Below are 284169 nucleotides of genomic sequence, written 5' to 3' on the forward strand. Positions count from 1 at the left end.
ACCCGCACCATTGCCCTGTCCTGCTGAATGTCACTTCCTCAGCTAGGCTCCCAAGCGCCCTGTAAGGTTTCCAGAGCACAGTCACCTGAGTTTGTCCGCATGTCTCACAGATACTATGTCAGTGCTTACTTCCCTTCCCGTAAGTTCCTTGGGGACAGGACCTGGCCCCTTTTTGCTCAGCGTCCTATTCCACTTGAGATATTCTTTTGGGACCGGAGTCCCAGGCTGAGTAGGAGAGTCCACGAATATTACGGACCAGGCACTATGTTAAGTGCTGTGGATACGAAAAGACTAGATCTGGCCCATCCGCATTTCTACATGTCATTCTTTTATCGATGCAGCCCAAGACAATAGCTTTTTTTTTTTTTTTTTTTAACAACAACAAGTATTTTTTGCTCACGTAACCTGTCCGTCCAGCCACCTACAGGTTCTCCTCCATGTCATTCTTTATCCAGGACATTCTGGTTGATGGACACTCCTTAACCGAACACTGCCAGTGGAGGCAGAGGGGGAAAGAGAGCACAGGGAAACATGTACTGGTTCTCAGAGAGTCTGTCCAGAAATCGTACATACAATGTTTTCTTAATGGAAATCTGTTCCGTCCACTCTGTGGTTAATTCCCCAGTTCCCAAGTGTATAGTGTGCATCCTTGGCCATTAGCAGGATCCCTGTATTGACTTTTTATCTGCTACACGAGGGCTACTGTGGTTGGAAGGATTATGTGGAGATTCCTGGAACTTCACCTCCCCAGCAGGACCATAAACCAGGAAGCAATATGTAGTCGTGGGGGGATTTCCAAGGGTAACGTCCCATCAAAGAATTAAAAGACGCAGCAGTGATAATACCTATCACATTCCCACTTAACTCCCTGCATGGCCTGTGTCGAAGATGTGAGAGAACGATGGCAGACTATTATAAACCTAATCCGGTCCTGTCCAACTGCAGCTGCTGTCACAGAGGTAGTGACAGCTTTCCTGGAGCAAACCAACAGGGCGCCCGGCACTAACTATGCATCCACTGACCTGGTTAATGCATGTTTCTCCCATACCCATTTGTTTTTGTTTTTGTTTTTGTTTTTTTTAAATTTTTTTTTTCAACGTTTATTTATTTTTGGGACAGAGAGAGACAGAGCATGAACGGGGGAGGGGCAGAGAGAGAGGGAGGCACAGAATCGGAAACAGGCTCCAGGCTCTGAGCCATCAGCCCAGAGCCTGACGCGGGGCTCAAACTCACGGACCACGAGATCGTGACCTGGCTGAAGTCGGACGCTTAACCGACTGCGCCACCCAGGCGCCCCATCTCCCATACCCATTTGTAAGGACCACCAAGGCAGTCTGCTTTTACTTGTCAGGGCCAACAGCATACCTTCATGGTATACACTTGGGGCCACATTAATTCAGCTTTCTGCTCCAAGAGTCTACATACACATTGACCACCTTGTTGTTCCAGAATTCATTGCTCTGGTCCACCATATTGATGACATTTTGCTGACCGCATCTGATAAGCAGGAGGCAGTAAATTCTATAGAGCTTTAGTAAGGCAAGGGAACTAAAGCATGAGAAATACGCTCCCCAAAACTCAGGGGTCCCCAACTCAATGAAGTTTCTGGGGGTTCAGCAGTCTGAAGCCTATCAAGATAGCCTCCTCAAGGTGAAGGACAAATTGCCTCCACTCGCACCACCTACTGTGCAAAAACAATGGCTGACAGGTGTTGGGTGTTGGAGGCAGCTTACACCGCATCTGAGTGTGTTAACTCAATCCGCCTACAGAGGCTCCATGTGGCTCCCAGTGTCAAGTAGGACCTAAGTTCGGGCTGTCACACATGTTGTACCACCACTCCAATCTTATGATCCAGAAGATCCAAGGATACTTAAAGTGTCCCTGGCAAATAAGGATGCTTTATGGACACTCCAGCAAGGACCAATAGGAGAGAAACAGCATAGAGCTCCAGGATTTCAGGGCAACTCCGATCTATGTCCTCCTCTGCAGATATACGCGCTTTCTAGAAACAGCTTCTGCTTGTTTCTTAGACGCAGCAGCCCGGGCAAGTAATCACAGGACGCCAGTTGACCATGCAGCCTGGACCTCCCATAACGAAAGGAGTGTTGTCTGACCCGTTCGGCCTTAAGGCTGGGCGTGCGCAGCAGCCATCCACCGCCTGGCAGAAATGGCACGTCAAAGGGTGAGCGTGGGCACGTCCGGAAGGTAAACTGCAGGAGTAGGTGTCTCAGACTTTCAGCGGACACCTGCTGCATGGCATCGTTTTTTGTGGCCAGATGACTGACGACGCTTAAGGACAGTGACGAAGGAAAGTCCTCCGAGGGGAACTCTGAGCCGTACGTCTGGTTACCCGCCTTGTCTGGAATGAGATGGGGCCAAAAGTACTGATCTACATGGACTTGTGGTGAATTGCTAACAGCTTGGCTGGATGGTCAAGCATCTGGAGCAGGATTCAAAGATTAGTGACAAGGTCTGGTTGGGGACAGGCCTCTCAAAATGGGCACAGGCTGTGAGGATGTGTGTATCCATGTGTGCCTGCCAGAAAATCCCTATAGGGGAGGCTATTAATGATCAGGGGGACAAAATGGCCTGCCTTGTAAATGCAGTCAGGGTCCTTCCCCAGTCACCATGCTTGCTGGATGGACCCATGAACTAAGTGGCCATCAAGACGGGTGGGGACTAGAATAGGCTCAACATCTTAAACTGGCGCTGCCCAAGGCTCACCAAGCTAACGACTGCTACGTGACTTTTATGCATTTAACCAGAGGCTATTATCCACTGCAGACAACCCCCCCACCCCCTCCCCTCACTGCAGCTAGAATACAGGGGTCTGAGGATAAGGTGCAGGAGTGGGGTTGACACTTTCCAGTCTTATACTTAAGAACCCAATTACAGAACCTTTTTATTCTAGGCCAGGAAAGTTTGGGCGTTGCTGGTTTGATGGTCTTAGACCTTAAGGGGGATAAACTTCCCCTGAGGGTCACAACACTGGTTCCAGTTCATTTGAAGAGAGTGCCTAGGACCCAGAGTGATTCTCTGGCATCTCTTGGTATTTGCACGTAAGGGAAGTAAAGGAACTTGCAGCAAAGGTCTCTAAAAAAGAACAATTCTGCCATGAAGGTCTGGGTCAACCAGGTAATAACCAGCTGGGGGAGGTTCTGAGGACAAGGGAAGTGGGGAGGTTGGAGGGGAAGAAGGATGTCACGAATGTCAACTACAGTCCTGTACCAATTACAGAATCCAGGGCAGTGCAAACTGGACACATTTTCTCCTTATTTCTACACGCTATTTTCTCATTTGGGGAGCTCACTGCAAAACCACACGTATCGTTATACCACGTCCCGGATCCTGTCGTCGAACCCTGGTAAGGATTCCTGCATTTAAAGAAGCTCCTGAAAGCCCACGGTTGTCCTGAGTCCATGGATATGTCCCCACAAGAGGAGGGGGCCAAACAGCAGTGAGCCCATCATAGGACATGAGGAAACGTGGGGTGTGTGGACTCCCCCACACTCAGAGCAGTCGCTAGACTGGTCCAAACCAAGCACGAGGTCTGGCCGCGGACGTTGGCGGGGTTCCCGTCACGACAAAGTGTGCCCAGGCATCCACACAGTGTGGCCACTCATCCACCGTGCCCTTTTCAGCTGCCGTCATTAGGAACAGAAGAGCTGGCCAGATTTCGGAAGAAAATGTAGCTTTATTATGACATAGGAAAGACTACAAGCCATTAAGGTAGAAGGGTCGACAGTTCCTTAAAATGACAGGTAAGAGGGGGGTGTAAACATCTTGGTAATAAAATCCACAGCACGATCATTGGAATCTTTTTCTCACGATTTTCGTTTTCAAGGTTATAGTAAATGAAACAGTCACTTGAATCGTCAAAAGAATGGCCATTTTACCCGGTGAGAGCAGACACACCAAGCCAAACTACAACAGCACGGGGCGACGTGTCGTGGGGGCGGGGGCGCTGCCGCAGAAAGGAGACCTCAGACTGTCCTTCGCCCTGCAGCAGAGGCCCGGCCGCTCGGGCCGCCCGCCCCGCTGCCCCGGCCCGGACACTGCTCAGAACGCACAGCAGACTCTGAAGATGGAAAGCTGGTCTCACCGTGGAGCATGGAAATGATTGCCAACATCTCAGAAAGGCAGGGTGTTTTAAAAACACTGGTGGGGGCGTGGGGGTGGGGGGGGGGAGGTCACCCAGTGATCCCTTAGTGTCAGACGCACTTGGTAATGACCTGAACACCTATACAGGGGTGGTTACTAGGAAATGAGAAAGCCATTTTCTGGAATTTCACAGCTGGATCGGGAGCAAAAGGAAAAATTCCCAGGTCCGTCACGGAGGATTTTGTTCCTAACGTGGCAAATTCACACGAAAACGCCGATGGCAGGATGCCCTGCTGGCAGCATGGGGAGAGGGCAACCCCTGCGGTAACAGCTTGGCCAGTTCTTCCTGCCACAGGGGGGCTTCCCGGCACAGGCAGAGAGCGCCAGGGCCAAAGGGAAGGCAGAGGATTCATTTGGGTATGAGCATTTGATGTCTACAAAAGATTAACGTGGCCTGTCTGTCCCCAGTCCTCCTGTTCTTGGAGCAGCCGAGCTCCTGAACACGAGCAGTGACAGACGGGGGAAGCAGGGCTGGCCAGACCACAGGGAACCTGCCAGAAAACCCAGAACAATCCAGTAAAGCCAGGCCACAAGGCAGCAAAGCACATGGCTCGGAACTCTGCAGGCCAAGTCAGCTCTTCTCCCAGGGTGCTCCTTATTAACGGGCAACGGCTCTCCCCAAAAGACATCTTCACAACACAGCCGGCCTCTCTCTCTCTCTCACACACACATACACACACACACACAGACTCAGCACACGTGGCCATTTCTGGAAATCTGCACCCATCCGTATTTCTGATGACGCCTGCTATCTTCAAACACTTATTCCTAAAATGAGAATGAACTGAGCAAGTGCTTTAAAAACTGCATCACTAGGGAGTTTGTCACGTGTGATGCTGCTGCAGCAGATGACTGCTGTTTCATGTATTCTAGTGTCTTCTATGCTGAGCAGTAACTACTCCACTCCTGCTGCTGCTACCACTTCCTAAATTGACTAGGCTAATGAGCCGGATGTGGTCCACTATTTCCGCACGTCCTGCCGGCTAAGAACAGTTTGTACATTTTTATGTAGCAGGAAAAAAAATCTCACGACACGTGAAAACTGTCCAATTTCAGCGTCCACGGGAAGGTCTCCTGGAACGTAGCCACACTCACGTCTTTATGTATTACCTATGGCAGAGACCACTTGGCCCACAAAGCCTGAAATATTTACCACCTGACTCTTCACGAAACGGCGTGCTGAGCCTGAAATAGGATTCTCCTCCTCTCCAGGAAAGAACATTCCACAGTTCAGATGCAGACCAGGCTTCCGGGACAAGCACTGCTTGTTGCACGAATCATATGCTAAAGCAGCATTTCCTCCCCCACATCTCTGGGTTGGTAAGTTCTCAGAAGCGGACAATGTAAGCTTGGGTTTGGACAGACAGATGCATGCAAGGGATCTTACAAGGAACAATGCAAAGTGTTTCCATCTCCTCAAGCGGCTCCTCCCTCTCCCCACCAGCTCGATCACAAAGCCATTTTCTCCCTGCTACCATTCAAACTACACCAAGTACAGAGCAGAGGCACACGGCAATGAGAGCGACCCCACCGGGGGCCACTCCCGCTTCAGTCCCCCACGGGAGCCGCCAAGCGGCGACAGGACAAAGTATGAGGAAGGGAAACGAAGAAGCCACTGAAAACACTTCATTTACTCAAAAGATTAATATGACAGAGACACTTAGCTGCAGCCTGATTCTCCTCTGCTGCGTCTGCCTGGTTAAAACCAGGACACGGACACTTCCGGAGGGAAGGGCGGAGGGGAAGCAACAAAATCGGCCCCGATTCAGAAGCAAGATTCACTCTCGAGAGAATAAAGGAAAACGACCTCAACTTCAGTATAAATTCAGTAATTCATTCACGTTACTACCATTACGTTTATGAAAGTCACCATCGTGGAAAAAGAGAGAAAAGGGGAGGGAGGATTAGAAAGTGCCTATTTCTAAAAAAAAAAAAAAAAAAACAAAAAAACAAACCAAGAGAGAACACCTGGGCTGACGCTTCCACATGCAGTTTGATGCTAAGTTATCTGCGGAACAGATGTGCCTGGAGACCCCAGGGAGTGTCTTCGGTTCCACAGGCTCTGGGGGGGGTTCTCTGTATCTGCTGACAAGACGGCGGCTAAGAGTTCCACACTATATATATATTTAATACTAAACTCACAGAGAGAAAGGTACTTGCAAAGTCCTTTGTCCTCACGCAGTGTCTTTGGCTCCTCTACTTTCCTGCTTTAATGGACCCACGATTTAAAAATGGACCCCCCCCCACCCCGGCCCCCGCACATTTTCTTGAGGAGCACAGGAGACACCAGGGACGCGTCCACTCTGCCCCCACCCACGCAGAGCACACCCGCCTTTAAATGCTTCCGTGGCCCGGTCCCCGGGGCCTCCTTCCGAGCGCAGCGAACGCCACGACCCCCCAGGCACCGACCCGGGCCGCCGCTGGGCCCAGGCCACGGAGGAAGCCGGCGCTCTTGGGGGCACTTCCGTGGGGGGGAGGTGGCGTCATGCAGTCGGGGAGGACGGGGACCGTTCTGTGAGGCTCTGCCAACTCATCGCCCTCATCTCTCCCGTCCGGCCGCAGATAAGGCTACTCGTATTCCAGGAACTGTTTGTGGTAGAACAGCAGGTACCTGAGGAGGCGGAGACGAAAGCAAGCTTATGTTGTAACTCACGAGAAGGGAAAACAAAACCACCCCCCGCCACCTGCCACTGGCCTTGCACGGTGGCCTTGACACACGCTGCCAGTCTGACTGCTTGCTTGGTTGGGTTTTGAGTCTTAGTTCCCAAGGGGGAGGGTCCTTGCCCCTGCCTAATGCTGGAGCCCCAAGCCCATCCTCCCACCGGCCCACCGGCAGGTCGTGAGCCCCATCAGTCCTGCCTCCCGCTTCTCTGGGTGAGACCCCGCAACGGCGTCTAGTCCAAACCCGCCCCTTTGGGTGGCCTCCTCAGGCCCACAAACCGTGCTCTCAACACAAATTCCACACCGATTCTAGCAAGAGGCCTCCCTGCTGCAAGTAAACACAAAGGGCAGATGCCTCACAGAGTTCACGGTGGCTCATCCCAGCCCACCCCTGGGGCTGGGATCCCACTGACAGTCTTAGGAGGAATAGGGATTTAACAAAGCGGGGGGCCAAGGAGGAATACGATGGGTAGAGAAGAACGAGCTCCCCGAGAACTGATGTGTCAGCTCACGTCGTGGGTAAAATAAATGACTGCGTGGTCTGAATGAAGGTACGATCCAGAGTGACCAAGAGGTATATCCTCTCCTGGCCAGCGACCGACCCAGGCTGGCGTCCTGTCCAGAACAAGCCTCATTACTTCAGCGACTGACGGTGAAAATCCCTGAATGGCTACACCCTCGGGGAGTCAGCTGCTACCCAGACATACCCCTCGCTGTCCAGCACGTCCTCGATGCTGGCCTTGGTGATGATGGCATCGTCACATTTGAACCACTGATCCTTGTGCTGCCGGATGAAGCTGGTGTAGTGGCCGCTCTCCAAGGTCCCTTGGTGGTTAACTACCGCAAACAGGGAGTACCTAGCGTGGGAGCAAGTGAGGGGACAGAGGGTGTGGGGAGAGGGCGTGGTTAGCTCAGCGGTATCACGGTCGGAAACCACATAGTCTGAAGCGGCCAGAAGCCTGCAGTCAGTAGCCCCCTGACACTAAACGGGAACACCCCAGGAATGAGAGCTGGAGCACGGAGGGAAAGAAAGCCTGCCTAGCCCCACTTGGCTCTCGGGCTGCTTTGCGGGAACCACATTTAGTGGAAGTGGGGACAGCAATCCGTCCTGGGGGTACTGGAACCACGCTCTGCCCTGTGCTTTCTACCACACCACCAGTAAAGAGGGTGGTGGAGGAAACAACAGAGGCTTTGGGGCGCCTGGGTGGCTCAGCTGGTCAAACGTCTGCTTTCAGCTCATGATCTCATGGTTCATGGGTTCGAGCCCCACGTCGGGGTCTACGCTGACAGCTCAGAGCCTGGAGACTGCTTTGGATTCTGTGTCTCCCTCTCTCTTCCTCCCTGCCCCCACTCGTGCACGCTCTTGTGCTCTCTCTAAAATAAATTCAACATAAAAAAAAAAAAAAAAAGAACAGAGACCTTATTGCAATGCCAGTGAAGTAGAGGCCAAGAGGCCTACAATTCAGACTCCGAGCCTTCGCTCTAGAAATGCAGGGCCCTCGTGCATGCACAGAAGCCAGGAGAGACAGGTCAGGCTCCTACATCAGGGAGGTTTATGGTGCAGCTGTGAAAAGTCCTTTCCTAACAGGGCTTAAGCGTTTTCAACAGGGATCGGGGGGCAGCAAGACAGGCAGCGGGCCAGGGGCCGAAAGAAACAGGAGGGCTGCCACCACAGGGCCTTCCCTGCCAGGCCTACCGGAGGTCCCGCACCTCCCCCCCCCCCCCCACCTTGGAGATGCCCAGGGCAACCCCACAAGGTGCCACTTACTTATTGTCATTATTGAGACTATCCGTTGGCTGCTGGTACTGTCCGTTCATCCTGCTCTCTTTGCTGTAAGAAACAGGAGCAAGACTCCGCATCGTTGGAAATAATAACCAAGCAGACGCCTGGCTCAAATGATGTACCACTACGACCGGGGCCTCCTACACCAGACGCGGCACCAGGTACGCTCCAGACATGCTTTCTAGGTCTTCCAGCAGCTCTCCCTTCTAGGGGCAGACTATCCCCAGGTGAAGGTGAGGCGATGGGAGGCTTAGGCTGGCGAACTGACCTGCCCAGAGCGTCTGCCACGAGGCGCAGAGCCAGCCCAGATCGAACTGACCCCATGTCCCGGCAAGGAACAGTCTTCCCCAGGCGCTTCCAAGGATGAGCGGCTGTGGCGACACCTTGCTGCCTCAGGCCAAGTTTGTGGTAATTTGTTACAGTGGCCTAGGAAACTAACACATGTCTAACATATTAGGGAAGGTTGCCCTTACTTGGAGGATAGATTTGAGGTGGTCTAGGATATCAAGACTTGAAAACAAGAGAAATGGAATCTATAACTGCAAAATCAACTGTGTTTATCTGTAGCCAACATCAGTCCCATCGGCGATCATGCTGTTTTCTCACGGTGATCCCACCTCGACAACCTGCCAAGTCTGAAACCTGATCGAGGATCACTAGGGAGAACCCAAAGCTGAAGCAGCACATCTGAGGAAACTAAAATGTGTCTTGGGTCAAGATCAGGATAACAATTCAGTTTTAGCACATATGGATACATCAATGTCTAAACCGGCTCATCGGGACCCCAGTGCCAATCACTGACCCCACAGAACCACACCCTCCTGATCACAGACACGGCTTAACAAACCCTTTCATACCTGGACGCCATGAAGGGGGTCATGTCCAGTTCCAGGGGAAAGGACACATATGTGGTGATCTTCCTCCTCAGTTTGGCCGAGTGTTCAAATCGCTACAGAAATTTGGGGTGGGGGTGGGGGGAGAGAAGGAAGAGGATGAAGCTTTACAGGTTTCCCCTGATGGTGCCTCTCTGTGCACTCCCAAAAGTGGGCTTTCCCTTTCTGAATTGCCCTTCGGCCACGTCTAGAGCTAACAGATTCAGCAACGTGATATTAATCCATACAAATCTAATTTATACAGTTCAAAAACGAAGTCTTGAAACGATGGGATTGTTCAAAGTGATCGACACCAAGCGTACAAAAAAGTAATCCTACGACAAACCCGGCAAAGTGCAAGGTAGTAGACAACAGAATATCCATAACGTCTGGGAGCAAAAAGGAACATACTGTTCTTTTCACCAGACAAAGACATTCCTCTGCCTAGACTCGGGCCACCAAATCCAGCTAGAAAGCCAGGAATGGTTCGGTTTTGTTTTTTGTTTTTGAAAGGGCCATAAAATAAAACAAAGATTAGAAAACAAAGATTCTGTGTGGCTGTGAAACCTAAAATATTTACTGTCTGACCCTTTACAGAAAAAGCTGACCCACCCCTGGATTGGATCATAATGCTAAGGGTCTTGTTTGCGTTTAAAAAGTAAAAGGACAACAGAAAACTGATGTCGAGGGGGGAAGAATCCGGGTGGGAGGAGAAGTAAAATTTTAACCCCCCTCCCCACCCCGGTAGAGCAACTCACATCCTATTTTCATCATGAAGTCATTACTTTCGTTTACCACAAGCCTCTCTGGGCAACAGAAGACGGGGAGAGAGTTCCAACTTACCACCCTCTGGTTTCTCCAGTGTTCTTTCCCGAGTCACCGCAGTTACAAGACATACTTCCTGCACCAGACCAAGAGGCTCTCAGTTGTACTGGGGATTAAATATGGCGTCTGCCACTGGAAAACTTACTTTGAGATGAAAGCAGGCTACGATGGGCAGCTTCTTCATGGTGAGCTGCTTAGTGGACTCCTGGTAGCTATGGCAGCCGCTACACTTGATCTTGGCGCTGCTTCCTAAGTGCTCTGGTCTCGTGAATCTATGAGACATTTGTATTTTTAGGAGAAAAAGGTGGGAGGGGTGAGAAAAGGAAAAGACAGAAAAGAATCATTTGACCGCTTTTGATCGGCTAATTTCCCTACTTAAAAACATGCGTATAGTTAGGGGTGTTTGGATTTCAGAAAAAGGAGATGACGCTCACACAAAAACTGTACACAGATGTTCTGAGCAGCCTTATCTGCTTTAATAGCAAAACAAAAAACAAAGAAAAACCACGAAAGAAGCAACCCAGATGTTCCTTAGTGTACGAAAGGTTACGTGACACCATGGAATACTGCTAGTCGGGAACAGAGAGGGACAAACTATGGATCCACACAACCGGAAGAATCTCCAGAGAATTACGGCTGGGGAGGCAAATGGGGCCCTAAAATTACATGTCCTAGGGTTCCATTTACAGAACATTCTTGGAATCCTGAATTTACAGAAATGGAGAACAGATTCCCGCTGCCAGGGGTTAAGAGACAGCAGCGGTGGGAGGGCAGGAGGAGTGGCTGTGAGTCGCGATGCAGGGCTGGGTACCAATGTCAGTACCGTGGTTGTGATCCTGAACTCTGATTTTACAAGATGTCACCACTGGGGGAAATGGTAAAGAGTAAAGGGTATCCAGTTATTTCAGATAAATGCATGTGAATCTGTCTCTCAAAAGTTAAATCTAAACAATGGGGAAACGAACATTTTCTAGTGGTGAAGACAGATCACAACATAGAATAGAAAGGTTGCACTAAGTCAGTCGGCAAGCATTCCTGTCACAGGTGGTGGTTACTAGAGGAAAAACGCATGAAACAGGATGTTTCAATAGGACTTATGCCAAATTTTTTAAGTCTAAAGCTGAAAAACAAATAAAATTCATGTTTTCACATGGGGCCTGGAAATCTTTCTTTATGCTTTGGAAATTCTGTGATCTCACCAGGGGCACGACGACGCCCCCTTATGACCAACGCTGGCCCTGCCTGCCCCACGTACTGCCCAGGACATGGAAATCTGAGGAGAGCAGTTAGATCTCATTGGGGAGAAGGACGGAACAAGGCATCTGTGTTTACTGTAACCTGCGAGAACTAGCCCACAAAGGCAATCAACAAAATCCAGAGTGTGCATAATTCTGTGGAAAAGGAGCTTCTCGGCACAGAAACAGCAAGAAAACAAAAGGGGGAGCGGAAGCCTACGGATTGGGAAGGGACCTGTGAAAGCAAGCAACCAAATGTAATGTGTGGTCCTAGTCTGGGATCCTGATTTGAACAAAGCGCACAAAATAGTTTTTTATAAAAACAATCAGGGTAGTTTGAATACTGGATACCTGACTGGAGGAGAGAAGAATGCACCTGTGTTTAGAGTGAAGACTTTGGATATACCTGAATCGCCACAACCCTACCCCACGATCCAATTTTCCAACTCAAAACAGTTTGGCCCCATCCCAACCAGACTGCTCAGAGCCACCCCAGGGACCGCACCCGCCTCCCTAGCGTCTCCACAAGCTGGTCCAGCCAGCACTGGCAATGGCAGGCCCAGGCTCGAGTACTCAGACCATGCGTCACTACTGAGCAGAGAGCACTGTGCGCTGAGGAAGAACACTGACTTCTAGATCTGGAAGCCCGATGCCAACCCACAGCTAAAATTAGGCCTAGACTCTGCTGGTCTGCAAACATTCAGAAAGGCGATCGACGGCGGAAAGCAAGCGCCCAGGGCAACAAACCTACCAGGCCTGGCTGCAAAGAACACTTCCTTTTTTTTTTTAATTTTTTTTTTTCAACATTTTTATTTATTTTTGGGACAGAGAGAGACAGAGCATGAACGGGGGAGGGGCAGAGAGAGAGGGAGACACAGAATCGGAAACAGGCTCCAGGCTCCGAGCCATCAGCCCAGAGCCCGACGCGGGGCTCGAACTCACGGACCGCGAGATCGTGACCTGGCTGAAGTCGGACGCTTAACCGACTGCGCCACCCAGGCGCCCCAAGAACACTTCCTTAATGGAGCCCCCGACCCGCACCATCCTCGCCAGAGAAGGAACGAAAGCCAGACACTCTGCTCGGTAACAGAGGCTCCAACTCCCCGAAACGCCACGTTCTGTGGTTTGTCAGTCAGACCGCGGGTGAAACATTCCATCTCTCCTCAAATCTGATTCACACACTTTATGCCAATTATATTCACTTGACTACCTATTCTTGATTAAGCTACTGACCAATAAGCACACTGCTTCTCACGATGAGACGCTTATACAATGTGCACCAACTGGGGTGCCTGGGCAGCTAAGTCGGTTAAGTGTCCGATTTCGGCTCAGGTCATGATCTCACAGCTCGTGAGTTCGAGCCCTGTGTTGGGCTCTGTGCTGACAGCTCAGAGACTGGAGCCTGCTTCAGATTCTGTGTCTCTCTCTCTCTCTGCCCCTCTCCCACTTGTACATGCTCTCTCTTCTCTCTCAAAAAATAAAAATAAAAATAAAATAAAATAAAATGTGCGTATAAGTCAAGAATCATCTTTTGAGGTTTTCCCATTTTTAATTCTTCTGGAAGTTCCTAATCATCTGTCATTTTTCTTTCCATGTGCAGTGCCCCTAAGCTGAAACACGCCCACCCCCACCGAAATCCCTGTCATCTCTGCCAAACTATGTGAACTTTCTGACACGAAATATGTCAACCAAACCTGCTTCAGCGCCAAGAAAATGTACTGAACAAGTCCCACGGTGCCAGACACGAAGAGGATTTGGCTTCAAATTCACATAGCCGTAAGTAAAGAATGGAAGGACGACAGAGCCCAGGGCACAGATCTTGTCAATTATGTATCCGGCTCACCCTCCACTCGTGTTCGGGGAAATTCCAAACCTAGGTGGGAGACAGGGCTGTCTCCCTTTATGGAGGTTTACCACAAAAGCCAGGTCATTGCTTTTCCCACCCACCTGCATGGTGGGCACACGACCTAGGCTTGACCAGCCGGATGCCCATCATTAGGCCTGGAAAAATCTGGAAAAATCATACTAAAGAAGCAAGTGCAGGAAGAACTTGTACTGTCAGGGAGCAGCATCTCAACTGCACCTGAGGGCAGCCGGCCCAGCAGCGGGCTGCACCTTCCGGATGCTGGTCGCCGAGCCTCTTCTGGAGACCACCCGCTTGCTGAGCAGGCTTTTCTTTAGCCTTCCTGTGGATTCTGCGAACTCCCTAGTACCTTTCCCCGCTTAAGCTCACCAGAGTCCATTTCTGCTGTCTGCCGCCTGGAAAGCCCTCCGGCCTGGCATACGCGGGCACGCACTCACTCGCGTGTCTACGACACGCCCATCGCCACGGGAGGGGCCGCGGGGGCGCACAGAGGTGGTATGAGGCCGTCTCCTCCGCACTGAGAAGACACAGCACGTAAACGCAGCAGAACTGAGAGCAACACAAAGAGTCGGAGCCCAGAGAAAGGGGGAACATGGAAACCTAGAAAAGCGACAGGCCCGTCTCAGGAAGGCCTTCGTGGTCCCGCTGAGAGTCCACCTCCTCCGCAAAGGGTTCAGAGCACACAGTGAGCGCTCCCTCAGGCCAGCTACAGAGGGGTGACCGCCTCCTAGCCACGCCCGCACTTGCTGAAGACTCAGGAGGGAGGGTGTCTGCAGCCACGGAATTACAAACACCTCCGCCGGCTTCGTCATCTACTCCCACAGCGGAACTGGAAAAGGCACTCTTTGCAAGTGACACAAACTGGAGACAGATGTGCTCCGCCTCTTCTTGGCCACTCGGGCAGGGACCTGGATCCGCGGCACTCCTGCTCCTGACCTGGCACTCCCTGTGCATCTCAGCTTGCCGAGTGCTCCCTCCCTGCCTCTGCACTGTGGGCAACCTTCCAGTTTTACTGAAATTCATAACTAAGTTCAATGGAGTTGTAAAGACTCCCTTGGAAAATGGTGGGTTTTTTTGCTTTGAGCATTCGCTTGTTGTCCAAATTACAAGTCTGATGCCCCATTTACATCTGGACCTATCAGTGTGACAAAGCCGATGCACTGAAAATTCTACACATGCGCCTTTGAGCCTGCTGACGTACAGGGCAAGATAAATGCCATGAAGCTTATCCCTCTTTTTAAGGAACACCTCCGCCCAAGAACGTATCTACAGCAACCTTTAATTCAACAAAGGTTGTCGAACACTAAACTCAATTAAAATAAAGCGTGGGAAGGGCTTCCGTTCCACAACATTGCAGGTGACACCAGCTACCTTAACACGTTTCACAGCAACCCTGCCCTAAACCTCAGCACTTGTCGAAATCGGTGGTGTGGTAAAGGGACACACACAACACCACAATAGGCTAATCGCCTCCAGGAAGGGCCATGTGCCACAGCGGGCGGCCAGACTCCGGTGCAGAGCATTAGTCCCAGAAGGTGAGGGAACTTCAACTTCTGCTCTGTGGCTCCCTGTTAACGGACACGGGGCGGGGTGGGGAGCGGGGGTAAGCAGCCGTGCCACACACAGGCTACAAGCAAAGCCGGCTAAATGGAAATCTCTAGTCATCGTGCAAACATGTGACAGACCACGGGAGCCACCTGCAGACTGTCACATCTTTCCTTGTTGTCTACACAGGACATGTGAATAAAAATACTACTGGGGCCCTGGGGTAGCCCTGAATTTATCAGGACTTTACTCTGACCAACCACTACCCCAAAGAGCCTCAAGGCAAGGAGAGACAAGTGCCTGCAAGGAGAGACCATTCTTCTTCTACAAAAGCGCAGGCGGCTTTCTTACCTTCGCAAGCAGTCCGTGAGCGTAGTGGTTCCCGCTACGTGGCTTTCCCCATTCACCACGCTGCCCTCGCTGCCTGGGCTCAGGGGCCAGAACGGGGTGGAGGAGCCAGGCAGGTCTAAACTGATGTCCCAGAAGGGGTCAATGGTGGTGGAGACTCCACTAGAAGCAAGAGGAGATAAACGCAGAGGTGAGAAGGGACAGCCATGCACCTTCAGGGGCACCCCCTGGCGGACGGCACCTTGACGTCCTCTCACAGCTCTGCCCTTTCATCCAAAGGGCATCGAAGATCAGGAAACACACTGAGTGCCCCCACACACCACGTCCTGGGCCCCCAAGGTGGCCCTACAGAGGAACAGCACGTAAACCTCTTAAGGCAAAGGTTGCTCCTAAAGCAAACCCAGGAGATCATCACAATCATTTTGGGGTTTTTGTGAAAAATAGAAACTTCTGGGCCCCACGTCCAGAGACTCTGAATTGATGGATGTGCGGCCGCAGCATCTGAGAACCGTAGAATGTTTGCCTGGGAGCTGGAAACCGCGGGCCTAGGTGGAATGGAGACATCAAGCACACCTAACGTGGAGAGAACACCGACCAGGCACAGCCCCACAGCCGGACAGCGGCATTTAATGCTCTATTTAACAAACCGGTTCCCTCTAGCGGAGAGGTTTATTTTAAAGGACACAGAAAGGAAACTCACAGACTGGAATGTTACTACAAATATTTAAGCAGGGTATTGGGACCCCTGGGTGGCTCAGTCGGTTAAGTGTTGGACTCCGGCTCAGGTCACAATCTCATAGTTTGTGAGTTCGAGCCCCGCATCGGGCTCTCTACTGTCAGCGCAGAGCCTGCTTGGGATCCTCTGTCTCCCTCTCTCACTGCCCCTCCCCAGCTCGCACTCTTTCTCTCTTGCTCTCAAAAATAAACATTAAAAAAATAAAATAAAATAAACAGGATATTAATCCCAGACAACCTCCTGCTGAAGGAGTTCAGCAACACAGAGCCAACGAGGAGGTTCTTCAAAACTGTAAGTCTAGGGGCACCTGGGTGGCTCAGTTGGTTGAGCGTCCCACTTTGGCTCAAGTCACGATCTCACGGGCCCCACTTCTGCTGTCAGTGCAGAGCCCACTTCAGATCCTCTGTCTCCTCTCTCTGCCCCTCTCCTGCTTGCGCTCTCTTAAAAATAAATAAAACTTTTAAAAAAGAAGGAAAAACTGTGAGTCTAAACACTGCTTAGAGCAATGGCCCACGATGACACAAGCTGTGTCACAGAAAACGGGGTTCGTAACAGGCAAACTGTTCCCCTTCTGGTATCTAGTCCATCCTATACAAAGTGCAAGTGGTAATCCCATAGGTTCTGAAATAATTTTAATGGATCATGACTAGGGTTTTTTAAAAAACTGAAAAAAAAAAAAAAAAAAAAACCAGGAGCATGAGCTGAGGTCGAAAGGGAGGGTTCCTGCAACCTCGCCAGTCAGTGCCTTCTTGAAGCTCCTGGAAATAAAAGCTCTGCATGCCAAGCAGAGGCTCCAGCTGTAAAGAATCAGGGACGCTACTCTGGAGAATATGGAAAAGGAAACCGTAAAATAAAAAGCAACCCACTCTGGAGCACGTGTGCCAAGAATCTGCCGTGTGCGCCCCAGCCCCCCCGGAAGGCAGGGCTCTTATTCAGCTCCTGGTGTCAGGGACACCGGCGAGCAGAGATGGGGGGGGGGGGTTGGACACAAGAACAAAGGTGGCCTCAGCACGAAGGGCCGCTGGTCCCTGGGGACCCTGCTCTGGACGACCTGCTAATGCGCATCTTCTCTACTGGAGCCATTTTATCTCAACACATCTGGTGACTTGGCTGCTTACACTGAACCTCTCCTTCTACAATGGCATATGACCCAGCCATCAGAAAGAATGAAATCTTGGCATCTGTAATGACATGGATGCAGCTAGAGAGTATGACGCTAAGCGAAATAAGCCAGCCAGAGAAAGACAGATACCATATGATTTCACCCCTATGTAGAATCTGAGAAACAAAACAGATGAACGCAGGGGAAGGGGGAAAACAAAAGGGAAAGGGAAGGAAACCACAAGAGACTTAACTGTAGAGAACTGAGCACTGGAGGGAGGTGGGTGGGGCTGGGGGGTGGGCTAGATGGGGGATGGGTATTAACTAAGGAGGCAACTGTTGGGGTGAGCATGGGGCGCTATATGTAAGTGATGAATCACTGAATTGTGTATCTGAGGCCTATTTTACCATACGTGTTAACTAACTAGAATTTAAATAAAAACTTAAAAAAAAATTATAAATTTCGAGAATTGTATGTTCCACAAAAGAAAAAAGTATCAAATCAAAATTATCAATCTAAAAAAATAACAGAATCTGCTTCACATCTGCTTGCTGCTGCAGATGCTCCTCTATAAGGACCAAACGTTCTTTTTTTCTCTTTTAATGTTTATTTTTGAAGGAGTGTGAGCAGGGAAGGGGAAGGGAGGGGACGGAGGATCCGAAGCGGGCTCTGCGCTGACAGCAGAGAGCCCGACACGGGACCTGAACTCACGAACTGTGAGATCAGGACATGAGCCGAAGTCAGATGCTTAACCGACTGAGCCACCCACACGCCCCACCAAACATTGTATTTATCCGCACATCACCAAAAAGGCGCTGTGGTGGCACCAACTTTTAGCTCTAAACATAAAACTTTTTAAGTTTGAGAGAGAGAGTACACATGCGTGCACGCACACACAGAAGGGGCGGGGTGGGTGTGGGGGGAGAAAGAATCCCAAGCAAGCCCCACGCTGTCCACGCGGAGGCCGACATGGGGCTCCAACTCATGAACCACGAGATCCTGACCTGAAACCAAGAGTCACGCTTAACCAACTGAACCACTCAGGCGCCCCTCTAAGTGTGAAACTTTTAAAAACTGTGCAGAACGCAGCAGCTTCGGCGGCTAAACGTGTGCCACGATGTTCAACAAGCAGCACCCAGAGTAAAGTCGGCCTCACCGACAGGTCCTGGGGTCCCACATCACGGTCTGGCCGGCACGGCCCCGACAGCTTTCCGTGTCCCAGAAGAACCCCCGGTGCAGTGCGGGACGCCTCGCACTTACTGGCAGACCTGGCAGGTGACGTCCGACTGCAGTCCGCCCGTGAAGATCTGGTCTATGATGCAGTTGCAGTGGTTGGGGTTGTTGGCCTTCTTCCCGTTGTCATCACCTGGGGAAAGACCGCAGCTGTGTGATCTGCAGCTGTGCCCCCAGAGTCCGCACGTCTCCAGGAGCCACAACCCAAGGGGCAAGGCCATTCGCCTACAGAGGCGTGAGGAAGCCAGAAGTGCCGACGCTTTCGAAAGGGCACAGGAAGATACTTCAAAGAGGGAGACTTGGCAGGAAAAGAGGAACAACCCGGCTGGCTTATTCTCAATTCTCTTCCTTGTCTCCACTCCCTAAGATCTGCTTGGCTTCTACCTTGGCACCAAAATGTATCTCATGCCCAATAGCTGGGGAGAGTTACGGATTCCCTTTTCCAGGTATGGAATGACCGAAGAGTTTCGCGGTGGCGTGGCCCGGTGGACTGTGCCTGTGGCGAGCCCAGGGAAGCCCCCCCTTCCCCGCGCTAGTCCTGCCCGGGGCCCTGACTTCAGGAAGTCCCTGTGCAGCACTCCTGCCAGTCTCTGCTCTTCTCGTCAGCTCCTGCTCTCCGGAACCTCAAGAACAGCTCTGCTTTCCTTCCGATCGGTTGGACCGAGATAAGTACTATTCCCATCCTCTCTACTTCGATGTGTGTGCACACACAGGGGTACCAAGCTTACGTGATGGAGCACGGTACACATTAAGCAATACTGTAAATACATACCATGGAACTTTCATTCGACTAGACCATGGGGCTAGACTATTTGTGCCTATCTGTGTATATATTATATATCAAAAAGGTTAAATTATCGCACAGGAATAAAGGATGCGCATTAGGTCTTTTGACAGCAAGAAGACACAGAGGAAAACAAGCCAAAAGACACCGGATGGTCATAACCACACAAAAGAACACAGTCAAGGGCATGGCAGGCCTGGCTAACGGGCCTTCCTGTGTGCTGTGACCTAGCAAGGCTGAAGGAGAATTCTGATGACCGTGCTTCTAACGAGAAGAGCCGGACGTTTCTTTTGACATGTGAAATGGAATCATGTGTGAGAACGGGATCACCATCACCGTATTGTGTGTTCATCACACGAACGTTGTTTTAACACCAGTGCATGGTCAAGCAGTGGATTTTCAGGATAGACTAATGCTGGTTACAGAAGTTTCCTGATTATCCTCAAATGCTCGGGATAATAATTTAATAATCTTACACAGTGGCTCTTTTCTGTGTGTACGTTGTACTTCGTGCTGGGAAACCAAACCCTACCCGAGCCACGAAGCACTGTTTATTAGGCTTCCCAGGCAAGCACTGAAAGGATCGTGTGTGTGTCTTTCAGGAGAAAACAAATTAAGTACACAAAAAAGCCAGAACCCAAAGCCACCGACAGCTGATCGGAACAAGCCACCTTATTTCAGGTTTGGCTTGCCTCTAAGTTGTAATGCGAGACAACACAGGGCATTTGTGAGAGCAGCTCAGTGACCGGAGAGAGGCTGGGAAGGAGCCGTAGGAGGCCGTTCAACAAGACCTGGAAAAAGTGGACTCTGCTCTTTAACAGAATCCATGGAAGAGAAAAAGAGCCAGTCAGGAATCCCTTACCACCAGCTGTACCAGCCGGGAGGCCACAGGTTACCCCGGCACCCTCCAGCTACACTGGGGCGTGCTACCTGAACGGGCCGCATCAGCACCGCGTGGGAACGCGTCAGGAACAGAAACTCCTGACCTCACTCCGCACCCAGCAAAGAGGAACACCAGCAAGCCCTCCAGGGGCTTGCTGTTATTCGGCGGCGTGTTATTCGGTCCTAATCTCCTGTCCGCTGTCCCCTTCCCCAAACTCTCAAACCCCACACGCATCTGAGACCCCTGGGGAGGCCGTGACCCTCTGGGGCTGGGCTGTGAGACAGAAGCCAAGATCCAGGGAGCTCCTAAGAGAGATCTGAAAAAGCCCTTGGCTGGACCCAAAAATGAACGTGACTCAGGGTCAGGGAAACTGCCAAGTGTGAAGGTCTGGTTTGTGTTCTCAGCTGTCTGGCTGTGTCAGAGCAATGACCAGTCCTTCTGGAGACCCGTGACGGGAGGGAGCCGGTTTTGATGGCGTCTGAAGCATTTTTACAGGCCCGCTGCCACGCTCTTCCACCCCAGCAAGGTCAGAAGACAGCACCCAGAACGTTTCCTCCGCCCTTAGAAACAAACTGTGAAGAACCTCTTTGAGGTATGAACGGCTGTTTCTTACGGGAGATGAAAACCCCACCAGGTCACCGGGAGCTGTAGCAGGCCCCCACCTTTGCAGTGCCGGTGCAGGACGTCCAGCGCCGCGATGAGGAATTCGTGGGCGTCCTGCTGCTCGTACCCGGCCAGGTGCCGGGCGTGAGTCCACACCAGGTGCAGCAGCTTGTACGGGATGTGGGGGGACCGGTGCCCGGAGTAAAACTGCTCAGACGCACACACACACAGAGAAGGAAATGGGGGAAAAAAAAAAAACCTGTCAGGAATAAATATCATCCTCTGAACACAGAGCACACACAATAAAAAAAATTATTAACAACTGCCTAGAACTTCTTACGGCTACTCTGACAAAAAATGGTTCCAGTTTACTCCCCCACTCTGTTTATTTTGCAAACTGCATTTTTCTCTGGACTCACTGAACTTTTTGAATCCGTCCTCTCCCTTCCATTTTCTACAGATAAGCCAAAATGATGAATTAGGAGCGCCCGGTATGCAAACCAGGGGGGCAGCTGCTGAGTGGGAGTGAAATGCTGCAGCAAAGGTACCGACAGAAACAGACGAGGCTCCTCTGCCGGACCCCGAAGTACATCCGGGTCCTGTCGACAACCAATGGGGCGGCCGAGCAACTTCAGCCCAGGCACGCTTTTTGGCCACTAGGCGCACAGGATCCAGCTCAAGGATACCTGAGCCCAGGCCTGAGCCCTGTCACGCTCTAAGCGATGGTCAGGGAGACAAGGACAGGCACGACCTGGGAGCAGCCTAGGATCCAAACAGGACAGAACCCGACGACAGAGACGTTCTGGTGAAGCACACTCAGGTCTGGCAAGGGAACAGAAGGTCCACTCTCCTCGAGAACAAAGGAGGGAAGCGGTGTGCGCGCCTACGTGCGCTGCTGTGAATCGGGACGGCAGACCCGTCCCCCAGAGGAGGGAAGCGCGAGATGCCACAGTATTTACAGGCAGATGTCTTCCACCGGCTATGCCCCTTTCCAAGGGCTCTCTCGCATCCTCCCAGCCAGCAGTGTGCCTCGAAGTGATGCCTCCGGTCCCCACCTAACAGTTCCCTTTGGAAAAGGGCGACGTTCCACAGCAAGTGCATATGTTAAATACTCGCTGTGTGAGGTTTCAGAAATCTGCTTCCCTTTATTCCGTCAGCCTTATTTTTTTTTTAAAGGGAGAACACAAGTGGTGACAGAAATGTTACGCTGCCAGAGTCCACGGCGCTCACCTCCTGAAAAAGTGAGGACATCTCACACACCAGACACGAGCTGGGGCTCTGCATTTCACACCGGTGCCTGTCGGAGAGGAAGAAGTCCCGCAGGAGCGGCGTGTGGGTGAGAGCCTGGACGATGCAGTTCATGAAGCACGTGTTTCCAAGGTTGATCAGCCCCCGCAGACCTGGGCAGGAGGCAGACGGGACAGCAGGGCTGACGGGCACTGAACTACACGTCCCACTGAACCCCGATGGCACTGCTGTGCCTCCCTTTACATGTACATGCTCGTTGCCTTTCATGCATTCATTCAAGAGGCAAAAAGAAATGCAGTATTTTCCAATTTTATGCCACCTTTATGGGAACTGTCCTGAGGAATGCTCACTATCACCCTACCCCTCACTTCAGCCGTTATATTTTGATAGAACTGCTCACAAATATTCCAGAACGATGGGAAAGGTCAGAAAGGAGCCTAACAAACAAAACCTATTAAAAAGTTTCTAAAATGTATTCCTGAAGTCTTAGAAAGCCCAGAGAACCATCTCACACACATCCTTTTCTCTCTCACTGAAGATTATGTACAGCCTCCACTTGGTCAGAATAAACTTGAATCTTTTCCCAGGAGAGACCATCAGGGCCACAGGGCAGGGACCATTTCCGCCCATCACCATTAGGCACGTTAGGCCTACTGCAGCCCCCCACAGAGGACAGATGCTCCAGAAGTAGTTGGGGGTGGAGGGCAATTGATGGAATGAGTTATACACAGGTTTACAGAGAGCTGTACTATGGGGCCCACCTGTTTACATCTATTGTTAAACCCAGAGAAGCAAGCCTCACTGGCAGCGAGGACAGACGACCGGCCGCTCCAAACACTGTCGCCCACCTACCTATGGTGCAGTTAGAGGTGATCTTTCGCCTTTTCGGGTTGTGTTTCAGCAGTTCAAGCTCCCGTTTGGTTGGTTCCCAAGTTGAAAACTTCTCCCCAACGCCTAAGCGGATGGAAGACAGTTCCAGGCGCCATGAGCTCAAGTTTCATCAAGTGTGTTTATAAATAAAAGTGATGGTGATAGAATACTTAATCGGGTTGTATTTCAAAGCAGGGCATCCCATAACACGAGGTCTTTCTAGAACCATATTATATTGCAATGGGCTAAAAAGAACACTTAAAAGGAGTTTCTTTTAGAAAATGTGTGAATAAGCAGTTTCCCGTGAGAAAGAAAGCAATACCTCCAGTTAATGCCACAGTCACGCTAATGCCAAGATGGATGTTTTTTCAAAGCCCTTAATCCTTGAATAGAGAGCCTGTAGCATCAGCCCTGGGGCGGGGGGTGGGGGGAGGCAGTGCTGCACTTGGCACTTAGACGAAGGCTCTCCCGTGAACGAGTGAGTCGACAGGGAGAAAATGCACTCGCCGTTTGAAAATACATGTCAAACAGCCAAAGACAATGGCGTAGATGCCACTAAGTGTCACACTTCATGCAAATACCGATTCACTCAAAGGTACTTGTTCCTTGCAACCTAAAATTTCTGCAAAATTTAGTAAACTTTAAAAGATATAATATCTCATTGACGGATGGAATTGTAGAATGACTTTATGTAGAAGAGGTCGATTTTATTCTGGGACATGCATTTCTTAGCTCCTGTGCGTTAAATGTCCTTGCCAAAGAAATGATATATTCGGACTTAGTGGCAATGTTACTAAATTTCTGAGAGGGAAAAGAGTAGGAAGTTGGTAAAGAGACTGTTCTTCAGAAACAATCCTGATCACTGAGAGCACCTGTTTCTATTGTTCCGCTCTCAAAAAATGGGGTTGTTTTAAAAGCAGAGCAATTGGGGACGTCTGGTTGTCTCCGTCAGTCAAGCGTCTGACTCTTGACTTCAGATCAGGTCATGATCTCCGGGTTTGTGAGACCGAGCCCCACATCGGGCTCTGCGCTGACAGTAGGGAGCCTGCTTAGGATGCTGTCTCTCTCTCTCTCTCTCTCTCTCTCTCTGCCCCTACCCCACTCACACTCATGCTCGCTCTCTGTCAAAAAAAAAAAAAAAAAAAAGGCGGAGCAATTAAGGCCAAAAACTGTAAAACAGATATGTTCTCCTTGTGAGCAGTGATGGGAACTGTCACTAGTTGAGAAATGCTCACCAGCCACACGGGGTAAACTACACCTACTACCATTGAAACCTGTGAGCATCTGCCTAAAGAAAGAAAAACAAATCAAGGAACCAAAAAATACATCAATGAACAATAAAGAAAACCGCTGCATAATGTCTGTGTCCATCCCCGACAGCACCCCTTGAAGAGAGCCCGTGTGAGGCCAGGGAAGCGACAGCAACGGAGAACCCCACGCTGGTACTATAGCCACTGTGAGAGCAGAAAACATATACTGGTCTCTGCCCCGGGTTGCTGGCACAGAGCTCCCCAAACTCTTGTAACCTCCTAAGTGATAAGAGCGTGAGCATTAGGAGCAGCTTCTGTTCTAATGAGGTGACTCTCGGTGGGTTCCTGGAGGCGGGCTGGTTGCCAGAAAGACCGAGCCTCGATGAGAAGCTTGGAAGGTTCAGCTCCCTCCCCACGCACCTGTCTGGCCAGTCACCTGACCTGCCTCTCGCCTACAGGAGGGAGTGAGCAAATCAGAACCCAACCTGCAAAAACCTAGCTGCGATCCTAGCTCTCTAACACTCACTTTCTCCCTAGATGTTGGTCTTTCTCTTGGGACGTTCTGCCCTTCAGACACACGAGGGGATGCAGGACTAAGAGACAAATCAGGCACACAAATCTAGGCCAAACCAAACCTTGCATTTTCCAAGCCTTCCGCTGTTCCTCTTTGGCAATGATCTCCATGTCTTTGTCGTATATGTAGTCCTGACACAAAAAGCAGTAGATCCCTCCATACATGAGATCTATGGCTGCAAAGAGAATGGAGGGAAGAGATCAGATTTAATTACAAATGTACAGGTAACGCTTAAGGTCACAAATGAAACCCCTAAGTGTTTTAGACATTTCACTGTTTATACCATTTCCCTACTCTCGAACCATAGAACCCACCTGTTGCAAAATGATTGGTCCCTCCCATTCAGACCTCTATCCCAAGCAGGTGGGGTGTATACTAAGCAGGTGTATTTTCCCCGGAAGCTCCTATGAAGGGCTGAGGAACCCAAGAGAGGGGTCAACGTCCACATCTCACAAAGAACCTAACTCTCAAGTATCAGGACCTTCTGTCTTTTCTCTGAAAGGGTGGGGTTTTTTTAAACACGGGGGAATTTTATTTATTTATTTATCTTGTAATGTTTATTTATATTTGAGAGAGTGAGAGAGACAGAGTGCCTGTGGGGAGGGGCAGAGAGAGAAGGAGACAGAATGAGAAGCAGGCTCCAGGCTCTGAGCTTTCAGCACAGAGCCCAACATGGGGCCTGAACTCAAAAACTGTGAGATCATGACCTGAGCTGAAGCCAGGCGCTCAACCAACTGAGCCATCCAGGCACCCCGAAAGAGTGGGATTTAAAACAAGGGAAAACTTTCATGGAGTACGATCAGCTCCTAAGGATTCTCGGCCACCTGACACATAAAACCGTTTTACTATATCTAGAATTCCTACAGGATTACAAAAAGGAACACAACAGCTACCGGCCTACTCTCACTTCAAGGACAGCTGTAAAATACGCTCTAACCAGAGAATCTTGACTTCCTGACCCACAGAGCTGACTGCTGCTCTCACGCATTTTCTCAACCACCTCATCCACAGAACCCGGCCCTTAGTTACCACATTAGAAAGTAAGATAAAGTCCTTTAAGCACCTGGAAGAAAGGTACTATCTCCACTCAACAGTTAAAAAGAATTTTTTTGGCTGAGATTCACCAAGATGTTTGAGAGGCAACGCAGCATGGAGGCAAGAGCTTTACAGATTTACAGAAACTAGTATTAATCCCAGCTCTGCCATGTACCTTTATGGACCTCTGATGAATTACTCCACTTCTCTGAGCCTCAGTTTCCCCTTTGGTATAATGGTGATAGTAACAGCACTAACACCTCATAGGTTTGTGTGGTAATTTTATAACGTCACAGTACACCTAGTATACAGTAGTGTCTTCATAAATCACAGCTCTGATCACATTCTATGCCTTAAGTTACTATGACACAGATCGGTAATACTGTGGTGGATCTCTGAAGTCCTCTGTAGCAGGTGTACGAAGGCTCAGTTTAAGAATCACAATCTACCCCTCGCCCCTCCCCGCAAACTGACAAAATTCCTACAAATTCTTTGAAAGTCCCCATCAAAGCTCTGCGGACAGCTCGGTTCCTCCTCGGCACTTCGTATTCCTTGAATGGGAAAAGTTCCTGGTGTGGAGATACCAAAGCCAGAGACAGACTACAATGAGGTGGTACAGAAATTTTCAGGAAAGCAGAGACATTCGATACAAAATATGCCAGGGGTGCCTGGGTGGCTCAGTCAGTTGAGATTCCGCCTCTTGCTTTCAGCTCAGGTCACGATCTCATACTTCGTGAGATCGACCCCATGTCAGGCTGTGCACAGACAGCATAGAGTCTGCTTGGGATTCTCTCCCCCTCTCTCTCCCCCACGTGCTCTCTCAGTCTCAAAATAAATAAACAAACATAAACAAACAAATAAAGTGCCAAGCATGCAACCAACAGCCCAACTACCAGCCTGGGGAAGGCATTTAAACATTTCAACGTGTGTTCAACTCGTCCTAGACAAGCTCTTCTTCAAGGCACCTTTCCACACCCTTTCCACACCCTTCACTCACTGTGTAAAATGAATGAGGTCAGCTGGGGTGCCAAGACCACTCAGTGGGGGAAGAACAACCTTTTCAACAAATGGTGGTAGGATGACCAGAAATCCAAAAACAAAAGAATGAAGCTCAACCCTTACATCATATACAAAAATGAACTCCGAAAGCATCAGCAACCTCAATAAAATGCTACAAGTATAAAACTAGTAGAAGAAAACATAGAGGCTAAGTCTTCATGACCTCAGATTTGGCAATGGACTCTTAGGTTTGACAACAAATACACAAGCAACTAAAGAAAAAAATAGGTTAAGTTGGACTTCATCAAAACTAGACTTTCTACACCAACGGATGTTATTAAGAAAGTGAAAAGACAACCCACAGAATAGGAGAAAATGTCTGCAAATCATGTCTCTGCTAAGGGTTCACTATCCAGAAGATATATACATATATCTCCAAGGTGTGTGTGTGTGTGTGTATTTCCAAAAAATACACACACACTCACACACACACATATCTCAGAAAGTACAACAACGAGACAAACAGCTCAACCCAATTAAAAACATGAACAAGTGACTTGAATAGACAGTTCTCCAAAGAAGATATACGAAGGACCAAGAAGCACATGAAAAAATATTTACCATCACTGGTCATTAGGAAAATGCAAATCAAAGCCACAATTAGACACCACTTCACACCCATCATGGTGGCCAGAGTTATTAAAAAAAGAAAGAAAAGAAGTGTCGGTGAGCATGTGCAGAAACAGCAACACTCAGGCACTGCCGGCAGGAACGTAAAATGGTGCAGCCACTGTGGGCAAGTTTGGTGGCTCCACAAAAAAGTCAACACGGAAATATCATATGACACCGCTAATTCGCTCTAGCGAATCCGCTCTAGGTATACATCTTAAAAAAAGGTAAACGTATGTCCACACAGAAACTTACACATGGATGTTTATAACAGCCTTATCATAAGGGCCCAAAGGTGGAAACAACCCAAATATCCATTAATGGATACAAAGATAAGCAAAATATGGAAGGTCCACACAATGGAGTGTTACTCAAACATACAACGCACGGACTACTGACACATGCTACGGCGTGGATCAGCCCTGGAAGCATGCTGAGAGAGAGAAGCTGGACACAAAGGGTCATGTACCGTATAATTCCTGTTATGAAATATTCAGAATGGGCAAATCCAGAGAGACAAAAAGCAGATTAGCGAGTGCCAGGCGTTGGAGGGAGGAAAGAATTAGTTCCTGGAGGTGGGGTATTCTTCCGAGATGACGACGAGGTTGGAGAGTAGAGGGGTGGTGGTTGCACAACTGGTGAGTGACGAAAAGCTGCTGGATTGTATGCTTTCAAATGCTTCGTTGCACATCATGTGAGTTTCACCTCAACATAAAATTTAAAAGCCCAAAGCAACACCTCCCATCAGGGTAGCTCCCCTGGAAAATTATTTCATAGTCAAGACGAGGGTATACTGGCTTCCTTGGGAATTCCCAAAGCCATCAGCTCACAGAAGCACCGTGCATGCACCACGCAAGGTCCTTTTCTGTTTGGTCGCAGGGTAACCTCGAGAATGGAGGAAAAACACTGGCGATTCATAAGCGAACTGATATCCTACACCCATCAACACACACTCTAACTCTTGAAAGACACACGCACACACGGAACAAAGCTAAAGGCATTACTTTTACACCTCTGTGGCTCATACAGACAAAATCGAAGTACCCTTGGACTCAGCACAAAACCAGACCTGCATGAAACTAGAAGGTACGAACACAAAGCAGCTCCAAGTCTGTCACCTTACTCTGTTGTACCCGCCCCACAGCTGGCTGGAATATTCCGACACCCAGTTTGGGACACCAACCCGTACAGGTGGAAGCATACCAGCAAAGCTGAGTGACTACCCCGAAAGAGGGGAAGTTCTCTTCCCTGAAGTGTGTATTTATCACACTGCATTAAGGCAACTTGACAGGGCAGGACCTCAGACTGCCGTCAGACCCTCCTCGTCCCGTGCCACACTCGCCCGTCCCTCCACAAGACCTTCGACAATGGCCTTCCTCTACCAATACTCTGTTTTTAAGTGCATCGTCCACAATATTCAGACAAGACTCAGTTTAGGTCTCCGTGCTACTCCAACTAAAACCTGGATGCCTGACGGGAACTTCAGGTCTCAACGTCGTACTACCACAGATCCCCTGGGAGGCAGAAGAAGTGGGCCACCAGGAGGTCGAGGCCCCTCACTCCCCATACCACTGCTCAATCACTTTGCCCTGGAACATCCTGCGAAATACTCTGCATGAAAGGACAACCAGAGTATCGCCAGCCTAGAAGTTGCTCTGGAGATAACGGGCGGGAGCAGCAGCTGGACGCACAGGGCGGAAGACGAGCAGGTGACCTCCTAAGTGGGGGAAACGGAGACCAAACCGCCAGGCAGGACCGGGGCTGCCCCTCCCCGTTCTTCTCCTCCAGCACTTTGCCGCTTCGGCCTCGCTCTCCTGTGCCCGCCACCCTCCTGTCCACCTGGACACAGAAACTAATTCTAGCTTTTGGTTAAACACATACACGTGCAATCTCCAGTACGTTCACGGACTCAAACGCATCTTTCTCCGTTTTTGGTTTTGTTTCTGAAAGCAAGCCTTCTAAAACTTACTCATTCCAGCAGAAATAGAGGACGAGTGTATCAATCAGGTTAAAAATGGACGCATTTCTGAAGTGATTTTTGTAGCTGATTCTGCGTAACAATGTAATTCTTCAGATAGCTTTTTCAAGTGCAAATATACTTTCAATTCTCCATAACCCTCTAACCACATGGAATCACAGCCCGGGCATAACAGCAGAGCCCCCTAAATGGGGCTGGTTGGAGAACAGATACGGCAGCATTACTCCTCATTTGTACCGGTAAAAGCAAAGATCTACAGTAAGTGAGTACTACAGAGTTTGATCACATCCACAAGGTCCTGACCCGTGTCTTTTGCCTCTGGTTACTCAATGTAAGAAGAGATCACGAACTACCTTGTTCCTCTGTGGACAGAGCTCATGACAGCACTATTAGGTCCATTAGCTCTCCTTCCAAAAAGGCCAACGAGCTCAATGTCACAACCTGAACCCCTAGCTCCAAGCACCCTTTTCACTCAGGCTCAGTCTAAGTTGTTAGTTACAAGTAAGTCCAGCAGAGAGGACTGAGTCCTTACATTCCATTTCTACTACCTAAAAAGGCCTAAAAATACCTTTAACTGGCAACGCCGAGCCGCCGTGAAGTAATAGCTCTTTGGCCTGGACCTCGTGAAAGTGACTTTCTTAAGGCCAGCCAAAGAGCCTCCCCATCACTCAAGAGAAAACATCACACATACTAAAGGAGAGAGACACTTAACGAACACGGTCAGAAAAGAAAGCCAAGAGCAAAACTCCGCTTTGTGTAATTTCCAGAATGTGCGACAGCTTGAACCTGCAACTACACGAAACAACTGATCTTGATGCCACGGTGCCGTCAGCCTTTTCGTGACTCTGTATTATCGAGAACCATGAAAATCCACCATAGGAAGCAATAAAAATCCCTCAACTCCACACTGGTGTTAATAACTAACATTGCAGGGCTCCTGTTTGGCTCAGTCGGTTAAGAGTCTGACTCCTGATCTCAGCTCAGGTCATCATCTCACGGCTGGCGGGTTCGAGCCCCACATCGGGCTCTGTGCTGATGGCACAGATATCAACATCCACTCGAGAGCCCCAAGGCCAGCTGGGTGCATAAGCCTGTTGAGTTCATCTGTTCATCAACTCGCCCCTGGAGTTGCACGAGGACTTCAGACAGGGCCCCGGATGAGCTGGGAGCCACGACTCAGGGAACAGCAGGCCGGGTAGTGGCCGTCCCCACACCAGGGACACTCATCAGAAGGCGCCTTACCCAGGTTGTGCCGCTTGGACTTCGCATGCTCGTGAATATGTTTCTTTGTGAAACAGCCAAAGAAGACGCAGTGCAGGCAGGAGTGGAGCCTGTTCAGGTGGACACCACAGACGTGACACACACACGACTTTGCCTGAAATCGAGAGAAGAGAATTAGGAGCCAGCGCATGGCACGATGGGCCTTCTTACCAAGAAAGCGGGTGAGCAAAGTGACCCGTGTGGGGAAAGGAGATCACAGCATACCCTGTACGACCTGAGAGACCCTCCGTTAATCCTTTCTCCTTTCAACTGCCCCAAAATGTACATTAGCTCAATTAGCTCAAAACTAGGTCCGTGTAAAAAACCTCAGCCCAGGGGCGCCTGGGTGGCTCATTCAGTTCAGCATCCGACTTCACTTTGGGTCATGATCTCGAGAGGGGCAGGTTCGAGCCCCACGTCAGGCTCTGTGCTGACAGCTCAGAGCCTGGAGCCTGCTTTGGATTCTGTGTCTCCCTCCTCTCTGCCTTTTCCCTGCTTGTACTCTATCTCTATCTCTCAAAAATAAACAAACGTTTAAAAAAAAAAAAAAAGCTCATTTACCACGTAAAGCTTGAGGAGCCATCAAAGTCTTAGTGTTCTCCTCCTGAGTCCCAACAGGGCACCCCAACCCTCTCAGCTCCTGTCCCCACCCCAGCCCGGCGGCTCCAAGCCTAGTCACCCTTACCATGGATGTCACTGCGCGTTTGATATTCCAGGTCACAAGACCACAGCAAAGTTAGAAGCAATCAACCAACCAACACACAGGGACGTTGAGTCAAAGCGATACAGAAGAAGAAGAAGAAAAAGAAACAGTTTGTTGCCAAGAACTAGACCACAGAAACCTAAAACTCTAATCTCAGCAACTGCAAGTCGTTAGGATTCTCATACACCCAACCACCCAAGAACGCCACTGCTTTCTCGCACAATATGACAACCACACCGTAGTCACTATAAACTCCCTGCAGATTATCAATTTCCAACGTCCGACACGGCAGCACGGAATACAATTCTCTTCTGTTCTGACAGGTGGGCGGGAAGCAGGGAGACGGAGGAAAGCGGAAAATGAACAGGGTCCGGGGAAGGGAAGGTTACAACAGAAAGGGCTGCCCGCACAAGCAATCCGTACTACCCGCCATGTGCATTCTAGACCCTGGTGCCGGGGGTTTCAGAGGACTTAACCTCATTCAGTCCTCACAACCCTCCCACCCCCCAACCCACCCCGGGCAGGGGAAAGGCTTTAGGCTCTTCCGACACCCGAAGAAAGCTATTGTATATGTTTGTGACCATGGGGTGGGGGACACAGGGAGAACGTGGACTGGGACGCGCCTACCCCAGCAGCCCCCTCACCCTGGAGGCAGCCTACTCCTAAGCTTCACTCTGCACACACAAGAAGAAGGCAAGTGCCAAGCCCAGGGGTGACAGGCTGTGCCTTCACCTAGAACAGAGGGTGTGGAGGGAGGAGAGGGTCTGGGACTAGGCTCAAACCACATTTACTATAAAACATGAACCACAGTTTTTACTTAGATGGAAGCTGCCTTATGGGCAGGGAGGGTGCACGGATGAACTCCTTGAAGACAACAGAGCCTAGCGCCTGAAGCCCGAGGTCGGAAGACAAATTAGGTGAGCCAGAACCACGCTGTGGCCGAATCGCAGACGTTTCTGCATGTCAGGTTCTCTGAATGCCCACCCAGCCGGGAGCTGGGGAGAGATCCAGATCCTGCCCAGGAACACGGGATGGAGCAAGGCCCCAGGGGCGTCCCGAGAACCACAGACCCACACCACTCTCAGGGTGCCAAGGCTGATCCATCACCTTTCAGCTGCTGGTGGTTTTATCTCTGGGCCCAAATTTAAACCTGATCGTTAAGGGGCGCCTGGATGGCTCAACTGGCTAAGCATCCGACTTTGGCTCAGGTCAAGATCTCGAAGTTCGCGAATTCGAGCCCCGCATCAGGCTCTGTGCTAACAGCTGAGTCTGCAGCCTTCTGATTCTGTGTCTCCCTCTCTCTCTCCCCTTCCGCATTCACACTCAGTATCTCTCAAAAATAAACATTAAAAAATAAATAAATAAACCTGATCATTAAAACCGTATTTCTTCTTGGGGAAACAATTACTCTCAATGGTCAGTACTTATGTTTGTTAACACGAAGAAGCTACCTCTGAGAACCCCGTAAGGTTCGCCCCCAATGCAGGACTTCCCAGTAACACCACCACAGACACGTGGGGCCTGGTAACTCTTTGCGTGTGTGCGGGAGGGTGTGGGGTGTTTCCTGGGCACCACGGGATGGCCAGCAGCATCTCTGGCCTCTGCCCACGAGATCACAGGTGGCACCCTCCTGCCGGTTGAGAGCCACCAGTCCTAAAGCAAGGCCACAGGATGCTGCGGTCTGTGTGGAAGACTTTTCTGAAGTGCCGTAGTAATACAGTTAGTGGTTGTATCATCTATTTATTCGTCCAGTGACAAATCGAAGAGATTAATTCACTGTGACTGCTTTCAGGAATACAGAGGACGTTTTTAAATTACATATACAATTATATTTGATGTAAACAAATGATATAGGTATCAAGGAAAATTCCCCATTAGTTATAAATACTATAAAACAACAGATTCCTGGAGATTCTTAGTTACCACCACAAGCTAGAATCTGTTTGCCATTCACTACAATTACAGATAGAAAGAATAGGAAAGATTAAGAGGTATCCTTTATTTTTACCACTCAGGATATTTTAAAGGCATTATCATGATTTTAAAAAATTCCTCTAAGAACTTGAAACAGTAAATCTAATTCTATAGAACAAGAAAATTCAACAGTAGCATTGCCCTGAAAACATAAGCTTATCTGAATAATTACATAACTATCACACTTAATAATTTTCCCTTAAAACACACAAAAAGGTTGTTTTGGGTTTTTTAACGTTTATTATTGAGACAGAGCATAAGGATGGGAGGGGCAGACAGAGGAGGAGACACAGAATCCTAAGCAGGCTCCAGGCTCCCAGCTGTCAGCACACAGCCCGATGGCAGGGCTCGAACTCACATACCGCGAGATCACGAGCTGATGAGATTCGAGCTGGCAGGGCTCGAACTCACATACCACAAGATCATGAGCTAAGCCAAAGTCAGACACTCAACCGACTGAGCCACCCAGGCGCCCCTACACACAGTTTCTAAAACAGATAAAAATTAAACTCTGAATTTTAAATGTAAAAATATGCCACCTGTTCTTTTGCAGAATTTCATGAAAGAAAAATCTGCCTAAAGAAAAAGATCTTAGCTGCACAAAAAGAAACTAGCAATTACAAAGAAGCAGATCAGCTCCAACTAAAAACACAGAAGGGGCGCCTGGGTGGCTCAGTCGGTTAAGCTTCTGACTTCAGCTCAGGTCACTATCTCGTGGCTTGTGGGTTCAAGTCCCGTTTGGGTTTAGTGCTGACAGCTCAGAACCTGGAGCCTGCTTCAGATTCTCAATCTCTCTCTCTCTCTCTCTCTCTCTCTGTGCCCCTCCCTGCTTGTGGTCTCTCTCTCTCAAAAACAAAACAAAACAAAAAAACCCCACAAGTAAATAAACATTTAAGCACACAGAAATTTATCATGTCCTGATGTTATCAGGTCAGGGAAAGAAAGCCTAAAATATAAATAAATACACACACATATTCAATATTCAGCTAAATCTTTTTCATTTAAATAAAGTTCAAGCTCAATACTTTTTTAAGTTTTATTTATTTTGAGAGAGAAAGTGTGTGCATGAATGGGGGAGGGGCAGAGGGAGGGAGGGAGGGAGGGAGGGAGGGAGGGAGGGAGCGGGAGAGAGAGAGGGACAGAGAGAGAGAGAATCCCAAGCAGGCTCTGTGCTGTCAGCACCAACTAAGCCACCCAGGTTCCCTGCCCCCCCCCCCACCCCCTGCCACTCAATACTCCTTTTAAGGCAGCAAATCAGATTTTATTACATGGTGCGCCCCTGACATGTTCACCACTGATGTACGTCACAAATCTATTATCCATAAACACGAATGACTTTGCCACACACCCTGGCCATGAACAGTTCTTGAACTGGCGTTTGAACATAAATGGACACCTTTTATAAGCCACTGACTCTAACACCAAGGGGGTCAAGTGAGAAAGAATGGGAGCCAGCTTGAGGAATTCCCACTAGGCAATTCTGGTACAATTTGAACATAAAAACGAATACGAATGGATTACAGTGCACCTGGGTAGCTCAGTCAAACAACGGACTCTTGATCTAGGCTCAGTTCATGATCTCAGTTTGTGAGATCGAGCCCTACACAGGGGTCTGTGTGAACAGGGAGGAGCCTGCTTGAGATTCTCTCCCTCCCTCTCTCTCAAAATAAATACTTGAAGAAAAAAAATGGATTATACACTGAATAAGAAAGAATCCCCAAGTCCATTCTGATATTACTACATACACACACACACACACACACACACACACACACACACACACACACACAGTCTTAACAGACTTGTTCACAGAACTCCCAACTAATCAATGTAGTAGGAAGGACAAAGATACAAATGCAGAATCTTCACTTTATAATCATCACAGTAATAATGGGTTCAGGCAAGAATCAGCCATGGATGCTAAAACCACAGGGTAGAAAAATACTGGGTCACTCACAATAGTTAGAAGGAAGAAGAAAGAGCCCAAATGTCCATTAAAGGATGAATACATACACAAAATATTACATATACACAACGAAGTATTATTTGGCCATAAAAAAGAATGAAGTTCTGATACCTGCTACAACATGGATGAACCTTGAAAACATAATGCGAAGTGAGAGAAGCCAGACACAAAAGGACACATATTGTGTGATTCCATTAATATAGAATGCTCAAAAGAGGTAAATCCAAAAAGACAGAACAGACATTAGAGGCGGCCAGGGGCTGGGGAGAGAGAGAGAATGGGGAGCAGATGAAAGTGATTTGAAAGTTGGTAGAGGGGCGCCTGGGTGGCGCAGTCGGTTGGGCGTCCGACTTCAGCCAGGTCACGATCTCGCGGTCCGGGAGTTCGAGCCCCGCGTCAGGCTCTGGGCTGATGGCTCAGAGCCTGGAGCCTGTTTCCAATTCTGTGTCTCCCTCTCTCTCTGCCCCTCCCCCGTTCATGCTCTGTCTCTCTCTGTCCCAAAAATAAATAAATGTTGAAAAAAAAAAATTAAAAAAAAAAAAAAAAGAAAGTTGGTAGAGATAGGATGATGACTGTACAACATTATGAATACACTGAATTGTTCATTTTATTTTTTATTTTCAAATTTTCAATTTTATTTTACTTATTTACTTATTTTTTATTTTAAAGAGAGAGAGAGCGCACGCGCGCGCACAAGCAGGGGAGAGAATCCCAAGCAGGTGCCATGCTCAGCGTGGAGCCCAATCCAGGGCTCAATCCCCTGACCTGAGCTGAAATCAGGAATCAGACACTCAACTGAATGAGTCACCCAGGTGCCCCATGAATAGTTCATTCTAAAGTGGTTATTTTTTAAGTTATGTGAATTTCAACTCAATTTAAAAAAGATACACTGTATACACTGTATGTTAGCCAACTTGACAAATTATATTCTTTATTTTTTTATTAAAAAAAAATTTTTTTAATGTTTATCTTTATTTTTGAGACAGAGAGACACAGAGCACGAGCAGGGGAGAGGCAGAGAGAGAGGGAGACCCTGAATCAGGAGCAGGTTCCAGGCTCTGAGCTGTCAGCACAGAGCCCGATGCCGGGCTCGAACTCATCAACTGTGAGATCATGATCTGAGCCGAAGTTGGACACTCAACCGACTGAGCCACCCAGGCGCCCTGACAAATTATATTTTAAAAAATACACTAAATGACTTACATATCCGTGTGTGCATGCCCGAGTACACATGTGGATGTGTGAACATATGTCTGTATATAAGTGTACTGGGGCACTAGATATTTAATTTCAAAGTATCACCCCAGAGATCACTTCTGTTAATTGAAAAGACAAAAGAGAATTCTGGCCAACAAACACCACCTCATTCAAACCCTAACATTCCCCAAAACAAACAACTGCTGAATCTAGATAGATGTGTATGATACTCATTTTAGTATTCTTGCTATTTCTGTAGGTTTCATATTTTTTAAAATAAATCAAGGGAAAACAACTATTAAATAATACATACCTTAAGACTCAATTAATTCCATTCCTAAGTTTAGGTATAAGAGAAATGGGAACTTACACATGACAGAAATACATATATCAAGGACACCAAAGGCCACATAAAAGAGTATCATAATGGTAATATCCCAAATGTGAAAATAATAAAATATTCATCTGTAGCAAGAAGAATAAGCTGTGGTAGAGCCACTGAGTGGGTACCAGAGCAACGAAAAGGAATTCACGGTACATCCAGCAAGGGATGACCTCACAACAGAGCACGGAGGCGGCTGGCCACAGAAAATTACATACTGCCGGCTACCGTCATACAAAGTCCTAAAGCCCGCAGAGGTAATTTCATGGTCACGTGTAGGTGGATAGCAGATTCTCCTGAGGGAGGAGGGTTGGGACCAGGAAGGGGATCAAAGGGGACACCTGGAGCGTTGGGTGTCACCTCTCCTCTGTGTGGCCAGGACATGAACATGTTCACTTCACAGAAATTCACCAAGGAGTATGCTTCTTCAAGAGGAGAAATAAAAAGGGGCCCTGGGTGGCTCAGTCAGTTGAGCGTCCAACTTCGGCTCAGGTCATCATCTTATGGCTTATGAGTTCGAGCCCCACATCGGGCTCTGTGCTGATGGTTCAGAGCCTGGAGCCTGCTTCGGATTCTGTGTGTGTGTCTCTCTCTCTCAAGAATAAAAAACATTAATATAATAAAATAATTAAAGTTAATAGGAATAAAAACCCATAATACAAAATAATAAACACAGAGATATATGGTTAAGCTGAGAAACACAAACCAAATATTATGAAATTTACAAGGAGAACCACATCAGGTGAGTGAACACTGGGGAAGTCAGAAAGGTCTGTATACAAGAGCAGAAAGCTCAATTCTATGGAATTCTATAGAACAAGTGTTTCTTACAAGGGGTGTGAACTCAATTCATATGGAGTCAAAAGAATTAACTCAAAATGGGAACTAAGAACACTAAGAACAAGAACTAAGAACAAGAAGGAAAAGCATTTCCACACGGACCTAATTGCTTCCTCTGGGTGACCATTGTTCATGTGTGTAAAACCCAGGACACTCAACTGCAGGGCACCTACCAGTGAAGGCCTTTTACTGAGTTGATGGATTCAACAATTAAGAGACCAGTTCTCAGTCTGGGTGGCTCAGTCAGTTGAGCATCCAACTTTGGCTCTCAGGTCATGATCTCACAGTTTATGAGTTCAAGCCCCACGTCTGGCTCTGCTCTGACAGTGCAGAGCTTGGCTGGGATGCTCTCTCTATCAAAATAAATAAATAAAGTAAAAATGTGGACACGTATCTACCTCATACAGCTATTACGAGGGTTAACAGATTCGATGCTTTTCATGGACTGAGAACACTGCCCATAGGATTTGTAAGGCTGACAGTGGCTCCCTAAAAGGTGTGTCCCTGTCTTAATCTCCAGAACCTGTGAATGTTACCTTATTTCAAAAAAGTATTTTGTATATGTAATTAAGGGTCTTGAGATGAGATTATACCTGATTATCTGGGATGGCCCTAAATGCCATCCTGAGTGTCCTTGAAGGAGACACAGAAAGACCCCATACACAGGAAAGAAGGCAAGCGGAAAGAGGAGGTCAGAAACTGGAGGGGATGGGGCCAGGTCGGCCGCAGGCCAGTAGTGGTTCCCCTGTCCCCAGAGCCCCCTAGAGGGGCGTGGTCCTGCCAACACCAGATTCTGGGATCCTGGCCTCCAGAACTTGTTCTAAACCAGTTTGTGGTCACTTGCTAAAGCAGCTGCAGGAAATAATACAGGGTCGACGTTAGCTATTATTATTCTCACTCCCGCAAAGGCTAGACACCCCTGCACCACACACCGGCCATCTGAGTGGGCCAGGGAGAGGCACAGGGACATCTGCTTTCTGGAACAGTTGGCTGCCGCGGACGGCAGGTTTCCCCGATCAGCTGATCTTACAGCTTCCTGCCAGGGAGGCACTGCACACAGTCCTGGATCTGCAGAGGCAGAGGGATTCCGGAGGCTGGTGGGGGATCCAGGAAACTCAACCTGGAATCTACTGCTCTTGGAGTCCTCGAAAAGATTTTTGTATTAAATCCCTTTCTCCTAGGAGTTACTTCAAGTAGATTCAGGAGCCCACAAGTAATCCTGAAACGCAACGGGGATTTTTATGGATAGGAGAAGCAGATAGGATCAATGATTTAAGAGTTCTGTTTGCAGCTATAGGGATGGGGCTAGAGAGGACTGTGCTAGGCAAAATAAGCTGGAGAAAAACAAATATAGGATTTCACTCAAGTGCGGAATTTAAGGAACAAAACAAACGAACAAAGGGAAAAAAAAAGAGAAAACAAACCAAGAAAGACTCCAAACTATAGATAACTAATGGTCCCCAGAGGGAAGGTGGCTGGGGGTGTGTTAAATGGGTGCTGGGGGTGGGGTGGGGCAAGGTGGCTCAGTAGGTCAAGCATCCAATTTCTGGCTCAGGTCATGATCTCACTGTTCGTGAGTTGGGCCCAAGTCAGGCTCTGTGCTGACAGCTGGGAGCCTGGAGCCTGCTTCGGTTTCTATGTCTCCCTCTTTCTCTGCCCCTTCCCTGCTCACACTTTGTCTCTCCCTCTCTCAAAAATAAACATTAAAAATTTTTAATTAAAAAAATAGGTGCCAGGGGTTACGGAGGGCACTTAGGATGAGCACCGGGCGATGTACAGGTGTTGAATCACTGTATTTTACACCTGAAACGAATATTACAGTGTATGTTAATTAACTGGAATTTAAATAAAAACTCAAAGGGGCGCCTGGATGGCTCGGTCGGTTGAACATCAAACTTCAGCTCAGGTCTGATCTCACCATTCATGCTGACAGCTCAGAGCCTGGAGCCTGCTTTGGATTCTGAGTCTCCCTCTCTCTCTCTGACCCTCCCCCGCTCACTCTCTGTCTCTCACTCTCACTCAAAAATAAACATTAAAAAAAAATAAAAACTTAAAAAAAAAAACAGTTCTGAGTTTACATAGTACAAGAAATGCACTGAAAGTCCATTCATTTGGCTCCAATAGTAACAGCATTTCTTTGGATACCTTAATCTCTATTATCTCCTTTCTCACACCCTCCTCACTACCCCAAGAAGGATCGGAGGGGGCAGAAGGCGCATGGCCCTTTAAGTCAAATACAGGTGGACTCACCCATAGGATGACTCAGGTGTGCAGTGAATTTTGAGTCCAGCTTAAAGAAAACTACAAACAGGAGACAGCACCTTAAGAACTAATGCACATTTCACATATTACCCGTGACCGGAACTACTACTAAATCTGACAATTGTAAAGAAGGTATGTTTAATTGTTACGCATTCTCTTCAATGACTTTTTCAAGGGCTCAATATACTGTTTTACCATCACAGACTCTGATCTAAGCAAAGGGACAGGAAGACGCAACATTTCCTACATGAACTGAGGCACTAAAAGGCAAAGACAAAACTGAAATTAAACAATCTCCTCAAATTTCCCAGTCTCAGAAAGCAAGACTTGGGCCTTTGAATCTCAACTAAAATAGATTTAGTCCAACTCCTTCAAGGTACAAATGTGGCAGTGACATCACTGTGATATAAGAAAATACATACTGTATTCCGGTCTTCCTTCAAAGTTCCAAGCACAGAGCTCCTAAACCCCTTGGAATGTTTAAGTGATGAGATTGAAAAGGGTGTCTTTTGTTATTGAAACAAGTCCCTTTCAACCAGTAAGTTATCTTAATGAGGGGATAAAGCTCAGGGAGAGCCTCAGGGTGGGGTCTGGATGTTAGGGAACCAACAGTGTGATCAGAGGGCTGGAACTTTCAGTCCTATCCCAACCTCCACCAACGGGCCAATGATTTGATCAATCATGTCTGTGTAATGATTTGATCAACGCCTGCTTAATCGATCATACCTTAACTGATCATTATGAATGAAGCCTTCATAAAAATGCTAACAGAAAGGGTTCAGAGGGCATGTGTGTTGATTGATGCACCCACGCACTGGGAGGGTGAAGCACCCTCCACTGAGACCCTCCGGGGATCCAGTACCCTCGTGTGCCCAGGACCCTCCCGGACTCATCCTAAGCACCTCTTCATCTGCACCCTTTGGACTATCTTTTAAAATAATCTAGTAAACGTGAGTAAATGTTTCCCTGAGTTTTGTTAACCATTTTAACAAATTACTGAACTCGAAGAAGGGGGTCCTAATCAGTTGCAAACAGGGGACAACGTGGGCTGGATATCAGGTCTGTGTTTTGCTGAGATTAGAGTATACTTGGGAATACTGGAAAACATTCCAGAATAAATTAAGGGGGAATATGAACTCCACACTCAAACTAATCTAATTTGAAGGTTCAGACTCGATGTTCACTATCAAGTGCCCTTGGATATAGATTAGGAGACTTACCTGCCAAGCCTACCTAAAAAAAATGTATCATGAGTAAAAAAAAAAAAAAAAAAAAAAAAAAAAAAGTGTATCACGAGTAACAAAACCAAAATGAATTTATATATGAAAAATGCTTTACAAAATATAAAATACTATGTAAATATAAAGTACTATCATCATAATGAGAAATCAGTGAACTTTTTTTTTTTAATTTTTTTTTTTCAACGTTTATTTATTTTTTGGGACAGAGAGAGACAGAGCATGAATGGGGGAGGGGCAGAGAGAGAGGGAGACACAGAATCAGAAACAGGCTCCAGGCTCTGAGCCATCAGCCCAGAGCCTGACGCGGGGCTCGAACTCACGGACCGTGAGATCGTGACCTGGCTGAAGTCGGACGCTTCACCGACTGCGCCACCCAGGCGCCCCGAAATCAGTGAACTTTTAAGGTACAATTAGGCAGTCAGAGGGTGCCAGGATGGAGTGTAGCTATGACAAAAGAATCTGATTACATTACAAATAAATGTATGCTATAACTCCAATGTAATTGGTGTGGGACAGGTTGCCTAAATAACTTGGAAATGAGTGGAGAGTGTAAAACTAAAGTCCAAAGGAGCCATACCTAACCCTAATGATGCTTCTCAAAGGTGGGGGGGGGGGCAGATTAACAATTCTGAAACCACTATTAAAGGGGAAAAATTTCCCTCTACCCTTTAAGATTCTTCCAGCTGGTCTAAGATTTAAATCGACACGAGACATATTAACAGAAGAAAAAAAAAATTTACTTATGTGCACACGGAGACCCAATACTGAAATTAAGACCCAAAGAAATGAAAAAAGACTGGTAGTTTTTATACTTTTTAGACAAAGAAACAATAAATCTGAGAGGAATTGACAGGACAAAAACTTATGTTCAGGAACTTCAATTAAAAAGGAATTCCACACAGAATCTGGGCTGGGGTAGTAAATTGGTAAAAAGTAACAAAGGTTGTTCAGCCTTTTTGGTTCTAAATTCCCCACCTCTGACCATAAAGATGTCTCTTTAGCTCCTGGTACAAAGAGGGTACCTTTTGACATGGAAGATTTATTTCCTGCTTTCTGGAGACAAAGGAGGATCAGAATGTTCTTGCATAGGTGGTTTTTAAGGAACTTTTAATTAAAAATAAACAATATGCCAAAGTGTCACATTTGGGGGTGGCCTACCCTTGCCCCCTATACATGTACACTGAAATGAAACAGATAAGTACACGGATGGTTGATAACTTTCTATGTTGGACAGAGAAGTTACAGATAAGTGAAAGGAGAAGACTAGAATGACCCATGTGGTACTGGATTAGAGTTGGGAGACATGACTACAAACTCAGGTATAGTTTAATAGGAGTGGAGGTGAATAACCATAGACTTGTGTGTACGTGAATTAGTGTATGCCAGCCAATTCAGAGCTGTTTCTTAGCTATGTCCCCCGAGGGCTGAGAAGCCACAACATTGGTACCAACAAGCACACCACTGCCCAAACCATATATTCTAATTCTATTCTCCAGTAAAAGGAACTAGGACTCCTTGGAGAAATGGCAGATTCTAAGACCGGGGAGGAAAATATACAATATAAGCCTAGAAAGTCTGACGGTACCAGAAAGGACGGATGTCCTCAAAAACCACCACCAACCGACCAAAAATTGGTGAGGGTATGTCAAAGTGACACAGAAGACAACCGGAAGAACTCTCACTGGCTAAAGCTGGAACAGCCTGAGCAACAAAAGAGAGCACTGGATTATAACCCATAGTATAAAACATCCCTGAGTCCATACTGATACACATGGTTAAATAAATACTAAAGGAATGAGAAAGTACAAATATTTCCTATATAAAATTTCCAAATAATTTCTATAGATATTCTGGCCTCAAGGAGGCATCCACTCCTCAAGTGGACATGTGCAGAGTGACTCTGTTCCAAAGAGGACAGTAGGGAAAGGAGGGAAGGAGCCACTTCACAGAAGAGCAGCCTGACAGCCCTGTGGTCAAGTTCACCACCAACAGTATTAAGTCATGTTGACCGCATCACCTTTGACAGAACTTGGTCTTCCCCAAACCTGTAACCACAACTAAGAACCATGAGAAAAACATCAGACAAGCCCCAATCGAGGGGCATCCTAGAAGAAACCTGAGCAATATGCCCCCAAAACTGCAAAGGTCATCAAACACAAGGACCGTCTGAGAAGACGTCACAAGCCAGAGGAGCCTAAGGAGACATGACAACTAAATGTACTGTGGGATCCTGGGTGGGATTCTGAGAAAGAAAAAGGAGATCAGGGAAAAATTAATGAGATCTGAATAAAGTATGATTTCTAGTTAGTAACAATGTATCAAGCTTGGTCATTAGTCGTGACAAATTGTACCATGGCAACTAAGATGTTAACAATCAGGGACATGGGGGGGGGGGAATCTGAATAAAATAGGCGGATTATATCACAGAGGATATGTATCAATGTTGGTATCCTGACTGTTAATATTTTATTATAGTTTGCAAGATATTACCTTTGGGGGCAACTAGGTAAAGGGTACAGGGACCTCTCTGTATTATTTTTCACAACGGCATGGCAATCTACAAGTATCTCAAAAGGAAAATTTTTTTCTGCTTTGGATCTTTTACTTGCAATGACTTGTCCCCTGCTTCGTATGAATTGTATAGTGTTTTGTTGTAAGGACTTGAAAGATCCACGGCATCGATAAATAAAGCAAAAGTGAATTCCTCAAAGCAATAAAATTTGAAAAGAAAAAAGTTTACCTAAAAAAAAAAAAAAGACATATCCAACAAATGAACTGAACTTAAAAAGTTCAAAAACAAAGGGCTTAGTGGCTTTCTCACCATCACGTTTAAGTGCCTGGCTGAGTCAGTGAGGACTAATCTGTTTCACTGGTGGGGCCAGCGCCCGGTTTATGACCTCCCAGTGTGTCCTGTCACCCCATGTAGTCTGTCTAAGCCAGTAACAGCAGAACTGTTATTCCCCAATGATGATTTCTATTAAAAAGTTCAAGTACTAGAGATTCATTCGGATCTCAGACTCCAGGACTAAAGCAGCAATGATAAAGAGAGGACCAGTGTTGAGTCCTACAGCACATCTTTTCCTAAAACACAGGGCAAAAGTACCACTCAAGATAAGTAAGACCATTTCCTACCTCCTGAGCCACACTTCTACAACACTGACTGTAAGAGCTACTCTCATTGTAAGCAAGTGTCCACAGGCTAACAATCTATATTGTTGCTTTGTAAAGATTCAAAATGAAAGGGCACTCCACTTTTACTCTAAAAACTACTATCCTCAACTTTTGCTGCACATTGTTTTTTATGTTTCCTTTTAGCTACCTCCCTCCCCATTTTTTTCCATAAACAAAAGTGCACTTTTAATTTTTAAAAAAAATTTTAATCTTTATTTATTTTTGAGAGACAGAGCGTGAGCAGGGGAGGAGCAGAGAAAGAGGGAGACACAGAATCCAAAGCAGGCTCCAGGCTCCGAGCTGTCAGCACAGAGTGCAACGCAGGGCTCGAACTCACAAACCACTGAGATCATGACCTGAGCCTAAGTCAGCGGCATAACTGCCTGAGCCACCCAGGCACCCCAAAAGTGCACTTTTTTACACGCATCTCAGGTTTGATGTCAAGTAGACAAATCACATTTCAGTATCTCAGCAAACAAAAACATAAAAATGTCTTGCCCAAGATTATTCCTTCTTTAAACTGATTACCAGGTTTAAGTTTTACAAATTCTTAGTAAATTCTCCAAATTGAAAGCTTGAAAAAATGGGGAAAATACACAACGCTATTTCCACTCAATGGAGTATTAACTGCACAGGCTCAACAGATTTATGGGCAACAAGTGAAAAAAGGAACCAACATACACAGCATGTATATTTACATAAATAAAAACGTGTAGCTTTGCTTTATATGTACACATGTGTTTATAATTTTTAAAAAATTTGAAAGACCCAGGCATCAAACATATTGTCTGGAGCCAGAAAAGACTCACCTTACATATTCAATAATCCAGAAGGTGTTTTATTTTTACGCATTAAGAACATGTTCACATGGTCACTTCTGTTTTTTTAAAATATACAGATTCATGAATTTTAACCTTCCTCAGTAAAACTTACCAACAATTAAGCATCTAGAATTATTTACGCATTATTTTATGTATGTTCAGGCTCTAACTACCCTATGTGTAGGAATTATCATTAGGCATCCACAAATACTCTAAAATTTAAAGCAGATATTTATTATCTTACTATGTGATACCTACTATTTAACGGGTTTTGACAATTCTGATTTCAATTCCTCAAGATAGAAACCCAGGGTTCAGAGTTGACTCTGGACTGAAGAGAAAATGAGAGGTCTAACAATTAGGGAATCACTCCCTTTCTTCCAGAGGGTACCTATTCCACATTTAAATGGTGGTGTGAAAGACCACAAATGTAGAAACAGAACAAATGACAGGTGTTTTCATTTGCTAGGTAAGTTTCCTTCTCTCCAGCCCCTGTCTCAAACAAAATATTTCCCTAAGAATTTCTACCCCAAAGAGCTGGTTGCTCTAGGCCCCAAATTTTGTGCCTCGGAAGCCTTCCAAAGCAGTTTCCTGTCCAGATTACTGACCAAATGAAACCAGAATCCATAATAATCCAAAATACTCACAGTATGTTTGACAACTCTTCTTCCCTTGTGGCAAAGTATATTTGATAAGAGAATTTACTACAGCTACAAAGAGGGCTATGTTTTGAGGACAAGCAGCTGGAAAATTTTAGCCACGGAAGTCGTTCAAAAAAGAGAGGGGTCATTATTTAAAAAATATTACCTGTTCTCCCAAGGGTCCATATATTCAAAATAAAACGTAGACTATGTTAAGTCATAATAACCAGCAGCACTGTAAATTCTTGATGTTTTCATTGCCAGTTTCTTTTTCACACACAAAAACCCTAACGGTAAGACATGTGCTATATTTAACACATGCCAGAAATGCAGAGTCCACTGTGGTAGCACTGAGTCCTGAATGGTGGGAACAGTTTTACATTCGGTAGTAGGTAAGTTTTACTGCAAACCAAGCCGAAATTGGATAGAAAGTTATCAAATCTGATCATGTTCTTCTCACTCTGTGCCTATCAAAAGAAGAATCAAAGTTGGATACAAAAACCATTAACGCTTCTACTTAAAGTTCTAACTCTCTTTTCATCCAGGGCTGCGTTCCTATGGTTACGCTGCAGCTGCGACTTCAACCTCAAAAGTCACTTTATTTACAAATATTATAACTTAAATTGAAATATTTTAGTAGGAAACTTCATATTGTTAAAACCAAAAATATACTAAGCCTACAGATCTGCTGAGAATCCCACACAAACGGACAAATGTGTATTGTTCATTGCTAATGGTCTGGGTTAAAGGATTTGTCAAACCAACTCTTCCTTGGCTGGGCCACTAGAGAGTGCTAGAAATGCAGTTATATAGGACCCAAAAGATACAAAATACACCCCCCCCCCCCAAAAAGTCTGGAGCATAAAAGATGAAGGACATTAAGATTCCTCGCTGGTATACTACCAAAAAGTATTGCCAACGCTGACAGATCTGAAGTTTGAGAGTATTTATCACCACCTCTTACCCGTCTGTAGCTCGAGTTCTTACTAGTGAATAACAAAGAATAACAGCTTTGAAACTAAGCAAGTGACATTAAAGGTTAATCCAAAACTCAGCGCGCGCGCGTGCGCGCACACACACACACACACACACACAGAGTGATTCCTTCCTTTAGGAAATGAGACAAAGCTAATGATGTGTTAAACTGGACTGTTAAACAAAAGTTTTTTGTTAAAGAATTACAGGGGTGGGGCGAGAGAGAAGAAAAAAGCAAAAAGCAGGGGATTCCTTACTTAATCCAATACGGAGAAGAATCTTAGAGATCATATAAGCCCCAACCAATGAACTAATATGCAGTGGTAACAATACAATCACCTGAAGACTGATGGTTCCAACCAGGCTATTTTTTTAAAAGCATGTAATTCCATTAGCAAGAATCTCACTCTGATCCTAAGAGAAATCATTCCCGATTTTAGTTCATTCTAAGAGGTAATGCTTCCCAACACCGTTACTGTTAAAAAGAAATAAAACCGGTGCTTAACATTCCCTACAATCTCAGGGGATGTTAGTTCCCCCTCCCCCCCCACACCAAAAAGCTATTCAAGGTGGAACCTAATACACCTCCCAACCTTCCTAATATGCAAAATCGCGTCACACTGTACCAAGGTTTATTCAGATAAGAATGCCGTTATTTTCCGATTTCCAAATCATTAATAAGCCTAATAGGACATACATCTGAAAAATATAACGCTAAAAATGTAATTTCTTCAACATGTCACTGGAGGCGATCAGTTTCTGACTAAAGCCTCTTAACGAGAAGGCACGCCACTCTCCCACCTTCCCAACAGACCGATCTTTTCTTGTAAATCCATTCCTCCGTAGCTACAAGCGGTTCTCCAAACCACAACCGTGCTGATAACGAAATGGCTCTCCCGGATATAGGTCTGAACACTGGCTTGACTTGTTCCATTCCCAACGGTCATCCCCTCCACCCACGTCCAAATCTGAAACGAGGCGGGGCGTTGCCATTTCCCTACAGTCGTTCCTGCGGACCCGGGAGCCGGTGAGGTGTTTTGCCCAGGCACCAAGACAATTGTAGCTTCACCCTAACAACTCCCGATCCCGACACGTGGTTCCGTTTCCCTGACCCAGGTAAGCTTTGATGCACACTCCTTCTAGAGCCCAAAATGGTGGCAAGCAACTGGCCTACAGCAGGCCACCCAACAGTCCCCGGAGTCTTTGTCCCTTTTTAGTTTTCTTTGTCTTACGTTTTCTTCACTGCCCCCATCCCCCCCCCGAACCCTCCCCCGCCCTGGAAGATTCCCGGGTGAGGCCCAGCGCTGGAACGTGGGACACCTGCCTCCTAGGGACCAAGCTTCCACCGCAACCCTGGAAGAGAAAACCTCCCGGTTCCCAGATCTGCACTCACCCACCCCCGGAACTGGACACGCCCCAAACCCCGCCCCTGCTCCGTCCCCACCCGCGCAGCGGAGGGGCGGAGGAAGGTGGGGGAGGGGAAAAGAGGGCGCGGGAGGGAGGGGGCGGAGGGAGGTTGGGGGGGAATTGGAAAGGAGAAGCGCCCTACCCCCACCCCCCCGCCTGCGAACGCCGCCCAAAGGGGTCGGCAAGAAACTAGCAAGCCCTCCCTTCCTTCTCTTCGCCCCCAACAGGGCCCAAAAGCCCCATCACAACCAGCTCGCCGGGCAGCGCTGCAGCACGAGGGGTCTCCTCCGGCCCCCAGCGCAGCCCGCAGTTTTCCCGGGGGAGAGGGGGTCGCACCTTGCGCTTGCGGGCCTCCGCCGTGCCGCTCCACACGAAGCACTGGTAGATGGCCCGCAGGTTCTGCTTCCAGTTGTCCACCTTGAAGCTGCTCAGGTGCGAACAGCCCGGCGGCGTCACCACCAGCTCCGCGTCCATGGCCTCGCTCTCCGGCTCCGGCCGGGAGACCATGGGGGGCAAGGCCCGGCCGCGCGCGGGGGGCGGCGAGGGGGACGAGGACGACGCCAGCGCGACGCGGGGGGCTGCTCGGCGGCGCGCCCCGGCCGGCGGGAGACGGGCGCCGGGAACAAAGCGCGGGCGGCCGCGGGGCCGGCGGACAAAGACCCGGCTGCGCGGACGCCAAGGGGGAGGCGGTGGCCAGCCAGGCGCCGCCCGCGCAGCGCTCGCCCGGTTCGCGGAGCGCGGCGCGGGGCGGGGCGCGGAGGCCGCAGGCGGAGGTTACGTCATCCCCCGCCGGGCGCGGGCGCCGCACTGCGCAGGCTCCGGCCGCTCCCGGGCCCGCCCCGCCACCCCTCCGCCTCCCGAGCCCGCAGGCTCCGGGGCAGTCCGCGCCAGAGTGGACTGCGGGGCACCGAGCCGACGGGGGCCGGCCCCCCGCCTACACCCCGGCTCGCAGGTCTCCCCGCAGCGCCAGCGGTGGTTGTCGTTAGCTGTCAGCCCAGGCCGCCTGGTTCAGAGCTGCCTCTGGCCAAGCTGGCCACTTGCCACTCCCGGTCTCCCAAGGAGAACTGGGGAGGAGGGGGCGAGCGGAGGATTGGGTGCTGCGGTGTGTCCGTCGGGGCACTGAACCGGTTTGCACCGGCCTGAGCTCTGCCGCAAAGAGGCGGAGCCACGGGCTGGGCCTTGCAAATCCACGCAGTCTCCCCTGGCCTCCGGCTCTGTGCCAAGCCCCAGCCTGGGCTTTCCCACCCCAGGCGGTACTCCCTGGTTCGCTGTCAGTTTTGTTCGCAGTAGGAGTCCCTCATCTGGGACTCCTCAGGCCTCTCCCATCTTTGTACCCTGTCTGGCAGTTGCCGGGCATTGAAATGATTCAGATCATATCCTGCTTTGAGAATCCCACAATGGATGCTATGATTTCACTTATGCGGAATTGAAGACACAAAACAAATGAACGAAGGAAAAAAGAAAACCTAGACTCTTCAAAACAGAACAAGCTGGTGGCTGCCTGACGGGGGGCTGGGGTGGGGGCTCGGGCAGGGGGTGGGCATGGGTGAAATAAAGGGGATTAGGAGTACACTTATATTGATGAGCACTGAGAAACTAACACTTTATGTGAATTACACTTCAATAAGAAAAAAATTGCACATTGGTATGTAAATTGATGAAGCCACTGTGGAAAACATTAAAAACACTAAACATTAAACATGGAAATACTGGGGCGCCTGGGTGGCTCAGTCAGTTAAGCGGCCGACTTCGGCTCAGGTCATGATCTGGAGGTCCGTGAGTTCGAGCCCCGCGTCCGGCTCTGTGCTGACTGCTCGGAGCCTGCAGCCTGTTTCAGATTCTGTGTCTCCCTCTCTCTCTGCCCCTCCCTCACTCATGCTCTGTCGCTCTCTCTCAAAAATAAATAAGTAAAATAAAATAAATGACATGTTGAGAGATTTGCCTTCAACAGTATTGCCCACCACCCATGAGACTACCGTGGTCTAAAATGTTACTTTCTGTATCTGGGTTTTTTTTTAATTTTTGTTTTCAAATTTAAAGAAATGTAAAACACCCATGGAAATGTTGTTTCCAAGATGATCTAACCGTCCCTCAGGTGGCAACTATGATCTCTGGAGACAATACAAAAACAGACACCTGAAAGCGTTGGAGAGTGAACCAAAGTGAGAGGTTTGGGACCTGCCCAAAGGAAGTAACCTGTTTTTTATGGTTTATACATTGAGTGCAGGCTACACTCGGAGGAACCCAAACAGGGAGGCTGAAACTCTGATAGAAGACTCCCCTCTTTCTTGACTGAGGAAGCGGAGAACAGAGTACAGACCAACCAAACCACCGAAAAGTGAGGAGAGAGAGAAGGGAAGCCCCAGAGTCTATGTGTAAACTCTGTCTAAGCATCTAGTTGACCACTTAGCCATTCATGGCTGAGGCAAATTCCAAACAGCCCAAGTAGAACAAAAAAAGCAAGCAGAGATTTAAGCTGCCACCCAAGGAATAGTTAAATTCTAAATTCGTGCCAGCTGAAACAAAAATATCTACTCTCTTTGGAGGTATATGACAAAATCCATACTGAAAACAATATGACATTTATAACATTCAGGATACGATTCAAAATGATTTGACATATATGAAGAAAAATATGAAAATACAATTCATTTTCAAGAGAAAAGACAGAGGTGAACAAAATGGCTATGGTAACTGTGCTTTGTGAAGGAAAGGACAATATCCTTGAAATGAATGAAAAGATAGGAAATAGCCTCAGGAAATACAACCTATATATAAAACCAAATGGAAGTCCTGGAACCGAAGGATACGGTATCTCCAATAAAAAGGTCGCCAACAGGGCTTAAGACCAGAATAGGAATGACATAGGAAAGTAAGGAAACTTGAAAATAGATCAAAGGAGGGGTGCCTGGGTGGTTCAGTTGGTTAAGCATCCAACTTCGGTCCAGGTCATGATCTCACGGCTCATGAGTTCAAGCCCCGCATCGGGCTCTGTGCTGACAGCTCAGAGCCTGGAGCCTGCTTCAGATTCTGTGTCTCCCTCTCTCTCTGCCCCTTCCCCACTCACACTGTCTCTCTTTCTCTCTCAAAAATAAATAAACATTGGGGCGCCTGGGTGGCGCAGTCGGTTAAGCGTCCGACTTCAGCCAGGTCACGATCTCGCGGTCCGTGAGTTCGAGCCCCCCGTCGGGCTCTGGGCTGATGGCTCGGAGCCTGGAGCCTGCTTCCGATTCTGTGTCTCCCTCTCTCTCTGCCCCTCCCCCGTTCATGCTCTGTCTCTCTCTGTCCCAAAAATAAATAAATGTTGAAAAAAAAAATTTTTTTTTAAATAAATAAATAAATAAATAAATAAACATTAACAAAATAAAAATAAAGAAAATGGATCAATTGAAATGATCCAATCAGAACAAGGAAAAAATACTGAAAAACTGAACAGAGCCTCACAAACCTGTGAGACAATATCAAAAGGCCTAACATATGTGTCATTCAAGTCCCAGAAGGAGTGGGGAGAGACTATGAGAGTGAAAATATATTTGAGGAAATAATAGCAGAAATTTTCCCCAGTTTGGTGAAGGATATAAATGTACAAATTCTAAACTGCCATTGAATCCCAAGTAGAGTAAGTGTGAAGAAAACATGTCTAGGCACAACATGGTTTACTACTAAAAATAAATAATAAAGAACAAATCCCTTTTTTTTTTATTTTATTTATTTATTTTCTGAGACAGAGTCTGAGCAGGGGAGAGGCAGAGAGAGAGAATCCCAAGCAGGCTCCATGCCAACAGCACAGAGCCCGAGGCAGGGCTCAAACCCACAACTGTGAGATCATGACCTGAGCCTAAATCAAGAGTTGGACGCTTAACTGACTGAGCCTCCCAGGTGCCCCAAGAACAAATCTTGATAGCTGCTAGAGAAAAACAAGACATTATATACTGGGGAACAAAGGAACAATGTTTTGAAAGTATTGAAAGATCCTTAGGGATTGCACATGGCAGGATTTCTTTTTGTAGCTGAATAACATTCCGTTGTGTTTATATAGACACAACACATTTTCTCTACTGTGGTCAATGGAATATTATTCAGCCATAAAAAAGGAAATCCATAACGTGGATGGACCCTGAGGGCATTATGCTACGTGAAAGGAGTCAGAAAAGACAAATACCGAATGATCTCACTTACATGTGGAATAAAAAAAAACAAACAGAAAACAGCAGTGTCTGAGTGGCTCAGTCGGTTAAGCGTCAGACTTGGGCAGAGGTCATGATCCCATGGCGGTTTGTGAGTTTGAGCCCTATGTCAGACTCTCTGTGCTGACAGCACGCAGCCCGCTTTGGATTCTCTGTCTCCCTCTCTCTCTGCTCCTCCCCTGCTTGTGCTCTCTCTTTCCCTCTCAAAAATAATAAACTTTTTTAAAAAACCTATGCTAACATTTAAAATAAAACAGAAAACCAAAAAACCCAAACTCATTGATGCAAAGGTTAGCTTGGTAGTGGCCAAAGATGGGGATGGGTGATAGGCAAATTTGAACGGTGATGGACATTAATGAGACATTATTGTAATCACTCTGCAATATATATATTTATGTCTAATCATTATGTTGTACACCAAAAACTAATATAATGTTATATGTCAGTTCTATCTCAATTTAACAATGACAACAACAAAAATAGCAACGCCAAAGTTTTATTTAACTTATTAACAAGGGAACAACAGGAAGACATAGGTCAAAAAATGACACGGGAAAATGGGATTTCGATAATCAGTGGAAAAAAGGGAATGATGAAATAAGATTTTCTAATAATTGCTTTAAAACTCGGTTACTGTCCTAAACAGTGGTTCTCAAACTGGAGCGTATAACAGAGGAAACTTGGGATGCTGCGCTTCACCCCTAGAGTTTGTGACTCCCCTAGAGTGGAGCCTGAGAAACTTCATTTCTTATACATTCCCAGCCGGTGCCGATGCTGCTGGTCCGGGCACGACACCCTGAGAACCACTGTTCTCTAAGAAAATGCAACTGCAAGCTTTGGGGTAGTCTTTTCTGCTGGTCATAAAAGAAAATCATCATACCTTCCTACTGTCTATCATTAATTTTTAAGTTTCGAGAACTGTAAAAATGTCTGGTTCCTAATTGATTAAATAGTAGGTTAAGCAGAGCTACGTTTCCTTAGAGAACAGATCGTGTCTGGCACATTCAATGTCATGCAGACATCTTTTACTCTGTTTCCAAGCCTTGGATAATATTTCTAAATAGTCGTGCTGATTGCACAAATGTGTTGCCAAATTAGAGATTGCCCTAATCACCCGGGACAGTGTTTTCCGGTAACAGGAACAACAGCGGAGAAGAAAAATATCACCATCCTTACGTGTCATCCTTTATAGGTTTCAAAGGGATAATACACATATTATCTCACTTGACCTTTGTCATAGCCCTATGAGGAAAGTGGTTTGATCTCATTTTTTTAGGAATGAGTAAACTGAGCCTCAAAGGAACTTAAGTCACCCACTCAAGGTCACGGCGAATGTGGAGTGTGTCCTTTGCATGGAATGAAATGTGAATGGAGTCCTGCAGTCCGTAAGCATGTGGCTCTGGCCACAGCCTTGCAGCCTCATTGCCCCTTATCATTCTGTTGTTTTGTTGCTAATTCAGTTTTACAAAATGAAAATCTTGCTGGTTTGCCCAACAAACTGGGGCCTCTTGAAATAGCCTGGCTATTAAAATCCCTTCTGTATAGAAGAAAGGGCAGAAGAAAGATTTTTCTAAAATAGCTAGGAGTACATATACATCTCTGCAAGGGGCAAAATATGACATTCTGTGTCAGAAATTGCAACACCCTGTTTCGGAACCTGATGAATGTTTTATTGGTGAGAAATGCTTTTTTGACCACTGTGTTCTGTCACTTACCAGCCTGCTAAGGAGGCCCCAAAGCAAACTGCAGCCCCTGGCTGGTCTCTAGGCTCTGGTGATGGGACCACCTCGTGCTGAGTCTTGAGCTGCCTCTGACCAGGAAGGCGACCCTTTAGCAATCTGAACACGTAGCGAGCTGGGCTGGATGCTCTGCAGCCTAGCAACCATGTCCGTTGCCAAGGGACGAGAGAGGGACAATGGCTCTTCCTTTACAGAGCCACCGGTGCCTCCCCTCTCTCTCTGTCTCTCCTCGCTGCCTTTCTCCCTGCTATTTTGTACTCCTGTCTCCGTGTCATCTCTGTGGTCCCTGACAAGGCGTTTCTGCCTGTCTCTGGCATGCAGGGAAAACTGATGAGGCATTGCAGTCGGCGAGGGAGGGGACAGCTCAGTGCTGAGCTGGCCACATACTCTTCCCTAAGTGCCTAAGACTCCCCTGCCTCCTCCCAAGGAAGGAGGTATGTGTGCGCGCGTGTGAGTGCCCATCAAGGCACATTTAGGGGTCATTGCGTGCTTGAACCAGACAACCTTTGTCTCATTTACAGCCCCCATCGCCTTGCTGCCTACCCTCTGGGCTTCCATCCCGACCTATCTCTGTCCCCACTTCTCATTCTCTCCTGAGCACAGGCAGCAGAGCATAGAGGATAAGAGCAGAGGTCTGGGGCCAGACCGCCTGGGTTCAACCCTGTCTCCAGTACTTACGGGTGTGTGACTTCCAGCAAGTTAATTGTGCCTCAGTTTCCCTATTTGTGCCATGGGGGTGACAATAGCAGCCACCTCGAGGACCTGTTGTGAGGATTAAATGAATGAGTTACACCGAGCAAAGAATTTGGGACAACGCCCAGCACATGGTAAATTTGAGTCACACATTTGGCCCAATCATCATACTTATTGCACGATTTGGAAGAGACACAGACCAGATGGGCTCATACAAAAGGAAATATCAACACCACTAAAGCATTGATTATATCCCTATTGTGTGTCAGGCATCATACTGGTCATGTGAGAGCCAGCATCCTGCAGGGGGGTGTTATTAACCCCCCCCCCCATTAGAGAAGGGACCAGGACTGGACAAGTTCGACCACCTGCCCAAGGTCACATGCCATCCAATCCCCAAAGCCAAAGTCTTCCCATTGTGCCCTGCTGCTCTGCCTGCGTGGCGGACCAGAAATGAGTCCCCCTCTGATTTTCATACTTCTGTTAATTCCACTATTGTCCCATAAGAAAACAAATGTAGACTGCCTTCAGCAAGCTGACCCCATCAGCTTCTGGAAAGACAGGGAGGAGGAATGAGTGGCTGCCTCCCAACCCATGTGTGGGAGGGCTAGGAGGAAGAGTGTGTCCGTCAAGGCCAAATTCGGCAAACCTCACGCTCTCCGAGGCTCTAGCACGGAAGTTGTCCACGCTAGCGGCAACTGGGCAGGAGATCGGTTCCCTGGAAACTTCCAGTCCCCCATCCCCTGCAGTCCTTCTCAAGGGAGTCCTTGACACTCGGATAGTAGGACACCAAGAAGTCTTCCTCGGCGTGAAGCGGGATCCGGCCATCATGTGACTACTTTGTGTGCTGGGCTCCTAAGTTTTGCCAAGGGACGAGTGACCTAGGATGTGCCGACAGGATGGGAAGACCACTCGTTAGTCACCTCTGCGGGGAGCCATAAGGGAGTCACTCATGTGGGGTGCCTTCCCCTCTGGTATCGGGATGCCTGAGGCCCAAGGATGATGAGAGCTGAGCTGAGCAGACTGCAAAATTGAGTCCTATGAGGGCTGCGATGTGATGGATCCTTCCAGGGTCGTCTCAGTCCAGGTGGCAGCTGGGGAGCGGGTAAGTGTTTGCAGAGCACGGGAGGAGGAGGGCCACCCTGGGGCCGCCCCTTACCACTCAAGTCAGGTGATTCAGCTGGCCCTGGGATGGGGGCTGGTGCCCGAGGCCCTTATTTCTATCCTCTGGATGTGCTTTTCAGTCCCCAGAGTTTTCCTGTTTGGATGATAAAAAGTTCTGTTTTTCATTTCCTCCACTGCTCCTACTGGACGAAGAAGACCTCTCTCTCCTCCACACGCAGGTGGCATTCCGGCGTGTTAGAGACCTGGCAAGACAGCAAGCAGAGCTGGCCACAGAAGGAGGGCTTACAGACAGGGTGAGAGGGCTTGTCTGCAGGGTGCCCACCCCGCCCTCCACCCCCCTTCCCCTTGTGGCCTCCAGACCGCCATGTCCAGAAGGAGGGCCGGCCAGCACCTCCGCTCTGGACCAGTCCCCCACCATCTCGTCCCTGGATGATCGCTCTAAACCCCAACGGGTGTCCCTCCCTGCCCACCCTCCTGCAGCAGTCGGGGGATGCTGTCGGAACAGGCACCCCCGGGTCCTGTCCTCCGCTCAGAGCAATGTCCAACACGTCATCCAGAATCAAAGCTTGGTCCTTGAAACGACCCAGAGCCCATCAACAGAGGAATAGTCCAGTCAAAAAATTGTGGCGCATCTATCCAATGGCCCATTACTCAGCTATAAAGAGGCGTGAAGTTCTGACACACGTAAAACATTGATGAAGCCTGAAACCCTATGCTAAGGGGAAAAGGCCAGACACAAAAGACCGCATATTGTATGATTTCATCTCTGTGAAATGTCCGGAAATCCGTAGAGGTAGGAGGCAGATTAGTGGTTTCCAGGGGCTGCAAGGAGGGAAGAGTGGGGAGCGACTGCTTAATGGGAGTGGGGTTTCTATCTGGAACCACGAAAGTGTTCTGGAACCAGACGGTGAAGGTGGTTGCACAGCAGTGTGAATGCACTTAATGTTGCCGAATTGTACACTTCGAAATGGCTAATTTTATGTTATGTGAATTCCACCTCAAGACAAGATGTTTTAAAGCCTCGCATTAAAATAAGAAAAGTGGCTAAGGTGATAAATATTATCGTTTGTGCATTTTACCACACACGCGAGAAAACGAGTTAAGATTTACCATGTGCCGACCCTCTACAGCTCTCTCCTCCTGCCGTCTTCTTGCTCTCCCATGCCAGTCACACTCAACTCCTTCCAGGCCCTCTCACGCACCAGGAATGCTTCTGCCTCAGGGCCTTTGCACCTACTGTTTGAGGCCTGGACAGCTCTTCCCCAGGTATGGCTTGGTCCGTCACCAAGTCTTGCTCAGCAAGCAGTTCCAGACCCTTCTATTTAAAATTGCAAACATCTCCTCGCTCAGCGCTTCAGATGTCTCTTAGCTTGTTTTGTATGTCTTCTTATCATATTGCTTTTTTATCTTATTCTCTCTCTCTCTCTCTCTCTCTCTCTCTTCCTGTACCAGAATGCAAGCTCTTTGCAGGTAAAATTTCTTAAAATTGATGTGCACCCAGGGTCTGACCCGTGCCCAATACTCAGTAAATGCTCGTACCTGGGTCAGTAGACTCACCCGGTGGCCCATCTGCCTGGCCAGAGGCTCCAGCACCATTCCCCTTGCCAATCCAGTCTCTCCCCTCCCCCTCCCAATCCTGTAGCCCCTCCTCCTCAGGGTCCCTGTCCTGCTCTTCCTTCTGCCTGAAGAGCCCACACTGTGCCTTCATGGGATTCTTCCTTTTTGTCCATCACTACGCCCTTCTCATTCTTCCTTCAAGGAAAACCTGCTTTCTCCCCTTCCACATCCATCGTCAGTCCTGAGTCTCCCACGGCCAGTGACCCAGCCTGGTTTCTCGGTCCCGTTAGCCCGGAGCAATCTTGTACGAGTGCAGATCAGATCATGTCTCTCCATTAGTTCGCGTTGCCCTTGGAATAAAATCCAAACTCCTTGCCGTGCCCTTGGGGGTCCCGAGTGACCCCTCCCCTCCCTACTCCCAGCTCAAGGGAGTGGCACTGGCTCTCCCCCTGGTTTTTACTGTCACTCAGGTGCGCGCTGGGCGGTCAGACGTCAAGCGGCCTTCCTTGCCCTCCCTCAGAAGCCTCCCTGCACCCAGCAGGCACCCGGCCTGGTGTCCTGCTTCATTTCCAGCATGGCCCCAAATCTTCCCTCATGGTGTGAGGCTAGGAGAGCATGAAGTGGATATCTGGTGCAGACCAGCACTCTGCAGCCCCTACTGCTCTCTGAGTTCACCAGGGAACTTTTTTCCTTTTCAATTTTTCATTTAAATTCTAGTTAGTTAACATACAGTGCAATATTGGTTTCAGGAGTAGAGTTTGGTGATCATCCCTTACGTACAACACCCAGGGCTCATCTTGCAAATGACATTTCTGTTAAAGGGTTAAGATCTAAAATCTACAAAGAACCTATCAAACTCAATACCCCAAAACAAATAATCCAGTGAAGAAATGGGCAAAAGACATAATAGACATTTTTCCAAAGAAGACATCCAGAGGGCTAACAGACACATGAAAAGATGCTCGACATCACTCATCATGAGGGAAATGCCAATCAAAACCACAATGAGATACCACCTCACCCCTGTCAGGATGGCTAAAATCAACCACACAGGAAACAACAGATGCTGGTGAGGTTGTGGAAGAAAGGGAAATCCTCTTACGCTGTTGGTAGGAAGGCAAACTGGTGCAGCCACTTTGGAAAACAGTATGGAGGTTCCTCGAAAAGTTAGAAACGGAACTACCCTACGACCCAGCGATTGCACCACCGCATGGTTGGAGCTGGAGAGTATGACGCTAAGTGAAAGGAGTCCGTCAGAGAAAGACAAATACCGTATGATTTCAGTCATATGTGGAATTTAAGAAACAAAAGAGCAAAGGGAACAAAAAAAAAGAGCGAGTCAAACCACGACCTAGACTCTTACCTATAGAGAACAAACTAGTGGTTACCAGAGGGGAGGTTGGTGGGGGGATGGGGAAGTAGGTGGCGGGGATTAAAGAGTGTATGTAGCATGAAGAGTGCTGAGTAATGTATAGAATTATTGAACCACTATATTTTGTACCAGAAACTAACGTAATACTGTATGTTAACTGTCCCAGAATTAAAATTTAAAAGCTTAATAAAAAAAAAAGTGTACTTCAAAAATAAAAAATAAAAAGTTTGAAAAGAATGAAAAAAGTCATGCAGCCATTCAACAAACATCATTCAACGTCCAGGAAATAGCAGGAACAGGTTCTTTTCAACCCCAGCGACACATTAGAGTGATTTGCGGGACTGGAAAATGTGTACATTGATGCCTCTTTCTTGCCCCAGAATGATTGAAAGGAGTGTGAAGGGCACGGGGTATGGACATTAGTCCTTGATTAAAAAGTGAGAAAAAAGTTCTTGGTGTTTTGATAAGGATTGCATTAAATGTGTAGCTTGCTTTGGGTAATATAGACATGGTAACAACATCTGTGCTTCCAATCTGTGAGCACGGAATGTCTTTCCGTTTCTTTGTGTTGTCTTCTTTCATCAGTGTTTTATAGTTTTCAGAGCACAGGTCTTTTACCTCCTTGGTTAGGTTTATTCCTAGGTCTCTTAATTCTTTTTGGTGCAGTTATCAATGCAATTGTTTTCCTTATTCCTCTTTCTGCTGATTCACTCTTGCTGCATAAGAAACGCAGCAGGTTTCCGTTCACTGGTTTCGGGTCCTACAGCTTTACTGAATTTATTTCTCAGTTCTAGTACTTTTTTTGGAGGAGTCGTCAGGGTTTTCTACATATATAGATGGTATGATGTCATCCGCAAACAGTGAAAGTTTTACTTCTTCTTTCCAGCTTGGATGCTTTGTATTTCCTTTTGTTGCCTCACCGGCTAGGACTTCCAGTACTATATTGAAGCAAAGTGGTGAGAGTGAACATCCTTGTCTTGTTCCTGATCATGGTAGAAAAGCTGTCAGTTTTCCACCATGGAGTATGATGTTGTCTGTGAATTTTTCTTACAAGGCCTTTATTATGTTGAGGTATGTTCCCTCTAGACCTACTTTATTGAGGGTTTTTATCACGAATGGATGTTGTACTTTGTCAAATGCTTTCTCTGCATCTGTTGAAATGATCATACGGTTCTTATCCTCTCTTTCATCGATGTGATATATCACGGTGATTGATTTGTGAATATTGAACTGTACTTGCATCCCAGGAATAAATCCCACTTGATCATGGTGAATGATTTTTTTTTTTTTAAATGTATTTCTGGATTCAGTTTGCAAGTATTTTGTTGAGGATTTTTGCAACAGTGTTCATTAGAGATATTGACCTGTAGTTCTCTCTTTCTCTCTCTCTTTCTCTCTCTCTCCCTCTTTTGTGGCGTCTTTATCTGGTTTTGGTATCAAAATAATGCTAGCATTCTAGAATGAATTTGGAAGTTCTCCTTCCTCTTTTATTTTTTTTTTTTTTTTGAATAGTTTGAAAAGAATAGGTATTAACTCTTCTTTAAATATTTGGTAGAATTCACCTGTGAAGCCGTCTGGTCCTGGACTTTTATTTGTTAAGAGAACTTTGATTACTGGATGATAATTCGCCTGATCAAAATTTCTATTTCGTCCTGATTTAGTTTTGGAGGGTTACATGTTTCTAGGAATTTATCCATTTCTTCTAGGTTGCACAATTTGTTGACATATAATTTTTCATATTCTCTTACAATTGTATTTCTGTGGTATTGGTTGTTATTTCTCCCCTTTCATTTGTGATTTTGTTTATTCGAGTTCTGTCTCTGTTTTCTGTTTGCTTGTTTTTATGAGTCTGACTAGAGGTTTATCAATTTTGTTGATTTTTTTCAAAGAATCAGCTCCCGATTTTATTGATTTGTCCCATTGCTTATTTAGTTCCTATATCATTTGTTTCTGCTCTAATCTTTATGATTTCCTTCCTTCTACTAGTTTGGGTTTTTTTTTTTGTTCTTCTTTTTCTAGCTCCTTTAGGGTAAGGTTAGGTTGCTTATTTGATTGTTTTTTCCTTGCTTCTTGAGGTAGGCCTGATTGCTATAAACTTCCCTCTTAGAACCACTTTTGTTGCATTCCAAAGATTTTGCATCGTTGGCTTTATTCTCATTTGTTTCTATGTAATTTTTTATTTCTTCCTTGATTTCTTCTTTGACCTATTCATTATTAGTAGCATGTTGTTTACCGTCCGTGTATTTTGTGCTTTTTCCAGATTTTTTCCTGTGGTTGATGTCTGGTTTCATACCACTGTGGTCAGAAAAGATGTACGGTATGACTTCAATCTTTTTAATTTGCTGAGACTTGTTTTGTGGCCTAATATGTGATCTATTCTGAAGAATGTTCCTTGTGCACTTGAAAAGAACGTGTATTCTGTTGTTTGAGGATGGAATGTTCTGAATATGTCTGTTAAGTCCATCTGGTCCAGTGTGTTATTCAAAGCCACTCCTTCCTTGTTGATTTTCTGCTTAGATGATCTGTCCAGCGTTGTAATTGGGGTGTGAAAGTCCCCTACTATATTGTATGATTATTCATTAGTTCCTTTATGTTTGTTATTAACTGTTTTATAGTAACAGTTAATCATAATATCTTTTACATATTAACTGTTTTATATTGGTGCTTTCATGTTAGGTGCATAATATTTACAATTATTATATCTTCTTGTTGAATTGTTTATTATTACATAGTGTCCTTCTTTGTCTTTTGCTACAGTCTTTGTTTGAAGTCTATTTTCTCTGGTGTAAATATTGCTACCCCACTTTCTTTTGACATCCATTTGCATGATAAATGCTTCTCCATCCCCTCACTTTCAAGGTGCAGGTGTCTTTAGGTCTGAAATGAGTCTCTCGTGGGACTCCTGGGTGGCTCAGTCGGTTAAGCGTCCGACTTTTGATTTCACCTCAGGTCACTGTCTCACATGAGATTGAGTCCCGTGTTGGGCTGCGTGCTGGGCATAGAGCCTGCTTAAAATTCTCTCTCTCCCTCCCCCTATGCCCCTCCTCCACTCACTCTCTCCCTCCCAAAAATGCAAAACATTTTATATAAATAAATAAATAAATAAATAAATAAGTCTCTTGTAGGCAGCATATAGACGGTCTGGTTTTTTAATCCACTCTGTCACCCTGTGTTTACATCTCTCTTTTTCCTTAGACAGAGAATGTGAGCAGAGAGAGGGGCAGAAGGTGAGAGAGAGAGAGAGAGAGAGAAAGAGAGATAATCTTAAGCAGGCTCTACACTTAGTGTGGAGCCTCAGGCAAGGCTCAATCCCATGACCCTGGGATCGTGACTCAAGCCAAAAATCGAGAGTCAGATGTTCATCTGACTGAAATCGCCCAGGCCCCGCCGCTTATCCACTCTGTCACCCTATGTCTTTTGATTGGGCCATTTAGTCCATTGACATTCAAAGTAATTATTGATAGATATGTATTTTTGTCATTTTATTACTTGTTTGGTGGCAGTTTCTGTAGATTTTTCTCTGATCCTTCCTTCTCTTGCTCTCTTTTATGGGTTGTCGTCAAAGATTTAGAGAGTTTTATTGTGTGTTGAACTGTGTTCCCCCCACCCCAAAGTTGTTTCAGAGTCCTAACCTTTAGTGCCTGTGCGTGTGACCTTACTTAGAAATAAGGTCTTTACATGGGGCGCCTGGGTGGCGCAGTCGGTTAAGCGTCCGACTTCAGCCAGGTCATGATCTCGCGGTCCGTGAGTTCGAGCCCCGCGTCGGGCTCTGGGCTGATGGCTCAGAGCCTGGAGCCTGTTTCCGATTCTGTGTCTCCCTCTCTCTCTGCCCCTCCCCCGTTCATGCTCTGTCTCTCTCTGTCCCAAAAATAAATAAAAGTTGAAAAAAAAAATTAAAAAAAAAAAAAAAAGAAATAAGGTCTTTACAGATGTGGTCAAGTGAAGATGAGGTGATGCTAAATTAAGGTCAGCCCTAAATCTAATGACTGACATCCTTACAGGGAGAGAGGGAGACTGCAGACACACGGACACATAGAAAGAACAGAGCCAGAGGTTGGGGTGGTTGCACCACTAAGGGGTGCTAACAATCATCAGGAGTCTGGATGGTTCTGGCAACCACCAGAAGCTGGGAAGAAGCAAGGAAGGATTTCCCCCTGGAGCCTTCAGAGAGAGCACAGCCCTGCCAACCTCATGATTTCAGACTTCTGGCCTTCAGAACTGTGAGAGAATACATTTCTCTTGTGTTATGCCGCCTTGTTTGTGGTAATTTCTTATAGCAGCCATAGGAAACGGATACAGATTTTGGTACGTGGAGGTGGGCTTCTGGTGTAACAAATACCTAAAAAGGTAGAGGGGCTTTGGAATAGGCTGTGGGGTAGAGGCTAGAAGAATTTTGAGGCCCTTGACAGACAAAGGCTAAATCAGCTTGAAGAGACTGCCGATAAAAATGTGCATGTTAAAGGTGGTTCTGCTGAAAGATCCTGAAAGACGTGAGAAGAGTAAGCTTCTGTAGTCTTAGAGAATACACATACAAGCCATCACGAGCAGAATATTGGCGTGGCAGCCTGCCGTATGAATGTTAAAGGCTCCTGGTAAGGCTTGGAAGGAAATCATCGGACACTGGAGAAAGAGGAATGCCTCTTATAATATGGCAGAAACTTGGCTGAACTGGGTTCTGTTGTCAAGTGGAAAGTAGCACTTGCAAGGGACGAACTTGGATATTTATTTAGGTGAGGAGATGTCCAACCAAAGTATGGGAGGTGCAGCCTGGTTTCTCCTTCCTGCTAATAGGAAAACGCAGGAGGAAAGACATAAATGGAGGAAGAAATTGTTAAGCAAGAAGAGGAACTAGAACCCAAAGACTTGGAAAATTCCCAACATATCCAAGAGATGAGAATATGTAAGAGAATACCAAGCGTGTGCCTGGAGAAACCTTTGCTGGAGAGATTAGGGGTGTGAGTTGTGAATCTAATCAAAGATCCCTGCAGAAAGACAAGGATGCTTTAAGATTTAAGTCCCCAGCTGGGACTGAAGAGGAAGAGAAAACAACGATATCAAGACACACAGACAGACATGGGGAGAAGGCTGTGTGAAGATGGAGAAAGAGACTGGAGTGAAGCATCTGCAAGCCAAGGAATGTCAAGGATTTCTAGCAACTTCCAGAGGCAGCAGAGAAGCATGAAACAGTTTCTCCCTCAGACCCTCCAGGAGGCACCAGCCCTGTCAACACCTTGATTGCAGACTTCCAGCTCTGGAAGTGTGAGAGAATAGATTTTGTTTTAAACCTCCTGGTTTGCGTTCATTTGCTATGCTAACCCTAAGAAAATTAAAACACCCACTTTAAGGGGCGCCTGGGTGGCTCAGTCGGTTGGGCGTCCGACTTCAGCTCAGGTCACGATCTCGCGGTCCGTGAGTTCGAGCCCCGCGTCAGGCTCTGGGCTGATGGCTCAGAGCCTGGAGCCTGCTTCCAATTCTGTGTCTCCATCTCTCTCTGCCCCTCCCCCATTCATGCTCTGTCTCTCTCTGTCCCAAAGATAAATAAACGTTAAAAAAAAAAATTAAGGGGCGCCTGGGTGGCGCAGTCGGTTAAGCGTCCGACTTCAGCCAGGTCACGATCTCGCGGTCCATGAGTTCGAGCCCCGCGTCAGGCTCTGGGCTGATGGCTCAGAGCCTGGAGCAGCCTGTTTCCGATTCTGTGTCTCCCTCTCTCTCTGCCCCTCCCCCGTTCATGCTCTGTCTCTCTCTGTCCCAAAAAAAATAAATAAACGTTGAAAAAAAAATTAAAAAAAAAAAATTGAAACACCCACTTTAAAAAGTAATGACCTAGCACAAGCGTTTAGAGGGGCAGGTATCCTGGCAGGGCAAACTGCTATAAGCTTTTAGAGGGCAATATGTATATAAATATAAACACTTGTACCATCTGCTTAAGCAAAACTACTTCCTCTGTGTTTACATCTTTGCACAAAGGAGGGCATTCCAGGAGAATTCATCGCCACATTGTTTGAAACAATCATCAGGAGTCTGGATGGATACATTAGGGAACATCCTTTCAATGCAAAACCTCACAAAAAGAAGACGCCAGTGTCAGGAGCGTTCTATTTCTTCAAAAACAATAAATGAGACCTGAGGAAATATGGTGAATTTTATTTATTTATTTTTTAGAATGAAATTACAACATAGGGATGCAAGAGCAAAATATACAATGTGGAGGCGGGAGGGGGGACCTCCATAGGATAAACTGTCCCATTTCTTAAGCAAGTAAATTACAAGGAAGGAAAAACAGAGACATGAGATCTACAGCTTAGGAGAGATCGAAATTGGGTTCTGTTTCGGGCGTGGCAGGGCGAGCTTCCACTGGAACTGAGGTGTGTGCAGGGAACTAGAAACTCGGAACAATACCAACAAAAGAAACAAAACCAAAGCGAAAACAATGACCACAAGATATCAGAGAGCGAACAAAAGCAGGCAGTTTCTGGAGTGCAGTCAACACCTGGGCGAAGGACTGACTCTCAATGAATTTCGTGTCATTATAGCTTTTAACCTAAGGGTAAGCAACGGTGTCTATGGCATGGGATGGCTCAAACTCCAGTAGAAAACCTATAGTTGTTCTGACCTGAAAACCCAGAGTTCAGGCAAACCCTAGCTGCTAGCACCTGATAGAGGAATTCTGGAAAAAAAGAGGAGCCAGAGAAAAGGAGCCGCAAATTCTGTATGTTAATGGATCCCAGTCTGCCTTATCCCCAAAGCAACCCAGCAAAGAATAAAGAACTGACCTGAGATTTGAGCTGCCATCCAAAAAGACAGAATCTACAGTTAGGACTTTGTTGTTGTTTTTTAAAGCACTCTTCGGAGGACTGGAACACAGTTTAGAATCTCCACAACATAATATCCACAGTGTCTATGTTAAAATGAAAAATTACTCCGCTATGAAAAACCAGGAAGAAGTCACCTATTCTCAAGAAAGGAGACTATCCTTGAAGATTAATCCTAAAATGACCCAGATACTGTATAGCAGACAAAAATTTTGAAGAATTATGCTCAGTGATATAAAGCAGAAGTCACCAAACTTTTTCTGTAAAAGATCAGATAGCAAGTATTTTTGGTTCTGTGGGCCACAGAGGATCTCTGTTGCAAACTGGACTTAACTACTCAACTGCAATTGTACTGTAAAAGCAGTCATATGAGACAGAGACGGACAGGGTGAGCGGGGGAGGCACAGAGAGAGAGGGGGAGAGAGAATCCCAAGCAGGCTCTGCATTGTTAGCATGGAGACTGATGTGGGGCTCGAACTCACAGACCATGAGATCGTGACCTGAGCCGAAACCAAGAGTCACACGCTTAACCGACTGAGCCGCCCAGACGCCCCTGTTTTGCAATACAATTTCATTTATGAAAATAGATAGCCAAATTTGGCCCACAGACTCTCATTTCTTGACCTCTGAGATGGAGAAAAACATTGTCACAATGAATGAGAAGATAAGAAATCCCAGTAGAGAAACAGAAACTGCAGAAAGAACCCATAGGAAGGGCGCCTGGGTGGCTCAGTTGGTTGGGCGTCCGAGTTAGGCTCAGGTCATGATCTCATGGTTCGTGAGCTCGAGCCGCGTCCGACTCTGTGCTGACAGCTTGGACCCTGGAGCCTGCTTCTAATTCTGCGTCTCCCTCTCTCTCCCTGCCCCTCTCCTGCTCATGTCTGTCTCTCTCTCTCAAAAAGAAATAAACATTAAAAAAATAAATAAAATAGGCAAAAGACTGGAACAGGTACTCCACAAAGGAGATATACAAATAGCCAATAAGCACATGAAAAACACTCAACATTGTTAGTCATCAGGAAAATGCAAATTAAAACTATAGTATACATCCATTACATACCATTACACATTTGTCAGAACAGCTAAGATGAAAACAAGTAACAACGTTAAATATTGTGATGATGTGGAACAATTGGAACTCTCACATCATTAGTGGGCATCTGAACTGGGACAACCCACTTTGGGAAAAAGTTGTAAAATTAAACACACCCTACCCAGTGATGCAGGCTTCCACTCTTTGATACGCACCAAGAGAAATGAAAATATATTTTCACGAAAAGACTTGCAAAATAATGTAGCCACTTTATTCATACAGCCCCAAATTGGAAACAGCCCTAGATGCCATCAATAGGAGAATAGGTTAGGGGCGCCTGGGAGGCTCAGTAGGTTAAGCACCGACTTAGGCTCAGGTCATGATCTCGCGGTTTGTGAGTTTGAGCCCCACATCAGGCTCTGCGCTGACAGCTCGGAGCCTGGAGCCTACTTCAGATGCTGGGTCTCCTCTGTCTCTGCCTCTCCCCTGCTCACACTCTGTCTCTGCCTCTCAAAAATGAATAAAACGGTAAAAAAATAGAATGGGTTAAACAAATGATGGTGAATTCATTTGTTGGAATACTACTCATCAATAAAAAGAAATGAATCACAACTACCCACAACAAAGATGGGTAAAATACCCATCTAAAACCTTCTCCTGAGTGAAGGAAGCCTTACACAAAAAGAAGCATAGTATATGACTCTATTTATACGCAGTTCTAGAAGAAGCAAAATAAATCTGTGCTGAAGAAAACCCTCAGAATAGTGGCTGCCTCTGGGCGATAGCAGGTGAGCGTTGAACAGAAAAGGGCATGAGGACGCTTTCTGGTTTACGGTAAATCTTGCTATATTTTGACTTCTTTATACGTGTTTTTGTCAAAACACAAATATGCAGATATTTGTGCATTTCATTGTATATAATATGTTCTTTTTTATTGTGGCAAAATACATGTAACACAAAATTTGCCATTTTAACCATTTTTAAGTGTACAATTTGGCGTCGTTGATCACATTCATAAGGTAACAGCCATCACTGCTGTCTATACCCAAAACTTTTGCATCACCCCAAACAGAGATTCTGTAGCCACTAACCAACCAATGACTCCCCACCTCCTCATCCCCTACCTCCTGGTAACTTCGAATCTACTCTGTACGAATTTGCCGTTTCTACATGTCAGGAGCTCAGCTCCGCTGGGGGAGAGAGAGAGAGAGAGAGAGAGAGAGAGAGAGAGAGAGAGAGCTGAGCTGCCAGGTGTTGGAGCAGATGATTAGAGCAGCAAACCCAGAACGCAAGCGTTAAGCTTTAACCACTTACTGAGACAATCCGGGCAAGAATCTAAAACTGGAGAAGGCCGACTCCCCCCCGTTCCACTCATGAAACAGTGTACCTGTTGAGGAGCAGGGGGATCGGCACAGGTGTGGGGGGGTCATCTTACTGTGGAGGGAGTCCCAACAAAAGGCAGTTTTATTTTTATGAGGCCTGAATTCAGAGGCAAGGCGAGGGAGAGGGCTCAAAGTGGGAAAGTATTGAGTACTGAGCCCGGGTGGAGAAAGTGCCTTGGAGGTTCCCCTAACCTCCCTCCCCCATAAAGAGGCCTCACGAAAGCACCTGGAGATCTCTGCCCAAGGCCTCAGATAAAGAGATCTGACAGCGAAGGCACAGGGCCAGGAATGCACACAGGCAAGGAGCGAGCCAGCCAGGGGGCCTGAGTCCTTGACTGCAACTCTCCTTGGAGACTGAAGGGCGCCTGCCCCTGCCCAAGCCCAGTGTGGGGAGAGAACCTTGACCCACACCACCCCCCTCCCACCACTTCACCCCCACCCACGCCAGTGAGTGAGGCCTGACTGGGTAAGCCTTTGTGATGGCCTGTGGTCAGGCCTCAAGGTCACCCCAAGGTTTCCAACCCTTCAGCAGTGTTTTGTGGCTTTCAGAAGAAGGATTTTCTTCTGCCCGTGATCTTCTGGTTTTCTGCGTGTCTTATGAGTTTCTTGCTCCTCAATTCTATGAGTATATTTTAGGTGATATAGTTTAGTTATTTATTTAAGTTAAGTAGTTAATTTATTGTAGCGTATCATTTGTATGTAGCGTATTTCCCTCTTCTTTCTTTTTCTGTGTTTTTTAGTTATTGTCTTAGTGGTTATCTTTTCGACTACAGTTAACATCTTAAACTTATTAGCAACCTAATTTGAAGAATACCCACTTTGGTTTCCATAGTACACACGCTGCTCCCATACCTCCCCCTTCCTCTCTCTTTATACTGTTGTCTTCACAGGTTACGTTTTTATACATTGCATACCCATTGACAGATTTATAAATATTGTTTCAGGCATTCGCCTTTTAATCATAGGCAGGGGAGGGGCGCCTGGGTGGCGCAGTCGGTTAAGCGTCCGACTTCAGCCAGGTCACGATCTCGCGGTCCGTGAGTTCGAGCCCCGCGTCGGGCTCTGGGCTGATGGCTCAGAGCCTGGAGCCTGTTTCCGATTCTGTTGTCTCCCTCTCTCTCTGCCCCTCCCCCGTTCATGCTCTGTCTCTCTCTGTCCCAAAAATAAAACGTAAAAAAAAATAAAATAAAATAATCATAGGCAGGGGAGAGGGAGGGGGGAGAGGAGTTACAAACCAAAAGTACAATAACGTACGTCTTTATACTTAACTCCGTGGTTATCTTGTTTTTTTCTTACTTCATATGCTTCGGGGTACTGCCCGTTTCCCTTTCATTTTAGCCCAAAGGGCTCTCTTTAGCATTTCTTATAGGGCAGATCTAATGACTCTGAATTTCCACATGATTTTTTAAATATTTTTTTTAAAGTATTTATTTATTTTGAGAGAGAGAGAGAGAGCCCGCATGTGAGTGTGGGAGGGGCAGAGGGGGAGGGAGAGAGAGAATCCCAAGCAGGCTCCATGCTATCAGTCTAGACCCTGACTCAGGGCTCAATCCTATGAACGGTGAGATCATGACCTGAGCTGAAATTGACACTCAACTGACTGAGCCGCTTAGGGGCCCCTCCTAAGCATAGTTTTACCAGATGTAGAATTCTTACTTGATGGTTTCATTCTTCAGCGCTTTAAGTATGCTATCCCACTGCTTTCTGGTTTCCATGGTTTCTGATGAAAAATAGTCTGTTAATCTCATTTAAGATCTCTGGTACACGCTGAGTTGCTTTCGGCTGCTTTCAAGATTCTTTATCTTTGGCTTTGAGAGACTTATTACATTACATGTCAGTGTCAATCTCTTTGTATTTATCTCTTTAGAGTTCACTGTGCTTTTTGGATGTGGAGACTCATGTGTTCCTTCAAATTTGGGAAGTTTTGGGCTGTTCTTTCTTCAATTTTCGGGTATGTCTCTTTCTATCTCTCTTTCTGAGACTCCCTTGGTGCATATATTACCACTTTTGCTGGTGTCCTGCAGGCTTCTCAGGTTCTGCGCTTTTTCGTTCATTCTTTTTTCTTTCTGCTCCTCTGACTGGATAATTTTGACTACCTTATTTTCAAGTTTGCTGATTCTTCTGACTACTCAAATTTACTGTTGAACATTTCTAGGGAATTTTCATTTCAGTTATTGTACCTTCGAACTTTGGAGTCTCTAGCTCCTTTTTATAATTTTTCTCATTTACATTTCCTACTTGTTCATACATTATTCTCTTGATTTCCTTTACCTCATTGAGCACATTAAAGACAGTTGATTTCATGTCCTCAAGTAATATAACCAATGTCTGGGCTTCCTCAGAGATAATTTCTGTCAAATTCTTTTTTTTTTTTCCCCTGGGAATGAGTGATATTTATCTGTATGCTTTGTAATTTTTTAATTTATAATTGGATATTTGAGTATTCAGTGTGGTAACCCTAGAATTAAATGCTTTGTATGATTTGTAATTTTTTATTTCTAATTTGACATTTGAGTATTATAAGGTGGTAATCCTACAATTAAATCTTCTCCCTCCTCAGAGATTGTTTTTGTTTCTTGCGGAGGGCTGCACTTGTCTGTTTGTAAAGTGACTTTTCCAAAATATTTTTTAAACTTTGTATTCCTTATTGTGTGTGGTCACGAAAGTTTTTGTTCAATTATTTCCATGATCAGCCTGTGACCTGATAGAGATTTCCTTCAGTGTCTGGATCAAAGAATAAAATAAGATAAACTAAAAGATGATCTCTCTTTAAATCTTCTGATAAATGCCAGCTGATGGAGCAGCCTCTTCAGTCATCAACTACTCCCTTGGTTGCTGTAAATGTCTGATCACGTTGTGGAGTTCTGACATTATTGATTCTGATGATTTTTCCCGGCGTAATGGCTCTTTCAGTGGACCAAATACCAAGCTCTGAATCTTCCTATACACCATTTTCTAAGATGTTACTCTGTATGTAAATTCTACATGAAAAGAAAAAATGTAAAAAAAAAAAGATTCTAGCTAATGATATGCATGGTAAAGTATTTAGAAGAAAGTATATGATAGCTGAAATTTACTTTTAAATATATAACAAAATATACTGGCTTAATGAATGGATAGAGAGATGATAAACATGTGATAGACTAAGTATATCGTTCAGGGTTCAACTAGAGAAGCATAACACGTAAAACATATATATTAAGAGATTTATTGCAAATAATTGGCTTACATGATAGTGGGGGCTGGCTGGGAAAGGCTGAAATCCAGGAGCAGGCTGTTGGGAATAGCAGACTAGAATTCATGGGTGTGGGTTAAAGCTTCTTTTCTCAGGGAAGCCACAGGCCTGGTTTTAAGGCCTTTCAATAATCAGGCCACCAAGAGTATTCTAAGTTATTATGAGATTATTCTAGATTTAATCATATCAACCAGATGCATTCAGGCAACATCAAGATTAATGTTTGATTGAGTGTTTAGGAACTGAGTCTAACCAGGCAGACTCATGGAAAAGACCATCACAAGAACATTTGGGTGAATTTGGATATATCTGAGAACCTTGAACTCATATTTAACCCAGTCTTCCTTGCTTGAAGGCCGTGTAATGACCTCATTTGAGGTAGCTGCTTTGTAAGGGGTGAGTGATCTTCTTCCAGGGACTCCCTCCCCCCAATCTCTCCTCATTGCCTTCAGACCCTAACTACAGTCCGATCCCAGTGTGCCCCAAGGAGACAAATACAATGTCTGATGCCAGAAGAAATATATTACGCCCTGGAAGAACTACAAGATGAGGAAAGAATTATAAGATTTTACTAACTTATATGCCAAAACCTGGGAAATGCATGGAAATGGATTTTAAGGGCATTGGATCAAGGGGAAAAGAATTTTTTGTTTGATTAGACAGAATTTAGGGATATGGATTCAGTTGCCAGGATTTCTGGATTTGAAACATTAGCTTGAGTATCTGGAGGTGGCTTTAATGGGTTGTTTCATTGGCCGATTGAGACCCGGAATCATCTCAGCCTATGTTCAATGAGGCTTCAGTTATTCCTAGTTTAACACTGAACAGTTGTTCTCACACTCACGTGTGCCTATTAGAACGCAAGCTGGTGGTCTTCATTCCTGAAGATTCTAATGCAGGAGGTTTGTGGCAGGAGCCAACAATTTCCATTCATATATGTATGAAGAATACATATTCTTGATACGTATGAAGAATAAATATAAACATATAAATATATATATCACCTATTTATCATCTCTCTTTCCTCTGTCATCTCTCACCTGCCAGCCAGTTGTTGAGAGAGCCAGACCCCTTTGTATGTTTTACATGGAAAGTAAAAACTTTCATTCGGTGCTCAAAACTAAGATATGAGACCTTGTCTTCAATATCTTTTTCTTTATCGTCACCGTATTACAGAAACTGGGACATAGAAAAGTTTGATAACTTGTCTGAGGTTACCCACAGCTAGGCCAGGGAAGCAGGCAGTCTGTTCCCTAAGCTCTCTTTGACTCTCCCTGCCATGTTCTGGCCCCCACTTGACTTGGAAGTCCCTGCTACGCTGAAGGTGTAGCTGGCCCCAAGTGACTTACTAGCCCCTGTTTGTTTGTTTGTTTCTTTGTTTCTAGCTGTGTCCTAGTTATTAGGAATACAGAGGATGAAAAATGCAGTCACTTCCCACATGAGTTTAAAGTCTTAAATGGCGGCATCGGACAATCAGACATTGATTATAGAGCATGGTGGAGATATGCTAGCAGAGGGCGCTGGTGGTCCAGATGAAGGGCGCCTCACCCAGCCTTAGAGGTCACAGAAGGCTTTCCAGAGGTGAGATACTGGAACGAAGTCCTGAAAACCAAGGATTATCCAAATTATCCAGACAGAGAGAGAGGGAAGGATTGTCCCATTAAAACTGTTCTGTTTATTGGGGCACCTGGGCGGTTCAGTTGGTTAAGCCTCTGACTCTTGATTTCAGCTCAGGTCATGATTTCACAGTTCATGAGATCAAGCCCCACGTTGGGATTCTCTCCCTCCCTCTCTCTCTGCCGTTCCCAGCTTGTGCATGTTCTCTCTCTCTCTCTCTCTCTCTCTCTCTCTCTCTCTCTCCCAAAATAAATAAAGAAACACTTGAAAAAAAAGAAAAACACTATTCCAGTTATCTATTGCTATACAACAAATCATTCTAAACCTTGGTGGCTTAAAACAATAAGAATCATTACATTCTCTCATGGTTACGGGAGTTGATTGGCACGGTTCTGTGTCAGGATCTCACCCAGTTACAGGGAGATGGCTGGAATCCTGGGCTGGATTCCAAGAGCGCACATCCCAAAGAAGCTGGGAGGAACTGATCTCACGTTGACTTGGAAGTGGCGTGGCCTCGTCCCTCCATAGTTACCAGCCCTCCCAGATTCAAGGGGAGAGGTGCTACCTCTCAATAGGAGGAGCATCAAGGTCACCTCTCTTCTCACCACTCAGATGAAATTCAAACACAAACAACCCTAGACCATAAAATAGGTGCAATACAGCTCAATAAAGAACAGACTTTCCCATAATGACTCCTTCCATGCATTTTGGACTTTTTTTTTGGAGGGGGTTTTTGGGGGGGTGTCCCTACTTTGCTGGTGCTCTATGCATGTGCTCAAACTATATGTTCCAGGCAGAAGGAGCAGCGTATGAAAAGAGAAGAAATAGAAGAACAAGGTTAAGTATACTTGAGTGAACAAGTATTGACAGGTGAATGGGGAGATATCATGCTGGAAGGTTGTTAGGGGACAAAGGATGAATGGCCTCGAGAACCCATAGAATAGCATGCATCCTTTTGTTCTTAGTATTCTAGGCACTTTTCATGTATTAATTCATTTAACCATTCAACAATCCTGTAAAGTGGGTAATATGATTATGTTACAAATGAGGAAAACCGGTTAAACATTTCTTCAGGTTCGTGTGACTTAGTGGGAGGCAGGGATAGGATTTAAGCCCAGGAAATCCCGCCCCAGAACCTGCTCCTCTAACCACAATCATTATGTCACTAATCAAAGCAGTTTGTAGTGCAGCCCAGAGATGATAGGGAGTGATTTATTAGAAAGTGAAATTTGAATAAAATGAAAGTGGAGCGTTCCCACTAAAACCTTCCGACCTGATTTCAGATCCTATGGGAATACTGACTCAAGAATGAAGTGTTAACACCCATCAACAGGAACAATACAGGCCCCAAATGACATTGCTCAGGTCAAAGCCCCGAGTCAGTAAACCAAGACTTAATACTTAACCTAAATGCAGTTTCCGCCCCCCAGGAATGTAACCTTTAACCACTCAACATGGGAATTCCTGGTCAGCACTAGGAAGTTTGCTCACAGACCTCCTCCATTCCCTTTGGGAGGGTGACCTTGCCCAAAACCATGAGTTCTCTGCTAACGATTTCCTTCTTTTCTGCTCCCCCTCTACCTTTAAAAACTCTTCCAATTCTGGAGCCCTTTGGCATTCCCCTCTACTTGCTAGATGGGATGCTGCCCGATTCACGAATCCATAATAAAACCAATTAGATCTTTAAATTTGACTCAGTTGCATTTCTCTTATTTAACATGCTTTACTTTTCTGCAGCATAATACACATACAGTTGTTATAATAAAGTGCACTAATCTTAAGTGTACACATGAAAAATGTTCACATACGTACGCATGTATTCCCAAATCAACATGTGGACTAATTCCTGTACCACCAGGCTTTCTCACGCCCTGCTCCCCATCACAATACCAGCCCCCAGGGAACCACTATCTTAGCCTCTGCCGCCTCCATCGCCTGTTCCTGGACTTCATGAAATGGTACTCAAATCTCTCTTCGTGAAAGATCACTCATCGCTATGTCTGTGACATTCATTCCTTTTGCCTGTAGTCAATTCTTTTCCGTTGCTTTGCTAACAATGCATTGAATGATTACACCACAAATTGTTGACGAACGTTTGGGGTCGTTCCTGCGTTTTGGCGATTACTGATAAAGTGGCTGTGCACATTCTGGTACATCTCTCTTGGCAACACACCTACCGGTGGAATCACTGGGTGGCAGGGTGGGCTACACCTTCACTTCCTCAATTCCGCTGCCTTGCCCGCGGCAATCCCTGGCCCAACATCCAGAGGCCACGGGTGACTTTCCGAACACTAGGACCCTTCAGCATCAGCGCTTAGGGAAGACGGGAGGTAGACACAGAGCTCAGCACCCCCTCCTCGGGACGCGGGGGCTTGTCTCGTCTCGGGTACGGACATCTCATTGGCCCTCCAGGCTGCAAGGCATCATGGGAAGTGTAGTTTTTATTGAAGATAGAGTGACCTGCTAAAAACTAGGGGACTTTTACTCCAATACCGATCGAAAGAATCAATATTTATTACTGTCACAATGACAAAAAGGGATTTTATAGGAAGGAAAGAGCAGGGATTCAGGGAACAGAAATTAACGGACAACCTCACGGGACAGGATGCTAGAAAGTATCAGCCAAATTCCCTCCACCCAATTTTTTTTTTTTTTCTTTTTGGACTTAAAGTCACTGCTCGCAAAAGCCCTAGAGACAGAGCCTGATCGGTCCAGACATGACAGAAGCCCAACCTTTGATGAAGACCTCTTGATTGGAAGAACTACCAATCTCTAGACTGATGGACAATTCACAGACGGGTGGACTGACTCCCGCACGCGACCACAGTCGGTAAAGGGAAGGAGAAAACAATTCCTTGCGAGTGGATCCAGGGGGAAAACACTACCCAGACCTAAATCGAAAGCACTCCTGTGTCTCCGGCAACACGCTTCCTAACGCTCTCGGAGAGAATTTTACAGTCATTGACACCCGACCAGCTACAGAGCTGGCTGGGTGGCCGGGGGAGCTGCCTCCCATGAGGGGGTCAGAAGTTGCATCTCTCCTCTTTTAATTTAAGGTGGAAAAGGAGAAAAACCAGTATCTCATCGGAATCCAAATGTGACATGTGATTCCCCAACAATTACCAGGAGGACGGTATCCATTTCACACAGAGCCAGAAACTGCGCAAAGAGAAAGTCAGAATTTACATGAATTCCAGGCAGCAAGCATTTTCTTATCCCTCAGTTAAGAGGCTTGCCACTGTCTGTTGGTGTTCAATAATAAACTAGTTGACATTTGGACCCCAGAGCACTTTACAATCTCAAAATAACTCTAGTATCATCCAGATTCGCTTTATAGATAAGTATCCCTATGGCTGACACATTAGTACCTGAATTACAAGGGGGAAACTAGGCATTCGTAAGCACAACTTAAGGTAAGATGCTTTAAAGTTTCATATCTTTAAACTTTCCTCAACAAAGGATTAATAGAAGTGGGTAGAAGGAGGGATAAATAAACAGAGTATAGAGGACTTTTTTGGGCAGTGAAAATACTTTGTGTGATATTATAGTGATGCATGTATGTCATTACAGTTTTGTCCCAACCCACAGAACGTACAACACCAAGAGTGAATCCTGTTGTAAACTGTTGCCTTGGGTGGTTATGATGTGTCAATGTCAATTCATCTTGGTTAAAAAAAAAAAAAAAGTATCGTTCTGGTGAGTCATATTGATAACAGTGGAGAGAGTGTATGTTGTGGGGACAGGAGGTATGTGGTAAATCTCTGTACCTTCTTCTCAATTTTGCTGTAAACCTAAACTACTCTTTGTAAAATTGTCTTTTTAAAATGCTTATTTTGGGGCGCCTGGGTGGCTCGGTAGGTTAAGCGTCCGACTTCGGCTCAGGTCATGATCTCACAGTCTGTGAGTTCGAGCCCCGCGTCGGGCTTTGTGCTGACAGCTCAGAGCCTGGAGCCTGTTTCAGATTCTGTGTCTCCCTCTCTCTCTGCCCCTCCCCTGTTCATGCTCTGTCTCTCTCTGCCTCAAAAATAAATAAATGTTAAAAAAAATAAATAAATAAAAAAAATAAAATGCTTATTTTATTTTGAGTGGGGGAGGGGCAGAGAGAGAGGGAGAGAGAGAATCCCAAGGAGGCTCCACACTCAGTGGGGATCCCACCACAGGTCTCGATCTCATGACTCTGAGATCATGACCTGAGCCGACATCAAGAGTCGGACACTTAACTGACTGAGCCACCCTGGCACCTCTGAAAAATAGTCTTTTTTATTTTTATTTTTGTATACATTTATTTATTTTTGATAGACAGAGACAGAGCCCAAGTGGGGGAGGGGCAGAGAGAAGGAGACACAGAATCCGAAGCAGGCTCCGGGCTCTGAGCTGTCAGCACAGAGCCCGACGCGGGGCTCAAACTCACAAACTGCGAGATCAGGACCCGAGCCGAAGTCGGACGCTTAACCGACTGAGCCACCCAGACGCCCCTGAAAAATAGCCTTTTTAAAAATGTTATTACCGCTTAATATGTGCCAAAAAGGATGAGATACACAAATTCAATTCCTGTCCTTGAGAATCTGTTGGTTGAGGTGGAGGGAAGACCAAGGGTGGTTTGGATAATTAACACAAATATATGGCTAATTTAAAGTATAACAACTCATTCAGTGACATTGTTCTCTCTCATCCTTGTCCCTGCCTGTCCCGGTGGCTGTGTCTCCCTCCTTTGGATTCCCTCTGAGCTTGGTCTCATGTGCATCTGTGCTTTGATTGGGCTTTTGCTCAGAATGCTCACTCTTCTCCCCCGGCCCCCCATCGTGGTAGAATTTACTTCTCTCCTGCTGACTTTGAACTTGACGTTCCTTTAGTTACTAGAAGTTGGGCAGAAGTGAAAGTGCGCCGTTTCTAAGCTGAGGCTTTAGGAGCTGTGGCAAGTTACCTCCAGGACACTTGCACGCCTGCCATCTGCCGTGACAAGAGCTTGTATTTTTCAGACTGGGCCCAGAAGGAAAGACACGTGGAGTTTACCGGAACCTGACTGACGGGCTGAAGCCGTCTGACCCCCAGATCCGCGAGCAAGAAAATGTTGCCGTTGTTGTAAACCAGTTAGAATTTGGGAGGTGGCATATTTGTTTGGCAGTAAAATTAGGCAGCAAAATTAGGCAGTTTCATTTTGCTTTTTTAACTTTATATAGAAGTCACTAAGATATATAGTGACTTTGCATATTAGAACATAGATTTTCTTCTTGAGTTTCCTGAGATCTGTGCCCCACTGTATCTAAGCAACCTTCCACTGATGAGTGCTTGGGTTGGTCCAGCCGAGCTTGGGAAACGGAAAGGACTCTCTGTCTTGGAAGGGCTTCGTCTCTGCTGTTTTTCTCCTAGGCCCCATTTACTCATGTTCTATATTCTGTCTGGTGATTGAATAAACCCAGGAAGCTATGTTCCCACTCCAAGGAGGAAGCAAGAAAGTTAATCATTCTCTGAGTTTTGTCCTAGGCCTCCAAACACCTGACAACATCTGAGAAGAACCAGATCCCAAACATGTTCCAGTACATTGACTTTGAACAAACCTCGGCCACACTGGCAGCAATGCCCCCTACCTTCAATGATGCGTGAAATAACACCTGTTATTCACCCATCACTCACCTTTGATTGGACGCTACCCTGGATTCCTGAAGGAACACACACCCTGGACCCCTTTCCCATGTAAACCCCTCACTCGTAGTGATGATGAGACTCACTCTTCTCTCGTTTGCGAGTCTCCCACTCAGTCTGCTATAACCTGTCGCTCGATGCTATTCAATAAACTTTGCTTTCACTTCCTCCTGGGTCGCATTTGACTTCTATCCTGTGCGAATCTACCTCCAGGCTGGTCCTGTGGGGCCCCCTCTGAGTCCTCAGACCTGGCCTGCCTACATCGCAACCTTCTGCTGTCACAAATAAAGAGGCACTGAATAGCCTTGTACACATGTCATTTTGCGTATGTGCAAAGCTACCTTTAGAAGCTTGGAATTTCTGGGAAGGAGGGAATATGAAAATTGAAGTGCTGAGAGGTATTGCTCAATCGCCCTACGTAGGAGTTTATCGGAAACAATGACATTGATCCTCAGATGAAAACCGGACAGGATTAAGAACACACTTTAGTTTCTGTATCATATGTGTGCCCCTTCTCATCCTCTTTCTCGGAGAGTCCCCTTCTACATCTTCTTTTCCTCTTTTCCCTTAGTTCACCAGATCCGGGGTATCAGGCAGGACGAGCCGGGTTATGCTGTGTAAGAAACGACCCGTGTCTCAGTGGAAAGTTTGCTTCCTGGTCACGTGCACGCCCATGGTGAGTCTGTGTCTTCTGCAGGTCTCACCCTATCAATGGCCAGTTTTGTGATTCTTATTATGATTGCAAGGTGCCCTCCAGCAAAAGCCATCAGGAAACCTTGAAAAAACAGAGGCTTATTCCTTACAAGACCTGGAAATTATACAGCACATCTGGAGTCACACAGTGAGGTTGAGGGAAGAGACAGAAAGAGGGGGCATGGGCCTTGAGTTCTACTTTTATTGGGGCCGAGGGGGCGGGGTTAGAGTTTCACAGGTTCACTCCTTATTGGCGAGTTGAAGACATAGGAGAGAGAATTTATAGTGTGGGGAGGAGGGGCCCTGAGTGGCTCAGTGGGTTAAGGGTCCGGATTTCAGCTCAGCTCACGGTTTGTGAGTTTGAGCCCTGCAACGGGCTCTCTGCTGTCTGCACAGAGCCTGCTTCAGATCCTCTATCTGCCCCTCTCTCTCCCCCTCCCTTGCTCTCTCTCTCTCTCTCTCTCTCTCTCTCTCAAAAATAAGTAAAAACATTAAAAAAAAAAAAGAAGTATGGGGAAGAGAAAAGACAAGTGGCCCAAATAGTTATGAAATCAATCAAGATTTCTAAATCAAAGGGCCCCCAGTGGGAGGGAAGTGGCCTGGCTTTTTATGTCGTCCTGTGGCTGGCAGTGTGTTTATTGGCCTTTGAAGTGGATGCCTCTTTGTAATAGACGCCTTGGCAATCAAACCTTAAGCCAAGCACTTGCACTGAGAGAGGGAGAGCCACCCTCAAGGCTTATGCTACAGTCTGCTGAGGTCCCCACCCCTCACTCTCCTCACGCCAGGACCCACACTATTGGAGATGCCTCTATGTGGGACACTGCTCATATTAAGGCAGGAAGAAAAGGGGCATGATAAACCGCACACTGATTTCTACAGTTTCTGCTTAGGAGTGATACATGTCCCTCGGCCCACATTTCATGGTTGATGCAAATATTAGGGCCACTGCTGAGTTCTACAGAGCAGAGATGTTTAATCCGTCTTCAGGTGGGGTTCCACATATGAGTGAACAATAATTCAATCTACCATGGCCCTATTCTCTTCTTACGTTGCAACGTAGACCTGGGGCCCAGGCCCGCTCCCTTTCCGGAGGGTGACCCTAGGAACTCCCACGGTCTCTGCTCTGTCTCAGGCCTGACAAACCGACAGATTCAGTGCGTGCCGGGCTGCTCTAGTGGGCTCCCTTGCCAGAACCTCAAACCCAACACCATCTAAAATGGAGCTCATTTTATTCCCCGTGCCCCAGCCAAGCCTGCTTCTCCTCTTGTGCCTACATCCCCCTGGGTCATGCCTAAGTCACGTTTGCCTCTTTTGACTCTCCTGTTCCCTCCCCTTCCATCCAGCACTTTGCCAAGTCACACTGAGTCTTACACGTACCTTGTCTCTGCATTCCAGCCACTCTCTGTTCCATTTCTATCTGCGCTCAGGGCCTTAATTTTGAAATCTGTTCCCTTCATTATTACTAAACCACCTGGAACATGGGAGGTATGCACAAAATATTTATTAAATGATGGATTAACTTTATTTATTTTAAAACATTTTTAAAAAGTGTTTTTATTTATTTTTGAGACAGAGAGAGACAGAGCATGAGCAGGGGAGGGGCAGAGAGAGGGGGAGACACAAAATCCGAAGCAGGCTCCAGGCTCTGAGCTGTCAGCACAGAGCCCGACGCGGGGCTCGCACTCACGGAGTAGGAGATCATGACCTGAGCTGAAGTCGGATGCTCCACCGACTGAGCCACCCAGGCGCCCCCCCCCTTTTTTTTAATGGATTAACTTTCCATAAATCTGTAATGTGTTTTCAGCAAACTTGCAATAAGTTCGGGGCTGGGGATGCACCTGTGAACGGTGTTACTCGTGTGTTCTAACTGGGCTATCCGCCTCCTCTCTCAACCCTCTTCAGTCATGTTTCAGAGAGAGGTTGTGGAGATCTTCCTGATGCGGTATGCAGAACTGCTCAGTTCCCTGCTACAAAGCCAGTCGTGGCTGGACAGAGTCCAATCTGATCCTGTCTGCTCTCCAAATTCTCATTTTCACCTGCCTGCACAGTAGCCAAATCAGACGACTAATCATCCTCTGTGCCCTTGCTAATGTCGTAAGAGCGCAACGGACATATCCGAAGACACGCAAATATCAACTTTTCCACGAAGCCTTCCTGGATGCCCATCGCCATTCATCTCCTTCCAAATTTCCACAGCAGTGTGATTGAAACTCTTCTATACTGCATGCCATTTTCTCCTGTTACAGCTAAGTGTGTTCATGTCTTCTCCCTCCCTCGGATGGTGAGTTTCTTGTGTGCTAGAGCTGTGTCTGCTGTATCCTTGTACCCAGCAGTACCCTACACGGAGTGAGCAGTCCATAAGCATTTGTTGAACGGATGCAAAGGAAAGAGGAAGTAAGAAAACGAGGTGCTTTTCTCCACAAAGGTAGCTTGATCCAGGCGGATGCCTGGTCGGTACTCTTCCGAGCACTTACAATATACTTCAGGACTTCAGGCCTGGGCTCGAAGCAGCTGAACCCACAGGCTGCTGGGCTCTCATTGTGTGATCTACCACCCGCTCCTGGGTAGGTAATGGTGGGGGCTGTACCCTCCCATTTCACCTTACAGATCCTACGGTTCAACCCAGAAATGTCGCAGACCGTGTGGCGCCACGGCTGATGGGGCTGCACGCGGGCGGTAAGGGTGCAGATAGCTTTTCATAGATCCTTAAACAGAAATTTGGAGAATCACACGTGTTTTCAAAAGCCAGAAATACCTTCTCCACGGAGGAAAGGCTCAAAGCTGCAAAATGGCTGATGCTGCAGTTTTGAGCCCCCAAGACGATTCCGTTTCCTTCCTGGGAGGAACCTTGAGATCAAAGCTTATTTGTCCGCCTCAAAGAGGGATGTGACCACCTCAAATATACAAACACACCCAGAAATCCATGGCCTCTGTTTTATCTGCATCTCTGTGCTAGGGCAACAGGGGAAGGGCCAACTGACCAATGCCTCTTTCTAGGGCAGGTGGAATTGCTTTGTGAAACTGTGTCTTTAAGGGAAGACAAAGAACCGAAGATATCCACCCTCCTGACCAGAGTTATTTACACACAATTCTAAAAAAGAGGAGCTTAAAGGGTAGGGTAGCTGGCAAGAAGGTAAGAACTGCACAGACAGGTCACTCCTCTCGAGAACATCAGCAGCACAGCCGCCTCCCGTCTCCCGGGAGAAAATGGAAGCTTGGAAGGGCAGCCCGCGCCAAGATGTCTCCTCCCGCGCCAGCGCGCCGCTCGCGGGCGCCACCTGCTGGAAGAGTTCGGAACACACCCTTCTTCGGGCGCTGCTTTCCTGATGGACGAGGCTGGTAACCCCCGGCCGCAGGGCAAAGCGTTTGTCCCCTGCCTGGTATTCAACAAGGTCCTCAGTTTTAAGACTTCTGGCTCTATGGCTCTGTGAGCCCACAGAGTCACAGAGAGACGCTGACGGGAGAAAGATGTCGCTCCTCATACTATCTACCCTCCTGTCCCCACACCACCTCTAGGGCAGCAGTCAGATTTCCCCATGAATTCTGGAATTGTAAACCACACACGTGCATCACATTTTACTAAAATCATTGACTAGTTAAAGGGAGACTGAAAAAATATTCCATAACTGTTGTGATCCCATTTGGGGAATTTTTTGTTTTTTAATTTTTTGAACACACCGGGAAGTTCAGAAAGTGGAAGCCCTGGGGTTGAGTACAGAGGAGAAAGGCAAGTGAGACTACCTACCTCTCATCCAATCAGGATTGACACGTTGCAACCATTGAATAGATATGTTTTGATTCACACGAAACCCAAACGGTTCTGGTGAACTAAAATGGAATTGGTTTTGAGGCAGGGTGTGTGTGTGTGTGTGTGTGTGTGTGTGTGTGTGTGTGTGTGTGTGTGTGTGTGTTGCAGGGAGGTGCTTTAGCGTCCAGGGCCCAGAATCAGAGAACTCAGTCCCTGGACTAGAAGAGAAGACCGCTGGAGAGCTGTGCTCTCTCACCGGAAAAGCTAAGTGGCATAACTATTTCCAGGGATGTGCCCTGGAGTAAGACTCCCCAGGTTCAAACTCCGGTGTCTGAAGGTTGTTTTTTCCATTTGACGTTAGCACATTGTCTGACACACAGATGTCTTTGACAGGAGTAGAGGTATTTGGTGGAAATAATGGTGTGGAAGGAATGTTTTTCAAAGTTAATGTGCCCTTGCCATGACTCATCTAGTGCTGTTCCATAGAACTCTCTGAGAGGGTAGAAAAGTTCTGTATCTATGAACACTTGAAATGTAGCTGGTGTGACCGAGGAACTGAATTTTTCATTTTATTTTAATTGATTTACATTTAAATAGCCATGTGTAGTTAGTGGTCACTGTATTGGACAGTGCAGTTTTAGCCCCAAATGCCACCAGCTTCCTGTGGAAAAATCAATTGTATGAAAATGTTTTTCCATCTGACACTCAGCCTTTCATGAATGTTCCTCTTGAATGTTATATCTGATTAAAATTTTGAAGAAACACAGTGTCGATATTATTAGTTGGAATAGGCTATAGGATTCTACGGGAATTTTTACTTAAAAAGTTTTATATCCAGGGCACCTGGGTGGCTCAGTCAGTTAAGTGTCTGACTTCGGCTCAGGTCATGATCTCGCGGTCTATGAGTTCGAGCCCCACGTCGGGCTCTGTGCTAACAGCTCAGAGCCTGGAGCCTGCTTCAGACTCTGTGTCTCCCCCTCTCTCTGCTCCTCCCCTGCTCATGCTCTGTCTCTCTCTGTCTCAAAAATAAATAAACATTAAAAAAATAATGTTTCTTATGGATCCTTCCTCCCAGGGAAGAAATATAGGCTTTCTTATTTCCGACGGTCACAATCTCTCTTCAGCAGCCACCAGCCCTTGCTTTTCTCATAAGTTTCAGTGAGTAGCAATAAAACTCCCCTTCCTGCCAGGAAGAGGAACATTTCCCAGGAACCACAAACAATAGAACATGTTGTACGTGTTCCAGCTTTCTGCTTTCTGTTCTTAGACGGGCAACGTTAAAAAGTGCATTGCCTTTCTTCTGCTACCACTTCCCAGTTGTCCTTCTGACCATTTAGTATCTTTGGCATAACATTTACACACACAAGTTCATCTCCAAGGGGGAGAGGTCATATGATAACTGCAAACTACCAATTCAATCCCAAGTGCTTTGGGAAGGTGGTGGTCTTTCCTTGCAGCTCAATTCGGTGGAGGAGTTATGGAAGGGTCCTTTGTATCTCCCCCAGCCTTCAAGTAGCATCATACAAAGCACAAATCAGAAGGAAACATTATATATATACACATATACATGTGTGTGTGTGTGTGTGTGTGTGTGTGTGTGTGTGTGTGTTTTGAGAGAGCAAGTTGGGAAGGGGCAGAGAGAGAGGGGGACAGAGGATCTGAAGGGTGCCCTGAGGTGCCCCAAAGGAACCGATTATATTTAAAAAAATCCATGGGGTGGGGGGGAAGGGGTCATGTTAGAGTTCATGTCACTAATAGAAAATTTCTCCTTAGAGCTATACAAAATCTGTGTGATTACCATTGAAACATTTTTTTTTTCTTTTTCTGCTCTCATCAGAGGAAGATATGGGTATGTATCCTTGTATTCTTGCAACAATTCCACCACTGACAGCAATAAAAACAACAGCCACAATTTACTGAGCACTGACTTATGTGGCACTTTACAGGTGTTATTGCCTTTGGTTTCATACTTTATTGTCTTCATTTTAAGATGAAACTGCTGAGATGTTAAGAAATTCAACATTTGTCGTGTGTGTGTGTGTGTGTGTGTGTGTGTTTAAATTTTAAACTTTATTTTTTTATTTTTTAAATGTTTATTTTTGAGACAAAGAGTGAGAGAAACAGAGCACGAGCGGAGGAGGGGCAGAGAAAGACGGAGACACAGAATCTGAACCAGGCTCCAGGGTCTAAGCGGTCAGTCCAGAGCCTGACATGGGGCTCGAACCCACAAACCATGAGATCATGACCTGAGCCAAATCATGCAGTGTAGAGCATGATTATAGTACAACATCAAAACCAGGAACCTGACAGTGCATGTGTGTTTGTGTGCGTGTGTGCAGTTCTGTGTCATAGGAGTAGATTCATGTAACCACCGGTGCATTCAAGATACAGAATTATTCTATCACCACAGGGATCTCCTACTAGCACTTTGTAGTCAAAATCATTCCCCTTTCTCCCATTCTTTTTTTTTTTTAAAGATTTTTAAAATGTTTTTTTATTATTTTTGAGAGAGAGAGAGAGACAAGAGAATGAGCAGGGGAGGGGCAGAGAGAGAGAGGGAGACACAGAACCCAAAGCAGGCTCCAGGGTCTAAGCTGTCAGCACAGAGCCTGATGCAGGACTCGAACTCATGGACTATGAGAGCATGACCTGAGCTGAAGTCGGGTGCTTAACCAACTGAGCCACCCAGGCGCCTCCCCCTCCTAGCTTTCTCCCATTCTTAACTAACCCTGGCAACCACTAATCTGTCATTCCAAGAATTAATGTTATATAAATGGAATCATGAGTAGGTGACCTCTTGAGGTTGGCTTTTTTCACTCAGCATTATACTCCCGAGAGTCAGTCAAATTATTGCATGAATCAACAGGTCATTCTTTTCCCTTGTTATGTATTATTCCATGGTGTGGATATACCATAGTGTGTTTAACCATGAGGGCATTTTGGTTGGTTCCAGTTTTTGTCTATCACAAATAAAGCATCTATGAACAATTGCATTCAGGTTTTCATCTTTCCGTAAGTTTCTATTTCTCTGGGATCAATGTAATTACTAGGTTTTATGTTCAGTTTTTTGTTTTGTTTTGAGAAACTATCAAACTGTTTTCAGGAGTGGCTGTACCATTTTACATTCCCATCAGCAGTGTATGAGAAATCCACTTTAATTTCTTCTGTATGTCCTTTATTTCCTTGCCTTACCTTATTGCACTGGCTAGAACATCTAGTACTAGATTAAATAGCATCACTGAAGTTGAATGTCCTTGTCTTGCCCAATTTTAGAGGGAAAGCTTTGGTCTTTATTAGGTATAAGGGCAGCTGTGGGTTTTTCATAGATGCTGTTAATCTGATTTAGAGTTTCCTTTTATTCCTAGTTTGTTGAATTTTTTTTTTTATCATTAATGGGTATTTGATTTTGTTAAAATATTTTTCTGCGCCAATTGAAATGATAATATTTTATTTTCTTCATTAACCTCTTATGGATTGCATTGATTTTCAAATATTGAAATAGCCTTGCATCCCTGGGATAAACTTCACTTGATTATGATGCAGGATTTATGTTATATGTTATGTTATGTATATGGATATTATATATGGATATATTTGGATATTTGGATATTATATATGGATATAATATATTTGGATATATTTGGATAATATATATGGATATAATATCCATAAATGGATATTATATAACATAAATGTAATTCTTTTTACATATTGCTGAATTGCTAGTGTTTTGCTGAGAAGTGTTCCCTCTATATTTATGAGGGATGCTGGTCTATAGGTTTCTTTTTTTTTCTGTTTTTTGTTGTTGTTGTTGTTGTTGTTTTTCTCTTTTGGTACTGTTTCTGTCTGGTTTTGGTATCAGGTTAATACAGACTGACTTCACAGAATGAGTTAGGAAGTGTTCCCTCCTCCTCTATTCTCTGGAAGAGATTTGTAGACTGGTATTACTTCTTTTTTTTTTTTTTTTTTTTTAATTTTTTTTTCAACATTTATTTATTTTTGGACAGAGAGAGACAGAGCATGAACGGGGGAGGGGCAGAGAGAGAGGGAGACACAGAATCGGAAACAGGCTCCAGGCTCCGAGCCATCAGCCCAGAGCCCGACGCGGGGCTCGAACTCCCGGACCGCGAGATCGTGACCTGGCTGAAGTCGGACGCTTAACCGACTGCGCCACCCAGGCGCCCCTAAATGGTTGGTATAGCTCTCCAATTAAACTATCAGGGCCTGGACATTTCATCTTTGGCAGGCTTTTAATTATGTCTTTAATAGTTAACAGGCTATTCAACGTTTCTATTTCATATTGGGTGAGTTATGGTAGTTTGTACTTTTCAAGAAATTGGTCCATTTCATCTAAGTTGTCAAATGTATATGTATAAGTTGCTTTACTACTCCCTTATTATCCTTCTGATGTCTGTGGGTCTGTAGTGATACCCCGCTTCATTACTGATATTAGTAATTTGTGTCTTCCCTCCTTTTTCTCAGTCTTGCTAGAAGTTTATCAATTTTATTTATCTTTTGAAAGAACTAGCTTTTTGTTTCATTAATTTTCTCCACTGCTTTAAAATTTCACTGATTCTGGGGCGCCTGGGTGGCTCAGTCGGTTAAGCGTCCGACTTTGGCTCAGGTCATGAACTCGCAGTTTGTGAGTTCGAGCCCTGCATCAGGCTCTGTACTGACAGCTTGGAGCCTGCTTCGGATTCTGTGTCTCCCTCTCTCTCTGCCCCTCCCCTGCTCATGCTCTGTCTCTGTCTCTCAAAAATAAATAAGTGTTAAAAAAATTAAAATTAAAAATAAAATAAAATAAAATAAAATAAAATAAAATAAAATTTCATTGATTCCTGGAGCACCAGGGTGACTCAGTCAGTTAAGCATCTGATTCTTGTTCTCAGCTCAGGTCATGATCTCACAGTTGTGAGACTGAGCCCTACATCGGTCTCCATACTGAGCATGGATCCTGCTTGGGATTCTCTCTCCCTCTCCCTCTGCCCCTCCCCTGCTCACACTTTCCCTCTCTCTCAAAATAAGTAAATAAGCATGGTTTAAAAAGAAAATGAAATATTATTGGTTTCTGCTATCTTTGTTATTTTCTCCTGCTTGCTTTGGGGTTATTTTGCTTTTTTTTTTCTAATTTATTTTTAGCTTGTTTGCTCTGACACTGTTCCCTTTTCTAATGTAAGCACAGTGTTATCCCTCTCAGCACCACCTTGGCTGCGTCCCACAGGTTTTCGTATATTGTATTCTCATTTTCGGTCATTTCAATTTATTTAATTTATTTTCTTTACTCTATATTTCAATTCTTTTAAATTTGTTGAGGTGTTTTCTTTTTATGGCCCAGAATACAGTCTATCTTGGCCTATGTTCTGTGAATGCTTAAAAAGAATGTGTTTTCTGTTGTTATGGGGCGATGGTCTACACATGTTGATTAAATTCTGTTGGTTGATGGAATTGTGGAGCTCCTTCATGACATGTGGCATGGGAGTTGGCCTTGTTGAGGCCACTTGCTGAGCAGTGGTACAGGTCCTGACTCTTCATCTAGTTCCCTCTAAGACCACCCCAGAAAGGAAGGAGGGGGTACCTCCTCACCATCAAGAGGGGGTGGACGTTCAGGTTCCCCACATGGAACCATAACACCACATTGGGTGAGAGCCTTCTGCTCGATGGAAATGAAAGTCCAGCTCTCCACTTGGCCTTCTCTGACATCACATCAGCAGAGGGAGGAAAGCAGTAGTGGTGTCCCTTTATTGCTTACCTTGAGAAGAAGCCTAAGCTTTCCACTTAAGTTTTTTCTGGCAGGAGTGGGTGTGAGGCTAAAGTATTTTTCAGAGGTTTTGGCTGGAGTAGAGCCATTGTTGAAATTTTCTGTCTTCCAAAGCTGCCCCTTTCCTGGTATTTCTAGTTAGAGAGAGCAGCAGTCTTTCCTTGGGGGCTTTGTCTTTGCACGTGGGCATTTCTAGGTTGCCTGCCCCTCTGGTACCAGTCTGGGGTAATGAGGCAAAACCAAAAACAAACCCCAGGGACTCACCACCGTGTTGTTCCTCAGGTCCCAAGGTCCCTAGCCAGTCTGCCTTCTCTCCACTTTTCAGACACTGTTTATGCTTTTTAAATATATATTGTCCAGTGTTTTTAGTGGCTCTTATCAAGAGGAATAGTGTGTCTATTCTGTCTTCCTAGAAAGTCCCTGTCCCATTTTCATTGAAAGCCATGGTGCTGTGCTAGCCTGGGGTCTATTTGTATAACATCCTGGCTGGGAAGTTAGAGTTCTTCACTTGCATTTGACAGAAGATCCAACTCAAATTGGCTATAAAAACATTGGAATTTATTTTCTTGCTTCCAGAATGACTCCAAGCAGGACTGAAGTGTATGAAGGGATGGATGATGGCTTGGAAAATTAACCCTAGAAAACTGGCTCAGTCTTGCAGTAAGGGCTCAGGATCATATTGGGTTTATTACTGGGACATTTGCACTTTCTGAACTAGCAAGTAGGAGTCTAGAGTTTCCAGAAGAGTGGGCAGGGGACAGGCGGGTCTACAAATTCCTGTGAAAATATCTAAGGAAAGCATATTATACATATTATTTGAAAAGATTAGCTAACATTTAGTTAAAAACATAATTTCCTGTTTCTAGATTGTCTGAGTACTTGTGAGGCTCCCCATGAAATTATTAGTTGATGAAAATGAATAAAAGCAATGTACAGAGCAGTATCTACAGTATGCTGTTTGTACAAGGGACAGTGGGGAGAATGCTGAACGTATACGTAATTGCTTGATTATGCATGAGAGCTATGGAAAGACAAACACATCTCGTGGCATTGTTACCTAGTGGGAAGAGAACTGGGTACCTGGAGAACAGGAAGGGAGACTTCTCAACTTATACACTGTTGCCATCTCTTGAGTTTTGAGCTATGAGAATTCTCAGCTTCTCTCTCAACATCCTCTTTTCCACAGTTCCACTTCAAACAAATTCAGATCTTTTAAAAAATCTACTTGCAAGAACTACTTATATCTTGTGAATAAAAATCATTTTCAGATATATGTATTGCAAATATCTTCTCGACTCTATTGCTTGCACTGTACTCTCTTTTGTCTTAAGTTTCCATGTCTTACATTTAAGGACGCAGCTTATCAGCCTTTCCCTTTCGGGTTGGTACTTTTCTGTGTCCTGCTAAAAAGGATCTCCCCGTCCCACGGTCACAGTATCAAGCTGTTGTTTTCTAGAGTTGTACCTTTCACAGTTAGGTGTAGTCTTGAATTATTTTTTTGGTCCGAGGTAGAGGTCAAGGCTCATTACCCGCCCCCCACTCCCCTGCTGTCATTCAAGTGATCTAGCACTATTTACCTAAAGTAACTTTCCTATTGCATTACGGTGGCTCCTTTGTGGGGGAAAAAAACGCGACTACAAATCTGTGGGTTTGTTTCTAGCCTCTCCTTTTCCAGTGATCTTTTCATTTATCTTTGCTGTTTTAGTTATGTCTTTATAGTTTATAATAAGTCTTGATAACTGTAGCAGATATTCTCCACTGTCCCGACCACGCCCTCCACCCCCGACCCCAACACGCTAACCGAGAGAGCGCTCGAAACACAAACCACGACCTTCCGAATTTCCCTCCAGAAGATGGAAGGAAGGCAATTACGTACGCTTCGCCTCTCTGACCTCAGAGTCGGGCGGATCCTGCCTGCACCTTGAGGGAGGCAGCCCGGCGCGCATGCGCAGCCTGAAGGCCGGGATTGGACAGAGCCGCATGGGCTGGGCGAGGGAGGTCTCGCGTCGCTTCCGAGGCGGGAGGATGAACTTGATTGACCATGGTCACTGAGGCGACCAGGTAGGGGCTAGGGAGGAAGCGACCCTGGTGGCGAGGGGCGGAGGGGCGCGCCCGGAGCTGAGGCGCGCGGGCCTATCCTGAGTCGAGTGCTCTCTGGGCCCCGGGCGAGGGGGAGGGAAGCGGGCGTGGAGGCCGCGGACCCCGAGGGGCCTCTGGTTGCCCGCCGCCCCTCATTCTGAAGGAAGGCTCAGCTTATACTGGCACTTATACTGGAGTTCCGCCTCTGGCACTTTCTCTCTGGGCCGCCGGCGCCTTCGCGGAGGTCCCAGCGGCGGTGTGTGCGGCCGGAAAGGGCTGTGGTGAGGCCGCGGACCCGCCCGGGCTCCGCCGAGCGCTAGGCGTGTGCCCACGCGGCTCGGGCCTGTCCCTTTCCCGGATTCCGCACCCACGGACGTGGCGCCGCGCGGTAGGGCTCAAGCCCTGGAGGCTGGTGGCGCTGTAGCCTGGTGTTAGAGACCCAGGGTTAGCCGGGGAGATCCCGTTTTTCGCACGGCAGGGGACTCTCTTACTTCTCTTACTCGTCCAATCCTTGTCCTGACGCATCCTGACTGTGCACCTTAGGGCAGATGTCTTAAACTCTTGGCGCCTGTGTACTCAGCTGTAATTTTGGGAATAATACGCCCATATTCGTGAGGTTGTTGTGAAATGTAAATGAGATTGCCTGTAGAATGCCCCCCCCCCCCCCCCCGCCAGTGTCTGGCACATAGTAGTTACCCAATAAATGGTACCTGTAGAATTCTCTTTTAAGTTCCCTTTGGTATAGTGATTTGACAGTTGAGAAGTTACTTTTGGTGTAACTTCTGAGCTTCATATATACCTGTGTTTAGTGAGCTAATAATTGATTCTTGCAGTGGAATTACCGGGAAGTGCTTTTCACGTCCTCCGACCGGTATGGAGGTGGGGGTGGGGGCAGGGTTGGTGGTGAGGAGAGCCAAGAGGAAGTCAGTTTCTAAAGAAGTGGCAGGTGGAAAAAGGGATCCTCAGCTTGGCGATCCAGAGATAAAATTAGTAAAATGATCGAATTCTTCAGCAGGATAGGGAGGGGAACTAGCTTTTTGAACACCCACGTAAATGTTTTCTGCTGTAGATACCTCTCTCACTCCTCACGGCAAAAGAGGAAAGTGGGTGGTCTCTTCATGTGCTTTCAGTGAAGTTATGCAACAAATAGGTGGAGGAGGCAGGGTTTTACAACTAGGCCTCTGTGTTAAATCTAGTCATTCTGGTCCGGGGGTTGCCTTTGAAGAGGTCCTTGTTAAAGAAGTTATATTCAAAAGGTAGTCTGGAGCCTTGTCATAATATAGTTTTATGAACATACAGAGGTCCCCCAACTTTTTCCCAGGGTAGCTTTTTATTTCTCCTGAGGCTTATGATGGGAAGGAGTGGAGATGGGAGGAAGAAGCAGGGTCATGACTGGGCCTTGGTCGGGGGTGATCAGTAAGACTGAGTGCTCCTTCTTGCGGGGATTTTTCTGGGATGGCATTCTGCCGTCCCCCAAAACGATATGATGAGGCTTCCAGATTAACAGTTGATGAGAGTTTATGTAGTCCCAATAGGGGTTCCTTTAAAAGGAGGCATTATAAAAATGGATATGCATAAATTACATTTTGCTGAATTAATCTTTTTCAGTAGACAGAAGACCACCTGATTTGTTCCATTGTTTTCCTTTGCAACATTTGAAGCTTCATTGGAATCATTCCTTTTATTCCTGGGTGAGGGGGTTTCTTTTATTGTAGCAAACGCAGGACTTTGGAAAAAAACCACATTTATAGCATTGAAAAGGATCTTTGTTGTGATTTTTTTCTGGATTGTAGATTGATTAGGAACCTGGTAGAAACACTAAAACAGTAGTTACCATATGTTTATTTTATGGCACATACTGAGCCTTTTACCTAAGAGGGAAGTACTATTTTAGTTCCATTTTTACAGATGAAGAAATTGAGGCTCAGAGAAGTCAAGTGATATGTTTAAATTTGGAGACTCTAAGAGAGAACAGAAATAATGTTTAAGGGGGGGGGGGTCTCTTAGGGTTACTCGGATGCCAGACAATATAAGAACGAAGGGACATTTTCTCATGAAGGCATGGAGTTTCCTACTGGGAGAGAAGGGCACTTATCTCAAAGGCAAAAGCCTGGTGTTTTATCTGCATGTTCTGGGCCAACGTCAGCACAGCTGGACTGTGGTCCTTTGGACTTTGAAGCCCAGGTCTGGAACCTACTGCCTTGCAGTAATGGGTTGCTGATGTGCTTTGCTTTGAAAGAGGCCGACACTGTACACAGGAGTGTGCAAGGCATATAGATGCGTGATCACTTCACATCCAAAAAGATTCCTGGCTTTATAAACAGATCTATTTACGCTCTTTTTTTTTCTTTTTTAAATATTTTTTAATTTACATCTAAGTTAGTTAGCATATAGTGCAATAATGATTTCAGGAGCAGATTCTTTAATGCCCCTTACCCATTTAGCCCATCCCCCTTTCTTTTCTTTTTTATTTAAAATTGTTTTCTAGATTTTTAAAAGTCTTAATTCCAGTATAGTTAACATACAGTGTTATATTGACTTCAGGTGTATGATACAGTGACTCAACAATTCTGTATATTACTCGGGGCTCATAAGGTAAATGTACTCTTAGTTCCCTTCACCTATTTCACACCTCTCCCGCATACACCTCCCCTCTGGTAACCCATCTGTTTGTTCTCTATAGAGTCTGTGTTTTGTGTTCTCTCTCTCTCTCTCTCTCTCTCTCTCTCTCTCTCTCTCTCAGTTTGTTTATTTATTTTGAGAGAAGGAGAGAGCAACCATGATTGGGGAGTGGCAGAGAGGGAGAATCCCAAGCAGGCTTTGCGCTGTCCACACAGAGCTGGACTTTGGGCTTGAACTCACAAACCGTGAGACCGTGACCTGAGCTAAAACCAAGAGTCAGACGCTTAACTGACTGAGCCACCCAGGCGCTGCATTCGTTTGTTTCTCTTTTTCTCCTTTGTATGTTTGTTTTGTTTGAAACAAACGAAAACATGGTGTCTTTTTCTGACTTATTTTGTTTAGCATTATACTCTAGCTCCATCCATGTTGTTGCAAATGGCACGAGTCCATTCTTTTTTATGCCTGGATAACACCCCATTGTATATATATATACCACATCTTTATCCATTCATCTCTTGATGGACACTTGGGCTGCTTCCATAATTTGGCTATTGTAAATAATGTTGCAATAAACATAGGGGTGCTTATATCCTTTTGAATTCGTGTTTTCATAGTCTTTGAGTAAATGGCCAGTAATGTGATTACTGGATCATAGGGTAGTTCTGTTTTTAATTTTTTGAGGAACCTCCATGCTGTTTTCCACAGTGGCTGCATTGCACCAGTTTGCATTCCCACCAACAGTGCAAGAGGGTTTTCTTTTTCTTCATATCCTCACCAACACTTGTTGTTTCTTGTGTTTTGGTCTTAGCCATTCTGACAGGTGTGAGGTAACATCTCATTGTAGTTCTGATTTGCATTTCCCTGATGATGAGTGATGTTGAATATCTTTTCATGACTCTGTTGGCCTTCTGGATGTCTTCGGAGAAATGTTTGCTCATGTCTTCTGCCCATTCTTTAATTGGGCTATTGGTTTTTTGGGTGTTGTGTTTTATAAATTCTTTGTATATTTGGATACTGACCCTTTATCAGATATGTCATTTGCAAATATCTTCTCCCATTCAGTAGGTTGTCTTTTAGTTGTGTTGATTGTTTCCTTCACTGTGCAGAAGGTTTTTATTTTGATGTAGTTACAATAGTTATTTTTGTCTTTGTTTCCTTTGCCTCAGAAGACCTATCTTGAAGGAAGTTGCCGTGGCTGATGTCAAAGAAGTTATTGCCTGTGCTCTCTTCTTCAGAGTTGTTTTAGATAATACGTTCCTATAGTGTACTTAAAATATTGTATTCAGACTTGCCACTATATGTTTGTATAAAGGAACCGTGTTTGTGTTTTAGTCAAGAGCATGGAATGAATGTACCTTCCCTAACATACGCATTCCTCTCTTTCTCCATGCTTTAAGAATAATAATAGTTAACATTCATTGAGTGTTATGTGCCAGAGTTTATGCTAAGCATTTTATTGAATTATTCAATTCTCGCAATAATCCTATAAAGTAGGGACAGTTATTTTTATTTATAGAGGAAGAAATGGGCTCATAGATGGTAAGAAATTTATACAAAGGCACAGAGCTAGTAAGGGCAGAGCCAACTCAATGTACTCCAAAAACTAGTGCTTATCTATGTATTTCATTCATTCCTTCTTTGAGCAGATATTTATTGAATATAGCTACTCTCTACCAGCAGTGTCCTAGGTGTTGGGGGCATGGTTATGGTCAAAACAGACACAGTCCTGTTGTTGGGTTGCTTATAAGTCTAACAGGGGAGACGGAAAGAGAATTAGAAATTAAATATCAGTTGCAGTTGTAGAATGTGCTCTGGAGGACAGTAGAGGGTGCTAGGAGAATGCGTAATGGGGCCATTTGGCAGTGGGAGGGAATGAGGAGAGACAGGGAAGGTTTTGCTGAGGAAATATTTAGCTGAGACCTTTAAGGACTGAGTTGGATTACATTGGGCAAAGAGAAGGGTGAAGAGCTAGCAGGGAGAGGGAACCTGGATTGGGGAAGGACTGTGGCTCTTGGAGTCAGCGAAAAGGAAGGGCCTCACCATGGTGGTGTGGCCCTCCACCCTGTGTTTCTTACAACCCCAAATCCAGCAGGTCGCAATGCCTCGAGAATGGGAGCAGCTGGTGGCTTGTAGTTACTGAAAGACCTGTGTGGCCAAAGGGTGGAGGATGTTGCCCAAGTCAAACACACAAGGGGGGTAAGGGTCTTACCCTAAGAGCAGTATTGCTCCCCAGTCTTGGACTATTTGTAGTCAGCTCCACAAACCATATCTGCTTTCCAGTTCTGATTGGAGTCCACCCTCCTTCTCCAAACATGCGGTTAGACCTCTGGTTGCCTACAGGATGGATGTTGGGGATGAGAGGAGGGATAAACACCTAAATATGAGATGTGATTGCCATCGGTAATTTGCCCTATAATGCTAAATAAAAACTGAGTGCCAGTGTTTTGTTTCATCATATTGTCTCTGGTTTGCAAAATGATTTCACGAATATTTTATAGCCTCACTATGGTCCACACCCTGTGTTAGCCACCTATGGTACAAACATATAAGGACATTCTTTTCCTTCACCGTGCATAATTTACTTAATGTTTATTTGCCTTCCATTTAGGATGCTGCAGTTGTTTTATCAACATTATTTTTGGACATACATTTACTTTGCATTTATTATGTGCTGGGCACTGTGCTATGGATATAGCATGAACAAATAGTCATAGTCTCAGTTGTCATGGAGTTTAAGCTCCCAGCCGGGGCTGGAGGGCAGAGAGAGAGGGAGTCAGGAAGATGAGGTTGAAGAGGTAGCAGGGGTCAGACCATGCAGGCCTCATAGGTCATACCAAGGATTTAGGCTTATCCTGAGAATGGTGGGAAGCCATTGAAAATTTTCAGTCATGAGAGTAGGTAGCATCAGTGGGTCTGTGTTATCAAAAGATCACTTTGGCTCCTCAGTGGAGGCAAAAGTCGATGGATTTGAGAACTATTTAAGAGGTACGATCAATAGTGCTTGATAATATGTTCACTCTGGGGTGAGAAGGGAGAGGGAGGTGTCAGGGCTAATTCTTCATTTTCCGGCTTGTGCTTCCACAAGCTTGTGCTTTCCGGCTTGATAGGAAACCGTGAAGGAAGAACATGCGTGTTCAGTTTTGGAAAAGGTGTCTTTGAAATAATCCAAGTGGAGGTGTCACAGAGGCAATGATATAGGAGTATCTGGCACTCAGATGACAGTAATGGGCTAAATCCCTAACAAACTCTTGTCAGGGAGGAATTTTTTTTTCTTGTATTGTGGTCATCAAGGTTGGGAGAGTGGCAGTGAGGTAGCCCAGTAGAGAGTAGAACTTCTACACGTTTATGTGGGGAAAATAAAATCTGCCTACCTAAGAAATGATCTTCACAAATATGTAATGAAAGAAACGAGTTTTATTACTGAATGAGCATTAACCCAGACTGGGATACATCACAAGTAGTGTGCTGATGAGATTACAAAAACAAAGAAATTCTACCTTTTACAATCCATTACATATAAAGTCTCAAGAATGGTAATCTTTAAGAAGACTTGACGGTGGCATTTGATGTGCTTGCTCTCATAGTTCATCCTAAATTCAGCTGGTAATTGTGGTCATCTGTACTAATTAATTGCCTTTATCTGAAGGTAAAATAAAACATCTTTGATTTCTTTGTGCAGGTAATAGAGGTGTGTAGGCTAAACTCCTACCCTGATGGGGAGCTGAGGCACGGTCTTCCTAGATATTTACATTTATTTATTTAAAATATAATTTATTGTCAAGTTAGCTAACATACAGTGTATATAGTGTGCTCTTGGTTTCAGGTGTAGATTCCCGTGATTCATCGCTTACATACAACACCCAGTGCTCATCCCAACATGTGCCCTACTCAGTGCCCATCACACATTTTCCCTTCTCCCCTGCTCCCACCATCAACCCTCAGTTTGTTCTCTGTGTTTAAGAGTCTCTGTTTGGGGCACCTGGGTGGCGCAGTCGGGTAAGCGTCCGACTTCAGCCAGGTCACGATCTCGCGGTCCGTGAGTTCGAGCCCCGCGTCGGGCTCTGGGCTGATGGCTCAGAGCCTGGAGCCTGTTTCCGATTCTGTGTCTCCCTCTCTCTCTGCCCCTCGCCCGTTCATGCTCTGTCTCTCTCTGTCCCAAAAATAAATAAACGTTGAAAAAAAAATTAAAAAAAAAAATAAATAAAAATAAAAAAAAAATAAAAAAAAAATAAAAAAAAAAAAAGAGTCTCTGTTTGAAACTGTTTTTTCCCCTTCTCTTCCCCATGATCTTCTGTTGAATTTCTCAAAATCCAGATATGAGCGAAAACATATATCTTTCTTGGACTTATTTCACTTAGCATAATATCCTCCAGTTCCATTCCCGTTGTTGCAAATGACGAGATTTCATTCTTTCTCATTGCCACGTAGTACTCCATTGTGTATATAAACCACAATTTCTTTATCCATTCATCAGTTGATGGACATTTGGGCTCTTTCCATGATTTGGCTATTGTTGAAAGTGCTGCTATAAACGTTGGGGTACAAGTGCCCCTGTGAATCAGCACTCCTGTATCCTTTGGATAAATTCCTAGTGGTGCTACTGCTGGGTCCTAGGGTAGTTCTATTTTTAATTTTTTGAGGAACCTTCACACTTTTCCAGAGCGGCTGCACCAGTTTGCATTCCCACCAACAGTGCAAAAGGGTTCCCATTTCTCCACATCCTTGGCAACATCTGTTGTTTCCTGAGTTGTTAATTTTAGCCACTCTGACCGGTGTGAGGTGGCATCTCAATGTGGTTTTGATTTGTATTTCCTTGATGATGAGTGACGTTGAGCATCTTTTCATGTGTCTGTTGGCCATCTGGATGTCTTCTTTGGAAAAGTGTCTATTCATGTCTTCTGCCCATTTCTTCATTGGATTATTTGTTTTTCAGGTGTTGAATTTGGTAAGTTCTTTAAAAGAGATGGCTTCGGGGCGCATGAGTGGCTCAGTCAGTTAGACATCTGATTCTTGATTTGGCTCAGGTCATGATCTTATGGTGAGATTGAGCCCCAAGTGAGCCCCACGCTGGGCTCTGTGCTAGTCTGTTTAGGATGCTCCCTCCCTCTCCCCTTCCTTGCTCACACTCTCTAAAATAGAATAGAATAGAATAAAATAAATTAAAATAAAATAAATAAAATAAAATAAAATAAAAGGCTTCTAGGACTCTCAGGAAAATTATTCCTGAGTTCTGCAGCTAGCTTATTTAGCCTTTAAAAAGATTTGCATACATATCAAAGGGACAGAAGAAAACTTTATAAATACTAGCTTTTAAAAAAAATGTTCTAAGAAAAAAGAGGGAGAAAAAAAATGATCTCGTTCCCTTTTGGCAACAGGGAAAGGTCAGTTTCAAAAATTTACTTATACTTACAGTGCAGTAAAATGTTGGAGTGGAGCACACACAGAAGGGGGATTATTCTGAAGATGACTTTTAAGTGAGTTCCATGTAGTTGAGTATAGGTAGGATGCCCTCAAATGGCCAAATCTAGCCCACAATTTCTTATACATTGATTTAAAGAAAAATGTGGATCTGGATCCTGCTGGTAGTTTCCAGCCAAAACTATCATTTCTCAGTCCTACCCACTGTTAAAAAACAAAATTCAAGGTAAGTAAAATTTAAAGATCTTATTAGCTTGGGACGCCTGGATGGCTCAGTTGGTTGATCATCTGACTCTTGATTTCAGCTCAGGTCATAACCCCAGGGTTGTGGGATTGAGCCCTGCATCAGGCTCCACGCTGAGCATGGAACCTACTTAAGATTCTCTCTCTCCCTCAGCTCCTCTGCCCCCTGCTTACTTGCACGTGCTCTCTCTCTCTCTCAAAAAAAAAAAAAAAAAAAAAGGTAAAGGTCCTATTAGTTTTATTCAGTGACTCATGAATCAGGCAGCATTGCATCTAGCAGACAGAGAGGAGCTCTGAAGAACTGTACAAAATGAAAAGACTTTTATAAGCAGAAGGGAGTGGGAACAAGGAAGTTATATTAGCAAAAAGTGGTTTGGTTTTGGCAAGGTTACTTTCCTTTAGGGGAGCTAGGGGTCTGTCAGACAAATTACGTCACTAATGTTCACCAGATGATTCCTGATTGGTTTAAGATTCCATTTCTGGCAGAGGCTGAGACTGTAATTAAGACTCGGTTTGGTGATGTGGGGCTTAGCTTACGTGACTCCATTTTGGGTCTGTTTTCTTATTTTTAACCCCAGTCATCCACATATGAGACCTTTCTTTTGTCGGTAATGTTATGATTTTAATGCAGAAATGAACTCTCCATTAATCTATTCTGGAAAACCGTAAACATGAGGATGAAAATTGAGCCTGAATGGCATGTAAATTTAGCTTGGAAGCTTCTTGCCACCCACCAAGGTAGGAAATTGAATAAATGATTTTAGATTCTACTTGAGCTCTCCCTCTCATCTTAAGTTCGTGGTAACCTGAGACTTGTCTGCTCATCTGCTTATGGAGGGAGAGGTCTGCTGATAGCAGCTGAATTAATGGAACATTGCTTACAGTAGTTTGAACTTATTGCTAAGGTCATGTTTGTACTAGGAACACGAAGTTTTGAAGGGAGAGGTAAGTTTTTCCAGATTTATGTGAGTAGTACTTAGTTGTTCAACTGCAAGGTATATTAGGAAACCGCTGTTGCTTCACAATTCTCTGTGAGTATGGTATTATAGTCCAGATTGGCTTAAAACATTTGCTAAGGGGCGCCTGGGTGGCGCAGTCGGTTAAGCATCCGACTTCAGCCAGGTCACGATCTCGCGGTCCGTGAGTTCGAGCCCCGCGTCAGGCTCTGGGCTGATGGCTCAGAGCCTGGAGCCTGTTTCCGATTCTGTGTCTCCCTCTCTCTCTCTGCCCCTCCCCCGTTCATGCTCTGTCTCTCTCTGTGCCAAAAATAAATAAACGTTGAAAAAAAAATTAAAAAAAAAATTTGCTAAACTGAATCAAGGAAATTGTACTGAGTTCCTATTAGGCATTTAGCTTGTTTACATTCCATTCTTGCATAAAAGCTTTTGTATTTTGTTTGGGTGATTTCAGCTGAGTATAGGGATCTATTCATCTCCTAGACAGTGTTAAAATTTTTCCTGTTTTAGGCTCCAACCAAAGGATTATTAATATTATTATTATTTACACCTTATTTGATGTACTTAATAGTTAATGTGAACTTTAGAATCTGAATACCTGGTTCAAATCTCTATTCTGCCACTTGTTAGCAGTGTGATTTCAGGTGCTTTTCTCATTTAGCAAATGGAAATAGCTATCATACCTACCCCATAGGATTGCTACGAGGATGAAATGAGATCATGGGTATGGAGTATGTAACCCAGGACGTTGCAAACCTTAAAAAGTTAGTAATTGTTATTAATATTTTTCTTCATATAATAGCCAATTATGGTAGCAAGCTAAAAGTTAGTTTTTTAAAGTATAATTTGGACATCTGTGTAATATTGTTTCACTCTATTAAAGTCGTGTGTTAGAAGGAATCACGGAATAGGTAAAAGATTATGTTAGATATAGAAATGTACTTCTGGTTTGAGGAGTTGGGATACGTAGTAATTTGTACCACATTTTCAAGGGAATGAAGGATTGTGACATTAGATCTTATAGCATTCTGTAACACATAAAAAGCATCTGAAAGCAGCACTGTTCCTCTTTTCCTGTTCGTTTTCAGATCTTCACAAAGGGTGAGTGTTTTTCTCTCTTCTCAACCTGGAGATTTACAAATTGTGACAAAGAGTAGTTCTCACATACCTGCGCATGCACCTCCCAAGGGCCCAGTCTGGTAGGTTGCACCAAAGTGGTATCGTTTTTGCTCTCCACTGACTCTTTGGGATGGTGATTGCGGCCTGACGTTCTAGCTCCTGAAAACTAGGAGGGAGCCCCAGGTGCTGTTAGGGCTCAGTTGGCTCATTTCACACAGGCTGTCCGTTTGTTCATCATTCGTTCAGAAATATTTACCGAACATCCACTTTGTATCTGACACAGGAAACAGAGAGATGAATTGAGGGGCTTAGGCCACCAGGGAGAGACCACATGTGGACAGATCACGTACAACCAGGTGTTCCAAGAACTCTGGCATGAGGCATCAGACAATTCTGGGCTTTCTTCTTCATCTCATTTCATACTTTCAGGTTGAGAAACACTCACATGAGGTAAACATGCAACAGCAGAGGATGTTTTAGCAGCCAGGGTAAGTAATTCCAATGGACCTCTCTCATCACTTTGTAGTGTACAAGGAACTGTTATATCTCTATTCCTTAGCTCATAACTGTCTCAAGATGTGTGTAGAATGAGGATTATTTCCTTCTTTTATTGGTAGGGGAGCTGGGATCCAAAGGGGATGATAAGTTCCATTGTGGAACAGAAAGTAAATGGTGGCAACATTTTGACTCCAAATCAGTCGCTCCACCATTGTAGTAATTACAGTGATTTGCATTTCGTTTGTAATTCTGGACTGCCTCAGTTTAAGGAATCTAGACTTCTGCAAATCCAGGTGTACTAATTCATTCAGGTTTAAGAGGTGAATATTTGCATTGAAGAAGGACTTGCCAGCAAAGGTAGGTATTCTAACTTGTGTCCAGATGGACTCCAGGGGGTTTGTGGATCTCTTGATATCATTTACACAGTTTACCTGTATAAACTTGTACTTTAGCAGATTCAACAGTAATAAGGCTTTCAAAGGACTCTGTACTGAGAAAAGGTGGAGAATTTTAAAAATTCAGTCTACAAGTTTAAAAACTATGGTACTTAAGTTTTTCTCAGACAATATTTCCTAGACAGTAAATGCTCCAAAAAATTGTTTAAGAAAATAAAATTTAAATGCCACTTTGTAGGAAACTGTTATGTTCCTTACTGTGTGGTAGAATATTGTACTATGTAGAAGTGTCTCAATTAATGAAAAAGGGGATAAAAGAGAAGGAAATTAAAATAGTTAATTTGGCCACCCATGAGTGCCGGACGTAGCAAGGAAGATTAATTTATCCATTTTGTCTGTTGGTTCTTTTCACCCTGACATTACTTAGCAACTTTCTAAGTAGATAACCCAGCAATTGTAGAGATAAGTGCTATCATTTCTAATCCTTCCTGCAACCGTGTGAGAAAGGTATTAGGCATATTTTGCAGATGAGGAAATTGGCTGAACTATTAAGTAACTTGTCTAGAGATACTTACCTAGTTAGTCTGATTATTGGTATTTGAACTTAAGTCTGCCTGGTTCCAAAGACAGTGTGCTGTATCATATACATAATTTTAAATTATTATTCACACCTCTCATTTATATCTCAGTGGGAAAATGGTAGCTGGAAACTTGATCTTAGGTAAAGATCAAGACAGACTTAAATTTAAAGAGAAATTATTTGTTGGGGGAAAAACACTGAATCGTGAGAAACAAAATCTGGTTTTGAATTGTATTAGAAGGAAGGCATGGATGGACAACTGTAGCAACTGAACCAGGCCAGGGATACTGGAGAAAGTGAGGAAATGTGAATTCTTACAACAAGAAGCAGTTTCGCAGTGATCTAGTCTCTTTTGTCTTTCTTCCCATAAACTTGAAATTTATTTTTTTCCCCTCAACATTTTAAATTTAACGTGGCCACACATCACATCTTACAAGCCATCTCTTTTGAAAGTTTCTAAGTGACCTGCAGTATTTGATTATGAAGACATTCAGATAGGATATTTGAGAGAAATAATTTCCGTTCGATTAGGTTTGTGTTATCATCAGTTTTAATTTCTATCAGTAGAAAAAATTCTATTAAGTCCTTGGGATGGGCTGGGAACACTTCTGGTATGGTGAAGAGGTTACAAATTTGCCCTCCCCAAACTAACTTTAAACAGGACAAAATTGTCAAAAAGAAGCATTTCAGAGGTCTGGGAATTGACTAAAGACAGACAATTGAGAAGCATTTATTCATGAAAAAGCACTGAACATTAGGTAAGACCAGTGAGAGTCTGTGGCATTCTTGTCTGCACTGCTCCCACCCCATACCCCCAGCTCAGTTAGTTCAGTAGCTCCACCAGGGTGGGGCAGGTGGTGAAGACCAGCTGTCTCACTGTCAGAGGAAGCTAACTATTTGGAACAGAGAGAAAACGAAAAACCCTGCCCAGCATCTTTGTCGATAAAGCTAGTAATCTTGTTGGGAGGTGAATGGGGAAGGCCAACAGCTTACTTAGTCTTAGGTTGTGGCCCTGGTTGGGCATGCAGTGGACCAGGAGACTAGTTAGAAATTTGACAAGTCCTATAAGTGAGACAGCCGTAGATGGGTTTGATAAACCCCCAAATACCCTGGATGACTGGAAAGCTACATGTATGAGCATAGTTGACTAGGGAGGGCACAAGCTATCTATATACATCCCTGCATGTCAGTGTGCAAATACAGAGGAGTTAAAGAAAGCTTAATGGAAAGTAAAAGCTGAGGAAGACTTAAAATGTGCCTGAACTTTGAAGCTACTTCCCATACCACACACAGATTTATCTGCAAAGGGTAGAAGCTGTATTGCTTTGAGGTGTTTGGGCACAAACCCTGACATGCACTGTTGACCATTACGATACTCAGATACAGAGTCTACCCTCAGTAGGAAGCCAAACATAAAAATAAAAATGAGAAGAAGAAAAAAAAAAAAAAAGAAAAACTGAGCAGAGATATCAGTGGCCACACTGAGTGAGACAAAATCTATAGGTTTAACACAGGCAAGTTATTAAACAAATTTTAAAAGTCAGCTACTCTGGCAGTCTCCAGAAGGGAAAATGAGAATCTGGAGTCGCTAACAATGTGATATCTAAAACAGCCGATTTTCAACAAAAATTTATAAGACATGTTGAAGAAACAGGAAAGGGTGACTCGTACCTAGGGGAAAAAAAGCAAAAAGAGCAAAGGTTGAAGACAGATTAATAGAGCCTCAGAAATCTGTGTGTCAATATCAAGTACTATCATTTGGGAGTCCCAGAAGAAGAGAGAATGGGACAGAAAAAATATTTGAAGAAATGATGTCCCCAAACTCCCAAATTTGATAAAGAACATTGTATTAATTTCCTATTGCTGCTGTAATAAATTACCACAAATGCAATAACTTCAAACTCAATAAATTTATTATCTTATGGTTCTGGAGGTCAGACTAAAATCAGGGTGTCAGCAAGGTTGTATTCCTGCTGAAAGCTCTAAAGGGAATCTTTTTACCTGCTTTCTAGCTTCTACAGGCCATCAGCATTCATTAGCCCAGGGCCCCTTCCTCACATTACTCTAACCTCTACTCCTATTGTCACATCTACCCATATGACTCAACCCTCCTGCCTCCCTCTTATGAGGACTCTTGTGATTGTATTGAGCCTGCCCAGATAATGCAGGATAATCTCCCTATTTTGAGATCCTTAATTTCATCGTATCTGTAAATTTCCTTTTACCATGTAAATAAGGTAATATACTCCTAGGTTCCAGGGATTAAGATGTAGACATCTTTGAGGGATTTTTATTCAGGCTACCATAAACATCAGTATATATATCCAAGAAACTCAGCAAACCCCAAGTAGGGTAAACACAAAGATTCACACTGAGATACATCATAGTAAAACTGTTGAGAGGCAAAGATAAAACTTAAAAGCAATAAGAGAAAAATTACTTTTTCACATACCGGCAACAACCATATGATTAATGGCTTAACTTCATCTTAAAGAATGGTGTTGGAACTTTTGGTTTCTTATTCAGCATGTAAGGAGCTTAGAAGCTGCCCTTCCAATCCCAACAAGCAAAAAGCTGAACAAATGGAAAAATCAGCCAACGCTTAGGATCTGTCAGAATCATGAGATCACGGAGCAAACTGTTGACACCAAAATTGGTGAGACAGGTACAGAGAATCATTTATTGGAGTGGTAAGAAAGTCTGAACTGTAATTGACAAATTGCTGGAGGCTCCGTGTGAACAAGTCTGAGAGTTAAAAACTGTGGAGGGACCCAGTCAGAAGAGGGCCCCACAGTTTGATGAGTTTTAACTTAAGAAGCTCCACAAGGCCCTCATACTGAATATTGGAGAAAAATTCCCTTGTGCTTCTGGTATGGGGAGGGAAAAGTAACTGTTTTGAAATATGTCACAGCATTCTGTTCTTAACAAGACCTGCCCCCAGGAGAAACTATTTTATCTAGAGAACTTACTTAGGGAAAGGGAAATCCTCAACTCCCATCTCCCTCTAGTCATTCTGTCCTATCTAAGAGGGGAAAAAACCCTGAGAACCACTGATGAAGTTAACGGTTTGGGAGATGGGCTCACCAAAAGACTAGATAGAACCACAGAGCCATAGTATGCTTCCACTGCCTCTACATTTCTCAAGGCCTATTTACTGCAGTTCTTTTTAACCAGCACATCATATCTGCCTTTCAACAGAACATTACAAGGCATACTGAAAGACAAGATAGTTTGAAGACACTGAACAGCATTAGAGCTGGAGTCAGATATGGCAGAGAAGTTGGAATTATCAGACTGAGAAAGGAAAAAGTAAGCAACATGCAAGAACAGATGGGTAATGTAAGCAGAGAGATAGAAAATCTAGGCAAGAATAAAAAATGCTACAGATAGAAAACACTCTAAGAGAAATGAAGAATGTCTTTGATGGGCATGGCTGTGGAAAGAATATCTAAGCTTGAGCATGTGACAATGAGAGCTTTCGAAACTGAAAAGCAAAAAGACAGAAAACTATACAAGAACTGTGAAATAACTACAAAAGATGTAACATACACATAATGGGAATACCAGAAGGAAAGAGAAAGAATCAGAAGAAAGATTTGAAGCAATAATGATTGAGAATGTTCCCAAATTAATCTGAGACACCAAACTATAAATCCAGGAATCTCAAAGAACACCAAGTAAAGTAATGTCAAGAAAACCTCACAACACCTAGGCATACTATTGTTAGACCTCAGAGAATCAGAGATAAGAAAAAAAATCTTGGAAGAAGCAGAAAAAAAAAAATGTATATATATATATTACCCATAGAGGAACAAAGAAATATATCTGATTTCTCCTTAGAAACTGTGTAAGCAAAAACAGAATGGAGTGAAATTTTCAAAGTGTTAAGAGAAAAAAGCTGAGAATTAAAAAATATATATTTTTAAAATTTTTGTTTATTAAAATATTTTTAATTATTTTTTATTTATTATTTTTGAGGGACAGAGACGGAGCGTGAGTGGGGGAGGGGCAGAGAGAGAGGGAGACACAGAATCTGAAGCAGGCTGCAGGCTCTGAGCTGTCAGCACAGAGCCTGACATGGGGCTCAAACCCAGGAGCTGTGAGATCATGACCTGAGCCAAAGTTGGATGCTTAACCGACTGAGCCACCCAGGTGCCTCAAATTTTTGTTTATTTAAAAAAAAATTTTTTTTAAACATTTACTCATTTTTTGAGAGAGAGAGAGAGAGAGAGAACGAACAAGGGAAAGACAGAGAGAGAGGGAGATGCAGGCTCCAGGCTCTGAGCTGTCAGCACAGAGCCCAACGTGGGGTTCGAACTCACAAACAATGAGATCATGACCTGAGCTGAAGTTGGACGCTTGACCAACTGAGCCACCCAGGCACCCCAATTTTTGTTTATTTTTAAAGTAATCTCTATATCCAACATGGGGCTCGGACTCACAATCCTGAGATCAGGAGTTGCATGTTCCACTGACTGAGCCAGCCAGGGTCCCTAAAAGGCCTAGAATTCTATACCCTTGGGAGATACCTTTCAAAAGTGAAGGAGAAATAGACTTCAAACAAAAATTGAGGGAATTTGTTGCCACTAGACTTGCCTTGCAAGAAATGTTAAAAGAAGTTCTTCAGAAAAGGAAAATGGTATAGGTCAGAAACTCAGATCTACATCAAAGAAGGAAGAATGGGGGCGCCTGGGTGGCGCAGTCGGTTAAGCATCCGACTTCAGCCAGGTCACGATCTCGCGGTCCGTGAGTTCGAGCCCCGCGTCGGGTTCTGGGCTGGTGGCTCGGAGCCTGGAGCCTGTTTCCGATTCTGTGTCTCCCTCTCTCTCTGCCCCTCCCCCGTTCATGCTCTGTCTCTCTCTGTCCCAAAAATAAATAAAAACGTTGAAAAAAAAATTAAAAAAAAAAAAGAAGGAAGAATGTCGGTGAAAGTATGTGAAAGTAAAATAAAAACTTTTATTTTTATTATCCTTAATTGACCTAACAGGTAACAGTTTGCTCAAAATAATAATAGGTAAGGGGCGCCTGGGTGGCGCAGTCGGTTAAGCGTCCGACTTCAGCCAGGTCACGATCTCGCGGTCCGTGAGTTCGAGCCCCGCGTCGGGCTCTGGGCTGATGGCTCACAGCCTGGAGACTGTTTCCGATTCTGTGTCTCCCTCTCTCTCTGCCCCTCCCCCGTTCATGCTCTGTCTCTCTCTGTCCCAAAAATAAATAAACGTTGAAAAAAAAATTTTTTTTAAATAAAAAAAAATAATAATAATAATAGGTAAGATGTATCAATTTGTGTGTATGTGTGTGTGTGTGCTTATGTATAAGTGAAATGAATGACAGCAATGATAGATGGAAGAAAGGAATTAGGAATATTTTGTCACTTGCATTATCTGTGAAGTGGTATAGTTTTGTTTGAAAGTGGCCTTGGGTTAGTTATAAATATATACTGCATTCTGTAGAGCAACCACTCAAAAAAGCATAACTGATATTCTAAGAAAGAAGAGAAAATGGAATTATATAAATGCTCAGTTAAAACTCCAAAATGTAAGGGTGCATGGGTGGCTCAGTTGGTTAAGTGTCTGACTCTTGATCTCAACTCAGGTCTTGATCTCAGGGTCATGAGTTCAAGCCCCTTATTGGGCTTTGCACTGGGTGTGAAGCGTACTTAAAACAAACAAAAAGTCCAAAATGTAGAAGAAGTGTGGAAGACAAATATAGGAGCAAAGAATGATTACAACAAAGAGAAAACAGTAACAAATATGATAAATATTAATCTAACTATATCAATAATCCCTCTAAACATCAGTGGTCTAAAAATCAAGACCCAACCATATGTTGCCTGCAAGAAACTCATTTTAAATATAAAGACACATATAGATTAAAAATAAAGGGATAGAGAAAGATATATCATGCTGACTAATCAAAAGAAAGCAGGAATAGCTTAGAACAGACTTCAGGGTAAGGAAAGTGATCAGGAATAAAGAGGGGCATTACATAATGATAAAGGGGTCACTACTCCCCAAAGACATAACATTCCTTAGTGTGTATGCACCTAACTGCAGTGTGTCAAGGTACATGAGGAAAAACTGGTAGAACTACAAATAGATGAATCCAGTATTACAATTGGAGACTTCAGTACCTCTCTGATCAGAAATGGACAGATCTAGCAGGCAGAAAATCAGTAAGAACATATTTGAGGTTAACAGCACCATCAATCAACTACATATAATTGACATCTATAGAATATTTCTTTAAAATTTTTTTAATGTATTTTTGACAGAGAGAGAGAGAGAGCATGGGCTGGGGAGGGGCAGAGAGAGGGAGACACAGAATCCGAAGGAGGCTCCAGGCTCTGAGCTGTCTGCACAGAGCTCGATGCGGGGCTCAAACTCACAGACTGCGAGATCATGACCTGAGCTGAAGTCGGATGCTCAACCGACTGGGCCACCCAGGCGCCTCAACATCTATAGAATATTTCATCCCCAAACAGAAGATTACAAATTCTTCACGTGGAACATTCACCAAGATAGATCGCATTTTGGGTCATAAAACACAACAAATTTAAAAGAGTAGAAATCATACAATGTCTGCTTTCAGGCCACATTGGAATTAAAGTAGAAGTCAGTAACAAAGATAGCTGGAAAATGCCCCAAATACTTGGAGATTAAACAACACACTTTTTTTTTTAAGTTTATTCATTTATTTTGGGGGTGCCTGTGTGGCTCAGTCGAGCATCCGACTTCGGCTCAGGTCATGATCTTGCTATCCATGGGTTCAAGCCCCACATTAACCCCACATGTGCTGACAGCTCAGAACCTGGAGCCTGTTTCAGATTCTGTGTCTCCCTCTTTCTCTGCCCCTCCTCCAGTTATGCGCGCTCTCTCTCTCTCTCTCTCCCCGTCAAAAATAAATAAACATTAAAAAAATTAAGTTCATTTGTTTTTGAGAGAGAGCGAGCATGTACGAGCAGGGGAGAAGAGAGGGAGAGAGAGTCTCAAGCAAGCTCTGGTCTGTTAGCACAGAGCCGGATGCAGGGCTTGATCCCATGAACCATGGGATGACCTGCACTGAAACCAAGAATTGGATGCTTAACTGACTGAGCCACCCAGGTGCCAGCACACTTCTAAATAACAAATGGCTCAAAGAAGAAATCTGAAATTTAAAAATATTTTTAACTGAATGGAAATGAAAATCTAATTTACCAAAATATGTGGAATGTAGTGAAAACTGTGCATACAGAGAAATTTATAGCATTGAATACATATATTAGAAAAGAAGAAAAGTCTAAAATTAGTAATTTAAACTTCTACCTTAGGAAAAAGAAGAACAAATCAAATTGAAAATAAGAATGATGATAATTAGAGTAGAAATCAATGGAATTGAAAATAGGAAATCAGTAAAGAAAATCAACAAAACCAAAAACTGATTTTTTGAAGAGATTAATAAAATTGATAAGCCTCTAGCTAGGCTAAGGGGAAAAATAAGACATTGCTAATATCAGAAGAGAAAAGGGATATCACTACAGATTCCATGGACATGAAAAGGATAATAAAAATATTATCAATTCTATGCCCACAAATTTGATAACCTAGATGAAATTGACCAATTCTTTGAAAGACACAATCTGTCAAAGCTCGTACAAGAGGAAATAGACAATTTGAATAGACCTTTATCTGTGAAAGAAATTGGATTAATAATTAATGTTCCAAAGTAGAAAGCACCAGACCTGAATGAGTTCACAGGTGAATTCTGCTAAACATTTAAGGAAGAAATCACGCCAATTCTCTGCAATCTCTTCCAGAAGATAGAAGCAGAGGGAATACTTCCTACTTCACTATATGAGATCAATATTACCCTGATACCGAAACCAGACAAAGACATTACAAGAAAATAAAAGTACAGACCAATATCTCTTATGAACATATATGCAAAAATCCTCAACAAAATATTACCATATCGAATCAAGGATTGTATAAAAATAATTATACACTATGACCAAGTGAAATTTATCTCAGCCTGCAAGGCTAGGTGAACATTCAAAAATCAATTAAGTAATCCATAGCATTAACAGACTAAAGAAGAAAAATTATGGGATCATATCAATGGATGCAGAAAAAGCATTTCACAAAATATAATACCCATTCGTGATAACAACAACAACAAAATCTCAGCAAACTAGGAATAGAAAAGAACTTCAACTTGCCTGAGAACATCAAAGCCTCCCTGCTGAGGTCAGGAACAAAGCAATGATGTTCCTTTTCACAATTGCTTTTTAATGTAGTACTGGAAGTCCTAACCAGTGCAGTAAGATGAGAAAAGGAAATAAAAAATATGCTGTTTGAGAAGGAAGAAGTAAAACTGTCTTTTCTTGCAGATGATATGATTGTCTATGTGGAAAACCCAAAAGAATCAGTAAAAAAACAACTGGAATTAATAAGGAATTATAGTTATGTTAAGAATACCAAGTTAATACATAAAAGTCAATCACTTTCCTGTATACCAGCAATGAATAGTGGAATTTGAAACTAAAGACAATATCATTTATGTTAGCATCCTCCCCTTCCCCAAACAAAGTACTTTAAGTATAAGTCTAACAAAATATATACGAGATGTATCTAAGGAAAACTACCAAACTCTGATATATGAAATAAAAGAACTAAATGAATAGAGATATATTCCATGATCACAGATAGAATGACTCAATATTGTCAAGATGTCAGTTCTTCTCAACTTAATCTATAGATTCAACGTAATCTCAATAAAAATCCCAGCAAGTTATTTTGTGGATGTTGGCAAAGTGACTCTAAAATTTATATGGAGAGGCAAAAGACCCAGAATAGCCAACTTGATAACTGAAGAACAAAGTTGGAAGATGACACTATGCAACATCAAGACTGACTATAAAGCTACAGTAATCAAGACAATATGGTATTGGTGAAAGAAGAGAAAGATCAATGGAACAGAGTAGAGAGCCCAGAAATGGACCCACAAAAGGTATGGTCAGCAGGTCATTGACAAAGGAGCAAAGGCAATACAATGGAACAAAGATAGTTTTTTTTCACAAATGGTGCTGGAACAACTGCACATCCACATGCAAAAAATGAATCTAGACATAGGCCTTATACCCTTCACAAAAATTAACTCAGACTGGACCATAGACCTGGATGTAAAACACAAAGCTATAAACCTCCTGGAATATAGTGTTGGAGAAAACCTTGATGACCTGGGGTATTAATGACGCCATTTTAAATGCAACACCAAAGGCACAATCCATGAAAGAAATACTTGAAAACCTAGGGCTCCTGGGTGGCTCAGTTGGTTGAGTGTCCGACTTGATTTCAGCTCAGATCATGATCCCAAGGTTGTGGAATCGAGCCCTGTGGTCCGTGGCCTGCTTGAGATTCTCTCTCTCTCTCTCTCTCTCTCTCTCTTAAAAAAAAAAAAGATAATATGGACTCTTAAAATTAAAAACTTCTGCTCTGGGAAAAACAGTGTCAGGAATGAGAAGACAATCACAGATTGGGAGAAAATATTTGTAAAAGACATATCTCTGATCAAGGACTGTTATCCAAAATAGAGAACTCTTAAAACTCAATAGTAAGAAAATGAACAGCTCAAAATTTAGGCAAAAGACTGAACAGACAGCAAAGAAGATATACAGATAGCAAGTAAACATGCGAAAACATGTGCGACATCATATGTCACTGGAGAATGGCAAAACAACGGTGAGATATCAGTACACACCTATTAGAATGGCCAACATCCCAAACACTGACACCACCAAATGCTGGCAAGGATATGTAGCAACAGGAACTTGCATGTATTGCTGGCAGGAATGCATAATGTCACAGCCACTTTGGAAGACAGTTTGACAGTTTTTTTTCAATAAAACTAAACATATTCTGGGGCGCCTGGGCAGTTCAGTGGGTTAAACGTCTGATTTCGGCTCAGGTCATGATCTCATGGTTCGTGGGTTTAAGCCCTGTGTCGGACTCTGTGCCAACAGTTCAGAGCCTGGAGCCTGCTTCGGATTCTGTGTGTCTCTCTCTGCCCCTCCACCGTGTTCTCTCTCTCTCTCTCTCTCTCTCTCTCTCTCTCTCCCCCTCCCTCCCTCTCAAAAATAAGCCTTAAGAAATTAAAAAAAAAATTAAACATACTTCTACTCTATGATCCAGTAATTGCACTCCTTGGTATTTACCCAAGCAAATTGAAAACTTATGTCCACACAAAAATCTGCAAACAGATGTTTTTAGCATCTTTATTCATAATTGCCATAACCTGGAAGCAACCAAGATGTCCTGCGGTAGGTGAATAAACTGTGGGACATACGGGAATATTGTATTTTATTTATTTATTTTTTTGTGGTACAAAAGAATGTTATTCAGTGTGAAAGGAGAGTGAGCTACCAAACCATCAGAGGACATGGAGGAACCTTAAATGCATATTGCTAAGTGAAACAAGCCACTCTTAAAAGGTTGTATACTGTATGATTCCAACTATCTGACATTCTGGAAAAGGCAAAACTGTGGAGACAGTAGAAATACAATGGGTACCCAGTGTTGGGGGAGGGGGATGAATTAGCAGAGCACAGAGGATGTTTAAGGCAGTGAAACTATTCTGTATGATACTGCAGTGGTGAACACATGTCATTATACATTTTTCAAAGCCCACAGAATATGCACCGACAGTGAAGGGTAATAGAAACTGTGGACTTTGGTTGATAATGATGTGTCCATGTAGGTTCATCAGTTGTAACAAATTTACCACCATGATGGGAAATGGTGATAGCGGAGGAAGTTGGGCATCTGTGAGGATAAGGGATATAGTTTTATTATGAACCTAAAACTGCTTTAAAAAATAAAGTGTATAAATTAAACAATTGAAAAGAGAATGGTAGTCACAGAACAGTGGAGTTACATGTTCAAAGCAAAAAGTCAACACCAAATTCCATATTAAAATTTATATCTAAAACTATCCTTCAAACATGAAAGTAAAGATATTCTCACATAAACAAAGACTGAGATAATCTATTGATTACAGACTTACCTTTCAAGAAACACTAAGCCAAGTCCCTTAGACCAAAAAGAAATGACTCCAGACTGGCTCAGGTCATGAGTCCGCAGTCCGTGAGTTCGAGCCCCGCATCAGGCTCTGTGCTGACAGCTTGGAGCCCTGGAGCCTGCTTCGGATTCCGCCTCTCTCTCTCTCTCTCTCTCTCTCTCTCTCTCCCTCCCCCCCTCCCTCCCCCCCTCCCCCTCCCCCACCTATGCTCTGTCTCTGTCTCTCTCTGTGAAAAATAAATAAAGTTAAAAAAAAGACTGTATAAATACATTTTCTCTTAACTTTTGTAAAAGTCATAAGATCGTATTAAAGCAGCAATAATTATTAACACTCTTGGGTTTATAACATGTTTAGATGTAACATGTGTGGCAACAAATTCGCAAAGGAGAAAGGCGGTAGCCAGAATGGGGTGTTTGAAATGAAGATTGTAAAGGGCTTCTCTTTGGCTGTGGGAGTGGCTGAAGTGGGTGGAAGACAAGATAATAGAGGACAGGGTCACGGAACTAAGGCATGGGCAGGTGGAAGCCTGTGTATATGTGTATATACAATCTCCAGGAATTAGAATGACAGAAAATGCCCTGAAGAGAGTAATAGTGAGTGGCTAAAATCTTTTAAGTAATGGTGGGGTGGGGGCAGTGACCAAAAGGAAAGCGGGTGATTATAAGGAGGGGCAGTGAGTGACCTAGTGTGACCCAGAAGAGTCACAGCTGGGCAGTTTTAGGGAGAAAGAAGGAGTACTAGGGAGGAGCTAGTTCATGAGGGATGTGGGGGAGACAACAGCCACCACTGCAGAGGTCTGCAGGGGAATCTGTCCTCAGGAAGAGCCAGACGTTGCTAGAAGAGGAAGGTGAAGGAACTATTCAGAGTTGAAGACACAGGTGGTTTTGCTGCTGATTGACTGAGAGGACCACGTGTTTAATATCGGGAAGAGTGGGAGACGGGATCAGAAGGGAGTGCAGAGTGGTTTGGGAGCCCAGGGTTGTCTCAAGGGGTCTGGGCTTCCTGTGGTGACTGGTGTAAACAGGGATAAAAATTATGATGAGATTGGTCTCAGTAGTTTCTGGGCAGATGGGGGTGGTAAGGTTGGGCATTGGGGTTGGGGTGGAGGCCTTGCTGGGAGCTTCTTCTGGACTCCTGTTGATGGAATCTAGAAAAGATTCCTGACCCCGTGAATAGAGGTTGGCAGACAGCCCTTGTCACTCCCAGGGTGGCACATCTCTCTTGGTAGACAACTGTAGAGATCTTTAGGGGCTTCAAACTTTAGTAAATCATCAGAGGAGGATATCAAGAGTCCAGATTCCCAGGTGTCACCCTTTCTGGTATTACTGATTTCAAAGGTCTATACTGGGTGGGGCCTTAGACCTGGATTTTAGCTGGTGCTTCTAATGCAAGTAGTGATTATCAGACTATGATGAGTAATGTGGCTTGGAGCCAGCTCATAGGAAGCCTGGAAAAGTCTGGTGATTTACTCTGTAGTCACCTGGTCTCAAGTCCCAGGAATGGTGTAAATCAAGACCCCACCCACCATGCTGTCCCACATAGATGCCACTGTAACTTAACATTGATCAGTTTGTTCCTTTTGATGTTCTAGTTGATGGTTTTTATTAGCTAATTTTATTTTACAAAGTTGATACTTTCAGTGTAGCTAATTATTCATTTTTCCAACTTCATTCTGGCAAAGTTGAGTGTGAAGTAGAAATTATGGAAATGCTTTTGTGTATCTTTATACACAAAACTAGAATAGTACAGTGAACCTCCATATACCCAGTGCCCAACCTCAATAGCCATCGGCATTTTGCCATGGAATGAAAGAAATAACATGTTCCATTTCTTGACTCATAAATTTGACTTTAAAATTTGTTTTCACCTCATTCTGTGGCTAAGCTTATTAACGCTTATATCATCAGAAAAAAAAGCTTCGTTATGTAACAGCGTATATTTAAATGCAGTTTAAAAGATAGCCCTTATACTGTTACGCGCTGTGACAACAAATACGGTGAACGTGTAAAAGATGTTGTCAATCTGAAGGATTTTTTCCTTTTAATATAGACTCTGGAATTTGTCAAGTATTTTCTTAAGACCAAAAAGGCTCTGAGAGAGAAATAAGGGGAAAAAATCTGTTCGGGGGTCGGGTGGGTGGGGGGAGTGGGAAAGCAAAGAGTGAGTGAAAGAAATAGTTTGTTTGACTCCCTACCGTGGGCCTGTCCTGAGGAGACATAGCTGTGTCTCAGGGAGCTATTTGCTAGGACACTATGAAAATAAGGTGATAGGGCACTTGCTGGGCTATTTTTAAATGAAATCTTAGAAGCTGGCTATGGAAAACCCCTCTCAGGTTATTATGCTTTCCTTCTCCTTTTGCCCTTTCAGTTTGTGAAGTTCCTTTTTTTTTTTTTTTAATGTTTTCTGGCATAAGAGTCCATGCTTTACAAGTTTTAAGTAGAAGCATTGTAAAAACTGCTTCAGAATAAAGGGCGTTTCCTAGTTAAGTTTCACAATAATGTTTTTCAGTTCTAAAAATAACTTGGAATTCAGGGTGAAGTATCATCCTCAGTAAATTACAGTAAGGCAGATTGTCTGAAAGATGGGGGACAGGGACAGAGGATTTATCCAAATCTGTGAGGAAACTAAGGCAGTAATTTGTTAGAATTTAAAATAATCTGATTTCAACCACGAGCCTACTTGAAATTGGACAGCATTTAGTGTTTAATCCTTAGTGAATGACATACCTACTTTTCTTTTTTTGTTGTGATAAAATACACATAGTAAAGTTAACTGTCTTTTTAAGATTGTATTTTTAAGTAATCTCTACACCCAGCATGGGGCTCGAACTCATAACCCTGTGATCAAGAGTTGCCCTCCCCACAGACCGAGCCAACCTGGCACCTCACAGAGTTTACCACCCTGACCATTTTTAAGTGTACAGGTCAGTGGTATTAAATACATTCGTAGTGTTATGCCACCCTCACTACCATCCATCTCCAGAATTCTTTTTATCTTGTAAAATGGAAACTCTCCATTAAAATATAACTCCCATCCCTTCCTGCTCCCACCCCAGTCCCTGGCAAGTGCCATTCAACTTTCTCTAAGGATTTGACTGCTCTGAATGTCTCATATAAGTGCAATCATAAAGTATTTGCCCTTTTGTGACTGGCTTATTTCACTAGCATAATGTCTGCAAGGTTCATCCGTGTTGTAACATATTGCAGAATTTCCTTCCTTTTTATGGCTGAATAGTATTCCATTGTATGTATACTATATTTTGCTTATCTGTTCACTGGTTGATGGACACTTGGGTTGCTTCCGTGTTTTATCTATGGTGAATAATGCTTCTGTAAGCATGGGTGTACACTTACCTCTTTGGGATTCTGTCTGATTTTTCGCGGTATATATCCAGGGGTGGAATGGCTGGATCATATGGTAAATCTTTTTATTTTTTTGAGGAACCTCTGTACTATTTTCTCAGCATGTCTACCATTTTATGTTCCCACCCACAGCGCGCAAGGGTTTCAACTTCTTTACATCTGTCCAAACACTTGTCATTTTCTGGTTTTTGTTTTTGTTTTTTTTTTTTTTGTAGTAGTCGCCCTAGTGGATGTGAGGTACTATGTCACAGTTTTCATTTGCATTTCACTAATAAATAGTGATACTGAGCATCTTTTCATGTACTTACTCGTCATTTTCATACCTCCTGTTGAGAAATGTCTATTCAAGTCCTTTGCCCATTTTTGAATCAGATTGTTTGTTTTGAGTTTTTTTTTTTTTTTAAGTTTATTTACTGATTTTTGAGAGGTGGGGGGAGGGAGACAGAGACAAAGGCAGAGAGAATCTCAAGCAGGCTCCACACTGTCAGTTTGGAGCCCAAACTGGGTTTGAACCCATGAACCATGAGATCATGGCCTGAGTCAAAATCAAGAGTCAGGAGCTTAACTTAACAGGCACACCTGTTTTGTTTTGAGTTTTATGAGTTCTCTATATATTGTGGATATTGATCCCTTATTAGATAAATGGTTTGAAAATATTTCTCCCATTCCGTACATTGCCTTTTATTTTGTGGATAGTGTCTTTTAATGCACAAAATTTTAAAATGTTCATGAAGTTTAGTTTGTGTAGTTTTCTTTTGTTGCCTGTGTCTTTGGAGTTGTATCCTAGAAATCACTGTCAAATCCAATGTTGTGAAGCTATTGCCCTATGTTTTTTTCTTCAAAGAGTTTTATTGACTTAGGTCTTACATTTAGGTCCTTGATCCATTTTGAGTTAACTTTTGTATAAGGTAAGGGTCCAACTTTGTTCTTTTGCATGTGAATATCAGTTTTTCCCAGCACCGTCTGTTGAAAAGACTGTCCTTTCCCCATTGACTGAGGTTGGCACCCTTGTCAGAAGTAATTTGATGATATATGGAAGGGTTTATTGCTGGATTTGCTGTTGTATCCCCCTGGTCTATATGTCTATCTTTATGCCAGAACCACATTTTTTTTAATGTTGATTTATTTTTGAGAGAGAGAGAAACAGAGCATGAGTGGGGGAGGAGAGAGAGAGAAGGAGACACAGAATCCAAAGCAGGGTCCAGGCTCTGAGCTGTCAGCACAGAGCCCCACGCGGGGCTCGAACCCATGAACGATGAGATCATGACCTGAGCCGAAGTCAGACACTTAACTGACTGAGCCATCTAGGCACCCTAGAACCACATTGTTTTGATTACTGTAGCCTTGTTTTGAAATCAGGAAATAGGCGTCTTCCAGCTTTGTTCTTTTTCAAGATTGTTTTGGCTATTTGGAGACATTTGAGTTCCCATATGAATGTTAGGATGGGTTTTTCTATTTTGGAAAAATGTCCCTAGGATTTTGCTGGGTATTGCATTGAATCTATAGATCACATTTTAATAATATTAAGTATCCTACTCCACGAATATGGGATATGTTTCCATTTATTTATATCTTGTTTAATTTCTTTCAGCAGTATTTTGTAGTTGTCATTTTATAAGTCTTTACCTCTGTGGTTAAGTAAATACTTAAGTATTTAATTTTTCAGCTATCTTGTAAGTAGATTTGTTTTTGTAATTTCCTTCTCAGATTAGTCATTGTTTGGATATAGAAATGCCAACTGATTTTTCTGTGTTGACTTAATATCTTGCTACTTTGTAGTATTTATTTATTCTTACACCTTTTCTGTAGTCTTTAGTGTTTCCTATGTATGAGATCATATCATCTGCAAATGGAGATAATTTTACTTCTTCCTTTCCATTTAGATATCTTTTATTTCTTGCCTCATTCCAATACTATGTTGAATAGAAGGAGTGAAGTGGGCATCCTTCCTTTGTTCCTGATCTTAAAGGAAGAGCTTTCAGTCTTTTACCATTGAGTATGATGTTTGTTGTGGGTTTTTCATATATAATTTTTATTAATTTGAGGTAGTTTACTTCTGTTCCTATTTTGTTGAGTGTATTTCTCATGAAAGTGTGTTAAATTTTGTCAAGTGCTTTTTCTGCATCAATTAAGATGGTTATGTGGTTTTATTCCTCCAGTTGATGCGGCATATTTTACATTGATCAATTTTCATATGTTGAACCATTCTTGCATTTCAGGGACATCTCAGTTGGTCATGATGTATATTTTTAAAAATATGCTGCTGAGTTTTGTTTATTAATATTTTGTTGAGGATTTTTGCATCGATTTTCAAAAGGGATATTGGTCTGTAGTTTTCTTTTGGTTTTAGATTTTTTTCTTTATGGTGTTTTTTTTCTTGGTATCAGTGTAATGCTGATCTCATTGAATGAGTTAGGAAGTGTTCTCTACAATATTTTTGGAAAAGTTCAAGGACTTGTATTCTTTAAATGTTTGGTAGAAGTCATGAGTGAAGCCAACTTTTCTTTGTTGACTTTTTTTTTTTAATCACTGACTCAGTCTCCTTAATAGTTACTGGTCTATTCAGATTTTCTGTTTCTTAGTAATTGAGTTTTGGTAGTTTTGTGTTTCTAGGAATATGTCCATTTCATCTAGTTTATACAGTTTATTGGTGTATCAAGTTCATAGTACTCTCCTGTAATCCTTTTTTATTTCTGTAGAATCAGTAGTAATGTCCTCACTTTCTTTTCCGATCTTAGTAATTTGAGTCTTTTCTTCGTCTCTCTTTTTTTTTTAGCCCAGCTAGCTAAAGGTTTGTCAATTTTGTTGACCTTTTCAAAGCACCAACTTTTGGTTTCATTGATTTCTCTATTTTCTATTCTGTTTCATTTATCTCTGTTCCAATCTGTATTATTTCTTTTCTTTTGCTAGCTTTGGCTTTAGTTTGTTCTTTTTTCTAGTTTTTTTTTTTTTTTTTTTTTAAATTGTAGTTAGGTCATTGAGATCTTTCTTGTTTTATAATGTATGTATTTACAGCTATGAGTTTCCCCCTTAGCACCATTTTTGTTGTATATCATAAGTTTGATGTATGTGTGTATGTATGTGTGTGTATAATATTTATTTAACATAATAATAAATATTTAATATATATAATACATATTTAAAAACAAACACACATATATATGTGTATTTTTTAACTTTATTTATTTATACTGAGAGAGAGAGAGAGAGAGAGAGAGAAAGAGCACACATGAGCAGGGGAGGGGCAGAAAGAAAAGGGAGAGAGAGAATCCTAAGCAGGCTCCATGCTATCAGCACAGAGCCTGATGTAGGACTCAATCTCACAAACCATGAGATCATAACCTCAGTGAAATCAAGGGTCAGACACTTAACCACCTGAGCCACCCAGGCACCCATGGTATATTATATTTTTGTTTTTATTTATCTCTATTTTCTCGTATCTCTTGTTGTTGATTTCCAACGTTATCCTGTTGTGGTTCACAGAAGATACTTTGTATGATATCTATCTTTCAAATATTAAGACTACTTAGAGAGGGGTACCTGGGTGGCTCAGTCGGTTAAGTGTCCGAGTTCAGCTCAGGTCACGATCTCACAGTCCGTGAGTTCGAGCCCCACATCGGGCTTTGTGCTGACAGCTCAGAGCCTGGAGCCTGCTTTGGATTCTGTGTCTCCCTCTCTCTCTGCCCCTCCCCTGCTCATGCTGTCTCTGTCTCAAAAATAAATAAAAACATTTAAAAAAAAGACTACTTAGAGAATTTGTGCCTAACATATGTATATCCTGAAAATCGTCCCATGTGTACTTGAGAATAATGTGCATGCTATTGTTGTTAGGTAGTGTTTTATACGTCTTTTAGACCTAGTTATTGTGTTAAGTCCTTTATTTTCTTACTTATCTTTTGTCTGGTTGTACTTTCCATTATTATGAGTGGGATATTAAAGTCTCCAACTACTATTGTAGGACTATCTGTTTTGCCTTCAATTTTGTGTGTTTTTACTTCATATATTTAAAGTCTGTTTTGTCTGATATTAGTGTAGCCACCCCTCCTCTCTCTCTCTCTCTCTCTCTCTCTCTCTTTGCATGGAGTATCTTTTTCCATCTTTTCACTTCCAACCTCTTTGTGTCTTTGGGTCTTAAGTGAGTCTCTCGTAGGCAGCATGTAGCTGAATCATGTGTTTTTATTTATTCTGCCAAATTCTGTCCTTTGGAAAGTTTAATCCATTCACATTTAAGGTAATTACATAAGGAAGGACTTACTTCTGCAGTTGTGCTATTTGTTTTCTGCTCTCCTCCCCTTATTTCCTGTATTACTGTCTTCTTTTACATGTAGTTGATTTTTTTGTAGCGAAACGTTTTGATTCTCTTCTCATTTCCTTTTGTGTATGTTCTATAGTAATTTTCTTTGTGGTTGCCATCGGGGTTATGTTTAACATGCTAATGTTGTAACACTGTAATTCGACTTCATACCAGCTTAACTTTAATAACAGACAAAAATTCTCCTTTATAGCCCTTATCCCTTTTGGTTGTTGGTGTCACAAAATTACGTCTTTATACGTTGTGTGTCCCAAAGACTAAACTAATAATTTAAAATGCATTAATCTCCTAAATTATATAGGAAACAAGATTCAGAGTTACAGAACAAAGTTACAATAAGACTAGCTTTTAAACAAAACTGTTTTTAAAAAATGTATCTTTTATAGCATGTAGAAAATAGAAAGTGGAGTTACAAACCGTTGTAATAATTCCAGTTTTTATAGTTTTGCATGTATATAACTTTACTGAAATCTGTATTTCTCCATATGACTTTGAAGTACTGTTTCGTGTCTTTTCATTTCACCTTGTAGGAGAGGACTTCCATGAACATTTCTGCAGAGCAGATCTACTGATAAACTATCTCAGCTTTTGTTTATCTGGGAATGTCTTCATTGTCCCCTCACTTTTGAAAGACGATTTTGCCAGATACAAGATTTTTGGTTGACGATTTTTTCTTTTAGCACTTTGAGTATAGTGCCCACTTCGTTATATTTGTCAAAGTTTGTGATGAGAGATCTGTTGATCATCTTATTGAGGATCTCTTATATTTGACAAGTCTCTGTCTTTGCCTTTAAGGAAGTTTGATTACGACATGTCTTGGTATGGTTCTCTTTGAGTTCATGTTACCTGGAGCTCCTTGAGTTTTTTGGGTGTTTTATTCGTGTCTTTCAGCAAAGTGGGGAGGTCTTCAGCCACTATTTCTTCAAGTATTCCCTCTGCCCCTTGCTCTTTTCTGTTTTTGAAGCTTCTATAATGTGTATGTTGGTCGGCTTGATGTGTCTCGTGATTCCCTTATAACTCCGTTCACTTCTATTCAGTCTTTTTTTTCTCCTGTTTCTTAGATTCAACAATACTTTCCATTGTCCTGTCTTCAAATTCGGTGATTCTTCTGCCTGCTCGAATTTTCCTTTGAATTGCTCTAGTGAATTTTTCATTTCAGTTATTATTCTTTTCAATTCCAGTGTTTCATTTTGCGTTCTTTTTCTGTCTCGTTATTGATATTTTGATTCTTTTCATACATTATTTTCTTGACTTTCTCTACATCTTTCTTTAGTTTTTTTTTTTTTTTTTTTTTTGAGCATCTTTAGACAGTTGTTTTAATATCTTTCTTTATAAAGTAAACCTATCTTTAGGTCTTTTGCAGGGACAGTTTCTGTTGTCTTTTTCCCTTTGAATAGACCGTGGTTTCCTCTTTCTTTGTATGCCTTTTGACTTTTTTGTTGAAAACAGGACATTTGAATCTAATAACGTGGTAACTCTGGAATCAGATTTTCTCTTTTCCCTAGTGTTTCCTCTTTTTTGTTAATTAATTAATTAGCTTCCCTGTTTTTGTAGGATGTGTCTGTGCCAGGGATCAGCATGATATATAAACTTAAGGTCTTCTCAGGTCTTTTCCAAGCCTGGCTTTCTAAGAGCCTAGTTTTCTAAAAGCCTACTTTCCTTGGACATGCGTGGTCACTTTCTAATTTTACCCACACATTCAGTTGCTTTTGAATGTCCAACTCTTTAATTAATGGCTCCCAAAAGGAGAAAAAGAGGAAAGTGAAGGGAGGATAACATGCTGCCAGCTCTTTAAATAGCCGGTCGTCACCTCATCCAGAGGTGGAGATGCTTGCTCCAATGGAGGGAGGTGCAACCACAATGGTGGCCCACCTCTGTGATCAGAAAGCAGCAATCAGCAGTCAGGCCCAAATCCATAATGTTGGGAGCAGAGGGTCTTTTTTGCCCACCCTCATTCCAGCAGGCTGTGTTGCGCCAGGATCTGGTGCACAGCTGCACGTCCCTGAGGTGGAGCCTGTGTAGCTGCTACTGTGTTTACAGCTGAAATTGACTGAAATTAACTACAACTTACCAGACAAGCCTTCTCAGAGAATTTGCAAGCCTTCAATAGATTCCAGAGTTCTAAAATACACAGTTATACCAAACATTCTGCCAGGGCGATTATTGAGGAGGTTAGCGGACAGATTCCTGATGCTTCTTACTCCACCACTATCCTAGCATCCTTCTTCGTCTTTTTGTTCTTCTTCTTCTTTGTTTAAAATGTTTTATTTTATTTTTAAGAGGGGGGAGGGGCAGAGGCGGCTCTGCGATGAGAGCGGAGAGCCCAGTGCCAGGCTCGAACTCACGAACCGTGAGATCATGACTTGAGCTGAAGTCAGATGCTTAACTGACTGAGCCACCCAGGTGCCCTGTCCTAGAATCCTTCTAGTGTACATTTTATTTGTTTTTTTACTGTTTGTCTCTCCCATTGATACGTCATCTCCATGAGGACAATGATTCACTTTGTGTTTGTTCACTGTACCACCGACCCTGGAAAAATCGACACACAGTAGGTGCTCAGTAAATGTTTGTAGAATGAATCTATACCATAGCACATACGGAGGGCAATTGTGCTCAAGTTTGAATACAAATATTGTGAGTTACTGTGTTGTATGATTATTTCTGAAGCTCATGCCCAGGCCCAGTTCCTGTTAGATACTCTGGTTTGAGCCCTACCAGCTCCTTTTAAACACACTGGATTCCTGACTTTATGTTTACATGGCACCTTGTTTGTCATATTCATATTGTTGTATGTAGTTTTTTAAGGTAATAATCTAAAACTCAGGAGTCACAAACTAGCAGCTGCCCTGGGCCAGGTTGTGTGTTGTGTGGCCAGCACAGTGGTTTGAATTGTTTTGACTTTGAATTAAAGCTTCAGGTGAGGCTTGTCCTTTAGACAGGCCACCACTATGTGGTTTTACAATGATTGTTTCTTTCATTATCACAGTTCTAATCACTTAATTGTTGTATTTCTTTGTTTGTCGTCAGCCTCCTCATCTAGGCTGTGATCTCCACGAGGTCAGAAACCATGTCTACCTCATTCATTGCCTTACACCCCAGTCCTAGCTGAGTCTGATACAGGATGGTGCTTGATAAATGAGGTGTGAATGAACATAAAGTAATCCATCTGGTCTCTTTACCACACATACTTAAACACAAATAACCCTCGAAGCCACCTGCTTGGCTGCCATTGCCTAGTTCCTTCCGCAGATCTTCTCCAGGAATTTCCTTTCTTCGGTGAGTTTAGGGGTCAGCACCATGTGTGTTCAGAACATTAGCATGTACAGGATGCTCCCTATGTGTTTTCTCATTGGAATAACCATCCCCATTTTGAAATTACAGTACACGTTTGCAGATGGTAAATTTGCCCATGTCACACAGCAAGTACACGACGTGGTGGACTCGAACCCAGCTCCCCAAGTGCCAACTTGGTGCCTTTTCTGCTTCACCCTCACAGTGAACTTGCTGTCTGGTTTCTGTCAGGGCCTCTCGTGTGTTTTCTGGGAAAGTGGGTGAGATCACTCCTGCATCTCCCAGTAATACCTGATTCATTTTATAAAGCGTGTTAGACACCGAAATTGTTGTTTGTTTTTGTGTGTGTGTGTGGTGGGGGGGGGGGGGGGGCAAGGTCCTAGGTAGGCATCATGAGTGCTGTTTTTAAAAAGCAGAACTAAGACTCTGTTTTCTAATAAACGTGCCCTGTCCTTGTGTAGGGAGCCTGCCCTGCAGGGTCTGGAGCTGTGCTTGGCTCCTCTCTTCCCGCCCTCCCTGGCTGGGGCTGCTGTGCAGCGTGTGTGCTCAGCGTCTCACTGGGGAGCAGGGCTCGCTTCAGCGTGGTTGCTCTTCCCAGGAGTGGGCGCTCAGGAGCCCGGTCTGAAATAGTCTCAGGCCTCCCTTTTGGTTTTATCTTGACTAATGCCAGCCGGCACTCCTTTAAACTGGGGGCCCTAAGGCTGGCATCCCAAAGTACACCCTCCAGGTCACTTGTCAGTGGCCCGTTCCGGCACTTTAGAGAGGGCTTGCTGACCTGAAGTTGTCCTCTGGCCTATACTCTTAGTCACTCTGTCCCAGGTCAAAAGACCAAAGAAGACGCTGGCACCAGGACCCGCCACTGGCAAAGGAGCTGTCATTTGAGGTAGGATATTGTTTTTTCTTTCCAGTTGAAGACAGCCTTAGCTGCCGCTGCTCATATGCTTAGACCAAAAAAGAGCAGCTTTCTCTGCTTTTACTTTCTGAAAATAGATACGTATTTTCAGATATGGGTCATAAGCATGACCCATAGCTTATGTCACCTTTGGTAGATCAGCTGTTTAGAGCTGGTCGTCACTTATGAAATATAAGAGCGGGTGTAGGTTTGTGGGAACGGGATCCTAACTGCTTTTGGTGATACTAAGCCACTCCTTGCCGCATGATTTCAGCGTCCTGCCTTCCAGTTGGAACTCCTCTCTGCCCTTTAGCCCGATTTTCTTGTGCATAACATGGCAGATTATTCCATGACTAATCCTTCTTTCAGACCTGAAATCATTTTTATTCTTGAACTGTGGAGAGCTTTTGGATACCCTCTTTTGATTTTCAGATGTGGCTGTTAATGGTTTAATTTCTATGTGTGGTTCTGAGTAGATTCCCACAACTTGTTTTTATTGATGGTTCAAATTATTTTTTATGATTGCTCGAGAGAAGAAAGGAATCTTAGGAACAGATTGCATCTGTGAAATGCAACGTAGAATTGTGGCTAAAGGATGAGGAATGGGATAACGTTAAAGTGACATTTCTGCGCAGAGTCGATTTCTTGGAGATCATCTTGTTTCTAGTTTGAGGTTCCAAAAGGAATGTCTCAGTAGAATAAGGGAACAGCTGAATTTCAAAGTCACAGTGAGAACCCATGAACTTTCTGGCTGCCCAGGCCCATGTAACACTCACCCACGAGGAACTTTTCTACCTTTACCCTCTTTTAACTTAGGTCTAGAGCTCCATAGTCTGTGGTGTGTGAAAATACAGGTGGACGAGCTTAGTGCGTGAATGCCTAAACTCTCTAACTTCTACATGCCGGTTGATGTGGCTTATTACTGGAAGGTCATGCTTCAGGTCACTTCCCTGTCAATTAAGAGAGTAGACATGACTGTGAGTGCATACGCTTCTATTAGGCAGTGCACTTGCACATCTAGACCATGTGTGATCTGTGGTTCCTATCCAAGGGAGGCTGTCTTGCCTTTTTCCTTTTCTGACCTCACTCTCTTTTTGTGACTTGCCCTACTTTCTGCTCTGGCTCACAACGATGCTGGGCTATCCCTTCTATCTACGAGCTGATCTCCAAATGCTAGAAATTGTGAGCTAGATTTTTTTTCCCCACTCTCTTTTATGCCGTCAGTCCTGCCTTCCCAGTTCTGTCTGAAACTAGCAGTTGAGCATTTTGGTGTAAAAGGCAAAACTTGTAAACACATTAAAATCCTTCTTAAATGTCATTTTCAAAGTACACAGGCCCCCTTTGACTCCGTTTTACAGAAGAGATTTACTTCCTAATCTGGAAATGTGGCCAGCCAGGACACAATTCCTTTCTTCCACTTTGAAGTTGTCTCTTTGCTTGGAGAATGCCCCCGGACACCACAGCAAAGCGGTAGGGCTGAGTTACCTCCATGCCTTGCTCTCTTGAACATCCTGAGTGCTGAGGGTGAGACAGGGAGGAGCCAGCCCAGCTGATGCTCAGAGACTGGAGAGGCCTGGTGGCCCAGCGGCCCATCAGTATGGCCACGTGCACTGCAGAGTGGAATGCGAGGGGGAAGGTCTTTCCGAACTTGAGAAACTCCCGGAGAGTTGGGATCGTCAATATGACCGCCTTCACCTGGTCAGGAAAGTGACCTGAATACCTACCCTGAAATTGAATGTGATGCTGTCAAATAAATGGCTTGCTCTGGAATGTCTTTTGCCACCATCATCATCCTGAGTGAGCTGGGCGCAACTGGTGCTGATTTCTAATTTACTTTGCATTCTGACTCTAATGACTCGCCAGACTGAATGCAGATGTGCGCTCTCCCCACAGAAAGCCGGCCCGTGGGCCGAGGATGGATCCCATTAACGTGGTGCCATATTTGCCTCAGGCAAAGTGGTCCCCAGGGCCAGGAGACCAAGGCTGGCACGCGATGTTGTGTCAGGTGCTCAAGGAATCCCAGAAGTGTACCAGACGGTGTGTAGTTTTCTCTCTTTTGTTCGTGACCTAGATTGATGGCTTGAGTTGTAAATAGGTGCATGAAAATGCGGTTTGTTGGGAGCGTCGCTGTCCTCTGGGGGGAGCCTCGCTAGATGGGTTTTCATCCCGCTCCTCCCCAGGCGCGAGGAAAGGGTGGCAGGGGCGGTTTGAAATTTGTCTGCTCTCTCCTTGCTGTGTTGGCCTCGATAACTCTTGTGGCGGCCACGTTTTCTAATACAAACCTTGGCATATGGGATCCTGACTTCTGACAGAGTTGGGGTGTCTTTTTTCCTAGTTGTTAATGTAATTAAACCAAAGGGTTTATGAAGATATAAGAATTAAACTCCAGTGAGCTCTATGTTTAATGAATTTCCTTCATTTGGAAGAAACCAGTTTTCATAAACCAGGGACTCTTTCAGACCACCTTGGGAGCCTGACTGCGGTGAGACCAGTTCCTGGGTCAGGAGCTTTTAGTTAGTTGTGGGTCGTGATGATGCTGACGGCAACTACATTTACCGGGCACTTCCCCTTTTCTAGAGACCGTGCATGCTTTTCCACGTAGTAATTCATCTGACCTCAGAACAACAACCTGCAAGGTGGGCACTCACATGCCCTCATTTTGCAGATGAGGATACTGAGGCCCAGAGTGGTGAGGTCCCGTACCCAGGCTGGTAAGTAAGTGGCTGAGCCAGAACGGGAACCCAGACAGGCTGCTCGAGGGTTCATCCTTGTAACTCCTGCACTGCCGTCACTTTGCCATCATTAGTGTTTTCCATGTGGTCTCTGCAGCCTCTGAATTTGGGGGGCAACAGGGCCCCATAGCCTTCAGTGGAGTTGTGGTTCAGCCCCGGCTTGAAAGTCTGAAACGGGCAGGCTTCACAAGACTCTGGTCTCCAGGGCCTGCGGAGGAGTATGCAGACCTGTTTCCACCCAGCTGACCTAATGGAGCTCTGGGCCCCCTCCCACGGGCCGAGGCCTGTTTTCCCTTCATGAGTCCCTTCTTCACCTCCCTGGTCATCCTGGGCAGTGGCCGGGTCCTGGGTAATTCTGGGCCAGGCAGGGTGGTCCACCTGGGGACCTGCCTGATACAAGGATCTGGGATTACAGTGGGATCAAGCTCTTCCTAGACGGTCGTCCTGCTGGGTTGAAAGCTCTCTACCCCAAAATTTATTACATGAAAGTTCTGAGCTATAATTACCTTGGGGTCTACCTGTGTTTTCTAATTGCTATAGTCTTCTGGTAAAGCTACACTAACAGATTGGCAATCATTCCTGCCCCCTGAGAATTCATCCCTCCCATCCTCGGGAAACACTCCTACAGCCTCGGTCTTCAGGGGTGGGCCCCGTGAAGATCCCCAGGCAGCACTCACAAACCCATGAAACTGCAGAGGCACTGGTACCTGCTCTAAGTACCTGCTTCTGAGTACTTCCCAGGTGCCAGACAGAGGGTCCTAGGGTCCTAGCATTTCCCCCTGGGACTCGGCCTGACCTGTAAGCTCCAATACCTGGCCTTGGCTTCCAGCCGTGGGCAGGGGATGGTGCCATTAGTACCCTGGAAAAGAGCTGGGCACTTTAGAAGCCACTTTAATTGCCAGTCCATCCAAGTGTAGGCCTGACACAGTGTAGGGTGAGAGGGAAATGTAACCACTTAGCAGACAGTAGTTGGGGATTTTTCAGAAGTAGAATAAGTGGAGGTTGATGGGTAACAGTCATTTTTACAGGTGTTTGCTAAGAATGGTAATTTTTTATGGTGACCAAGAAATTGGATATATTTGGAAAGGCAGATGAAAAAAATAAACCAAATACTAAACTAGTTGAGTTGACAGTTCAAATCTGAGCAGAACTCTTTTGCAGTCGAGCAGGTTAACTTACATCAGGACAACTCACCCTGATCCTAAGGTTCAGGATCAAAGCCGACTCAGCCTATAAGTGGATCGGTGTTGGGGTTCAGTGGGTTCCTGGCTTCATGGTGTCCACGGAGGTGATGTTGTTTTGGGAATGGAAGCAGAAATGTATTTTTTTTAATATATGGAGTTGAGGACATGGGGCATTCAGCAGGTGAGTGATGGTTTTTATGTAGTTACTCCCAATCTGATGAATAATTAAAAGCTTTAGACTGGTTTGCAGGAGCTCTGCTTTTGGTTTCCAGTCTCTTCCTTCCTGGACAGGATTATTATGCTGATAATATCCTGGTCCTGGAGGTGGACTGTGGGTGGTGGGCCTTTTGTGTAATAGACTCAGCCCGTGTGTCAAATCGCCTTACAGGGCATCTCTTTCAAAGTGACAGACATGGTGTTGCTCCTCACTAGCTCATTCTTGACCTTCCTTTAATCCTGTGTCTCCCTCCTCTCTTAGCTTGCTTTCGGCATAGGGGCATGGATGAGTGACAAGGAATCGAGGAAGGTTGGGGGAGCAAGGAAATTTGGGGCGGTTGTGTAAGGAATGGATGTGTTTCCTAAGAACTGACTGCCACTGATGCACAAATACTCCTGTGGCCCCCTGATTTCATCCGGCTGGCGGTGGCTTACCAGCAAATGCTCAGTGGGAACCTGGCTCGGTGCATGGCCGGACAGCCCACTTCACAGCCTAAGTCTGTGCCTATGCCTGGCAAAGGGCAGCTCCCCTGTGCACTGAATTCCCTTTGGGTGTCTGTGAGGCCTGTGGCCAGGAGGATGTTTGTGGGCCATCGCAGAGACCATCCAGAGGACACCCCATCCAGAAACATCTATCTGGTTAGGGAGGAGTATATGGATTGGTATAGTTTCCTCTTTCCTTTTTTTTTTTTTTTTTTTTTTTTTTTAACATTTGTTTATTTTTGAGAGAGAGAGAGAGACAGAGTGGGAGCAGGGGAGGGGCAGAGAGAGGGAGACACAGAACCTGAAGCAGGCTCCAGGCTCTGAGCTGTCAGCACAGAGCCTGACGTGGGGCCTGAAGCCACGAACCGTGAGATCATGACCTGAGCTGAAGTCGGATGCTTAACCGACTGAGCCACCCAGGCGCCCCTTCTCTTTTCCTTTTTAAAAAATGTTTTCTAGTTTCACAAATAGGGGTTGAAAATGATAATGGGCTTACCTAAGTTCCCCTAAATAGGCTTCTGAAGGGGATTCAGGTGAGCGTTGACGGGCCAGAGCCTCCTGGAATACTCATAAGTAACTGGGTGCTGTGCCGAATGGCTCCCTCAGCTTGTTCTGGGGTTGCTGTGCGCCTGAGAGGCATCGCGAGGTCTGTGGCTTTGCTGTTTGCTCATGTCAGCCAGAGTGAGAGAAAGCAAGTTCCACGATGGTGAGCAGTCAGCATAGAGCATGGGGCCTAGAAAGACATTTGTTGGGTTCAGGGCTAAAGTCCGCGCAAGAGAAACCTGGGCTCTGTATCAGTCTAGGGGGAGGAGGGCTGGCAGGTCCCTTGAGTTTTCCTATTTTGTCACAAATTCATTGGATTTGGGTTCTTTCAGGAAGAGTCTGCTGAAGGTGAGGGTCATGGATTTTATCACCTCTACGGCCATCCTGCCCCTGCTCTTTGGCTGTGTGGGAATCTTCAGCCTCTTCAAGCTGCTGCAGCGGATGCGAATGAAGGCCTACCTCCGGAACGCTGTGGTGGTCATTACAGGCGCTACCTCAGGCCTGGGGCGAGGTGGGTCCCGGGGCCAGTGCTGTCAGGAGGGGCAGGGAACTTGGCCCAGACTCGAGGAGCAGCTCGGCTGCATAGGTGCAAATAAGTGACACAGGCTAGGTGGCTGGGGAACAAGAGTATGTCACTGTCTCTGGTCCACTTGGAAGAAGCAAGAGCTTAAGTGCAATGAGAAATGGTCCCTGACTTTCAGCATCGGTGTTGGGGGGTAGAATCCACGAGGAAGACTGTGGCGAACCGGACACTACGTGTCTCGTCTAAGTGGGCAGCTGCTGGCTGTGGAAATAGGGATTTTTATGTGAAGGCTCCCTATTTTCAAATATGACAACTCATTAAAAAAACATTTTTATCTCTGTGAGGGCCAAACGAAATGTGCCTTTTCCTGGATTTAGCCAGCATCCCTGGTTCATGGCCTTGGTGTCCCCTTCTCCTCACCTTCCTGTCACTGGGGCTGTGCCTCTAGCTGAGCATGGCCTTGGCGGGACTGGAAACAGAATAAATGATACCTCAGCTGTGCCTCACCTGGGTTCTCCAGGTTAGTTCCATCTACTTTGGTGAACGCGGTGAGCCTCTCGGCCCCAGGAACTTTGTGCCGGGACACAGGCCCAGAGTCAGTCACCGCCCCCTGCCTCGTACAGATGAGTCTGTAGAGCTGCCGTCATTTCCCTTGCACACATGTGCATTGACTTTGGCATGGTACCAAGGACAAATGCAGGCACGTCCTATGGAGCTTCCTCCTTCTCAGCATCTGCACACGTAGCACACTACACCAGTATATCACCTGCATGGGGGCTCAGTTCCATGGAAGAAGGCCGAGAGGCACCCAGAGTCGTGGTAACCCCATCCCTGCTGCATCTGTCGGTTGGTACCATAGCACAGCCAGCGCTGATGGAACATCTCTGATTTATAAGGCTCTGGGAAAAGTGCTGGGACAAATAAAAGACAGGGTGCCTGGTCTCAGGTAGTTCACAGTCTGATGGAGAGGGGCAAGGACTTACCTCAGCATATTGACATTTCAGTAACAGATGCTCCCGTTGAGGCCCAGTAGACGAATGTGCTGGGTTGTGCTTTATCTCCCTGGATCCTTGCAGCTAAGATTCAGAGACTTGCCCTAGGACTTCTAGATTCAAACCCCATGTCTGACTCCAGGACTCCGTCTTGTATCACCTGTGGGGGGGATGGCCAGGGAAAGGAAAGCACGGGCCAACAGGGAGGGTGTTGCAGATGGGTCCAGAGCAGGGAGCAGCATGGTTGTGCGGGGGTGGGAAGCACTTGGCGGTTGCAGGAACATAAAGGAGCAGATGGGGTCTCGTCTGCTGGGTAAGTGGCTTGTGGGCAGCCAGGGGGAGCCTGGGAAAGCTGTAGGTAGGTTCATCCGCATGCTGCTATGATGTTTTAGATGAGATCTCTGGGGGTGAACTCTGGGCCTGTCATTAGATATCTAGACCTGCGTGGGGACAGCTGCCTCCAGGCCCTTTGCCACAGTCGGTTCTCTGACCTTACTCAGCTACTATATATAGGGTAGTAGTCAGCAGCCACTTCTCTTGATCTCAGAGAGAAGCATTTTTTTTTAAGTCCTTGAACAGTATTTGAGAGTTGGCTGGGATGGAAAGGTACTTGCAGGTACTCTGATATGGGAATGTTGGAGAAGGACACTGTCCTCTTCATCATTCTGCGGTTCCTCTTCTGGAAACCAAGACTGGGAAGGGAATAGAAAATATAATTGAAAGAAAAACAATACGTGTGTGTGTGTGTGTGTGTGTGTGTGTGTATCTCCTATATAGGTCAGCTTTTTCCCAAATTCCAAATCACCCTGCTTATATTGTGTCCTATGTAACATGTTAGGGACAAGAGTCCATGGATCTCTCCCCACTCCAGCCAGTCAGAACGGGAACAGATTCTCACCCAGCCGTTGCAAGTACAGGCGCCACTGTTGGTGACTCCCAAGGAGGTGCTGCTGCACCTTAGCTTTCAGAGGAGGACGGCCACGGGTTGCCCTTGGTGGCTCTGCTCTGCCTGCCTGCCGTGTCAGCTGCTCTGAAAGTCTGAATTGTGATAGTCTTCAGATAGCTTTCTGTTATTTCTCCCCTATTTTGTATATGTAAGCTCCATGAGCTTATCCTTGTAAAACAGTAAGACCATTGACTAAAGGAACAGAATGTTCTGCATACCCACTTTAGCCAGCCTCAGCCCTGAGGTTGTGAATAACTATCTTGATGTAGGAGGCCCAGAGTGCCTGCAGCACTGGGGGATCATCTGGCAGCCCTAGCTAGATAAATGGTACTTTGGGACTGTTTTCCTTTTTCCCTTGACCCTCCTGCCTCCCTGTGTCAGCTTTTTCAAGAAATGAAAATGGAATCCTTGCAATCTGTCGTTTTCATTTCTGTCACTCCCTACACAGACTTTAATTTCCTCCTTTTTTTGGCTTTGCTGGGAAGCAAAGCTTAAGCAGAATGTACGTGACCATTTTCCAGAAGCTGTTTATATGCTAGTGTGCCTCTCCCCACCTTTGGTTCTGCGTGTCTGCACCCTGTGGTGGCACCTTATGACACGTCCATTGTGTCAGTCAACGTCGGGATGAAATGGGGTGAGGAGGCTGGCCATGCCAGAGATTCCTCATCTTTTGGAATGATTTTGTAAGCCAGATGAGCAGATCTAGCCTCAGGAATGCTGCTGTCTGCCTTTGAGGGCAGCCGCCACCCCCACCCCTATGAGGCGTTTGCTGCTCTGCTGAGAAAGCACAGCAAGGCAGGCTGGGCAGGAGCTTTGATCCTGACCAGACCATGTGGGGACAAGCAGAGTGAGGGCTGCAGCTCTGTCTGGGTTTGTGCCCTTTGTCAGGATGAGCCAGTGAACAGACCAACCAGATCTTCAAAGAAGGTGATATAGCGCACCTGAAAATCCCTTGGTTTAGTCCACTTAGCACTTCCTTCCAGAAAAGTCCACCTGGAGACATACTAGGAGGTGCTGGTCTGAGGATGGTAAGTGAAAGCTCTAAGAGTAGCTAAAGGAGCCGTAGAGTGAAAAGAGAGGGCTTTGCACAACAAGACAATCTAGATGTCAAAAGAACTTTCTCTCTGTTTTCCTGAAGGATGCTGGAGTTTCTTTTCCCTTCCTGTTTTGAGCCCTTCTAGGTTTTGACACTTTTGTGGGTGAAGGACTATCAGACCGGTACACCCTGTCTGGACTCACAACCTCCTCCTATCCCAACCAGGAATTGACAGACTTGATCTCTCAATATCCCCCATGGTCTAATCCTGGTTCTGGAGGTCTCCCCTCCCTACACTTCCCCCTGGGCCTCAGGGGACTTACCTGTGACCCTTGCTGGGCTAGTGTTAGAGATACCACCCCACCGCAGCTGGCCACAGAGCCTGCCTCAGTCAGAGGCCCCTCTCCCAGAGTCAGGGGAGCTGTGTTGATGAGGGGAAGCCAGGCCCAGGAGATGAAATGGAGAAAAGCCCTGCCAGCACCTGGTTCCTGCTGCCGGAGGCCCTGGGCAGCCACCACTCCTGCCCCTCCCCAGCCTTGGCCACTCTGCTCTTTTCTCTTCATTCTTGAGCAATCTCAGCATCCTCCTGGTCAGTCTTTTTGCTTTGCCCCAGTGTGTGTTGGGTCTCTTTTCTTGCCACCAAAAGAACGCTAATAGAGGTACCTTGGTCTCAGTTGATGTCCTCATCACTTGTTGCCTGGAATGTTGTAGTGGGTTCAGCAGAGCCTGATCGCCACAAGTCCTCTTCTCACCCAGCCGGAGGCAGCCTCTTAGACACAGCCTCCCTTACTGATCCTTTGCTGTTGTAGGCACCCGGCACGTTCAGCTCTTCTGACTTGTTTGTCATTTCCCAGCCTAGCAAGGCTGACATTCTGTGTCCCAGATGTGTCTGTCCATGGCCCCTCAGGTGCTTTGCAAACTCTGCTCCTTTAGCCTTAAGCGCTTTCCAGAGAAACAGCCCCTCAGGCCTCAGGACTGGGGTAGGGCCCCCCATCCCTTCTCAACAGAGTCCTGTACCCCCTGTGCTTGTAGGAACTATCTACCCCCCGTAGAGCTGTACCTGTTACATTGAAATGATTTGGGAAACAGCCTAGATTGTGCCAGAATGCAGGCCTCAGCAAACCACGGTCTCGCAGTAGCTGGTGCTGCCTGATCGTTGAGTGTATCACTTGACCTCTTCGAGCTTCCTCAGCTGTGAAAATGAGGATAATGCTCACAGGGTTGTTCAGAGCTAAAGATCATTATGGAGAGTTCTGAGCATGGTACCTAACAAATCTGTCCACCAGCCTCGGCCTTCCTCTTGCCTTGTGGATGTCTCTTGTACCACTGACCCTGAGCTCTGTCAGGACAACAACAGAGCTCATTTATTATTGGGGCCTTAACTCCTGGCTTCATGCCTGGTCCACCGCAGGGGCGAATACACATGTGTAGAGCATGTGAAGAAACAAATTCATATTCTGAAACCATCGGGTAAGTTTGGACTGACCTGCACCGGGGAAGAAAGGCATGGAATCTCCTCAGCTGACAAGGTTCTTTCTTCTTCCCTTAGAATGCGCCAAAGTCTTCTACACTGCAGGTGCCAGGCTGGTGCTCTGTGGCCGGAACCGGGAGGCCCTGGAAGAGCTCACCAAAGAACTTGCTGCCTCTCTGGCCACCAAGGTGAGCCCAGGGGTGTGTTTGCCGTGGGCACGAGGTGCAGCGCATTGTCTGCAGGCATCTGAGGAGATAGCGGCCACTTGGGCTGCTGCATGTGCAGGGCACCCACGTGGTCACTCGGTGCCAGGGTAGGCAATGGGTCCCCACGGCCTGCGGAGGGAGAACTGTCAGACGGTTCAGATCCCCTCTCTGCCACTTACTAGCACTGCTCATTTAGGCGGTTCCCTCCGTGAACGCTTCCCCTCCGCCTTTACCTGGCTAATACCTAGTCATCTCTTTATGGTGGGGGGTCGGGGGAAGGTTGGCCATGACTTCTAAAGTTTTAATTGTGGAAAATGTACATAACATAGTATTTACATGTATAGAAAGATGTACATTTAAATAAAATATTGACGTCATACTAATTATTTTAACCATTTATAGGTATACAACTCAGTGGCATTAAACACATTCAGAGTATGTGTAACTATCACCACTTTCTATACTTAAAACCTTTTTATCATCTCCAACAAAAATTCTATACCTATTAAACAATAATTCACTCTTCCTCCCCTCTCCCCAGTGCCCGGAAACCTCTATTCTACTTCCTTTCAATGAATTTGCCTCTTCTAGATGCCTTGTATAAGTGGAAAATACAGTATTTGTCCTTCTGTGTCTGGCTGTTTCACTAAGCCTTATGTCTTCAGGGTTCACCCATGTTGTAGCATGTATCAAAATTTCATTCCATTTTCATTCCAGTACTCCATGTCAGAGTGATATTCCAGTGTACGTATATACCACATTTTGTACATTTATACCACATTTTATTTCTCCGTTAATTTGTTCATGTGCACTAGGGTTGTGTCACCTTTAGGCTGTCATGAATAATGCTACTGTGAAGGGACCTGTGCACATATCTGTTTGGGTCCCTGCTTTCACTTTTTTTGACTCTGTACCTAAGAGTGGAATGGCCGGGTCATAGGTAGTTTTATATACAAGCTTTTGAAGAATTGTCAACTGTTTTCCACAGCAACTATACCATTTTACATTCCTACCAGCAGTGCACGAGGGTTTTGCTTTTTCTGCATCTTTGCCAACACTTGTTACTTTCCATTTTTTACTATTTTCTTAAGGTATACTCATCCTAGGAGATATAAAGGGGCATCTCATTGTGGTTTTGAATTGCATTTCCGTAATTTCATATGATATTGAGCACCTCTCCATGTGCTTACTGACCATTTGTATGTCTTCTTTGGAGAAGCGTTTTTCAAGTCCTTCTCCCATCATTTTTAATCAGATTGTTTTTGTTGTTGAGTTTAGTTTTCTGTATATTCTGGATATGAGTCCTTTATTAGATCTGTGACTTGCAAAGATTTTTTTCTCATTTGGTAGATTTTCTTTTCATTTTCTTAACAGTATCCTTTGATGAAGAAAAGTTTTTAACTTAATGTAATTATTTTTAAAGTTTGTTTATATATTTTGAGAGGGATTGTTGAGTGCATAAGAGAGAGAGAGAGAAAGGGGGGCAAAGGGCAGAGAGAGGAGAGAGAGAATCACAAGCAGGCTCCACAATGTCAGCCCAGAGCCCAATGCCTGGCACAGTCTCATGGTGGTGAGATCATGACCTGAGCCAAAATCAAGAGTCAGATGCTTATCCGACTGAGCGACCCAGGTGCCCTAGAAAAGCTTTTAATTTTAGACAAAGCTCAATTTATTTTTTTTTTTTGGTCACCTGTGTTTTTGGTGTCATATCCATGAGGTTGTTGCCAAATCTAATGTTACGAAGATTTTCCCTGATATTTTATTCTAAGCGGTTCTATAGTTTGACACCAACATCTAGGTCTTTAATCCACTTGATTTAATTTTTGTGTATGGTGTCAGGTAAGGTTCCAACTTCATTCTTTTGCATTTTCATATCCAGTTTTCCCAGCACCAGTTATTGAAAACATTGTTCTTTCCTGCTTGAAATGTCTTGCCACACCTGTCAAAAATCACATGACCATGAATGCAAGGGTTTATTTTTGGGCTCTCTATTCTATTTATTGGTCTGTATATCCGTCTTTATGCCAGTACCACACTGTTTGATGGCTGTAGCTTTGCAGTAAGTTTTGAAACCAGGAAGTGTGAGTCTTCCAGCTCTGTTCTTTTTTTTTTTTTTTTCAGTGTTGTCTTGGTTACTCAAGGACCTTTGAGATTCCACATGGATTTTAGGATCTTTTTCTATTTCCTCCAAAAAAAATGCTATTATTTTGATAGGGATTGCATTGAATCTGTACATCACTTTGGGTAGCATCGACAACAATGTTAAGTCTTCTGGTCCACGAATGTGAGATGTCTTTCCATGTATTTAGGTCTCCTTTAATTTCTAGCAGCCGTGTTTTGTAATGTTTATTTAGCATACAAATCTTTGACCTATTTAGTTAGATTTATTCCTAAATATTTAATTCTTTTAGGTGCGATTATAAATGGATTTTCTTTCCTGATTTCCTTTTCAGATTATTCATTGCTAGTGTGTAGAAACATAGCTGATTGTGTGTTGACCTGGTACCCTGCAACTATGCTGAACTGACTTATATCAGCTGTAATAGCTTTCTCTGGATTCCTTGGGGTTTTCTAAATATGGAATCACATTCATCTATGAATAGTTGTCTTCTTCCTTTCCAGTTTTGGTGCGTTTTATTTCTTGTGTAATTGCTCTGATTAGAACTCTAGTACTGTGTTGAATAGCTGCAGTGAGAGCAAGCATCCTTGTCTTGTTTTTGATCGTAGGGGGAACACTTTCCATCTTACACCATTGAACATATATTAGCTATAGGTTTTTCTTAAACATCCTCTAACACATTGAGGAATTCCGCCCCCATTCCTGGTTTTCTGAGTTTTTATCATTAAAGGGTGTTAGATTTTGTCAAGTCTTTTTTGCATCAATTGAGACAATCCTATGGGTTTTTTTCCTTTGTTCTATTAATGTGATATATTGATTGATTTTATTACGTTGAACCACCCTTGCATTCCTAGGATAAAACCCACTTGTTTGTGGTGAATAATCTTTTTAAAATGCTGTTAAAATTGGTTTGCTAGTATTTTGTTGAGGATTTTAACATCTATATTCATAAAGGATGTTGGTCTGTAATTCTCTTGTGATGTCTTTATCTGAACTTGGTATCAGTAATGCTGGCCCCACAGAATGAATTAAGAAGTATTCTCTCCTTCCTCTTCAGTTTTTTGGAAGAATATGAGAAGTGTTGGTGTTAGTTCTTTAAAGTTTGGTGAAACTCACCAGTGAAGCCATCTGGTGCATGACATTTCTTTGTGGGGAGGTTTTAAGTTAATTGCTTGAATCTCTCTACCTGTTTGTTATATGTCTGCTAAGATTTTCTATTTCTTCTTGAGTCAGGTAATTTGTGTGTTTAAAGGAATTTTTTCATTTATTCTAGGTTATCTCATTTGTTGGTATACAGTCATTCATAGTATAATCTTTTTTATCTAGGTAAGGACCCACTTTCATTTCTAATTTTTTTAATTTTTTTTTTTTTTTGAAGGAGAGAGAGACAGAGCATGAGTGGGGGAGGGTCAGAGAGACAGGGAGACACAGAATCTGAAGTGGGCTCGAGGCTCTGAGCTGTCAACACAGAGCCTGACGCAGGACTCGAACCATGACCTGAGCCAAAACTGGATGCTTAACCAACTGAGCCACCCAGGCTTTCATTTCTAATTTATTTCCATCCTATCTTTCTTTGTCTAGCTAATGGTTTTCAGTTTTGTCGATCTTTTCAAAGAACCAACTTTTGCATTCATGATTTTCTTTATTTCTACTCTGAATTTTTTTTTTTTATCTCCTCTCTAATCTGTATTATTTCCCTCCTCTGCTAGCTTTGGGTTTAGTTTGCTCTGTTCTAGTTCTCTAAGGTGTAAAGTTATGTTACTGATTTGAAATCTTTTTTTTTTTTTTTTTTTTTTATGTAGCCAACTACAGGTATAAATTTCCCTCTTAGCCTTGCTTTCTCTGCAACCCATAAGATTGGCTATGTGGTGTTTTCATTTTCATTTGTGTCTAAATACTTTCTAATTTTCCTTGTTATTTTTTGTGAGTCAGTGGTTTTAAAGTGTGTTATTTAATTTCTGCTTATTTTCTAGTTTACCTTCTGTTACTGATCTCTAGCTTTGTTAAACTGTGGTTGAATAAGACACTTTAAATGATATCTATCTTTTTAAATCTGTTGACATTTGTTTTGTGGCCTAATATATGGTCTCTCCTGGAGGATGTTCCATGTGTGCTTGAGAAGAATATGTATTAGGCTGTTGTTGGGTGGGATGTTCTGTATACATCTGTTAGGTACGATTGGTCTATAATGTTGTTCAAGTCCTCTATTTTGTAATTGATCTTCTGATTGGTTGTTCTATCCATTATTGAAAGTGGAGTTTTGAAATATCAAAATATTGTAGAACTGTTTGTTTCTCCCTTCAGTTCTGTTGATTTTTGCTTCATATATTTTGAGTGTCAGTTATTAGGTACATAGATATTTATAACTGTTATATCTTTCTGCTGTAATGACTATCTTTTTATTCTTACAGGCTTACCTTATTTTATTGTGCTTCGCCAATATGGTGTATTTTACAAATTGAAGTTTTATGACAACCCTGTGTCAATCTAGTGTATCAGAGCCATTTTTCCAACAGCATTTGGCCACTTCACAGCTCTGTGTCACATTTTGGTAATTCTCACAATATTTCAAACGTTTTCATTATTATTAATTTGTTATGGTGATCAGTGATTACAATGCACTGAAAATTCAGATGATGGTTGGCACTTTTAGCAATATTTTAAAATTAAGATATGTACGTTGTTTTTAGACATCATGCTATTGCACACTGATAGACTACAGTATAGTGTAAACATAACTTTTATATCCACTGGGAAACCAAAAAACTCATTTGACTTGTTTTATTGAGATAGTTGCTGTCAGTGGTCTGAAAGCAAACCTGCAATATCTTTCAGGTATGCCTACATCCAATATCCTTTTTTGTCTCTTGTAACCTTTTATGATTTAAAATCTGTTTTGTCTGATATTAGTACAGCCACTCCAGCTCTCTTTTGGTGATTATTTACATGGAATATCCTTCTTTCATCCTTTCACTTCCAAGATAATTGTATCTTTAGATTTAAAATGAGTCTCTTGGGGCGCCTGGGTGGCGCAGTCGGTTAAGCGTCCGACTTCAGCCAGGTCACGATCTCGCGGTCCGTGAGTTCGAGCCCCGCGTCGGGCTCTGGGCTGATGGCTCAGAGCCTGGAGCCTGTTTCCGATTCTGTGTCTCCCTCTCTCTCTGACCCTCCCCCGTTCATGCTCTGTCTCTCTCTGTCCCAAAAATAAATAAACATTGAAAAAAAAATTAAAAAAATAAAATGAGTCTCTTAAAGACAGCGTACAGTTGGATTTTTTAAAGAAATTCCAGATTTTATCTGTCTTCTGATTAGAGATTTAAAAGTATTTATATTTAAACTAATTAATATTAAGGAGGAACTTCTGCCAGGTTGCTATTTGTTTTCTGTATACTTTACAGCTTTTTTGTTCTTCATTTCCTGCATTTCTGTCTTTTGTGTTTAGTTGATTTTTTTGTAGTGAAGTGTTTTTGATTTCCTTTGTATTTCCTTATGTGTATATTTTACAGCTGTTTTGTTTGTGGTTTCTGTTTTAAAAAATTTTTTTAATGTTTATTTATTTTTGAGAGAGAGAGACAGAGTATGAGCACGGCAGGGGCAGAGAGAGGGAGACACAGAATCTGAAGCAGGCTCCAGGCTCCAAGCTGTCAGCACAGAGCCCGATGTGGGGCTCAAACCCACGAACCGTGAAATCATGACCTGAGCTGAAGTCAGACGCTTAACCGACCAAGCCACCTAGGCACCCCTTGTTTGTGGTTTCTAAGGGGATTAATAGCATACAAAAATTCTACTGTGGTACGGCTCTGTCCTCCCCCATTTTCGTTACTCATGTCATAGATTACATCTTTGCATGTTACTTGCTCATTACCAGATTAATAATAGTTTTTTTTTTATTTATATATGAAATTTATTGTCAAATTGGTTTCCATACAACACCCAGTGCTCATCCCAAAAGGTGCCCTCCTCAATACCCATCACCCACCCTCTCCTCCCTCCCACCCCCCATCAACCCTTAGTTTGTTCTCAGTTCTCAACAGTCTCTTATGCTTTGGCTCTCTCCCACTCTAACCTCTTCTTTTTTTTTTTCCTTCCCCTCCCCCATGGGTTCCTGTTAAGTTTCTCAGGATCCACATAAGAGTGAAACCATATGGTATCTGTCTTTCTCTGTATGGCTTATTTCACTTAGCATCACACTCTCCAGTTCCATCCACGTTGCTTCAAAAGGCCATATTTCATTTTTTCTCATTGCCACGTAGTATTCCATTGTGTATATAAACCACAATTTCTTTATCCATTCATCAGTTGATGGACATTTAGGCTCTTTCCATCATTTGGCTATTGTTGAGAGTGCTGCTATGAACATTGGGGTACAAGTGCCCCTATGCATCAGTACTCCTGTGTCCCTTGGATAAATTCCTAGCAGTGCTATTGCTGGGTCATAGGGTAGGTCTGTTTTTAATTTTGTGAGGAACCTCCACACTGCTTTCCAGAGCAGCTGCACCAATTTGCATTCCCACCAACAATGCAAGAGGGTTCCCGTTTCTCCACATCCTCTCCAGCATCTATAGTCTCCTGATTTGTTCATTTTGGCCACTCTGACTGGCGTGAGGTGATACCTGAGTGTGGTTTTGATTTGTATTTCTCTGATAAGGAGCGACGCTGAACATCTTTTCATGTGCCTGTTGGCCATCCGGATGTCTTCTTTAGAGAAGTGTCTATTCATGTTTTCTGCCCATTTCTTCACTGGGTTATTTGCTTTTCGGGTGTGGAGTTTGGTGAGCTCTTTATAGATTTTGGATACTAGCCCTTTGTCCGATATGTCATTTGCAAATATCTTTTCCCATTCTGTTGGTTGCCTTTTAGTTTTGTTGGTTGTTTCCTTTGCTGTGCAGAAGCTTTTTATCTTCATAAGGTCCCAGTAATTCACTTTTGCTTTTAATTCCCTTGCCTTTGGGGATGTGTCGAGTAAGAGATTGCTACGGCTGAGGTCAGAGAGGTCTTTTCCTGCTTTCTCCTCTAAGGTTTTGATGGTTTCCTGTCTCACATTCAGGTCCTTTATCCATTTTGAGTTTATTTTTGTGAATGGTGTGAGAAAGTGGTCTAGTTTCAACCTTCTGCATGTTGCTGTCCAGTTCTCCCAGCACCATTTGTTAAAGAGACTGTCTTTTTTCCATTGGATGTTCTTTCCTGCTTTGTCAAAGATGAGTTGGCCATACGTTTGTGGGTCTAGTTCTGGGGTTTCTATTCTATTCCATTGGTCTATGTGTCTGTTTTTGTGCCAATACCATGCTGTCTTGATGATGACAGCTTTGTAGTAGAGGCTAAAGTCTGGGATTGTGATGCCTCCTGCTTTGGTCTTCTTCTTCAAAATTACTTTGGCTATTCGGGGCCTTTTGTGGTTCCATATGAATTTTAGGATTGCTTGTTCTAGTTTTGAGAAGAATGCTGGTGCAATTTTGATTGGGATTGCATTGAATGTGTAGATAGCTTTGGGTAGTATTGACATTTTGACAATATTTATTCTTCCAATCCATGAGCAGGGAATGTCTTTCCATTTCTTTAAATCTTCTTCAATTACCTTCATAAGCTTTCTATAGTTTTCAGCATACAGATCCTTTACATCTTTGGTTAGATTTATTCCTAGGTATTTTATGCTTCTTGGTGCAATTGTGAATGGGATCAGTTTCTTTATTTGTCTTTCTGTTGCTTCATTGTTAGTGTATAAGAATGCAACTGATTTCTGTACATTGATTTTGTATCCTGCAACTTTGCTGAATTCATGTATCAGTTCTAGCAGACTTTTGGTGGAGTCTATCGGATTTTCCATGTATAATATCATGTCATCTGCAAAAAGCGAAAGCTTGACTTCATCTTTGCCAATTTTGATGCCTTTGATTTCCTTTTGTTGTCTGATTGCTGATGCTGGAATTTCCAGCACTATGTTAAACAACAGCGGTGAGAGTGGGCATACCTGTCGTGTTCCTGATCTCAGGGAAAAAGCTCTCAGTTTTTCCCCGTTGAGGATGATGTTAGCTGTGGGCTTTTCATAAATGGCTTTTATGATCTTTAAGTATGTTCCTTCTATCCCGACTTTCTCAAGGGTTTTTATTAAGAAAGGGTGCTGGATTTTGTCAAAGGCCTTTTCTGCATCGATTGACAGGATCATATGGTTTTTCTCTTTTTTTTTGTTAATGTGATGTATCACGTTGATTGATTTGCGAATGTTGAACCAGCCCTGCATCCCAGGAATGAATCCCACTTGATCATGGTGAATAATTCTTTTTATATGCTGTTGAATTCGATTTGCTAGTATCTTATTGAGAATTTTTGCATCCATATTCATCAGGGATATTGGCCTGTAGTTCTCTTTTTTTACTGGGTCTCTGTCTGGTTTAGGAATCAAAGTAATACTGGCTTCATAGAATGAGTCTGGAAGTTTTCCTTCCCTTTCTATTTCTTGGAATAGCTTGAGAAGGATAGGTATTATCTCTGCTTTAAACGTCTGGTAGAACTCCCCTGGGAAGCCATCTGGTCCTGGACTCTTATTTGTTGGGAGATTTTTGATAACCGATTCAATTTCTTCGCTGGTTATGGGTCTGTTCAAGCTTTCTATTTCCTCCTGATTGAGTTTTGGAAGAGTGTGGGTGTTCAGGAATTTGTCCATTTCTTCCAGGTTGTCCAATTTGTTGGCATATAATTTTTCATAGTATTCCCTGATAATTGTTTGTATCTCTGAGGGATTGGTTGTAATAATTCCATTTTCATTCATGATTTTATCTATTTGGGTCATCTCCCTTTTCTTTTTGAGAAGCCTGGCTAGAGGTTTGTCAATTTTGTTTATTTTTTCAAAAAACCAACTCTTGGTTTCGTTGATCTGCTCTACAGTTTTTTTAGATTCTATATTGTTTATTTCTGCTCTGATCTTTATTATTTCTCTTCTTCTGCTGGGTTTAGGCTGCCTTTGCTGTTCTGCTTCTATTTCCTTTAGGTGTGCTGTTAGATTTTGTATTTGGGATTTTTCTTGTTTCTTGAGATAGGCCTGGATTGCAATGTATTTTCCTCTCAGGACTGCCTTCGCTGCGTCCCAAAGCGTTTGGATTGTTGTATTTTCATTTTCATTTGTTTCCATATATTTTTTAATTTCTTCTCTAATTGCCTGGTTGACCCACTCATTCGTTAGTAGGGTGTTCTTTAACCTCCATGCTTTTGGAGGTTTTCCAGACTTTTTTCTGTGGTTGATTTCAAGCTTCATAGCATTGTGGTCTGAAAGTATGCATGGTATGATTTCAATTCTTGTAAACTTATGAAGGGCTGTTTTGTGACCCAGTATATGATCTATCTTGGAGAATGTTCCATGTGCACTCGAGAAGAAAGTATATTCTGTTGCTTTGGGATGCAGAGTTCTAAATATATCTGTCAAGTCCATCTGATCCAATGTCTCATTCAGGGCCCTTGTTTCTTTATTGACCGTGTGTCTAGATGATCTATCCATTTCTGTAAGTGGGGTGTTAAACCCCCTGCAATTACCACATTCTTATCAATAAGGTTGCTTATGTTTATGAGTAATTGTTTTATATATTTGGGCGCTCCGGTATTCGGCGCATAGACATTTATAATTGTTAGCTCTTCCTGATGGATAGACCCTGTCACTATTATATAATGTCCTTCTTCATCTCTTGTTACAGCCTTTAATTTAAAGTCTAGTTTGTCTGATATAAGTATGGCTACTCCAGCTTTCTTTTGGCTTCCAGTAGCATGATAAATAGTTCTCCATCCCCTCACTCTCAATCTAAAGGTGTCCTCAGGTCTAAAATGAGTCTCTTGTAGACAGCAAATAGATGGGTCTTGTTTTTTTATCCATTCTTATACCCTATGTCTTTTGGTTGGCGCATTTAATCCATTTACATTCAGTGTTATTATAGAAAGATATGGGTTTAGAGTCATTGTGATGTCTGTATGTTTTATGCTTGTAGTGATGTCTCTGGTACTTTGTCTCACAGGGTCCCCCTTAGGATCTCTTGTAGGGCTGGTTTAGTGGTGACAAATTCCTTCAGTTTTTGTTTGTTTGGGAAGACCTTTATCTCTCCTTCTATTCTAAATGACAGACTTGCTGGATAAAGGATTCTTGGCTGCATATTTTTTCTGTCTAGCACACTGAAAATCTCGTGCCAATTCTTTCTGGCCTGCCAAGTTTCAGAAGAGAGATCAGTCACGAGTCTTATAGGTCTCCCTTTATATGTGAGGGCACGTTTACCCCTTGCTGCTTTCAGAATTTTCTCTTTATCCTTGTATTTTGCCAGTTTCACTATGATATGTCGTGCAGAAGATCGATTCAAGTTACGTCTGAAGGGAGTTCTCAGTGCCTCTTGGATTTCAATGCCTTTTTCCTTCCCCACTTCAGGGAAGTTCTCAGCTATTATTTCTTCAAGTACCCCTTCAGCACCTTTCCCTCTCTCTTCCTCCTCTGGGATACCAATTATGCGTATATTATTTCTTTTTAGTGTATCACTTAGTTCTCTAATTTTCCCCTCATACTCCTGGATTTTTTTATCTCTCTTTTTTCTCAGCTTCCTCTTTTTCCATAACTTTATCTTCTAGTTCACCTATTTTCTCCTCTGCCTCTTCAGTCCGAGCCGTGGTGGTTTCCATTTTGTTATGCATTTCGTTTAAAGCGTTTTTCAGCTCCTCGTGACTGTTCCTTAGTCCCTTGATCTCTGTAGCAAGAGATTCTCTGCTATCCTCTATACTGTTTTCAAGCCCAGCGATTAATTTTATGCCTATTATTCTAAATTCACTTTCTGTTATATTATTTAAATCCTTTTTGATCAGCTCATTAGCTGTTGTTATTTCCTGGAGATTCTTCTGAGGGGAATTCTTCCGCTTGGTCATTTTGGATAGTCCCTGGCGTGGTGAGGACCTGCAGGGCACTTCCCCTGTGCTGTGGTGTATAACTGGAGTTGGTGGGCGGAGCCGCAGTCAGACCTGATGTCTGCCCCCAGCCCACCGCTGGGGCCACAGTCAGACTGGTGTGTGCCTTGTCTTCCCCTCTCCTAGGGGCGGGATTCACTGTGGGGTGGGGTGGCCCGTCTGGGCTACTTGCACACTGCCAGGCTTGTGATGCTGGGGATCTGGCGTCTTAGCTGGGGTGGGTAGGCAAGGTGCACAGGGGCAGGAGGGGCAGGCTTAGCTCGCTTCTCCTTAGGTGATCCACTTCAGGAGGGGCCCTGTGGCAGCAGGAGGGAGTCAGATCCGCTGCCGGAGGTTTGGCTCCGCAGAAGCGCAGAGTTGGGTGTTTGCGCGGAGCGAGCAAGTTCCCTGGCAGGAACTGGTTCTCTTTGGGATTTTGGCTGGGGGATGGGCGGGGGAGATGGGGCTGGCAAGCGCCTTTGTTCCCCACCAAACTGAGCTCTGTCGTCCGGGGGCTCAGCAGCTCTCCTTCCCTTTGTCCTCCAGCCTTCCCGCTTTCTGAGCAGAGCTGTTAACTTATGACCTCCTAGCCGCTAAGTCGCGCTTGCTGTCGGAACACAGTCCGTCAGGCCCCTCCGCTTTTTGCAAGCCAGACTCGGGGGCTCTGCTTGGCCGGCGAGCCGCCCCTCCGCCCCGGCTCCCTCCCGCCAGTCCGTGGAGCGCGCACCGCCTCGCCGCCCTTCCTACCCTCTTCCGTGGGCCTCTCGTCTGCGCTTGGCTCCGGCGACTCCGTTCTGCTAATCCTCTGGTGGTTTTCTGGGTTATTTAGGCAGGTGTAGGTGGAATCTAAGTGATCAGCAGGACACGCGGTGAGCCCAGCGTCCTCCTACGCCGCCATCTTCCCTCTCTCAATAATAGTTTTTAAACACATTTGTGTTTTAAATTATGTAGAAAGTAAAAAGTGGAGTTACAAACCAAAATTACAATAATACTAGCTTTCATAATTGCCCCTGCATTTACTCTCCTGGAGATCTTGATTTCTTCATATAGTTTTGGATTATACTGTTCAGCTTTCTTTTATTTCAAACCTGAAGGACTCCCTTTAGCATTTCTTGCAGAGCAGGTCTAGTGGTAACTAACTCCCTCAGCTTTTGTTCATCTGGGAATCTCAATTTCTCCCTCATTTTTTGAAGGATAGTTGTGCCAGGTACAGAATTCTTGGTTGACAGTTTTTTTCTTTCAGCCCTTTTAATATATCAATCCACTGTCTTCTGGCCTCCAACGTTTCTGATTAGAAATCAGCTGATTATTGTATTGAGAATTGCTTTTATGTGAGAAGTAGTTCTCTCTTGCTGTTTTCAGGATTCTGTTTTTGTCTTTTGCCAGTTTGATTATAATGTTTCAAGTGGGCCTCTGAATTTATCTAACTCAATCTTGAGCTTCTCTGATGTGTAGATTCATGTCTTTCATGAAGTTCAGAAAGTTTTCAGCAATTCTTTTTTTCCCCAGTTTTATACCTTTATTTGACAATCAGCAATTAGTTCTCATCTACATTAACGGTCTGTGGATTATTGGAGGTGGTGACAGATACATAGGTGACCAACATATAGAGCTTGTTTGGTGAATTTTCATCCTCATTATGTTTTCTGAACAACCAACTGCGCATGGTTACTCATGTATGGAACATTTCTTATTCCCTTGGCCCAGATAGCTTTGTTGAGCCTGGTGTCAGTGTGCACATCTGGAGTTCCCATCTCCTTCATGGCAAATTTCTGGATCTCTTTGAGTGTCCAAGGGGCTTTTTGAAACCCACTCTATGCATGTGCTTGTGAATATTGATGATGTGTTCTCTGGTCCCTACCTCATTGATGAGAGAACGGCCCTTCTTGCCACCCTTCTTTGAGGGAGCCATTCTGCCAGGCCCCTCAGCAATTGTTCTTCAAATATTCTCTATCTTCCCCTTTCTCTCTCTTTTCTCCTTCTCAGATTTACACAGTGTGTTTATTGGTCCACTTGATGGCATCCCACAGATCCCTTAGGTCCTGTTTCCTTTTCCTTACTCTTTTTTTCTTATTCTCAGAGTCAGTGATTTCAGATGTCCTCTCTTCAGTTTCACTGATTCTCTCTTCTCTGTGCTCAAATCTGCTTTTGAACTTCTAGGGTATTTTCCATTTTTGTCATTGTACTTTTGAGCTCCAGAATTTTTTTTATAATTTATGTTTCTTTAGTGATATTCTCATTTTTTTTATACATCAATTTTCTGACTTTTTCCATGTCTTCCTTTAGCACTTTGAGGATCTTTTAAGACATTTGCTTTAAAATCTGTGTCTAGGCTCAGTCACCTTTAGCACTTTGAGGATCTTTTAAGACATTTGCTTTAAAATCTGTGTCTAGGCTCAGTCACCTAGTCCATTGTCTAGGCTTCCTCAGGTGTGTTTTCTGGGGATTTATTTATATTTTTGAATATCAGAATAATAAGTGTAACTCCTTTAAATCTATTGGAAACTATTTTAGCTAGTAGTGGTTAAAATAATGCAACTTGCATCCATACTGCGCCTCAGTGATCAGAGCAGCAATCCACCGTCAGAACGCAATCCTGATTTTTGGAGAGAAGGTCCTCATTGCCTACCTTGGCATCCTCAAGCTGCACCAGAGATGTGGGTAGCCTTTCCTACAGCGGCCTGCCACAGGGATGGGGGTGGGGAATGGAAAGCTACCACCAAGCTGATGGCTAGAATTGACCCAGATTATCCATAACTTGCCAGCCAAGCACTGCCCTGGAAGCTGCAAGCATCAGATAGACTACAGAGTTCCAAAATTGTCATATCAGAGAGTTTCTGCTAGTACAGCATCCAGGGGGAAAGACAGACTCCTAGAACTTCCTACTGTGCCATCTTCTCTCATTTCATACCCCCACTCCTTCTGCCTCTTGTTAAACTCACTTCCATTGGGAAGTCCTGTAAGTTAGACGGCTCAGTTTTTCATTTCTCTGGCATCCCGTTCTTTACAATTAGAGAATCTGTCTGTCTTCCTCACTAGACAGTTTGCTTCTAGAAGACAGGAACCATGTTTGTCTTGCTTTTTGCCCTGTCCCCAGTGCCCGGCACATAGAAGATATATTAACAACAACAACAAAAATGTTTCATGAACGAATGAAAGTGACTTAACCCGAGAAGAATAGAGCCTCTGTTGAGATGTAATGGTACCGTAGAGCACCATGCTGGCACAGGGCAGCAAGGGGAGTCTGGCTCTAGAAGTCATTTTCAGTTCAGGGGACAGGTTGCCCAGGTCACGTGTGAGCACCATAGGCAAGATCCTTCAGGCCACATTTCTTTGGAAGACAGGTGCTAGAGCCTGAGCATGTCATGCCCAGCGGGATACTCCCCACCCTCTGAAAAGCAGGGACATGTGGTTCACGTGCCTGTCACTCTGAAGATGCATTCGGTTTCTGTCATATTTGACCAGGTGCAGACACACAAGCCTTACACGGTGGCCTTTGACCTTGCGGACCCTGGGGCCATAGTTGCAGCAACAGCTGAGATCCTGCAGTGCTTCGGCTACGTGGATGTGCTCATCAACAATGCTGGCATCAGCTACCGAGGCGCCATTGTGGACACTACCCCAGACGTGGATAAGAAAGTCATGGAGACAAACTACTTTGGCCCAGTTGCTCTAACGAAAGGTAACAGTCCTGAAGTAAAAGAAAAAGGAGCAGTGCTATGTTGACGTTCTTTTTACTTTACTTGGTTCCTTTTTAGCTAAATGTTGCCCGTCTCCATCTATTTTACCCTGGAATGGGTGTTGTCATTAGAGCTTGGGTGTTTGTTTTCTCCAGGCTTTCACTTGCATTTTCTTTATCTGCTTTATAGCCTTAAATCAAGATGTTCTCCCCAGTGACAGCTTTATTTATACAGCATTGTCCACCCCCCCCCATTTCCTCTTCATGGTGTTTGGAAACCCATACAAAGTGGGGATATTTTTATGTCCAGCCATGGGTATCACTCAAGGGTAGAGGCTCTGCCTAGAAAAGGTGACTGAGCTGACTGACTGTTCCTAGTGATTAGGCTTCTGCCTGCCTCCCTCCTTGCTTCCTTCCCAGTCCTCCACTGGCCTCCTCCCTCCTGTTGGCAGTCTGCTGGGCACAGGGGACCTGAGAGTCCCAAGGAAGCATGGTGCTCCCCATTGAGAAGCCTTCCCTGTTCACCTCCCTGGCTCTGACTACATACAATAAGCAAGCTCGCCTCCTGTGAGTGTTAGCTGTGGTGACCAGAAGAGAAGTCCTGCCCTAAAGCCTCTGCTCTCTTTCTTCAGCACTCCTGCCCTCCATGATCAAAAGGCGACAAGGCCATATTGTTGCAATCAGCAGCATCCAGGGCAAAATCAGCATTCCTTTCCGATCAGCATGTGAGTACTTCCTAGTCTCTCTCCCTAAAGAGACTTTTCCCTAATGTTTTCTCGTGATTATAAAAATAACACATTTAGTGTCGCTGGGCAGATACTCAATACAGAGTGTGGGAGGGAATTGATCAGAATGTGCTCTGAGCAGGCCAGGCTTCAGATCGCAGCTCCACTCCTTACCCACCCCCCTCTCCCCCGCGTGACCTCGTGCGAGTCTCCTTGCCATAGTCTGCAGCTGCAGAAGGGAGACCGGGCCAGTCCCCAGGCCAGAGGAACCGCCGGGAAGACTGAGTTCCTCTCTGAGCGCTGGGGGAGAAGCACCGGAGCGGTGCCGGGCCGAGGGCTGTGCACGCCGGCCACCATCTCATTGTCGGTCTGCACCGTCCTCACGGGCACTTCCGCTGGGTCACTTTGCGGCACGTGCCTCCAAACTTTTCTCATGTGAGCAAACATGGTAGCGTACAAACACGGAATCACATTGTACATACCGTTTTGTGGCTTGCTGATTCCACCAGACGATACAGTAGTAATGCCTCAGGTAGATACGACGTGAGCTGTTGAGCCATCTTCCTGGACGCGTGAGGATCACGTGCCCTCAGTTCTTGACCGGTACCGATGATATGCTACCCAGAACCTCCTTGAATACTTAACATCTCTGGGCACTCATGGGAGGGTTTCAGTAAGATAAACTCCCAAAAGTGGAAATATTAAATAGGACCGGGAAATTAACCCTGCCAAACTGACTTCCAGTCTGCACACTCACCTCCACGTACGAGTGACTGGGCCAGAGTTCTGAGATATCATTTCACTCCGCTGTCTACTGCCCCGTTGTACTGGCAAGCAGATGGAGCCTGGTTCTGTTTTGCTGAAAGATTTCAAAGGTGGTTTCACGGACCGCCCGGGGAACTCCTTCCTTTGCTCTGCCCTGTGCAGTCAGTGCTGACGTCATCTGTTCTCACCTTCGAGTGCGGGCCTCCGCCTGGCGCAGCTGCGCGCTGGGCAGCGAAGGGAGGGAGGGCAGAGCCGGGTCAGCACTTTGCAAGGACCGTACCGGACATCCGGCCGGACGCTATCTGAACCGGAGCTGTGACAAAGACATCTTCTTTCTCTCCAGATACGAACCCCTGCTCTGCCTTGTGGTTCTAGTCGCGTATCCTTAGGCAAGTAACTTAAAGTCCCTGACCCTCTGTCTCCTTGCTTGTGAAGAGACTGACGGTTACCGCACACACTTCACAAGGCTGTGTTAAAGATGAGAGGAGACACCTGGAGACCAAGAGTCCTTTGTGAACTGTGGGGTTCTCCATCCATAGTTGTTTCTGGGGTTGTTATTTCCCTGCTCACCAGCATTCCATTTTGACTCCCGGCAGCACAGGACAGCTCTCTAAGACAGCTCTAATGGTTCAGGAAGAAATATAATCACAAATGATAAAACAAATAAGGTGAAATGTTAATAATAGATAAATCAGGGTAAAGGATATACAGTATTCTTTGTACTAAATTACTTTCAAACTTTACTTTGACTTAATCTCCCTGAATTTTGTTCTCCACTTGGCCTGTGGCTGCAGTAGGTCCCGCAGAGTTGGTCTGGGTGCTTTATGACGAGCAGACTGAGTGTGGCGGTGTGCCTGGGCATGTTAACTAACCCTGGTGAGCAGCAGTCTTATTGACTTTAAAATGGGAGAGCGGCCTTACCCGCTTCCCACTGCTGGTGGGATGATCCAGGTGGCCTGTCGAGCCCCGTGCCCTGCAGGTCGGAGAGGCTCACTAGTGACAGCTGTGGTGATGGTGGTAAGTCAGCCTGGCTGAGGACCTACGGCCTGGGACTCTGTGAGACTAGTCATCAGGGTGCAGCCTTCTATTTGGGGACCCCCCCCCAGGGTGACTCTTCTCAGTCCTTGGGCCTGGGCCGCACCCCTGGGATCACAGCTGACAGGGCAGCTTTCTCCACCCACCTACCCGCAAACTCCTCGTCCAGCCCCCAGCAGCTCGGCCCACACCAAAGGCGCTGTCCTGAGAAAGGCGCCACAGGGAGGGCCAACACTGGACTCTCTCACGTGCCTTGCCGGGACACTTCCTTGCTTTTTCCCTTCCTGCCATTTCAGCTGATGGATGCCCCTTTCCTATGGCTAAGCTACTTAGAACTCTGAATTGGAGGAAACTGATTTTCAGTGGAGATGCTGTGTGTTTCCCAAGAATGTCCTTGTCGGGTCACTGTTGTCCCCCCTCAGAGCACCTTTCACCACACTGTGGAGCCGTGGCCGACAAGCTGCCGTGGCTCGACTTCTCCCAAGTGGAGCAGGATCGATGGCTCTTTCAGATGAAGCCACTTCATGGAAGTTTATCAAACAAAATACATAAGAAAGCTAAGCATGGATTTTATACACACACTCCCGTGCATGCAAGGATGCTCACTGGCAGCTCTGTTCAGTGACGAGACTTGGAGACAAGCCCGGAAGTTCCAACCCCTGAAGTCTGGTGGCCCATGGAGAGCATGGTGGGCCTGCACGGGTGCCACAGAGGCTATATGGTCTGTGTCACCAGGGGGAGAAAGCTACTGGCAGGAATAATATAAACAGTAGAGCTCGCTTCTGTTAAAAAAAAAATTAAGTGTAAAATCACATATATGTACATAGAGTATCTAAAAAGTAAATGCTGAGAAACCATTAGCATAGGTTATCTCTGGAGAATGGAATTGGAAGACAGAAGACTTTGACTCTTCCATCCTCTGTCCCACTTAAATGTTTCACTCATTAGACATTAAGTTGTGATATATATATATGTTTTAACTCTTAATGTTGGAATAATTTCAGACTTAAAAGTTGCAGGAACAGTACAAGGAACTCCCATGTCGCCTTCATGTAGATTCCCCAGTTGTTAACATCTGACCATATTTGCTTTATCATATCCTGTATGTGTTGTGTGTATATATGCATGTATGTGTGTATATATGATTTATAATTTTTTTCCTGAATCATTTGAAAGAGGGTGAGGAATATGATGCTCCTTTACTCCTACACAGCAGGGTATTTCCTAAGAACAGGTATACACTGCACTTCCCTAAGTCAGGAAAGGAACACGGCTGTAATACTGTAATCTTAAATTGTAATATCAGTTTTTAAGTAAAAGCGAATGAATGGGAACGAATATGTGGGCCTGTCTCGGGCCCTCTCCCTCACCTGCATCTCTGGCCACAAACCTTTGCAGATGCGGCCTCCAAACATGCAACCCAGGCATTCTTTGACTGTCTTCGTGCCGAGATGGAACAGTATGAGATCGAGGTGACTGTCATCAGCCCTGGCTACATCCACACCAACCTCTCCGTAAATGCTGTCACTGCTGATGGGTCCAAATACGGAGGTGAGGCCCTAGTTTCTCTTTTCTTCCACGAAAAGCTGTCGGCTGGCGATAGTGAGATGTGCTTCTCTCACCTGATGATTCTTCGATTCTTTTTCATTTGGAATGTAATTTTTTTAAGTTTATTTATTAGAGAGAGAGAGAGAGAGAGAGAGAGAGAGAGAGAGAGAGAGAGAATGAGTGGGGGAGGGGCAGAGAGGGAGAGAGAGAGAGAATCCATGCTGTCAGCACAGAGCCCAACGTGGGGCTCCATGCCACGAACCATGAGATCATGACCTGAACCTAAACCAAGAGTGGGGCACTTAACTTCCTGAACCACCCAGGGTGCCCCCAGAATATAATTTAAAAAAACATTTTTTTAAAATGTTTACTTATTTTTGAGAGAGAGAGAGAGAGACAAAGTGTGAGCAGGGTAGGGACAGAGAGAGGGAGACACAGAATCTGAAGCAAGCTCCAGGCCCTGAGCTGTCAGAAGGATGGGGGGCTCAAACTCAGGAACCGCAAGATCATGACCTGAGCCAAAGTCGGGTGCTTAACCGATGGAGCCACCCAGGCGCCCCTGGGATATAATTTTTAAAACTAAAAAACTTGATGTACGGGTGTTGGTTATATATACTGTTGAATAATGGTTATTTACCACGAGCCATCCTTAGCCTGAGCATCACCATTGCAGCTGTTGGAACAGGGTCCCTGTTGGCCAGGACTCACTCCTTAAAGGACTTTGAGGGCCAAGCTGAAATGCTGCCAGACTTTCCGCTCACCCATCCTCAGTGAATTAAAGTAAAATTAAAGTGGATTAATCGCATGGAAAGTATGGGTTGCTTGCTCCAAAAGATTCCCCACTCAGTGTGCTTGAGAAATGACTGATTTCGGGATACTCAACGGAAAGAGCACAGTCTTCTGGGGTGACGCTGGGTGTACCGGTCTCAGATCTCCCATCTTGCTTCAGCCAAAGATGTGGTGAGCTGACCTGCAGTCACCACTAGTGGGCTGAATGGCCCGGCCCCAGCGTGCAGGCTCAGGCCAGCCTCCCGGGTCAGGTGACCCATGCACGCTATTGTCCTGGGAACTGAGTTGCTTTCCCCCACTTGCGTGGGGCCTGCCTACCTCTTAACTACTGACCTGCCATGTCCTGCCTCCCTGGATGTGATCTTTTAGGCCTATGCTATGGTGTTCACCAGGGGCCTCCTGTTCCTGCACCCCACCTCGGCCAGACCTGAACTGCACATGCCCTGGATAGGCACTCACTCAGCAAGTCAGCAGAAACCATATAGAGGCATAGAGCTAGAGAGGTTCATACTTATTTATACCTAGAAGAATCTCTTTTTTTTAAGTGTTTATTTTTGAGAGAGAGAGAGAGAGCAAGCAGGGGAGGGACAGAGAGAGAGGGAGACAGAGGATCGGAAGTGGGCTCCACACTGACAGCCCAGAGCCCAGTCCAGCGCTTGAACTTGTGAACTACGAGATCATGACCTGAGCCAAAGTTGCCCCTAGAAGAATCTTTTCCAACTGAGCCACCCAGGAACCCCTAGAGGAATGTTTTTTTTCTTTTTAATGTAAAGCTCTTTTCCTTTTTTTTTTTTTTTTCCAGTTTATTTATTTATTCTGAGAGAGAGAGAGCATGTGCGTGCGCACATGAGCAGGGGAAGGTCAGAGGGAGAAGAGGACAGAGGATCCTAAGTGGGCTCCAAGCTGACAGACAGCAGAGAGCCTGATGCAGGGCTCAAACTCACGAACCGTGAGATCATGATCTAAGCAAAGTCAGATGCTTAACCCACTGAGCCACCCAGGTGCCCCTAGAAGAATCTTTTTTAAAAAATTCCCTCTATGGCCTTTAAAAATCAGAAACTATCAGAAATCAATTCTGTGTTAACAAAAACACAAGGAGAACAGATATCGGTGAGGTGGCTCACGCGGTTTGGGCAACTTACAAATAGTTTCAAATGGTCTGCGCTAGTGGCCTCTCCTCTCTGGCTGCCAACTGGTTCTGCTTGGTCGGCAACATTGTCACATCACTAGGAAAGAAGGAACATCAGTTGGCATCAACCAGCCTAACACCTCCTAACCTCCCTGAGCTGCCTCTGACACCGAAAACAAACCAAGGATTTCTTCCTGTTCCTTATCCGGTCACCGCATGATGTGGGGAACTGGGACATCTCTTCCTGACCCACCTCACTCTCAGTCTGGCCAGCTTGTCGTGCACATGAGGGGTCACAGTCTCCTCCTATCACCCGTCTGGCAGACCTCAGGCCAAGCTACCCCAGACAAATCAGTGCTGCAACACCCTCAGTTGGGCATTCTGGTAGACAACAGTTCCCAAGGTCGGGAATCGGTGTGTGTGTGATTGCTCTTTGAGACCCCATCTGGGCTGGCCTTTGGCCTTTGTCGTGAGCCACCAGTTGTAAGCACTTACAAGGTCACCCATCTACCTCGTTTCCACATCTCACCCACAGTCCCCTCTCCCCCCTCACACACACTGAGCTGCTGACGGCTTCCTCATTTCTTTGGAGTACGGAATAGTCAGGGATGGTGGCAAACCCCTTGCCTCCTGACAGACTGTGGCAAGGGCCCCATGATGGGAAATTCAGCCGACATCGGTTCATGTCAGCTCAAGTCCTGCGGAGAGAGACTTCTGCTTCTAAGTTCATGTGTTTCTTTGGTTTTATTTTAGTTATGGACAAGACCACAGCCCAAGGCCGAAGCCCCGTGGAGGTGGCCCGAGATGTTCTGGCTGCGGTGGGGAAGAAAAAGAAAGATGTGATCCTGGCCGACCTCCTGCCTTCCTTGGCCATTTATCTGCGAACTCTGGCTCCTGGGCTCTTCTTCAGCCTCATGGCCTCCAGGGCCAGAAAGGAGCGGAAATCCAAGAACTCCTAGTCGCGCATCTGAGCTGGGATAGGGAAGCAGCACCTGCCTGGGTACAGGTGCTGGACGAGGGACAGCTGTGTTTGTTGAGACTTTACTGGATGTTTGTCTTACGAGTGGGAAAGATGGAACATACATACGCTTGTCCTGAACTGAAGATCCCTGGCTAGGCCTCTGCTAATAGAATGAAAACCAAAAAGGCAACAACCTTCTTCCCAGGGATGAGGGGTAAACCTTACGGAACAAATGTGGAGCTCAGTTTAAAGTAAGGACCTGAAATAAATGAATGAGCAGTCAGAGGTGTAGTCCTCAAGGGCTGAAAGAACTATGGCTCCTTTGAATTCCAGCCTCCGCCAGCTCCTAGAAAGTGTTTCAGCCTTGAAAACAGAAGACATCCTGACATCACCTGACCCAGTTCTCATATTTGATTTACCTGGACCACGTGCCTAATTGTTTTGGCAGAGGCACCTGCAGCACTCAGGGGAGAAGGCTGTCGTAAGAAGCCATCATCCATATCCATTTTCAGGGCTCTACAGTCCATCATCCAACATGACCAATGGGCTAATACGCCTTCTGTCTTCCAGCATAACCCAAGTGATGCCGGCTTTAGTTCCTAAAAGGAATTCCCCGTTTCCCCTGTAAACTCTCACCTCAAGCCCCGTAGACCAGGCCCCACTCCAAGCAGAAGACGAATTTATTAAGGAAACCGGCAAAAGGGAGAGGAAAACCCCACATGGTCCCGTGTATCCTCTAGGAAAGAAGACTCAGAAGCCTGGTCAGGTGGGGAGGGATTCTAAAGCGGCATCTGGTCCCTGGTGAGAGCAGTCATTTGCTAGCTGTGCCTGTTGAAGCCTGCTTCCACCTTTTTGATTTCTTAAAAATACATGCTTGAGGTTCAATGAGTGAATCAACTTCATATTGAAAGTCTAGGATGAAACTTTTCCTATTATTGAGGCTGAAAGTGGAAATTGTGGGTGCATTGTATGACTTTCCCAACTTGGAATAAAAATCTTGCATATCATACCAGCACCTCGCACTGTGTCCCAACTCTGGTCCTATGGAGCTTGTGTTTTAAAAGCTATCCCTGAAACAAAAATGGCCAAAGCCACAGCCTGTGGTTAGTGTTTGAGGCCGTCAAGTTTCCTGAGAGCAGGAGCATGAAGAGTGGGGCATTAGATCTAGTGATCTTCCCCAGCTCCCACCATGGGCCTGAACATTCCAAGGGCCCCTGGTTGAAATGTGGATATAGACATATGGGTTGGCTCTTCATCTTCCAAATAAACCATCTACTTCCCTCCAGACATGGAACAGAGAGACCTTACTGTTCACATCAGGGCTCTTAGAGCCAGGAAAGAGCTGGACCCAAGACAGCAGTAGCAGCCACTCTAAAGCCGAGCGTGACATTGAGTTAAATGGCCGAGGGCACAGCAGGTGCTCAGGAAAAGGCAGTGACAAAGAAAGCTTTTCCTCTAAATGGGAATGAGAGAACATCTCTCCTTGGACACTTGTTGATGGGCACTTTCAACAGGGCCCGTATCCAAGTGCTGCCCTTTACTCTCCGATAAACAAAACGGGCAGCACCTGGAGGCCGATGCGATCTCCTGCCCTCAAAAGAACACACGTTTAGCAGCCACACGGTCTGTCATCAAAAGATGACGTCAAACGCACTGTTGAGGTGGTTGCTTTGGGGGCCACTGTGACAGTGGCTGGGAGCCCCCCAAGCCCTGACTGGGGTGCAGGTGGCACGCAGAACTTGGAGCAGACGTGCAGGGTCTCAACCTAGACACGACACTTGAGCCAGATCCCAAACCACTGGATGTGTCTTTACCGCACATTCTTGAGGACTCAACCAACTCACTTGCTAAAACTTAGAAATCTTATATTCTACCGTATGAATAGTGAATAATATAACACAAACAGCCGTTAAATTTAGCTGGATCTGGCTGTCTGCCAAAGGCTGAGGCCCAGCTGCCCTTGAGGAGGTTGGCAAGGTCAGAGAGGTACTGAAGACGCGCTCGCACCGCAGCACATGCTCTCTCCGGCCTTAGAAACTACGCAGAGGACTAAAAGGGCAAGCGATTCAGGGTTCTTCAAAAGTCTGTGTGGCACGTCAAGCCATGTTGGGGGGCCTCTGGAGTTGGGCGCGGCTCCCCGGAGACAGCACTGCCTGGTAAAGGCGGGGCTTGCTGTCTCCACTGGAATGGCAGCCGCAGCCCCTTTCCTGGGGACCAGGACCCCAACTTGGCATCTCTTTTTAAAAATGTTTTTAAAATGTAGATCCTAGTTACTTAACACATAGTGTACTAATGATTTCAGGAATAGAATCTAGTGGCTCATCACTTACATATAACACCTGGTCCTCCTCCCAGCAAGTGCCCTTAGTACCCATCGCTCATTTAGCCCATCTCCCCACCCAACACCCGAGAGCAGCCCTCAGTTTGTTCTCTGTATTTAAGAGTCTCTTACGGTTTGTCTCCCTCTCTGTTTTTATATTATTTTTTCTTCCCTCCCCTTATGTTCATTTGTTTTTTATCTTAAATTCCACATGTGAGTGAAATCATGATTGGAATACATTTATTCCATTGAATGTATATACCACATCTTCTTTATCCATTCACCAGGCAATGGACATTGGGCTCTTTCCATACTTTGGCTACTGTCAATAGTGCTGCTATAAACATTGGGGTGCATGTGCCCCTTCGAATCAGCACTCCTGTGTACTTTAGATAAATTCCTAATAGTGCAATTGCTGGGTCGCAGGGTAGTTCTATTTTCAGTTTTTGGAGGAACCTCCATACTGTTTTCCACAGTGGCTGCACCAGTTTGCATTCCCACCAGCAGTGCAAAAGGGTTCCTCTTTATCTGCACCAACATCTGTTGTTGCCTGAGTTGTTCATCGTGGCCATTTGGCAGGTGTGAGGTGGTATCTCACTGTGGTTTTGATTTGTGTTTCCCTGATAATGTCACTCTTGCTTTCAGATCGGTGTCTGAATACGAACATCTGCCGCCTGGGGTGGTGGTGGTGCTGTTCCAGTTTCTCCTTTCTGTCCTCAAAGCTTTGTTCTCCTCTCTCTCTTGCATCCTGGGATTCTGGGTATGCTTGAAAAGCTCAGTTCTGGATTGCTTCTGCCTGCAGATGAAGTTCAAAGGCACTTTCCACTTTGCTCTTCAGGTCTCCTGGTGTTTCACTGGTCCGAGGGCAGAAGCAGGCGCGCCTGTGTTTTGTGCCCAAATCAGAGCATGGAAAGTACAACCAAGTGAGTTTCCAGATGGCAGCACCACACATCTGCGCACTGCTGAGCGGCCACGGCTCGCGAGTGACTGGATGGAATGGTGAGCGCGCAGTTGCCTGGGCGCACTGCCCGGCTCCTCGCAGGCTCCATGGAAGGAGTCTCCCTCCCCTTCAGCAGGGCCTGACAGCTGCTGAAGCAGATGTGAACACTTTGGAGGGCACAGATAGACTAACGAAGAGAGACCGTCCATGAGTGCTTGCCAGGGTCTCCTCCCCCCGCATTCTTGATGAGTTGACCTTCACAAAGGCTCTTTGCTCTCCTCTGAAACTGGGGTGAGACTAGTCAGTTCCAACAAGACTCACGTAATTAGGTTAATTGCACGATGCATTCACAGAAATGGCACGCACAGGGCTCGTGTGTGGACTTTGCAGAGAAGGGCCCAGCCGACTTGGCCTTTGTTTCTCAGTTGGCAGTGACTTAAAAATTGCTGTTTCTTCCAGAGCATCGTGGCACGTCACAGAGGAGCACAACCCACTTGTCAGCGATGTCGAAGTGGGAAGGCGACGGAAACAGAGAAGCCGGCGCCCACAGAAGGGAATCCTTCCAGCTGCGGGAGGTGTGATCCTGCCGCTCCCCTTCCCAGCCAGTTTGGGTCGCCGCTCGCGTAGAGGCCTGGAACATGAGAGTCCTGCCCCGCACTCCCCAGCAGTGCCGAGCCCTCACCCTGGCACGAGACCTGTAAGTGAGGTGGTGTCTCAGAACCTGGGCTAGTCCACCCGACAAGAATCAGTTTGTTGAGCGCAGCCTCAGGCACCTTGTTCGCACTTGGCCTCTTCTCCTGGTGAGGGCTTCTGCTCAGCCCTCAACCCACCGAGATGCCTACTTGTCCACTTCTAGCCTCCTGCCCCAGGAAAGCCGATGTGCAGGCAGAGCATGGGGCTCCCTTTCCGAACATGGGCCGTTTATTACAAAAACACCTACCATTCCGGCCCGGCAGGCTCGGGAGCCGGCAGCCAGACACCCAAGGGACCGCAGGCACTGCACAATTGAGACCAGGTCTATTTGTCTGGGCTCGCTACCAATTCATCCTTTTGCTCCAGACGGCAGACTGTCCCGTAAACGACACTGTGTACCCGACACCATTTTGCCACCCGGCATTCGAATGAGTGATTAGTACTTCTAGGCTCCTCGGAGTTACAGTTTTTCAAACTCTTTGTGGATGACGGACGGTCCATTTTGAAAGCTTTTCAAAGCTCTGAATCTCCCTTATAATAAATAGCCCAGTCACTCCCTTTGAGCTCTGGACACCTCCGCATGCACCCCTTCATTATTCTCTGGTATCAGCTCTTCCTGGTAGAGCCTTTAAAACTAGGTTGCTTCTTGAAGATGGACCCTTCAGAAAGAAGTACCATGTAGCTCTTCAGGGAGGACTGAGCAGGTCTTAGGAAGGTTGCGGTTAAGGCGGGGAACCCAGTGTCTTTGTGGAAAGGCCGGTTTCATTTATCCGAAACCTTACAGGGATATGGAGGATGGTGTGCAATCTGCCCTTTGCTGTGAGGGGGACACGGGACCTGACCGCTATGGAATGGGAACACTGAGACGGGCGCCGAGGGGAGGGTGCTTCCTCAGCCTAGGGCAGTGGGCTTGAACTCAGGGTCCACCTCAGGAACAGCTCAGGTGCCGGATGTTCATTTGTGTGTCCTTCAAAATCAAAAGTTCTGGACAGGGGATCCCAGGCCTCAGTTCTCCACGTGGACCCAAACGGAAACCCAGTGACCTCTGGACCTCGTCACCTGATCCTACCACGTGGCCCGAGCAGCATTCAGCTGTGCTGGCCTTGAGAACGAGGCCACCGTCAAGAGGTGAACCGCTCTGGGAAGGGTCTGGGCCTGCCTTGTTCCGAGGCCCGTCCTTGCTGTGGATGGCGACACCAGGTGCCCACCGCTGCCCCGGGGCGAGCCACCACCCAGAGCAGACTGTGGGCAGCAGCTAGGCAGTCATGGAAAGAGAAGACACCCGAAGTTGAAATTCTCATAATTTTAATGGTCAATAGCTTCTGGTTGGCTCTGGATGGTACAGTTAAACAATATACTTAAAGACCTCCCCCCGCCCCCCGCAAGCGCATTCACATCCCCTCGGCAGCCGTGCCGCCAACGCGCACCGCCCGGTCTTCCCAGACTTCCACCACTCGGACCCCCTGCGGGTTATGGAAATCCACATCTTAGTGTAAGGAGTTGAAAAACCCTTGGTACGCCTGTGACCTGTGTTATTTTTTTAAAATAACAGATATTAAACCAAACACCTTCCCAGGCTCCGCCGCCGCCTCACAGAGCAAAAACCTGTTACTGTGGCAAATCTGAACACTCTGTGGTCTCTCGTGGGCCGGGCCGATTGCTTCTCTCCCTGTTCTACTGAAATCATACGGCATAGAGTTCGTAAATCTTCTTTACACAGTACACCAGGGCGGCGAGTGCTATCGTGTTGTGCAGTCTCTTTCTGTGCAGGTCGTCCTTCCGGACCAGCACCACCGGGGTGGACGAAGTGAGTGTGTGCAGGGGCAGGCGGGACAGTTTATAGGCGTCGTACTCCACTTGGTACTTGCAGCAAGGGTCAAACTGCCAGGAGATGCCGTAGAGGGTGCAGCAGGCCAGGCTGAGCACGCCTGCGGGCAGGGAGATGTAGTGGGAGTAATCTAAGGGCAGCGCCAACGGGGTGAAGAGGCAGGCGGTGCCGGCCAGCACGGTGGTCTTGTGCAGGCAGTTGCCCACGGTGATCCAGCGGGCAGTCTCGTCGCCGATGCGCGTGGGCTCGATCACGATGTACTTGTACTGGGCTTCCAGGGCCTGCTCCAGCTCGTACTCAAACTGGTCTTGGGCGTTCTCCCCATTGTAGATCTCGTGCACGATGTAACAGTCTGTGGCCGACAAGCTCACCCTTGGAGTGGGGGTGGGGTGGGGGGGGGAGAGAGAGGAGATAGTTAGGCTGAGGGGCACACGCACCACGCTTCTGCGCTGAGACGCCGCGAGAGGTTCGTGACTCAAGTCTGGGCCTGGCGCTCAGCAGAGAGCCTGAGCTCCTGAGGGCACCACATCTCACTTAGGAGTTAATCCTCCCTGGAACCCAATATGTAAGATAGGAAAGATTTTATTGTTTTTCTGAGAGAATGATTACTAGTGAAATGTAGAAAAGACACAGGAAAGAAGGGGTACCCAGCTCTCCAGAAGATGACAGCCTATGATGTGTACTGGGCCCGGGAGATAGCCTGAGGCAGTGGACAGATCCAAGTTCCCTAAGGAGCCCCAAGGAAGAAAGAATGGTTTCAGCCCGGATTCTTATCAACACAGAGGCCCAAGGTCAGCAGAGTGACACGTGCTCTTGGTTAATCACGGCGATTGCAGGAGGAAGCTTCTTTGATGGAAACCGACAGACCTGAGACCAACAGTGCCAAACACTCTGCCCTTTGCAAAGTTTAGAAGGAGTCAGCCCTGCCCTGCGGGACAAAAGATAGATAGATAGGGTCGCCTTCGCCTTGGATGATGGAGCACAAAACTCCTCCGGCCGTCAACAGAGGACAAGCTACACAAAGCCCCCACGGCCCTTCCCAAAGCCAGCAGCCCCAAGAACAGCAGTGACTCTGAAATTTAGTGTACGGATGACACAGAGGGCCCCAGAGGTTCTGGCCCATTCTGACCCTGGTCCTCCAGGACTCTGTAGGTGTTTACTGCCAGTAAATCCTCCTCTCGTTCGTATAAGAAACACTTCACAAAGACCCACTTCAAGTGGCTGAGCTGATCCGACGTCCCCCTGGGACTAGGGACGGGCAGCCTGACCCTCACCAGCGGAAGACAAATCTGGACGCTTACAGACAACTCAGCTCTGGGTCAAGGCCAGATAGCTGGCTGTGACCGTGGGCCACGGGGCACCGCAGGCAGTTTCGGGATCCTATGTGAGGTCCCTCCAGTGCAGACTTCGCATCCAAAGCAGAGTCTTTCCACACCCCCTGATGGGCAAACCTAAATATAGACCTGTACGCGCCTTGTCATTTCCATTTGGCTTGTTTCAGCCTGTCCAGATCTTTCCAAATCTCCATACTGCTGTCTAGCATATACTGTTTCTCCTAGTTTTGTGTTCTCTGTTCATCTGGTAAAAAGCCTTCTTTATACCAGCCTCTGAGAGGGCACTGCTAGACACGGCTCAAGGCTGGATCAAGTCACTTACCCCCTGTCACAGGCAGTGCAGAGCACCTCTCACATATGCCTCAGCGGCTGTGAAGGTCACCCCCAGAAGCTCTGGGCCCTGGCCCTCCTTCAGAGATGAAAGCAATTACATGTTAGATGTGGTGAAAATCAGGTTGTCATGGGCGCACTTCAGGGACAAAGGCTGGGCGATCAGAGCCCGAGACCACAGCGACAGACCCCTGAGCACTCCTTCCAGTTACTCCCCCCAGGCAGGATTCAGCACAGTAGAAACTACTTTCAGCCAACAAATAAGCAAACCTAAGAGGCAGTTTCACTCTGTTAGGAAAATGCCTGATCAATACTCTCCTGTGGGCACATCAGAAAGGAAAAGTCACTTAGGGGCGCCTGGGTGGCTCAGTCGGTTGAGCAACCGACTTCAGCTCAGGTCATGATCTCGCGGTCCGTGAGTTCAAGCCCGCGTCGGGCTCTGTGCTGAGAGCTCAGAGCCTGGAGCCTGCTTCAGATTCGGTGTCTCTGTCTCTCTCTCTGCCCCTCCCCCGCTCATACTGTCTTCTCCCTCTCAAAAAACAAATAAAACATTAAAAAAAAAAAAAAAAACAAGAAAGGAAAAGTCACTGGTAACGGGCTGACCGTGCCCCCAGGGGCAGGGGGAAGGGCATCCTCCAGGAGGGGCCTCCGATCCGGTGGGAAGCACTGTAGCAAAAGGCACGGGCTGGGACTCGGGCAGAGGGAAGTCTTTATCCTGAAAAGGTAACTGTAATTAAGCTGGGCTCAAGGAAGCCTCCTAATTAAATCACAGGCCCTAATTAACTGGCGTGCACTGGGGAGAAGTCGTTCCCTGGGGGTCAGACAAGAAGCCTCCTAAACATGGGACGTTGCCAAAGCAGCTCACCAGTAGTCAGGGCTGCCTCTCCACGATGGGTCAATGAGCTGTTTCCACAAGAGTCCACCGGAAGTTGAGAAAACAGGAAAAGTGGGGTTTGCCCTTTCAAGGCCTCCACTTGGTTTTCGTTCAGAGAGAGGAGATGGGGCTGTTTCAGTCCTTCCTCCCAAGCAGGACTCAGCACTTTAGAAGCCAGTTAGCAAACACGCCAACCTGAGAGGCAGGGTTTCACGCTGGTCGGGTACGTCACTGGTAAGGGGCTGACTGCACGCGCGTGTGCAGGGGCAGGGAGAGGGCTTGCTCCCGGGCCGCGCGTTCAGGTGGTGGAGAGGAGACACTTCCAAGGCCGTGTGTCCTGCTGACTATCAGAGCGAGGCCAGGGATGCCTTTCTGGCCACAAGGTTCCTCTAGAATGTTCAAAGCCGAACGTGGGTGTCAAGACTGGGATTATAGAATATTCCTGACCAAACCCAACTCGACCTCAGTACGGTGCCCTCTCTGCCCAGCAGACTGTAGCCATCCTGAACATGGTGGAAAAAAGTACCGTGAGGCCCAATAAGAAATGCCTGTTGAAACCCCACCGACCTAGAACAGACTGCTCCATTCTGGAGACCCGTCAGCAGGGACATCCCACCTCGCCCTCCCCCAGCTTCTGCAAGCCCCGCCGGCATCCCTATCCACACCGCCTGCCTTTTCCCAGCCCGTCGCAGGGGCAGGCGTGGTGGGCACGGTACTCTCCTGTCCTTTGTTGACACAGATGAGTAGGTGTGTCTACGGGTCCCTTCGAGCCTGACCCTGTACCCTCCGGGTTCCTGTCTCACCGCTGCGGTCACGTGTGCCTGCGTCAGGCCCGACGGCACAGGAACGGACAGTGAGGGGACATGGCCGGCCGTCCACCCTCTGCCTTCCGGCTGCCGGCAAGTCACAAACACCACAGCTCAGAAGAGTGTGTGTGGACACGGGTTTGCTCCCCCAATATACACATCCAGAGCACGCCAGCTTCCTAAAGCCGCCGCGGCTTTCTGTGGGCCCGCCACCCCACTCCTACCCATCACCAGTCATCCACGGTGCAAAAACAAAAGAGCGTAAGCCACACTGAAGTAACATCCCAGGGGCCTTCAAACAAGGCAGCCTCTGCAGCCAGTCCAGCAGGCAGGCACTGCCACACCACTGCCCTGACCCTCTCGAATCCTCTCAAAGCCAAACTACTCGGCCCAAATTCAGGAAAGGGATCCTTGTTCTTGTTTCATTGCCAAAGGATATAATCTGAAGTCTGGAGAAGGAGATTTCCAAGATATACAAGGAGATAGCAAGGTTCGAAACACACACACACACACACACACACACACACGTTGGGGCCCCCATCTGTTAGAGGCCACCCCATCAAGTACTCAACTTCCACCTGGCTGTGGCAGCTGGGGTGCCCTATGTGCCTGCAAACATAGGTGTTAAAAGCTGCCTGGACCACAGGGTTCAGTTCACATGGCTGCCATGGGCAGTTACTTCAGAAACCTGGTGGCTGACTACTCCCAGGAGAGAGGCATGTCCGTCACCACCCAGGTACCCCAGGGCCCACCCACGTGTGGCTTGCTTGTTTCCGGGTCAAATGTAACCAACTAAAGAAGGAGCCTAGTTAGAAGGTTGCCCTGAACAATTTCAGAGCATTACCAGCCAACCCCCAACTTGAACCCTGGTATACAAGTGCATATGGGGGGAAAAAAAAAAAAAGCTAACTGGGAGTCTCTGGGGCTTAAGGGACTTCATTTGTGCTTTCCATGGCAGGTGTGTAATGACCAGTAAGAGTCCTAATAAAGAGTTCATGTAAAAAAAAAAAAAGAAGAGTATGAGACGGAAAGAGCAGTGACGGAAAAGTATCTACGAGATCAGTGAAAAAGGCCAAATCCAGAACAGTGATTTGAGTATGCTAACTTTAGTGCACATGCTTGCTTTTACACGCATTTCTGGAAGTACAAAGACCTGAGAATTCTATCACTTGGGGAGGGCCATCGAGTGGCTCCAGAAAGGAGAGTCCCGTTTACCAAATGGCTTCTGAACCTTTCGAATTCAGCACGTTCCGTGGTACTTACCACGAAGTAAGGGTTACGCCCTTGCACACCCTCTGTCAGTGCTGAGATCGATGTGCACCGTTGAGCCCTTAACCAGCCTGTGGAGCAGAACATCAACCCATCTGAGCTGGGGTGGCTGCTACAGATGTGGCCTCAGGGTCACGGGCACTTGTGACCGGGGCTCTTGGATCCGCCTCCCTCCCTCTGCTTTTAACCACAGTGGGCCCGAGACCCTCCGCTCTCCTCCTCTGAATCTGTGCTCGCATCAGAGGGATCCCCTGGAAACACTGGCTTTGTGGTGAGAAGGTGGCCGTAATGAAGAAGCAACCTGACAAACTCCATTCCCTGGGTGCAGGCAACTTCTCTGCACAGCTGGCAGCCTGCCCGGCATGTGGCCCTGGGGTCCCCTGCACCACTGGGAAGCTTCTCTCAGAGGGATCTGAAATTACAGAAGTAGTCTCAAACATGGGATCCCCAAAGTCTGCAGATACCTCCCCAAAAGTCAGAGCTGCGCAAAAAAGTTCTGAGTGGCACTGTCCGAGAAGAGCAGAACTGATGGGAAGGGATCGATAAATTGAGCTGTTCCTCCACGAGAGGGAAACCGGAGGTACAGCTGAATCCCTCCCACGCAAAGCGAAGGAGAAAGCAGGTTCAGAACACACGCAGACGGACAGACACATTCAGAAGCACACAGAACGCAAGGATACGGCATTTAGGAACGTTTTCGTGTGTGGTAACTAGGAAGAAAAGGAAAGGACAATTCAGGAGCGAGGTGGCCTCTGCCTGCAAGAAGGGACATGTGCACCAGGGTAATGCTAGTTTTCTACTCTCAGGCTGAGCGGCGAGCACGCAGGTTTAACTATCTTCAAATCACGGGGAAATACAGATGAAATTTCCTGTCCTAACCATTTGTAAGTGTGCAGCTCAGTAGCGTTAGGTCACATTGCTGGGCAACCAATCTCCAGGACGGTTTCATCTTGCGAAACTAAAACTCTGTCCCCATTAAACGACAGCTCCCAGCCCCCACTCCCCACCTTCTACTCTGCGTCTCTGTGAATCTGATAACCTTAGGGACCACACGCAAGTGAAATCATATAGTATTTGTCCTTTTGTGGCTGGCTTACTTAACGTAATGTTCTTAAGGTTCATTCAGGTTATGCAGCATGAGTCAGAACTTCCTTTCTTTTTAAGGACGAATAAACAATGTTCCATCATATGTATACACCGCACTTGTCTATCCATCATCCATCCATCGTGTTTGGGCCACTTCCACCTTCTAGCTATTAGGAATGTGGCGAACGTGGTATAAACCTACCTGCTCAACTCTCCGCTTTTAATCCTTCTGGATATGTATCTAGAAGGACTGTCGGATCATGTGGTCATTCTTTTCATTTTTTAGATTTTTTTAGAGAGAGGGATCCGTGTGCAGGTGTGTGAGCAGGGGAAGGGCAGGCAGAGAGAATCTTAAGGATATAGACTCCAAGCTCGGTGCAGAGCTTGACTCGGGACTCAATCTCGTGACTCTGAGATCATGACCTGAGACAATCAAGAATCAGACACTTAACTGACTAAGCCACCCAGGCGCCCCTAATTCTTCTCATTTTCTGAGGAACCACCACACTGTCTTCCACAGTGGGTGCATCATTTTATTTTTTAAAATTTATTTACTTTGAGGGAGAGAGAACACGAGCACGAATGGGGGGAGGGGGAGAGAGAATCCCAAGCAGGCTCCACACTGTCAGTGCAGAGTCCGATGCGAAGCTTTAACTCGTGAAGCCATGAGATCATGACCTGAGCCAAAATCAAGGGTCAGTCACTTAACCAACTGAGTCACCCGCGTGCCCCATGGCTGCGTCATTTTATATTCCCACCAAAAGAGCATGAGGGTTCCAACTGCTCCACATCCTCACCAGAAGTTATTATTTTGTTTTTTAAAAAATGTTTTATTTATCTTTTGAGAGAGCACGTAAACAGGGAAAGGGCGGGGGGTGGGGTGGACGGTGGACAGAGGATCTGAAGCGGCTCTGTGCTGACACGCTGACGGCAGTGAGCCTGATGCGGGGCTCGAACTCACGAACCACGTGATCACGACCCGAGCCGCAGTCGGACACTCAACCGACGGAGCCACCCAGGTGCCTGTTGTATCTCACTGTGCTTTTGATTTGTACTTTTTAATGACAGCGTTACTGAGACAGAAGTCACGGGCCACACAACTCACCCATTTGGAGTGTACAATTCGGTGGCTCAGCACGTGCACCAAGTTGTGTAACAAACAGCACAATCGATACTAGAATATTTCCATCACCCCAAAGAGAAACCCCACGGCTCCCCATTTCCCCCACCCCTCCCCAGCCCCCGGCAAGCACCCGTCCCCTTCCTGACTCGATGGACTCACCTATTCTGCACGTTTCATATAAATGCAATTATGTTTGTGGTCTTTTGTGACTGGCTTCTTTCATTTAGCATAAGGTTCTCAAAGGCCAGACGTATGGTAGCAAGTTTATGACTTTCCACATGTTAGAAACATACTTTGGGTCTGTTTAATATACAATTTTTAAAAACCCAAGACAAAACATCTGGAGGGAAGTACCAAAGATGCTATACGTGAAAAACGGTCAACAATGGTTTTCCCTGGATGGTGGCCTAACAGGTGACTGAGACTTTATTTTCCTTCATACATTATCTGTATTCTTCAAAAAAGAAAACAAAGAATCATGGGTTTCTCTTATAACAGTGGGAAAATTAACTGTACGCATTTTCTTAAAAAGAAAAATCTTATTCAACAGCCCATATCCCTTGGGGTGACGAGGACAGACAGCCACGGGCCCTCGGCAGCCGGAGGGAGCCCAGTTCCGGCTCCAGCAGCGTCTCTGTGCCCGCGGAGAAGCCCACGCTACCAGGGAAGCACCCCGCCACCGCGAGCCTGGGCACAGGCGGCATCTCGTGGCTGCGGTGTCCTGCCGGGGTCACACCCGTGCGGTCCTGCCAGGGAGGAGGAGGAAAATGCCACTTCCCTGTTCGCTCACGCAAGCCCCCATCACCTTCCGGTCGTGGCAGAACCAGGAGAACCTAATCGAACTGTGGCGGAAGCGCCTGCTTCAGGCCTACGTCCCGGAGCGGGCCTGGGGCTCCCAGGCGGGGCCCAGGCATGCGCTCCCTCCCACGGGACATACAAAGGATGTCAATCCTGAGCTCTGTGAAGGCAGACTGTGTTTTCGTCACGGTATCCCCTGCACTGGGCCCGAATGTGACGGGTCACCAAAACGCATCGGCAGGGCGGGGCGCCCGGGTGCTTCCGTCGGTTAAGCGTCTGACTTCCATCTCAGGTCACGATCTCACCGTCCATGGGTTCGGGCCCCACGTCGGGCTCCATGCTGCCGGTGCGGAGCCTGCTTGGGACTCTCCCTCCCCCTCTCACTGCCCCTCCCCCACTTATTTACGCTCTTTCTCTCAAAATAAATAAACTTAAAAAAAAAAGACAGTGGAAACTCATTTGAAATAACTGACAGGAGAAAAACAATTACATGAAACTAGGTCCGTATGTCAGGTTGCTCTCCGCCTAATAAGCACGTGGTCACCTATGCTCTGTGAGGTGCCGGACTGTCCCTCTAGCCCCTGATCGAGGAGAACGCACTTTTGGCTAACCGAAAGGAGCAACTGCTCCCTCAGACAGGGAGTAGGAGCCAGAGGCAGTAGGACTCTACACTGTGGATTGAAAGCCCAACAAGGGAGCGCCCAGGTGGCTCAGCAGCTAAGCATCCGATTCCTGGTTTTGGCTCAGGTCATGATCTCAGGGTTCGTGGGGTTGAGCCCTGCGTCGGGCTCTGCACTGACAGCGTGGAGCCTGCTTGGGGCTGTCTCTCGCTCTCTCTCTGCCCCTCCCCCGCTCACACTCTATCTCAAAATAAATACAAAACCTTAAAAAAAAGTTGGAAAATTAAAAAAAAAACAAAAACAAAAAGAATGGGGGCAATTAGTACAGAAAGACACAGGCAGGTAGCCCCAAATATTGAGGACGGTTCCAAACAGGCCGAGGAACTTCCACAGGCAGCTGACATTATCATCTGTTTCAAAGGAAGCCCCACGCGAGACCACACTTTCCTCCTCTGTACTCTGGAAACCGAGCAGCTCTCTGCCGTGGGAAGAACACAGCGCACCAAGGGTGGGAGTCAAGAGACCTGGATTCAAGTTCCCTCTCGGTTACTCACTGGCTCTGTATCCAAGGGCAAGACACCTGGCCGTTTCGAGCAGGGCCGCCCCGCGTCAACTAGGGCAGAGGCCTTACCTCTCCCCCAGGGCCACGGTGAAGGTGGAGCAGGGGTCAGGTGTGCACGCCAAAGTGACGGCCGCAAAGCACCGCCCCCATGTGAGGCCCAGGCAGCTGTTTACATTTAAATTAATTAAACTAAAATAAAGAGGCACCCGGGTGGCTCGGTCAGTTGAGCGCCGCCGGCTCGGCTCTGGCTCAGGTCACGATCTCACGGCTCGTGGGTTCGAGCCCCGCGTGGGGCTCTGCGCTGCTGAGCCTGCTTGGGATTCTCTCTGTCCCTCCCCCACTCGTGCGCGTGCTCTCTCTCCCTCAAAATAAATACATAAATAATCTTAAAAAGAAAACCGTAAAATAAAAAATCCAGTTGCTCAGACGCGGGAGCCACACTTCCAATGCTCACGCACACGTGGCTAACGGCTACCCTCACGGACAGATCGGCAGCGCTTCTGTCGTGGCAGAAAATCCTACTGAACAGCCCTGAGCTAGAGAACGCTTATGGCTACTAAGTGATTACTGGCTTTCCCGAGAACTCTGTGGCCCATCCGGTGGCTGCTGGCACCGGGGACCGAGCACAGTGGCAGCCGGGAGGTTCCCCTGTGCCGGCTCTATGGAGTACCTCCCGCCTCCTCCCGCGGCCCCCGCTCACTGAGGCCCAGGACACAGAAGCTAAACTCAGGCCTGGCTTCAGCCGCCTCCTCCCGTCCCTGGGTACAAGGCTGCCCCTCCGTTCCTCAGAAAGTCGGGCCTGCGCTGGAACGCGGCCTACGGGACTGAACCACTGAGGCACAAGTCAGCGCTGCCGGAATCCAGACTGTTCACGTAAATCAAGGAAAATGGAAAGTCGTGCCTAACAGGATGAACCCCAGCGGGTGATCTTAACACGCAACATCCAATTTCTGGGAGCAGAACGTGTGGCCCAGCCGTGCCGGGCTCCACCTTCTGGCAGCCAGCTGAGGAGGACCCACAACCGTCAAGGGCCGCACACCCAGAGACTTGGGGGCGGATGCCGTACCCGCGCGGCTCATCCAGACCAGGAGGAGAGAAACATTTTTACCACACGCTAGACCCAGAACGGCAGTTTTCCAAGAGAAATAAAATACCCCAGACCCCTAAGGTGCCTCAGCTCTAAAAGGAAAGGATCAGACCAGAATGAGGAGAATGTCACTCCCGGAATGTGAGCCACCTGCCCACGTGGCTTGTGGCCCATCTGTTCGGCTGGCCTGGGAACTGCGCCCTCCACCAGCCATCCGGGAGCACGTCTGTCCAATTCACATATGAAACAAAGCGGCAGAAAGGAGGCCCAAGTCCTGGGGAATAAGGTGTGGTACGCAAAGATGGGGAAGCAGTCCCGTGGCACGGGCCGCCTAAACACGCCGACGGCTGCACAAGCCAGGGGAGAGGAGGGCCGCGAAAGGTGATCTCACACTACAACCTGAGCATTTAGTCCAGTTTGCACGGCCCTCTGAACACCCCAGGTCTTCGGACAGCGCCGCTGCCTCGTACCATGGTCAGAATCAGATCAAGGACATCTTCACATGATGAGAAAAACAGGAACTGACAGCACGTGGCTATACTCCCATTCCAACAATCACGGAGAACTCAGGGATGCTCAGAGGCCCTGAGGGAGTGAAGAGAAGCAGCCCGAGTGGGACAGGAGGGACCGTCTGTGAGCTGGTCCGCGTTGGCACCCGAGTGGCAGAACACACAGATGCCTGCACTGTGCCTTCCTAGATGGGCAAGCGTGTCTCAAAGACGCCGACGGGACAAGTGGCAATCTGTGTCGTGTGCTCGCTGCCAGGGTGCTGAATTTTGGACAAGAATTCAGGTTACAGCTCAGAGTGTGATGTTCTTCATTACAAACACTGTTGATTCCCTGGATTTAATGGAGTGGAGAGAAAAATCAACATGCAAGCAGCTATCATTTTGCTATTTCTTACCCCTCTCCTATTTTAGTCTAGACCAGTATTGTTGTATCAACAAAACTTTCTGCAGTGATGGATGTGTTCTCTATCTGTGCTGTCCAGTGTGGTAGCCCCAAGCCACATGTGGTTACTGAGCACATGAAATGTGACTAGTGTGACTGAGGAGCCAAATTTTTAATCACTTTTTACTTTTATTTTTTTAAGGAATCTCTACACCTGACGTGGGGCTTGAACTCACAGCCCCGAGATCAAGAGTTGCATGCTTTACCGACTGAGCCAGCCAGGAGCTCCTGTTTTTAATTACTTTAAATTTAATTGCCACATGTGACTAGTGGCTACTGAATGAACACAGCTCTAGAGTCAAGAACCAGGTAAAGAATTCACACATTGGGTATTCTAAAGTGGACCGTCATTAACGCTCTCTTGTGGACAGTCTGGCACTAGGCAGGGCCTTTAAATACAAGCCGTGCTTTGGAGTTTGCAGGCCCTGGCGAATCTGGAAAGTTTGCCCAAAGTGTTGCTCTGCTCCAGCCCCTGCCCCAAACCAGGCAACGTGTCCTTCAGTTTCAGCATAAAGCAGACTCCAACTAGGTGTGTCAAGCAATTCTAGAAAGTGGTCTTACAATGTGAAGCTGAGATTTGAGTCAGCATGAATGTGACATGGAACAAACTCATTTAAGAGGGCCATAAACAGCCTATTTCCGACACTGGAGCCAATAATATGCTTGGGCCTCTTAATCTGCGGCGCTGGGCAATCAATTAATCCAGCCTGCCCCACCCGAACACTCTTTCCGCCCACTGAGCAGGGATGGAGGTGTGCCCAGAAGTCAGCTAGCTGGCCCAGCAGCGGGTTATGTTTCCATCCCCTGCTCAGCGTGGGAGGATCTTTGGGAAACCGGGCTCTGGCAAATGTCCCCTCCAACAGAGCCCGGGTAGGGCCTCGCAGCAAAGGCAAACAGAGGGGCTCCCCCCCAGCCACACCATGTCATCTGGAAGAAAGAGAGATGGTACCACCCGAATCACAAAACCTGACACCCCAACCCTGGCTCACATACAGCATCTGCATTGAGTGAGTAGTTCCAGGCCAAAGGTTGCAATCTGAACACCTAAGGAGACTAGGCAGGTAACTGCAGTGAGTCGAGCTGTCAGGTGAGTAATGAACTCGAGAGTCCTTGCCTTGGCCAAAAATGTCGGCCACCACTCATCTTTTCGAGGAGAGTTTTATGTGGAATCTTTCAACTTCTAAGTACTGGCAACTAACTTAAATTCTTTTTTAAAACTGATGGTCAACAGTCAAGGGCTGGATTCAGCCTCTGGGCTGCTGGTTTGCAAACTCAGTTTTGAATTAATTCTGGTCTCCAACCAAGGAGAAAAAAATCCCCAGTATTTGATTTCTTAGATCAATAAAAGCTTAACTTGTACTGGCACGGCCCTTGGATGATGTCTGGGGCATCCCCATTTGGCCCTTTCAATTGTTTTTGTCCAGTAAGGAGAAATGCCTTTCAGATACTCTTGAGTTTTCTAAACAGGTTACTTCCTATTACTAAAGGATTAATGTTCAGATTGAAGACCTTGAAGACGTTTGCCAGGTTTAAAGACCATCTGGAAACCTTTAACTTCTTCCTATGATCTGATCTAAGAAATACCAGATGACAGTTGGAAAAACAAAAATATCTGCTTGCCATTCACTGCTTTTCCAAGGAAGAGGAAATGCAGAACTGATAACGTTGGATAACTCTGAGCTTAAGAATAAAATGCAAGCTGGTTTATCACAACTATCAAAAAGAAATCTTCTGAGCTGAGAAAGCCATCTGCACTAAACAGCAATGAACGTGATAGAATCAAAGAAAAGGAAAAGGAGGGTAGTTGAGAGAAAGAGGAGGGGTGAGGGGAGAGAGAGAAAGATAACTTTTCTGTTTAATAAGCCTCTCCAAAAAGACAAAAAAGAGCAAACACAAAACTTTCCTGCTGACCTCTGCTATACCAACCAAGCCATAACAAAATGGACTGAGCAGTCGAATCCAGGTGATTCCACCAATACACATCCTTTCCCAAATTTCTGGTAGCTGAACAGCTAGCTTCTAGTGGCTTCTACTAGGTGACACTGCTTTCCTGAAGCAAAAACTGTAAATTCAACACGAAACACGAAAACTATTCCAATCTCATCTTCTAGAAGTCAGTTCTACAAATCGAGATCCACCTTGGAAGACACAAGTCCCTAGCTCCGTACCCACACACCATTCATTAGGAAAGGTCACTTCAAAGGACTTCCACGGCAGGGGCGCTTGCAGAGAACCCGCGAAAAGTCGCAAACATCGAGGGTTCGAGGAAGCGGCCGGTTCTCGGCCCGGGAGACAAACTGGGGAAGGTTAAGGCTCCCCTGATAAACGTGCAGACTGCACTGCCCTGCCCGCAGCTGGCCCACTTAGTGAAGGTCTTCCCTTCCTTCTCCCTTCCCCGAGCTATTCCTCGCCACGTCAGGGGTCGCGGCCAATATGACCACGCTCGTGGCCAGGTGGGACGGGAGCTTCGGTCGCCGCTCGGCCGCGGGATGCTAGGCGGGTCCCTCGGGCCTGCGCGGGGCTCCGGATCCTTCCCGCGTGGCCCGGCCTCGATCCCCGGCCCGACCCTGTACGGCCGCGGCCCACTTCGCCCGGCCCCGCCATCGTCACCTCCCCTGAACCCTCCATGGAGACCGCCTCAGCCCAGCTAGAGGGGGCGCCGGCTCCCACCCAGATCCTGGGTCGGCCCGAGCAGGAACCCCGCGTGCCCCGCAGGGGTACGAGGAGGGCGAGTGGGCGAGAAGGGGGAGCCCGGGTACGAAGGCAGGGACAGCGGTGCGGCTCCAGGAGGCTTTACTGGCTCCCCGGCTCCTAAGCCACTCGTCCTGGGAGAGCAACAGGCCCCCGGATCTCACCTCTCTCGGGCGCTGCCGCCACTGCTGCCCGGGCCAAGACGCCTCCTTCCCCAAGCGGCCATCTTGGAGACACTCTGCTCGCAAATGTCTCGCGCCAAGACGGCCTCGGGATAGCGGGCGGACTGAAGGGAAATGTAGTCCGGGCCACATCCCCGGACTGTCCGGGAGGTGAAAATCGAGCCCCCCACGGGACTACAATGTCCACAATGCATCGCGCGCGCCGGAAGCACCGCCTCCTTGACGTCGCCTGGGAAATGTAGTCCTCAAACCTTCCAGTAGAAGGAGGCACTCTGGGAGGAGTTCTATTCAGGACACCTTTTTAGAAATTAAAATTCCCAAAGTTCACAGGCTAGGAGTTACAGGCGCCCACCCGTTAGTACGGCCTTGGGCTTCAAGAGCAAAGCGCGGAAGGAGAGTGGAAAGGAAAGTGCCTACAACTCCCAGAGCGCCACGCGGGAGGCGACCCGGCGCTGCCCGCTGCAGTCGCCGAGCGGCGCCGCGCTTTCTGTGAGGCCCGCCTGTCGCTTGCCGGTCCTACCCGCGCTCGCCGCCCTCGCGCCCACCGCCCTCGCGCCCGCCCCGCAGCCGGCGCGTCCAGCCGGCGCCTCGGTCTCGCCCTCCGCGAAGGCGGCCCGATCTGCCCTTCACAGCCGCCTCTGTCCACTAAGGTCACCGAGGGGCCCGAGGCGCCACCGGCCCTTCTCGGAGGCCCTCGCTACTCCCGCTCCATTCCCCCAAATGCTCTGGACTCCCGGGATGCTCTGGGGACAGGACAGACGCGGTCCCTGCTGCCACGAAAGTCCCTGCTTGCAGACTGTTGGAATTGAGAATCTCAAAGCAGAGAAGAGGAAGAACTACAACACGCGATCATTGCTATGAAAGAAACATGGTCCCGTAGAGAGAAAAGCCGATTTTAGGTGGGCCAACTTAGGCCCTTTGGTCTCCACCACGCCTCCCACCCGTGTCTTGGTGCGGGGACGTGAGCATAATCGCATATTTCCGTGTCTTTGAAGGTATATGGGGGGCAACACCCCCGCCGCCCCCGACGGGATCCCTGCACAGGACCTGGCATTTCCCTGCCTGGACGCTGCTGTAAAGTCAGGAGAGACTAAATGGAAACCACGGATTCCTAGATGCGGCTCCCGTGAACCTTTGGGCTATTTGGGGGGAACCTTTGCAGTGTTTGAACTTATAGTCCCTCTCCTGCTTTCCACAGACAACGTTGCCAGACACATTAGGGGGCTCCATAAATATTTGAGCACCTCTTAATATGTCAAAATGTCCAGATTCAGAGACAGGAAGAAGCACAGCGCTCCCAGCATCCAACTCTGGCGGAGCTCAGCAAGCCTGGGCAGGGGGTTGGCAGGTGTAGAAGGCACTTTTACCACTGAGGATTCATCAGTATTTCCTTCCAGCTCACATTCTGCGGTAGATTTAAATGCTTGAAATCCTCTCACAGTCCCTCATCACCTATACGATGAAATTCAAGCTCCTTAGCACAATCTGGAAGCCCCTTCGTGGTTTGGAGGTTGTCTAACTGACCAGGTTCAACTGCCTCTCCTTGCCTGGAACTTGCCAGGCTCGCGAATTCAGAACATTTGTAGGTCCCTAGTTGTTTCATGTTTTCCCTAAAAGTCTTTGTCTCCCAGCCAACAATCCTTTGTCCGTCCCCCCCCCCCCCCCCCCCCCGCCAACTATCCTTTAGACTTGAGTCTGGTCCCTCAAAACTATCTGCTCTTCTCGAGGGTTTCTGGGGATTCTAGAACAGCTGGGTTTGAAGCATGGCTCCACATTCTGGATCTGGGGCTGCTTCTAGAACCTGCTTCTCACAGCTTCCTTGTTGGCCAAGCAGCGGTGATATTAGTACCTCTCCTCACACAACTGCTATGGACATGATATAGGATGATACGGGTATGGAACTTATCCAGATAAATGTTAGATAAGGTAACAAGAACAGCTGATGGCTATGTGTGCCAAGCCCTGTTCGAAGTGTTATGTGTTCCAAGTGTCATATGTTAAGTGATTTAACTCTTCTCATCTTCACAACAGCCTTGTGAAAGTGTTATCAGCATTCTCATTGTGCAAATGAGGGAACCGCCCAAGTGACTTGCCAAGGTCACCCTGCCGGGTCAAGAATGGTGCCAGGAATTGAACCCAAGCTGTCCGATTGCAGAGATCACACCATGCTCTGGTGCCTCTCAGGAAAAGCTCTGGAAACGCCACCTTCGTCAACGAGGACAGGTCCCAGGCCAGTGTCTAAAGCACAGAGGAAATGTTAAGTGCTCCAATAGCTGTGGACCTAGCATGATCTTCCCATCTCCCTGGCTCTTGCGCTTAACTTCTAGCAGGCCATCTGCTTCCAGTCTGCTGACTTGAGCTGAGATCCTGCCCTCACCCCCAGAATGTTGCCTCTTGATCACTGATAGTGCACAGACATCTTCAGGAAGGTTCATAGGGAGGCTGGTTCACTCAGCTCGTAGTAACTGAGCACCCAGTTACTGAGGGTACATCCTGAATGGTGGGAATTGAAATTCCTGTGGCCTCCCGCGCAGTGGAGCCTCCTGAAGAGACCCCTGAACTGCTAGCAGACAACCAGCCGGTGGGAAAGGTGGGGCCTCGCTGGTGCTCAAAAATAATGGCACTTCTCCTGCACCCTTTTCACTCATTCATTCTTAGAGCCAACAAGTACTGAGTGCACATTCAGTGCCAGGTATTCTCAGGCACCAGACACAGCATTTAGTAAGGTAAGCACTGTTCCTGGTCTCATGGGCTTTCCAGTGTGAGTAAATATTTTCAGAGAATTTCTAAGAAGAAATCAAGCAGGGTGATGTAGAGTGGCTTGGGGATTGTGGGTGGCTACAGGAGCTCTCTCTCAAGAGGTAACGTTTGGACAGGACCTGAATGAAGAGAAACAGTGTGCACATGTAGACCTAGCGACAGAATGTTCTGCACAAGAGAAGAGGCGTGAAGGCTCTGGAGTGTGAGCAAGCTTGATGTGTTCCAGAAATGAGATGAGGATACCTGGAGCATGGTGAGGGAGGAGAGGTGCTGCGTTTGCCTTTGGTTAAGTCACTTCCTCTCTCTGAATTTCAGTGTTCTCATCTGTAAAATGGGCGTAATTTTACCTGTGTGTTAGTGTCTAGTTAGGGGATGGGGAAAGCCACCCTAGGTATTTCAGACAGAAGGAATGTAATACAGGGCATTGTTTACAGAGGTGTTGGGAGGGCAGGAGGAGCCAGGGAACAATGAGGACACCCACAGATTAGTAACTGGAGGGAGCGGCTGTGGCCCCTAAGACCAGAGGAGCAAAAAGAGAAATAATGTTTCCCAGAACCGTGATTCCTGCTCGCTGGAGCAGGAATTGAGAGCCACACCCTCAGGGGTGCTACTGTCACACAGCTGCTGTCACCACCACGGCCTGAGGGGCCACCAGAATCCTGGGCTGGGATGGCTCCTCCCTCCCTCCTGTCTTCTGAAGCCCTGCTGGTGCCTCCTGGAGGCAGGGTCACCTGACCAGGGCATCTGGGAAATGAGGTTTGCAGGCTCCCGGTCCTGGCTGTGAAGAAGAGCCTAAAAAGGCAAGCGCAGGACGGGAACCACCGACGCCATTCCCACACCAGCCACTGCACACCTCTGTACGAGGAGGGAAACAAGTATGTGTTCAACAAATTACTGCACGGATGCTTCATAGCACGTAGTAAGCGTGTGGGAAAGGCAAACAGAAACACCTTTAGTATAATATCTTATACTAAACACCTTTATATAAACACCTTTAGTATAATATTTTAACGTGAAGGTCTGAACTTCTGATGTGAGGCATCAAAAATGAGCATTTTTAAAATAGAATTTTAAATCCGAATGGGTGATGTATTCACCCATCGAATTCAAATTGCAAAGCGATATGCGGCGAAAATAAGTTTCTCGTATCCTGTCTTCTCATTGCCTCATCCTTGACTCCTCCTAAAGCCATCGCTGGTCCCTTTCTTCTGTGTCTACGGATCGTCCAGACCGGGGCAAGGGTATGCGTCTATTCAAAACAACTGTTTTCTTTGACCCACAGGGTGCGTGCCACGCACACAGCTCCGGGACTCGCGTTTCTCTCTCCACCGAATCTTGGAGGTCGCTCTCAGCACACACCACTTTGTCTTACCGGAACCATGATTTTCCTAGCCAGCCTCCCGTAGTCTTTTACCGTTTCCGAGAGGGCTGCGGTGCGTACACTTGCACAACTTCCTAGTGCCCGTGCGCATGTCTTCCTGTGGGATCATTTCCAAAAGGGAACTTGCTGGGTCAAAGGCTCTGGGCGCTTGTCACTGTGATAAATACGGCCCGACCGCCCTCCGCTCCCACCAGCGGGGGCTGTTTTCCCGAAGCGTCACCGGCACCCTCTTCACGCCGCCCCCATGGAGGCCCCAGACGTGGAGGGACAGAGATAAGCCCTCCCTGCTGTGCCCTGTCTGGATTCCTGACCCACAGACTGCATGAGCAGGATCAAATGGCTGCTGCTCTATGCCTCCGTGAAGTGGCTGGTTACGCGGCAGTAGGCAGCTGGAACAGCCCCTTCCTAAACTCCTTTTGGCACAGCTCTCCACTTGGTGAGACAAAAGTGGGCCTACCTGTGCTCCCTGCTGCAAAAGCGCAGTCGTTAGCCCAACTGCAGCTGGCCAGTGTCCTTCCAGGATGTTCCTGGGGAGCCTCCGTCATCCCACCCATCGGCAGGCCACCTCGGATGCAGAAAAGGCCCCGGTGTGTGTGCAGAAACCACATTCTTCGGGAACCCCCAGCACATGCCGTTCACGCCCGTTAAGATAAAACAGTTGCCACAGCTTCACACAGCGAGTCTGGGAAAGGCACAGATCGCTCCTAATTTATCTTCTTGGTGGAGACTGATAGCGGTCAGCATGAGCGGTGAGCCTACTTAGCAGTTGTGGTGATCCATGGGAGGTATGTCACTCGCTCATTTGTCACCTAATCCTTGCTGAGCACCTGCTCTGTGCCAGGTTCTGAAAAAGCCCTGGTGACAGAGGAATAGATGGATGAGGCCGCTGCCTTCCATCAGCCCTAGTTCAGGGCTGGGGCAGACGGGGCAAGGATACCGAAGGGTGACGCGAACGGGTGACATTCCAGTGTTGGTTTTTTAAGTTCGTTAATTCATTTAGAGAGAGCGAGCACACATGTGAGCGGGGGAGGGGGGGAGGGAAAGAGAGAGAGAATCCCAAGCAGGCTCTGTGCTGTCACCGCAGAGCCCAGTGTGGGGCTTGATCCCGTGAACCGTGTAATCATGACCTGAGCTGAAACCAAGAGTCGGACGCTGAACCAACTGAGCCACCCAGGCGCCCCTATGGGAACGTTCCCGTGTTGATATGAGGAGGAAATAGGCAAACTGGGCCAAGATGGTTTGGTAATAATAGTGCCTTTTTGCAGTGCCTTGTATGGCCTGCGCCTCCCTCGGGAGCGTGAGGTAGGCGAGACATCCATTTGTGTATTGATTTCGCAGCCGGACTGGGGCTGGGGGATGGCAGGGGAAGGGAGGCGATTCAGGATATATTCCCAGGACATTGAAACATACTGTGTATTCATTCGCTAGGGCTGCCACAACAAAGTACTACAGACCGGTCCTCACATGACCCCCCGTGTGGATGTGCGCGCGCGCACACACACACACACACACACACACACGCTCCTCATGTCTCCTTGTGGGTCCAGATTTTCTCTTCTTCTGAAGTAGCCAGTCAGATTGGGTCAGGGCCACCCATGTGACCTCATTTCACCCCACTTGCCTCTTTAAAGACTATCTCCAAATACAGCCCCATTCTGAGGTCCCGGACTTCAACATATGAATTTTGGGGTGACACAACTCTGCCCAGAAACACACTGTTGCCTAGTTTGGACTGAGGCCACCATATGTCGCAAGTCTCTGTGCCCTGTGGTGACCGTTGCCAACATCCAGCCTAAAAGAAGTTGGAGATCCAAAGGAACATTGATTCGGGACAAGGATGTGTGGGGTGACGACACTTGCCCTGGGCCCCGTGGGTTGGGCTGCTGTGGGCTGGTGGGTGGCTGCACGCAAAGCTGTCTAAAGGGCACCCGTGCTCTCGCCAGCACTATTCAGTCACCAAACGATGGAACTACCCACGGATGAATGGATAAACCCAAACGATGGAGTATTATTTGGCCATTAAAAAAGTGGGATGAAAATGTTCTGGAAGCAGGCAGACGTGATGATCGGCATTTGTGCCAGACCCTTAGTCCACCCTCACTAGTGCTCCTTGATGGGTTCACTCTTTGAGCACTGAAATATATTTATTTAAATGGGAAACTCTATGTGACTATCCAAATGTAATGTCTGTATCATAGGCAGGACCTTACAAAAATAAATACAATAAAACAACAAAAAAAAGGTTATTAGATTCTAGTTAGATATTGTCGCTCCCCTAAAGCTCCCTCAGAAAGGGGGGCACTTGCCCCCTAGGTGAGATGTTGCCATTTAACTCTGGGCTCCGCACGACCCAGGACCACCTTGCTGGCCAGCCAGCCTTTGAGGAAATACAGCCTCACACTAAGTAAGGAGCACTCCCCAAATCCCAGTGGGGGGGCAGGGGAGGATTTCTCTCTCTCTCTCTCTCTCTCTCTCTGTCTCTCTGTCTCTCTCTGTATCCAGGCCTGAAAACACTGGCTCCTTGTTCATATGCCTGGACCTGCAAATGGACTGGGCTGCCTGGATTCCTCACAGAGAGGGTCCCAGAGATACTCCGTGAGATGTCCAAGCCCGTGAAGTGGGAGACCTGGGTTTGCGTCCTGACTCCGGCACCTAGAGGGGACTTAACTGTTCGCTCATTCGACAAACATTCCTACGCTCCAAAGACTGTGCGGCAGCGGGGGGCGGGGGGGGGGGCTGGCAATGCACAAGGTGGGTGCAGTCCTGCTCTTTGGGAGCTTTTATTTCAGTGGCAAGAGTTGGTCAACAAGCAAGGACGCAAGGAAGAAAACTCCAAGTATGGTGCAGGATCAGAATAAGATGGGGAAATGAGGTGAAGGGTGCCCAGGGAGGCACCATTAGATGGCGAGGTCAGGAAGGGCAGCATCCACCTTTCCTCTTGCCTAGAATATGGCTGTGATGCCTGCAGGTATGGGAGCCATTTTGTGACCAGGAAGCAACAATCAGGAGGGCAAAAGTCAGCATAGAAAGGGGATGTAGACGACGAAAAGAGCCTGGGCCTTCAGTAACCTCACAGCACCGCCGCACAAGCCCCGGACCTTCCTCCTCCAGACTTTCTAGTACATAAGACAAAGGAAGTGCCCCTGTGAGTTGGGTTTTCCTAACAGCTGAACACATGTCTAATGACAACAGATCTAAATGACAAGATTAAATGATGGTAATGTGTGGAGGAAGAAGACTTCAGGTAGAGGGAACAGAAGTACAAAGGCCCCGAGGCAAGGACAGACTCGAAGGATCTGAAGAACTGAAACAAGGTCAGTGCGGCTGAAGTGGGAGGAACCTGAGGGACACGGGGGGAGCAGGGGCTGCTTCGGGTCCCTCGGATGTACCCTTCGTGCAGCAGGAGGGCAGTGGAGTGTTTGGAGCAGGACAGAGACGTGATCTGACTGAGGTCTTAGAAAGATCTTTCTGGCTGGGAGACCATATGGTCAGGCAAGGGATGCTGGGCTCCGGCCTAGGCTGGCTGGAGTGGAGATGGGATCTGGGGGCCATGTGTATACACACAGACACACACACACACACACACCACATGGGGCCCTCTTCCACCCAGACAGACTCCAGTTTGAATCCCGACCCTGCCACTCGTCAGCTGTGGGATTCTGGGACAGGTGACCGAAACACTCCGAACCCACTAGTTTCTCTGTCTTACCGCCCCTGTTGTGGCCTAGGTTCTGTCCTGCCCTCCTAAGCTGCCTTCCTACCCACAGCCTTCACCTTGCAATCCTTTCTCCACACTGCAGCCGCCAAGATTCCTTTAAAATAAACATGAACATGGCTGGGGCGCCTGGGTGGCTCGGTTGGTGAAGCCTCTGACTTCGGCTCGGGTCCTGATCTCACGGTCCGTGGGTTCGAGCCCCGCGTCGGGCTCTGTGCTGACAGCTCAGAGCCTGGAGCCTGCTTCGGGTTCTGTGTCTCCCTCTCTCTGCCCCTCCCTGCTCACGCTCTATCTCTGTCTAAAAAATAAATAAACATTAAAAATAACATAAGATAAAAATGAACATGGCACTTCCCTGCTTATAACCCTTCGATGACTCCCCATAAGCCTCAGCAACAGATCGAAATGCCTGACCGGACCGGGCCTCTCTGTTAGTCTAACAGAGAGACTGCACAACGCCTCAGAGATCAGATGTACAAGCTGGGTTCTCCCTCCCCGCAGCCAGCTGCTTCCTGAAGGGGAAGGTGGGGCGGGGGGGAAGCCCCACCTTCTGAAAGCCTCCGTCCACTTCTGCCATTAACCACCTAGGAGGCCGGGAAGTGCAATCTGTCCAGGAAGGGTAGGAAATGGAATTTTGGTGAATTACTGAGTCCCCGCAACAATCTGCCCTCTGGCGACCCAGAGGTAGCGTCCCCCTTCTTGGCTCGCACCACCCTCCCCCAGGGGCACACCCTCACACCACACCCCGTTTCCCCTCGAGGCCTCCTATCTCTTAGGGATGCACCATGTTCTCCACCTGCGGCAGCCCGGGATCTGGAAGTAAGAGCCACGTTGCTACCTGCTCTGAACCAGAATGAGATGTGGGACAGGGACGGGATGAATGTGGGTAAAACTCATCAGAACAAGGGAGAGCACGCGGCAGCACCAGGCCAGCGACGGTGGGATCCAGGGAGCAGGCATCGGGGGTCCCCCCGCCCTGGCTCTGCTCTCTGGGAGGACCCTCCCAGGCCCATTTTCTCCGAGGAGGAGTCTGTACACTTTGTGCAGCCTGCCCACACAGGCGTGGCTCGGGGGTCAAACCGCAGGCTCGTGGCTTCTTTGGCAAGAGCCATTTCCTCCAAAATGTAGGGAGCTCTCCTTTCAGGAAGTTCCAGGGGACTACACCTGAGGTTCTCTTTTTAACATAGCTTTCTGGAGGCTTCTTTGCTTTGCTCTCTAATCACTCGTCTGTCTCTGTCTCAGTTTACTGATGCTTCACCTCCCGAGCCTCTCAGACGATTAGCGAGCAGGCCAAGTCAACGCTTCCCCTGAGCTTGGCCTGCGGCCGAGGCCTTTGCCCACAGAACCGAGAAGGTTGTTGGCTCAAACGTTTTCGGTTGTATTCCCTGCTATTTGGGGCCGGTAGCAGGTGCCTTTTCCAACTGCAAGGCCTCCAACGCTTTCACCCACCTTTCTTCTGGCTGCAGACCTGTATTCCTCACGCCTCGCCTCGAGCTGAAGGAACAAAGCCGCACGCGTGGGTATACAGCTTGTTTCACCGGACTCCCCCCCCCCACCCCCGGAGCCACAGGGTGGGTGCCCGGTCTGCCCCCCAAGGCACCGCAGGGGACGGTGTTCACAAACATTTGGCCCCTGCAGAACATGAGTCCCCAGCTTCCCACTCTGCAGTAATATGTCCCCGCTGCCTGACCACTGAGCCCGTGCTACGAATTTCTGGCTGTAGATACTGGAGGCGCCCTACTTGAAGACGCCTTTGGCGCACTATTTGGTATAACAAACACGCCCCCAAATGCAGCTCGGCCCAAGCCCAAATAAGAGTTTGGTTTTGGCAGGGGCCTCGTCTCCATGCAGCAGTTCAGGGACCTGTGGTCTTTACGAGTGGATTCACTGTCCCCAAAGCCTTGCCATCGACTGCATCCAGCAGTGGAATGAGAAGGACCAGAGCCTGGAAGGAGCCCATCTCGTTTCCACACATGTTCCATTGGCCAGGACTCGGGCCCAGGGACACGCCAGCCACACGGAGGCCGGTAGGTGCAGCAGCTGTGTGTCCGCGAGTGGAGACAGATTCAGTTGTGAGCAGCCTCCGCCGCACCTCAAGGCTCTCCATCATCTGGCCCGCCCACCTCCCCAGGCTCCTTTCCTCACTCCCTCACTTCCGGCAACTTCAAAAGATGCCCTAAGCCACCTCACTGTTGGGCCTTTGCTCATGCTGTTTGGTCTACTCAGAGCTTTCTCTCCCGACTGTTCCATCTGTCTGCCCATCTGTCCATCCAGCCATCCATCCATCCAACCATCCAGCAAGTATCGTTGAGCCTTAAACACGTGCCAGGCACTGATCTGATCTCCAAACGAGCATATCAAAACGAGCAACATGGAAAACAAACAATACTGTCTTCGCGGGGCTTGTATTTTGCAGCGAGATGCAGACAGCAGATAACAAACAATCCCAAACAAAGCGGGTATGTACGCAATGTAAGAGGTGAGCGATGACCGGGAAAACTGGAGAAGGGGTAAGGGAGTCAGGATGGGTGGGTAGCAACATGAAAGGCAGGGTAGGCTCTGGGAAAGGAGGCCTCACTGAAAAGGTGACGGTTGGGCACAGACCTGAACAAGGCAAGGGAGGGACACATGAGGATGTCTGGGGGAAGAGTATTCCGTGCACATGGAACAGCATGTGCAAAGGCCCTGAGGTGGGAGTGACTTCGCAGGCATGAGGAACAGTGGTGGCAGGGGAGCCCGTGTGGCTTACAGAGTGGGGGGAGATGAGGTCAGAGGCTGTGGGGACCACGTCGTGTGGGGCCTGTGCGCTGATCCCTTCACAAAGCCCACCTCTTGTAGCTTTCAAGCTAGATATTCCTTCTTCAAGAGAGCCTTCCAGGGCCCTCTGCGTGGGGTGGGTGCCTTGCCTGTGTATGCCAGCAGCCTTGTCACGGAGTCTTCTGGCTGGGTGTGTGCTTTTGACCCCCGCCACGCACTGTGGGTCCCCTGAAGATGGAGCCCCATCTGCCTTGCTCACCCTTATGTCCTCTGGGGACACATAACGGCTACTCCACATGGGAATGGGACTGGCTTTCTGAACTGTGGGGTCTCCACGTGGAAAAGGAGGACTGTCCCTTCACGGGCATCTTGGGAAATTTCAACGAGGGCTCTTTAGTTGGCCGTTTTGTCTTAGCAGATGAAACACCAGTGAATTCTTATTCCCCGACTCTTCTCATTCTATATTCCAGAACGACCACGGAGAGGCTTATTCCTGTCCTGTCTCGGCATCTTCCCACATCTAACGTGTGACTTCATCGTGGAGTGCCTCTCACATCTGGACAGTCTGTAGAAAGAAGCCTCTTGAAGGATCCTCCTGTGACGTCCTGCCTTCCAGCCTCTCCCTGATCCAGGAGGTTGCCGAACCTCAACCCACAGGTCTCCCATCCAACTCCCTGATTCTGGCCTGCCAGCGTCCCCCTTCACCTCCTACAGGCTCCTGACACGCCAGCCCCTGGGGCGCCACCGTCGTGAGGACTGAGGGCCTCCCGATGGGAGTGGCCATTCTGACAGCCTTTCTGTGTTGGCTTGGCATTGGGATCTGTCATTCTCGATCATGCCAGCTTCAGCCCTTGGCGTCTAGATGGCCTGGCGTGATGGCAGATGCTCCGCCGCAAGCTGGCAAGAATATTTTATCCCGGCTACTTGTCTGCGTGTATCCACGTCCCTTCCTCCCCTGGATCACGCAGGGAAGACACGCCTGCAGCCCCACTTCCCAGAGCCCTTAGCATTGGCTGCCCGGTCATTTCTGCCCGAGGGAGGCGCCGGCAGGAGACTAGAAGGCAGTGAAGGAGTTTCTAGATTTGGGGGGTGTTTTTAGCGGCGGTGGCAGCGGGGACCTGCGGGCCTGTACTCCGGGGTTTTGTTTGGGCAGCGAAGCCCTTCCAGCGGCCCAGTGATCGCAGCTTGCGGCGACACTCTGTCACCGGCTCCCACCGATAGCTTCCCACACTTGCTACTCTTCGGGTCACTGGGTCATCTTCTCACGCTGGCTCCTCTCATCCTTCCTGTGGTTTGGTAACCAGTCCCCGCACGAAATCCCCTCTGTCTGAAGCACCTAGAGTCAGTTTTGCTGACTCTCCACTGACCGCTGTTGTTCTTGGGACGGGCTACGGCCTCCGAGGATCGGGGGGCCGGGCCCCGGCTGTGCTGGAGCGCACGCATGACCTCGCTGCCGGAAGGCGGGGCCTGGAGCCCCCCTGGCTGCTGTCCCCAGTCACCGTGATGGGGACCACAGGCGCAGATGCTCTGGTATGGGCTGGCAGCGGGGGCTGCGCTGGAGTCAGAGGGAGGAAAACCCAGGGCTCGGCTTGAGGCGCAGGTCCCAAGCCACAAAGCGTCCGAGGCCAGAAAAGCCCGTCTTTGATATCGTGTAGCTGTCGGCCGGATACGACTGCAAACAGAACCCCGGATAGGATCTCGCTGGTCGTGGTGACAAGCCCGTCGCGTTCACAGCCTCGCCAGACTCTGATGTGCACTTTACGGTGCTGACTTGGAAGGAGCGGGGCCCTGAGAACAGCACAGGGGACACTTGGCTGGACTTGAGCAAATTAGAGAATCCTGAACTGAGGAAGGGACAATGTGAGCGAATGCTTGAGCGTCATACCCCAGCTGCACGTGATGTCTTCTCACGCCCGCTGGGCCCCCCCGATTAGTGATGCGCCTCGTAGCTCGGCACGGAACCATCCTCAGCCTTCCAAACGAGCAGAGAAGCTGCCAGAAGAGTTATCTGTGTATTGCCCTCGGTTACCATTTGTCACCTAAAGTAAGATCTCACGACACACAAGCACAGCAGCATAAGGAGGGCAGGAGCTAGGTGTGGATCCTGGTTCCCCTGCTCTCTAGCTATGTGGGCTGCAGCCTAATGACTCCCCCCTTCTGAGCCTCAGTTTCCTCATCCGTAAAACAGGCCTAAGAACCGGGATCTCACGGCATGGCCGTGACGACGAAGCCGGACGGAAACTCTGAAGGGCCTGGTGATCGTGGTGCCTTCCCGTTTTGTTCGGACTAGCACCGTAATTCCGAGTGAGGACTAGGAGAAAAACTTCCCACTCAAGGGTCCTGCCCTCCCCGGGCAGTGGCGTCGTGGGTAGGGAGCGGGACACACACACGACGGGGCCACACAGTCCTCGAGCACAGTGCCCGGCTTACCCCAGAGGCCTGTACCACTGGACTGGGATTTCCCGACAAGGCTCTTTGGCGGGGAGAGGGCCATGCCTAAGAGCAGTAGCTGACGTGAGGTGACGGGACCTCACAGCCTTTTCCTGGTGACCCCCGACCAGCTGCCCCGCTGGCCTTGTTGAGAGCACGGCCGTGGCCTCAGGAGGTGGGAGCTGCGGCACGGGAAAGGATGCCAAAGTCCCCGGATCCTGACACCACCGGTGTCTGGCCTGGAGACCTTAGCCAAGCCCTGGTGCCTGTCGCAGCGAGTTCCTTACCTGAAAATGGGGGCTTTGCTGCTCATTAAATAAGCGGCTGAACGCCAGGGACCAGGGACAGAATGGAGACCGCCTGCCAGGCCTGCTCTCCCTTCCTTCCTCACACCCCATGGCTCCCGAATCGAATAGGTAGAAGGGGGCCAGGGATCAGACTGCTGCGGGGGAGGCGCAAGATGCTGGGGAACCGCCACCCCCCACCCCGGCCTGTGAGCGCCCACGCTGTCGCATCTAGCAGTCCTGGGGCCCACACGCCACATCACACCTTTTATTGAAATGTATGCCATGCAATCTGTTCAGGAGTTTGAAAAATAACAAAAGGGAGCAGGTCTGGAGACCAGCCTTGGCCCAGACACCACATGGAACAGGTCCTGAGTAGGAAAGGCACATGAGTTACCCCCTAATTTGACTGGGCAAGAAAAACCCACAAAGTGAGACATGGCAGGACAGCGCGGGGCCTTTGGGGGAGATCTGCTGGAAGGGGGGGCCCGGGTGGGATCCCTAAGCGTCCCCCTGCCCCTGCAGGGTGGTGTAAGGACCGGCCCGCGTGACCCGCCTCCTGAGGAAGGGCTCCTGGAACTCCCCGGATGGGCGGGGGTGAGGCTGGAACAGACTGAGTAGCACCGGGGCAGGCCGGTGGAAGTGGGCTGGGGGCTCCAGGGCCCGCGTCTGCTGCAGACCACGGGGTCCCAGCCTCAGAGAGCAGGCTGTTGCTTTGAGACTCTGCTGAAGGCTGAGGGCCCCGTAGTGGGGGCAATGGTCCTTTAAGGCAGCCGGAGTTGAGGAGGCTCCAGGTTGCTCCTGCAGGAACTGGGGACGAGCTGTTCCTGGGCCCAGGGCTGTACACGGCCCCCGAGACCCTGCATTTCTCCTGGTTCAAGTACTAAGTGTTTTGTGTGTACGCTGGCCAGTGTGGCACGTCACCTGCTGTAAGAACACAGGTTCGGGCTGGGACACACTGGGGACTGGAACAGGGCTGCTCCCTCCTGATGCCACCTGGCTCTCTGCTCCTGTAGGCCCTGGGGTCCCGTGTGCCACTGCTGCAGGGCACCCTCCCGTGGATGGGCCAGGGGGACCCTGGGGCCAAGTACCCTCCTGGTACCCACATCACCCTGCAGACCAGGGAGGGAAGCAGCACCAGCTTGCTGAGCTACTGGGGAGGAGTTTTCATGACTGAGTCTGTGCTTGACCTTGGGAAGGCATGTGTGGGTGGGGAGTGGGAGGGGACCCCCAACCCCACTGCCTCAGGAGTCAGAGGGAGAAGGCCCAGCTCCTGGACTGGCCCATCTGTCCATTCTTGGGCCTACAGCCCGCTCTTTCCTCAGACCGCACCAGGGATGCGATACCCCCAGCCTCGGAGGGGACTCGGCAGCCGAGCCCACTTCCTGCTGGGTTCTTCCTGCCCAGGGACTCCCAGCCCAGTGGAGGCCTAGGCGATTCTCTGACTCCTCGCGGTAGCCCTTCGCAAACAGAGCTGAGGAGCACGGTGGGAAAGTGAGGGGTGTCCTCAGCCCTCGGGGAATTCTTGGAGGCCAGAGTGGGGTTGGGGGCTGGCACATGGAGTGGGTGGGGGATGCTAAGGGCAGTGCCTCTCTGGGGCTCAGGGACCCCCCAGTGGGCAGGCTGTCGGGCCTCTGTGCACCCGCTGATCTAGACGTTCCTGCCACTGGGTGAGGAGGTGTCTGTGCAAATGTCTGAGGTGGCCCCTGAGCTGCTGCGGTGGTAGCGGTGAGCTTGGTGCAGAGACTGGAAGCGAAGAGGTGAGCGGAAAAGGCCGACCGCAGGCCAGTGGATGCCACGGCGAGTCAGAGAAAAGGGAGGGGTCACCTGGCAACCAGTACCCCGAACACACACACCTCCCCAAACCCTCCCCCAGTCGGAGGCCCGAAGGGGACAGGATACCCCTCCAGATGTGTTGTTAACTGACATCTCAGAGTCCCCCAGAGGGACTCTGACCCCAGGGTCGCCCTCCAGCCCCACAGAGGAGCGGCACGGATTTGACCTCGTGGGAAGCAGGGCACAGGTCAGGACCCCGAGCTCTAACCAGCTCACAAGGCCAGCAGAACAAAGGGTGCTGGTGTGCACCTCCCAGGCCAGGAAAGTTGGTCTGGGAGGAACCCCGGAATTCCAGCCAGGCCACAGAACGTGCCCGGCCACCAGCTTGCCAAGAAAGAGAAAAGCAGCTCTGACATCCAGCGGCCATGAAGGAAATCCCTCTGCAGAAATGTTTCTTCCCATTGGGTGCTGAGGACGGTTCCTTGAGGACAGCTCGCCTCCCTCCCATTCAAGCTCCAAAGGGTCATCTCTGAGAAAGCCCACCCTGCGGGTGGCCAAGGGGCCAGTGAAGGGGGGCTTCCCAGTGCTTGGTTGCTCGGGCCACACCCGGAGCTGGCTCCAGGCAGACGGGGCAAACGGAGGGTGGGGGCGGGTAGCGGGTGGGTGTCGATTTCCTGCAGAGCTGACAGGCCAGGGGGCAAGGAGTGAAGGGAACAGGTACCACGGAGAGAACACCCGGCGCTCCCTCCGCTGACGCACAGCCCTGCACATAGTGTCCTGTGTGTGTGCGCATATGCGTGTGTGTGCGTGCATGTGTGTGCGTGTGCATGTGTGCTCACGTGTGCACCCATTCCGGGCTCTGCACACGAAGGAGGCTCGCCCCTCGCCCTGGCCTGCCCCCCCGGCGCCAGGGCACTCCAGCTGGAGGAAGAGAAGGGGCAGTGCTGGTGGCAACCGTGGCTCAGTGCTACGCCCCCGGGAAGTTGGCACGCGAGGTTTCTTATTGCACCTCTCCCCTCGGGGGGACACCCTCCTCATCTGCAGAAAGGACACCGACGTAGGTGGTGGCAGACGGGGCCCCAAATTGGTCCTACTGCCAATCACAGAGCTGGGAACAGCAGGGGGGAGCCAGACTGGCCACGGGACGCCCCTGAGCACACTCCGGTCCTGGCGGCAGGCCCTCGCAGGCCTGCCCGCAAACGGCCCGGGTGGCCTTCTGAGAAGCCAGCCAGCGTCTGAGGAGGGGGAGCGGCCGGACCCTCGGCTGCCCGGCCTCCCCTTTACCGGGGTAGCTGGACCACTGCCCATCCTCGGCCAGCGGCCTCCAGGGGCCACAGGTGAGTGTCCTTACAAAAATAACTCTGAGTCTGTCCCCCGGGGCGGGGGCGGGTTTCCTGAGAGCACGCGGAGGGCCAGGGCGAAGGCCGTGAGGAGAGGTCTGGCATGGAGGGCTCCCGCCCTGCGGGGCCGGGGTTATGGCTGCAGGCGCTCCAGGTACTGCGGCAGGGGGTTCTCCTTGACGTACTTCTGGATGTACCAGCACGTGAGATGGGCCCGCAGGTCCTCCTCCACTACGAAGTCCAGAGCGGCCTGGCAGGCGGGGTGGAGAGAAAGGCGTTCAGTGCCCGGAGCCCGCACCCCTGCTGCCGCGCTTCCCGGGCCGCTCCCCGACCCCGAGGGCGGGAGCTGGCTGCCGCGGCCGATGCGGCCGATGCTGCCGATGCTCTGCCTGGTCTGCAACGGAAGGTGGGAGGTGCTGCCGCCACCCTCCTCTTCCAGTTGGGGCAACCGAGGCAGAAAGCTTTGGTGTGCTGCCCGAGGCCACACGGCACTGAAGTGAACAGGCCAGGACTGGATCCAGAGGCCCCGCTCAAAACCGCCCTGGGAGGGAGTCTCTACCCAGGCAGCCACGCGGGCACAGCTCTGTGCTCGTGAACGGCATCGAGTGGACACGGAGCAGGAGAACCCCCTCCCCGTGGCCGGTCTGGCCCGTCCCCTCCTTCCCCGCCCCTCCCCACCAGCCACCAGGACACCTGTCACCCAATGCACCTGCCCCGGCTGAGCTCAGGGCCTCTGTGCTCCCAAGGCACCTGCCGCCTACAGCGCCTTTTCCCTCATCTCCACGTGGCCACTCATTTGATGCCTCCTTCTGGAACCTTACCCTCAGGCTGGGTCAGGGGCGCCCCAGGGCCCCCCGCACCCAGCAGAGGTCACGCTTAGTTCTTACAGGGCTCCCAAAGCCAATCGTGGGGGAAGCGATGAGGGTGCCAGTGTGTGGCCTTCATCTGTGGCTGTGGTTGTGTGCACCAACGAGCTCACGAGACGGAGAACGAGGGCCTGTCTGGTGCACGCCCTGCCTCTGGTGCCTGGCAGGATGCTGCACACGGCTGGTGTTTAATAAACGTTTGCTGAAACAAAGTGGAAGACAGCCCGGGTGGGGTTGGCTGGTCTGATGAAGGGGAGCAGCATTTACTGAGCACCTACCAGGGACCCCGTGCTTCCAGGTTGGCCAGCGTGACCCTCCAGCCCCACGTGCCCGAGCAGGCCTTGGTGCATCTCACCGTCCACACCCCGTCTCAGGACTCACTACCTGAGACCCTCAAGAGACAAGACTCCAGTCTCTGCTCCCGTTTCGCAGAAAAAGAAACCGAAGGCCCAAGAAGGTACCCGTCAGAGGCCACAGGGTGAGCACTTGGTGCCCTCGGCAGGCACAGCTCAGGGGAGTCCCGGACGGGGCCTCCGGCAAGTCCCATGGCTGGCCGAGGCCGTGAGGGAGGGGTGCACCCCGCTCCACGGCCCACCTCCCCTCTACCCAGGTGGGTAACTCCTGGGGTTTCCTCCTCAGTAACACGGGACAGCCCCCCCACACCAACTCACAGCTTGTCCCACTTAAAGGAAGAAGACAGCCATGTCTGAAATACTCAGCCACAAGCTGCTGGCCCCGGTCAGCAACTAAACCAGGGCAGAGGCTGGAGGAGGAACAGAGGCCCGAGGTCGGGGTGGAGGTTCGAAGGACGGGCGGAGGGAACGTGGGCCTGGAGTGGCCCTCGGGAGAACGAACGGAAGGCCGTTCCGTTCCAGGCTGCAGTTCCCCGCATGAAGCCCAAACGTGCTCTCCAGCCGGCCTGGGGTTTGAGGGGCTTTTGGATGAAGGGGCTGGGGTTGGGGGTTGCGGCACAAGCCAATGTACTCAAACGTTCATTTATCCACTTGTTCAGGAATGATTTACTGAGCGCCTATGGACTATATGCCGGGTGCTGCGGCCCCAGCCAGTGAGCTCCTGACTCACGGCAGGCCTCAGTGGCCAGGAGGCTTAGCTCTACAGAAACCCGGGCCCCAGAGGAGCTGGGGGAAGGCAAAGTGTGCTGCCTGAAGCCTGCATACTCCCAGCTGTAACCTGTTGGCCGGGGCGGGGGGCACCCGTCTACACGTCAGCCAAGACACAGGCCCCGATCAGCCCCCGGGGACCATGGTTTAGCTGAACGCGGGGGCGGCTCCCTCTCCCCACCCTTCACCCTCCGCGCCCCCTACCTTGGCGAGGTGCTTGGCAATGCCGCGCCCGCGGTAGGCGTCGGGGACCTCCGTGTGCTGTAGGTCCACGATCCGCTTGCCCACGTACTCATACAGCAGGACGGCCCGGTCGTGACATCCTGCGGACGGAGGGTGGTGAACAGGTGAGGCTGTGACGACTCTCGGGGCCTGACTCAGGCAAGCGGTGGAGGGACGGGCGCTTGGAGGCACGCTGCTAGAGTCGGATCCTGAATAATGTCTCTGTGCCTCAGTTTCCTCATCCATAAAGTGGGGATATGAGAAAGCACTCCTCATACGTAGCTTGACGACTAAACGAGGTCTCTACAAAACGCTCTGAGTAGCAACCTCAGCACCAGCCATCCATCTACCCACTCATCCACCTACACAGCCATCTCAGCCACGCAGCCACCCATCTAGTCCCCAGCCGTCCTATCGGTCCATCTGTCCATTCAACCATGTATCCATCCATTCCACTCAACGCGTGTTTACTGAGCCCCAGGCACTGTTTCTGATACTGGGACTCACCCACAAGCAAGCCAGACAAAGAGCCCTGCCCTAGTGGAAATGGCTAGAAGGGGAGACAGAGGATAAACAAGGAAAACAAGTTAATGTGTAGCGTGGCAGAGGGTGGGGCCGAGGGAGTGTTTGGTAGAGACAGGAAGGAGCAGAGGGAGTCAGCCCTGGGACGTCCGGGGGAACAGTGTTTTGGCGGAGGGAACAGCTGGCGAAAGGCTCTGAAGCAGGAGCGGGTGTGGTGTGTTTGAGGGACAGTGAGGAGGCTCGGGTGGCTGGAGCAGTGTGGGCAAAGCGGGAGAAGGTGAGAATAGGGAGGTGACAGGAGCAGGTCCCGCAGAGCCTCTTAAATCACTGTGAGCTGTGAGCCATAGGAGGGTCGTGGGCAGAGGAGGGGCAGGAGGTGACTCATGACTTCGTGGAATCCGTCCGGCAGCCTCGAGAACAGACCGGGGGCAGGAGCAGGGAGACAGCTGAGGCGGCTGCTGCACTAGTCCAGGTGAGTGATGATGGGGACACAGCCCCGGGTGGGGGCCGTGGGGGTGCGAGAAGGGATCAGAGTCTGAGGGTGTTTTGCAGGTGTAGCCAGCAGGATGTGCCGATGACTCGGACGTGGTAAGTGAGAGAAACAAGAGTTGAGAACAACTCCACGGTTTATCATTTCAGACAGTTGCAAGTGTGCGAAGGAAAAAGTAAAGTGGGTTGGGGGCAAGATGGGGCCATTTAGCCAGGGGGGCAGTCTGGGGAGATCCCTCCAAGAAAACCTCTGAGTCGAGGGGGTGCTTGAGGGAGGGACAGGCAGAGGGTGCAGTCAACGCAAAGGCCCTGAGATTAGAAAACACAAATCACTGCCCCTAAAAGAAACCATGTCAGTGCCAAGTGTCTTTCTCTAATTTTTGTAACGTTTTTAAAATTTTATTTTTGAGATGAGTGAGCACGAGAGGGTGAAGGGGGGGGGGGACAGAAGATTCAAAGCAGGCTCCATGCTGACAGCACACAGCCCAATGTGGGGCTCGAAGCCATAAACCGTGAGATCATGACCTGAGCCAAACTTGGACGCTCAACCCACTGAGCCACCCAGGCACCCCTATCTTTCTAATTTTTAAAAGCGAATTGTCTCTCATGTGTTTTAACTTTAAAGCATCCCAGGGAATTCGCCCCTAGTGCCGTCTGGGCTCCCCGTCTATGGCGGGTGTGGAGGACGGACAGGCCTAGAGACAGAAATGACCAGACCAGGGTCTTGCAGCAAGTCGGACACTGCACCAGGGCCCGATCCCATGCGGGAGGCTTTCTGTTTCTCCCCAGAGCTCCAGGAGGGAGGCTACAATTCATCTTCCAATTTCCAGATGGGGAAACTGAGCTCCAGAGATCCAAGTACCACAGCGAGTGCCAGGGGAAACTGCCACCCAGGCCTCCGGAGCCTCAGCCCAGTTCTCTTCCTGCCCCCCACCGCCCCCTCCCCCCGCCCCCAACATGCCTCCTGCCTCCTGCCGCCGGGCCTTTGCCTTGGCAGTTCCTTCTGCCTGGAACGCCCTTTCCCCTTCTCAGCCCCAGTGATGGTGGCCCCAGTTCTGCCTCCTCCCCCCACCTCCAGACCCCCAACATCTCCTCCTTGTGTCCCAACTGTGGCTCTGCCGGCTGAGCTGTGGCCAGGGTCCAGCTGTGGCCTCCACGGCAGCCTGCCCCGGCTGTGTCGCAAGGGACTCAGTTCTCGGCTCCTGCATCTGTTGGAGTTACTCCAGCTCACCCAGTACAGGAGAGCAGAGACCAGGAGGCTATTTTGGGCCCGAGCTGGTCACCAGTCACTGGAGGAGCTGTCTGCCTGCCCTGGCCATTTAATTACCCCAAAACTCACGGAGGGTCTACTATGTGTCAGGCAGGGTTTTGGATGCTATGCATGCAGCAGTGAAGAAAACAGACTGACCCTGCCTTCGTGGAGGAAGACAGAGAAACAAAACCACCGTAATAGAAGACTCGAGGCGAGCAGTTGGACAGCAAAGAGGGAAGGCCTACCATTTTAAACAGAGTATACAGGGAGGCCTCTTTGGAGCAAAGACCTGGAGGAGGCAAACCATCCAAGAGGAGATGCGGGGGCTGAGCTATCCAGGTGGTTAAGAACAGCATGTGCAAAGGCCCTGAGGTGGAACGTTCTGAGACCAGTGGCTGGGGAGGGGGCAAACCCGAATGAAGGAGGGAGAGCAGTAGGAAGGCGCTTTGGGGTCCTGGCTTTCCCAGGCTGGCCTTCAGGGAGATGACAGGCAGCTCACATCTGTGGGGCCCTGCCACAGGCAGCCCCGTGCTCAGCTCTCTCCACACACCAATCCTCTCCACGGTCTTACAGAATGGGTAAGGTTCTTACAGCCCCATTTACAGATGGGGAAACTGAGGCTCCAAGAGGCAGTCACACAGGCTGGCAGCATGTGGGGCTGAGTTCACTTACGAGAGTTTTCTACCTGAAAGATGTACAAAAAGGCATCTGGGGCCACCAGGGTGGGTGGGCTACGTGTGAGGGAAAAGCTCCGTACTGAATTCTCCCGCTGGCCAGATCCAGGACTCCAGGCTGGATAGGACCCAGAGACCCCTAGTGAACAGTCTTGGGGAGCCTGGCCCGTGGCCTGGCACCTGGGCCTTAGAGAGGCAGCAAAGGTCACCTGGTCCCAACCACCCACACTTGATGCCTGGAGAGCCCCAGAAAACGGCCACCTTCCCGTGGCTCAGGCCAAGATCCTCAGGGCCCTCCGTGCCCTGCTTTCCTCTCAAACTCTGACCTGATCCTTCAGCAGGTCCATGGACAGAACCTTCAAAATGTGCCTGGAATCTGGCCAGTGCTCACGTGTCCACAGGCACCCTCTTCCGGCTGCCTTGCTGGTTTCCCTGAGTCTGCCCACTGGATCCTTTCTCTCACCTGGTGGGGACCTGGTCCAGCCACACTGGCCTTGTGGCTCCTTACACACACCCAGCTCTTGACCCCCCAGCCTTTGTTGAACTGTTCTTGCCGCCTGCTTGGGCCCCAGACCCTTATCTGGGCCAGATCCCATGAACTGCCAAGAACTCCAAGCCTCACTATCAAGGGGGTCAGTGCTCGCCACTGGGGGGCCACAGGAACAAGCCCAGGGCAGAGTGGGGCCCTGAGTTCCAGTCCCAGCTTTGCCAGGGGACCTCAGGCCAATCCTGAGACCTCTGTGTCCAAGACCTTACCTCTCCTGCTTGGGACAATCAGTACCACCCTCCCGGACCGCAGAATCACATCGAGATCATGAACTGTAACTAATTCTGAAGAAAGTTACAGCTGTTCCGCTAATGGGGCCCTGCCCTGGGTGTCTCCACTCTGGCACCCTCCATCTGGCCCCACTGAGGACCGAGGTCCCCGGGAAGCCATCAGGGGAAGTGGTCACCGAGAAATTCTTTTCCCTGGCAGGCCGGAAGGAGGAGCCGGGATTCAGGGTTGGAGATGTGGGACTTTTGGAGAGAGCCACCAACCCTGCTGTGCCAGAACGGGCCCTGAGTCGGGGGCCGGTGGATCCAAACACCCATTGTACAGGTCAGGAAACTGAAGCAGAGGCAAAGCCGGAACCCGGGCCCCCTGCTCCGTCTGGGAGCCTAAGTAGCAGACTTAGGACAAGTGGGTGCCGGAGCAGGGGGGCAGGCCCAAGAAGCACCTGGCTGGCTTTTCTGGGCATCTGCACATATAGAGGCTGGTTTGGGGAGGGGCTACACATCAGTGGCTCGAGGCGGGTTAGACATCGGGGCTGTGACCCAGAGAAGTGCGAGGGGCAGAACCCAGCACAGCCAGGAGGCACATGAGGCCAGAGCCTGCGGGTCCCCCAGGCGAGTCTGTCCACATACTGGGTTAGTCCTCTCGCCAGTGCAGGCATCCTCTCCGTCCTCCCTGCTCTAGGTACCTGCCAACTCTCTGGAGGCTTAGTCTTCCCATCTGCAAAATGGGGGTCAGAGAGGATGTGGAAAGCACCAGGATTCTAGGACCCCCCAGATGACCCTCCTACTTGTAGCATGTGGGAAACTCGGCCCTGGCTGGGAGGGGAGAGGAGAGGTCAAGGAAGGGACCTGCCAGGGATAGGGGCTCGATTCTGGCTTAGATGCCTACTGGCTGTGTGCCCTTGTTTCCTGGGAAATGGGGATGCGCAAGCTAGTGTTTCAGAACTTGGCTGTGGGGGACAAGCCTGAGCTCCGGCATCATCTCATGCTCTACCCACGCGTCCTTCTTCGTCTCTTCAGGACCCGGCCATTTCTCCCCAGCCCTCCTCACAATGTCCGGACTAGTGCAGTAGCTACCTCCCTGCTCCTATCTTGCCCCACACAGTCTGGTCCCCTGGGAGCAGCTGGAAGGAGCCCAGGACATCCCGTCTAGCCTCCTCCGCTCAGGACCTTCCCAGGCACCCACCTCACTCAGAGTCAAAGCCAAGTCCTCAGTGGCTTCTGTGGCCCTGGTACCCCCCCACCCCGTGACCTCTTGATCTTATCTGCTGCGATCGCCGAATCTTCCTTTCTCCATACGCCACTCCCCTATTTCTCTGGATACACACCAGGCAACGCAGGGCTCCTGTTCTTGCTGCTTCTTCCACTCAGAACCCCCTTCCCTGCCTCCTTTATGTCTTCACTTAAATGGCACCTTCCCAGAGTGGCCCTTCTGGACATCTGATTCTAAACAGCAGCCCTTTCCCAACACACCTTCCCGCTGCCCTGCTTTATTCCTCACCAGGCCCTTGGTTTCTAGGACACTTTAAACTTTCTTTACTGTTCACTACCCCTTTAGACTGTCAGCCCCACGAGGACTCAGCACCTAGAATGATGCTCGGCACCCGGTAGGTGCTCAATAAGGACCTGTGGAAGGAATCCCAACTCTTCCCTCCCCAGGTACAAGACCTCGAGCAAGTCGGTCGCTTCCCTGTATCTCAGCATCCTCATCCGCAAAACGGGAAGAGCAGTGTCCCCTCCCCCCGCCCCTCACATGCCCAGGGCCTTCGTGGACCGCGAGGACTTGAATGCAGCTGCTCAGTCTCTTCCCTCACCCAGAACCAGAGCTTGCTGGAAGCTTATCAGCACAGCTCTGCCAGGGGGGATGGCCCCAGAGCCTGCACCAGGAGCCCTGGGGCTGCCCTGGCTGTCCGCCTAGGCATTCACGTCTCTCAAGGGGCACAAGGAGCCAGTCTCCAGGGCTTGCTCTGCGGTTCGGGAGCCGCCATGACAGGCTGTTTCCCCTCGGCAGCCGAGGCAGGACTGGGCCTAGAGAGAGATGATCTCCGTCCCCTCCCCATATACACACCCAGACCCCACCTTGCAGGCTGGAGAGAAGCTGGCCGCCTCCCACTCCTCCCGGGGCTTGGCTGGGGAGCCCAGGCCATTTTATACTTAGCCATCTGGGGAAGGGAAGGAGGCAAGTTTAGAAATAAAGCCAGGCCCACATCCAGCCTTGACCACAGCCAATTCTAGAGGGGTGTCCTTCGGCTGTACTGATTTGCAAAAAAAAGGAAAACCCCAAATGTTCCCTTTTTCTTCTGTCTCTATGAATGTATAGAGGAGCCCCCAAGGGAACCAGAGGCCTCTCTGGAACCTCAGAAAAGAGGATCTGAAAAACCCCAAGGACCCTCCACACAGGAATGGCCAGCCCTGAGTGTCATGGCCAGCTAGGCCACAGCGAGCACCATGGCGGTGGAAGGCCTTAGGTCCACAAGGAAAGAACGCTGCGTAGGGTCAGTCGGGTTTGAGCTCTGGCGCTTGGTAATGCGGGGCAAATCACTGTCCCTGTGGTTCAAACCTCAGTTTACTCATCCATAACGTGGAGATGATAGTGCCCACACCACCGGGATGTGGTAGGGCCTGAGAAATGTCCAGGCCCCAGCCCCAGCCCCAGCCCCAGCCTTTCCTGACTGCTTCCAAGTGCAGGCTGGACAAGCCCATTCCAGGAGTCACACCAGGTAGGATTCTATCCCAGCTCTGCCCTAACTTACTGCCTGACCTCAGGCAAGCCTTTCCCTTTTCTGATCCCCTGCCTTCCTTTCTCAGAAATGGGCACAATGGCCCCTAAGGGCCCTTCCGGCTTGGACACTGCCTCCAGGGGCCCAGCTGGGAGGGAAGAAAAAGTTATTAATGCGGTGCACAAGGAGTTCACGGTCCTGGATTTTATAATTCTTTTTTCAATCCCCCAGACCTCTTAGCGGGGAGGGAGTATGGGTTAGTAAGTGGTGGAAACTTTCTTTACAGGAAATGAAGACTCGATTTTACTTTCTGGTTTTAAAAACAGTGATCAGTCCACGCTGATCAGCACTTGCTCTATGCTGCCGGCGCTATTCTAAGCCTTCTTCACTCTCATTATTGTATTTCATCCCTACAACCAGCGGAGAGGAGTGCACTGGTGGTATTACCATTGCAAAGATGGAACTGGGGCACACAGATGAGGCAACTTGGCCAAAGCCTGAGAGCCAATGGGGCTGACGGTGACACCTTCCCCTCCATCGTCCCCACCGGGGCAGACACTTCACTCTCTCCCTCCGCCCTAGGTCTGCTCAGAGGATTCTCCCAACTCTGTCGGTGCAGGAAAGCTAAAGTCCGGGGGGCGGCAAGAAGCCATTTAGCACCCAGGGAAAGGGGAGACGTCCCCATTGACCCACACTCCAGGACCACTGACGGCAGCCCTCAGGGGGTGTCCAACACCGGAAAACAGCCGCGCTCGAGCAGGTGAGGGTCCCGAGTAGCTGAAGCAGGGTGCCGGCGGCAGAACACCCGAGCTGGCCCTACTTCTACCTTTGCCTTCCCGGGGGGGGGGGGGGGGGGGGGGGAGTCCCCTGCCCGCCTGCCCGGGGCGCTCCGCGTGGGCGCGCCTCTCCCGGGCAGCCCGCTCCTCCCCAGCCCGCGAGTCGGCCGCGCCCCCACCAAGCCCGCGAGCGCAGCCCCCGGCCTGATCCCGGGGCGCCGGGCGGAGCAGCACCCGAGCGGCGGCCGCCGGAGGCCACCCCGCGGCGCGCGCTCGCGACGCCCCTCCCGGGCCGCGGGCCGGGGGCGCGCGCCCCAGCTAGGGGGCGGCCTCGGCGGGCCCCGCTTGCTCGCAGACAAAAGGCGGGGGCGGGCCGGACGCCGCGTTACCGTTGAGCCGGACGGTGAACTGGCGGCGCCGGCGGTCGTGCTCCACGCGGATGGGGCAGCCCTGCTCCAGCGCGCCCAGCGGCGCCGCGGCCGCCGAGTGCGCCATCTGCGCGCCGGGCAGCGGCCGCTGGGACCCGCGGCCCGCGCCTGCTGGGCAGGGCCGGGCGCGCGGAGCGGTGCGCGGGCCCGCGGCGGCGGCGGCGGCGGCGGCTGCGGCGGGGACGGAGACTCGGGACGGCCGGCAGCCCGCAGCCGGGAGACCGCAGGCGGCGGCGCAGAAACTGACACTCGGCGGCGGCCGCGGCGGCGGCAGCAACAAAAAAAAGGAGGGGGGCCAGGAAATCAGCTGTGAGGTCACGTGCGGCGCGCAGCCAGTGGGCGCGCGACCTTTTTGTTTTGATACATTCCATTCGACTCTTAAAGGGGCCGTGCGCCTCGCTGGCCGCGTTCCACTCGCCGCCGCAAACAAAACAACGCGCTCCGCGTCTGCACCAGGACCCCTTTCCCCTCTTGCGTTTGACCCGCAAGCAACTTTGGGCCCCCCACACGGACCCCTTCTCAAAAAGATGTAACCACCCGTGGGGAATCTAATCGTCCTCTCGAAGCCACCATTTATTAAGCACTTGCTGTGTGCACAGCGTGTGCATAGCAAAGCCCTGGTAAGCTACAGGGAGCGCTCAGTAACGACTCCCTGCACTCAGTGAAAATTCTCATCACAAGCCTGAAAAATAGGTATGCTTGACTCTATTTTACAGATGAGGAAATAGAGGCCCGAGGCACTGAAAGACCTGAGGTCACACAGCTGGGACCTTGGGAGGCTTGGTGCTTCCTATCCGACCCTTATGCAGGTATGGCTGGTGGGGAGGGACAATCCTGAGAAGACTCGTTTGGGATAGGGGTGAAATACCGCCTTACCCCAAAAGAGACAAAAGTGTAAGAAGCCGTGGAGATCTCTGGATCCACTCCGCAGTTGGGGAAACTGAGTCCCAGAAGAGGGGCAGGGACTCACAAGACTGTGGGGGTGGCGGCAACCTTCTTTTCCGAAAGGGGGACTTGACCAGCCTTCCTCCTACCCTCATCGTGTTCACACTTGAAGCTGTGCTCCCTCCCACCCACTGCTGTTTATGAATCACATGAACTACAGGTTACCCTTTACTAGTTAGTTAATTAAGGTGCAAGCTTGAAGGTCACTGCCACATGACCACTACCCAAATCACGGCAGAGAACACTTATGGTTCCCTCACAGCTCTTCCAATCAGTGGCCCCAGCTTTCAAGTAAGGACTGTCCTTGACTTCTAGAATCATTAGCTAATTTGATTTTTCTGGAATTTCACATAAACAGAATCATAGTGTGCACTTTTTAGTGTCTAATGTCTTTTGTTCAACATTATCTGTGAGATTCATCTATGTTATCTTGTCATCACTGAATGGTATTCCATTGTGGGCACATACTGTAATTTATTTATCTGCTCTCGGGTTGCTTTCGGGTTTTGACCATTACGAATAAATCTTGAACACCTCTTTTGAACACATTCTTGAACACCTCTGTCAGTGTCTGTATTGTAGCACTCCTGCTGGGTCTTTACCAAGAATGATGTTCTTATGGAAGGTGTAAGAGAAATTGCCTTTTATGAGACCAAATTATGAGACACTGTCAGACCTTTTTCCAAAATGGCCATACTATTTTATGCTCCTAATAGTAATTTTGAGAGTTCCATTTGGTGTTGGCATCTTTTAACTTTAGCCATTCTGATGAGTGACTGTCAAGTGGTCTTTCAGTGGCTTGAAGTTGCATTTGCCCGATGACTGATGATGTTGAGCCTTTTTCGAAAGACTCTTCGCCATTTGGATATCCAATTTTGTGAAGAGCCTGTTTAAGGATTTTGCCCGTTCACTTTTCTTCTTTTTGATTTATTGGAGACTTTTCTTTTTATAGCTTGGTTGTAAGTCCTTTGTCAGATGTATTTATTGAGAATATCCTAGCAGGATTTTTTTTTTTTTTTAACAAGTGTACATTGTATCATGGAGTTTGGAAATAAAAACAAGGCTGAGGAGTGAGTCATTATGTACAAGGAGACAGAAAGAGATTCTGGGGTCAGACGGGGCCTTGACCTCAGCTGAGTCAGGGTTGACTGTAATCCGGTGCAAGCAAGATGTGACCTTTATATGTCTCAGGTGACTTCTTTGTCTCCAAAGCACTTGCTTCTGGAAATTCCATGAACAGGCCATGCTGTTTCCCATCTGGGCCTTTGCTTGTGCTATTAGTCAAATATCACCTACTCCAGGAAGCCCTCACTGATGCTTCCCAACCAGCCTCAGTCCAGGGGAGATTCCTCTCTGAATAAGTCCCTGGCACACCAAGTCCCAGTGCACACCAAGCCTAGCAGAAGAGCCCAAGATCCTCCCTGGTTTTTTGTTTTTTGTTTTTTTTTTTTTTTGTTTTTTTTTTTTTAATTTTTTTAATGTTTATTTTTGAAAGAGAGTATGAGTCGGGGAAGGGCAGGAGACAGAGAGAGGGGATCCGAAACAGGCTCTGTGAGTGCAGAGCCCAACTCAGGGCTCGAACTCATAAACCATGAGATCATGACCTGAGCTGAAATCAAGAGTCTACCGCTCAACTGACTGAGTCACTCAGGCGCTCCCCCAACCCCCCCCCTCCCCCCGCCCCAACCTGTTTTAGATTCCTTTCTTTTTCTCCTACTTTTTAATGTAGTAGCTTGCTGGGGTGTTTAAAACGTGCAGAAATCATTTGTGAAACAAGGCAGCAGATCAATAAAAGATAAAGTGAGTAATTAATATATACCAGGTTGAATGGATTTGCTTTATCTTTTGACCCCAGAGCATGCTGGCCACGAAGGAGAACTTGCGGATGGGTTGCTGAATGAATGTGTGACTCCAGAAGTTAGAAAGCAAAGCCGGGTCCCAATAGTCTTGGGGTCGGTGAGCCCTGACTGCTTAAAGCCCCTATGACTGGGGGCTGGTGGGGCCACATGGAGACCCGGTCCTATGTATAAGGATATCATTTATTCAGTCATTTCATTACTTCATTTAGCAAACACGTATTGAGTACCGACTGTGCGCCAAGCACTATTCTAAGGGGACACACAAAACAGGCCAAACTCCCTGCCCTCCAGGAGCTTACATTCTAGGAGAGGGAGAGACAATAAGCAAAGAAAGAAAGAAATACTTGTTCCATCTCCTGGGGACGAATGTCCCAGAGATTCTGCCAGGTGGGACGTGGGCCATGTTATTGGGGGAAGTTTCAGACAAGGTTGCCAGGACCCACCTCAACTGACTTGAGGTCTTTTAATGAAAGATTTGAAGGAGATAAGAAAGTGAGTCAGGAGATGTTGCAAGGGGAAAAGCAATCCAGGCAGAGACAACAGCCAGTGCAAAGGCCCTGAGGTATGTTTAAAGAACCCACTGAGGCCAGTGGGGCTGGAGCATAGGGAGCCAGGGGAGAGGGGTGATGCTGAGGGGCCTGAGGGATAGATTGAGGGTCCTTGCTGGCCACAGTGAAGACTTTGGCCTTTACTCTGAGCCAGGAGAGAGCTATGGGAAGGTTTTGAGCAGATGAGAGATACAATCTTAGGGTTTTTGTTTTTCTTTTTAATATTGGAAAATTTCAAACATACAGTATATATAAATACATTGAATAGTAAGATGAGGCCCGATGTACCCATCATGGTTGAGGTTTTTGTTTGTGGGAGTTTTTTTAATTAAAAAAAAATTTTTTTTTAATTAAAAATTAAAAAAACTTAAAAACATTTTTTTTAATTAAAAAAAATTCAGGTAGTATTTACATTACATACAATAAAAATGACCCTTTTCAGGGTATAGTTTTTTTTTGTTTAAGTTTATTTATTTTGAGAGAGAGTGAAAGTGGGGGAGGGGCAGAGAGAGAGAGAATCCCAAGCAGGCTCCGCACTGCCAGCACAGAGCCTGTTGTGGGGCTCGAACTCACAAACTGTAAGATCACGACCTGAGCCAAAGTCAGACTTTAACCAACTGAGCCACCCAGGCGCCCCTCAGCGTATGGTTTTGACAAATGTATACCCTCATGTAGCAAAACTCCCAAACAAGTTATAAAAGTTTTACCATTCTCTCAAATCCCCTGAACCCCTTAAAAAAATTTTTTTTAATGTTTATTTATTTTTGAGAGAGAGCACAAGCAGGGGAGGGACAGGGAGAGAGGAAGACACAGAATCTGAAACAGGCTCCAGGCTCTGAGCCGTTAGCACAGAGCCCGATGCGGGGCTTGAATGCACAGACTGCGAGATCATGACCCGAGCTGAAGTCGGATGCCCAAGTGACTGAGCCACACACGCGCCCCTCCCCTGAACCCCTTTAACCACTCCCCCACCCCACCTCTGATTTGTTTTCTGTCCCCATCGTTTTGCCTTTTCCAGCATATCCTATAAATGGAATCACGCGTAGCACATGGCCACCTATGTCGGCCTCCTTCAGTCAGCATGATGTCTTTGTGATGCGTCCAGGGTGCTGTGCCTGACAGCAGCCTGTTCCTTTCCGTGGTTCCATAGCATTCCATGGCACTGTATAATGACCTCCATTGTGAGGATCCCTCTGCCTCCTTCGTGGGGGATGGACCATGGGAAGGGAAGCAGAGAAGCAGGGGACCCCTGCAGCAGTCCAAACAAACAGCGACAACGGTGGCCAATGCCCGTTGTCCTCAGCTCTGTGGTTCTCACAGAAATGCCGAGTTGAAGGTAGCTCATGGGTGCGGCACCCACACTGCCCACCGCCCCCCCCCCCCGGCCTCCCCTGGGACAGGGGGACTGAAGCCTCATGAGAAGGAGGCTCCTTGGAGAGTAAAGTGACGGATTTAGAATTTGAGCCTGTTAGTCTCCAGACCTGTGCTCTTAGCCTCTCTAGCTCTATACCCCTGGGCCTCAGTTTCCTCATCTGTGAAATAGTTAAGGGGTGTGAATAACCTCACCAAGTGTCCAACTTCCTGAGGTTGGAGGCTGAGACCCGAACAGGCTTGGATTGTCCATCCTGGCTCTGCTGTGAGACCCAGGTCAGTCACCGGCCTTCTCTGGGCCTTACCTCCCCGCACCCCCCGACCCCCCCAGTACCTCAGCTCCACCAAGACGGGGGATGCCTGCCCTGGTCACCAGCCCAACATTCTTCCCGGCCAGCCCTCATCCCCTTACCTCATCTGGATTCCAGCCACCCCCAGGTCCCTGGACAGAGCCTTCACTTTTCCTTTTTTATTTATTTTTTATTTTTTTAATGTTTATTCATTTTTGAGAGAGAGAGAAAGCGAGAGAGAGAGCAGGGGAGGGGCAGAGAGAGAGGGAGACACAGAGTCCGAAGCAGGCTCCAGGACGTGAGCGGTCAGCACAGAGCCTGATGCGGGGCTTGAACTCATGAATCATGAGATCATGACATGAGCTGAAGTCGGACGCTTAACCGACTGAGCCACCCAGACGCCCCTTCACTTTTCCTCTTAATGCCTTTACTGGTCTTCTTTCCTGATTAGATGCACAAGGGGTGCTCATTTAGAAATTTCAGAAGAGACACAAAAATATCAACACGATAAAAGTCCCTCACAAACCTACCTCCAAAGCCCACCACGGGTCACGGTTCGGCCGCATGTCCTTCTAGACATCCTACTCTTGTAGCCATTCATTCATTCACTCATTCACTTATTCGCTTGCTCATTCAGTGTTTATGGAGCCACTCTGGATTCTGAGAACATCACAACGAATAAATAAGGTGGACAAAACCCCTGCTCTCATGGAGGTCTGTACACAGAGTGTTTTTTCCAACAAAAGTGTACTCAAATCAGGGGCACCTGGGTGGCTCAGGTCACGATCTCACGGTTTGTGAGTTCAAGCCCCACACCTGCTGTCAGCACAGAGCCCTCTTCAGATCCTCTGTCCTCTCTCTGCCCCTCTCCAACCTGCGCTCTCCCCCCAAAATAAAGAAATATTTTAAAAATGTAATCAAATCATATTCGCTATTTCGTACTGTTTCTTTTTTTCCTTTTAACAATACACTGTGAGCATTTTTCTTTGTTAATATATGGAAGCCACACAGCATTCTTTAAGAATTTTTTAAAATTTATTTTTGAGAGACAGAGACAGAGAGAGAGAGAGAGAGAGAGCATGAGTGGGGCGGGGGGGAGGCAGAGAGAGAGAATTCTAAGCAGGCTGTCTACACCGTCTACTGTGTCGGGCCGACGTGGGGTTCGAACTCGCAAACCGTGAGACCATGACCTGAGCTAACTGACTAAGCCAGCCTGGAACCCCTCTTGGAGAACAGTTTTAAAGTTAATTTTTGCCTAGGTAATAAGTTCACATGTTTCAAAAACCGAGGCAGAATAAATGCGGGTAACTGAGAACAACCTACCTCATGACCACGTCTTCCGTGTCCTCAGTTCCCCACCACAAGGGAAGCGGGTTTTCTTCTTTCTTATGCATTTTGCAGACTTTTCCACACGCTAGGTAAATACACGTGTATATCCCCCCACGCCTTTTTTTACAGTAAGCTCCACGTCCGGTGTGGAGTCTCGAATCCGTGACCCTGAGATCAAGACCTGAGCTGAGGTCAAGAGTCAGGCTTACCCGACTGAGCCACTCGGGTGCCCCTCTCTCTTCCCATTTTGACCCCCCAGTTAGCAGGTAGCTGCTAAGTGTGCTGTGTCACTTACCAGTATGTCCCAGAGATCCTGCTGTATGCGCACATCGTGGGTACCCTCACGCTACAGCTGCATCATTTTCCATTGATGAATATCATGATGTCATTAACAGATGACGAGACCCTAACCATCCTCCTAGACACAGTCCTTTATTGATGGCTATTTGGGTCATGTCTAAATATAACAACTTTGTCTCAGCTGCTGATTCTTCCATTTTATGGATACCGTAATTAACCAGTTCCTTGTTGTGGGGCGTTTAGGTCAACTTCCAATGTTTCGCTGCCTGGAGATGAATGTTTGTACAGATGTTGTCGCCTACCTTTGCAATTGCCTTCTCCAAAAGCCTTCTGCTACCAACAGCGTCTCTCGAGAGCTCCTTCTCTGCCAGGCGCCGTGCTGAGTGCCGTGCTGCATGTGGGTGATCCCATTAAATCCTCACGCTCTCCCTGGGTGTGAAGCAGGGATCATCCAGATGAGGGGACGGGACTTTGGAGAGACTGAGCACCGTTCATAGTGTCCCCAGCGGTAAGGTAGTGCGCTGGGATTTGAACCCAGGTGAGGCTGAGTCCCGAGTCCGGTATCCCAAGCAGGGGACAAGCCACCAGGTGGACCTGACAGATGGGACCTTCCCAAGGGCAAGGATGGCTCCCTCCTGAGAAGATCCAGTCTCTCAGAGATCATCTGGAGGAGATTGAGCGGGAAGAGCTGTGTCCTCAGAGTCTAGGCAGGTCGGACGATGGAGGGAGACAGGTTGGGTGTCAGACAAAAGGGAGCGATGGGGATTGTGGCAGAGTGGGGACTCCTGCCCTGTCCAGAGGGGCAGCTGCTGCTCGCTCCAGCTGACTGTGCCATGTGGGAAGCCTGTCCCAAGGTTTCTTTGTTCTTTTAAAACATTTATTTATTTATTTTTTTGAGAGACAGAGAGAGACAGAGCATGAGCGGGGGAGGGGTAGGGAGAGAGGGAGACACAGAATCCGAAGCAGGCTCCGGGCTCTGAGCTGTCAGCACAGAGCCCAACGCGGGGCTCGAACTCACAGACCGTGAGATCATGACCTGAGCCGAAGTCGGATGCTGAACCGACTGAGCCACCCAGGCGCCCTCTGTCCTGGGGTTTCAACAGAAGCTGGAAATTAATAATAAATTGAGCTGTTCTTATGTTTACCTGATGGCAGCTGATTAGCAAACACAATTACGTGTGTCTGCTGCTAAGCCTTACGTGGTTGGTGGAGAGCGAGAGATCCAGTGAATCGACGTATCCAGGTGAAGACCATGTGTGCATCCGTTGAGCCACTCTGGCCATTTCCACCACCCCCCCCCACCTCGGGGATGTAAACTTTTTCAAAATAAAAAATTAGCGGGGGGGGGGGCATGTAGGTAAGTGAATCTGGGCTAGATCCTGATTCAAACAAAGAAATTCAGCCATAAAAGATATCTCGGAGACAATGGAGTGACTGGAATATGAATTGCGTATCAAATGGAATTACAGCTTTTCTCTCAGGTGGGATGATCATAGTGTGGCTACAAGTGAGACTATTCTTGTTCTCGGGGCACACATGCTGAAGGGTTAGGAGCAAAAGGTTACGATGGCAGTAACTGACCCTCAAGTGATCCAGAAGACAACGTAGACCTACATGTGGGAGAGAGAGGTGGCGAGAGAGGAGACTACGTGGGCCAGGCGTTAGCAATGGCCATCCGAGCCTCCAACTTCTCGTGTGCCTGAAGTTTTTCATAAAAAAGTTGGGGGTAGGGGCGCCTGGGTGGCGCAGTCGGTTAAGCGTCCGACTTCAGCCAGGTCACGATCTCTCGGTCCGTGTGTTCGAGCCCCGCATCGGGCTCTGGGCTGATGGCTCAGAGCCTGGAGCCTGTTTCTGATTCTGTGTCTCCCTCTCTCTCTGCCCCTCCCCCGTTCATGCTCTGTCTCTCTCTGTCCCAAAAAAATAAATAAACGTTAAAAAAAAAAAAAAAAGTTGGGGGTAAAGATGGAAAAAGCAACCATGGGGGGAAAACAAAATGTATGTGGGTGCTCAAAATGGCCCCCTGTTTGCCACCTGTCATTTAGCTCAATTAACCCCCATGCCAAATGGGGAAATTGAGGCCTAGGGAGAAGGAAGGAGCCTCCTCTTTTTGCCACTGATTTACCTTCCTAATTCATTTTCCTTATCCAGTGTGCGAGTGGGTGTTTGGGCTGGTGGAGATAAGTCACTTCCTCTCTCTTGGCCTTTTCTTTCTTCCTGATGGGTTCTGTTAGAGTCCCATCTTACAGAGGTGGAAACTGAAGCCTAGAGAGGGGAAGTGACTTGACTGAGTTGCACATCAAGTTGGGCAGGGGAAGCTGGTCCTCAGGGATTCCTGTCTTCCTTCTGTCCCTAGACAGATTCCTTCTGTCCCTAGAGCAAGAGCACTCACTTTCGAGTCAAGAGGCCAGGCTCTGCCTCCAGCTTTGCTGTGTGACCTGAGGGCTGACCTAACTTCTCCGAGCTATAGTTTGGGGTGAGAAGGCTCCTGGCCTGCTGCCCTGTGAACGGTTAGAGCTGTCATATGTCCCCCTCCCCTGCAGTCCTTGAAATCTCAGAATCCCCAGCTGTTACGCCCACCCAGCCTGCCCCAAAGGGCCATTGCCCGCCTCCTCTAGTCCTTCTCTTCCCCAACTCCAGACCCCCCAGCTGCTATTCCCCCCCCCCCCCCAGCCTCATCTTCACTCTCTGTGTGTTGGCTCCTATCAGGGCTTGGACCCATGATGTCACCCTTCTGAGCATTGAGTCTCCCCGCACCTCCCCGCCCCCGCCCCCCCCCCGCTCTGTGCTGCTCAAAGCTTTTTTTTTTTTTTTTTAATTTACGGACTGCCTTTCCTCCTCCTCCCCAAGCTTTTAAGGTATAGTTTACACCCCATAAAATTAATACACGTAAGTGTAATTTTGATGATTTTTGACAAAAGCGCACAGCTCCGTTACTACCATCACGAGCATCCCGTAGAATATTGTCTTCACTCCCCAATTTTCCTCACATCCTTTTGCAGCTAATCCTCCCACCCCAAGTCCCTGGCAACCACTGATCTGTTTTGCGTCACTGTAGTTTTACCTGTCCGGATGGCGTACAAATGGAATTGTATCCAATGTCACCTTTTGTAGTGCGGCTTCTTTGACTCAGCATAATGCACTTGAGACTCAGCCATGTTGCTGCCTGTATCTGTAGCCCAGTCCTTTTTAGTTGCTGCGTAGTATTCCATGGGCGGATATGCCATAATTTGTTCTTCCATTCACAAGTTCATGGACAGTTGGGTTTTAATTATAATGCAAAAATATGCTATTGATATTTACACACAAGGGGTGTGTGTGTGTGTGTGTGTGTGTGTGTGTGTGTGTGTAAAGAAAGGTTTTCCTTTCTTTTGGAGTGGAATGGCTCGTAGATAGGTGTATATTCAATTTCATAAGAGACTCACAAGCTGTTTTCTAGGGTGGCCATACCATTGTGCATCCCTGCCAGCAAGGTTTCTGCGGATCCTGGTCAACACTTGGAATTGTCAGTGTTTTAAATTTTAGCCATTCGAATGGGTGTGTAGTAGAACGTCACTGTGGTTTTAATTTGCCTTCCCCTAGTGACTAATGATGCTGTTTTCAGCTTTTCACGTGTTTATTTGCCATTCGTGTCTCTTCTTTGGTGAAGTGTCTGTTTGGATCTTTTGCACATTTTTTATTGGGTTGTTTGTTTTCTAATTTTTGAATTGTAAGACATCTGTGTATATTCTGGGTATGAGCCCTCTATCAGAAATGTGTTTTGCAAATATTTTCTTTTGGGCTTGTTCTGAGGATTAAATAACATCGTAAATGCTCAGTAAGTGGGTGTTTTATCATTACTATTCTTATGACTAATGCTACTTTATTACTCTATTTTGTCCTTGTGGATAGAACAAAACCTCATGCCTCTCGGGTTGGAACTCCCAGTGGCACCAGCCAACGGAAGCTCCCCAGGGCCCCCGAACCCAACCCTCAGGTCCCCTCGGGCTGCAACTCCCGGAGGGAGACATAGCCTGTACTGGAGCCCTAGCATCTCTGTGTTGTTTGTTGCTTATAAAATTCACTTATCAAAACCAACCAGCTGGCCTAGGCTGCTTGGCTGGGCTGCTTCTGGGAGGGGAGGGTGGCCCAGAAGAGACCTCAGAGATACCCTCACCTGCCCTGCCCTGCCCATGAGGCAGAGCCACATCCATCCCCGTCTCCCGCCCGCCTCCAAGACTCTGGTGTGCCGGGCATGCTCGGACATGCTCCCTCCTTCGAGCTTCACCACCGCTCCCGGTATCTGATTTAATTTGCCAAGTGAGGCCCCTGAGGCTTGGAGAGCCCATGCGGCCACCCCAAGTCCCGCAGCCCAAGAAGGGTGGCACTGAGACACCACCGCGGGCTCTCTTGCACGGACATGGGTGTGTGCACGCACTCGTGTTCAGCGTTCACTCAGCTCGTGCACACTGCCAGCCTGGGCCGAGAACACCTGGAGGCAAACGGTGACTGTTTCCTGAGCACCTCGCAGGTGCCGAGCCCTGGGCCTGAGGGAGTTATCTCGCTCGGGGGAGTGGCTGTTGGCCCATTTTACCGATGAGGAAACTGAGGCTTGGAGAGACCAAGTGACTCACTTGTCAGAGTGGCAGAGCAGGCTTTGCACGCAGGCATGCTGTCACCTCGGCCTGAGTGCTGGACTGCTGGGCCCCACCGGGCCCACAGCTCTGTCCCTTCCGTGGGGCCCGCCCCAACCTGTGTGGCCAGCTGTTCTGTGCTGCTGGGCACAGTATGTGCGCATCCTCACTGACCAGCACGATACCGCTGGGCAGTCCCTCATGCCGTCCCCACTTCACCTTGACATGCCCTTCAAGCTTGTTGACTGATATGCTCCGTCTCCAGACCCTTCTCCATGCCGTGATGTTTCTCCGGCTGCCCTCCCCACCCAAGCAGTTTATAAAAATGGCTTTATTCATTAAAATCTTCCTGGCGGGAACAGGCAGACTCAGACACCCTGCTGGGGCCCCCGGGTGGGGGGTGGGAGGCCACGTGGCAGGCATGACCTGGCTGTGTTAAGACGCAGGTGCCCTTCGCCCTGGCCACCCCCTTTCTGGGACTACCAGCCTCAGATATCCTGGCACGGTGGGAAAAGTTGTTTGCGTGAGGACGTTCGTTGTAAATGGGAAGTACTAGAAGGCACCCAAATGCCAGTCAGCAGAGGGCCTGCTAAGTGCATTATGGGCGACATGCATGGATTTTTTGCAGCTGCAAACGGATAAGGATGCTCTCCATGTGCTGAGATGAAGGGGCACGCAGGACCGAAGGGGGATGTTAAGTCACAAAGAGACGTGCAGGATCCTGAGAAAAGCCCAGATATTGCCTTGTCTGTGCAAGGATGTGGGAACACTGAGTCCCTGGAGGGTGCCCAGGTGGCTGGGGGACAGAGGTGGAGACACTATTCACTCTCACACCTTTGCCCTTTTGAATTTTGAACTGAAATTTCCCCCTCCTCTGGGAAGCCACCCCTGATTCCACGAGCTGAGGGTGTTGAGTAACTTACGGGTCAGGATAGGCCTCCCCCCTTTTCTAAATCTGGCCGCCCCACCGGTTTTTGGGAAGTGCCTCCCATCCACTCATCGCCTGTCTGTCTTTGGGTCAGACCAGACACCCCTGAGGGAAGTCCTGGCCGAGGTACATCCTTCAGGGGAACCCACATGTCCAGCTCAAGACCCTAGGAGGCCACTGAACTGGCCCAGATCCCGAGGTCTCCTCCTGCCCCTGGGCCTCAGGAATGGGCTGATTCTACAGCCAAGCCTCTGTTGAGCGATATGTGCTAAACACATTCTAGTCCTCCCCTGACTCTTTAAAATGAGTACCAGTAAAACCTCCTCTTTACAGAGGAGGAAACTGAGGCTCACTGAACACTTACAAAACCCCAGAACTCGCCCGGGGTCATGCACTGGTGAATGGAGGGACTCTTGACAGCCTCTTGAGGGAGACCGACCATCCGTGGTTTTTCCACCCTGGGGGTGCCTTTCTCTTGCCCTTGAATGAGGCTGGGGACCCAAGATGCGTTAGGCCTGGGTTTGTGGGCTCCAATCCAGCATGAAGAAGATAAGCACAGGGTTTTCGGGAACCCAGAGGAGGGAGCAGTAATTCCTCCTGGAGCGGCCGAGAAGGCTTGGGGGAGGTGGACTGGTGCTCAGCCGAGAAGGACGAGATGGCTGTCAAACCCTTCAACTCCACGTGTTTCCCACCAAGTTCACTATCTTCTCTTCCCACACCTGCTGCCCAGCCCGGTGTTATCTCTGTGATTGGCACCCTTCCCCTGAACCTGTGGGAGGCCCGAAGCCTCATCACTCTGGCCTCCTCCCTCGGCCTCCACCTTCTTCCTGCCAGCCACTGAGGCCTCTGGATCTTTCTCAGATTCTGCCACCATGTCCCTCACTCCTGTCCTATCTGGACTTGTCTCAGCTCCTCACTGGAGAAGGAAGTCCCCACCAGGGGCCCTGCCCTAGGAGTGGCTGACACACTGGGAAGTGTGGTAGGTGGTTCTGTGGATGGTCACCGTCCACAGTAGACTGCAGAAGGGCTGTGGAGGTTTTATAAAAATGGCTGCAAGTTCTCCGACATTCTTCCCATGGTGAGCCAGAGTCTATGTCTCCGGTCCTTAAAACTGGTAGGAGTTTTGACTCCTACCAGTTTTGAGCAATAGAGTAAGGCAAAGGTGACCCCGTGTGACTTCTCACACTGCATCAGAAAGGGCCACACAACTTCCACCTAGGTCTCCATCTGCCAGGCGGGGAGGAAGCCGTGGCCATAGGAAGAGGCTATGTGTAGGTGCTCCTGTTCAAAGACCAAGCCGGGCCCAGCCCTGGAGTCCTCCTGGCCCCGGTGCCCAACACGGAAGTGAATGGGGCCTCGTGGTGAATCCGGCTGAGGCCACAGATGTGGTGGGTCACACGCAGGCCACCCCTGCTGTGCCCTGAGCGTGATAAAATAGTTATTTGACACCACTGAGTTTAAGGGACATTGGAACTGAGTTTGAGGGGGATGATTTTAGCAGGAAATAAGCAGACGGGGTGGATTTTGTGGCTTTCCCTGTCTCTGACCGTCATTCCTTTCTCAACACATATCTGCTGGGACTTAGGAGGGGCTGGGGGCTGGGGAGGCCATGCCGGCTTAGAACTCGGCTCAGGGTCAGACCCTAGAGGCACTGTTTTTCACTCCTCCGTGAAACAGCGGGGCTGGCTTAGAACCAAGGAAGTTTTGCTGTGTCCCCCTTTGCCTCCCACACACTGCTACACACACACAGCCTCTGAAACCACTAGATTCTGGAGTTTTGGGACACTAGGTGCTGTCAGGTCCTGTGAGGCTCTCAGTTTGGGTATTGCGGGAAGGCTGCTCGTAAGAGGTGGGATTTGAGCTGTAAAGAACAGGCAGAGTTACAAACAATGATGACATTCTGTTTGTTTACATTAAAATATCAGATAAACATTGGCTTTGGGGACATATTAAACCGTGACATATTGAATATATGTGAAAAATAACACCTGGTTCTTACAGAAATGTTTGACAGAAAAGCATAAATAAAGCAACACATTCCTCTTTGCCCACAAGTTGCCATGGCCGAGCTGTTGGGAATATTTCCTTTTTTAATTTTTTTTTAAAGTTTTCTTATTTATTTTGAGAGAGACAGAGAGAGTGAGTCAGGGAGGGGCAGAGAGAGAGAGGGAGGGAGAGAATCCCAAGCAGGCTCCACACTGTCAGCGCAGAGCCCAATGCAGGGCTCGAACTCACAAACCACGAGATCATGACCTGAGCCGAGATCAAGAGTCAGATGCTTAACCAACTGTGCCACCCAGGCGCCCTGGGAGTATTTCCTACATTCCTACTGAGCAACGTGAACCAGGCAGCGACTTTTGGCGAACTTTCCCAATGGCTCGAGCAAGGCAGAAAACAGCCGGCAGAAGGGAGAGTTCCTACCACGACAGTGCCCTCGCTCCCTGCCCCTGCACAGTGTCTAAGGACAAGGTCACAGCAGCCACCCCTGCAGTGGACCCAGATCTGAGCCATTCCCAGAACAACGCCGTGGCTGGGGGAGCACCTCGAGTGTGTGAGACCAAACATCCTTCCTGCCGTTTCTGGGTTCTCCCAGCCCCGAGCACACGCACTAACCTCCAAAGCCGGGGCAGTGGAAATTCATCCCTAGGAGGAGGGCTGAGGAAGCCACTTGTCTAAGCACGTCGGGGGCACGGTGGCCGCCTGCCCACCAGATGTCTGAATCAATCTCCGTCCTTCACTGGGGCCTCCCCCCGGGAAAGATTCTTTCCACTAAAGAACGTCTGCAACCCTCCAAAGGACAGTTTCCCCGGGATGGACAACCTGAACACCCTTTCTCCCCTTATACCGGGAAGATGTGCGGTTGCCGGAAACAGAACATTTGGAAGGATGGGATGGCTGGGACTTTGACTCGCAGCAGGGGCAGGCTGGGGGTGGCGGCCAAGGGCATTTCAGGCAGGGGCGCTTCCCCAGCACAGGACTGCAGGCAGCGCTCTGACTCTAGGCCTGGAAGGGCACAGCCGGTCTCGAGGAGATCCCTCCTGAGGCCTCTTAGCGTGGGGAGGTGGGAAGCACTCAGCGCCACGCGGGGTGCTGTCAGGGACAGACCCCGGGCTTGGCTTGGCTTGGATGGCTGTGCCGCCCCAGTGATCTCCACGGCAGGCCCCTCAGAGCGACCCTGGGCTCTGAGGTCGCGCCCCAGCCGAGAATGAGCCACCACGCAGCGGCCTCCCCTGCCCGGGGTCCCCTCTGGTGGGCACGTATGTCCCTTTTTGGCCAGCCCACAGCAGACCCTGGCCCGGGGTCTCCACCGCGCCCCCTCCTCCCAGGCAGAGCCGCCTTCACGGGAGATGCTGGACACCACCAGACCCTGGTGGCCCAGCCTGCCAAGGGGCCCCGTACCCGGGCACAGGGCATCGGATGGCCTGCCCCGACTCCACGCAGAAAGCAGGCAGCAGTCAGAACGGGGGTCAGCTGGCCCTTCAGCGGGGGCACGGCTGCAGCACTGGCCCAGCTGCGGAGGAGGGTGTGGGGGTCTTTATCCCCAGGGCTCTGGCGAGGCACTTGTGGCTTTTCCGGGGAGCGTGTGGCTGGCAGGCCTGAGCGTCCCCGAATGACTGCTGATCCTCCAAAATGATTCCATTTTGGCCTTCCACGGCCTGGGCCTGCTGACCCCTAACCTCGTGCCCTTCCAGTCCTCTACCCCGCTCCCGCTGGTACTATGCTCTAGACCCACGGGCCTTTTTATTTTTCCTGAAGGTTTCCGTTTAATTTTTATGAAAGCAACGCATATACCTAGGGTTAAAAGTTAAACGGCATTACGAGGCTTGTAGGAAGGACAACAGAAACCCGGGAGCTGCCTGCTCCCGCCCCTGACAAACGGGAAGTGGGGAAGTGAGCGTGGACCGTGTGCCAGGCTCTGTTCTGGGCACTGAGGACACAGCGGCGTCCCAAACAGACCAAGTGCCTTCCGGCCACAGTTGATATTCTAGCGAGACCGCCTCCAACCCCTTTAGCTCTTCCTCATCTCTCCATGGCATGCTTATATTGCTATTTCTTTTTCTCTTCGATTTTAGACAGTATTTGATAGCTTCCAAGGATTTCGTTCTTTTACACATGGACCCGTGTACTTCTCCTCCCCCAAGCACCCAATCTGACGTCCTCAAAATTTTTGGATACATCAGTGTGTGGTGTTTACAATGTTGTGATTAAGTCAACATTGTTTCCAGCTGCGCTGCTGTAGCCCATTAGGACTACGTTTTCTATTTTGTGTTATGTGTGTTGCCAGGAGTTAACAATTGACTGTTTTTCCTTTTTGTGTCAAGGTGGGTGCTCAGGGGGTCCTTTCAAGCTGGAGGCTCATGACCTTTGTCTCTGGGAAGTTGGGAGGCACAACTGCTCCTTTTATAAACTTTTGTTTTTGATGTTTATTTTGAGAGAGAGACAGAGAAGGAGGGTGACGAGTGAGGGAGGGTCAGAGAGAGGGAGAGGGAGAGGGAGAGAAAGAGAGAGAGAGAGAGAGAGAGAGAGAGAGAATCCCAAGCAGGCTCCGCTCCATCAGCATAGAGGCCAACGTGGGGCTTGATCCCACGAACCATGAGATCATGACCTGAGCCGAAACCAAGAGTCGGACGCTCAACCAACTGAGCCACTCGGGCGTCCCTCCTTTCAGGAACTCTTAACTTAGTTTGTTTCCATTCCCACCTGCCCCTCCACCTCCAGAAGGACCTGGTGCCTCTCAGGCTGAGTGTTTCTAAGAGTCTGTCATGTCCGTGGTCTGGTTTCGGATTGGCCCCCTCCTCTGAAACCCCTGATTTTACTCTCCTCCACTCTCTAAGTTGGTTGCTATTTGTCTATTCATTTTTTAGCTTCAAAAATGTTGTGGATTCCTCTTGCCCCTGTCATTGACTTTCTTATTCTCTTTGTCCTTGTGAATTTGTGCCTTAAGGATTTATTTATTTTATTTTATTGCCCTTTTAGAGGGGTTTTGGGAGGGAAAAGAGAAAAATATCCCCATTCAGTTCATGATTAACTAGAAGTCCCCTTCACCTTTCTCTGGGCTCCTACTGTGTACCATGGACCATGTTAAATCAGCTCCTACCCTCAGTTTCACATGGCTCTTTTTTTATCCCCAAGTCTGAGCTCAGAAGGTACTTCCTCCAGGAAGGCCTCCTTGACCACTCTGTCTAATGGTGCCTCTCTGCCACGTCACCCTGCTTTACTTTTTGTTCATAGCCCCACTATTTGAAATTATTTTATGTATTTACTTTCATTAATGTGTTGCCTTCCTTCTCAACCTCTCCCAGAGCTGTGCTCCACGAAGGCAGGGACCTTGTATATCTTGTTCTTTCCTGTCTCCTCAGTCCTTAACATGGGGTCAGGCCAAAGTAGATGCTCAGGAAATATATGTCAAATGGATGGATGGATTTCAGTTTGGAATCTCCAAGAGGCAAAGTTCAGCATGACTTAAGGAAGAAGATGGTAATGGTCAGAAGTTCCTAGGAACGGAAGACACTTCCAGTGAGGGCATGAGACCCTTGTCGTAGGAAGGATGTAAGTCTAGGCTTGGGGATGGCTGAAAGGGCACAGAAGCATTGAAGAGAACAGGTGCGCTAATCTTCAAGGCCTGAGACACGTGGTTGGCTCAAGGTCACTCAGCTCCTTCCTGGGGGAGTTAGGACGCCCTTTAGATTCAAAAGCAGTCTTTGCAGGCGGATATTGGGGTGCTCCCAGGTCATGGAGTTGGCCTGATCTGGATGCAGCTTGCCTCTCTCCTCCTTGGTCAGGCTGGGCAACTTGCTTGTCTCTATGTTTGCACTCCTCCCCCATACCCTGGTGATAAGGACAACTCCGACATCCTGGATTCTAGATAACAAGCATGAACCTTCTAGTAAAATGCCTGATACACAGTAGGGTGTCCTGATGATCTGGGTTAAACGTCTGGTTTCATTCTTCCTGGCACTGACAATCAGGAAGCTGCTTGAAGCCTTGGGCCTCTGTTTCTTTGTCTGTGAGATGAAGTCTAACCGTGCTGACCTCGCTGGGTCACGTTAAGTCTCAGCCTTGGGGTGTGACAGGTGTCCCTCAACACGTGTCCCTGCCCCCTGGGCAGGAAGTGCCACTTTTGAGGACCTGGGGACACACAGGCTCTGCACTGAGGTTCCTGGGTGTCCAGAGCCCCTGAGCACCTTGACATGTTCCTGGGACGTGCCTCCCTGCAGAATACTGGGTCGGACGGACCCAAGTGCTCCGTCAGGAGCAAAGAGCTCGGCATTTTTCCAGAAAGCAGTAGCGAGAGCTCAAGGACGACTGTTTTGCTCAGGAGGAGGATGTTGCAACCCATTTAATGGAAGCTTGGGCAGAAAAGGCAGGGAGACCCTGTCTCCGTCTGCCCGTTTCAACAATAGGTCTGCCATTACTCGCTGCTTTAGGCATCTCCCTGAGCCTCAGTTTTCCTTTCTGTTAAATGGAGATGGTGATGCTAGTATGCATCTTGCTGGCGTGTTGTGAGCCTTTCTCCATTCCACAGTCGTTCACTGAGCGCCTGTGTGGCTGGGGACAGAGCAGGGGCCAAAGCAAAGTCACTGTCCTCACGCGTCTTGCATCATAGTGAGTCCACGAGGTGATGTGCTTTGAGGGATTAGCACACAGTAGGTGCTCTAAAAATAGTACCTGCTGTTTGGCTAGCAGAGTCATTGAGGTTGTAGGAGTTCACCTTCTGATACTTGAGAGTGGTGACAGTGTAAACAAGGGAGGTGAGCCCCTGCCTTCCCCTCACCATTCTCCTCCGTACACTGTAACTTCAGAGCCTGATCCTGAGTAACAGGCTCCCACCTGCTGCCCCACTCTTCCCGGGGAACTTCCTACGGCCTTGAAGCACCCGCTGACGCTGTGCTGGGCCTGAAGGACCCAGTCCCAGCTCCCGCTTTGGAGGAGCGCAAGTTCGATGGAGAGGCAGATGGGGGTGCAGCCACTGGCAGAGCCAGGGTCCTTGATGAGAGGGCTGGGGTGGAGGTGCAGGGGGTGTGTGTCAGGAAAAGCCTCCCCTTTCGATTTCACAACTGGGCCTTGAAGGAGGGTAGGAATGCATCGGGTGGAGAAGGCAGGGAAGGGCCTTCCTGGCCAAGGGAACAGCTTTTGCAAAGAAAGTTTTAGGGAGGAAACTTGGGCTGGCAGTGGCTGGAAGGGGGAGATGACTGGGGAAGTTCCCCACTTAGGGAGCCCTGGCAGGTTTGGGACATGGGCCGCCGTGTCTTTTGGAAGGCGCTCTCTGGTTGTGGTGTGGAGGAATTGGGGGCAGGAAGCAAAGCGAGGAGGAGGAGGAGGAGGAGAGAGGGTGGCCGATGCTGCCCAGGGCTCCGTGAAGTGACCGGCAGGCGTCCGGCCACCATGCCAGAAATGGTCACCAGAGGGCGCTGTGTGTCAGCAACCTTGGAGGCCTCCGCTGGTGTCAGGGTGGTGTGTGGGCACAGCTGTGCCTGTGGGCTGTTTCTGCAGCTGTGTGGCCACTCCACACTCATGGTCACACTTGTGTCCCTTGCTGTGTTCCTGTGTGCAAGGGTATTTGGGGGTGTGTGTACTTATACAGGTGTGAAAGGGGGCTTGTGGGGTTTTGTGTAAGAGTGTGTGAGAATGTACAAGAGATCCACATGGGTGAGAACAGGGGCCCCCCCATCTCCCACTACTCCAGCCACACTGTTATTCCCCTAGAAGCCACCCACCTCAGAGTCTTTGCACCCGCTGTTCCCTCCGCCTGCGTGCCTTTCTCCCGGACATCCTCATGACTCCTCTCTCACCACCTCAGCTCTGTGCTTACACGGCACCTTCCGCTGAGGCTTTTCCGGCCCTCCATCTTTAGAAGTACGGCCCCCACACCCAGACTCACTCCCTGTCTCCCTCCCTCCTCTGTCCCATAGCACTTCTTATCCACTGACAGACTGCAAGGTAACTTAGGCATTTTGCTTCTCTGGCTTGCCCACTAGACCATCACCTTGCCGAGGGCAGGGAGTCGTGTTGTGTCCGTCTGGTTCAGTTGTCGTGCCTTCAGTGCTAGGCACGGAGTAAGTGCTCAACAAATTGTTGTTGAATGACTGAATGAGTGAGCTTCCCCAGTCCTGGGTTCAGACCATCGTCTCTTTCCAGTCCTCTGCCATTCCGGGTCCCTCCCACCTCTGCTCACACCCACCTCCTAACCCTCTTCCTCCCTGTGTCTCAGTTTCCCTGAGTCTACCGACAGGGGTGTTTGGGACTTTTGTTCTCAGAGTCGGGGTACGAGGCAACCTGTTGTGACCCCATCAAACACCCCTTCTGGTTTCTGGGGGATCGGGGAGTCCTTCAGCCTCACTGTGCTCCTTAGAGGCGGAGGGTGGCCCGCAGATGTTGCGGTGACTAGCCGGGAAGAGAAGAAGAAGCCCTCCCGTGGTGTTTCCGCCCGTGGCAGCAACGCAGCTCTGCGCCCCAGTCTGGCCCTCACACGTGGCCCCTTTCCCAGGGAGACCCTTCCTTGCTTCTCTGCCTGACAAGCTCCTAGGGATTCTTAAAGGTCCGTCTCAAAGTCACTTCCTCTGAGGAGTCTTCCCTGACCTCACCCAGGCGGTGTCTGGCACCTTCCCGAGACTCTTGCTCGGGCATCTATTTATAGCGCCCCACACGGAGTTTTGTGATTCTTGGGCTGTCAGGCTCCCTGACTAACCGTCGACTCCTCCAACTGAAGGGCCTTGTCTGAGTCATATGGGTGCCTGGGAGGCTGGCACGGGACTGGAGTCACCCCATCGATGTCTGTGGCGTGCTTTTCATCCTCTCTTTGTTCATTCCTCAGGTACTTATTAGGCACCTACTATGCACCGGGCCCGGGGCTGTGCATCAGGACTGCGGCAGGGGATGAGTGGGCAAGATTCCTGCTCAGGAAGGGCCGATGTCTAGAGGGAGAGCTGGCTTAAAAACAGAGCAAATAGGAAAGGCACTGGTGGCCCGAGCGCCGTGCAGAGAATAACCGCGGATTTGGGGGCATGACCAGGAAGGCCTTTTAGAGGAGTTCATTTATGCGGAGGCTTGCAGGCTGGAAGGGAGCCACCCCCAGAATCTGGGCGGGGAAAGGTGTCTCAGGCAGAGGAGACAGCGAGGGTGAAGGCCCTACGAGGCAGGACCGGTACTGGCATGTTCGATGGACAGCACTAAGACCCTTGAACCTAGCAAGGAACAGAGAGGGTGAGGGGGAGTATGGGAAGCACGGAAGTCCAAGCGGATGGCAGAGGCCTGAACCTAGAAAACCCACCGGACCAGGCCTGCAGTCCTGGTAGGGAGGTAGCTGCTGCTGGGTGCCCATTTTACAGATGGATAAGCAGCAGGTTCCGAGATGAAATGACTAGCCCAAGGTCACATGGCCCATTTGGAACAGAGCACTCCAGACACCCAGGAGTGGTAAGGCTGAGGTGGCTTCCTGGAGGAGGTGGCCCACAGTATATTTCCTGGGCACTTAGGAAGTGTCAGGCCCTAAGCCGATACTTCCAAGCCTCAGCTCATGAACTAACTTCAGAGGGCCTCACTGCCCCCATGGGACAGGTAAGTAAACTGAGGCATGGAGCTGTTCCATGACTTCTAGTAAGTGGCAGGGTTGACACTCAAACCTGTACCTGTCTGAGTCCACAGATCATGACTTTCTGTCCACTTCCTGGAAAGGGTGAGTGAGAGACACAGGAAGAGAATAATGATAATTATAACATATCCCCCCCTTTTTTTATCTCATCAGGCCCTCTCCATCACTGTGTGGGTGGGGCTCTGCAGGGGTCACCCCTTTCTACAAATGGGCAGACAGAGGTCAGCTCCCTGCTCCAAGCATTTCTAGCAGGTGGTGGAATCTGCTTCCCTCACGTGAGGTCCCTGGCAGGTCACACACTCATGCCTGCCCAGAGGCAAGGGGCTGACCCCTTGACCCTTGCCAAGCGCTTCCTGCCCTCACTAGCCCATGGCTTTCCATCTGAGTCACTTGATCCCAGGGCCAGATTGGTCAGTGGCTCCTAAAATGCCCCTAGACTCCATGTGGCAGCACAAGGGAGGACTGGTCTGTCTGCATTATACATTATACAGTCTGTACATATAGACTGAGGCCCCAAGAGCAGAGAAGAGAAACACCTTACTCCCTGCCAGGTAGAGAAGGAGGGGCAGTAAAGACATGACCATGAATGCTACATTTACTGACCTCTCGCTAGGTACCACAAAGTTCACCACTGTATCTCCACCCATTTCCCGGTGCCTGAACACATCAGGCCCTCGGTGGATGTTTGCAGAAGCAGGGAATAGACGCGCGCACGCCAGACACCGTGCTGTCAGCGTTTTACAACATTCAGTCACCAATGATAGTCCGCTAAAGCCCGGGTCTCCTTCTGACCAGCGCCAGGAGGCAGGGCTGTTTCACACAGGCCAAACCCGAGGCTCAGGGGTTACCTGACTTGCCCAAGGTCACCGCCAAGTAGGCATCTGAGCCCAGGTCTCGCCCCGGGGACGCTCTTTTAACCCCTGCACAGCACTTTGCCTTCCCGCTCCCGGGGGCCCCAGCCCCGCCACCCCAGTATAGCTGGGGTTTTTTCCAGCTTACGCACCCCAGACGGGCCCACAAAGCTCACTGGCAGAGCACGACTGGCCTGGGAGAGCGCGGGGGCGGGGCCTAGAGCCTGACAGGCGCCAGGCGCGCACAGCGAGTCCCCGGGAGTGGGCGGGGCTTGCGTCTTGACAGGCAGTGGGAGGGACACCGCTCCAGCCTAGGAGGGGACAGAGCCTGAGCGGGCCTGGGTTTCCCGGGCGGGGGGCGGGGCTTGACAGACAGTGGGAGGAGCCCGATTTGGGGCCAGCAGGGGCAAGGCTTGTGCGTGACAGGCAGGGCAACACCGGCGTTGGATAGGCAGGGGACGGGCCCTGGAGACTGACGGGCCAATCGACGCGCGGGGGCGGGGCCGATGTCGGCGCCGTCCGGCCGGGGCCCCAGCGGCGCTGCCCAGTCTGGCTCCGGCACCGCCCGTCGCGGACGCGTATTTGCCGCCACCGCCGCCGCCGCCGCCTCTGCTCTGCCACCGCGCCCGGGCCCCCTGCCCGCAGCCATGAGCGCTCTCCGTCCGCGTAGAGCCCGCCGTCCTCTCGATTAGTTCCTTCCGCTGCCCCTGGACCCGCCTGCACCATGGAGTCGCCCGCCTCCAGTCAGCCCTCCAGCATGCCCCCGACCAAAGGTAGGAGCCCCTGCTAGGGAGCGCGACTTGACCCCCCGCCCCCGCGCCCAATCCGGGCCCGGGCTGCGAACCCCGACCTCCGTCTGTGTGATCCCATTCCATACCGTACCGGACCCACGCAGCACATCGGCCCAGAACCCGTCCCTATTTGGGTCTCGGTCTCAGCTTAGACCTCACTTGGACCCCAAGTTTAGGCCTTGGGACTGCATTCGGGCCCGAACTCAAGCTAGGATCTCCTTCTGATTATTCTGATTACCCCGCTCCAGGTCAGAAACCTCACTCTGACCTCCTCATTTAGGCCTTAACTGCACCCAGAACATGAATTCTCCCAACGTGGGTACCTCAGCTGGATTCAGGGGGATTCACTGTGATCCTGCACCCAGCCGCCTCCCCCCTCCTTCTCCGTCCACTCCCTGGTCCCAGGGCTGTGGCCAGACTGGGATTTAACTGACACCCCAGCAGTGCTGCCCTGCTGGGGAATCACTGTAACCACCCTCACCCCCCTCACCACCCCCCCCCCGCCCCCACCATGTGAGTGCCTTGGCTACACTCCAGCTAAGAACTCTCTCCTCTCCCCTAACTCTCTCCATCCTTGTAGGCCCCGCATTGCCCCATCCCTGGTGGGCTTGCAGCCCTGCAGCCTTCTCCCCCAGGAACCTCTCTTGTCCTCCCAGCCTGCCCTAACACACAGCGCCCTCTCCATCAGCTCTCCTTGTCTTGACTTGCAAGTTTCTCTCTGCACTTGGGGACCTCTCCGCTTTTTGCTCCCCTGTGTCTCCAGGACTGATCGATACCAGGCTTCTCCCTGCTGCCTCTGGGTCCCGGGCCAGCTACTACTAGGCCGGCGCGCTGGCCGTGCAGTGGGCTTGCTCTTGTCTTCTCCAAGTAGCTGGCCTTCCTGGAAATTTTTGTGAGGTGGCGGCTGCGGGCGGCAGCAGGATTTGTCATGCGGGGGTGGGGGTGGGGGTGGGAACTTGGAGGGTGAAAAAGGGGGATTTTTTTTTTTTTTTTTTTTTTTTTTTTTTTTGCAGGAAGAGGAAAGGATGTTTTTGGCATGTGGGAGCCTCAGCAGGCTGGGCTGTGTAAGAGTTCCAAACCGGACATAGCTGTAATGAATGGGCTGCCTCCTGGCTCTCTAAACCTGCTGCTGCCTCACCCCAGCAGCAGGAGTGTCTGTGGGCCTCAGTTTCCTTATCTGCAAAATGGGAGTAATCACACCTGCCTTGTGTGGCGTTCTGGATATGATACGAGGTAGCAAATACCGAAGAGTTTTAAGCAAGCATGGCTGAGGAGACAAGGAACTCAGCATGGTGCCTGGCACATAGTAGGAGCTTAGGGAGGGACAGCTGCTGCACCCCGGTTTTACCATTTTTCTTGCTGGGAAGGCCTCAGTCTTGCAGTGTCAAGGCCTTGCCTCTGTTTGCAGCTGCAGAGTGAGGTGGAGAAAGGTAACACATGGCACTTAATGGGCCTCTGATCAGAGGTTGTTCCTACCTCTCTTTCTCTGGAGGGGCCCCGGCAGCCGGAGGGCATGTGGGGTCCTGGGGAGGGCACGGGTCCTTCTCTGCCCCTGCCGCCAGCGGCTGTGGTGGCTGTGGGCCAGAGCCCTGCTGGCCCGGTGGGCAGGGTAATTACGTCTTACGTAAGTGGGAGGCCGGATCCCTGACCGTTGCCCAACCACTGTGAGTAACTCAGGAGGCACTCAAGGGGGGAGGTGGCTGGGGAGGGACTTGGACTGCACAGACCTCGTGGAGCCCGGGAACCGGGAAATCATACGCTTCTCCGTTCTGGAGACCCAGGAAATTAGACATTTCTCTTCTCCAGCTTGGGGTGTGTGCCTGGCTTGGTCAGTGCTGGGGGACTTAGGGCAGGTCCCCCACCTTCTCTGGGCCACAGTGTTTTCATGGGCAGAAGGAAGAGCTCGGAAGCAATGTTTGTCTCCGAATGCCCTTTCAGCTCTTCCGGGGGGGGGATGCCTCGTCCAAATCAAAGTTAAAGCTGTAGAATTGTGAAGGTAGAGAGGTGACAGGTGTGAAGGGGAAAGGGACTTTGGAGAGGCACTGCTTGGTCCCCATACGCTGTGTGACTGGAGTCCTGGTGTTGCTGTCTCTGAGCCTCTCTCTGCAGAGAGAGAATTGGGATGAAATTCCATTTTGTGGGTCCAGGTAATAGATGATGGTGGGTGGGTTAGATGGAGGGTCAGGAGCCTCTGCAAGGCCTAGGGACCCCGTCAACCTCTTTGGGGTCTGCGGAAGGATGTGGTGGGGAGCCGCGGTACCACCTCACCGAAAATCCTGACAGCTACCACTTATCAAGCTGTTTGCCCTGTTCCAGGTACTCTCTCATTTCTTCCTCACAGCCCCCATTTATTGAGGCTCAGAGGTGTTCGGTGCCTTGCCTGGGTCATACAGCTGTGACAGGTGGAGCTAGGGTCCTATCTAGGACTGTCTATCTCCAAAGGTCTCCCCAGTGCTCTTTTATGTTCCATTCTTGTGCTAGATGCTTGAGCTGAGCTGCTGGGTGGCCCCCTCTTCCCCGCCCTGCTGCCCCCTGCCAACCGCCGTCCCACCGTCCCACTGTCCCAGCTAGTGGCACTCTCCATGACGTCTTTGTCTCATAGGCGTCTCCCCCAGGCCGTGCCTGACCCGGGGGAAGGACTGAGCCAGAGGTGATGCCTTTCGTGTACACAGCCCTCTACAGTTGGCACATCTTATATTCACCGCAGTCCGTCCCATTTGACAGATGACAAAACTGGGGTCAGACAAGGGGAGCGGCTGGACTGAGTCCAGAGAGCTGGGATTCTCACCTGGCTGCCCTTCCCGTCCTGGGCACAGGGCCCCCAGCATTGTGCTCTTCTCCACCTTCTCGGAGGAATTTGAACAAAACAGGGCGTGGTTGGCACTTGACCTTAAGGGAGCTTTCCTTTTGTCCTTCCTGCCTTGCAGCTGGTGCCCTGCTCCATCCTCTATGCCGCAGGCCTGGGGAGTTTTCCATGAGCCCATGAGACCCCAGGTCCCACAGCCCTGCTGGTCTTCCCCAGTCTCCTCTCGCACATGCCATCTTTGGCTGGGGTCAGAGGCTGAGGGCAGCTGGCACTGGGGCCAGTGGTCAGGGGCACGTTTAGTTGGCGTGGTTTGGGTCTGCTGCTTCAAGCCACGCTTGTCCTCGGGGGTACCACATGTACCCTGTTACCGTCCCCGCTGCACTGTGAGTGCCACCAGTGTGGGCACTTCATATTTGATCTTCACATGGCTCCCGGCTGCCCAGTGTGGGCACTGAGGCTTCAGGAGCACCGTGTCCCGGTCCTGCCTGCCATGGCCACTGTCCCCCCTCAACCCCCATCCTGTCCCATCCCTGCTGTCGGAAAGACTGGAGGGTGACACCTTGGGGACTTCCCCCACCCCTGGCGTGACGCACAGGAAACTCTCTATCAGCCAGCCCGTGGCTCGGGGCCCGAAAGGAGCAAAGTTCTCAGTTGCCTGTGTGGGGAGAGGGCTGGGGCAGCGGGAGGCTTCCGGTGGGTGAGTCAGCGGGCACTGGGTGCTGACTCACCCGCCAGGCATGCCAGCCCAACTGGCTGCTGCTTAAAGGGGCGATGCCTGCTGGCTGGCGGATGGGTAGGGGGCTGTGAGCCCCGACCTCTCAGGTCAACATCTAGCCCTGAGATGGGCATCAGCAGTGGCCCCCTTCCTGGACCTCAGACTGGGCCGGGACCCTTGGGCAGGCCCTCCTGGACCCACTCCCGCCCCGCCCAGGAACTTCCTCTGTTAGGCAAGGGCCCTGCTTCCTCTTGTTCACGGAACAGAAGCAGGTGGCGGCGGCTGTTCACCACCCTTGGCCCAGGGAACCCTCAGGCTCAGATGTGCTGCTGGGGGCTCCGGGATGCGGGGGAGGAGAGGGGGTGCAGGGTTGGCCTGAAGTCCCGAAAGACAGGGTGGGGGTGCCTGTGGTCAAATCTCAGTTCAGTCTCTTTTGCTGTGTGATGTTGGAAAAGGTACATTCACTGCACTCTGTAAGTGATTTCAGTCCCCTGGGCATGGCCTACCTTTCAGATGAGAGGCCTCCGTTTCCTCACCTGCAGAATGGGAATAGGGACCTCTCCTGTCTTGCTAGCAGCCTCGAGGATGGCTGTGGACAGCCTCATTCCACTCTTGCTAAGTGTCAGGTAGTGGGCCAGCAAGACTGTCCTCAGTCCCTAAAAAGCCCTGGCGAGACAGGAAGGGGGTGCAGAGCCTGGGCTCAGGGGGTAGACAGGCCGAGTTCAAAATCTGACTCACTTCACTGCTTCCTGACTTCCTCATGTGCCCTCTCTGACCCTCAGTCTCCTTTTCTGTCAAGTGGGAGTAAACACCCATCCCTTGCAGGGTGGTGGTAAAGATTGGAGATAGTGTTTGCTTAACGAATGGCATCTGCTATTATTTTCTTATTGTTATGGTCGTGGAAGGTGTTCATTGATGGATGAATAAGTAGGACCCTGACCTCTGGTGACAGACTCATAAGCCCTGTGACGTGGGACTCTGTGGCTGCAGGGTCCTGTAATGTCGGCAGAATGTACCAGGCCCTTTCCCCACTGGTCCCCGAGCTGGAGCTAGGGCGCCCATTGCCTCTTGGGCCTTCCTGGGGAGGGCCTGTAGGGACCAGAGAGGACTGGGTGCTGGCCTCTTTTTTCAGGTCCGCCTCCTTTGAGCATAGGGAGGCGTGGGGCAGGGAATCAGGAGGATGGGGACTTTCTAGGCCAGCCCCTTAGCTGGTGGAACTTCATCACTGCCAGGCATGGTGCTGGCTGTGGGGATACAGGGGGTGAGCGAGGAGCACCCTGGCTCTCACAGAGTTCTGCCTGGGGTGCAGGAGGAGGCCTTGGGAGTCATGGTTCTGAGAGTCCAGACCCAAGGCCAAGTGTGTGGGTGGATGGGGGGCCGAGGTGAAGGGGGGAGCAGTTCGATGCAGGGTTTGCCTGGGTGCAGGGCCTTGGTGGCCATGTGGAGTGTCGTCAGGGTCTCAGGCTGGGTGCCGTGTGTCATGACTGGGTCCCAGAGGAGGAACACCGGGGGGCAGCACAGAGGGTGCCACACAGAGAGCCCTCCCCTGCACAGATGGGGGTGATGAGACCGGCCTGCCTTCCGCTCGGCTCCCAGCGTTGGGGTTGCAGCCTCCAGGGGCCAGCCATGCTTCCCCTTGGCCTTCCTTCTCGGCACTGCGCACACAAGTCAGGCTTGCTTGCCCAGCTGTGTCTGTAGATGCCCTCCCCAGCGCTGACCACGGCAGCCCCCAAAAGCTTCACACAAAGGTCATGAAGAACAGATGGGGCTGGGCAGTGGCAACCCGGAAGGCCCCTCTGCCGCTCACAGACGGCAAGCCCGGGGGCTGTATCCAAGTCGGGAGAGGATCACCAGGCTCACCCTGAAGGAGCTTTTCTCCTCCCTACCCCCAGTCTCGGGCGCAGGTCCCTGTCACCCTGTCCCTTTCTGGGGTGTTGTGGCTGAGCTGGCATCCAGGGGCCGCCCCGGCTTCTCTGGGAGGCGGTGTCCAGCTGCCCTGCTCCCAGCCCGTCCCTTTCAAACTTTCAAATTGTAACTATACTGCAGACACCAAAAAGGTATATAGAAGGTACCGCCGTATTTTTTTTTTTAATTTTTTTTTTCAACATTTATTTATTTTTGCGACAGAGAGAGACAGAGCATGAACGGGGGAGGGTCAGAGAGAGAGGGAGACACAGAATCGGAAACAGGCTCCAGGCTCCGAGCCATCAGCCCAGAGCCTGACGCGGGGCTCGAACTCACGGACCGCGAGATCGTGACCTGGCTGAAGTCGGACGCTTAACCGACTGCGCCACCCAGGCGCCCCAGTACCGCCGTATTTTTACGAATGAATGTTGTGTACCCAATACTCAGCTAAAGAAATTGAACGTTACTGTACCCCAAAGTGCCCCCCAGTATTGCATCTCCCTTACAGCCGTCCTGACTTTTGTAATAATCGCTTCTTTATTAGTGCTAAGGTACGAGGGGTATGTTTCGGCTCATTGTCCTTCAGAATCCCTAGGCTGGCCCCCATTGTGGCCCATGGGGCCTGCACAGCCACGTAATGGCGGGGAGGGGCTGCGGCCAGCTGGCTGGGTTCACGCCCGTCTCCCCCATTCCCGAGCCGTGTGGCCTCAGTCTGTCTCACGGGGATGCTCCTAGAATCGAAATTGCAGGGCTGTTGTGACGACTCACTGCATTAGCCTATGCAGGTGCTCGGCATGGGGGCTGGCTCGGAGTTGGTGTAGACGAGTGTTTGCAGCTGTTACTGTTGCTTTAAGCGAATCTTAAACTCCCGGGCCCAAATTGTGCTGTGCTCAGCCTGTGTAGCGACACCCTGACGGGCCCTGACTTTCCTTATCCGCATCACTGTGCGAGGCGTGTCCTGAGGGTTGCCTGAGCCAGCGGGTGTGAAGCGACGAGGGAAGGGCCTTGGATGTCAGTGGAGATGTTTGCGTTCTATCAGGAAGTAAACAGAGAGCTGAGAAGCATTTCTGGGCTCCCACTAAGTGGGTCGTCATTGTTGGTGGTCAGCGCCTGCTGAGGCAGGGGCAGAGGGCCTGCCTGAGACGGCCCTGGGTGTGGGGCCTGGGGAGCGTGTCCTGCCCTCCCTGTCCTTCAGCGGGTCTGTGTCTTAGCCTTCTGGGTTGCCCCATACCTCCCTACTGCAGGCACAGCTTGCCCCACCCCCAACCGCCTGGGGCAGACCCCAAGGTAGTGCTGGTAGAGCCTTGCTGGGTGAGCCTGGGGGGGCTTCCAGGTTCGAGGCCCAACTCTGCCCCGACTCCCTTTGTGATGTCCTGGGCTCTAGTGTTCTCACATGAACCAAGGGAATGGAAACACCCACCTCTCAGGCTGTTGTCGAGGGTGAGAAGGGATGAGACCTGGCAGATTCAGGGACACCGTAGGTGCCCATTTGGTGCTGAAATTGAACTTGAGCTATGTATTAGCATTTTTGTCACCAAGAATACCCATTTAGGTATTCTCTCCATTATCCCCATGTTTTGTAAGATTTTGTTCCAAGACAAATGATGATAAAAGCAAGCGTGGTCTTTGCTAAGGGAAGGTGCTGCTACCGTTTTGCAGGGGCAGGAGCACGGGGCCCAGCAGTGCTTCCGGGTGGCCTGGGTGATCTCACAGTGGCCCCAAGTGCAGACCTGTAGGAGCTCAGCCCACGCGTCCAAGCAAGAGGAGCGGCCCGTTTCCCTGGGGCTCTGGGAAGGTTAGGTGCCACCCGGGAACGTCCCTCCCTGCCCCTAGCCTCGAGGCGTGGGCTCTGTGGTCTGGGGGCCTCACTCTGCAGTCTGGGGCCCACCTTGGTGACTGAAGGCCTCTGGGCCAGGGCGGCCGCTGATCTGATCCGTTTTGTGCCAGGCATTTTGCGTGCACTATCTTTCTTAGCTGTCATGGTTACCCAGCAACATGGTTGTGTTGTCATCCCTGAGTTTTACAAGTACGCCGGCCTAGAGCAGGGAGTGAATGCCCAAGGTCACACAGGTCTGCCCCGGCCTTTTCTTAGCAACCCCTGACTAGTCCTCTCCTGGAGGTCAAGGTCTTTGCGCTCCCCAGATCATCAAGGGAGGAAATAGGCTCAGGGAGGGGGTGTGGCTTGCCCCTGGTCACACAGCAGCTCAGGTCTCCCGGTGCCCAAGCCTGTCTTTCCTCAACTCACCATCTGTTGGCCTCCACCGCAGCGGCTTGCGAGATGCTGTCGTGGCTGCGGTTGAGGTGTGGGAAGCTAGGATCTGGTGACCCCGGGGAGAAGAGCCGGTCCAGGAAGTTGGGGTCAGTGTCGGAGTCCTGGTTCTGCTGCTGCCCTGGCATGGGACCCCATGCGAACCTCCAGGCCTCTGGCCCCAGGATCCGGGCTGGCCAGCCTCGGAGGCGCCATCCAATTCCCAGCAGGCCCTGCTGCTGAGAGCCCCCACGAAGGACACCGGTGAGCCTGGCTACCCCTTTCAGAGGGAGGAGGAGCCTGAGCCCCAGACCCACAGAAGCCCAGGACACAAGGTTTACACAGGGCTTCTTTCTTTCTGATTATTTAATTTAAATTCACTTGCATTTAAGCAGCTCATACACGTGGTTAGGATCATCTCAAAGGTGCAGAAAGGCAGTGTCCTGCTCCTTGGAATCCTCTGTGGAGAGACCCTCGTTTTCTCTCTCTCACAAAATCTGCATTCCTCCTCGTGCGTGGAGAGCACTCGCCCCGCCATCCTGCCCAGGGGCCCGCTGGACCTTTGCCAGTTCCCTGGGCCAGTCTCTTGATTTTACAAACGCTGGGCCTCAGGGTCCTCATCTGTAAAATGGAGATCCTGTTCATCCCTGCCTCTGGGGGTTGCTGAAGGGATCCGGAGAGATGCGATTAAACGCTTAGCACAGGCCACACAGTAGGTGCTCGCCAAATGTCGGCGGCTCTTTATTCTTTTTGTCTCGTGGGAGTTGTATGTTAGGGATGAGTTCCTTGAGGTCGCTTTTCTGAGTCAGTGCGCGTTTGGACAGTGCCGAGGTGCCTTCAAGGTGGTGGCCCTGTGAGCTCACGCGACTCCCAGCAGCAAGGGGGCGGACTCTGGTTGCCCTCTGTGCCCTGCGCCCCGAGCGCAGCCCGCGAGGCCGGGTGAGACCAGGTCTCCCACCCGCACCCGCTGGTCCCGGCCTCTCCCCCTTCCCTCCCTCTTCTAGGCCCACGTCCCTGTGCACTTGCCTCCTGTGCCTGGACCATCGCGGCTCTAGAGCTTTCCTCCTTCCTCCTCCTCAGCTCAAATCCCACCTCACAAAGGTCCCTGTCCCCAGCTCCCTTTATTCTGTAGAGCATTTAGCGCGCACGGGATTCTGTGTAAACATTACACAGATTGGTGTTGTTTGCTAGTTTGCTGTTTGCCTGTGGTCCTGCCTCTCCTGTCGGCCCCAGGCGTAGCCCTGGCACGGTTGCCCTGTTGGGCTGGATCATTCTCAGTTGTGGGGGCTGAGTGTGCACCGTGGGTTGCGGGGCAGCATCTCTGGCTTCTATCCACTAGATGCCGGTAGCACCCCCCTGACGGAACGTCTTCAGACGTCGCCACAGGTCCGGGGTTGGCGCATGACCTCGGAGGGCAGGGCGCGGTCTGCTCATTGAGGGAGGGACGGATGCTGTGAGGTCAGCAGGCACCGAATCCCCCTCAACGTGCTCTGCAGATGAGGAAGGGCCTGAGAGGTAAAGGGAAAGGGGGTGCCGAGGGCCTCAGAGGCCAGGGCCTGCCCAGGTGACTGGCACACAGCAGGAGACAGGGCAGGGCCATGGGCTGAGCGGCCCCCGTGGCGCAGCCCGTCGTTCGCCTGTGGGATGAGGTACACGGTGCCCTTGGCAGGTGCCACGTGTGTAAGGGGACCCGTCAATGAGAGAGCCCTTCATCTGTTTCAGGACCTTGGGGAGCGGGCGCCACCGTGCCGGGGACCCAACTGGCCCCCTGCCTGGGGAGCCGGCTCTGTCCTTGCTCCCTGCCGACACTTGGTGGTGGTGGTCCCCGCCAGCTCCTCAGGGGCCTCTTTGAGGGGAGAGTACCAGGGGGCGGAGACTGCAGCCTCAGACACAGGTGGGATGGCCCGGCCCTGCCGTTCCTGCTGAGCATCGCAGGGCCTCAGTGGGCCGGTCCGTGGACTGGGTGCCGCGCTCGCCCGCGGGGCGGTAAGTGTGGGGCAGGTGTGATGGCTGCAGTGGGCAGCGGCATTGAGCATCAGGTGCCGTGCCGGCTGACAAGAGCTATTCGATAGCTGCCTGTGCTGCGGGAGTAGTCTGGTCGAGGCGCTCTCTCTGTGAGGGACCCTCCCATAGGACAGTGGGGCAGAGGCTGGGAGGGGGCATCGGTGGCCCTGGGACATCTGGCCTCCCACATCTCCATGGCGGGCACGGACGCTCAGGGCCTGGGACTTTTCCGGTGGAATTGGAAACCACAAGAAGCACCCGAAGTACCCCAAAGTAGGGGTAGGAATAGTAACAGTTTGGGAGCAGCAGGGAGCAATGCGCTTGTCATGGGAAAACAGGGGTCGTGACTGAACACGATGAGGGGTGGGGGACTCCCTTTGTGAGTGGAGTGTGTGGCAGGGCCCCCCCACCCCCCACCGTGGACACAGCCTGAGACGGAGTGGCACAGTCCAGTCTATTTGGAATCTCCCCAAGGTCCCAGGGCAGGGGTGACGCAGGGGGTGGGGAGAGCCCTCTCTCGGGCTTTCTGTTGATGTTTGCTCATTAGAGCTAAGCACACCCGTCTTCATGTCTGCCCCTTGCTAGACTCCCACTGTGTGACCTTGGTCAAGCTACCTCTCCTCTCTGACCCCCGCCTCCCCGCGCCCCGGTACAACAGCTACAGACAGGAAAGCACTTTATTCTGTGGGGCTGCGGAGAGTATGAACAGAGTGACCGTCTGGGGCTGAGGGCCTAGTGTTGTTTTGGGTCCTGCGGGTTTGGTTCAGTCTAATCTTTGCATGTCAGCCACCGCTGCAGCATGGCACTGATAGCCTGGTAGGACATGCCTGGTAGCCCTGGGATAACCGTGGGGCCGTTATCCCCGCCGCACAGTGGAGTCTACGATGCCCAGAGAGTTAAGACACTTGCTTCATGGGGCGCCTGGGTGGCTCAGTCGGTTGAGCGTCCAACTTCGGCTCAGGTCATGATCTCGCGGTCCGTGAGTTCGAGCCCCGCGTCGGGCTCTGGGCTGACAGCTCAGAGCCTGGAGCCTGTTTCAGATTCTGTGTCTCCCTCTCTCTCTGACCCTCCCCCATTCATGCTCTATCTCTCTCTGTCTCAAAAATAAATAAACGTTAAAAAAAAAAAATTAAAAAAAAAAAAAAAAGACACTTGCTTCAGGGCACACAGCTAGGCAGTGGCAGAGTTGTAGTTTGAACCCAGGCTGCCTAGCTCTAGAGTCGGTGCTCCTAAACAATTCCATAGCTGCCCCTGAGCTAGTAGCTGTAGAACTGTGACTTGTGAGACGTGACAGGAGAGAAGCTGGCTGGACACAGGGAGAGCCAGGGACAAGGGGGCTTAGCTGGAGTGTTCAGGAAAGCCTCTCTGACTAGGCGAGGGGTGAGGATCATATGCCACCTAGAACAAAGTTGCAGGGAAGAACGTTCTAGGCAGAGAGAACAGAACGCGCAAACGTACCGAGACAGGCAAGAAGGTGACTTCTGCAAGGAATGATGAGCAGGGCCGGGCAGGGGTAGGAGTTGTGGGAGCATGGGGTGCCTCTCTCCACTGGCTTGTCCCGTGGGTCAGTGGCTGGTTTCCTTGCTCTCTGCCCGTGGTACCGCTGGGAGACTGGAGAGGGCCGAGGACACACGGATGCCTGGCACTGTGCCCACCTGTGCCAGAGGCCCTGCAAGCTGAGGCTGGCAGGCTTGTTGTGGTTTGCTGGTGGCGGCCTGTGAACCTCTGTTTGTTGTGGTGACGGTCGTCACATTGAGTCCACACCTGGGCAGCCCCGGGCTGCCTGGCCATCTGGGCCCAGCGCTGACGTGTGTGACGGACGGTGGCAGCGGCTGGTGGCCCGCGGCCTGTTTCTGTGCTGTCGCCATGGCGGCCTCACCCACTCCCTCTGACAGCTGGCGCAGCTGCCCCACAGAGTGCGTGTCCCTCCGGACGCAGGCCCGGTGGCCCTGACGGGCAGGTAGGTGAGAAGGCCAGGACCACACTCCACCCACCCACCCACCCAGGTGCTTGGAGCAGCCTGTGCCCTCAGGCCCGCCTGGGAGGAGGGGCAGACGGGAGCTCTGGTTTACTCCTCCCCCACCCAGCCTGGCCGCAGGCATAGAAGCTCCCTTGACAGCTAGGGAAACTGAGGCCTGGCGAGGGGGCGCCCATCTCACGGCATTCACAGATCCTGGGGTGGGGCATGGGTGCGTAGGCTAGAGCCAAACAAGGGGCAAGCAGGGCCAAGAGCCGAGGTGGTACGGGCACGGGTGCGGCCGTGAGCCCAAGGAGACCCCCGAGTGGGTTGTTCATTTTTAACACAAAATGTTTTACTTTCTGGTTACAAAAAGTTTCAAGTGAAGAATTAAAGCCACCCATAATTCTCATTACGTAGGGTAGATGTTTTCACCTCCGTGGACAGGCTTATAATAACTATAGTGACCATTTAGGGGCCATCACATAGGCCCACCTACTGAGTGCCCAGCCTGTGCCAGTTACCTTGCAGACGAGCCTGCCTCGCAGGGGGCGCGTGTTCTTGGCGCTCCTGCTTCAGAGACGCGGGCCTTGAGGGGCGGAGACGGGTCCAGGGCCGCGTCTCAGCAGGGGCGCCGAGCTGGGCTCGGGCAGAGGCTGTCGCGTGCCAAGTGCGGTGTCAGCAGCACCGGCCTGGCCAGTGGCCTCCTCAGGCCTCGGGCCCCGCGGCCCCGGGCCCCTGCTCCCACGCCAGAGGTCAGCGGTGATGTAGCCTGACCCGGGGCCAGCACAGAAGTCTGACCCAGAAGGCCCCGCACGCCTCGGCTTTTCTGTTCTCCTCTGCCATGTGGAATGTGCTGGGCCCAGGGAAACCCAGGGAAGCCTCTAGATTTCTGCTCAGCACAAGATGGCACAGTGCTCCCCACGGGGGAGTGCAGCCTGCCAGTTCCTCCCCAGCAGGACGGGGTGCCACGAGCCCCTTGTGGTCTCCAAGTGGACCAATCCAGAAGGGAGTCCCGGCTGGTCCCCTGACTCCCCGTGCAGCATCTTCGCTTCTGAGCCTCGGTTTCCTCAAGTAAAGCAAGGCTGAGAATTCCTCCCTCTAGGGTTGTTGGAACATCTGGAATAGATGGGAAGGGCCACTTGTGTGACCTTGACTGCTGCTGCCGCTGGACAAGAGAGAGACCCACCCAGCCCCTGACAACTGGCCACGCTGCCGCATCTGTAAAATGGGATGAAAACACCTCCCACATGTGCTCATGATGAGGTGACTGGTTTATCCCAGCGACAGGGAGCAGAGGGTGGATCCCAGTGAATACTATTTGTAGAAGCTTGTTTCCTGAGGCCTCCGGGTTGGTCCTGGACAGGCCCAGGCTGGGGGGTCAAGCAGCTCTGATGGCAGCAGGGTGCTGTTCTGAGTGCCTTCTGTGATGACTACCGAGCAGGCGCTTTCTTTATCCCCATTGTCTGGATGAGGATACTGAGGCTCAGAGAAGCATGGGGACTTGCCCAAGGGCACCCAGCCTCTAAGGGGCAAAGGCGGGATTTGAATTTGAGGCCAGAATGGAGTGAGCAGGCTCACTCCCGGCTCTGGGGTTGAGGACTGTGCCGTTGGGGTACTGACTTAGTAGTCGGCATGGGGGTTCCCTGGGTCAGGGCCTTTGGCTGGGACTGTGGCTCTGTCGCCGGCTGCTGGGGCACAGGCAGACCTGCCTCGCAGCCAGGCGTCTGGAGGGCCTTGGGCGGCTTCTGTGGGGAGGCTGCAGGTGTCTGCCTCCGTCACCCCCAGTGCTCTGCCCACCCACCCCGGTGCACACACTGGGACCCCCATCCCCGCTGGGGCCGTTCTACTTCTCGGTGGTTCATCTGAGGACAGCTGAGGCTGGGCCTCGTCTTCCCTATCCCATCACTTGACAGTGGCGTCAGGCTCTGCCCGGCTGCGGGGTCCAGGCCCCCAAGCCAGGCTCCCAGATGGGGCACTGAGGCCGCACGGCACGGTGTGGTGGAGGCTGGATCTGAACCCAGTTCAGAGGTGGCTTCAGGGGCTCAGGTCTCCTAGTGCTCTGTGCACACTCACAGCAGGTGGTGCAGGGCCTCGGGCAGTTCCCAGTTCCTTGGGTGGCCAGTGGTATGTCTGCGGCGGCCTCGTGAGGCTGGCGGGGAGGGCAGAGCCGACGGCAGAGCATTGCCTGGGAGGTGAGAAGGATACTCCTGCAGGAGCTGGCAAGTGCCCTGGGAGGTTTTGGGGAGTCACGGTCAAGTCCCAGCTCTGCCACCCACATCCTCGTGGCCTGGACAAGTTACTTCTCTGCTCTGGAAAATGGAGCTCCTTGTCGCGGTTGCCTGGGAGCAGGGGCTGGGGACTCAGGCCTGCCTCGGTCCTCACCGCTGGGCTCCCTGAGGTCCCTCAACTTGCTTTCCTGACTGTGAGGTGGTGTTGTACCTTTTTGGAGGGTGGCCTAATGAAGCTTCTTCCGCTGTGCCCAGCTCCAGCCGCGTCCAGCGCTCCAGAATGTGGATTCTTCCTTAGGGCACCCGGCCACGCTCTCTCAGCTAGCCCGGGAGACGTGGGCACTGGGCCTTGGAGAAGGGAAGCCCCTCTCCCGTCCTTAGGGGTGAGGGTGAGGGAGGTGCGGCCTCGGGACTCAAGTCCTGCCCGGAGCCCTCGGGAGGGAAGTGGGCTTCCTGGGGTGCTCTTGGAGGGGGCAGCAAAGGCAAGAACTTCGTGGGGGTGGGACAGAAATAGGCACCAGGCTTCGGCCTGCAACTCCCCAGCCTGCGTCCGCTCGGGCTTCCCAGCCATCCCTGAGGTGGGCGTCTGCGTTCCAAGGTGACAGGTGGGGAAATTGAGGCTCAGAAGAGGGGTGGGCAGCAGAGCTGGGATCTGAAAGGAGTTCTCTCTGCCTCAGATGCTGCCCCTGCCCCCGCCCCACCAAGGTTAGCAGCACAAGTGGGAGAAGGAGGCTGTATCTGTTTCTTAGCACCGCAGGCTGGGGGCTTCACAGAAACTTCCTGTCTGACAGTTCTGGAGGCCGGAAGTCCCATCAAGGTGTTGGCTGGCTGGTTCCTTCTGAGGCTGTGAGGGAGGGATCTGTTCCGGGCCTCTCTCCTAGCTTCTGGTATCCTTAGGAGCTCCTTGGCTTGCAGGTGGCCATCTTCTCCCTGTGTCTCCTCACCTTCCAGCTGTGCGTGCCTGTCTCTGGGTCCAAATTTCCTTTTCGTAAGGACCCCAGTCATACTGGATTACAGCCCACCCTCATGACCTCGTTTTAACTTAATCGTCTCTGTAAAGACCCCATCTCCCAATAGGGTGACACTCTTAGGACTTCAGCACATGAATTTTCAGGGGGCGCAGCTCAACCCTTACCAGAAACTTTAGGACACAGGGCTTCCGCCTAGGGTGGGAGCACCGGGCCCCGGCAGAAACCTCAGCTGCTCAGACCCGGCCCTACTCCCTGAGGCGGGTGCTCAGTGGCAGCCTGATGTGTGGCCCGTGGGACAGATCTGCAATGGAGCCACCTTCCCGGGAGGCGTACTCTGGAGGCGCCATCTTTTCTCGGGTGGTTTAGGGGGGTGATTGCCCGGGGCCCAGTGGGACCTGAGGGCCACTGCCGGGAGGGCCAGTGGGGCTTGAGCCAGGAACATCCCATAGGTGCCCGGAGGTTCCAGGCCTCATCAGGGCCCTGCCCACACTGACCCTCAGCATCTGTGTCTGCACCTGGGGCCCCTTGAGGGCCGGAGGCCTGAGCCGTTTCTGTCCCCAGGTTTGTCCGGCCTAGGGAGTGCCCAGGGGATGTTGATAGACTGAGCTGACCAGATGCCTGACCTTCTCTCCATCTTAGGGAAATCCAAGAGGAAGAAGGATTTACGGATATCCTGCATGTCCAAGCCGCCTGTACCCAACCCTACGTAAGTCCGCCTCAGCTTTTCCCCTGGCTCAGCCTGGAGAGGGCCCAGGGGAGGGGAGCAAGCAGGGGGCAGCGTGTCCTGGACGGCCCTGGTGGGGTGGCCACAGGGCTCACAGGCGTCGTCGCACATCCGCTCTGTGTCCCCTTCTCACTCATCTCAGAGATGGGAAGGCGAGGCTCCGGCCACGTCTGTGTGGCCACGCCTTGTGTCTGGTACGGCAGATGCTCAGTGACTGAGACTAGGTGCCTTGAGGAGCACCACCTCCCTCACGCTGCCTCCCGGGGACAGGACGCGTCTCTGGCTCCCGTGCCAGCCTGGTTTGCTCCTTCTCTCGGGGAAGGATGTGGTTCTCTCCGAGGCTCATGGGGTGTGCTTCCTCCCCACAGACCCCCCCGGAACCTGGACTCTCGGACCTTCATCACCATCGGAGACAGGGTAGGTGCTGGCTGCCTACTTGGGGTGGGGCCTTCATGTCTCTGAATCTCGGTGTCTTCATGACAGATGAGCCCACGCTGACTCTGTAGGGCCTCTTGGAGGTGGCTCTGGGAGGTGGAAGGAGCTGGGCTTGGGAGAGGAGCCTCACGCTCCAGATGGTGGCCGTGTGGCCCTGGGCTGCCCACTTTCAGACCGCCACATTTGGACTGGGGCGAGTCGGCCTGCCTCGTGGAGCCCTGGAGAGCCAGAGCAGTGTGAAGTTTCCTGATCTCAGAGTTTGGGTCGTGGGGCCGCCTGCGTCCACCTCACCTGTGGGAATGGTGTGTGGAACGTGCAGACTCCTGGCTCTGTCCTCAGAACCAGCACCTGGGAACCTGCATTTCACATGCACCTCCTGATGCATGGACACCAGTGGTTGAGATCCTGGCTCAGGGATGGTGCCTCACCCGCAGGAGATACCGAGGGTCTCCAGGCAGAGACCCCACTGTAGAGGCCTCCCCTTGGCTGACAGCCTCTCCCAGGCTAATTTTCCTTCTCTGACACTTGTCACTGGGTGCTGTCCCGTTCATCTAGTTGTTTATTCCTTTCTTGTCTGCCCTACAGTAGAGGGCCTAGGGCCACACTGCTCACTGTGAGGGCAAGACCTTGTTCTGTTCTCTCCAGGAGCTCACACATAGTAGGTGCTCAGTAAATACTGGTTGAATGAAAGATTTAGTCCTACCACCTGAATGGGCTAGGGGACAAGAGGGAAGGGCGTCTCTTGAGCTCTCTGTGCCTGCCGGGGGCATTTCATAGGTGGTCTTACTTATACCTTGTGGAAGCCTTTGGACGTTGGGGCTATGCCTGTTCTGTAGAGGGTGACGTGAGTCTGAGAAGTTCAGTGACTTGCCCCAGGTCACACGGCAGAAGGTGGTTAGTATAGGATTTGAGCCCAGGTCTCACTGGCTGTTTTTAATTTCTGCTGCCCCAGCTCTCTCTACTGGGCAAGGTGCGAGGGTAGGCTCCTAACTTGTGGTTTCTCTCATTTCTGTCCCCCAAGAATTTTGAGGTGGAGGCCGATGACCTGGTGACCATCTCAGAGCTGGGCCGTGGAGCCTATGGGGTGGTGGAGAAGGTGCGGCATGCCCAGAGTGGCACCATCATGGCCGTTAAGGTAAGCGGGGCCCCAGCCAGTCAGGGAGGGGACACTTGGGAGGCTTCCTGGAGGAGGCATGGGGGGCTGAGCCTTGAAGGGGAGGCTGAGGGCACCCCTTGAAGCTCCTTGAAGGGTTGGTGGTGTGGTCGCCCTCTGACGTGTGGCGCCTGAACCGTAACCCTCTCTTCCTGCAGCGGATCCGGGCCACTGTGAACTCACAGGAGCAGAAGCGTCTGCTCATGGACTTGGACATCAACATGCGCACAGTCGACTGCTTCTACACTGTCACCTTCTATGGGGCCCTCTTCAGAGAGGTGCGGCCCTGGTGGGAGGGTGGGAGGTGGGTGCCAGGGTACGCTGCCCCACCCCCACCTCTCTTCTGCACACCTGCCCCACTCCGTCTAGCCTGCGGTCCGCTGTTGCTCATGCTGGGCCCCCAGCAGACACTTGCTGAGCGCCCCTGGGTGCCAGGTGCCAGGCACAAGAGTGAGATGGTACATGCTGGGTCTTGAGAGCTCAGGCCCAGAGGCCAAACTGCCTGGCTCCCCTGCTTCCTGCCTCAGTTTCCTTGCCTGTGAAATGAGGCCAGTAATTGTGTCCACCTGGAAAGGTTGCATGGGTTTGAAGTGATGTGGCCCAGGGCCTGGCACTCACTCTGCCTGTGTGCTTCACCGGCCTCCAGGCTGGCAGGGCGGGGCTCCAGGTAGGGGCGGTCATGGAGGTATGCGAGGGTCCGACTCTTAGTCTGTGGGAAGGTCTGCATGTGGGATGAGAGAGGGGTCAGGGTGATGCCATGGCGGAAGGATGGGCTCCCGCGGGATGCTCCCTGACCGTCTACTGGGTTCCCAGTTTTCCTGGGTGCGGTGGACCCATTTGTGAGTCAGCCCCTCATTATCCACCTGTCTGATTGGCTCAGCACCTGCTGAGTGCCAGGTGCAGGCTGGTCATCCCCTTGCTGCCGGGGGGAAGGACACACACTTGGGCCTCACTGCACGTTGGGTCAGAGTTGGCAGGGAGGCACGGGGTCCTGTGGGTACCCCAAGGAGATGCCATACCTAGTCTTCCCAGAAGGCTGTCCTGAAAGATAGGTGGGCGTTTGTGGCAACAGGGCGTGGGGGAGGCAAGGCTTTGCAGGAGAAGAAGGGAACCGTCCATCAAGGCCAGAGCTGGGGTGACCTATGCGTGTTGGGGGCCGCAGTGGCTGAGGTCAGGAGGGGTCTGCAGGGCAGGGTCATGGAGCTGAGCTGCAGCCAGATCCTGAGAGCCCTTGTTGGGAGGAGCATAATTAGGTGTGTGTTTCAGTCACTTCTTTCTAGAAAACTGCCATGGAATTAGGGATCAGATCGGGGAGACCAGAGGCAAAAGAGGTGGGCAAGGCTGGTGGGTATACTACCTACCTAGTAGTGTGGACAAGCATGGAAGGTGGAGAAGCAGAGGCTGAAAGATTTTGGGGGCAGAAAGGGTGGAGCTGGGAGCTCAGTAAATCTTTGTGGGCTGAGGTGGGCGGGCAGACGTGTCTGTAGGAAGGTCTGACCGGCATGGGGGAGGCAGGCGTGTGCTGACGCTGGCACCAGGGCGGGCTGTCCAGGCCCAGGTGCAGCCTCAGGTAACCCAGGCTGACCTCCAGGTGTCCTTCCACAGGGAGATGTGTGGATCTGCATGGAGCTCATGGACACATCCCTGGACAAGTTCTACCGGAAAGTGCTCGATAAAAACATGACCATTCCAGAGGACATCCTGGGGGAAATTGCTGTGTCTGTAAGTAATTGCCTCAGGCTTGGGTGGGGCTGGGGGGGGTCCCAGTTACATAGCCAGAGGCCCCAGCCCTGCCCCAGTAGTCACAGAGCTCAGCCTAATGGTGATAACTTGGGCATAGGTGGGTCCCCAGTGTGGCCCTGAACCTGGGTAACTGCCCTCCAGGGACCCAGCTCTCCCACTCTGGGTCAGAGCCTTTTTGCGAGGAGACCCCAGAGGCTGGGGCTCCCAGAGCCACACAGATTTGGAAGATCTCAGGCCTCTAGGCCTTTGCGTACAGGCCTGAGCTTTCTAGACCAATTTATTATCATTATTATTACTATTATTAACGTTTATTTATTTTTGAGAGAGAGAGAGACAGAGTGTGAGCAGGAGAGGGGCAGAGAGGAAGGGAGACACTGCCCTTCTGAAGCAGGCTCCAGGCTCTGAACTATCAGCACAGAGCCTGACACAGAGCTTGAACTCATGAACCATGAGATCATGACCTGAACTGAAGGCGGATGCCTAACCAGCTGAGCCACCCAGATTCCCCAAGACCATTTTTAAAGAAAGAACTTAGTACTTGCAACTTCCTCATGCCAAAAGATGCCCTGAGACAGCTCATAGAGGTACAAGCTAAGTTGGGGGGAAGGTTAGCATTCAGAATGTTCACCTTTTGAGGTTGAACATTTCTAAAGGAGGGTAGCAACCCTGGGTTTGAGCATCCTGGCAGCCAGAGGGAAAAAGGGTGCTTCTCGATCTTGACTACATCTAGGAACGTTAAAACCTACCCAGGCCAGGGTAGTGAGTCAGAATCTTTGGGGTAATTGTCCAGGCTTCCCCTGTGTCTCCCTGAGGGGAATGGCTTAAGCATATAGCCCACTGGCTCTCAGGAAGGAGAGGGGCCAGGGATGCTGCAGAAGGGCTAGGTTTTACCCCATAGCCTGGTAGGAGGTGTTGACAGCCTCTTGGAGGGGTCACAGGTCTGGGACTCTGAGGGTCTTGGGTACATCATTTCCCTGGTAAAGGCTTGGTTGGGCCTGAGACCTTGGCCCTCTAGGGTTGGTGGGAGAAAAGTAGGAAGCTGGGTGTGCCTGCACCAAGAAGGCCATGACAGCGGGGTGAATGGGGGGATGGGAGCAAGAGCCTGGGGTAGCGAGGGGCTGGGCCATGTGTATGGGAGAGGGAGACAGGTGGACGAGGGTAGGGGTCTTCCTGGTCTGTCATTGTCGATGCCACCGGAAGTAACACAGTCTGTCTTTCCTCCTCCTGCGCCGATGCCAGATCGTCCGGGCACTGGAGCATCTGCACAGCAAGCTGTCCGTGATCCACAGAGGTCAGTGCCTGCCACTCACCATCCGGGAGGGGCCTGCAGGCTACTCATACACGGTCCCGCCCAGTCCTGCAAGGAGGGTGGACCTTCCCCTTTTCCAAGATGAGCCACCTTCTCAGGTGATAGGTAGTCATGTGCCCATTGGGGTCAGGAGCTGAGCCTGCTTCCCAGTCCAGGCCACTGTCAACCTCTCCAAACCATTTTCCTTGGGTTCCGTGCCCCCCCCCCCTCCCCAGCCCCACGCCCCCACATGCTTCCCTTAGTTTGCTGGTGCTCGGAGCAAAAACTGGACACTCGTCCTGGGAATGCTGCTGAATTTGCTTCGACGTATCATTTATATATCGTGAAATGCTCAGATCTGTAGTTACCATTCAATGAGTCTGTTCAGAGTTTACATCCACATGAAACCCTGGCCCTTTTGAGGATGCAGGATGTTTCCACCCTCTGCCGCACCCCCAGAAACTTCTCTGTGCCTTTCTTGGTCAGCCCCCGCCCCTACATACCCCCTGCACCTCTCATCTGATTTTTCCTACAGTAAGTTGGTTTTACGTGTCCTTGAAGTTCATGTGAATGGATTCACATGGCCTCTCTCTGCCCTTTTTCACTCGGCCTAATGTTTCTGAGGTTCACTGGGGCTGTGTGTGTCGGCAGTTCTTTCCTTTTCGTTCTGAGTAGTTCACTATCCTAGACGTACTGTTTTTTGTTTTTTTTTTTTAATTTTTTTTCAACGTTTATTTATTTTTGGGACAGAGAGAGACAGAGCATGAACGGGGAAGGGGCAGAGAGACAGGGAGACACAGAATCGGAAACAGGCTCCAGGCTCTGAGCCATCAGCCCAGAGCCTGACGCGGAGCTCGAACTCCCGGACCGCGAGATTGTGACCTGGCTGAAGTCGGATGCTTAACCGACTGCGCCACCCAGGCGCCCCCAGACGTACTGTTTTTTACAAAGTTAAATTAGACCAGGCCTGCTTTGACCACTCAGTCGCCATCCCAGCTCCGGCCCCAGGTCACCCCTGTGGTGGTTCAGTATGGAACCTGTGGTTCTCTTCCTATGCATTTCTATCCTGACGCACACAGGAAAGCATGCCGGTTTACATGTGTCTTGTGTGTGCTTTTGCTGGACGATTCCCTGCTGCGTGCCCCGTGGCATGCTCTGTGTGGGCCTCGAGTCATGGCGTGGGCTCCGTGTTTTCATGCGCCTCTCCTGTGTTTTTGCTGCTGCCCTGTGCTTCCTGGCCGAACCTCCCGACCTCTCAGCATAGACGCTCGGGTGATTTCTGGCTTCTGTCAGTGATGCTCCGCCCCACCAAATCCCCAGCCTGGGAGGACCCCAGAGCTAGAGGTTATACCAGCAAATAGGCCGAGTCCGGCTGTGGGGCTGCCCAGCAGGTGTGAAGTTCGCCCCCGGACCTTGTGTCCAAAGTGCTGATGGTGGACACAGAGACGAGGTCCTGGTAGAGACTCACTTCCTTCCCCACTCGTGGCCGGTGACTAGGGCACGTTCTGGCTTCGCTGCCTCCATCTTTGTGACCTTGGCCTGGAGCGGAGCCTCTCAGAGCCTTATCTCTCATCCACTCCCTGGTATCATGTGCCCCTTGGGTGACTGGGGCGTAGGAGGAGCCTGCTGGCCTCCAGCGGAGACTCACAACCCCACATGAAGAAAAAGGTGTGTTCTGTCCCTGGCAGATGTGAAGCCGTCCAATGTCCTCATCAACAAGGAGGGTCATGTGAAGATGTGCGACTTCGGGATTAGCGGCTATTTGGTGGACTCTGTGGCCAAGACGCTGGATGCTGGCTGCAAGCCCTACATGGCTGTGAGTGGTCCCCACACCGCTCCGGGTCCCAAACCACAGCTGAGGTTCAGGAGGGACCTGCCTGGGAGCTCATCGTCGGGCCATGTCCTCTGTCCATTGGGGTGGCCAGAGCCCCTCTTTACCCCGGGTATTAGCTGTGCTCCAAAGTGCCTGTTCGGGTGATAAGTTTCATACACAGCCACATGGTGGTGGCTTGTGGTATCTTTGTGGGTCCCAAGTCTGTCCCAGTGGCCTGGGCGGGGGTAGCTGCGAGGCATGGTTTGGGCGTTCACCACAAGACCCTGGCCCTCGCTGGCCTCAGTTTTCTCGCCTGCCCCATGGGGGGTGGCGAGTGGGATAGGATGAACACTGACCCCTCCGTTTGGGGTGGGAGAGGCAAGACCCAGCCGAGGGAACCTTGGGCGGCCCCTCCTCTGGCCCCTCACCCGGGTGTGTGTGTTCATGTCTCACTGGTCCCTTTTACAGCCCGAGAGAATCAACCCGGAGCTGAACCAGAAGGGCTACAACGTCAAGTCCGACGTCTGGAGCCTCGGCATCACCATGGTACTGCTCGGAACTGGGTCCAGCCCTTGCTGGTCGGGCGGGGCCAGGGTGGGGCCAGGCCCAGTCCATGAGCTTTTGGAGGGCCCATCAGATAGTTTAGGCCTGGAAAAAAGTGTTGGCTTCACAATCTGAGAAGAAAATGTACCATCAAAAGTTATGGGATGTTTAAGAGAATACCTATAGATGGCATTAGGTCCTTCCCTAGTGGGGAGGTATGTCCTTCATGAAAGTTCTTGATGGCTTGTGATAATTTGTCCGTTAGACTTCCTCCAGAGCTCACTGTGCTTGTTGAGAAATCACAGGCAAGTCCAAATTAAGTGGGCTTCTGGTACCCAAATAATTTAAAAAGCAAAATGGCAAAAATTAAAAGAAAAAAAAATTTTTTTGTCATAGCAACAAGTTTGTTGCTTGTGAGGTCCGTGTGCATTTCCTTGAGTGTGGTAGGATGGGGCAGTGGGCTCTCAGTCCTGGGCTGTGGGGGCTTGGGTGGGGTGGGGCAGGTGCCCGGCGGAGCTGGGGTGGCTGCACGAGGTCCAAGAGGAGGGCGGGGCTCGTGTGCTGCATGCTCTTTCTAGAACTGCCCAGCCAACGCCTGCTCCTGCCGGAGTCAGGGCTTGGCTCCGGTGTAGGTCAAGGTTTATTTATATATTTCTTTAGAAAGCCCCTTCTGGTACCCATGTGGAGAATGGGCTGAAGGGACAGGAAAAAGACCACGATGCGAGTACCCCTCCCGCCCCTGCAAGAATACCTGGGAAAAGGTTACTGTCATGGTGGCCCCAGTATGCACACGGGACTGACTCAGTTGGCTGAGGGGTCATCAGCCTCTATTCCGATCCCAACCATTGGGACTAATGGGTTGTGTCTGGCGTGTGGATTAGCCCTTGATGTTTGCTTGGTGTCAGCACCCTCCCTGTCCCAGCCCTTTTGGCCGCCAGCTCTTAGGGACAGGGTATAATTGGTAATCAAACCAGTAAAATACCTCGTGGGAAGGGGCGTGGAGAGGAGAGATTCAGGTACGAGTGGAGCAGCATAATCTTCTGAGGAGGTGTGGGAGGAACCCACAGGGCTTTCTGGGTGAAGGCCCTGAGGTGGGGTGTGCCTAGTATCTGCCTGGGGGCCAGAATCGAGGGGAGATCAGAAAAGGGCGAGGCGGGAGTTCAGGATCACCGTAGATGTTTTGGATCTTACCGATAATGCAGTTTTATCATCCTGTTCCCCCTCCTCGCTGTGACTGGTAAGCTGTGTCTGTGTGCAATAACCAGGAAAGGTCCAAAATCAAAATCATTTGTCAGAGACACAGAATCGGGTGATGCCTTTGGTTTTGCTTGATAGTGCCAACACGATCGTTTTTTACTTAAGTGTGTTTTTTCTCGGAGCAGAGAGGAGTAGTCAGAGCCTAAAGGTGCACGCTGTGCCTGCAGATAAGAGCTTCTCACCTCCTGAGTTAAAAAAAAATAAGAGCAAACTCCTGCAGGATGTACAGACTGCACAGAACTGGCTGGATGTTAGAGACCCCATTCATGACCGCTTGACACACACACACCCCTGCTCCCCCCCATCCATCCCTCCCTCTCATCCATCTGTCCATCTGTCATTACTGGGGACCCACCGCATCCCGGTGACGTTCTGGTGTCTCTGGTGGAACTTGGGCAAGTGCGTGCTTAGTGCGTACTTCAGTTAGCAAATGCTGCGTAACAAAGTGGACCTGAACCTAGTGACATAAACCAATAATAGTTTATTTTTTCTGCTGTTTCTGTATTCCGGACCGGGTTAGCCAGGCAGTTCTTCCACTACACTTGGCTCTGGCTGGGGGTCAGGGCTGGAGTGGAAGGTCCAAGAGGGCTCTGCAAACGTGGGGCCTTCACGCAGCTTCCTCCTGGCTGACTGCCCGCCGGGTTCCTCATAACGTGGTGGGGAGGGTAGTTGAAGTCTTTTGTGGTGGCTTCTGTGAGGGGAGAGCTCCTACGTGCTTGTCAGAGGACTGGCATAGTGTCTCCTCTGCCTCATTATGTTGGTCATAGTGTCACAGGCCAGCCCAGGTTCAAGGAGGAATAAACTCCAGGTCTAGATGGGGGGGCCGGCAGGTGCTCACAGGAGAAGCTGTAATAGCAGCTTAGGGAACTGGCTGCCTTGGTACAGGTTAGGTCCCCTCCCCCCATAAGTTACAAAAGTAATAGAACAACATCTAAGAATACAGAAGAAAAATAAAAGGGGGAAGAAAAATCAGTGTGACTGTTCTCAAAGACACACAGCCCCTTCTTCCTGCTGTCAGCTGCCAATGTTGTGCGTTTCCTTCTAGATGTTTTGCCTTTTTCTAAAAAACCTCTATGGTTTTTATTTCACTTTTTTCACTTAGCATCTCATCACTCGTGTTCCTCTGGGTAGTTACAAATCCCTGTAGGCATCTCTTCGAGAGACTCCACAGCCAACTGCCACCATCTACTCAGTCCCTAATGTGAGGCGTTTCACTCGTTCGTTTCTGGTTTTTTCTTTCCATTTGAAATCCCCGGCCGACCTGGGGGAGTGACCAGTGAAGCGCTGTGCGCCGGGCCTGTCACTCTGGGTGGTCTTCTCCAGTGCTCTGAGCCCACCCCGAGAGGCCCTCTGCGGGCACTTGACCACAGCCAGAACATATAGATATGGCATGATATTGGGAAGGCTCTGGGCCATAACGAGTGTTGATCAAGTGCCGATCATGTGAACACCTGAATGACGGGCACGGCCGAGACTCGGCCACCCTGCGGCAGGCCAGTCCCCGGCACTGGGTGTTTAGACTGCTTCTTAATGTTCACTATTACAGATCACACCACACCGTGCATTTTTGTGCCCAGAGGCTGTTTTGTTTTGGGTTTCATACTTTGCGCTCTTTAGAAAAAATTACCGGGAAAAAGGATTACGAGGTCAAGAGTCTGGACCGTTTTCTGTTTTCCTAATTATGAGCTCTAGTAGGCCACAGGGTCCTTCCCTGGAAGTCTGTAGCAGATCCTCACTTCTGCTGGTTGGAATCGGTGCACATTCTAGGAAAAAGCACCCTGAATTTGTCCCGTGAAAATACACACAGGATCGCCACCATCCCCGCTGGATTGCGCACACCCTCCATCTGAGAGTTTTTATTTATGTCTTGGCTGGAAAGGGGCCTTGAGCCTAATGGGAAGGCCCTTTCTTAGCACAATAATTAGTGATCTGTTCAGGCGCCAGTTGCCAACACGAAGCATTTGTTTGAGCCGAGGTCTCTTGTGTTCATTATGGTGATTATGGCCTGTCAGTGAGCAGTCTCTGTGCTATTCCAGGCGGGGGCCTGGGCTGACCTGATTTTTTTTTTTTTTTTTTTTTTTTAATCTTGGCAGTCAAACTCGGAACCCAGAGTTTATCGTAAGATAGCTGGTCTTTTCCACAAATGACTTCCCACCAACTAGGTGCCTGGCACGGGTGCCGAGGCCAGGTGGCCTTGATGTCACCTGCAGGCAGGCCCGGGTTCAGGAGGAGGGACAAGGCCACCATGGCCATGTGTCCAGGGAGTCAGCAGGGATTGGGAGATCTTCCTGGAGGAGGAGGCATTGGAAATGGGTCCTGCAGGACACCGCTGGGTGGGGGTGGGGGAGGGAGAAGGAGGAGGGGCATCTGCAAACTTCAGTTCTCGACGGGCCTGAGGGGCTGTTGCAGAGACGAAGTAGCTGACCAAGTGTCGGCCTCACTGTCTACAGCCCTGGGGAGAGATCGGCTTCTGAGAATAATTCCATTTCCCATTTGCCTGCTCTGTCATAACCACAACTGTCCAAATAAGTGGCAGCAGATACTTAGACCTTGTGGAGACGTTAGGGAGAGGAGTGGCAGTTCTTTGCCGACGGCTGCCTTGTGGCAGGTGTCCCAGGGTCGCCGGCTGCTCTGATTTTTCCAGACTAGCTGGAAGTTGGGTTTTTACGTAAAACTTTCTGCATTTAGATTGTTTAAGAGCCCGATGACACTCAAGCCAGTTACAACCTGGGCCTAGATTTGCTTCGTGAGCTGTGGTCTCTGCCGGCTGGGTTACAGGAACCGGCTGTTGATGTCACCCCGGCTCTCACAACCCGCGTTGTGGCCCGGCTTGGGGCGCCAAGCCAAGACAGGCAGGTTTCCCCCAATGCTCTGTCTCCGGGTGCAGAGTGTGGGCGCATCTGACCCCGTGCCACTGTCCCCACCGCAGATCGAGATGGCCATTCTACGGTTTCCTTATGAATCCTGGGGGACCCCGTTCCAACAGCTGAAACAGGTTGTGGAGGAGCCATCTCCCCAGCTCCCAGCTGACTCCTTCTCTCCCGAGTTTGTGGACTTCACCGCACAGTGGTGAGTGAGTGGCCCTGCGGTGGCTCTGGGGCCTCCCCAGGCCCCGGTCAGCACCCCTCCCTGCCCCGGCCAGATTCCTGCTCTTCCCTCGCCTGGCCCCCTTCTCCTTGAGCAGATAAACCCCCAAACAGCATAGCCTCAAAATATGCAAGGCAGAAATAGAACACGACGAAAATCTGGCAAACTGTGGTCCTAGAGGTGGACAGACCTAGAGGGGGACAGTCCTGGAGGTGGACAGTCCCGGAGGTGGAGAGTCCTAGAGGGGGACAGTCCTAGAGATGGACAGACCAGGTAGACCAAAAAAGCAAACAAAAAACAGATGGAGGATTTGAACAGCGTTAACAGAGTTGCTTTTATTGCTGTTGAGAACTTTGTACCAAATTAAAGAATGCCCGTGTGAGCTTCGTGTAAAAAAATATATATCGTGTTAGAGATTACAAAGGAAATGGGGAGAAGGGAAAAGGCAGAGTCATATAGGTCATGTTCTTTGCCTGTAGTTAAATCAAACAAAAAGTGCGTAACTGAAGAGGAAAAAGATACGTGGAAATTCAAAGTAAATTCTTGTGACCAACTCTTGGGGTTTGAAGGAGGTTTGAAAAATAGAAATACAAAGTATTCAGAAGTGAAAGAACATATCAACATATCTATGTGTCGTGGGCAAAGAGCAACTCAGAGGGAAATTTTTATTCTTTATTTCTTTTATTAGAAACTAAGAAAGACCAAAAACAAATGAGCCCCACAAACAGAGTGCCTGGTCACCTTGATCCCTTACACTGAGGCCTCCCCTCTCCCAAGACCCGTGATAAGGAATTTCCCTTCTGAGTCAGGATACTGAGGACACGATTGTTAACTATCGCATCTCAATGTCATTTGGTATTGGGGTCATTGAGAACTCCCTAGACCTCTCTAGAGACAAAAAAACGAATACCCCAAGAGGCAAGGGAAGTTCGTCCAAGTCTCTGTAGTTTGTACCCACAGATCCCACTCCATCCTCAGGACCCCCCCTTCCCCCCCCCCCCCGCCCCCGAATAGCCGCCCCCTCCTTGCCGTTGCCCCAGGAGCACGTGTGTTCTAAGTGCCCGGTTAGGGGTGAGCCCGCCCTGGCTCGGCCGGCCTAGAGACCTCCTTTATGCCGGCCTGGCTCAGCCTGCCCTGTTCTCTCCTAGCCTGAGGAAGAGCCCCGCGGAGCGCATGAGCTACCTGGAGCTGATGGTAAGTGCGGGGCACGGGCAGTGGATTGGCGGGGCTCTGGGGAGGGGGCTGCCTCCCTGTGCACAGAGATGGGCAGCGCCTTCGGCCCGCCTCTGTCTTGATTCCTTCAGGTGTGCAGCCGTTGGCTCGGACGTACCCTGGCGCCCTCCCCCACCTCCACACCAGGCCCCGTGGAGGGGCACACGGCCACGCTCTGACACACAGGGCGGAGGGGCGGGGCGTGGTGCAAGGTGGCGGGAGGCGAGCCATTTTATCCCCAGGCATCAGGGAAGGCTTCACAGAGGAGGTGATATGTGAACTGGGTTTGGAAGGGTGAATGAGGATTTATTTGCTGCTGGAGAGGGCGTTCCGCTTGGCTGGAGGCCTGGCGTGTGTGGGGAAAGGGGAGTGTGGTGTGGCCAGGGGATGGCTGCAGGAGGGCCGAGGAGGAAGCCGTCAACCTGTCTCTAGAAGGAGGGCTCCCTGAAGATGGAGGTCCTAGAAGGATGAGTAGGAGTTGGCCAGGCAGGAGAGAGGTGTCCTGGGCAGGAGGAGCACCCAGGGGTTGGGGCCGGTTTGGGGAGGTAGGGGCGTCTCCACCTCGCCTCCTCACCCTTACCCGAGGTGACTGCCCTCTCTTGTCCCACCAGGAGCACCCTTTCTTCACCTTGCACAAAACCAAGAAGACGGACATTGCTGCCTTTGTGAAGGAGATCCTGGGGGAGGACTCGTAGGGGGTGGGGCCGTGGACTCTGCTCTGGCCCTCCAGCGCCCCACAGCCCTCCCTGCCAGGGCAGTGCTTGCCCACACCCATAAGCTACTGCCAGCCCGGCCTTGGGTGTTTGGGGAAGAATCAAGGGGGCTGCTCGTGTCTGGCTTGGCAACAGGCCATTGGTCCCAAGTGCCAAAGAACCAGATCGCCAGAGCCCCCAGCCAGGCCCGTGTGGGCCCCACCAGTGCCTCTGCCCCTGCTGCTCCAAGGACCCCAAGTCTCCAGCCCCCGAGATCCTGGACTTGGAGGGGCCTGGATGGCCTCCACCGGACCCCGCTGCCCCTCGCAGAGAAGGCAGCCAGTGCCTGTGTTCAGGAAGCTGCCTTGGCCCAAGCCCTGGATGCCACCCAAGTTGTATATTTTTTTATCTCTTGACCGAATGGACTTTGCACACTTTGGCCTAGGGTGGCCACACCTCTGTCCTGGCATCAGTGTGGGGGACACGATCGGGGGATGAGCCATGTGAATCCGCCAGAGCCCCCACGAGTGCGAGGACAGAGCCGCCCGAGCCTTCACCCCAGCACTGGCAAATAGGGCCTCTAAGGGCACTCGGGCTCAACCTAGCCCCGCCCACTGCCTCGGGAGTGGGGGGGGTTGTTTCACTTTTTTGTTTTAATTTATCCTCTTGATTTTTTTTTTTTTTCTCTTGCTTTGTGGGTTTGCCTGGTTTCTCTTGCATGGTTTGGAGCCGATCACGTTTCTCTCACCCCCTAGGGACCAGCAGGTGGAGAACCCCCGCCTCTGCTCAGGCTGGGGTCTAGGGGGACGGGCCCAAGGTCTCTGCTCAGAGAGGTGCTAGGGGAGCTGTCTAGCTCACTCTCCTTGGGGACCGGCTCAACAGGGGCTGTGGATTTGCTTTTGGTGTTGTTTAAAAAAAAAAAAAAAAAAAAAAAGAAAAAATATATTTTTTTGAAGAAAGACTGCCCAGGGTCTTCTCCCTGATGGGTTGGGGCAGTTACCTGATTGTTGTTTTAATTTAAAAAAAAAAAAAAAAAAAAAGTGGGACACAGGTTGTGTGAGACTATGTGTCATAGCGGCGAGCCCCACTCCTTGGTGAAGATCTGTGCCCACGGAAGGACCCCTTGGTCCTGGGACAGGGCCAGGGGAGTGTGATTGGGGGAGGGGGTGCCTGCTGAACTCCCCAGGGCCCTGCACTTGACAGGCCCTTCCCCATGTGAGGACACGGAAGCTCCCAGACAAGGCTCCAGGCCCTGTGCTGGATGCTGGACAGAGCAGACACAGGCCCGATCCACTGGGGGAACGGCCCGTCCCGCCGCCACTGAAGGTTGCATCAGCCTTGGCACACTCACCTCCTCGAGGGTGTTGTGTTCCTGTCGCAGGTAACATTGTTCTCCCCGGTTCACACAGGAGAAAACAGGCCCAGAAAGCTGAAGTGACTTGCTCAAAGCCACACACCTTGGGAGATGGAGGAACTGAGGCTTGGGGACAGGTATAGGCCCCCAGGAGAGGGCTCTGAGGAGAGCGGGGGGCAGCTCAAGGAAGGCCTCCTTGCCAGGGTCCAGTGGGGCTCTGTGATCCTGTGATCCTTGAGGCCTGGGCTAGGGCTGACACCCTCCCTAGCAGACAGGAATGTATTTGCTTGTATAAGAACTGTGTCTGGCTTCAGGCACAGTTAGATCCAGGAACCTGGTTAATATCCCGAGGAATTTGTGTCCAGCTTAGCTTTGTTTCCTCTGTCTCGGCTTCATGCTTCCCTCATGAGGGCAAGGCAGGACCCAGTGGCTCCCCCAGCTTAGTGAAGTTCCAGCCCCCGTCTCAGGGCTGATCTTTTAGCTAGGAAGAGGTCACATGGTCATCCTCCAACCAATCACGGGCCAGGAGGAACAAACACACGGGAGAGTCCACCTACCTACCCACCTCTCAGGGTCTGAGAGCAAGGTCTCCCTCGTCCTCCATGGGAAATGGGGGCATGTTCCCAGAAGGAGGCACTGATCCCTTTGGGATCCATCTCTACTCTGCCTTCGTGCACACGCCTCTCATCTTCGGCTCAGCTGGAAGTGAGGTCTGGTTTTTGTCCCCAAGTTGGTCCCCAGTCTGGGACAGGTTTCTGCCTATTAACCCTTCCCTGGCACAGCACTTCATCATTTCAGGGCACTTTTGTGCGCCTCCCTCCCTCTCCCCGCTCTGGCCTCTGCACCGACTGAGCCTCTGCCTGGAATCCCTTTCCCCCACCATCCTGTGGCTGCCTGGCACCCCACCACCGTTCCTGGTTGGCCATGTCCCTTCCTCAGGGAGGCCTCCCCACATCTGGTCCAGCCAGTGTAGCTAATCTCTATCAACTTTATCTGGGTAGATTGGACCTGCCACTGTTCCGTCCCCAGTGCTGACATCTAGCAAGCATTCTGTCAACCTTTGTTGAATGAAAAGGAGAATGAATGAATACACGAAGGAAAGGATGAGGGAGTGAATGAATTCTGAGGCTCTGTGTGTAGGTGCGCGCGTGGACGTCTGCGCGTGCGCGGATCGGCCCGCGGGCACGTGTGTGTGTGCGCGCGCGCGAATGTATACATGTGTGCGCGCACGGGATCCGTCGGACCCTGAGTCCCAGGGGCGCGGCCCCAGTAGTTCCTCCTGCTGCCGCCAGGAGGCGGCAGAACCCTGACTTTGACCCTGTGTCCCCTGAGCCCCGCCCGGCCTCGGAGCGCCCCGCCCTCCCCATCTACTCCCCACACCCCAATCCGCACTCGAGGCTCTGGAGCCCCGGGGCGGGGTCTCGGGGTGGGCCAGGGGTCAGCGCCGGCGTCCGACCCTCTCAGCACAGTTCTCCCTCCCTGCACTATCAGTTGTCTGGCCCGCCTGTGCTCACCCACCCCTCTCCCTGCGTACATGGGCCCTGTTGGGAGGTCTGGGGCTGATGCAGAGTGACAGGGTACAGGCCTGACTCGTCTACAGAAGCTCATGGGTGCACCCCCCTCCATACCTGGCAAATCGCTCTACGGTTTACAGAGAGTGATACAGTGTACAAAGGACTTCGCGCTGTGCGGACCTGGGGGCTCTTTACAAAATAGTTTACAGGGTAATTTACATTTGCAAAACTGTACAGGATTATAAAGCACTTTGTAGTTTACCAGGTAGTTTACCAAGCACTCTCCCCATTGGAAAGCACTTTAGAGTTTGCATATGAGTGCAAACACCAGTTGTTTACAGGTTCCATTACTGTTTATGGGATCCTTCAGCTTTTACAGGGTGTTCAGGCATCTGAGCAAGGGAAGCCAGTATGCAGATAATTTTGACATTTACAAAGGACCTGCTCAGTCCCCAGGCCCTGGACGGTTTATACAACCCATGACCTCAGTGAAGGCTTCCTGCCTGCTCTTCACTGAAAGTGGCAGGGCCCCCTCTTCCCTGTCCCCAGGCTGTGACGTGGAGGTCAGAGGCCCTTTTGCTAGGGCTGGATGTCTCCATTTCCCTCCAGGCAGCAGGGACTCAGAGGTGCCTATCCCTGGAGTTAATGAGTCTCTCTGGACTGATAGACAGATGGCAGAGGCACGTGGACTTTCTGTTTCAATCACAGTTGTGAGAGCCTCCTCATTAGGTAGCATTAAAATGCAGCATTTGGGCCTGGTTGGGAATGGGAAGGCAGCCCCAGAAGGAAGATTTGGTGACTTCCCTTCTGGAAGCCAGGGAGGCAGCCTCCCTTGTTAAATATCAGCCCAGTCTCTCCTCTCCTCAGAACTGTGCTGTGGCTCCCGCCTCCCCTCCCCAGTCCAAACCTCCTGATGGCCCACAATGCCCATGCCAGCTGGCCTGCCCTCTCAACACGCTCCCACTTATTCTCTGAGCTTCAGCCACACGGTGCTCAAACACACCAAGCCTGGACCCACCTCAGGGCCTTTGCACCAGCTCTTCTCTCTGCCCAGAACACTCTCCGTAGATGTCCTCCTGGCTGGCTCAAATATCTCTGTTCACATGTGGCTTCCTGACAGAAGCCTCCCTGACCACCCTGTCACTCTGTCCCCTCACCCTAGCCTATGTTCTTCACGTTTATTTATTTACATTTTTGTCCACTGGCCACCTCTCCCACTAGACCATGAGCTCTTCTAGGGCCTGGATGGGTCTGTCTTGTTTAGAGCTTGGAATGGGGCCAGGAGGGTCTGGCAATGACAGAGGAAAGGGCAGATGCGGGGAAGGTGCCCTCTGGCCTCAAGGCTGAACCTAGAACCAAGGCAGTGGGGTCCTGGGAGCCCAGCCCTGCCAGAACTGTGCCGAGGTTTGGGGGGTGAGGGTGGGGGCTACAGTTCTATTTATTCTGGGGCATCAGTCCTGGGAGGGCTCTCTAGGAGCAAGGTAACCCCCTCATTGTACTGAGTGGGGAGCCTGCACCTCGGTGAAGGGAAGCAAAGAGCTCAAGGCCACACGGCAAGCAGCAACGAGAGCTGGGCACCCAGGGCTCAGTTGGCGTCTCCCAAACATCAGCTGCCTCGCTCCGTGTCTGAAGGCAGGACTCCCAGTGACGCTGCAGACTTTAGCAGGGCAGTCCCAAGAACCGTGATTAAGGTTTACTCCCCTGCTCCAGTTTTTAAGCCTGTTTGGGTAACGCTGGCCCAGGGAAGGGGGAAGGGGCTAGCAAACGGCTCCCAACGCCCAGCTTCATCTTGGGCTGTATCCCTGGCTGCCCGTGGGCAGGGGCGGAGGTTGAGCAAGCAGGGCTGGTATCATTTCCTCTCCCAGCAGGGACTTAGCATCTGGCCCAGCCTTCATCCGTGTACCGATCCTTCCCCAGCCAAACCCCCCACCTAGGGTCTGTGGCCTCTGCTTGCACACTTTCCCCGATGGGGAGCTCATTCCCCTTTAGACGTGCTTCCTGGAGGGATCAGAGATTCTACTTGTCCTGGTTCTACTCCCTGAGGCCTGTGACGTGAGCGCCTCATGTGTAAACCCTGGCACGCTGCAAATGTTCATTTCTTCGCCTCTTGTGAAAGCCGTTTCGAATCCTTTTGGAAACCAGGTGGGAGGGTCTATATATACATCAGCTGTGCTATGTTTATCATAGCCCGTGTATCCTCACACCCAGGGGACTCGGGTTCTCCTGGAGGCTACGAAGGCTCAGCAAGGGTCTGGTCCTGCCCGCGCCCCCCGGACAGTGAGGCAGAGCTGGGTGAACCCAGAAACCCTGGAGTCCTGCCCCACTCCCCACCCCCGGCCCAAGCTTGGCCCTACCCGAGGGAGCCACCTGCCAAAGCCAGGTTTAGCTGCATCCGCCCCCGCCAGCCTTGCTGAAGCCGTGGGCTGCTCTATTCTCGTCCTGGGCTGGCCTCGCGGAGAGACTTGGGTGGAAGGAGGCTTAGGAGGCGGCAGCAGCTGTGACCTCTGTTGGGATGCACCAGTTCAGGGAGTTCTTCTCTTCCACGGCTCCCCATTGCCCGAGGGTCCAGGCAAAGGGAACTCAGTGGGGACTCCCTGCAGCAGAGCCTCGTCTGGATTGTTCGCTGCAGGGCTCGGCGCATGGAAGGTGTTGTCTGAGCACCCGCCGTGTGCCAGGCAGTGTTCTAGAACTGGAGCTCCGGCAGGGCTGAGGCCGACCTGGGCCTGCCCTCAGTGAGCTCCGCCAGGGCATCAGACACAGCACAAGGCAAACTCACAGATGCTTAAAGAAGCATTTCCTACTTGTTTTACATCATCACTCCCTAAGGAGAAGCATCAACTTAAATTAATTAATTAATTAAATCATTTACCTTTGTTAAACTTAATTAAAATTAAGTAATTAAATTCAATTAATTAGGTAAATTATTTAAATGTAATTTCTCCTGAACGAGAGACACAGTATGAAGGAATAAAGATTTCGCCGTGTGGGGGCCACAAATAATTGCACCACCTAAGCATTTTGTCACTCCCCCAAGAGCCACCTTTTGCCAGATGTATGGCTATGAGTATGCACGCAGTCAGCGTCGTGAAAGGAAAGGGGAGACATGAGGGTGGGACCCTTACTGGGTACCGGCCATGGGAGACAGCCTATGGCCTCAGAAGACTCCATGTAAGGGGGCAGCAGCTGGAGAAGGAATTAAGGAGGCGAGGAATGGAGAGAGCATTCCAGGAGCAGTCTGTGCAAAGGTCCTGAGGAGGGAGGGGACTTGGTGCCGCTGAAGAGAATCGAGGGCTGGGAGCAGATCACATGGTGTCCTGCAGGCCACGCAAAGACTCTAGACTTTACTTTCAGGGCGTAAGGGGTGTCGTCGAAGGATTTTAAGCAGAGGAGAGACACGGTCAGACTTGCACTAAGAACAATAACACTTTTTCTGAAATGTCCTCGTCTCTGCTACATAAATGCCTTTTTGTCATCAAAGTCCTGCTCCATGCCCCCGTGAAGGTTTATCTACCCCCTCCTACCCCGTCCCCAGCTCTTGGGTCAGATCACCCTGCTTTGACTCTGTCGAAGCTGTGTGACCTTGAAGATGTCACAGTACCTCCCGAGATTCCGTTGCCTTCTCTACAAATTGGGGGTGCTGACACTGATCTTGGATTGTAGGTGGATTCCATGAAACCCGGAGGGGCATCATGGGCCTGGCACACAGTAGGTGCTCAGTTAATGAACCTGTCCCTCTGGTTCCTGTTCTTAAGCACCTTCTCGGGCCACTTCAGTGGATGATGAGCACCAGGCACTGTGTTCCTCAGGCTCCAAATCCATTCTGTCTCACAATTGCCTTGAAACTAAAACCCCATTCTCCATAGTCCCCCCAGGATATGTGGCCATGGTGAAGAGAGGCTTGCCTTTTAAACCTTGGCCTCAGCATCTGTCCTGGGACTGTAAGATTCCAAGGGCTTCTATGGCAGGTGCCCAATTCAGGGTCCCGGCGCCTCTGACTGCAGCAGGTGCAGAGCCTGGCCAGGTGTCTGACCCTACATCAGAGCCTACTTGGGCCTTCCCATCTATGGGCAACTTTCAGCAAATGATTACTTCTCAGGGCTCAGTTTTGTTGCCTGTGTGACGGAGTGGAGAGGTCCGTCCGCCCACCAGCCTGCCTCCTTGTATGATCTCAGTGAATGTCGGTGAGGAAAGCTTGGGAGGGGGGGCAGGCTTTAGGGGTGGGGCCTTGGGTGGGGGCAAGGGTCAGGATCACTGGAGATGTCCTCCTTTCCATTTCTGTCTCGTTCTGGTCTTTCTGCCAGGAATTCCCTTCAGAACTCTTGGTTGCAAGCAACAGAAGGTGACTGTCCACCCGGGGTAAAGGGGGGACTTCTTAGCTCAGTCTCAGGGCTTATCCAGTGGATGTGAGGACTTTCAGTGACTGAGGAAGATGCTGGGGCCTGGGCATCCAAGCCAGCCTGGGCCAGGACTCCACTATGGCCCTTGCCCAGTGTTAAGCTTCAAAGTCCCAGGCAGGAGTGGCCTATGCACCAAACCAAAGTCTGGTCGTTTCAGCTTCTGCAGGGGGAGACAGGATGCTGCCTACCTGGGACTCTACACAGGAGCTCCTCTCAATTAAGAAGAGGTTTAGATAGGGGACAGCCACCCCGCCCCAACACACACATTCACTACACCTTCCCTTTTCTGCCTGTGAACTCCTATTCACCCCTCAAAGCCTACTTCCTCCAGCTCTGCCTTTGTGCGGTTTTCCGGTCTTCGTCACTCCTTTCTCAGGGTTCCCACAGCACCTCGCTTCCCTCTATCCAGCCCCAATCGCGCCGGGTGTGGCCATGTCTATGTCCAAGTCCCCTTCCTACAGCCGACTCTGCTCCTTTGAAACACAGGTCCATCTGGCGTTTATTAAGCACTTACCCTCTGCCAGGCACTTCTCCCTGCACTTTGCGTGGGTTATTGCATTGAATTTTCACAACAGCCCTAGGAAGTGGGTTCTGTTGCCTTTCGCATTTTACAGATGATGAAACCGAGGCACGGAGATGCTAGGCAATTTGTTCAAGGTCACAGAGGTGGTGAGGGCCGGGCCTGGGATCCAAACTCAGGTAGCGTGGCTCTAAGGGCTGGTGAGTGAGGGAGAGTCCAGCCCCATTCGGGGAGGGGGGGGGGGTCTGGCCACTCAGCTGCCCTTTTCCTCTCAGGTGTCTGAAGACCTCCCTCCCCACCCCAGAGTGGGTTAATGGAGCCGAGTAAATATAATGCCAATGTGTAAATGAAAAGCTCCGAGTCATTCAAGTCTTGAAGCTGTTAAAATGAAGAAAGCACACGGGTCGCATAACATTGGCAAATGCTATTTTCAGGAGTAAGAGGGAGGAAGAGCTGGAACGAGTGGGAACTTCCGGAGCCCTGGGTCAAAGGGACCTGGGCCGACAGTGTTTCCCAGGGTGGCCCGTGTGGCCAGGAGCGGCCCCTCCCCTCTATGTGGGGGAATGAAATTACCTACCCGCCGCAGGGGCCCCTGTGCCTGTCCTTTGCCTCAGGCTCCAGGGCTCTGCCCAGGAGCTTCCTGTGGCCAGTGTGCTGCTGGAGAGAGCAAGACACGGGCCATCGCTGTCCCAGGCTTCCCCAGCTGGACAGAGCTCCAGGAGCCCCGGGGAACTGTGTTGAGAATGCACCTAAATCGGCTCCTTTCTGCCCGGCTCTCGCTTCCCTGTGGGTCTTTCCCAGGATTTCCTTGCTCCCGAATCCTTCTCTCAGAGTCTGCTGCGGGGCGCTCCGAAGGAGGTGGCGCCTCTGTGAATTACCGGGGAAAGCCGATGCTAACAGAGGCCAGGTTGTCAGTCCGCGGAAATGCTCAGTAAATGCCACCTGAAGTCTTTACAGGGGTTCTCCCTACCCCACATGGGGCCACCCTGCCCCCAGAAGCTCCCCCAGCTCCCCACAGATTCTCACAGCCATAGGCTTTTCTGTTACATCGCTCCGCCCTTCACCCACCCACCTCAGTCCCTCCGCTTCAGCTGTGTGGCCTTGGGTAAGTCGCTGCACCTCTCTGATTCTCCACATCCTGAGCTCCGTGTGCTGGGCCCTGTTGCTTTCTCTGGGCAAATGCCGGCGCGGTTTACTGGGCAACTGAATTGTGGGTCTCATGGCATCTGCCAGCGCTCCTGGCTAAGGGTTCCAGGGGGGTATCTTTGGGGTTGTCCTTGTTCATCTTGTTTGGATGAGGAGGGCAGGCCCAGGCTGGGGAAAGAGGTCGATGGGGTGGGAATCACAGAGGGCCTGGAAGGCTTCAGCTCCCCACGCGTGGGGACCAGAGGCTCCAGAGGCTGCCGACCCCCATCAGGGGGTCTCATACCGGATCCCCTCCGGATAATACTCTGGAGTATAACCTACACTCCAGAGCTCCCCAGGATCAGGCCCCGGCCAGGGGGCAGAAACGCACCATTGCTCGGCTTCTCCCATTTCTCCTGTTTCCCTCCCTCCCTTACTGGTTTCTGCTGGGAGCGCTTCCTTCATGAAGCACTTGCTCCTGAATCCTGGTCCCAGGCTGTTCCTGACATAAGCGAGCCTGCTGGCGCTGGGTGCCACGGCGCCTTTTAATAGAACAGGTTTATCATTACGACCGAGGTTTGGCTGCTTATTAACACCGACAGCAAAATCCAACTGATGATGGTTTAAACCAGACAAATGGTTTATTTTTCTCTCTCCCGTAACAGCTTGAGGGACAGTGATCTGCAGCAACAGTGGCCGCTTCATGGTGTCAGGGCCTAGGTTCCTTCCATCTTGTTGCTCTGCTGTTCCTAGGGTGTTTGGTGCCTCCATCCTTATGACCCAGATGGTTCCTCAGCTCCAAACCCCATGTTCTGAGTGGCAGGATGGCGGGCATATCCCATCCTTTGGATATGGGCATAACCTGGAAGTAGTACATCATTGGGTCACATCCCATTGGCTGTACTTCGGTCACATGCTCATCTGTAGCTGCAAGGGAGGCTGGGAAATGTAGTTTTTGTGTAGGCAGCCAGGGCCCTACCTAGACAGCAGGGGCTATATGACTGTAGAAGGAGGCGGAGTAGAGACGGGGAAATCTAATAAGTCCCACCACAAATAAGGGCACAAATGGTACTTTGAAGCTGGAACAAAAGTCTTCTTTCACTGAGAATGGTCTTTAAGAAAATATGCTGAGGATTCTGTGGATGAGGGGACTCCTGTCGGGGGCGGGGGGGCAGCACGGCACAGGGGAGCCGTGGGATGCTGTGAAGTTTTTTAGAGATGTGCGGTGCACCGGGGCACCTTGGGGCCAGGAGTGGGGGAGGAAGGGACAAGAGGTGGCCGGGGTGGGGGGCCGCCTGTGGTGAGGATACTTTCACTGTGAAACCCAAGCTTCTCCACTTTTCAGTTAAAGTGTGACACGCACAGGAGCCTGGAAGGGAGTTGCAGATTGAGGAAAGGAGCCGGGGAGCCTCACCAGGCAGGCAGTGGGGGGATTCGTCGCAAAAGACAAAGCCCAGCTGAGAATGCGAGAGACACGGGGCACTGGAACAGGTGGGGTTTAAGGGAGCCATCTGCCTCCCGAGGATTCCGGAGGAGCTTTGAGGAAACCAAATCTGTCTTATAAGGGGTAGAGGCAGATATTAATGGGCTGTTCTGTGAGGCTGATAACTGGGTTCTATTCATTTTCCGCATATGTTTGCAAAACTAGAATCGTGTCAGACATACAAACACGCACCCTTGGTTCACGCAGCGTTAGGTCCGAGGCTCTCTGTCCCACAATCACCATTTTGATGGCTTCTTAGCATTCCAGGTTCCGTTCTTCGCCAAGGCAGTTCCCTGTTGTGGGATGTGGCCTCTGACTCCAAGTTTCTACTCCGGTAACTACCCCAGCGTGGACATCCTTGAGCAGGCAGCTTGGTTGGCGTTTCAGGGTTCGGATGATTTCCCTGGGCACGATTCCCAGAAGTGGGGCCAAGGGAAGCACATTTGCCTGGAAGGGCCACAGTGCGCGCAGCCACATGGCTTCCTGGCTCGGCTGTGCCAGGTTAGCCGTCCACCTGCAGAGCCTGAGAGAAACCTTCCCTCCCTAGGAAGGGTGTGCTAGCTTGGTTTCATTTTTCTCCCCCAGATTATGCTGCGTGTTCATTGTAGCCATTTTAGAAGATATTGAATGATTTAAAAAGAAAGCTCGCCTATGATCCATCCCATCTGCCAAAACGACTTATGCTTGGCATTTTTTAAAATTTATTTTTATTGAGACATACTTGACATAGAGCACTGTGTAAGTTTAAGTGATGTATATCTTTCCAGCCTTTTCCTCTTTAAAAAAAATTTTTTTTCTTTTAAATGCTTATTTATTTTTGAGAGGGAGAGGGAGAGGGAGCCAGAGCGTGAGCGGAGGAGGGGCAGAGGGAGAGGGAGACACAGAACCCGAAGCAGCCTCCGGGCTCCGAGCTGTCAGCACGGAGCCCGAGGCGGGGCTCGAACCCATGAACTGCGCATGACCTGAGCCGAAGCTGGACGCTTGATCGACGGAGCCACCCAAGTGCCCCACAAGCCTTTTTCTATATAAATTTTTTTTATTGTACAAACATTTGCACACATGAGCCTTTTAGTATGAAAAGTCCAGACATATGTGAAATGAGAACAAGTAACGAGCCTCCAGATACCCAACACCCAGAGTGCTCATGCACGCCAGTCCTGTCTTTACCCCTGCCCACTTTACTTCTTTACCTCCCAAATTCTTAGGGCCTACGTCCCATTCATTCCAGACATCGTATGATTACATCCACAAATACTATTCCAGAGTGTGCTTGTGAAAGATTAGGCCTTTAAAAACAGTAACAAGATCATTATTGGATGCGTCAGGTGTAACAATCATTCCTTAATATCAGCAAACATCCAGTCTCTTTTCAAACTTAGCACGTCTCCGAAATGTCAAAAAGAAGCAAAGACCAGTTTGAATCAGGATCTGAGGTCCCCCCGTCACACGGGCTGACGTATCTCCCAAGTGTCTGTCGTCTTGAGGTTACCCTGCCGTGTTTTCCTCCTTTTAATTTACTTGTTGAAGAAACAGGGCTTGAGAGGCCTACAGTTTCCCGTGGTTTGAGTTCTTCCTGCAAACCGGGAGCTGGGTCTAGAGACTTGATCAGATTCAGCTTGGAATTTTTCTTTGGCAAGAACGCTTGGTAGAGAGCTCTGTGGTCCTCCTGTGGGAGGCACGGAGTCCCGCTGTCTCTGCGGCGTGAGCAGCTGCTGATGGTCATTTGTTAGTGGTTGCAAGCTGGTGACATCCTAATTCTGTTGTCACTTCTTCACTCATTAGCTGAAATGTTTCTGCGGAGAGAAACTCACCTTCGTCTCCTATTTGCCTACCTGGTGATACAGGTTGTAAAGGAAAAGGTGGAGGGCCTGCTTGTGGAGTCCCTGTAGTTTTCTAAGTTACATTCGTCGTCCAACGGTGACCAAACAGGGATTAAAGAAATAATTTTGAACGCCTGGATTCAAAGATACTTTATATATTTCAATTGGTTGTGAGAATCACCTTTACTGGGGGTTTCTCTCCTGCATGTAATCGTTAAAAAATATATGGTTTAGCGGCCCCTGGGTGGCTCAGTCGGTTGAGCTTCTGACTCTGGATTTCTGCTCAGGTCATGATATCATGGTTTGTGAGTTCGAGCCGTGGGTTGGGCTCTGCACTGAGAGTGCAGAGCCTGCTTGGGATTCTCTCTCTTTCTCTCTCTCTCTCTTTCTCTGCCCCTCCCCTGCTCATTCTCTCTCTCCAAATAAATACAGAAACATTAAAAAAATATACGGTTTATTCTTGGTGGCACTTGTAAAACAGGGCCACACATTTTTGGACATTCATGCCACTGAGAGATGTGGTCTATGTCCCCCCCCCCTGGTTCTGGGTGACTTGTGACCACTTCGGCCACCAGCAGCTTGCGGCAGGAGTGATTCTCTGGACCTTCCGAGTTCGGTTGTACACGGCCACAGAACCTAATCCTGACTCACTCAAGACACCCATGCTTGGACCCCTCCCTGCTCCAAGACCCTTTGCTGGGTCTTTGCTGGAGAGGCCACGGGTATCACGCATCGATCCACAGTCCCCTCGAAGCCCAGCTTGCCAGCTGGCCCCACCAAATGCCAGTCATGTGAGTAAAGCCATCCTGGACCTTCCAGGCCAGCTCACCTCCAACTGGATGCCAGTGAGTGACCCACACCGACACCATGAGGAAAAGCAAAACCCAGCCAGCCAGCCCTCCCTCCCTGAATTCCTGACCCACGAAACAATTTAATAGCAAGATAACTGTCTAAGCCTACTGTTGGGGTAGTCCATGGTACAATAGATAATCAGAACATTCTTCCTTTCGGATTTGTAACATAAGCTGGCCATATCCACATGCATCCCCCTCCTTTAATAGATAAAATATACCATAGTCACTTCCCTCCACCTCACGTTTTTTTCACCACACAGTATATGTTCTGGCCATCACTCCAGAGAGATTTAAAGAAAGTTTCCTTTCTTAGACAACCTAAAAACGTTTTTCTATTAATAGGTGAGTTAAGACCACAGAATCAATATGTTTAGCCTCAGTTCTGTCATATTGTTTTATGTTACACTTATGCCTATGTAAGCTTTTAAAACAAATTGTCTTTCGGTATATTTTTTATTTCCTCTCTCTCTTTGACTTTATCTCTTTGGTACTTAGGAAATGTTCATATTTTTGTTCCAATTGTTACTTTTTTTTTTTTAACATTTATTTATTTATTTTGAGCGAAAGGGAGAGAACAGGGGAGGAGCAGAGAGAGAGGGAGAAAGAGAATCCCAAGCACGCTCCATTCTCAGTGTGGAGCCCGACGCAGGGCTCGATCTCACGGACCGTGAGACCATGACCTGAGCCGAAATCGAGAGTCGGACGCTTCACCGACTGAGCCACTCGGGCGCCTCTGCTCTAACTGTTGCTCCCTTTACACTAATCTCCGTAGGAAATAGTTTCAGTTCCCTCTCTTTTTGTCTATTGGTTCTCTACCATGGGCGATATTGAAACCTGCTATGATCCTCTTTAGCCTCTGATTCGAATTAACACCGGTTTGCTCCCAGACACTAACCAGTCAGTAAGCTTCTTCCAGGTTCTCTACGCTCCTCTGACGCTCCCTCCAACATCTGATGGTTGTACCACAGCACCCTATCCTGTGTCTGTTACAGCCACTCTTTGGTCTCAACCGTACAAGTAACTATGTGCCCCCTACGACTACCACTCACCATCAGCCCCTTTGTTTGTGTGTCTCCGGTCATTTTAGTTGTCTGAACTGGTTTTCTTTTTTTTTTTTTTAATTTTTTTTTCAACATTTATTTATTTTTGGGACAGAGAGAGACAGAGCATGAATGGGGGAGGGGCAGAGAGAGAGGGAGACACAGAATCGGAAACAGGCTCCAGGCTCCGAGCCATCAGCCCAGAGCCCGACGCGGGGCTCGAACTCCCGGACCGCGAGATCGTGACCTGGCTGAAGTCGGATGCTTAACCGACTGCGCCACCCAGGCGCCCCTGAACTGGTTTTCTGATAGGGTCCTCACGAGGTGCCCACGGGAACAATATTCTCGGAGTTCTTGATTGTTGATAACTGTTCATAACCTTTACGCTCGAAAATCTGTTTGGCTGGATATGCCACCCTTGGCTCTGGCTGTACTCCCTTAATATTGTAAATACACCTTCTGTTCCTTCTGACAGGAAGTGTCGATGTGGGTAAGTCTGAGAAAGACCCGATTTTCCTGAGAAGTGACTGTGTCTTTTTTGCCTGGATTCCCAAAGGCATCTGCAGACTGTGTCGTAGAATATGACATCTCTCTGTTGGATATTCTGGGTCAGTTTTTCCAGGTACCCAGCGTTGTTTCAAGTTAGTTATTTCAGGAAAGTGTTTTGTTTGTTTGTTTCTTAATTATAGTGTTTGGCCTTTGTTTGATTCTTTAGCCTTGATTACCTTCTTCAGTGACTTCTATTACACATATGTTAGGTCTTTCTGGCTGCTCTCTGTACGGACACTTTTTCTCAAATCCAGCTTCTCTCCTCCATTTTTTAAAAAAGTTTATTTCTTTGTTTTGAGAGAGAGAGCTGAGGAGGGGAAGAAAGAGAGAGAGAGAGAGAGAGAGAGGGAGAGAGAGAGAGAGAATCTGTGCTGACAGCACAGTGCCTGATGCGGGGCTTGATCCCACAAACTGTGAGATCATCCTGAGCCAAAATCAAAAGCTGAACACTTAACTGACTGAGCTACCCAGGTGCCCCTTCCATTTTTTTTTTTTTTTTTTTTTTTTTAATGCCCCACCACTTATGTTCTGACTTTCTTCGGCATGTCTTTTGTGTTTATTTGCTCTGATGCTCTGTTCAGTTTTGGCTTTCTTCTTCTTCTTCTTCTTCTTTTCTAATGTTTATTTATTTTTGTGCAGCAAGAGACAGAATGCGAGTGGGGGAGGGGCAGAGAGAGAGGGAGACACAGAATCCAAAACAGGCTCCAGGCTCCGAGCTCTCAGCACAGAACCTGACACGAGGCTCGAACCCACGAACCTCGAGATCATGACCTGAGCTGAAGTCCAATGCTTAGGCCGCTTAACTGACTGAGCTACCCAGGCACCCCTAGGCTTTATTCTTTAATGAGGTTTTCCTTTTATTTCTAATTTCAATCTCAGTTCTAGCACAACTTTTCTGAGGTCTTTTCATTTTGAATATTCTTCTGTATCTTTCATTACTTAAAAAATTTCTGTTGACTCATTTTTAAATACCAGGATCCGGTTTTTTTATGTTCTTAGGCATGTGTTGTATGGGCGCACATTTCTGGGATGCCCTCATTATCTGTAGGGACGTTGCCCGTTATTCTCATTTTTATTACGATAACTTTACAATAATCATTTTCTGATGCTCATGTTTATGTAAAAGGAATTTTCTGAACTTTCCAGAGGAGGGATGGGTCAGAATCAAGTTTGTAGCTCCATAGTCCCCTCTTCTGTTGTGTCTATGAAATGTTAAAAAAAAAGTCTTGTAAACCCCTCTCCTTTCTACGTAGACCTTTCTTTTTTCCTTCTTTCCTTCTTTCCTTCCTTCCTTCCTTCCTTCCTTCTTTTCTTTCTTTCCTTCTTTCCTTTCTCTTTCTTTCTTCTTTCTTTCTTCTTTCCTTCTTTTCTTTCTTTCTTTCTTCTTTCTTTCCTTCTTTTCTTTCTTTCTTCTTTCTTTCTTTCTTTCTTTCTTTCTTCTTTCTTTCTCTTCCTCTTGTGTCTACTTTTGGGTTTCTGTCGTCTCTGTTTTGTCCAGTTTGTCTCCTACTCCTTCTTGTCTGGGGCCCTGCCCTGAAGTGGAGTTTCAGTTCATTAGTATCGAGAGTTCACAGGGTCCACTCTGCTGCAGCCTCCTCAGATCTTTCCGTGGGCCACTTGCGCTCACCCACACTTGGGAGTCGTGTGCCGAGTCCTCCCAGTTTCCACAAAGCATATATCCATCCCTGGCTGAAGCCGCGAAGACTGGGTCTGCCCCTCTGCCTCTTTCTTTCACTGCTGTGGTCGTCTTGGAAGACGGAGCTTCATCTGAGATGGAAGGGCCCGGACCCCTCTGAGTCCTGGATCCCTCATCTGTCCCTATGTTTGCTCAGACCGAACGTGAGCAAAGAGTCATGGTAAGCCATTGAACTTTGGGGCTTATTCACACAGCCTGTCCAGTTGTGACTCCCACAGAAATTGATTTGTAAGACAAATGCTGGCATTGCAAAGCTCTGAAATAGGTGGTGTTGGCTTAGCACCGTAGGGGCAGGTGCTAAGGAAATGTATCAGAGGCCAGAAAGGCAGAGATCCATGTTATACGTTTCACAAGCCCGTCGTCTCCTGTGACCATTTGGAAAGTACGGGTACCTCCTGGATTTATAGTTCTAGAGAAAGAGGTTGGAAAAGAAGATGCACATAAAGTTTCTTCACTGCTGTTGGCTGCATCTGGTGAGGATTATGAGGAAGACATCAGCTCAAAAGGAACGGAAAGGAGCTGGGATCAACCAGAAGGTCAGGACCGAGTAGGGCGGACACACTCAGGCCTCCCGGATTCCCAACAGTCTGAGGTGGTAGTTAAGACGCTTTGGGCCTAAAACCCAGCAACATCTGTCAGTTGATCAAGGTGATTGAGGGTAAATATGAGACTAGGGCGTGGCCTTCTCACCTGTCGTTTCAGGTGGGTTCAGCCATTAAATTGTGAGAAAGGGCCCAGAGGTGATCAAGCAAAGACACATAGGTGAGAATGTGCACATAGAACAGACCTGAGTCAAATCAGTCAGATGCCTACTAGATTTTTAAATTTTTTTTTTTTCAACATTTATTTATTTTGGGGACAGAGAGAGACAGAGCATGAATGGGGGAGGGGCAGAGAGAGAGGGAGACACAGAATCGGAAACAGGCTCCAGGCTCTGAGCCATCAGCCCAGAGCCCGACGCGGGGCTCGAACTCACAGACCGCGAGATCGTGACCTGGCTGAAGTCGGACGCTTAACCGACTGCGCCACCCAGGCGCCCCGAGATGCCTACTAGATTTTTAAAGGGACTGTAATTCCGATGAGATCCCATGCCTGGCCTGCAAAAGCCTTTGATAATTCGAGGCTTCAAATGGAATGAAATGATGTTTGAGCCTTCACCCTTTCTAGGAGACAGGAAGCAGACTGAGAACGTGAGAAAACTCACTCCAGAAATGGTCAAGAAGGCGAATAAAACCCAGGGGGCAGAGAAGAGTCCCAAAAGTCACCGTGGAGGACATTGGACTTGGAGATTCTCTCAGAGGGAGGAGTCAGGGCTGCAGTCAGGAAACTTCTCACCCTCAAGGTGGGGGCTGCACAAAGTATCCCTGGTGAGTTCTCAACATTGCCGCGATTTCTCAAATTCCAGAAGTTTTTTTTTATTAGAAATGATCGATGAGGGCACCTGGGTGGCTCAGTCGGTTGAACATCTGACTTTGACTCAGGTCATGATCTCACGGTTCGTGGGTTCAAGCCCCACATCGGGTTTTGTGCTAACAGCTCAGAGCCTGGAGCCTGCTTCAGATTCTGTCTCCCTCTCTCTCTGCCCCTCCCCCGCTCATGCTTTGTCTCTCTCTTTCTCTCGAAAATAAAATAAACATTAAAAAGTTTTAAAAATTACAGATGAATTTTTGAAATGTCTTGATGGACTCCAAACGGGAATGCAGATTGTGGTTATCGGATCCCTGTTCCACTGGAATACATCAGGTGTGTGTGGAAAGGGGTATGTGACTTGTGGGTTTAGTTCAGAAGGCTCTGGACAAAGAGGAGGGACCACTGCAGGTTGCCCATGGACCCTGCACTCTCAGTGGGAGGCAATGACTGGGTGGGTCCTAGGTGTTCTCCCTTAAGGGAGGGGTGTATCCTCTGTGTAGGAAGGATGGGGCAGGGCGTATTTGAAGTGTTATGGCAGAGACAACCAGCACTTGCTGAAGATCCATGTTTCCAGTCTTCCTTGCCATGGGGGTGGAGTCATGTGATTCATTCTGGCCACGGACTAATCCCAGATGTGACCTGGGTTAATTTCTATTTTAAAAAAAAAAGAACTTTTTAAGAAATGTTTATTTATCTTCGAGAGAGAGGGGGGAGACAGAGCTCAAGCAGGGAAGGGGCAGAGAGAGAGGGAGACACAGAATCCAAAGCAGGCTCCGGGCTCCGAGCTGTCAGCACAGAGCCCGATGCGGGGCTCGAACTCACGAACCTCGAGATCATGACCCGAGCTGAAGCTGGACGCTCAACCCACTGAGCCACGCAGGCACCCCGACCTGGGTCAATTTCAAGTTGACCCAGATAAGAACTGGAACTCTCCCCCAACGTTTGTCCATTGGTGGTGGTAACTGTGGAAGTCACGTGTTGAGATGGTGGAGCCACAAAATGGAGGCTGCCTGGACGCCTGGGACACCACGTGGAGGAGAGAGCTACCCTGGACAGTCATCCAACTTATCTGAGACTGGGACATGGGAATGAGACAAAAACCTTACTTCGGTCAAGCCACCAACATTGCGGGGGTTTGTTACCATAGCACATCTTTAGTCTTCTTGGCCAACAGAGATAAGTAGTAAACTTTTTTCACACAAAATCGAGCCTACCAGCCATGTTATTTATAACATGCTTTTAAGACACTGTTAAGGGGCGCCTGGGTGACTCGGTCAGTGACTCTTGATTTTGGCTCAGGTCACAATCCCAGGGTTGTGGGATCGAGCTCTGCGTTGGGCTTCGTGCTGAGCGTGGAGCCTGCTCAAGATTCTCTCTCTCCCTTTCTCTCTTCCCCCTCCCCTGCTCTCTGTCTTTCAAAAAAAAAAAAAAACTGTAAAAAATCAGCTTCACTGAGGTACAATTTACAGATAATAAAATGTTTGTCTGTAGGGGCACCTGGGTGGCTGAGTCAGGTTAAGTGTCCAACTTCGGCTCAGGTCATGATCTCACGGTTCGTGGGTTCGAGCCCCACGTTAGGTTCTGTGCTGACAGCTCAGAGCCTGGAGTCTGCCTCAGATTCTGCGTCTCCCTCTGTCTCTGCCCCTCCCCTGTTCATGCTCTGTCTGTATGTCTCTCTCTCTCTCTCTCTCTCTCTCCCAAAAATACCAGGCATTAAAAAAATTAAAATATTTGTCTATAAATCAAATCGTTTACAGACAATAGAATCCACCAATGTTAAGTGTCATTTTGATGATTTTAGTAAGTGTACCCAGCTGTGTAACCACAAGATAGAGAACACTTCCTTCACCCCCCTCCCCCCAAAGTCCCTCTTGCTGATTTGCACTCGAACTCTGTTCTCACCCCAGCTCCTGACCCACACTGAATCGTTTTCTGTCACTGTAGCTTTGCCTGTTCCAGACTGCTACATAGACGGAATCACACTGCAACTAGCCTTTGGTGTCTAGATTCATTCATTTAACACAACGTCTCTGAGATTCATCCAAAAGTTTGTTCCTCTTTATTGTCAACTAGAAGTCCACAGCATGGCTGCATCACCGGATGGACATTTGGGTTATTTCCAGTTTTTGACTACTGTAAATAAAACTTATTACCATTTGCGCCCAAGTTTTTGTGGTCACATTTTCATCTCTCTCGGCTCCATTTCTAAGAGTGTCATCTCTGGGTTGTATGGTCAATGTGTGTTTGACTTTAGAAGAAACCCTCTCCCAACGTGGCTGTACCGTTTTGGATTCCAGTCTATCAGAGTGTAACCTGCTTTCCAACTTAACTAGTATTGCCCTGCTGAAGGCAGACATTTTTCCGAGACACGACTTCAATGGTTTTGATAGTTCAAACCATCCCGTTGTTTAACATTTAGGTCACTTGTCTATCTCCCCGATGGTAGGTGTGATTGTGAAGGACACCTCGTACGTGAATTGCAGTGCACGTCTCCACTTATTATCTAAGGTGAAGTTCCTGAGGTTATTCCAGGTTAAAGGGTACAGACTTTGCTTTAGACTTTGGAGATATATTGACATCTATTGCCTTCTTAAACCACTGTACCGACTCATAAGGGCACCAACAGTATGGTAGCATGTTCATGTAATTTGAAATTTCTCATGTAATTTGACAGACCCCCTTCGTATAAAGGGGATATCAGTCTTTTCTGTGTCTTATGCATCGTTAATAGTTTTCCCAGTTTTTGTTTTGTGGGTTTTTTTTTTTTTTTTTGTCCTTTTAACTCTGCTCAGGGTGTTTTCATCCACAGACATATTTATTTATTTACTTATTTATTTATTTAAAACGTTTATTCATTTTTGAGAGAGACAGTGAGCATGAGCAGGGGAAGGGCAGAGAGAGAGGGAGACAGAGGATCCAAAGCGGGCTCCATGCTGACAGCAGCGAGCCTGATGTGGGGCTAGAACTCATGAACCATGAGCTGAAGTTGGACACTCAACGGGCTGAGCCACCCAGGCGCCCCTCATCCACAGACATTTTAAACTGTTTTGTCATCCACCATGTCAACTGATTCTTTTGTGATTGCTGTCTTTGGTGTTACGCTTGGAGAGGCCTTCCTCATCTGAAGATTATAAAAATAGTCACCTAGATTCCTTTATGTTTTAAAGAACTTCAATCTTTACATTTAGCACTTTGGGTATTTATTTTGTAACCGTGACATTTATGAGGCACACCGAAGAGTCCACAACACATATGCAAGTTTGACAAATCATAGCAATAAAAGTGCACACCCCAAAAATTATCAGAGGAAAAACAAGTCACAGGAAGGACACGGCGTTTGCTTTCTTCGTTTCATTTTTGCAGAGATTAAAACTGAGCAAAACTGAACTATATATTATTTAAGCGAAACTCTAAGAAAGGCAAGGAAATGAACGGCATTCTGAGGGGCCATTCCTTCTACAGGGGAGGGTGGGGTGGAACCAGGCAGGGACCCTCAGAGCTTCAAAGGTAACGGATGCTCTCTCATCTTCAGATGGGGGGTGGGCCCACTGGGGTTCATCTTAGCATTCTGGTTTAAAGTGGACACAGTCATTTTATATGCCCTTTGGCATGTATATTCCACGTAACATTTAAACGCTTTTTTAATGGTGGTGAAATACACGGAACATAAAATTTACCATAAGAGTTAAGTATACAGTTCACTAGTATTAAGTATATTCACATTGTTATGCAACCAATCTCCAGAACTTTCATCCTACAGAACTAAAACTCCATCCCCCACTAAACAACAACTCCCCACTCCCTCCTATCCCCACCCCACCCCTGGCAATAGCCATTCTACTCTATGAAATTCCGTCTCTATGAATTTGACTACCCTAGGTGCTTTATATAAGTGGAATCATACAAGATTTGTATTCTGTGACTGGTGTATTTCATTTAGTATAATGTCCTCAAGGTTCACCCATGTCGTAGCAGGCATCAGAATTTGCTTCCTTTCTAAGGCTAAATAATATTCTATTGTATCAATACACCACATTTTATTTATCCGTTTATCCGTCCATGGACTCCACATGGAATTAAAAACTAAATAAATAAAAATGTCAACTCTCTGCTTCTGCATTTGACTCTATAATTTGCTAGGAATGCATCTGGGTGTGTGGTGTGAGGTAGGGGCGGGCAGCCTACTCTGAGTTTCTCCACTTCTGAGAACTGTGAGAAATCCAGTCCTTCATTTTACAAGCTTTAGTGTAAACGTACACCGTGTAGAGATGCTAAAAGAAAGCATTTCATCTTCCATTCGTCAAGTATTAATCGAGTACCTGCTACCTGCCAGGAAATCTTTAGGGCCTGGGGGTGCAGCTCCGTGAAGACGGACGTAGACCCTGCCCTCACTCTGCCCGTGACTGAGGACAGAGTGGTCACTTCCAGCTTGTGAGGGATGTGGAGAGAAGGCTTCTGAGAGAAGGTGGCCCGGATCTGGGCCCTCACACTTGAATGGAGCTTGTAAAGAGCTAAGAAGAGAGACATTGAGAGAACAACCAAGCCACAGGCCTGAAAGTCTAATACAGCTATCATTTCATGCCTGGTCGGTTAGAAAGCATTTAGCTGCAGGTGACAGAGGTCCCCAGCCACAGCGGCTTGAATGATCATATGAAGTTCAGAGGCAGCTGGTTGCTTAGCTCGATGGAGCCCCACCTCCTTCCATCCTTCAGTTTTGCCCCCCGTCAGTGTGTTGCCTTCCATCACAGGCTTATTGTGTTACAGCTGCAAGATGGGCGCCTCAGATTCATCCATCACATCCTTTCACTGCGGCCTCCAGAGGCTGGAGGCAACGGGGTAGCTGATGTGTAGAGTCCGCTCCTCCGGCATCTCTCTCTTTGTTCCAGGAATGCCATCTTTCCCAGCCTTCCCTTCGGTCTCACTGATCGGAACGAGTCCCACGACAACCATAGACCAACCCCTGGCAATGCGGGATGAAATTCGTGACTGGCTTAGACCCAACAGGATTCATCCTCCAGAGTTGGGCTGTCCAATATGGTAGCCACTAGCCACGAGTGGTTATTGAACACTTGAACTGTACGTAGCTAGGGAGACTGGGGAATTGAATTTTATTGAATTGAATTGTGATTAATCACTTAAATGTTTTTTAATTTATTTTGAGAGAGGGAGGGAGAGAGAATCCCAAGCAGGCTGCGCCCTCACCATGGAGCCCGATGCGGGGCTCGATGTCACGACTGTGAGATCATGACCTGAGTGGAAATTGAGGGTTGGATGCTTAACCCGCTGAGCTAGCCAGGCGCTCCTTGATTAATTTGAATGTACATAGCTCCACGTGATTAGAGCCCGCTGTAATGGACAGCACAGCGCTAGGGTCTGGGCACTTCGCCTTTGGCTAAGTAAGGTCTGGGTAGGTTTACCGGGGGAGAAGGGAGGCAGCTGGTGAGCGGGTAGTAACCGAGGGTGTGGCTTCACCACGTCCAAGACCTCCAGCCCCGTCCTGAGCGTTATAGAAACCCATTTCCTCTCCAGTATCTCCGAAGCCCCTCTAGCTCTGATTTCCTGCCTCTATTAAACGTTCCAGCCCCGCGTCGGGTCTCTCGGGCCGAGGGCCTGAAGAATACAGAGAAACTGACACAGCGGCATAATTCTGAATGTCCTTTATCTTGTCCTGAGTCACATTCTTTAACTTGCTCCAGCCTGCTGGACCACCGAGGATGGGAGGAGCCAATTGCAGATGCGTCGTCTGGAGAAATGTGAATGTGAGCCGCCCTCAGGGAGGGGCATCGCCAGCCCATTTCACAGGCGAGAAAGGCAAGGCTGTCCCACCGGGCTGGAAGCTGGGATGTGCACCTGGTCTGGCTCACCCAGAGCATGTATGGTCTCCTATGAGGCCTCTGGAGTCAGAGCTGGAGGCAGCCGCAGGCCTCAGCCCATAACTCAGGGGGAAGTCAATGGAAACATCGTTTGGGTGTATTTTTAACCTCGCTGGCTGTGAGCTGAGAGCCCAGTGCTGCTCTGCGCCATCAGTGAGGATAAATGGGCGAGGTGGTGGGCAGAGGCATCTGGCTGACCAGGCCTTCCCAGGGAGTTGGGGCGGGGCAATGAGCCATGACTTGATGATGGAAAATCGAGGCTCAGAAGGCATTGACGTGGCCAAGGTCACATAGTATGTGTGTGGGAGGGTGTGCTGGGGGGGGGGGGGCAGAGTCGAGAGATGAAAAACCACCAGACGCCGGTGCCCTATTGCCGCGGTGGGGGAAGCGCTTGGGCTCTGGAGTGAAGACTTGTCTAGAAGCCTAGCTCCACCTCTGATCAGTGATACATCCTTGGGCTCAGTTTCCTCCTCCACCAAACGGTATCATTCAGAGCACTACTTCGCGGGGTGGGCGTGGGCCTTGCCACCGCCCATGGCAAACCCTCAGAAACAATTCCTACGTTGGTGTGGCTGGCCCTGCTCTCTCCCTACCAGCCCGCAGGGCATGTCCACAGTGACCGCGCGGGCAGCCGCTCTCAGGAGGTAAGACACAGGCGCGAGGCCACACACGCTGGAACGCCGGTGCTTTTGCTTCCTGGCCTGGGCTCCTAACCGTTACCCTCCAGGAGAGGCTGGCTGTTGAGTGCTTACTGGCGGCGCTGGTTTCCCTCATCTCCGGATCCCGGCGCATCCACGACCCCCACTCCCTGCGCAGGCCTCAGGCCCCCCACTCCCTCATCCTGCTGATCGCTGCCTCTGCTGCTTGGAAACCTCCATTCCTGCTTGCAACCTCAGGAGCTTCTTGGTTTGGCCATCCATTCATGTATTCATTTACTCATTTACTTATTCGCTTACTCCTTCCACACGTTTCCTCCGGCCCCGCTGTGAGCAGACAGTCTGCGGACACAGCACCGAACACAGCCTGCCCCTGTGGAGCTAACAGACATCAAAGAAATAAATAATCATAATTACAGGCCTAAGAGGTGCTCATGGAGAGGGAAGAGGGTAGGGGCGGCTGTCCAGCATTTGGCTGAGCTGTGCGGGAATCTGTCAGAGGAGGTGACAAAGAGTCGAAGCTTCAATAATGAGAAGGAGCCGGCCATGCAGGGAGCTAGGGGACAGTGGTCCCGGCAGGGGCACGTGCACAGGGCCTGCGGTGAGGTACAAGCCAGGTCTACTGGAGGGATGGAGAGAGACCAGGGTGGCTGAGCGAGCAGTCTGCTGGGGAATCCAGGCTGGCGGCACCCCCCCGCCCCTTGTTCGAGTCCAGCCAATCCCAGCCCTGGCCGCGTGTGGGAGTCACGGGCGTGGGGAGAGGGCAAGGCTTGTTAAGATACAAATTCTGGAGCCCTATCCCTGCGGAGTTTGATTTGCAGTCTGAGGCGGGGCCCCATGATCCATGATCTTTTACAACGCTCATCCCCCGGTCCCCACCCAGTGACTCAGACCCACGACTGGGTTTGACTCGGTGGGAACAGACGCAGCACCTCAGAAATGTATTTTTCTGGAGAACTGCAGTCAGAGATGGTGCCTGGCTTCGGTTTCCCTGCGTGGTTCCCGCCCCCCGACGACTCTCGTGCTAGTAGGAGAGGTGGGGCTGAAGTGATCGTTTTAGCTCAGCGCTGGGGACCAAGGGGTCACAGAGAGATAAGTCCTACCTGAGATCAGAGGAGAGCAAGCAGGGCCAAAAAAGCGAAGCTGGTCTGGGCCTTGAGGATCGCATACGCGTGGGGCCATGGTTTGGCGAGGAAGAAGAAAAGGGTGCACCGGGCAGAAGGAACAGCAGTTGCAAAGGTGTGTGGCCTGTGCAGAAAATGTTGAACTTGCCCCAGGGCGGCAGGCACGGGGTGGGGAGGGGGGTGGAGCAGGCGGGAGGGAGATGGTTGCCAGCCGGCCGGAAGCCAAGCCAGCCAGAGTCCTTCTCCTCTCCTCTCTTTGGCCACCATTCAGAGCACAGCTGACTTTCCAGCTAGAGAAGGAGCCCCCTCCTCGTGGCCCCGAAGTTGAGACGGAGGAGGCTGATGCCGGCTCTTTCGGTCTCTGTGGCAGGGGCTCGGCGGCCACTCAATCAATAAGCAGCCAGTGCAGAAATGTCAGGGCCAATTAGAAGGCATGAGCTTTATCGTCCACAATACATCTGTATGAACGAGGCTTTTTTTTTTTTTTTTTTTTTTTTTTTTTTCAACGTTTATTTATTTTTGGGACAGAGAGAGACAGAGCATGAACGGGGGAGGGGCAGAGAGAGAGGGAGACACAGAATCGGAAACAGGCTCCAGGCTCCGAGCCATCAGCCCAGAGCCCGACGCGGGGCTCGAACTCACGGACCGCGAGATCGTGACCTGGCTGAAGTCGGACGCTCAACCGACTGCGCCACCCAGGCGCCCCTGAACGAGGCTTTTAATGATGCCACCGAAGCTGCTGGAAGAACCTGTCACGGCCACCCATCCCCTGGTGGGCACTTCTCAGGGGCTGCATCCTTGGTTTCCTCTGGATGGGAGGGGAGGTCGGATGTCCCTCTTCAGAGGGAGAGGAGGCCTTGAGCTTCGGCCCACGGAAACCTTGATCTCCTCAGTGTCAAGTGGGGACATGGGGGATGTCAATAGCTACCGCACCGTAACAAACAGCCCCTAAGCGCAGGGGTACAAAACAACAATTTCATTTAGCTGACAATTCTGTGGATTGGCGATTTGGGTTGGGCTCAGCTGCTCTCCGCCGGGATTGCTCGCCACGTGCAGTCTCGGCTGGGACGGCTGGGCCCCCCTCCCCAAGAGGCCTCTCACCCTCCGGCAGGCCAGCCAGGCCTGTCCATGTGGCAGAAGGGTCTCCAGTACAGCAGCGGGAGCCGCGAGGCCTCCTGAAACCTTGTCTGACCCCTGGCCTGGCCTCGTCTGACACCTGCCTCTCATCTTACCGGCCCTGCAAATCCCATGATTCAAGGGGACAGGATCTATCTCTTTTTTTGTTTTCAATTTTTTAAACATTTATTCAGTTTTGAGAGACAGAGAGAGAGAGCATGAGCAGGGGAAGGGTAAAGTGAGTGAGAGACACAGAATCCGAAGCAGGCTCCAGGCTCTGAGCTGTCAGCACAGAGCCCGACGCGGGGCTCGAACTCACGAGCTGTGAGATCATGACCTGAGCCGAAGTTGGCCGCTTAACCGACTGAGCCACCCAGGCGTCCTATCTCTCTCTCTTTTTTTTTAAAGTTTATTTTTTAAATTTATTTTTGAGAGTGATAGAGAGGAATCAGGGGAGGGACAGAGAGAGAGAGGGAGACAGAATCCCAAGCAGGCTCCGTGCTGTCGGTGTAGAGCCCGACACAGGGCTTGAACTCACAAACTGTGAGGTCGTGACCTGAGCCGAAATCAAGAATCGGACACTTAACCAACTGAGCCACCCAGGTGCCCCTGAATTCTAGCTCTTGATGGAAGTTGCTGCAAAGAATTTGGGGCTGTGTTTGCAATTTACACACGGCTGATAGGAGTCATGCAGTCCATCAGTAAAGATGTTCTGAGCTCTTATGTCTTATGCTGGGTAAAGATGTCTTATGCTGGGTGTTGCTGGGGCCACAGAAGGAAATCGGGCTCAGTTTCTGCTTTCCAGAAGCCTCTGGTTTGATGGAGGAGGTATACATAGTCAGATGGGGGGGGCATCCAAGGTGCTAGAAGGGGAAGGTTTGGCCTAACACAGAAATGAGGTCATGGAGGTGGGACGTGGGGAATAAACTCTAATGGCCTTTCTAAACTATAAAGTGCCTTACGGCTCTAGGGGATGAGAGTGGCCATTGATTTTGCATTTATTATTTACCAGGGGTGTTCATGACTATCTTCAGGTTATTTAGCTTCGGGTTGTTAGCTGAGACCCAGAGCAGGTGAGGTCACACAGCCTGAGGCAGGTCTAGGATTGGAACCTAAGGGTGTCTGGCTTTTTGCACTTGTCCCAGGCCACCTGACTTTGTTTGACCCAGTGATTCAGTAGGTGAGAATTCCCAGGAAAGCGAGTGATGCTTGGGCCCCAACACGCAGGTGTGTGTACAGGTGTGGACGGGGAGGCTGGGGACTTGGGCACAGAGGCCAGGCCGAACCCATTTGGAGCCTCCAAAATAGAGGCAGTAGGAAGGTCTCCAGAATGCACACCCTGGGACCCCAGACAAGCCCCACTTTGTGGGAGCCACCGGTTCGCTCGCCCCTACTCTGTCCCATGTTGCCACCGAGCTCTTACGGCTGTCCCGTGTGACCTTCTTTTCTTCTCTGATGTGTTTGTCACGTGTCGGTTGGGAAAGGGGGAGATGCGTCCGCCGGCCAGTCCTTGTTACCTGAGGAGAAAGGCTCACTCTGAGGCGAATGGCAAGGTCCTGTGTTTCCCAGGCTGGGGCCTGCCCAGAGGAAGACTTGGGTGGGCGGCCGGCATCCCCTGGGCGGTGGGGAGCACGGGAGCAGAGCAGCCATATTAGCCACCAGGGGTGTTTGCCGAGTCGGTCCCGGGCTCACCTCATTTCACTGTCCTGACAGCATCCCGGGGTAAGTATCATTAAGTCTGCTTTGCAGATGAGGAAACCAAGGCACAGAGGGGTGAAGTGGCTTGCCCAAGGTCACGCGATGAGTCAAGGCGTGGACCGGGGAACGTCGACCCCCCGGGGCCCTGCTCCTTCCCACTTAACTGACTGGTCTCAGGAGCCTGGATGTGGGGCCCCGTGGGGCCCAGCCAGCTGCTCTGTCTGTGTCCCAGTGCGGGGCTTCCGCAGCCTTCTGTGGGGCGGGGCTGCTATCCCCTGCGGTCTCAGAGGTTACCCCACCCGCCCAAGGTCACATAGCGGATAAGGCGCAGAGCCAGGAATCAGACCCAAGTAGTTGGAGCTCTGAAGAGTCCCGGATGTGAAGCATGTGGTCCAGGCTTCAGGGCACGTGGCCAGCTGCCGCTTCGGGAGCGGAGCTCCAAGGGACCGGTGAGGCCACCTTTC

General features: G+C 49.1%; 5 protein-coding genes and 3 long non-coding RNA genes across 21 annotated transcripts; 4 read left to right on the top strand and 4 right to left on the bottom strand.

Annotated features, from left to right (window-relative positions):
- Positions 1-3674: 3674 nt before the first annotated feature.
- Positions 3675-48820, bottom strand: USP22 (ubiquitin specific peptidase 22). The gene is made up of 13 exons (XM_086686233.1): positions 48435-48820; positions 30501-30633; positions 24639-24752; positions 22736-22837; positions 21866-22035; positions 20695-20842; positions 18393-18498; positions 15298-15456; positions 10448-10574; positions 9463-9554; positions 8591-8653; positions 7530-7679; positions 3675-6772 (listed from the first exon to the last, which is right to left on the bottom strand). Exons 1-13 carry the CDS (start codon positions 48603-48605, stop codon positions 6730-6732), a joined length of 1578 nt encoding a protein of 525 aa, XP_086542359.1. The 5' UTR covers positions 48606-48820; the 3' UTR covers positions 3675-6729.
- Positions 48821-90634: 41814 nt separating this feature from the next.
- DHRS7B (dehydrogenase/reductase 7B) lies at positions 90635-158506 on the top strand. Of its 7 annotated transcripts, none has more exons than XM_086686240.1 (9): positions 90673-90753; positions 101413-101617; positions 124356-124604; positions 131002-131180; positions 135716-135825; positions 150332-150548; positions 151178-151270; positions 154469-154621; positions 157290-158506. In XM_086686240.1, the coding sequence occupies exons 4-9, from the start codon at positions 131027-131029 to the stop codon at positions 157493-157495; spliced, it is 933 nt and encodes a 310-aa protein (XP_086542366.1). In that variant the 5' UTR covers positions 90673-90753; positions 101413-101617; positions 124356-124604; positions 131002-131026; the 3' UTR covers positions 157496-158506. The 7 variants fall into 7 exon arrangements, with proteins under 7 accessions (XP_086542363.1, XP_086542366.1, XP_086542367.1 ...); XM_086686238.1 differs by lacking the exon at positions 90673-90753 and adding an exon at positions 125439-125502 and having other exon boundaries at positions 100936-101617; XM_086686241.1 differs by lacking the exon at positions 101413-101617.
- On the bottom strand, positions 130566-133122 carry LOC147574084 (uncharacterized). The gene is made up of 3 exons (XR_015243911.1): positions 132176-133122; positions 131700-131925; positions 130566-130859 (listed from the first exon to the last, which is right to left on the bottom strand). It is a non-coding gene; the product is annotated as an uncharacterized LOC147574084 (long non-coding RNA).
- Positions 158507-162738: 4232 nt separating the features above from the next.
- On the bottom strand, positions 162739-177096 carry TMEM11 (transmembrane protein 11). Of its 2 annotated transcripts, none has more exons than XM_025920382.2 (2): positions 176974-177096; positions 162739-163650 (listed from the first exon to the last, which is right to left on the bottom strand). In XM_025920382.2, exons 1-2 carry the CDS (start codon positions 177033-177035, stop codon positions 163134-163136), a joined length of 579 nt encoding a protein of 192 aa, XP_025776167.1. In that variant the 5' UTR covers positions 177036-177096; the 3' UTR covers positions 162739-163133. The 2 variants fall into 2 exon arrangements, with proteins under 2 accessions (XP_025776167.1, XP_025776168.1); XM_025920383.2 differs by lacking the exon at positions 176974-177096 and adding an exon at positions 173567-173589.
- A 167-nt stretch (positions 177097-177263) lies between these two features.
- LOC147574085 (uncharacterized) lies at positions 177264-184956 on the top strand. 5 transcript variants are annotated; one of them, XR_015243909.1, is made up of 4 exons: positions 177264-179717; positions 179868-180626; positions 181034-181881; positions 183635-184956. It is a non-coding gene; the product is annotated as an uncharacterized LOC147574085 (long non-coding RNA). The 5 variants fall into 5 exon arrangements; XR_015243910.1 differs by lacking the exon at positions 183635-184956 and adding an exon at positions 182217-183609; XR_015243907.1 differs by lacking the exon at positions 183635-184956 and having other exon boundaries at positions 177265-179717; positions 179868-180004; positions 180305-180626; positions 181034-183609.
- Positions 184957-190572: 5616 nt separating this feature from the next.
- NATD1 (N-acetyltransferase domain containing 1) lies at positions 190573-203568 on the bottom strand. 3 transcript variants are annotated; one of them, XR_015243905.1, is made up of 4 exons: positions 203240-203568; positions 195626-195744; positions 194256-194502; positions 193557-193684 (listed from the first exon to the last, which is right to left on the bottom strand). XR_015243905.1 is itself a non-coding variant. In XM_086686244.1 (3 exons), exons 1-3 carry the CDS (start codon positions 203343-203345, stop codon positions 193568-193570), a joined length of 342 nt encoding a protein of 113 aa, XP_086542370.1. In that variant the 5' UTR covers positions 203346-203560; the 3' UTR covers positions 190573-193567. The 3 variants fall into 3 exon arrangements, 2 of the variants coding, with proteins under 2 accessions (XP_086542370.1, XP_086542369.1); XM_086686244.1 differs by lacking the exon at positions 194256-194502 and having other exon boundaries at positions 190573-193684; positions 203240-203560; XM_086686243.1 differs by lacking the exons at positions 194256-194502; positions 203240-203568 and having other exon boundaries at positions 190573-193684; positions 195626-196314.
- On the top strand, positions 202945-204771 carry LOC147574087 (uncharacterized). Its single transcript, XR_015243912.1, has 2 exons — positions 202945-203898; positions 203995-204771. It is a non-coding gene; the product is annotated as an uncharacterized LOC147574087 (long non-coding RNA).
- A 21667-nt stretch (positions 204772-226438) lies between these two features.
- On the top strand, positions 226439-256524 carry MAP2K3 (mitogen-activated protein kinase kinase 3). The gene is made up of 12 exons (XM_086686235.1): positions 226439-226674; positions 242169-242235; positions 242622-242670; positions 243710-243823; positions 244000-244119; positions 245447-245563; positions 246824-246875; positions 248561-248688; positions 249154-249231; positions 253415-253554; positions 254721-254766; positions 255396-256524. The coding sequence occupies exons 1-12, from the start codon at positions 226626-226628 to the stop codon at positions 255477-255479; spliced, it is 1044 nt and encodes a 347-aa protein (XP_086542361.1). The 5' UTR covers positions 226439-226625; the 3' UTR covers positions 255480-256524.
- Positions 256525-284169: the final 27645 nt, after the last annotated feature.

The sequence above is a fragment of the Puma concolor genome, chromosome E1 (assembly GCF_028749965.1).
Source record: "Puma concolor isolate L17-30 chromosome E1, mPumCon1.1.hap2, whole genome shotgun sequence".
Taxonomy (NCBI): Eukaryota; Metazoa; Chordata; class Mammalia; order Carnivora; family Felidae; genus Puma; species Puma concolor.

Coding starts and splice junctions, on each gene's coding strand:
- MAP2K3 (XM_086686235.1), top strand. CDS start 226,626: ATGGAGTCGCCCGCCTCCAGTCAGCCCTCCAGCATGCCCCCGACCAAA. Junction 245,564..246,823: donor TGGGGGAAATTGCTGTGTCT/GTAAGTAATTGC, acceptor CGCCGATGCCAG/ATCGTCCGGGCACTGGAGCA. Junction 254,767..255,395: donor TGAGCTACCTGGAGCTGATG/GTAAGTGCGGGG, acceptor TTGTCCCACCAG/GAGCACCCTTTCTTCACCTT.
- NATD1 (XM_086686243.1), bottom strand. CDS start 195,919: ATGAGGAGTGCTTTCTCATATCCCCACTTTATGGATGAGGAAACTGAG. Junction 193,685..195,625: donor TTGCCAAGCACCTCGCCAAG/GTAGGGGGCGCG, acceptor CCCGCCTGCCAG/GCCGCTCTGGACTTCGTAGT.
- DHRS7B (XM_086686236.1), top strand. CDS start 128,098: ATGCTTTTCCACGTAGTAATTCATCTGACCTCAGAACAACAACCTGCA. Junction 135,826..150,331: donor CTGCCTCTCTGGCCACCAAG/GTGAGCCCAGGG, acceptor ATATTTGACCAG/GTGCAGACACACAAGCCTTA. Junction 154,622..157,289: donor TGATGGGTCCAAATACGGAG/GTGAGGCCCTAG, acceptor GTTTTATTTTAG/TTATGGACAAGACCACAGCC.
- TMEM11 (XM_025920382.2), bottom strand. CDS start 177,035: ATGGCCGCTTGGGGAAGGAGGCGTCTTGGCCCGGGCAGCAGTGGCGGC. Junction 163,651..176,973: donor GGCGGCAGCGCCCGAGAGAG/GTGAGATCCGGG, acceptor CCCCACTCCAAG/GGTGAGCTTGTCGGCCACAG.
- USP22 (XM_086686233.1), bottom strand. CDS start 48,605: ATGGTCTCCCGGCCGGAGCCGGAGAGCGAGGCCATGGACGCGGAGCTG. Junction 22,036..22,735: donor CACCTCTAACTGCACCATAG/GTAGGTGGGCGA, acceptor CCTCCTGCCCAG/GTCTGCGGGGGCTGATCAAC. Junction 7,680..8,590: donor AGTCTCAATAATGACAATAA/GTAAGTGGCACC, acceptor CTCCCACGCTAG/GTACTCCCTGTTTGCGGTAG.